At 42.8% G+C, this 288358-nt stretch overlaps 3 protein-coding genes across 4 annotated transcripts; all 3 read right to left on the bottom strand.

Annotated features, from left to right (window-relative positions):
• Positions 1-84759: 84759 nt before the first annotated feature.
• Positions 84760-204718, bottom strand: LOC124002665 (rho guanine nucleotide exchange factor 10-like protein). Of its 2 annotated transcripts, XM_046310276.1 has the most exons (27): positions 204465-204718; positions 192558-192839; positions 191764-191791; positions 188256-188443; positions 181796-181900; positions 181391-181521; positions 180343-180441; positions 179582-179690; positions 178554-178657; positions 178085-178162; positions 176863-177042; positions 174419-174535; positions 171834-171926; positions 170776-170946; positions 168054-168199; positions 165420-165592; positions 162217-162332; positions 160871-160998; positions 156194-156294; positions 137878-137996; positions 126053-126139; positions 105230-105444; positions 104193-104350; positions 101765-101907; positions 98432-98603; positions 87735-87857; positions 84760-87601 (listed from the first exon to the last, which is right to left on the bottom strand). In XM_046310276.1, the coding sequence occupies exons 2-27, from the start codon at positions 192832-192834 to the stop codon at positions 87057-87059; spliced, it is 3906 nt and encodes a 1301-aa protein (XP_046166232.1). In that variant the 5' UTR covers positions 192835-192839; positions 204465-204718; the 3' UTR covers positions 84760-87056. The 2 variants fall into 2 exon arrangements, with proteins under 2 accessions (XP_046166232.1, XP_046166233.1); XM_046310277.1 differs by lacking the exon at positions 180343-180441.
• Positions 204719-208901: 4183 nt separating this feature from the next.
• LOC124003653 (chromodomain-helicase-DNA-binding protein 5-like) lies at positions 208902-257958 on the bottom strand. Its single transcript, XM_046312141.1, is given in 40 exon segments — positions 208902-211482; positions 211769-211895; positions 212092-212255; positions 212410-212605; positions 217288-217420; positions 217570-217678; positions 217922-218083; positions 218228-218317; positions 218461-218680; positions 219863-219942; positions 220423-220588; positions 220820-220964; positions 221099-221232; positions 221318-221406; positions 221552-221638; positions 222230-222404; positions 222639-222811; positions 222996-223263; positions 223448-223572; positions 223685-223934; positions 224128-224269; positions 224387-224560; positions 224812-224933; positions 225172-225309; positions 225428-225595; positions 225597-225629; positions 225961-226152; positions 226247-226361; positions 226654-226785; positions 227013-227224; positions 231496-231702; positions 231937-232161; positions 232289-232455; positions 232601-232727; positions 232907-232998; positions 233105-233352; positions 233783-233901; positions 233996-234268; positions 237348-237499; positions 257499-257958. Coding segments are annotated over 40 exon segments (6057 nt in total). The 5' UTR covers positions 257566-257958; the 3' UTR covers positions 208902-211423.
• Positions 257959-260351: 2393 nt separating this feature from the next.
• Positions 260352-266230, bottom strand: LOC124004314 (60S ribosomal protein L22). The gene is made up of 4 exons (XM_046313131.1): positions 266160-266230; positions 263920-264036; positions 261425-261549; positions 260352-260536 (listed from the first exon to the last, which is right to left on the bottom strand). Exons 1-4 carry the CDS (start codon positions 266169-266171, stop codon positions 260392-260394), a joined length of 399 nt encoding a protein of 132 aa, XP_046169087.1. The 5' UTR covers positions 266172-266230; the 3' UTR covers positions 260352-260391.
• Between the last annotated feature and the right edge of the window lie 22128 nt (positions 266231-288358).

The raw sequence follows: 288358 nt of genomic DNA, 5'->3' as shown, positions 1-288358 counted from the left end.
TTTAGCGGTGCGGAGCGCCTCCGTGATACAGAGAAGAGCAGTCTCAGTTGAATGACTAGTCTTGAAACCTGACTGATTTGGATCAAGAAGGTCATTCTGAGAGAGATAGCGGGAGAGCTGGCCAAGGACGGCACGTTCAAGAGTTTTGGAGATAAAAGAAAGAAGGGATACTGGTCTGTAGTTGTTGACATCGGAGGGATCGAGTGTAGGTTTTTTCAGAAGGGGTGCAACTCTCGCTCTCTTGAAGACGATGAGTTGATATTTTCAAACATGATGGTGGCTGCATCATGTTTTGGGTATGCTTGTCATTGGCAAGGACTTGAGAGGTTTTTGGGGGATGAAAAGAAATGGAATACAGCTAACCACTAGTAAAATATTAGAGGAAAACCTGGTTCAGTCTTTTTTCCAACAGACACTGGGAGATTAATTCACCTTTCAGCAGGAAAATAACCTAAAATACGAAGCCAAATTTACACTAGAATTGCTTACCAAGACGACATTGAATGGCCTAGGTACAGTTTTGACTTAAATCGTCTTGAAAATCTATGGCAAGACTTGAGAATGGCTTTTCAGCAATGATCAACAACCAGCTTGACAGAGCTTGAATGCATTTTTAAAGAATAATGGGCAAATGTTGAACAATCGAGGTGTGCAAAGCTCTTAGAGACATACCCAAAAAGACTCAGCTGTATTCGCTGCCAAAGGTGTTTCTAATGTATTTTCTCAGCGGGGTGAATACTAATCTAATCAAGATATATTGTCTTATTTTTCATAAATTGTTCAAAAAATGTTACAATTGTTTGTCCACTTTGACATTAGAGTATTTTGTGTAAATTATTGACCCAAAATTACAATTAAGTCAATTTTATTTCCACTTTGTAACAACAAAAATAGGGAAATTAATACTTCTGAAGGCACTATATCTACCTCAATTACCTCATACCCCTTCATATTGACTCAGTACGTGTATATAGCAAAGTCATCATTGTCATTATTGATTATGTATTTATTATTACTTTTATTGTTATGTGTTATTATCTTTCTATTATTTGTTTTTCTTTCTCCCTGATTTGTTGGGAAAGGCCCATAAGTAAGCATTTCACTGTTGTTTACAAAGGATGTGACAAATAAATGTATATTTGGTTTGAATAACAACTCGGTATCCTGCCTGCCCTTTCCTAGTTTCCTAGCTGGATATTGGTAAGAAGTAGATGCTTGTTATTTCATGTAGTTGTCAAAATGGACTCCGGAATCATCTCTTTATAAGTTAGCTAAACTAAAAATAACATGACTCTTTGCTTTGACATATTTTTACAAACACACTTATCCTTCTGCTTTGCACACTGCCAGAAAATGTTTAGCAATTCAAGAACATTAATATTCAAGTATCTTAATCTCTGTTTATTCTGTGGATTAGTGCTTAGTGATCAATCAAGGGTGTATGAATTGCATCTGAATATTATCATCCCACTCACACTTGCTGTATATACACAGTATCATACATAGTGGAACAGCGAATACATCTCTGAAAAATACTGTCAGAACTGTATTGAGTTTGTATTGCACATATACATATACAATTGTTTCATTATTTCTGAGGTATAATATTGGTTATTACATGTATAGGCTACTGCTGAAAATAAATTAAACATCATCCTGTCTTTGAAAGCATAAGGTATGCTTGCTGGATTGTTGGGCCTGGAAGGGGTTCATGATTACAGAAAAATAAACCAAAGAGCTGACCAGAGATCTTAACCAGAGAGGTAATTATAAATGAATAATAGATTGATGCCCTCTGTGGTCAAAAATGACCAACTAAGCTTTAATTAAACACCCCCAGATTCGACCCTGGTCCATTCTGAACTTGCTTTTGTGTCTCCGCAGTCTTGTGCTGGAGGCAGAACTGAGCAATTTCCTGTTAGATAGGCCAGCTGCAAAGTAAAAACGGGCTATATTGTAAAAATTCATGAAAACCAAAAGATGCTTTAAGGTTAGGATTAAGCATTAAGGTTAATAGTGTGGTTAAGGTTAGGGTTAAGGTTAGGGTAAGTTTCAAATCAGATTGTATTACTTTCTGGCTTTGCCAGCTAGTGACCACTCTGCTGAGCTCCCTGAAGAACAAGATTCATGACAAAAAATGCTAACCTTCTCCTTTTATCACGTAGTGTAATGTTAAAGAGAAATTTAAAAAAGTAAACTTCATATTCATCATCTCCAGCACTACACCAACATCAACATCATGTGATTTTAATCAATAAGTAGGCAATTAGTAGGCAATGCCTACTCATAATTGATTGAAATCACATGATGCACACCAGATGATGACATTGGAAAAACTTACCTTCCTCTATCTTTCTGACTGCAAAACATAGAAAGTGCATTTTCACATATGTTGATGTTGGGTTCGTGCTGGAGATGATCAATTAAAGAGTTCCATATCTATGTTATAGTGCAGGTTAATAGCATTAAGAATGACAAATTAAACCAATTCATTTCACCTGACTTTTTGCACAAAGTAGCACTCCGTACATCACTTTAACTTTAACCAACTACAATGTGAATGTGACTGTCCTGGCGTTCCAATCACTGTGAACACAGAACTGTAAAGGGCAAAGGCCACTCAATAGGTTCATCCACCATTTGGGAAAACGTATTTAATCAGGAAACATATTTTTCATGAGGAATGACAGTTCCAGGGCACCTTATTTTATCCCCAGTGTCTCACCTGAAGAAACCCACACTAGTAAATAGTTGTGTCCATGGTAGACATTGACCATGCAATCTGAAGTCACAGCAAAGGTGTTAAATTATTAAGGTATTTATGTGATGATGAGCAACGGATGCCTAATTACTGGTGTGACATTTACATTTCAACCTACTCTGTCAGGGCAAAGGTATCTGAAAACGGTCTTATCTGGACAAATGCAGCAGGAGAAATAGCCACACCAGGCCACCAATGTTTGAATGAAGAAGTTTGTTTTTTAGGAGGCGTGTCTAGGCGGTGCATTCTAAAAGCTGTGGGTGCAACCTATCATAACAAAAACTATTTACGTGGTGGTCAGTTATTTTTGAGATTGGAGTTATATCACAACCTATGACCATAAATCATGATCTGATTGTCCATCATTCATGGGAATAATGCATTTTTTTTAAACTTTCATGGAGCATTTATTTACATTTTACCTGAAGTACAATTCACAATTTTGGACACCAACTCATTCAAGGGTTTTTCTTATGTTTTACTATTTTCTACATTGTATAATAATAGTGAAGATATCAAAACTATGAAATAACACATATGGAATCATGTAGTAACCAAAAACGTGTTAAACAAATCAAAATATATTTTAAATTTGAGATTCTTCGAAGTAGCCACCTGTCACGCCCTGATCTTAGAGAGACGTTTCAATTTCTCTATTTGGTTCGGTCAGGGTGTGATGTGGGGTGGGCATTCTATGTTTTGTTTTTCTATGATTTTGTATTTCTATGTTTTGGCCGGGTACTCTGTCTGTTCCTTCCTAACCCTCGTTGCATCTGCTGTTGCTACTTCAACGGCTAAGAGGTATCACTTCTGTAGTGAATAAGTTCAAAGTTCATGCCATTCGCAACCAAAGCTCACGCTGATGTTCGCTTTGTTCTGTAGTTATTAACTGAACCATTCTGACATAGGGCCGTCTTCCTACATCCTCGGAACAGTAGGTTATATTGTCGTCAAGGGCTTATATAGGAAGGGAGAGGAGGGCGTGTTTGAAAAGTTTTATAGCCCTTATCCCTTCACAGGGGTGGGCCACTGATTGAGCAGAGCCCTATCTTATGAAAACCCAAATCTCACATTTTAGAAGCTAAAATCACATTTCATCCCATCACAAATAATTTCATATTCAAACATTTAAATTGAACAACAATTCCATTTGAATCTGATAACTCTGATGTGTAGACTTTCCACTGTGGAGTTTGTCATCTTATCATTGATGACAACCGAACTAACATCATATCCATGAAGTACGACAGCATATGTTCAATTGATCAGATTGCCAGAATATAGTTCATTTCACCACCACCTTCTGATGTTCCCAGAATCTCTATGTCAACCAAGGGTTTTGCAAATGTAACCTCAGTAGGGTAGAGATAGGAAAAGGGGGGGCTAAGAGGTATTTATGACTGTCATAAACCTACCCCCAGGCCAACGTCATGAAAGTGTGTCCAAACTTTTGACTGGGACTGTCCATAGTATTCTGATAGGCCCATTTGCTGTTTAAGATGAGCCTTCATGGTTCATATAGATTACAATGTTATACAAATACAATTGTTAAGGAAGTCAAATTGGGGTCAAATGGGGGTCAAATGGGGGGGGGGGGATTGGTCACAGCGATTACCTACCTAATCAGATTGTGTAAAATGAGTGTTACATGATGTAGTAATAGGGAGTTAGAACAGAAGACCAGTAGGCCTCTGGCAAAGTTGAGTAATATCTTGATATTCTGAAGAAGATCCATGGCCAGAATTGTTTAATTATATTAGTACTCTAAAGGTTATTCTTTAGGGGAGGGTGATGAGGGTAAAAAATGTCATTCAAATTAATAACCAAGCAAGAGCTTGGCTCTAATTTCACCAAGGGGTGCGTGTTCTCGGGCCATTTAAAATGTCATTTCCTGAGGCTTCTCAGGCAATAGGAGCTAATTAGCGTCTTAATTTCTCAAAGAATTAAAAATAGCAAACGCTAAGTAAAATACAACAAACACCACAGGCAAGCATTTCAGATATTAATAGACTTGATACATCCTAAAGCTAATTTATGTTTGTTTTTTTACAGTCTCATTACTGTTGGCTCAGGAAGGAGGTTGATCTGAAATCTGTCATGTGCTGTTTTGTGATTCTCTTCTAGTGAATAGGGATTCAAATCCAACAGATACAGAAAATACCTCATCAACCACTGTCTGCTTTCTATTCACCTTGCATTTCATATTAATGTTGGTGACAGAGTACACCTTTAATGTACCTACAATGTATGACGGGAGGTTTAATGTGCACAGACTAGAAGATGCCCCTTTAGCGCACTAGAGAGCTGAATGGTATTCAGCTGACCAGTAGATGAGCCTGGTGATGAATTGGCATATATGCTATTAGCTGGACAATTACATGATATCTCCACCCAAATGGATCCATATAGATTCTGCTGGACACCCATCTCTTTTCCATTGCTAAAGCACTAAGAGATATTCAAGGCAAGGTAATTATGATAAGACCAGCAATAAATTGTTTAACCAATTAACATTATTTCCAAGGTAAATGGGGAATGGAATGTTTCCCTCTCGGCTTCTCTTTGTTGGCCGAGTCACATGGCACATCAAGCTATATCTGAAATATGTATGCCTGTTATCTTATTATTACAAATGACCTTTTGGGCCTGTTGCCATGGTTAGAAGAGAGGGATAATGATGCCATCTGTGAGGGGAAGTGCAAAAATGACATAGACCATTGGGAAGTTGCTGAATGAATCCAGACTAGGTTAGCAAAATTCTGGAAACTTTCAATTAATTTGCTGGTTTTCCTGAAATCCCGGTTGGAGGTTCTCGGAATCATAAGCAGGAAAACCGTAATCTTTCATGCAGGATTTCTGCAAAACCAGGAAATGTATTGAATGTTCCAGGAATTTTGTAACTGTAATCCAGACATTTAATATAAGGTAAGACACTTGTTTGCCTGATTCTTGTATGCCTATTAGTTTAGGTGTGGAACAGTAATGAGTTGGGTCCAAAAAAGAGATAAAAGCTTTATTCCACTACAGTAATCACATCGGAAAGTTAGCTTGTACGTCTTTGCCCCTAGATATTGAATGTAATTTGAGGAATTCAGCCAAAGTCTCCGTCATTGACGAGTTAAAGATGGCTGAATCCTACCTCGAGATAGGGCCTTCTCACCCATAAGTGTGTGTTTCATGTAAAATGTGTATTAAATGTGATTTGGGATTTGGTCGAAACTGTTCGACAGGCAAACATGAATTCTACATACAGTCGGGAGAACAAGTACTTGATACACTGCCAATTTTTCAGGTTGTCCTACTTACAAAGCATGTAGAGGTCTGTAATTTTTTATCATAGGTACACATCAACTGCGAGAGACGGAATCTAAAACAAAAATCTAGAAAATCACATTGTATGATTTTTAAGTAATTTTTTTGCATTTATTGCACGACATAAGTATTTGATCACCCACAAACCAGTAAGAATTCCGGCTCGCACAGACCTGTTAGTTTTTCTTTAAGAAGCCCTCCTGTTCTCCACTCTTTACCTGTATTAACTGCACCTGTTTGAACTTGTTACCTGTATAAAAGACACCTGTCCACACACTCAATCAAACAGACTCCAACCTCTCCACAATGGTCAAGACCAGAGAGCTGTATAAGGACATCAGGGTTAAATTGTAGACCTGCATAGTGCTGGGATTGGCTACAGGACAATAGGAAAGCAGCTTGGTGAGAAGGCAACAACTGTTGGCGCAATTATTAGAAAATGGAAGAAGTTCTAGATGACGGTCAATCACTCTCGGTCTGGGGCTCCATGCAAGATTTCACCTAGTGGGGCATCAATGATCATGAGGAAGATGAGGGATCAGCCCAGAACTACACGGCAGGACCTGGTCAATGACCTGAAGAGAGCTGGGACCACAGTCTCATAGAAAACCATTAGTAACACACTACGCCATCATGGATTAAAATCCTGCAGCGCACGCAAGGTCCCCCTGCTCCAGCTAGTGCATGTCCAGGCCCGTCTGAAGTTTGCCAATGACCATCTGGATGATCCAGAGGAGGAATGGGATAAGGTCATGTGGTCTGATGACAAAAATAGAGCTTTTTAGGTCTAAACTCCACTCACCGTGTTTGGAGGAAGAAGAAGGTTGAGTACAACCTCAAGAACACTGTCCCAACTGTGAAGCATGGAGGTGGAAACATCATTCCTTGGGGATGCTTTTCTGCAAAGGGGACAGGACGACTGCACCGTATTGAGGGAAGGATGGGTGGGGCCATGTATCGCGAGATCTTGGCCAACAACCTCCTTCCCTCAGTCAGAGCATTGAAGATGGGTCGTGAATGGGTCTTCCAGCATGACAACGACCCGAAACGTACAGCCAGGGCAACTAAGGAGTGTCTCCGTAAGTATGATATGGTACAATATGGTACAATATGATTATCTGGATTTTTGTTTTAGTTTCCGTCTCTCACAGTTGAAGTGTACCTATGATTTAAAAAATGACAGACCTCTAAATGCTTTGTAAGTAGGAAAACCTGCAAAATCGGCAGTGTATCAAATACTTGTTCTCCCCACTGTATTACAAGTGCAGAAAAACTTAACAATAGTCTCAAAAGGGGTGCGACCAATTCACTATTAATGTCTGTAAAAGGCCTCAAAATGCTAATCTATTGCTACTAACAAGGTCTGTAATGTCACAGTCAGGAGGCCAGGAGTACAGATGCAAGAGGGGGTTGGTGATGAGTGTACCTTCCGTGTAAAATATATCGGTGATACAGGATGTGTGATGAGTGCACCTTTTTATGACATCGCCTAACACTAAAGCAGTTTTCTTCAGCCGCCTCTGTAGGAGAAGGTCAAGGAGGGTAAGGGGACCCGGTCGAGCACAAAGACTGAGCTCACACCATTAAATCCTGCTGTGGATCAGACTAATCACCAGCAGAGAAAACCAGTTGTGTCCGGAGAGTGAAGAGTCTCTCTTCTTATAGTCCCCAGACACGCAAACACCCCTCAGATCTGTCAAGCTGGTAATGTGACGGTGAATGGGGGAGCCTTTATCCTGGCTAGGGATTTTAATGAGTTTCTTGATTCCCCCCAGGGATAAATGGACTTATCAAGTAGGTTTAATGAGATCTTTAAGTGAAGAACACTTGTATCACTTGATAATAGAACACGGGAATGGTGTCTTTAAGTGCCCCAATGTCATGAATCCAAGGGCAGGGGAGTAAGAAACATGCTAACAAATTATAAACTTAGCGAGAAAACAACAGGTAGTTATTATACTTGACACACTTTCAATCGAATGTATTAGCATTTTTATCAATCATCAATAAACTGGATTTTATTTGATCAATAACCCTAATCATTAATAGCAGTTTAAATGCTAATTAACACCATCTGTTATTCCTACTTCAAAAGAGAGCTTTGGAAAAGCCTAGTTAAATATCAAAACAATTCTGATCGATACAGAAAAGCATATTTGATGCCATTCCTCCAAATGACTTTTGAAGCATGTCATGCTCTGCCACACAGTATACACAACACAAGGAGGGCATTCTGAAAAAAAGTGGAATATAACAAGGGCCATCTACCACGCAGCATTATTATTAGACAATGCTCTTTATCTTTGATACCCACAAGGATCTGTCAATATGGATGCTAGCACGGCAATCCAATCACACAAGGATGCATGTGTGGATATTCCGTTTTTGACTAATCAGAGCAATAGCAAACTTCTTTAACCTGCCAACTGTAATATCTGCGAAACTCCAGTACGTCAACAGACCTCAATGACAAAAACACTTTAATGGAAATAGGTAGTGTTTGAACTATGAGATTGAATTTCTATGTTTGCCCCAAAATATGTGTTTCTAGAATTAAATACTTCTTAGATAAATATGAGGCCATGAAAGAATGACACCACCTTTTTCCTAATTGTACACATAAAACACAGAACCTGACAGGAAAACCTGACAGCAAAACAGGAACAAAATATACATTTTTCTGTCATCTGTCGCTGGGTTTGTCTGTGATGGTAATATAACCAATCCCTGTCCAAGTTTTTTCTACATTGTTGCCCTTTTGCTCAAAGATTTTCTGGGAAATAAGGTATCAAATACAAGAGCAGTGTTGGAAGGAAAGAAAGAAAGAGGTATAATAGAAATGAGGAGAGTAGCAATAAATAGCAGGGATATCAGGGTTAAAGTCTTAAAGTATATGGGAGGGGGATTTTCTTGTCTACCTATGTATGAGGGGATGTGATTTACAAAGCCATCACCATACAGAGGCTGCTCCGATATGACAGATGCACGCATATGAAACAGAAAGACTGCCTGAGCAAGAAAAACATCAACAAGAGTCATAGTGGAACTGAAATACGAAGACAAACCTCCACTTTTGATGGAGGTATTTTGCAGTTGGCTGCCATCAAAAGCATGCATCAATGAGACTGGCACAGATGTGGACTGTGAAGAAAATATTTCTGACAGGCGGTGGTGAAGAAAATACGGAATTTGACAAAAGACTTGAATGATCGTGACAGTCCAAAGTCAGAAGTAAAATGTTATTGAATTAATGACTGAGTCCTTTGTGTCCTTAAGGCAGAATTCGACTTAAACAAGTTATGCTTGGTAATTGTGCAGTGGAAGTAGTTTTGGGAGTTTTATCAGCACAACTGCAATTATTTTGCCCAATATTTATCAGAATTTCCATAATCACAATTTGAATATAAATAACTTCAAGCATCATAACCCGTTCCAATGACTCTTGTCACTTGGTCATGTAGTCATAATGGCCATCTAACTATGTAATTGAACATTTTAAGCTCTTTAAGAGTTGAGTGAGTCGGTAATGCATACTACGTTGGACTTAGATAACATTTGAATACTGCAAGAATGTGGCAGTCTCCATTCAACTCAGCAATGCATTCAAAATCCTAGAAAAATATCAAATTTCCTTCAACAGTTTGTGAATGTATGAGGACTGTTGCTGACATGAGCTTTAGCTATTTGTCCATAAGATATTGTACACTGACTGTCAAATTACCTAAAACTTGATTCCTCGATTCCTTTTTGTATCTCTGTCCTTTTGGGGTATCTGTTTAGGAGATTAGTTGATGAGAATCTGTTAGAGACAAGCGAATGACAGTTCATTTAGATCGTGAAAATTGCTGGTGGGATATCTGCTGGATTTCCAGAGAGCTCCGTTAATACTGTTTGTGATAGCAGTTGACAGGAAGCCTTTTGGGATATAGAGTTTGGGATTGTGACCTTTCATTTTAGAGGAGGGTTACAGTGTTACTTTATCTTCTATCAATACATGCTACTCAAACTATCCTCGCAGAGCAACATGTTGAAAGTACTTTTATTGATGCTTTGAAACTGGTGAACAGACAGTAAGGAAACATTTTTAGGCTGCTAAAGTGGGCATTGGGCAACATTGTAGAGATATTTAAAAAATAACCGTAACATCTCAAATAATTGGCACAGCAATTAAAGGGCAATTCCGCCACTTTTCAACCTCATATTCATTATCTCCAGCACCGTACCAGTGTCTACATAGGTGAAAATGAGCACTTCTATGATCTGGGGTTAAAAAGACAAGAAGAAAGGTCCTAAAATAATGCTTCTGTGTGTCGGCACAGGGTAGCATTAATCAAAACTTGCAATGAGTTTCTAGCCAGATGGAGGGTATTTTCTTGCTCTCCACATCACCATGAATCTCAATGTTTGAAAATCATTGTTGTCAAAGTTTTAACTTTGATGATGTCATCGGGTAGAAATAAAAACATTTATACAAAGTGTAGAAATGTGCATTTTTTCATATATGTAGATGCTGGTATTGTGCTGGAGATAATAAAAATTATGTTGAAAAGTGGTGGAATTATCTTTTAATTTCAAACTTGTTTGGTATGCTGCAGCTAACGATTGGATCGTGTGCACGACATACAGTTTATATATAGGACACATGTAAAAGTAAGCTTCACAATGTCACCAATGAAACATAATGTCAAATAATCATACAAATGATGGATATTAAACATTTAGGTACATATCGGTTGAAAGATTAAATTCTTGTTAATCTAACTGCACTGTCCGATTTACAGTAGCTATTACAGTGAAAACATGCCATGCAATTGTTTGAGGATGGTACCCCATATCAAAATATTTTTCCACCGGCACAGGTTTCATAAATTCACAAATAGCGATTAAATATTCACTTACTTTTTGAACACCTCCCTCTGATTTGTCATCCAAAGGGTCCCAGCTATAATATGCAGTGGTGTTTTGTTAGATAAAATCCTTCTTTATATCCCAAAAGTATGTTTAGTTGGCACCATCGATTCGAGTAATCCACTCATTCAAAATGCAGAGAAAGGAATCCAAAATCTACCCCTAAACTTTGTTTCAACAAGTCAAAATACGTTTCTATGTACTCCTCAGATACCCTAAAATGTAATCAAACTATCACATTTATTGCAGAAAGAAGTATGTCCAATTGGAAACCGATTTTAACAGGTGCATCCTGTCTTCATGGCGAGCGCAAACACAAATTTCCAAGACTGTGTCCCTGTACTCAAACTGATATTATTTATTTGTTTTTGAAGTTACAAGCCTGAAACCTTGAACATAGACATCTGACACCCTGTGGAAGCCATAGGAATTCCATGCAGGGAGCTAATTTTCAAGAGGATGGTCTCAAAAGAATAATGTCAGGTTTGTTTTTCTTTGGATTTTCTCCTACCGTATCTATTGTGTTATATTCTCCTACATTATTTTAACATTTATACAAACTTCTAAGTGTTTTCTTTCCAATGGTACCAATTATATGCATATCCTGGCTTCAGGGCCTGAGCAACACGCAGAGTACTTTGGGCAGGTCATTCAGTTGGAAATTGAGAAAAATAGGACTAGCCCTAAGTCGGCTCTTAACCAACAAGCAGTTCAAGAATTAGAGTTCAGAAAATATTTACAAAATAAAATAAAAAAATAAAATACAAAGTAACACAATAAAATAACAATAATGAGGCTATATACAGGTCAATGTGCAGTGGTATAGGTTAGTCGAGGTCATTTGTACATGTAGGTAGGGGTAAAGTGACTATGCATAGATTATAAGCGAGTAGCAGCAGTGTAAAAACAAAGGGGGTGTTAATGTAAATAGTCTGGGTGGCCATTTGATTTATTGTTCAGCAGTCTTGTGGCTTGGGATAGAAGCTGTTAAGGAGCCTGTTGGACCCAGATGTTGTGCTCCGGTACCACGTGTCGTACGTTAGCAGAGAGAACAGTCTGGTGACTTGGGTGGCTGGAGTCTTTGAAAATATTGGGAACCGCCTAGTATATACAGTTGAAGTCAGAAGTTTACATACACTTAGGTTGAAGTCATTAAAACTCCTTTTTTAACCACTCCACAAATTTCTTGGTAACAAACTATAGTTTTGGCAAGTCAGTAAGAACATCTACTTTGTGCATGAAAAAAATAATTTTTCCAACAATTGTTTACTGAACGATTATTTCACTTATAATTCACTGTATCACAATTCCAATGGGTCAGAAGTTTACACACACTAAGTTGACTGTGCCTTTAAACAGCTTAGAAAATTCCAGAAAATTATGACATGGCTTTAGGAGCTTCTGATAGGCTAATTGACATCATTTGAGTCAATTGGAGGTGTAGCTGTGGATGTATTTCAAGGCTTACCATCAAACTCAGTGCCTCTTTGCTTGAAATAATGGGAAAATCAAAAGAAATCACCCAAGACCTCAGAAATAAATTGTATACCTCCACAAGTCTGGTTCATTCTTGGGAGCAATTTCCAAATGCCTGAAGGTACCACGTTCCTCTGTACAAACAATAGTACGTAAGTATAAACACCATGGGCCCACGCAGCCGTCATACCGCTCAGGAAGGATACGCGTTCTGTCTCCTAGAGATGAACATACTTTGGTGTGAAAAGTGCAAATCAATCCCAGAACAACAGCAAAGGACCTTGTGGAGAAACAGGTACAAAAGTATCTATATCCACAGTCAAATTAGTCCTATATCGACATAACCTGAATGGCTACTCAGCAAGGAAGAAGCCACTGCTCCAAAACCGCCATAAAAAAGCCAGACTACGGTCTGCAACTGCACATGGGGACAAATAATGTGCTTTTTTGAGAAATGTCCTCTGGTCTGATGAAACAAAAATAGTTTGGCCATAATGACCATCGTTATGTTTGGAGGAAAAAGGGGTATGCTTGCAAGCCGAAGAACACCATCCCAACCATGAAGCACGGGGGTGGCAGCATCATGTTGTTGGGGTGATTTGCTGCAGGAGGGACTGGTGCACTTCACAAAATAGATGACATCATGAGGATGGAAAATGATGTGGATATATTGCAGCAACTTCTCAAGAAATCAGTCAGGAAGGTAAAGCTTGGTCACAAATGGGTCTTCCAAATGAACAATGACCCCAAGCATACTTACAAAGTTGCGGCAAAAGGGCTTTTAAGGAGAACAAAGCCAATGTATTGGAGTGGCCATCACAAAGCCCTGACTTCAACCCCATAGACAATTTGTGGGCAGAACTGAAAAAGTGTGCAAGGAGGCCTAACCACCTGACTCAGTTACAACAGCTCTGTCAGGAGGAATGGGCCAAAATTCACCCAACTTATTATGGGAAGCTTGTGGAAGGCTACCTGAAACGTTTGAACCAAGTAAAAAAAATTTAAAGGCAATGCTACCAAATACTAATTGAGTGAATGTAAACGTATGACTCACTGAGAATGTGATGAAAGAAATAAAATCTGAAAGAAATAATTTCCTCTACTATTATTCTGACATTTCACATTCTTATAATAAAGTGGTGATCCTAACTGACCTAAGACAGGGAATTTTTACTTGTATTAAATGTCGGGAATTGTGAAAACTGAGTTTAACTGTATGTGGCTAAGGTGTATGTAAACGTACGATTTCAACTGTAGGTTGCGAGAAGCTAGGCCCCAGTGATGTAATGTGCCACACGCACTACCCTCTGTTGCGCCTTACTGTCAGATGCCGAGCAGTTGCCATTCAGGCGGTTATGCAACTGGTCAGGGTGCTCTTGATGGTGCAGCTGTAGAACCTTTTGAGGATCTGGGGACCCATGCCAAATCTTTTCAGTCTCCTGAGGGGGAAAAGGTGTTGTCATGCACTCTTCACGACTGTCTTGGGTTGACTGGACCATGTTAGTTTGTTGATGATGTGGACACCAAGGAACGTGAAACTCTCGACCCGCTCCACGACAGCCCCGTCAATTTGAATGGGAGCGTGTGCGGCCTTCCTTTTCCATTAGTCCACGATCATCTCCTTTGTCTTCTTCATGTTCATGGAGAGGTTGTTGTCCTGGCATCACACTGCAGGTCTCTGACCTCCTCCCTATAGGCTGTTTCATCGCTGTCGGTGATCAGGCCTACCATTGTTGTGTTGTCAGCAAACTTAATGATAGTGTTGGAGTCGTGCTTGGCCACGCAGCCATGGGTGAACAGGGAGTACAGGAAGGGACTGAGCTCGCACCCCTAAGCGTACCCCATGTTAAGAATGAGCGTGGCAGATGTGTTGCTGTCTACCCTTACCACCTGGGGACAGCCGGTTAGGAAGTCCAGGATCCAGTTGCAGAGGGAGGTGTTTAGTCCCGGGGTCCTTACCTTAGTGATGACCTTTGAGGGCACTATGGTGTTGAACGCTGAGCTGTAGTCAATGAAAAGCATTCTCATATCGGTGTTCCTTTTGTCCAGGTGTGAAAGGGCAGTGCAGAGTGAAGCCTGTGAATGAGGTGGTAAACTCCTCAATGCCTTTGGATGAATCCCGGAACATATTCCAGTATGTGCAAATGAAACAGTCCTGTACCTTAGCATCCACTTCTGTATTGAGCGTGTCACTCGTACTTCCTCGAAAAAAAGGGCAGTAACTGCAGTCGACTGTGGTATTTTGGACGTAGTAAATGCAGAATAACTAAGTTAAAAAAATGTTTCTTTTGGATGGAGTATTTGCTGCATACTGCAGTTATACTGCAATCTTTTTCATGAAGGTTGCTGTTTCAGTTTTTGCTCATAAGCAGGAATCAGGAGGATAGAGTTATGGTCAAATTTGCCAAATTCATGGGCGAGGGAGAGCTTTGTATGTTTACCTGTTTTTGTGGAGTAAAGCTGATTTAAAGTTTTTTCACCTCTAGTTGCACAGGTGACATGCTGGTAGAAATGGGGTAAATCTGATCTAAGTTTTCCTGCATTAAAGTCACCGGCTTCTAGGAGCTCCTCCTCAAGAGGAGTACTTGTTGAGTATGATCTTAGTACCAGCATCGGTTTGTGGACAGCTACAAAAAATATAGATAAACTCTCACGATAATTAGTATGGTCTAGATTTTTTCAGGAGGTATTCTAACTCGAGCAGAACTTTGAGACTTCCTTAATATTAGAGATCACGTACCAGCTGTTGTTAACAAAGAGATACACCACCTCCCCTGAGCTTCACCGACACCAGCGATCTGGCCTGCCGATGAAAAGAAAAACATCTAGATTTATATTTACCATGTCCTTGTTCAGCCACGACTTAGAGCAACATAGGATGTTACAGTTCATCACGTTGATAGGATTGTCTCAAACGGAGTTCATCCCCTTTATTTTCCAGTGATTGCACGTTCATCAATAGAACGCAAGGGTAGGGGCATTTTAATCTCATCAGGTATCCCGTACGCCGGTCTCTATTGCACCGTCTCCTCCTTCTTCGAGTGTAGATGAATTTGGGCCCGATCAGGGATAGTCAATGTCTTTTGCCTCCGACTCATTGAAGTAGAAGTCCTTGTCCAGAATGAGCTTAGTGATAGCTGTTCTGATGTCCAGAAGCTCTTTTCGGTCATAGGAAACAAAGGGGGGGTTAAGATCAGAGCAAAACAGTACACAAAACAGCACAATTGATCAGGAGCCCGTAAAACAACTGCTATTCCCTCCAGGGCCGTTCTTTATTATTCTCACCATTCTCTCTGATGATTTCGCAAAGATCTTCTGTGAATAAAGTGACACGGAAGAGCAAAAAAAGCCTCTAACGACATTACTAATGAAGACTGGGAAATAATTTGGCTACTTAAGATATATCTTAAGAATGTTCTAATGCCGAAGGCTCTGGGAAACAAGGCCCAGGTAGCTAGACCTAAGACCAGGGTTGGGTAGGTTACTTTCCAAATGTAATCCTTTACAGCTACTAGTTACCTTTCCAAAATGTGTATCAGTAAAGCCATTTTTGAATTAGAAAACTCAGTAACAATCTGATTACTTTCAGTTACTTTTGGATTACTTTCCCCTTAAGAGGCATTAGAGGAAGACATCAAATGCATTTGGTGTGTCATCATAGTGATCTCTGACTTGTGGTCAGACTTTAAATTTAGGCCATTTTCAATGCTGAATTGAATGTCATTGAGAAAGTTGTCCTAATGTTTTGGTTGTTGTTGCAAACATCCTTTATGAATTTAAAAGTCATCCAAGAAATAATCATCTAGTTTTTCAAAAATGTCTGTAATCTGATTACAATGTTTTTGCTGATAAAGTAACTGATTAGTTTTTTTGTAATCCGATTACAGATTATAGTAGATTATCGCCATCAATATGCACTCAAATCGCCTGCACAGTTTATCTCAATTGCAAACATATAGGCCACCGAATTACCTCTCCTTAAAGCGGATGTCCTCTTCCTAAAGTGGATGTCGGGGTTTACTCTTAGTCCTGGTTACTGCCAACCTTGTTCAATAATATTTTGCCCTCTGGTGGGTATTATCATCATAGCAATTTAATTCATCTTTTTTTAGGGCAAGGGCAATTTATCTCTTTTAAAAATCATTCCATACAACTGAAATAAAGCTGTACAATTTATCATTACCCACTGCAAATCTACCATTAGTAGACAAGCCAACCTGGAAAAAGTGCTAGCTTTTTGCTTTTCACAGGCTGTCATCCATGCTAGATGAAACAATGATGGGATGATACACAAAGTTAAGAGGGATAACACGTTACATTTCGATTTGTGAGGCCATTTTCAAGGGGTAGAAGGTCAATGCACATATATGGCAATGTAGCCAGCCTACTCTACACATTTTATGAAGGGAAAATCATGGTGTAAAAAAAAAATATTTTTTATTTGACTTACTTACTAACAGGTGAAATTGACATTTTCCTGAATTGTAGGCTACACATTTGTATTTTTTAAATCAAATTATATTGTATTCTAATATGTATTATATACTGCACAAAATTACATAGATGGAAGTTACAGTTTATGTAAGGAAATCTATCAATTTATATAAATTCATTAGGCCCTAATCTATGGATTTAACATGACTGGGGAGCCAGGCCCAGCCAATAAGAGGGCTTTATAACAAACAGAAATACTCCCCACCATGGTTTCACATTGTCTGTGGTTGTGAGGACGATTAATGTACTGCCAAGATATCTAAAATGACGTTGGAGGCAGCTTAGAGTAGAGAATTAAACATTATATTTTCTGTCAAAAGCTTTGGTGGACATTCCTGCAGTCAATATGCCAATTGCACAATCCCTCAAAACTTGAGACATCTGTGGCATTGTGTTTTATGACAAAACGGCTCCTTTTAAAGTGGCCTTTTATTCTACCCAGCACAAGGTGCACCTGTGTAATGATCATGCTGTTTAATCATCTTCTTGATACGCCCCACCTGTCAGGTGGATAGATTTTCTTGGCAAAGGAGAAATGCTCACTAGCAGGGATGTAAACAAATTTGTGCAACCAATTTTTAGAGAAATAAGTATTTTCTGCTAAATGATATATCACTTTCAAAAACAAAACAACATATTAACAGCATTATTTATCTCTAGAACAACATGATAGCAATTAATGTCGTACCTTTGTTTTCATACAGGGTTACAGTAATGAGTTCAGTAGGCCTACTGTGGCATATTGTACTTTATTGAAGAAACAATGTCTGAATTGTAAAGAAATGTGGTAGAGAGAGGAATGTATCATTATGTTAACCAAAGAAACAGATGCAAAGTGCTTTGTTATAATGATATTCAAATTGTCTATCACATGTTTCTGCAATCCATGTCACTTTCATTTACAATGTGATAATTATTTATTAAAAGGTTGGTCTTCAAGAAGTTAGTTTTCGCAGAAGAGTAGCCTCGATGTAGTAATTGTCTGCAATTAAATGTGTTAACTATGTGTAGCGTGTTAAGAAATCCAGTAGTAACCTGTAGGTGTGTTTTATTGGTTTCATAGCAGTGTGTGTGTGTGTGTGTGTGTGTGTGTGTGTGTGGGGGGAGAGTCGGTCCAAATAGTCTCTAAGGTGCAAGCGGGTAGACAGCTGGGGTCTAGCTGTTCAAAAGTCTAATGGCCTGGTGGTAGAAGCTGTCTTGGAGCCTGTTGGTCCGAGACAGATGCTCCGATACCGTTTGCCAGATGGTAACGGAGTGAACAGTCAGTGACTCCAGTGACAGAGTCCTTGACGATCTTTGGGCCTCCCTCCGCCTGGTGTAAATGTCCTGGATGGCAGGGAGCTCGCCCCCTGTGATTTATTGGACCTTCAGCACCACCTTCTGTAGACCCTTGCTGTTCAGGGCGGTACAGTTGCCATACCAGGTTTTGATGCAACAAGACAAGATGCTCCATAGTGCTACAGAAACACTAATTTGTTAAGGACAAGTTGATTAAGCCTCCTGTTGTGTTAGATTCATGTTAATTAATTATGTTTAAAATTGATAATACATATATTATCACCAAATGTGTTAGATCTTTTTATCAAGTGAACATTACAAGTGTTGAACTTCTATTTGCTATTTATGGCCTGTAGGCCTAATTGACCTGAGCTCATACAACTAATTGAGTTTTTTTTAAAGCATGATGTATGGATTATTTTGACTAACAAATACTCAGATGAAACATATTGTACTCTTCATCAGACTACTTTGTGTCAAAGTTTAACAAGGACTATCTCCTCACCAGTGTCATATGATCAAAGATATGATCAAAAGCCTCACAGTATATTGTTTGGTCATTGTGCTACCACGGAATGAATTGTGAGCAAATGACCCCAGTTGGTAGCTTGAGGGTTATTAATAATTTAATATTTAACCCTGAAAGCACCAACAGGGTTAAAAAAAAAATCTCAATTTTGAAACTCTTTTTTTTATTGTCCTTTTCTTGAATATTGTCAAGCAACTACTTACCAGCGTAAAAGATTAGTTTTCAATGCTTTGTGTTCATTGAAAAATAATCTCTTTTACACACTTGTGGTGCGCGGATAAACTGAAAATGTGGAATCAATAGTAAAACAAAACAAACGTTTGTGATAAAAGCACCAAATTTGGAACAGAGGTAGTTGCTTGTAAATATATAAATATAGAGCCACCCCAGATTTAGCCCATGAGCAATTAACCACAACTTTTTCGAACAACTAATTGACCGAATTTGGTTCCATTGTTTGAGTTCCATTTCGTTCTGTTTTTTTTCTTCTGTGAGCTCAATGCAGTTCCTCTAGAGATGAATCAGATCCAACCTGTAAGGGTTCTGGTGAAAGAGAAGCAGACCAAAAAGCAGCATGGTGGTTATTCATGTTCTTTAATTATTAAAGAAACTAGATAAGAGATAACTAACAAAAAACAACAAACGTGAGAAAACCTAAAACAGTCCTATCTGGTGCAAACACAGAGACAGGAACAATCACCCACAAACACAGTGAAACCCAGGCTACCTAAGTATGATTCTCAATCAGAGACAATTAATGACACCTGCCTCTGATTGAGAACCATACTAGGCCGAAAACATAGAAATACCCAAAACCTAGAAAAAACAAACAAAGACTGCTCACCCAACTCACGCCCTGACCATACTAACTAAATACAAAACACAGGAAATGGGTCAGAACGTGACAGTACCCCCCCCCCCAAAGGTGCGGACTCCGGCCGCAAAACCTTGACCTATAGGGGAGGGTCTGGGTGGGCGTCTGTCCGTGGTGGCGGTTCTGGCGCGGGACGCGGACCCCACTTCACCATTGTCTTAGTCCGCCTTATTGTCCGCCTCCGTGGCTTTCTCACCATGGCAACCCCTCTCAATGACCCCACTGGACAGAGGTGCAGCTCGGGACAGAGGGGCAGGGGCTCCGGCAGCGGCGCCCGGACACTCCGGCGGCCGGACAGGCGGGACACTCCGGCGGCCGGACAGGCGGGACACTCCGGCGGCCGGACAGGCGGGACACTCCGGCGGCCGGACAGGCGGGACACTCCGGCGGCCGGACAGGCGGGACACTCCGGCGGCCGGACAGGCGGGACACTCCGGCGGCCGGACAGGCGGACACTCCGCGGCCGGACAGGCGGGACACTCCGGCGGCGGCGGCCGGACAGGCGGGACACTCCGGCGGCGGCGGCCGGACAGGCGGGACACTCCGGCGGCGGCCGGACAGGCGGCGCTGGGCAGTCTGGCGGCGCTGGGCAGACTGGCGGCGCTGGTGACGCTGGGCAGACTGGCGGCGCTGGCGGCGCTGGGCAGACTGGCGGCGCTGGACAGACTGGCGGCGCTGGAGGCGCTGGGCAGACTGGCGGCGCTGGCCAGACTGGCGGCGCTGGTGACGCTGGACAGACTGGCGGCGCTGGACAGACTGGCGGCGCTGGAGGCGCTGGGCAGACTGGCGGCGCTGGCCAGACTGGCGGCGCTGGCGAGCTCTGGCAGTGCTGGACTGAGAAGCTCTGGCAGTGCTGGACTGAGAAGCTCTGGCAGTGCTGGACTGAGAAGCTCTGGCAGTGCTGGACTGAGAAGCTCTGGCAGTGCTGGACTGAGAAGCTCTGGCGCCTCTGGACTGAGGGGCGGGAGCTCTGGCAGCGCTGGACAGGCGGGAATACCTGTGTTGATGGGACGGAGAGACAGCCTGGTGCGGGGTGCCGGCACTGATGGTACCGGGCTGGGGACACACACCTCAGGGCGAATGACTTGCATACTACGCCAAATCAACTGCTCTCTCTCTTCGCACTCCCCCAATTCTATTAACACCTCGAGTGTTTCCTCATCTCCCATCCGTTCACTCTCCTCCATTCTGTCCAATAACTCCTCGACCCTCTCAGACTCAGCCCTCAGCTTCGCCGACAGCTCGGATAACATCCATGGCTCGTTACGGTAAACAGGGGGAGTTGGCTCAGGTCTGGCTCCTGACTGCCACACTCTCCCTGTGCCTCCCCCCAATAAATTTTGGAGGGTGCCTCCCGGGCTTCCAGCCGCTCTGCCGTGCTAGCTCCTCATAATGCCGCCTCTCTGCCTTCGCTGCCTCCAGCTCTGCTTTGGGCGGGCAATATTCCCCTGGCTCTGCCCAGGGTCCTTTCCCGTCAAGGATCTCCCCCCAAGTCCATCTCTCCAAATAGTGCAGCCTCTCCCACTGCTGCTGCTGCTCCTGCTGCTGCCTTTGCTGCTGCTGCTCCTGCTGCACCTGTCGCTTCTCCTGCTGATGCTGTTGCCTCTGTTTACCACGCCGCTTGGTCCTTGGTTGGTGGGTGATTCTGTAAGGGTTTTCTGGAGAAAGAGAAGCGGACCAAAAAGCAGCATGGTGGTTATTCATGTTCTTTAATTATTAAAGAAACTACACATGAGATAACTAACAAAAGTGAGAAAACCTAAACAGTCCTATCTGGTGCAAACACAGAGACAGGAACAATCACCCACAAACACACAGTGAAACCCAGGCTACCTAAGTATGATTCTCAATCAGAGACAACTAATGACACCTGCCTCTGATTGAGAACCATACTAGGCCGAAAACATAGAAATACCCAAAACCTAGAAAAACAAACATAGACTGCCCACCCAACTCACGCCCCTGACCATACTAACTAAATACAAAACACAGGAAATAGAGGTCAGAACGTGACACAACCTGAACTGTGTGATGTAGTAGGGAGTTGCAATTTCCAACAGGCCAATATTCTACATAGTTTAACATATAACATATGGTAATTAACTACAATGACCATAATCCATTGCGCATCTACTTGTCCTGTGTGTGTTTCTTTTACGCCTGCTACTGAAGAGACAGAAGAATTCAAGATTGTGAAGTGACATACAGTAGAGAGCAGCTGTTGCTTCACAAAGTATCTCTACCTGAAGATACATGATCCAAGTGATTGACAGTTGGTATTCTGCAGTCATAAAAATATGCCTCTGAAAATATGCCTTTGAAAAACGACTAAAATTGTGATTTTTGTCAGACAGCATAGGCAGCAGCTCTATAGAGATGATGACATAGAATTAAATAATAAAGTCATCAAATAAAACAAATTTAATATATACAACAACTTTTATTAAAGTAATGTGAATAAATTACAGTTAATAAGTGATAAGTAGTAATGTGCAGTCACAACCATCATGGGACTTTTATTATTCTGCGTTGTTAAAGCATTCAACCCACATACTGCATAGTGTATTTTATGTTTAAACCAAAATCGAAAACCGTGATCATTTTTTAATAATCGAACCAAAGTCGAACCGACCAAAAGAAAGCCCTAATCGCTCAGCACAAATATTAATACAACAATGACTTTATTAGGGAATATATCAACTCATTCAAACCTAACAACAAAGTGCAAGATACATTGCTATCATAACCATAACATCATACACAATCGCTTGCCCTCACATCCAGGTGCCACACAAGAAAACAAAGTCATATTCTCCTTTTTCCTGTAACAAAGCCAACAATTCTAGACTAGTCCTCAAATACATTGAAGTTTCATTATTTCTGTTCTGACAATCAGCCAAATGTTAGATTGATCTTCAATCTTTTTGTGCTACATGTATGTAGCCAAGAATCATAGTGGGAGTTAGCAAAACAACATAACCAGACCGGGGTTTCATTTGAGAAAACATTCAATATAATTGAATATCTTATAGTCCATGAAATAATATGATCATGCATGCCTGTAAGTAGCATAGTCACAAACCAGCTCGACCAGGATGATTTAGTTACCATTATTACCATAAAGTGTGAGCTTTCATAGTTAGATCATCTATAATCATAAGGGTTAGGAAGTACAAAGGCAAAATACCTTGTTCACCCTCATTCATTCACTTGTACTTGTGGAGGAGAGGCAGGTTCTTTTCATGCTCAAATACAAATAGGTTAGAGTTTTAAAACATTTATTCATTCATCTCCTATAGTTTGTTGACTGTTACAGCTGTACTAAAACACATCAGCTAAAAAAAACAAGCTACAAAATGTTGTCTACTCTGTACTCGACCTGCTTCCAAGCAAAACAAGCTACTGTATGGCAAAGTAGATGCAACAAGATAACATGCAAACAACAGATTGTGTAACGTTAATCCATGCTAGCTAATTTAGTTCAAAGCCAACTTGTTCTCCTGTCTCAACATGTGCTTCGATTAGCAAGCGTTATTTATTTGTAGCAAATATTTTGTAACTTACTTTTTAAAACATTCTGCATTGTTGTTTAAGGGCTTGTATGTAAGAATTTCACCATAATGTCTACACCGGTGTTATTCGGTGCGTGTAAGAAATACAATTGTGATTTGGTTTGATTTGATTTGATCCTGTCACCCATAATAAAGCGTAGTGCATTATAAAATGTGTCGAATGGCTTCAATAGAGTGGCAGCTGCATTCATATAAATGATATCACCATAGTCTATAACCGGTGTGAATGTCGACTGAATGATTGGTTTTCTGCTATTTAATGAAAGGCATGATCTATTCCTATAACGGAAGCCCATTTTAATTCTTAACTTCGTAATAAGTCCATTATCTTATTTTCACAATTTCAGAGTGTTATTTTGACCTCATAGTGTAGAAATATGCACTTCCCATTTAAACATGTCTGCAATTAGACTTTTTTCTTGACCATGGAATTTAGATTAGCTCCAGTATGCTCATTTGATCACAGTAACAGTGAAATGCAGAATTGACCCTCCCTTCCCGTTCCCTGTCCTGGCTGAGTGACTGGCCTGGCAGATATTAGCTCCTTTAGTCCACTGACAGCTTTGCCAAGGCTGATAAACTTAGTCTGAAAATTGGATGTGGTCACTGAGGGACAAGCGGACTGAAAAATCTGAATTATTCCACATTTGTATGTGATTTAAATTCCTTCCAGTGGTCCTTAAAAGGCTAGTGTTGGACACAATAAGAAGATTAAAAGCAAATATAGTTTTGTCAAACTAGGGGCTTGGGTGAGTGCTATTCACTTGCATGTCAGCTTTAAGTCTAGGGCTTGGTGTCGGGCCTGGTTGCTAGCTTAGTGGGGGATTTAAATACTTTTTTGCAACATCTTATACAATGTGAGATGTGGAATGAGGAAAGCCTATGACCGACTGCACAAGCATCTAACCATTTTAGAAAGGCAACATGCATAGAACGGTTCATATTTCTCCCCGACATTGGGTGACAAAGTTATCTGACTTTCACATTGAATGTAGTACTTATATTATGAATAACTTGATAAGATCATTATCAAGGCATAAAATTACACTAATACATGTGAAATGAATGGATATCTTCCTCTTCTGCTCTGTGATGAATCGTATGAATCGTATGGCAAAGGCATGACTGTGTTCCTAAGCTTGCGTGAGAGAAGGAGACCAGGTCAGGGGTTAGAGAGAGAGAGGTAGTGACAGGTGACTACTCTGTACTCGACCTGGATCCAAAGCAGCAGAAATGCAGGGGGTCCACACTGTGTCGTCCCTGGTAGAGGAGTGTGTGATACAATGCCATACAGCCCGGGAAACATTCAGGGTTCATAATTCCCTGTCATTTCGTTCTGCTTTTTGACAACTGACCCACGTCCCTTTAAGTCCCATGCAGTCACTGCAATGACAATTTCACAACATGGGTTTCCTCTCTCCCTACCTGAATTCCAGCATGGCAAAGGGTTGACAAATACCAAGCCTTCTGTCCTCTGGAAAGGTGCCCACCCTTTATTGTAAATGGACACATACAATGCACATATTTTACATATAAAATGCTCAAAATGTGTCAAAATGTTCTCAAATAGACACTACTTGTCATGAGATGCATACTTGATCATGTACCATGTTGCTATATATATATCAGATGTACATTTCTAAAACTCAAGGTGGTTGGAAAACATTTGGTTAGTTAGTGTCTTTCCAACAGCATAACGGTACCTCATCTGTCTAAGTAGGCGTTGCTATAAGATGGTACTATAGACATTGTCGTAGCCAGATACTTTGCTTGTCCCGCTGTGGTTATCGCACTTCAGCACATTATTTACTGTTGGCAAACAGAATAGCAAGAGAATGACAAGTTCCTGTTTTCTTTAAAGTGGGGTGCTGGCGAAGATAACACAGAGGTTGTTTCCATGACAGAAGTGATAAGTACATGGAGTACTAGATGAGACAAAGGACTGCTTCTGCATAGGGTCATTAGAAGGCAAGTGCCAAAGTATCGTAAAATAAGTTTGAAGTAAATCTGACATTTTGGTAGAACTGAATGTATGATTTGAGAGTGGTTTGAGATTTGTCTCTGTTTAGAAGATTTCAACAAGTATATACTATATAGTTCAACTATATATACCCCATCAGAACCCAAAACATAAGCTTGTTTTACTCCAATGTTTGTAAACGAAGTAAATGTAAACAAAAACTTTATAGCCTCAAAACATGGTTCAAACCAAAATGTTGATATTGTGGATGGTCAGTCCTTGCATCCATAACTCTGTTTATGACTTTGAGAGTGGTTACATTTCTCCAGCCCCATCCCTCAGCTTTTTACTGAAACAGTGGCGGTGATAATGTTTTATTGTTTCAACTGCGGATTGCCCTTTTAACTTAAATAACTCTGGATGCAATTTAATCTACTATGGGTTTGTCATCGTCCTCCTCAATATATAGGGGTGGCAGGTAGCCTAGTGGTTAGAGCATTGGGCCAGTAACCAAAAAGCTTGCTAGATTGAATCCCTGAGCTGACAAGGTAAAAATATGTTGTTCTGCCTATGAACAAGGCAGTTAACCCACTGGTGCTAGGCCGTCATTATGAATAAGAATTTGTTCTTAAACTGACTTGCCTAGTTCAATAAAAAATCAAATATAAAGTGGCTCCAGATCTTTGTACCCCCAAGTAGGGACACAACTGGTCTCTATGTGGGGAATTCCGACCTGAGTTCGTAAATGGAACAAAATCATATTTGTATGCACTTTTCTCTCTACACGTATTCTGAGCTTGAATTTAAGCATAACAATAGCATGCTGTTCACCAGCTAGGTAGAGATCAAATAAGTGGAGGTGTATCTACAGATATACCGTATTCTGACCTTGGTTTAATTCCCTAATAACTCCACCACCTTTATTCCACCAGGAATCAGGTTGAGCGTACCTGCCGGTTTCCAGTAGAAAAACCATCTACTTTCGTTTCTCCAACAGAATCTCCATGCACTGTAATTCAAAAATGGATAAGAGCTAGATAAATGAGTAGTTCGTTTGGAGAAGGGGTATGTAAATACACATAGCAATTGCTTTAGATGATTTTTCCTTCTGAACCCTGGAGATGAATGTGAAATCAAACATATGGAAGCAAACTGAAAATCATATCAACATGACATGTATTGCGAACCCTTTTCCACAGTGAAGTAGGCTATAAATAGCTGTGTCGTTATTCAGAATTATTATTGTATGCCTTCCTAATTCGCTTTGATGAAATTTGGAGACCCGGGCTTTTCTCAGTTTTATTTTACAATTTGTATCATGTTAAATATTAGGGCTATCAGGAGCCACTGTCAGGAATACCCACACACATTTATAACGGTCACTTTAGTGTTAGTTTCCTTCAATTTGTAGCCTACATTTTGCATCCTTCCATTCCTGTCTTTCCTGTATCATGTCCATGTAGTTGTTCCTGAGGGTTACTCACAATAGTAGATCATATTAGGTTAACTTTGTGCAATAATTTGGGACATGTATCCTATTTGAATCACTATGGAACTCAGACCACACATAGCAGTTTAAACCTGGAGCCATGTTCATGATGACTTGACCATTGTCATAAAGTCACATGATTAGTGGGGATTAGTGTAGATTTATAGGACTATTGCTCAACTTCTATTTGACCATTTTCTCCACCTTCCAATGTTTCATGCATTCAACTTGAATATGGCAACTTTCAGGACGAAGCAAACCACTGTATTTTTGATTAATCAATATATTTTGTGTGTAAAGGCTCTCCAACCCAGTTTTTTATGATTCATACATTCCCAACCCAACATTTTGCCTAAATAATTTACAAGATCAGAGTTTTTCTTTATCCACCAGTTAGTGCTGAAACAGAGTCGAATATGTATATATTTAGATGGCTTTCTTTCATTGATCCCTATCATCTGAACGCACGCTCTCAATGTATTCTAGTGAGTCTGTTGTCAAAACTCAAATTAATGGTACACTGTACACCGTATTTAAAGGGATGGCTTAAGATACTGAAAAACCTATTGAATGCAAATGCCACAACAAAATCTGTTGGCCAGCAAGTAAAAGGGTTTTCAGTGGTTGAATAACATGCATTCAGCGTGTGCAAGGGAACCACGCCTGCAAATCCTGTTAAGCACCTGCATAAGGTAAGTCTGAATACCAACTACTGAAAAGTGCGTAGGAAATGTGTGAGAAGGAAAGGCATTCATTTGAATTGGACCCTTAGTCTTCACTGTCAGCCTTAACACAGCTTAATTGGCCATACTTCCGAAATACAATGATTTTCAGCCAAAGTTCCCTTTAGAAGATTATAAATTGTGTGCTTTCGATCCAGCAGACGTAATTGGGTGCTTAAAAAGTTAATAACTTTTGAATGAAAGTGCTCGTCAGCTTTTTAGCACTTCACATGTAATCTGTGACCAGGGCTCCGTAAGCTTGCAAGCTAATGACAACTATGGGGATTTAATTAAACGATTTTGCTCTCTTTTGAGTATCTTTGACTTCACGTTTCAAATACATTCCTACATAATTTCCCAGACAAACATGGTCTAATTTGAATAACGGCCTCACATAAACCACTTTCGATTTAATTAAGATGCCTGTTGGTTGTCGTGTCAACAGATGCCCACATCCTACTTTTAGCTGATGTCTGCCCACCACAAGTCAAAACTTTACTCATAATACTTCATATAATGCAGTTTAAATAATATGCTTTTGTATATCAAATTAATTCATGCTATTGAACACTATATCACTTTATACCAGAGGCCACCATTTAGATCCAAAGGTTACATAGAAATAGAAATCAGTAACCTTTCACTTAACACAATAAATAGTGCTGTTTGTTATTGCTCAATATAATTTTGGGAACACCTGTGAGGGTCTGACATAGTGTCAAGTGTAAATAACATTGGCATTTGAGTGAATATTATCCCTACATGCAACAATTTTACTGAGTTACAGTTTGTAGAAGGAAATCAGTCAATTTAACAGATACATTTTTTTAAAGGGTAGGGGTGTGGATCAGAAGACCAGTTAGTGTGACCACCATTTGCCTTATGCAGAACAACACAACTCCTTCACATTGAGTTGACCAGGCTGTTGATTGTGGCCTGTGCAATATTGTCACACTCGTCTTTAATGGCTGTGTGAAGTTGCTGGATATTTGTGGGAACTGGAACATGTTGTTGTAAAGAGATTCCCAAACATGATTAATGGTTGACATGTCTGGTGAGTATGCAGGCCATCGAAGAACTAGGACATTTTCAGCTTCCAGGAATTGTGTGTGGAATGGCACGTCAATGGCCATCAGGATCTCGTCATGGTATTTCTGTGCAGTCAAACTGCCATAGAGATCATTGTCTGTAACTTATGCCTGCCCATACCATAACCCCACACCATAACCCCATCGCCACCATGGGGTACTGTTCACAAAGTTGACATCAGCCATACAAGCTGTCTGTCATTTTCCTGGTACAGTTGAAACTGGGATTAATCCGTGAAGAGCACACTTCTCCAGCATGCCAGTGGCCATCGAAGGGGAGCATTTTCCCAATGAAGTCAGCTACTGCAGTCAGATCAAGACCCTGGTGAGAATGACAAGCACGCAGGTACGCTCCCCTGAGATGTTTTCTGACAGTTTATGCAGACATTTTTTGGTTGTGCAAACCCACAGTTACATCAGTTGTCCTGGTGGCTGACAACAGACGATGGCGCAGGTGAAGAAGCCGGATGTGGAGGTCCTAGGCTAGTGTGGTTACCCGTGGTCTGCAGTTGTGAGGTCGGTTGGACATACTGCCAAATTCTCTAAAACGACATTGGAGGTGGATAATGGTAGAGAAATTAACAATCAATTCTCTGGCAAAAGCTCTGGGGGACATTCATGCAGTCAACATGACAATTGCATGCTCCCCAAAACTTGAGACATATATGGCATTGTGTTGTGTGACAAAACAGCACATTTTAGAATGGCCTTTTATTGTCCCCAGCACAAGGTGCACCTACGCAATGATCATGTTGCATAATCAGCTTATTTATATGCCACACCTGTGAGGTGGATGGATTATCAGATTTGTCCACAAAATCGGAGAGAAATAAGCTTTTTGTGTGTATTGAAAATGTATGGATGTCTTTTATTTCAGCTCATGAAACATGAGACCAGCACTTTACATGATGCATTTGTATTTTTGATTAGTATGTGTCTGATGTCAGATCACTTTAGGAAGAGTGTCACTGTAATTCAGCAAAGCACTGAAAAAACATTGGATTTTCTTGCTCTTGGGGTACTGGGAAACACTGGACCAATCAGATAGTGTTTTCCTAACTGAGAATATGGTAGGGTATCCTCCCCATTGGGCCTGTGTGCACATTTATTACATTTACATTACATTTAAGTCATTTATCCAACACTTCTAATACAGCCATGAACCCACATAGGACCAGAACAAAGCCACTCAAAACAAAAGGGCCATGCTTTGTCCCCCATTCATCAGACTGATAAACAGTAATAATCAGGGTAATGATGTCTGTACAGGGGAACAGGGGAGGTAGGGAGGTGGATAACAGGGGAATTGGGAGAAGGGGTGCTAATCTGAGAGGCATGTATGGAGTTCATAGGGGTAGGTAGGGGAGCCATGGCTGCTCACACTGAGATAAGGTTTCACCTGCCTTTGGTTCTGCAGCTCCAGCCTCCAACCCAATGAGACTGGCCCGCTGTCTCCGATCCACCGACCAGGGTATTTGCCAGCTTGCGATAAGGTGCTCCTGAGCATTGCAAAACAGGCCAGGTATTAACCTGCCTTCTTCTTCACAAAGGAATGCTGTGGAGTCCCAGGAGGGGCCATTGGGATGAGTCAAAACACAAGGCAGACCATTTTTCTGGGGGAGCAGATAAGTGGTGCTCTGAGGGACACAGAGAATGTGGAGGACAGCCCAGCATAACCCCTGCTGAGCCACATGAAGACAGGCTCACCATGTGTCCTTGTTAGCCTGGCGCACCACAGCCCACACAGCCCTACAGTACACTGCATTACCACTGTATGCATTTGTCTGCCTGCTTTATAATGAGCATTTGAGAGTGTCTGCATATTAGCCTACTGCTCATTTCTGTATGCCTTATGTGCATACATAACAGATACAGCACTAGTTGTTTTTTTGTGTAGCACATTAGTACTAGAGATTACTGTGATACATGCTGGCAAAAATTGGAATGTAAAACCACCCGAATAGTATGAAGAAAATAACACATTAATGGATAAAATCATGGAAAAAGAACCACCAGTGAACCTTGGATGGAATACTAATTATTATGCAGTTGAATGTATGCTGATAATGTTATTATCAGCTATATAATTAGGACTATCCATTTGTGTGCGTGTGTGCGTGTGTGCGTGTGTGCGTGTGTGCATGTGTGCGTGTGTGCGTGTGTGCGTGTGTGCGTGTGTGCGTGTGTGCGTGTGTGCGTGTGTGTGTGTGTGTGTGTGTGTGTGTGTGTGTGTGTGTGTGTGTGTGTGTGTGTGTGTGTGTGTGTGTGTGTGTGTGTGTGTGTGTGTGTGTGTGTGTGTGTGTGTGTGTGTGTGTGTGTGTGTGTGTGTGTGTGTGTGTGTGTGTGTGTGTGTGTGTGTGTGTGTGTGTGTGTGTGTGTGTGTGTGTGTGCGCATGTGTAATGTCATGTGTGAATGTGTTCTGCAACTAATAATTTCAGTACCCTGTTATTTCCTTTAGCTGATGCTATCAGTGTCAAGATAAAAGGGTAAAAGATGTGTGAGGAGGAAATAATAGATTCAATTGAAGATAGAATTACAAAGAGATGTGAAAGGAGAGATAATAAGCCAGATAGATTAGAAATAGAGATATGCAGAATGTATGGCAAGATGATTGGCTTCACACCGATCCATGCATATCCAAAGCCATACCTCACCAAGAGAAAAGAGACACCGTACAACAGCTGTCCTTGTGAAATAATGCACAGGAATAATTTACCATGAAAATTAGAAAGATAATTGTGCTTTCTGGTTTTTGCTAAATTACAGTGGCTCAAGGAAAGATTGTTGATTTAAAATCATACATTTGTTCTGAAAATGTCAGTTTTAGGCACCATCTGTCAGATTAGAAGATGTGGCTAAAGATGGGTTTGGACTTGTACACTTGTAACTGTTACATAAACACTATGCACATCAATCAATTAGTTATATACAGTATGGTACCTATAGCTCTGTAGTACTTGGTCACGCATAATGTATTTTTTAATTCTCTGAAAAATATTATGAATGATTATACTAATGGTTCATAATTATATACAGTATGTATAATATGCTAAACATTCTGAATACACTGGTTTAATTTACAATATTAATATTCAATGAATGGAAATCTGTATGTGACAATCCCATATGAAATTTAAGGTTGTTCACCAGTGGTGTGTAGGCACTTAGATTTTTTTATGTCATGATGTCCATTATAATGGTCAAAGAATGCACTGCCCAATAAAATATCTATTACACTTTGTTATATTCACAAGGACAAACAATGTTTTATTTTTAAACCAATCTATCAGGCTTAGTAATCTAATATCACATAGCGAAGCCTACTACTTCTGTCACTACACCATAGCTGTCCATAACAGGCTGACTACACCATTCACGTTGCGTCCACGAGTGTTGCAAAATAAATGTAGAAATCTATTTTATTCAATTATTGTACCAACAGTGCTCGCACGCGTCAATGAGCGTCTGTGTTGCCAAGGGCTAAAAAAAGAAGTCAGTTCTATTTTTGACGCAGATTGCGCTGAAAGTCCTGCCTCTCCCATCTCCTCATTGGTTTATGGAAGCAGGTACCCACGTGCCATTTTCTCATTGGTTATACCCACGTAGGTGACTGAAAGACGAACGAGGTCAGTGGCGGTAATGCACCTAATTTAAAGTATATATAAAGTCCAAAGGAGAAAAAGCCTGGAAGGAGGAGAGATGACTAGAAACAATTCGGTTGACCGTTTTATGTGTGTATTAATTGTCGGAGTAGAGGACCTTGTGCATTTCAGGTAAAATAACAACTCAATGTTTATATCCCAAGACAAATTAGCCAGCTTCTTATGGCTGAGATCCCGCTAACGGGATCGATATGACAACAGCCAGTGAAAGTGCAGGGCGCCAAATTCAAACAACAGAAATCTCATAATTAAAATTCCTCAAACATACAAGAATTTTAAGGATACATTTCTTGTTAATCCCACCAAAGTATCCGATTTCTAATAGGCTTTACAGCGAAAGCACCACAAACGATTATGTTAGGTGAGTGCCTGTTCACAGAAAAACACAGCCATTTTTCCAGCCAAAGAGAGGAGTCACAAAAAGCAGAAATAGAAATAAATGAATCACTAACCTGTGATGATCTTCATCAGATGACACTCACTTCATGTTACACAATACATGTATGTTTTGTTCGGTAAAGTTCATATTTATATCAAAAATATCTCAGTATACATTGGTGTGTTATGTTCAGTAGTTCCAAAAACATCCGGTGATTTTGCAGAGAGCCACATCAATTTACAGAAATGCTCATCATAAATGTTGATGAAAATACAAGTGTTATACATGGAACTTTAGATAAACTTCTCCTTAATGCAACCACTATGTCAGATTTAAAAAAAACTTTACTGAAAAAGCAAACCGTGCAATGATCTGAGTACAGCGCTCAGAGACCAAAACAAGCCAAACAGATATCCGCTGTTATCCATGTTGTGTAGTCAACAGATGTCAGAAATAGCATTATGAATATTCACTTACCTTTGAGAATCTTCATCAGAATGCACTCCCAGGAATCCCAGTTTCACAATAAATGTTTGATTTGTTCGATAAAGTTCATAATTTATGTCCAAATACCTTCTTTTGTTAGCGCATTTGGTAAACAAATCCAAACTCCCGACGGGTGTGCAAGTCCAGCGGAAAGTACGGATGAAAAGTCCAAAAAGTTATATTACAGGTCGTAGAAACATGTCAAACGAAGTATAGAATCAATCTTTAGGTTGTTTTTAACATAAATCTTCAATAATGTTCCAACCGGTGAATTCATTTGTCTGTAGAAATGCAATGGAACAGAGCTCGCTCTCACGTGAGCGTGCGAGACTGAGCTCGTGGCTCTCTGGCAGACCTCTGACTCATTCTCCTCTCATTCACCCCCACTTCACAGTTGAAATATCAAACAAGGGTCTAAAGACTGTTGACATCTAGTGGAAGCCTTAGGAAGTGCAATATGACCAATATCCCACTGTATCTTCGATAGGCAATGAGTTGAAAACCTACAAACCTCAGATTTCCCAATTCCTGGTTGGCTTTTTTCTCAGGTTTTTGCATGCCATATGAGTTATGTTATACTCACATACATCATTCAAACAGTTTTAGAAACTTCAGAGTGTTTGCTATCCAAATATACTAATAATATCTTATCTTCTGGGCCCGAGTTGCAGGCAGTTTACTCTGGGCACCTTATTCATCCAAGCTACTCAATACTGCCCCCAGCCATAAGAAGCTAGCAACAGCAAGCTGTCTTAATTGGACAAATTAGGTAGCAAGTGCAAGCTAGCTAGCTAAATTGCCATACATGTTCAATGCTTTTTGACCTGTCCCCAAATTAAGGTAATTGGTTCAGAGTTTGTTTTGATATTTTAACCTGCGTGTCGTGATTGCGTTTGTTGTGGGGGGACAAAATAAATGTATGCACGATGGCGCACGATGGCGCACAGCCGGTTTGGTTTCCGTGTAAGACAACAGACAGATAAAAGTAACAGCACATAACTCAGGCATGAATGCAATAGGCAATGAGTGCCAAAAAACACCAGATGTTTTGATAGTGTACCTCCAGTCTTGACAGATTTTAATTACACTGTGCGTAACACAAGTCAACTCACCTGATTGAGGCAAACAGTGTGATTGTCAGTACATTTCTTTAATCTCTCCCAGAAGTTACTTTTTATTTAATTAAAGTGTGACACTTGTGTTTGGTACAGTAGCTCCATCTGCTCCAGACAGCCTCTCTGTGTGCCAGGCCAGCCCAGCCCAGCCAATAGCGCGGCTCATGGACAGCCTTCAGACACACACTGTTTCATTTAACGGTGTTGCTTTCAGGGTGACCACACAGAGCAACCCTGTCAACCGCCAACCTGACAGCCAGGAGGAACATCTCATTGAGTGCACAGTGACAGAAGAGAGAAATATCTGCTCCAGAGGGAGCCAACTGATTAACCATTACTGTCAGGTGCCTGTAATTATTCCCCTCCATTTAAAAACTGAAGACAGTTGAATTCAATACCTTGCTGCTCCTACAGTACTCTTACTGCAGAGGCTAAATGTTTTCCCTGGGATATCACCAAGTACCACCTGCCACATAAATGTGCTTTAAGCTTGAGGGTGAAACTGCAGATGCTCTTATGTCAAACTGTAGCAAATGCATACCGTAGTGTTGTATCAAACACATAACCTCTCTGGTCTTTAATACAAAGGGAGAACACTCTTCCTCTGCTTGTCCGCTCACCCCCACCAAGCCACAGGCAGACAGACTCTATTAATCTTGTTGTCCCGATGTTGTATATAATTGCACCATGACTGCATTTTTTAAGAGGATGGAAAATAGAGAGATAGTAGCCTCACCAGATTTCTCCACCTTTCTGTAGGAATGGCTTTGTTGGCTTTGCGGTTCACCACAAATACATTTATTTACAGCCCTCCAGTTGAGCACGTGTAAATATTCTTCATGAGAGAAGAGGCTGTCACCAAAGCACTGCACTTCATCAAAAACAACCCTTTCCTGTCAAGGACTAATATGGAGGTGTATATCACGCCAGGAACTCGCTCTCCAAGCAGCGAGCGGTAAAGATTGTGGGTTTGTTAGGGAGCAGTGGCTGCTCCCAGAGAGACCATCCACCTCCACTGAGTGCAGGTCCCGCTCTACTGGGTGGTAATTAGATTAATTGGTGGGAAGTCTTTAAACCGACGTTTCAGCCAAGGAAACAGTCATTTGGAGTAGGCTACTGTACAACAGGTATACCTGTAGGTGTGATCATGTTGGTGAGGTTAGTTGAGGTGAGTTGATTAATACAGTACATTGCTTGTGATTCATCATGTCAGTGTCCACACAGACAGGTCATGCTGTGTGACAAATAAAGATATGACTTAGTACTGAGAGTGCTGTTCTAAAATGGCACACCCTCCTAGGCATGACCATCATAATTGCACTGGGTGATCATAACCTTACATAATGTCCCTGTAATGCCCTTGTGTTCTGTGAGAGAAGCCTAAGGTTTTCAGCATGACCCTCTTGAAGGAGTCCTTATTGGATTAGCCTGCCATACCACCAGACTGATGTGTGATCAAACACTTTTATTTTCTTCTGCAGTCTTTATTACACACAATCTTCAGGGAAATGAGTCATAAAGAGCTGTTATGAATCACTTGCAGATGGATGGTTAACCTGCAGTTAGTAATGGAGAGTACAATATGAGACGGAAGGATCTAATTTGATTTCATTATGTGACTATTGTGCCATTATCAGGTCGCTTTAGTCAGGTTTAGAACCATTAGTACAGATTCAAAACGTGATTTTATGTGTCTATAGGTTGTAAATGGAGTACTGCATCGGTATCTAGACCAGAGGTCAGGATCCACCTGTATCAGAATACCCCAGACTCAATCCGGGACCAGATCCAGAATTCTAAATAATGTCACGGGTCTGGGTCGGATCTGATATGGGTAGATCTCTCTCAGGTATGTGTAATTTTAACTGACTTTTCCTGAAGAACCCTATAGATCCGAATGTGTCTGCTGCAGTAGAGACAGAGAGAGAAAATTGTACTGTGGAATTTATTCTGCTGCTTTTTCCTTTTCTTTAGAGTGGTGCATGTCGCTTGATATTGCTGTTGTTGTTGTCCAATCATAAGTAATCAAAACGGCAACAGGCTACAGTTCTAGAGCCTCTGGGCAGAAGTTAGGAGATATCTAATCAATGGAAGATGGAATTAAAAGTGAAAGGACAAGGATAGGCTACAACTACCAAGAGCCAACAGGTAGGCTGCTACTTAATCTAGCTAGTTAGCTTAACTAGCTTCTCTCGGTTTAATGCAGTCAAGACAGGTACTACATAATCATATTGGATGATAAATAACCTATAGTTATGGCAGATATTTGTCTACTACAGCGCAAGTCTGTTTGGTTGGTTGCAATCTCTCATCTCCCCCTCCCTCCTCCCATGTCACTCGCTCACACTCACAGTAGCCTACACACACAGCACGGCCCCTGCTAGAGACTCACCTCTTTCTACCTCCGCTCACTTGCACTTTATCAGTTCCGGTGAATAAAGTAGCTTAAAAATGGACTTTTCTGCTGCTTCCCTCACTTGGATCAGAGCAGACCGGGTCTAAACGGAACGGGTCTAGTCTCTATATTTAAACAAATATTTATGCATATCGGGTCTGGATGGGAAACTTTTTGAACCCGTGAAGGCCTCTAATCTAGACCACCTATCCCATGTAGAGACCTCCTGGGGCCTAATGAGCTCAATACTCTAGAATGCATAATTTAACCATATGCCTCATTCTTCCACCTCTCAGTGTGTTAGAATATGTTTAATATGCATAGGTTATTTAATCTGGCACATTTATAGATCAGTTTACAGGTCTGAGAGGGCAAAGGGGTACGAGGGCACAGCGTGGGAGAAAGGAAGTCACTGGCGAGGTCACAGTCCAGATAGTATCAGCAGGACCTTTGACATCAACACTTTTAAACAGCTCAGAGTATATGCAGAGGAATACGCAGTGGTGGTGATGTACAGTTCCGGAGCTTGATTAAACTCCTGACTGGCACAGACTCTGGCATCTGAAAAAATAATGTTATCCACAGTCTGATACATTTCATCTGATCGTTTAAAAAGACCAGAGCAAAGGGAACATCAATCTCTGTTTTACAGAACTGAAAATAATGAGTTTGAATACAGGGTGATAACGTACTGTATATTTACAGTTCATCAACCTCATGTCAAATTTGATAATTAGTCCTGACAACAGCAATAAAGACAACTATATTTATCACAAGACACTTTGTTATTCCCCCTCTCTATATTTATATTTGGGGCCTCGATCTTTTGTGTTCATTAATTAATTCCATTAAGCCTTCTTATGTTTTGCAATTATGTCGAGCATGTATTTGTTGTACTGGTTTAAAAAAAGAAGCACTGTTAAAAGACAGTCCTTGGTAAAGAGGAACAATAGCCTTCCCCAGGACACGATCCCTTTGGTGCATCATCCAGGGGATAAATAGTACCTTTGTCATTGGTGATGAATACATACATTTAGGTCACAACGATAATTGCCCCATGAAATATACAGTGGTATTACAAACATGTTGTCTAATTTGTGTATTCTACAGTTAACCTGACAAGGGGCTCTGACTCAGACGTGTGTTGATGAAAACGGGGTATACAATAAAACATTTGAAACAATTATGTACAATAGAAGGAAAGATATGAACACTTTATCATGTGCCCATAAGTATCCATTGAGTGGAGAACACATGTGTGTAAAGGGGTTGCCCATAGTGACATCTTTAACCTGAATATTATTGCATTCTGTCAGTTGTTTCTGTAATGATGTCCCATAAGACAACCCCCGTACTGTATATGAACAGTGATGATACTGTACATTTCACACCTCTCCTATCTAAAATGGTTTGTTTCGTGGTAATGTAATGAGGGGAATCTAGACTCAGTTGTTGACTTTTTGGGGCAGCTGTTGTATTGAGCTGAATTTCCTTCCAAAACCATTTACATAGTAGTTTCACTGGCTTTTTCAGGGGAATGAGCTTGACTGAAAGGGATTGTCTGCTTCTGTAAGTTGCAAAGCTGTCTCTTCTCAGCCCATAGGATGAATCACAGACTCATTGTAATAGCCTGCCTCTGTCACAGAGTGGATGTACCTGTCAAATCATTTAAATTACTACACATATTTCCATTGGGGTAGAAGTGCTTGGATCAGCGCAGCAACGCTCCGGAATTTTAAAGACCAAGAAAGAACTCAACTGCATTTGTGTGTCCCAAAACCATAGTAATACTGGGTGGCATGCCTCTGTCCTCATCATACACAGTAGACTCAAAACTAACAAACCACAACATCAACACACTGATGACAGTAGTGTTCACGGACGCATGCACGTACGCACACATAGACACTTACACTTGCAGTAAATTGCTTCCTGACACGTCAGCGGTGGGTGAGTGGGGTGGAGTCAGGGGAGTGCAAGTTGTAAAAAATGTTTTTTTTTTACCTCAGTGAAGTCCAAACACAGTTTCATGAAAGAAACCTAACTTGGAGAGAGGGATGAAATCTTGCATTTTCATTGAATTTATACATTTCTCACTCCTCATGTCTCGATAGTTAATGGATTCTTGAATAGGCCCTTGACTGTTCATATATCAGAAGTCCAGCTCTGGCGCTGTTATAAAAGGAGTGATCTACAGTAGCAAGACCAGCTCCACTCATGAATCTCCTGGGCTAGGGGAGGGGGGGGGGGGGACTGAGAAAAAAACACAAGCTACTATGGAGGCCTCACAGATCTCCATTCACTTACCATTGGAACATAATTAAACAGAAATAGGAAATACTGCTGGATCATGATGTGACAAACCGTGGTCTGCCTAGTCAGTCTCCATGCTGAAAAAGTTTAAGTGGCTTAAATTGTACTTTCTCCCAGATCCAATGTTCTTTTTACAAAAGAGGAACTCTATCTGCGGTTTGGATCTCGAGGACGTCTGTTATATCTCTCAGAAAATGCATTGAGTCTGAAGGTGTCAATGCAGGGAAGGAGACAGATGAGACTGGACACTCAATTGATTTTCAGCCAACACATCCTTCACATAGTCTTTATGTGTTGAATTATTCAAAGTCTTATACTGCTTGTGAGGTGGGAGTTAATATCCTCCCAAAGGAGTTGGCAACTCAGATTCATTGCTTATAACACATCAAGCATTTTCATTCATTTTTACCCTACAGTAAGATGTTCAACCCAGACTGACTTAACATTACTGAGGAGAAGAGTTGAAAAATGTAATCAGGTGTTGAAACACTCTCCCTGATGAGAAAATGGGTGGGTTCAGCCTTTGTTATATGGTGGGGATGTGCTCTTATCACAAAGCTGCAGTTGATTCATACTAAGTCAGCTAATGTCAATTCACGTGTGTCTTCCAGTGTAAAGTCATTGGTAGTTTGGCAAACTATGATTTCAAAGTAACTTCCCCAACACTGGTTACACTCTTAGAAAAAGGGTTCCAAGGCTGTCCCTATAGAAGAACTCTTTTTAAATCCAGGTAGAGACCTTTGAGTTCCTTGTGGAACCCTCTGTGGAAATGGTTCTACCTTGAACCAAAAAGGGGTTTTCAAAAGGATCCGCTATGAGGACAACCGAAGAACCCTTTTAGATTCTAGATAAAACCTTTTATCTAAGTGTGTAGATCACTCATTTAAACTCTGTCTTGGGGTGGCAGCGTAGCCTAGTGGTTAGAGCGTTGGACTAGTAACCGGAAGATTGCGAGTTCAAACCCCCGAGCTGACAAGGTACAAATCTGTCATTCTGCCCCTGAACAGGCAGTTAACCCACTGTTCCCAGGCCGTCATTGAAAATAAGAATGTGTTCTTAACTGACTTGCCTGGTTAAATAAAGGTAAAATAAAAAATAAACTCTGTCTTGACAGTTGTATCCTTGACCCTGTTTGTAATGATATTGAGGGATCTCTCACAGCATCATACTTTTGGGAATGGCTCAGTTAAACTCATTCCTACTGGCCAATCTGTCTTTATCATCACACATCAGCCTTCCAACAGCAGTATTCCCCTGCTAAATGACCACATTAATTATTCATCAAGGATTTCTGTCATAATCGATTTCTTTCGAGGCGCCTGCGTCACACACTGTGTTCTTAATCCTTACCCTGAGAGACTCTCAACTTTGTCATATCTAATTAGGCAGCTGGAGTTAGCTGCATTGAGACAGCCTCTGAAACCTACCTATTATATGCATTATATGCATGTTAATCTAGCCTGTCTGTTCTTTTGAATTGCATAACTGCCTCTACATATTTTCAACATGGCCAGTCGGATGATGTTACCTGACAGCGGAGTCATGAAGAGTGTGACGGGAGTTTCTGGGCTCCAGCACTCTGAGATCACTGAGCGGGTATTCCTCCAGTGGATTGTGAGTGTGTTTGAGATGGAGCAGCTTCTCAACCTGAAGGCAGGTTGGTGTTTGTCATTCATGCTGAATTAGACCACAGCATGTGATAATGTTAACTTCTCAAAGCCATCAGAAGCACTTCCAATAATACATTTTTCTCGGGCTACACAGAAACAATCAGTGAGAGCTACAACAAATAATGAAGGGAAAGTATTCTTCCTAAATTCAGAAGATGGTAATTCATTCACTTTGACGCACCCTCCCTGCCCTCCCGTCCCCCTCCTGTGATTCCTTGTGCCTCCTGTAATGTTACGAAGTGAAAGCTGGGCCTGTGCTGCATGTGACATCTGAATCTGCCACTGTCCATGCTGAGCCTGTCATCCCCCCAGCTTCCTGGCTGTCACTCACCAGTGTCCGTGTCTGCGTGCAGCTTGGGACAAGAGGCATTCATGGGTCCAAAAAGTTTGACCCATTCCGAAATGGACCTGGGGCTTTCCCGTCCAGAATCGATATAAAAAAAACATTTTTTAATATAGAGACCCGTTCCTAACGGTCCGTATAGATCTAGTCTAATCCAGACCCGGTCTGGTCCGAAGGAAACAGAAAAGTACATTTTTAATGATGAGAGACTCAGGCAGGAAGGAAGGAGAGACGAGAGACTTGCACTATAGTAGACTACTAGCTGCCATAGCTAGGTTATTTATCATCTAATATGATTAGTAGTATCTGTCTTGACTGCATCAAACCGGGAGAAGATAGCCTAGCTAGCTAGCTTAACTAATTGAGGCTGCATGCGCTTTCTCGTTCTACATTTCTCGTTCTACATAGTTACAAACAACAACTCCATTCAGAAGTTGTTTGTTGTTGTAGCCTATCCTTCTCCTTTAACTTTTAATTCCATCTTCCATTGATTAGATACTGTATCTTCTAACTTTTGCACAGAGGTTCTATGACTGTAGCCTATTGCCGCTTTGATGATTTAGGATGGGCCAACAACAACAAGCTACACGTGGCACTTTCGTGAAAAGCAAAGAGCAGCAGCATAAATTATACAATATACAAATTATACTCTTTCTACTGCAACAGTCATGTTTGGACCTATATGGGTCCTTCAGGACATTTACCTGTGACAATCATATCAGATCCTACCCAGACTAGCAACGTGATTTAGAATAAACAGCTGCCTCTGATTGAGATCCAATCTAGGCAACCATAGACATATAAACACCTAGACTTACAAAAAACTCTAGACATACAAAAACCCTAGACAATACAAAACGGAACAAACCACCGTCGTCACACTCTGACATAACCAAAATAATAAAGAAGACAAAGATAACTAAGGTCAAGGTCAAAGCCTCAAGGAATTGGAAGAGTTTAGCTTCGGGAGAAAGTGAAATCATGAGTTAAAAGAAGAAAAAAATGGTCTGGGAGTAAGGGACTGCCTGAAAAGTGTGAGAAAGAAAAATAAACCGAAAATGTCTGCATTGGTTGGAAATATAGGAACATTTGGTGAATCTGTGGAGTTCTTACACAGAACGTTTTGAGTACTTTGTGTTGGCAAGTGGAATTAAAGCAAAGTCATTGTGCCAACATGTTTGACTGTTATGGGAGGAAAAACATTCAATCTACTGCGCAGCCTAGTAACGCCCTTGAAAAACCTGATGATAAATCATAGGATGAAATTGTGCTTACCTTAAAAGGACATTATTCTCCCAAACCACTGATAATTGCAAAGAGATTCATGTTTCATAAGAGAAATCCAGAGGAGGGGGAATCAATCTCACAGTTTGTGGCTGTATTGAAACAGTTATCTGAACACTGTGAATTTGGGCAATCAATGAGTGACCCAATACGTGACAGGTTAGTGTGTGGCATGCGCAGCAAGGCAATTCAGAAACACCTTTTGACTGAGAGTAACTTAACAATGCAGAGATCAATAGAAGTGAGTACGTCAATGGAAATTGCAAATAAAGACGCACAACAGCTGTGCATAAGGTGTTGTCGTGTCTTTACTATTATTAAACTGAAAACGTATAGTTTCTATCAAAGATACTCTGTAATTAGTATTACGCGATGAAACTGATTAATCATGTAACTGTAATTAACTAGGAAGTCGGGGCACCAAGGAAAATATTCAGATTACAAAGTTATAATTTCCTAATATAACCTTTCAGTTATTTTCATATCAGATCAATAGTCTACTGATTAATGAATTATTTACTTTACCTCACGCTAGTCTCATTTCAAACGTCGTAAATTGTTGGTTATCTGCACAAACCCAGTCTTCACTATGAGTCATCCATACATCAATTGTCTTAAATAATTGATTTATTAACTAACTAAACAGTCACAGAAGTGCACACACAAACAAACAAAGTAAATATGGTTACAAGAAATGATAGGAGAATGTGCCCTAGACTGGCATCGCAGCTTGGTGGACAAAAGGGGGAGTGGGGGTCAGCTGAGAAGTCACTACAGAGTTGGTAATTATAACAATTGAAATGCTAATCCTTTGCACATGAATGCTCACTCATTCGGGAACAATTGCAATCAATATATATATTTACGCTCAGTGTGTCATCTTGATCACTGTTAAAAAGTTAGTTTCTGTTGGAGAGCTCTCTCTCTCTCTCTCTCTCTCTCTCTCTCTCTCTCTCTCTCTCTCTCTCTCTCTCTCTCTCTCTCTCTCTCTGTGTGTGTGTGTCTCTGTGTCGTGGTTAGGATGGATGGTTCAGAGTGACATTCATTAATTTCGTTATAGAATGGATGTTTCAGCGGTTGTCGTTCTTCGCGTTCAATGATACCGAATTCCTAGCTGCAGACTAGTAATTAATATCAAAGACTTGTTCTTATTCTGTCGTATCGATAGTCTAAGAGTTTAACCATGTGGTATGGTTGAGATTCAGCAATGGTCTGCAACCTTTGTCCCTTCGTAATGGAGAAAAACATGGTCTCCTGAGAATTTCTAAAAGTTGGGGTTTTATTCGGAATTTCAGAAAAGGGGCTGTCCCAGGATGCCTGACCCTAACTGGGCCCATGGGCGGTCCTCTGAAAAAGGGAATTGAGTTTAAACAGTCTAAAATCAATTAAACAGTCGAGAATCACATTACACAATTTTACAAACGGTATCATCCTCACTCATTCATCTTATACAACAATTAGATGTAAACCTCATATCTGAGGCTATTATATAAACATCGTTATGGTAATGTGGCCGCACCATCTCCCATGAGCCTCACCAAAATGTAACAAACGGACCAGTTTGTAGCTGGATTCTTCACCGATCTTTTATACCTTCTCCGGAACATAAATGTTGTTCGGACCTCAAGTTCTGTGAAGTGGAAGAAATTCCTTTGTTCTCTATGTGTAACGATCTTCGTCTTCATTGGATGAGGAATAGGAAGGATCGGACCAAAACGCAGAGTGGTAAGTCTCCATGATTATGTATTATAACAGAACACAAAAATACAAAATGAACAAAGTGCATGTAAGAAATTAAAATCTAAACAGTCCTGAAAGGTGAAAACACAAAACAGGAAACAACGATAGACAGCTGCCTCTGATTGGGAACCATACCAGGCCATACCATACCATACCAGTGTTGGTGCAAAGACTTAGACTGCCGAAGTTGTGGGAAAAAGGGTCAAATCAAACGTGCATGTAAAAACAAAAAAAGAGACAAACAAAAGTACTGAACAAAGGAAAAGCGACTTCAGGGAGTACAAAAAGAAAGTGCATAAAATGGAGCACATAGCGGATGAACAAAGTGATACCCTGTCTGAAGGGGAAGAATCTTTGCATGTTTTGTCCATTTCAGACAATGGACACGGATACTGGGTGACCCCGCTACTGGATGGAAATGCAGTACGGATGCAATTGGACACTGGAGCAGCCATATATTTGCTGTCTGAGGCTATATACAAGGAGAAACTACATCACCTCATACTACAGCCCACAAAGATGACACTGAAAACATACACCGGTGAGCTTGTTCCAGTGAGAGGAAGCGTGATTGTTACAGTGGAGCTCAACAAACAGAAGGTAAAGCTACCACTCTACATTGTGAAAGGCAACCATCCAGCATTGCTAGGACGCACATGGCTGGAAAAGATCAAACTAAACTGGCAGGAAATTCACGTTTGTCAAAGAAGACACAAACCTGCAAGGGATGTTGAGGAAACACACGGCTGTGTTCAAAGGAGAACTTGGCAGTATGAAGGACAGAACAGTTAAACTGACAGCAAGCCAAAATGCTTAAAAGTTAGACCTGTCCCACACGCCATAAAACCAAATGTTGAAATTGAGCTAAACAGACTTGTCGAGAGTTGGAGTATTGGATCGAGTGAATGATTAGGGAATGGGCTACATGCATTGTTCCAGTCATGAAAAAAGATGGATCACTAAGACTCTGTTGGGATTTCAAAGTCACCATTAACTTCTTTGGGACTGGAGGGCAGTATTGAGTAGCTTGGATAAAAAGGTGCCCAGAGTAAACTGCCTGCTACTCAGGCCTAAAAGCTAGAATTTGCACATAATTAGTATATTTGGATAGAAAACACTCTGAAGTGTTTGTTATGTGACAAACCAAGATCTGCTACTGGAGACCTTCCATGACTACGAGCCATCACCTGAACATCCACTGCAGCAACCTACAAATGTGGAATGTGCTCCAGACTCACCTGAACCAGCCAGAGTGCCTACCTACTCAGGGTACTGTTGCACCACAGTCTGGGCATACACCATCACGACTCAGACTCAGAGACCATGTGACTGTACAATCACCTGTACGTCGTCATTACCCTGCAAGAGAAAGACAACCCCTTGACAGGTTGACTATTTAGTTCAGACTAACCCACGACATTGGGGCAGAATACACCCCAGGGTTAAGTCTGGGAACTGAGGCAGTCTTCCCTCTTTCCCTATTTTAGAAAAGGTTATTCTAAAAAGTTAATTTATTTACATTAAGAGAACTTATGTTAAAAAGAAAACAATAGGCAAAACATATGAATATTTACTTTTTCCTTATGAGTCATTAAAAGTAAAGGGGGGGGGAATATGTTGTGTATTGATATTCTAGTTTTGTCCCATTAGGCCACCTGTAACCCCCCTTGCTTACCTATGTCGCCTTTCTAATCGACCTGGCCCGGGTATCCATTACATTTACATTACATTCCTGGAAGGAAATTGACCTCATCCCGTCTGTAGAGGATGCCTGGTTATTCTTTAAATCTGCCTTCCTCACCATCTTAAACAGGTATGCCCCATTCAAAAAATGTAGAACCAGGAACAGATATAGCCCTTGAATCTCCCAAGACCTGACTGCCCTTGACGAGGACAAAAACATACTGTGGCGTTCTGTGTTAGCATCGAACAGCCCCCGTGATATGCAACTTTTCAGGGAAGTTAGGAACACAAATACACAGGCAGTTAGGAAAGCTATGGCTAGCTTTTTCAAGCAGAAATGTGCATTCTGTAGTACAAACTGAAAACAGCTCTGGGACACTGTAAAGTCCATGGAGAATAAGAGCACCTCCTCCTAGGCTAGGAAACACTGTTACCACTGATAAATCACAGTGCCATCCGTTTTGTTACTATAGCACCTTATACCACCCACCACTGCGACCTGTATGCTCTAGTCGGCTGGCCCTCGCTACATATTCGTCGCCAGACCCACTGGCTCCAGGTCATCTACAAGTCCATGCTAGGTAAAGCTCTGCCTTATCTCATTTCACTGGTCACGATGGCAACACCCACCCGTAGCACCCGCTCCAGCAGGTGTATCTCACTGATCATCCCTAAAGCCAACACCTCATTTGGCCGCCTTTCCTTCCAGTTCTCTGTTGCCTGTGACTGGAACAAATTACAAGAATCGCTGAAGTTGGAGACTTATATCTCCCTCACCAACTTTAAACATCTGCTATCTGAGCAGCTAACCGATCGCTGCAGCTGTACATAGTCCATCGGTAAATAGCCCACCCAATTTACCTACCTCATCCTCATACTGTTTTTATTTATTTACTTTTCTGCTCCTTTGCACACCAGTATCTCTACCTGCACATGACCATCTGATCATTTATCACTCCAGTGTTAATCTGCTAAATTGTAATTATTCGCCTACCTCCTCATGCCTTTTGCACACAATGTATATTTTGTTTCTACTGTGTTATTGACTTGTTCATTGTTTACTCCATGTGTAACTCTGTGTTGTTGTCTGTTCACACTGCTATGCTTTATCTTGGCCAGGGCGCAGTTGTAAATGAGAACTTGTTCTCAACTAGCCTACCTGGTTAAATAAAGGTGAAATAAAAAATAATGTAAAAAAATCCACAATAATTGAGAATTTCAAAAGCATATTTCTACGGCTGGCCATGCTTTCTACCTGGCTACACCTAACCGGTCAACAGCCGGTTAAAAATGATTTACCGAAACTGTTGCAACCCCTATCACTAGCCTGTTTAAAACCTCTCTTTTGTATTGTCTGAGATTCCCATAGATTGGAAAGAGCCGCGGTCATCCCCCTCTTCAAAGGGGGAGAAACTCTAGACCCAAACTGCTACAGACCTATATCTATTTTACCCTGCCTTTCTAAGGTCTTTGAAAGCCAAGTTAACAAACAGATTACCAACCATTTCGAATCTCACCGTACCTTCTCCGCTATGCAATCTGGTTTCAGAGCTGGTCATGGGTGCACCTCAGCTACCCTCAATGTCCTAAACGATATCATAACCGCCATCAATAAAAGACATTACTGTGCAGCCGTATTCATTGACCTGGCTAAGGCTTTCGACTCTGTCAATCACAACATTCTTATTGGCAGACTCAACATCCTTGGTTTCTCAAATGATTGCCTCGCCTGGTTCACCAACTACTTCTCCGATAGAGTTCAGTATGTCAAATCGGAGGGCCTGTTGTCCGGACCTCTAGCAGTCTCTATGGGGGTGCCACAGGGTTCAATTCTCGGGCCGACTCTCTTCTCTGTATACAACAATGATGTCGCTCTCGCTGCTGGTGATTCTCTGATCTACCTCTACGCAGACGACACCATTCTGTATACATCTGGCCCTTCTTTGGACACTGTGTTAACTAACCTACAGATGAGCTTCAATTCCATGAAACACTCCTTCCGTGGCCTCCTACTGCTCTTAAATGCAAGTAAAACTAAATGCATGCTCTTCAGCCGATCGCCGCCCGCACCTTTCCGCCCATGTTGTATGTAGATTTTTCTACTGTATTATTGATTGTATGTTTGTTTATTCCATGTGTAACTCTGTGTTGTTGTATGTGTCAAACTGCTTTGCTTTATTTTGGCCAGGTCGCACTTGCAAATGAGAACTTCTTCTCAACTGGCCTACCTATCCTAGGATAGGATCAAGTAATCCTTCTCACCCCCCCCCCCTTAAAAGATTTAGATGCACTATTGTAAAGTGGCTGTTCCACTGGATGTCATAAGGTGAATGCACCAATTTGTAAGTCGCTCTGGATAAGAGCGTCTGCTAAATGACTTAAATGTAATGTAATGTAAATGTTAAATAAAGATGAAATAAAAACATAATAAAATAAAAAAACGTTGAAATGCTTGGAATATTCTTCCTGTGAAACGCATTAAACAATGCCCACATTACTTTCTTCTCCTGTCTTATGTCCTGTCCTTATATTAGTTGTATAAGTAATACAGTGTGCTATGCAACAGCTATGTACTAAACAACCAAAGATTTCAAGACTAAAGTCTGGTTTATACTACAGATGTGCTCGTAAATGTAATCTGGAGTGCCAGAGTGTGCTCTGTAACCTCAGAGCGCTGTCAGATTGTCCGTCCGTAGGGTTGATCCGAGTGTTCTGACTTAACAACAGCAGTCAAGCACCCAAGCTAACTGGCTAACGATGGCTAGCTTGCTAGCTACTTCCAGACACATGTAAGAGAACAGCTCACTGACCATTTTACTCGCCCTAGCAGAGCTGGTTAGGCTGTTTTTACGTTATCCAGGGCTTTGGTGACTACAATTGTGCTGCTGGCAACAATTTAATTACGCTTTTTTTCTGACACCGGCCTTATTCAACAGATGTTGAGCGTTCGTAAATGTGTCAGTTATCTTGCACTCTGATACACTCAAACAAGTGTATTCTGAAATCAGAGCAGATAGCCAGAGCAAATTTACCAGCTATGTCTATCAACAGTTTTCACAGTTAGATTATTAACATTCTATTGAACTAATTACTTGCATAGTAGAGTCTTTATTTTAGACATCTAGCTAACTAGATAGCTAGCTAAACAATTAACCATAATCCTAACTCATAACGTTACTAACCTGCATGAATCTGCAGGTAGCTAACCAACCAGGTTCAATGTTAGCTAGCTAAAATTAAGCTATAACTAGCAATGCAAATGGCTCTGAGATACAAATAATATTACAACACAGATCATACATGTAATGTTAGCTAGCTAGCTAACAGTACACTTTAACTTGAAATGTAAACAACTTTCTGAACAAATTATAAAACGTGTAATATCTGAAAACGTAGCTAGCTAGACTATTTTAACCGTATAAATGGATGGACCCTTCTCCCTCTCTGTCACGGATGCCATGGTTGCCCTTAGTTTGAAGATGTAATCCGGAGACAGCTGTTTTATACAACATGATGCTGATGCTACAGGCGAAACCAAGATGAAATTTCAAACAGGAAATGCCCCAGATTTTTAAGGCGCTGTGTTCCAATGTCTCCTTATATGGCTGTGAATGTGCCAGGAATGAGCCTACACTTTCTGTCGTTTCCCCAAGGTGTCTGCAGCATTGTGACGTATGTGTAGGCATATCATTGGATAATTGACCATTTTACACTACATCTACCAGGTGCTCGCTTGGTGTCCTCTGTCGCAATTGTTGCGTAATCTCCAGCTGCGTGTATTTTTCCATTTGCTTCCGAGGAGAAACCCAACTGCCACGAATGATTTATCATCGAATAGATATGTGAAAAACACCTTGAGGATTGATTCTAAACAACGTTTGCCATGTTTCTGTCGATATTATGGAGTTAATTTGGAAAAAAGTTTGCCGTTGTAATGACTGAATTTTCGGGGTTTCTTCTTAGCCAAATGTGATGAACAAAACGGAGCGATTTCTCCTACACAAATAATCTTTTTGGAAAAACTGAACATTTGCTATCTAACTGAGAGTCTCCTCATTGAAAACATCAGAAGTTCCTCAAAGGTAAATTATTTTATTTGAATGCTTTTCTTGTTTTTGCGAAAATGTTGCCTGCTGAATGCTAGGCTTAATGTTATGCTAGCTATCAATACTCTTACACAAATGCTTGTGTAGCTATGGTTGAAAATCATATTTTGAAAATCTGAGATGACAGTGTTGTTAACAAAAGGCTAAGCTTGTGAGTGAATATATTTCTTTCATTTCATTTGCGATTTTCATGAGTAGTTAACGTTGCGTTATGGTAATGAGCTTGAGGCTATGATTACGCTCCCGGATACGGGATTGCTCGACGCAAGAAGTTAACTTCTTCTTTAAGAGGCTCCTCTCTCCTCCACTCGTTGCCTGTATTAATGGCACCTGTTTTAACTTGTTATCCGTATAAAATACACCTGTCCACAACCTCAAACAGTCACACTCCAAACTCCACTATGGCCAAGACCAATGAGCTGTCAAAGGACACCAGAAAAAAATTGTAGACCTGCACCAGGCTGGGAAGACTGAATCTGCAATAGGTAAGCAGCTTGGTTTGAAGAAATCAACTGTGGAAGCAATTACTAGGAAATGGAAGACATACAAGACCACTGATAATCGATCTGGGTGGAGCCCCTCGATCTGGGGCTCCACGCAAGATCTCACCCCGTGGGGTCAAAATGATCACAAGAACGGTGATCAAAAATCCCAGAACCACACGGGGGAACCTAGTGAATGACCGTCATAGAGCTGGGACCAAAGTAACAAAGCCTATCATCAGTAACACACTACGCCGCCAGGGACTCAAATCCTGCAGTGCCAGACGTGTCCCCCTGCTTAAGCTAGTACATGTCCAGGCCCATCTGAAGTTTTCTAGAGAGCATTTGGATGATCTAGAAGAAGATTGGGAGAATGTCATATGGTCAGATGAAATCAAAATATAACTTTTTGGTAAAAACTGAACTTGTCGTGTTTGGAGGACAAAGAATGCTGAGTTGCATCCAAAGATCTGCATGGAGGAATGGGCCAAAATACCAGCAACAGTGTGTGAAAACCTTGTGAAGACTTACAGAAAACGCTTGACCTCTGTCATTGCCAACAAAGGGTATATAACAAAGTATTGAGATAGACTTTTGTTATTAACCAAATACTTATTTTCCACCATAATTTGCCAATAAATTGATTAAAAATCCTACAATGTGATTTTCTGGATTTTGTTTTTTAATTTTGTCTGTCATAGTTGAAGTGTACCTATGATAAAAATTACAGGCCTCTCTCATCTTTTTAAGTGGGAGAACTTGCACAATTGCTGGCTGACTAAAAACTTTTTTGTCCCACTGTAGGTCCTCCAGAAAGTAGAGAAAAACACTTGCAGTTCTACTACGTGATATCTTTAAAAATAAAAGCTGTGTTAGAAAGGATTACCTGCACATACTGACCAGCTCATGTTATAGACAGAAGCGTGCAACATGGCAGACCAATCTGAACTCAATCTCTCAGCATGTCCAGCTCACTCATTGTCTCAGTCAATCATGGCTAGTGGGAAGGTTGCTGGCTTTTTCCATGGCTAAACCAACTAGGGTCCTATTTTAACAATTTTATTTGTATTTACAGATGGTATTCAAGTTTGTTTTAAGGCACATATTCCAGAAGGCATTTCTGCCCAAAAACACATTTTGATCAACTAAATAAAAAAATACTTTCAAATGGCACTCCAGTGAAGTAGTGACGGGCAACATATACCTAGTTTCATGAAATGAGTCACAATTGTGATCCTAGTGCAGCAAGATTGACCCTCACTTTAATCATATGTTCTGCTTGAGCAGGGGTAGCTTTATGCCTGAGATCCCCGCTGTTTGCTTTGTATATGCAGTTACATTCACAAAAAAGGAAAACAATATTTCATCTAACTACATCATCATTTTGTCCTTAGGTTGTCCATTGAACACAAGTAGGTTTGAAAATCTTCTCAGGTGCATTGCAACTATTTGCTAGAGTGTTTTGATAGACCAAGACACACAATGATATCTCAATGCTTCATCACCTCTTGTCTACAACAGTTCTAAGAGGAGTGGCTGTCAGCTATACTGCATGTATCTGTTTAAATTTTGGGCTTTTAACTGATAAGCAATTTTCATTACTGTGAGTACCAAGCATCACTGGTAAAATGAAGAAATTAGTGACTGCTAGTTGTCCAGGAATATGACATCACCTTCCTGAGATCTCAGTCAACTGTTGTTCCCATGACAAGCTGGCTGCTTCTAGACCCTTCTATAATTGCCTGGAATCCTATTAAATCCTACAGTGGGCTGTTACAGTACATAATTCAAACTGCAAATTGAAAATTGAAATACAAAATCAAATCTATGAAGAGCGGTATTCATAACCTCTTTAATTAATAGTGATCCACACTCTTCAGATTCTATAGTTAAGACAATGTACTACAATGCACAAAAGCTCCAACCTTTTAACCCAACCCCTCTGAAATCACACATACAGTGCATTCGGAAAGTACTCAGACCCCTTATTCTAAAATTGATTCAATTGTTTTTTCCCTTCATCAATCTACACACACAAAACCACATAATGACAAAGCAAAAACAGGTTCAGAAATGTTTGCAAATGTATACATAAACTGAAATATCACATTGACATAAGTTTTCAGACCCTTTACTCAGTACTTTGTTGAAGCACCGTTGGCAGCGATTATAGTCTCAAGTCTTCTTGGGTATGACACAACAAACTTTTGGGAAAAGTCAGTGTTCTATTTGGGAAGTTTCTCCAATTCTTCTCTGCAGATCCTCTCAATCTCTGTCCGGTTGGATGGGGAGCGTCGCTGCACAGCTATTTTCAGGTCTCTCCAGATGTGTTCGATCGGGTTCAAGTCCAGTATCTGGCATGGCCACTCAAGGACATTCAGAGACTTGTCCCGAAGCCACTCCTGCATTGTCTTGGCTGTGTGCTTAGGGTCATTGTCATGTTGGAAAGTGAACCTTCGCCCCAGCCTGACGTCTTGAGTGTCTGGAGCAGGTGTTCATCAAGGATCTCTCTGTACTTTGCTCTGTTCCTCTTTCCCTCGATCCTGACTAGTTTCCCAGTCCCTGCCGCTAAAAAACATCAGCAAAGCATGATGCTGCCACCACCATGATTAATCGGAAAGATGTTGCCAGGTTTCCTCCAGACTTGGCATTCAGGTCAAAGAGTTCATTCTTTGTGTTCCATTAGACAAGAGAATGTTTCGCATGGTCTGAAAGTCCTTTAGGTGACTTTTAGCAGACTCCAAGCGGGCTGTCATGTGCCTTTTACTGAGGAGTGGCTTCCGTCTGGCCACTCAACCATAAAGGCCTGATTGGTGGAGTGCTGCAGAGATAGTTGTCCTTCTGGAAGGTTCTCCCATCTCCATCGAGAAACTCTGGAGCTCTGTCAGTGCCACCATCGGGTTCTTGGTCACCTCCCTGGCCAAGGTCATTCTCCCCTAATTGCTCAGTTTGGCCAGGCGGCCAGGTCTAGTAATTATTGCGTGCAGCTTGGAGATTACGCAGCAATTTCGACAAAGGACACCGGGCGGACACCTGGTAAATGTAGTCTCTTATGGCCAATCTTCCAATGATATGCCTACAAATACGCCACAATGCTGCAGACCTCTTGGATGAACGGCAGAGCGCATAAGCTCCTTCACAGCATATTCACAGCCATATAAGGAGACGTTAGTAAACACAGCGTAAAAAAATCCTGTTCATTTCATGTTTGAAGTTTCATCTTGGTTTCGCCTGTAGCATTAGTTCTGGGGCACTCACAGATAATATCTTTGCAGTTTTGGAGACGTCAGAGTTTTGTCTTTCCAAGGCTGTCAATTCCATGCATCGTCGAGCATCTTTTCGTGACAAAATATTGAGCTTAAAACGGGCACGTTTTTTATCCAATAATGAAATAGCGCCCCCCTAGCTTCAACTGGTTAAAGAATGGTGGAGGCCACTGTGTTCTTGGGGACCTTCAATGCTGCATATATTTTTTTGGAACCCTTCCCCAGATCTGTGACTCGACACTCGGAGCTCTACGGACAATTCCTTCGACCTCCTGGCTTGGTTTTGGGACCTTATATAGTCAGGTGTGTGCCTTTCCAAATCATGTCCAATCAATTGAATTTACCACAAGTGGACTCCAATCAAGTTGTAGAAACATGTTAAGGATGATCAATGGAAACAGGATGCACTTGAGCTCAATTTCGAGTCTCATAGCAAAGGGTCTGATAAATAAATAAGGTATTTCTGTATTTCTTTATTTAAAACCTGTTTGGGATTTTTGTCATGTTTTTTAAATCCTTTTTAAAACAAGGCTGTAACAACAAAATGTGGAAAAAGTCAAAGGGTCTTAAAACCTCTCTGGGGTAGGGGGCAGTATTTTGACATCCGGATGAAAGGCGTGCCCAAAGTAAATTGCCTGTTAATCAGGCCCAGAAGCTAGGAAATGCATATAATTGGTATATTTGGATAGTAAACACTCTAAAGTTTCATAAACTGTTCAAATAATTATGTGAGTATAACATAACTGATATGGCAAACCCCGAGGACAAACCATCCCAAAAAAAGAAAATTCAGCTTACCACTATTTTCAATTGCTTGTATTTTAATAATAAGGCGAAGTCCTCCCAGATTGCAGTTCCTAGGGTTTCCACTAGATGTCAACAGTCTTTAGAAAGAGTTACAGGCTGTTTTTTGGAAAAATGAGCCAGAAATTGTAGTTTTTCTAGGTGGCTCCCATTTTGTCTGTAGTGTTTCCAAGCGTGTGGAGGAAGGCACATTCTTTCTTATTTATCTCCGGTAATGAACATAATATTCTCCATCTTAAATTGTATAGTTTATTTGCGTATTAGGATACTTAAGGTTTGATTATAAATGTTGTTTGACTTGTTTGGAAAAGTTTATTAGTAACGTTTGGGATTCATTTTGTATGCATTTTGATGGAGGGAAACTGAGTGCTGACTATTGACTGAAGCGCGCCACCTAAACTGAGTTTTTATGGATATGGACATTATCGAACAAAAGGACCATTTGTGATGTAACTGGAACCTTTTGGAGTGCCAGCAGAAGATGATCATCAAGATAAGGCATTTTTTATATCGCTATATCTCACTTTTGTGTCGCACCTGCCTGGTTGAAATATGATTTTCATGCTTTTGTATGCGGGGCGTTGTCCTCAGGTAATCACATGGTTTGCTTTCGCCGTAAAGCCTTTTTGAAATCTGACAAGGCGGCTGGATTAACCTCTTGAAGCTAGGGGGCAGTATTTTTATTTTTGGAAAAATAACGTTCCCAAAGTAAACTGCCTATTTCTTAGGACCAGATGCTAGAATGTGCATATAATTGACAGCTTAGGATAGAAAACACTCTAAAGTTTCCAAAACTGTAACAATATTGTCTGTGAGTATAACAGAACTGATATTGCAGGCGAAATCCTGAGAAAAATCCAATCAGGAAGTGACTCTTATTTTGAAACCCCTGTCTTTCTATGCATCCCAATTGCCCATTGAAAGTGATATCAACCCTATTCCTTTTTCTGTGGCTTCCCTAAGGTGTCTACAGCCTTTAGACGTAGTTTCAGGCCTTTATTTTGAAGAATGAGCGTAAACGTCCACATTGTGTAAGTGGTAATTGGTCTCAGTGTGATTTTTGCGCAACACGATGAGGTAGCCATTTTTCTTCCCGGTCCTAGTGAAAAGCCAACTGTCCCAGTTGATATATTATCGAATAGATATTTGAAAAACACCTTGAGGCTTGATTACAAAAAATGTTTGCCATGTAGCTGTCGATATTATGGATATAATTTGGAATTTTTATCTGCGTTGTCGTGACCGCTATTTCCGGTGGATTCCTAGGCATAACGCATCAAACTAATGGAGGTATTTGGAACAAAAGGAACATTTATGGAACAAAAGGAACATTTGCTGTCTAACTGTGAGTCTCGTGAGTGAAAACATCCGAAGCTCATCAAAGGTAAACGATTAATTTGATTGCTTTTCTGATTTTCGTGACCAAGCTTCCTGATGCTAAGTGTACATAATGCTATGCTAGGCTATCGATAAACTTACACAAACACTTGTATTGCTTTCGCTGTAAAGCATCATTTCAAAATCTGAGAAGACAGCGTGATTAACAAAAGGCTAAGCTGTGTTTCGCTATATTTCACTTGTGATTTTATGAATATTTTCTAGCAATATTTTTTGACTGTTGTGCTATGCTATTCAGCGTTGCTAATGACAAATATACCGGATCCGGGATGGGTAGTTCTAAGAGGTTTTAACAAGAAGTTAAGCTTTATTTTGATGTATAACACATATATTTTCAAGAATGTTAAATACTTGAATTGAGTATTTTTTAATTTAGCGCTCTGCAATTTCACTGGATGTTGGCCAGGTGGGGGAAGCTACAGTCCCACGTACACTAGAAATGCACTGTATGTATCTGTTTAACTATACCGCAATGGGTCAATAGACTGCAGGGCTAGAGTCCATTGACTTCAGGGCTAGAGTCCACCTACTGTAGGGCTAGAGTCCATGTACAGGGCTAGACCCGCTCTCATAAAAAGAGGATAAAATCAAGCTGCAGGACTCTGTCTTGCTGTTTCTTGATCTTTTGCCATTTGAAGAAGACCATGGAAAGGTTACTACTATGTTAGACATTCTGGGAGGGAGGTTAGAATTGCATTAATCGCTTAGAGGAAAGAGAATGTTTGAATAGTCTCTACCTTCTTCATAAGAATATTATTCTTTAATTCGGCCACTGCATACTGCTAATGGTAAATCGACATATGCATGTTCACAGGATTCAATCAGCCGGGATTACTTAATAAGAAAATTAGTAGGCTACTAAAGAATTCCACCCACAATCTCCTTCCAACAAATGTCACGGTAACACAGGTCTTTTGATGTTTATGTCAAAACACATTTACGTGATCTTTTCCACGCATATCACTAGAAGAAAAGCTCTGAAGTTCCATTCAGGGCAGAACCATGAAGCATCCATTGTTGGTTGCCAAGGATGTGCAGAAGGGAATACTTCAACAGCAAAGAAAGCTACACAACTCTTTATGAAAGTGTTTTTTCCCTTTGAACATTATTATAGTGTACTTTGGTCACAGTAAATTAAAATGTTTTGAGGTGCAATGTTATCTGATGGCTCAAAGAGAAAACCTTAACCATTAATGAGCCGTTAATAGGTTATTTGAAAGAAGTCTTTATGCTTCCACTTTTAAACCGTTAAGTAACCTATGGATGTCATTATATGGTGCCCTGCTGTTGCAGATGTTGCAGTAAATAGAAAATGACATTGACTGTTTGCAATTGACAGTTTAGGCATTCCCCATCCATAATGTTGGACACATGGGGCTGGCCTCTAATGAGGCTGAGTGTGTCTGTATGTGTCTCCCATTACCCACAGCTGAATTCTAACAAGGGCGTTGTAGAGACAATGCTGTCATATCACCCTCTGTGTGAGTACAACGGTGTCTGCATTCAGGGGCTCCATGAATAATGCAGAGATACCTAGTCAGTCAGGTGATACTTTTCAGAATATAAATCTACGAAGCAAATCGGTTAAGTGAATTGTATTTTGACAGCACCTTAGTCAAATGGAGTGAGTTCATATCCATCCTCAACAGAGAGCTTGATCCAATAACTTCAGTTTAAACAGCTTAGCTGAAAAAGTATTCAGTTGTATTAGGTAGGGGGTGATCAGACATCTTTTCTTTGTTAAATCTGTGTGGGCCCTATCAAGTCACCCAATTAAATGACTAATGAAATACGAGTGACTCTGAAATGACAATTATTCTGGAAAATTGCTTTATGACTGTGGTACTTAGATTACCTAATTCAGAGACACCCAGTTATTTAGGATGATGTCCTCACAATAACCACTGACAATCAAACAACTGGAAAACAAGTCTCATGAAACAGGAATGGGCTAAGCTGTGGTGCAATGTGTAGGCCTATGTAAATACAGGCCAATGTGTAGGCCTGTATTTGAAAATATGAACTGTTGATTAAAATGTTATTTTTCATTCATTGAATGATCACTTGATGGATGATTATGAATTACTTAAGCTGTGTTTACACAAGCAGCCCAATTCAGATCTTTTGTCAATTATTTGCATATCATTATCTGATCTTCTCCCTAATGTGTAAACAGCAACAGAAAAAAAACATGTACTTTTATTTAGGATCCCCATAAGCCGATGCCAATGGCGACAGCGAGTCTTACTGGGGTCCGACACATAACGAAAAAGACATTACAGACAAAAATACCTTACAATTACTTGTAGACATTCCAGACTTATACACTTTTTAAAAGACATCTAAAGACCCTCAAAACAGCCTCAATTCATCGGGGCATGGACTCGACAAGGTGTTGAAAGTATTCCACAGGGATGCTGGCCCATGTTGACTCCAATTTTTCACACAGTTGTGTCAAGTTGGCTAGATGTCCTTTGGGTGGTGGACCATTCTTGATACACATGGCAAACTGTTGAGCGTGAAAAACCTGTCAGGGTTGCCGTATTGGACACAAACCGGTGCGCCTGGCACACCTTCAAAGGCACTTACATTTTTTGTCTTTCCCATTCATCGTCTGAATGGCACACATACACAATCCACGTCTCAATTGTTTCAAGGCTTAAAATCCTTTAACCTGTCTCCTCCCCTTCATCTACACTGATAAAAGTAGATTTAACAAGTGTCATCAATAATGGATCATAGCTATGTCATGGAAAGAGCAGGTGTTCTTAATGGTTTGTATACTCAGTGGATACCACCTCCATATGTGGATCTGAATCCAGATACAAACCCGTTCCTCCATATGCGACTTGTGTCTGGATGCTAGGATCCGATTTTTTTGCACATGCCCTGCAGTTACCATGATGACAATTACCCCAAAAGGTAAAGGAACAGTGACAGAAAATGAGCATTGCATCTGTGTGCTACTTCAGAGGCTACATGAATGCACACATTTGATATGTAAAACTGAGTGTTGACAGTCAGAAAAAAATATTGGATATAGAAAGAAAATCAAATTCGGGTTCTTAGGGTGGCTGTGTAAATACAGCAATGGAGACACAGATGCTAATTTCAGATACAGTACTTGACCAAAATGATGTAATACGAAGGAGTTGAGTATTAAGCTGTACTGTAGATGTTTTACTCTTTTCAAAGTGTCGCTTTTCTGTCACACATGATGAATAAGGAACGGACAAAAGATAATTGAAATACTATTCTCCTCTTGATGAACCCCTTGTGTTCATTAAAAACAGCAAACAAATGATCTGCCTACTGCATTAGCATAGTGACTTCGCTACTTTGAATGCAAAGAGATCAATTGCTATTTAATGGTCTTAAAGAGCAATGTGACAGCTGTGTACACATTAAATTCTCAAATTGGAATCAATTAAACAAATCAATGAAAAAAGAAAAGGTGACTCGTTATTAAAATCACCTAAGTCTCTGTTTGTGTTGTGGTGTTGGTGGTTACCCTGCACATCAATATGCTGACATCATTGGTGTTCGTGTTCATCAATTTTCTCTGAAAAGGGTATAAGCTCACTATTTGGACTCTGTAGAACGTGGTCTTTGTGCTTAGCCACAGTTTGACTTCGAAATTTAAGTTGAGACACTGTTACCAAATCGAACACTCAAGTCGGGCTGGGGGTTTCACATCTCGTTAAGGGTTCAAGTTTGGGAAAGGCATCCACCATCCCCGTCCACAACACCCTAGAAAGCCTCCAGGCTACTTGAAGGTAATAGATCTCACTGTTGCCCACTGGTGGCCGGTTTTGAAGGCAATTCTAGATGTTCTTGGGACCTGGATGGACATGGAACTTTGACTTCAAACTAGAGCGATCTCCCTGTTGGACGCCTTTACCACAGCCCAAGTCCCATAATTCCCCTCTCTGACCAGGTATGACACTTTTATACAGACATGAGCAGCACTACGACTAATCGGTGTAATTGTCTCCGTCCGAACTAGTCTGGAACCAACCGATTTTCAATTACTGCCATCTTTCCAAATTGAAAGGTGAGTCAGCTACAGCACACTGGTGGCCATCTCATTAATCCTCAGAGCAATGAGGAAAAACAATGGCCAACTCGCTTAATCAGCAATTAACTGGCACTGCCACCAGAGAGTTCATAATTATCCACCCGTTTATTTAATTAAAATCAGAGGTGATTCACGTCCCTCTAACTCCCTCTAAGTACAAAAACCAATCTCCCCCGATCAAAGTAGTGTTTAGATTTGTAGTTTCCTCTATAATTTGAGAAACAGCATCCATAAAACCTTTGAAGCGCTGGTGTCAAATTGGAGCTCCAGTCTACTCTACGCTATGGTGTCTCCTTGGCTGCTGTAGACTTTGGGTTATTGGTAATATGTTTACTCCAATCATGAAAACTGAGTGCTGTGTCTCATGTTCAAGCTTTAAACCATATTGATTTCTACATTGTAGAGCTGCAAATCAATTATTCATGTATTTTATGTATAGTCAATGGGTGGAAACATGGCGTAGAGTGAACTGTAGAGTGTATCCGTTCTATATTGAAAGGAATCCGTTGGCAAGGGTATTGAGCTGTTTGCAGTCTGGGGGCGAGAAAAGCAGTAAAAATGTCTATAAATTATTCCTGCACGCACATTAAAAAGGAGACAAAAAAGCTACCCTTTGTACCACTTTTTTTTGTATTTGTGAGACAGCATTAATTAAGATATGTTATGGCCATGCACAGTGTCAAATTAATCTATGTTTGACACATATGTCTGTGTGTACATGCCATGTATGCATGTGTGTGTGTGTGAGTATGCTAGTGCTATACTGTATTCTGATCATGCATTCCTATGAAAGCACATAGTTGTTCCTCTTGTAAAGCACATCATTACTTTAATGCATGTCATTTCACCCACCGCATTGCATTCATATTTAATGAAAATACATAATAAAACAATTAATGCCTAAAACTAATGAAACCATGTGCAAATGTATTTACATAGCAGAGGTCCCAGTGTCTGATTTCATGTTGAGAGCAAGTGTCTAGTCTATTGCATTGCCTCAAGCCTTTTAAATGTAAGCTTATGTGATTATCATGCTTATTATCTCTCACTTTTCACAATCTTTGTCCCCCTCAAGGGGAAGTGGGTTTAGCAATTACCTTCAGCCTCCTCACCCCTCACCCTACAGGAATACTTGTGAATAACCCAGCAGACTGAATCTATAGAAGGCACTGTTCTGCTATGGTTCCTAGAAAGATAATAGGTGGAGAGGAAACTAAAGGTATCAACGAGTATGGATAGGCTTTCATGTGACAGCACACATGGTGGTGTGGTGCATTTACGTCCCTGGTTGACCAATTTGATGAGTGGATGGTTGATTCAATTAGCTCTTTCACATGGGCACGTTGAGTGTATTTTGAGCATTTACTATATTTTTTAATAGTTGTTACAGATTTCATTCCTCCCAGGAACCGGCCCTCCAATTCATTTCTGTAACATTCTCAACAATACGTGACTAAACCCTAGATTTGAAGAGCTATCTCATATTCCCTTTATTGTGTCAGAAATGGGACGATTTCCTCATAACAGACATTATTCATTTAACATATTATTGTAAATCAGGTTAGTAGGGTCTTAAAAAATAAATTTTATGTTATGAACAACTATCAAAGTTAAAGGTGATGTGTTACAGAGGGTAGGTGTGTAAGCAAGAGAGGCAGAGATTTTTAGTGGAATAATATGAGGTATAGGTTCAGTTGGAAAAGAGGAACAGTGTAATAACAACATGGAGGGAAGCAAGGCAAAAATAACCTGTGGATACAGAACCCTTTTATGAATCTTCTCAGCGTATACCAACAATAAATTACAGTTCTGTGTCAAATTGTAATTATTTGAGATTAAAATGATCAGATAAACAAATGCAGGGTAAAACAAGGTCAGTGCATAATGTTCCAGCTCTGTTCAGTAGCTGAACCTTAAAAGGAACACAAACTGAGAGAAAAACATCCTCCCCCTCAACTTCACTTCATCAGTTTAAAAGTACATCTACATGTAAATGCACTCATGCAAAGACATAGCTTCCAATTGTGTAAACAATTTTGGGACTGTTATAACACCGGTAATGTTCAATCATGTTATTGTTAATCATACTCTTAAATTCTATTTGAAAAAGGTAGGGGATATAAAACACTTGGTAGGTTAACCGTAAACAAGCTGTGTTTGAGCACAGTGGTTGATGGATGAAACTGAAAGCACCATTCTACAATACATGATAGTCGGGGAGATGTACAGAGCTTACACTCTTCAGGGCTTTGGTCTTGTGCAACAGGTAACTCAACAGACAACCTCGTGCGAGCATGACCTTCCTCAACCTCCAGTCATTCATTGATGCAGTTAGAGAGGTGGTCAAAGAGGGATTGATTGTGTGGGGGATTGCCTTTTGACTTGGTCAATTACCCACCATTGTTATGTTGTTGTTCAAGTTGTGTTTGTCCTCTCGGTCTAGAATTAAACCTATGTGCCCTGAGGGAGCCAGATAAATGGGGTATAGATTTCTCCACCACTGTGTCCAAGTCAAGGGAGTCTCTTGCTGTAAAAAGATGTACACCTAGACTGTGCTATATGGTGTCTCAACCATGTTTAAAGGAACTCTTTAACATTTTGAATCAATATTATCCTATCAGTAAATGAACAGACATGTTAACAGCATGTTCTAGCTGGCATACCATTATGCTTGACAAGGATTCATTCTCTGCCTCAAGAAAGTGGTCAATTGAAAAGTCAAAGCCATGACAGAACACAGTGATTTCATCTGGAATCACAGACAAACATTGTTTTAATGAGTAATGGGTGTCCAAATCGATTTGAGTCACCAATTTTCTAAATAGCAACCAGTGTCTGCACTTTACAGTCATCAAACAGCCTTGGCTGTGATAATTCCATCACCCTTTTGTTCTACCACTGCTGGAAGCAGATAAAGAAATCCTGGCTCCCATTTGCATGGCTTGTACAACATCACAAAGCTGCCTTTTGAAAGGGGAGGTCAAAGCTCCCTACCAAGCAAACATGGTGTGCTGTTGTCTGATGATGGCCCCATACTGTTTAGTAAAAAGGACACTGCTCAACTGATGAAAGTGCACAGCGTGATGCATCACATCCAGGCTTCACCAACGCCAAAAGGGTAATCTTGTTTTGTGATTTAGCTAATCTTGTCCTGTGAACTGAACCAAAACATAGCCTCAGCCATTTGTAATGAGACACAAAACTCATATTAACTATGGTAACCAGGTTGATTTGTCTGCATCTTCTATTTGTAGATGAGTGTGAGTCACAATTACCTCAAGAAGGAAAATGAACCAGCAGTTCATGGATGTTTTGATGCATGTTCTTCATTCTGTCTTGAAATTAAGTCTAATTTCTTCCCTGGCCTATGGACAACGAATCATACATTTAACACCATGAATTGTTTGTGAAACACTGGCTCTGCAAAAGTGTGATGTCAATTGTGTTAGACAGATGTGTAGATACTGTTACAGGCTTTGGTTTTTCCATTTATATTTAGAGGTTGGACGTTAGCATGTGGGGCTCTGATTGTGTTACACCTGTGGTGGCTTCTCCATCTCATTAGTTGGAAGGTGTTTCACCTTCCAGTTGGCATGAGAGATGTGGAGGGTTAACACCTTTAGTTTGCTCTCCCTATTCTAGAAAAACAATCCTTTATCTGATCTTCCCTGTTTTCGTTTTGAGACACTTTTTGGTTCGCTTCCTGTGTCTACATTTATTGTGGATTTTTCTTTTGTTTACCTCTACTTGGGTAAATGTAGTTACCTAGGATAGGATAAGTAATCCCTCTCACCCCCCCCCCCTTTAAGATTTAGATGCACTATTGTAAAGTGACTGTTCCACTGGATGTCATAAGGTGAATGCACCAATTTGTAAGTCGCTCTGGATAAGAGCGTCTGCTAAATGACTTAAATGTAAATGTAAATGTTGGCGCTCATGATGCCTGTTTTAGGTCTCAACTTTCAGTGGACACCCCAATGAGTGTCTTTCAGAACCCCTCCTAAAACCTTACCTGTTTTGTTTTGGTTGTTGTCAGTGACGTTGTTAGTTCTCCTTTCTGTATGCGTGACAATGTTTGGTTTTCTTGCTGGGGAAAGTAACAATACAACCAGAAATGTGCACCATTTCTTACTTTGCTATTTTACCCCTACTGATGTGTTGGAGGTTGCAGTTACTCCATTAGAAGGACCCATTAAAATGACATTATGTGAGATCATGTGATAATCCTGTGAAAGAAATCCAAGGCGTGTAATATGTGATTGTTTTGTTAATATCTTCAGGAGTACTGAAACTAATATTTGTGATCCATTCTGTCATATTTAGTTTAATATTATAAACTGGATGGATCAAGCCCTGAGTGCTGATTGGCTGACAGCTGTGGTATATCAGACCGTATGCCACGGGTATGACAAAACATGTATTTTTACTACTCTAATTACGTTGGTAACCAGTTTATAATAGCAATAAGGCAACTCAGGGGTTTCTGATGTATGACCAATATACCACGGCTAAGGGCTGTTTCCAGGCACTCCGCGTTGCGTCATACAAAAGAACAGCCCTTAGCCGTAGTATATTGGCCATATACCACACCTCCTCTGGCATTATTGATTAATTGTATCACATCTGTTGTGGTGCGTTTGTGGAATAGTATTGCAAAACAAATGACCCGCAGGAAAAAGGAATGGATTGATATTTTTATTTTTGCTGATAGTTCTGCTTCTTCAGCAAGTCATGATTAATTCAAAATCTAAAGGATATTTGCAGTATAATATGGCTATTTATATGACAGTAAAATCATCACAAATGAAAAATCTGACTGCAGTTCTATGAGTTGCCTGCTGCTTTGATAACAATTGGTTATTCGGGTTTTTTCTGCATTCGTTTGTGACAAGAAAACAGGATATGACTATGTGGTATATTGCATAACAGGAGTCATATGGATGAGAGAGGTTTAAAAATAGTCCCTGTCAATTTTGGTTACAATGAATGTCCACCCGCTAAGACCTGACAGCTCTCAGGCTGGTGTGCTTCCTGTGCAGGCTCCAACCTCCTCTCCTCATGATATCAGAAGCAGAATTTGATTTTGGATAAATATAATGTCTGTCACCATTGATATTGATTTTCACTCCATTTGAAAACTATGACTCCATAACCGTGTCATGTACACTGGAAAAATATATAAACGCAACATGTAAAGTGTTGGTCCCAAGTTTCATGAACACAAAAAGCTTATTTTTCTTAAATTGTATGCGCAATTTTGTTTATGTCCCTGTTAGTGAGCATTTCTCCTTTGCCAAGATAATACATCCACCTGACAGGTGTGGCATATCAAGAGGCTGATTAAATAGCATGATCATTACACAGGTTCACTCTAAAATGTGCAGTTTTGTAACACAACACAATGCCACATATGTCTCAAGTTTTGAGGGAGCGTGCAAATGGCATGCTGACTGTAGAAATGTCCATCAGAGCTGTTGCCAGAGAATTGAATGTTCATTTCTCTACCATAAACTGCCTCCAACAATGATTTAGAGAATTTGGCAATACATTCAACCAGCCTCACAACCGCAGACTACGTGTATAGCGTTGTGTGGGCAAGCCGTTTGCTGATTCCAACTTTGTGAACAAAGTGCCCCATGGTGGCTGTGAGGTTCTGGTATTGGCAGGCATAAGCTATGGTCAACGAATACAATTGTATTTTATATACGGCAATTTGAATGCACAGCGATACCGTGACGAGATCCTGAGGCCCATTGTTGTGCCATTCATCCGCACCCCGTCATCTCAGTTTCAGCATGATAATGCACTGCCCCATGTCGCAAGGATCTGTACACAATTGATGAAGATGAAAATGTCCCAATTTTTCCATGGCCTGCATATTCAGCACACATGTCACCCATTCAGCATGTTTGGGACGCTCTGGATCAACATGAACGACAGCATGTTCCTGTTCCTGACGATATCCAGAAACTTCGCACAGCCAATGAGGAGGAGAAGGAAAACATTCCACAGTCAAGAATCAATGGCTTGATCACTCTGTGCGAAGGAGATATGTTGCACTGCATGAGGCAAAAGGTCTGACTGGTTTTCTGATCCACGCCCAAACTTTTTCAAAGGTATCTGTAACCAACAGTTGTACATCTGTATTCCCAGTCATGTGAAATCCATAGATTAGTGCCAAAGGAATGTATCACTCAGTTAAATCTTTGAAATTCTTGCATGTTGCATTTATACTTTTGTTGAGTATATGTGCCAGTCAGTCCAGGGGCCCTGTGGAAAAGTCCATTATCCCACCGTACTTCCTTACTCAGATTAAAGATCAGCCTTGACAGGGATGGTTAGACCCTTTCCAAGTAAACTTTGGAAAGCCTAACAGAAGAAAAATAACCACTGCTTCTACCCTAATCTTACACATCAGAGTGCAGGGAGAATATGGAATACTTTATACACAGAGAGAGAGCGATGATACTCAGTGTCCCTCAGGCTATAGAGAAAGTTTACTACCATCAAACATAATGTTAAACCAGGATAGGTCTCGGGTGGATTCATCATTTGGCAGAAGAAAGAGTTAGCACTGAATTAAATTTGAAAAGATACCACATTTGGCAAAAAATTTACATAGGTGCAATGAATTGTGACAATGATGTATACATACAGTAAGTTTGGACACCTACTCATTCATGGGTTATTCATTATTTTCTACATTATAGAATAACAGTGAAGACATAAAAAATGATTAAATAACACATATGGAATCATGTAGTAACAAAAAAGTGTTAAACGAATCCAAATATATTTTATATTTGAGATTCTTCAAAGTAGCCACCCGTTGCCTTGATGACAACTTTGCACACTCTTGGCATTCTCTCAACCAGCTTCATGAGGTAGTCACCTGAAATGCATTTCAATTAGCAGGTGTGCTTTGTTAAAAGGTCATTTGTGGAATTTCTTTCCTTCTTAATGCGTTTGAACCAATCAGTTGTGTTGTGACAAGGCAGGGGTGGTATACAGAAGATAGCCCTATTTGGCAAAAGATCAAGTCCATATTATGGCAAGAACAGCTCAAATAAGCAAAAGAAACACGCGCAATGGACATTAGATCGGTAGATATCTGCCCTTTTGTCTAATGAGTCCAAATCGAAGATTTTTGGTTCCAACCGCCGTGCCTTTGTGAGATGCAGAATAGGTGAACGGATGATCTCCGCATGTGTGATTCCCACCATGAAGCATGGAGGACGAGGTCTGATGGTGTGGGGGTGCTTTGCTGGTGACACTGTCTGTGATTTATTTAGAATTCAAGGCACACTTAACCAGCATGGCTGCGTCAGCGTCTTCCCATCTGGTTTGCACTTAGTGGGACTATCAGTTGTTTTTCAACAGGACAATGACCCAAAACACATTTCCAGGCTGTGTACGGGTTATTTTACCAAGAAGGTGTGCTGCATGATGGAGTGCTGCATCAGATGACCTGGCCTACACAATCACCCGACCTCAACCCAATTAAAATGGTTTGGGATAAGTTGGTCCGCAGAGTGAAGGGAAAGCAGCCAACAAGTGCTCAGCATATGTGGGAACTCCTTCAAGAATGTTGGAAAATCAGTCTAGGTGAAGCTGATTGAGAGAATGCCAAGAGTGTGCAAAGCTGTCATCAAGGCAACGGGTGGCTACTTTGAAGAATCTCAAATATAAAATATATTTGGATTTGTTTAACACTTTTTGCTTATTTAACACTTTGTGTTATTTCATAGTTTCGATGTCTTCACTATTATTCTACAACATGGAAAATAGTCAAAATAAAGAAAAACCCTTGAATATCCAAACTTTTGACTGGTACTGGATGTGCAGCTTATTCTCTTTCAGGTTCATCATATTATGATCCGTTGTTTTACAATCTCCAAACAGAAATCATTCAATTTTCGGCAGAGGGTAAAGTACTTATTTGTGGAGATTTCAATGTGAGAACAAGTTCTGAGCCTGACTACACTGATGTGGGAGGTGACCACCACATATTTGGACACCTCTCCTTGTACAGTAGTTACGTCTCTGTCGTGCCCTAGGCATGTACATGCTTAATGGTAGAATCAGAGGGGACTCTTTAGGTCAGTTTACTTGCTGGTCAGCCCTTGGTTCAAGTGTAGTCGATTATGTCATCACTGACATGGACCCCTCTTCCATTAGTGCATTCACTTTCAGACCATAGACACCTTTGTCAGATCACATTCTATCGACATGTTTCTGAAGAAATTAACCAGCAATACTTAATCAAAAATAAACTGTACAACCTGAGCCAATCGTACAGATGGGCTCCAAACAGTGCAGAGAAATTATTTGAAACATTGAAATTAAATTAAATGATGAATACCGATACTTGTTCTAGCTCCCAAGAAACAAAGAAATCTTCTGTTGAATCTTTTTCCATCTACGTAACATTGCAAAAATCAGAAACTTTCTGTCCAAAAACGATGCAGAAAAATGATCCATCCTTTTGTTACTTGTAGGTTAGACTACTGCAATGCTCTACATTCCGGCTACCCGGATAAAGCACTAAATAAACTTCAGTTAGTGCTAAATACGGCTGCCAGAATCCTGACTAAAACCAAAACATTTGATCATATTACTCCAGTGCTAGCCTCCCTACACTGGCTTCCTGTCAAGGCAAGGGCTGATTTCAAGGTTTTACTGCTAACCTACAAAGAATTACATGGGCTTGCTCCTACCTATCTCACTGATTTGGTCCTGCCGTCATACCTACACGTACGCTATGGTCACAAGACGCAGGCCTCCTAATTGTCCCTAGAATTTCTAAGCAAACAGCTGGAGGCAGGGCTCCAATAGAGCTCCATTTTTATGGAATGGTCTGCCTACCCATGTGAGAGACGCAAACTCGGTCTCAGCCTTTAAGTCTTTACTGAAGACTCATCTCTTCAGTGAGTCATATGAGTGAGTATAGTATTGGCCCAGGAGTGTGAAGGTGAACAGAAAGGCTCTGGAGCAACGAACCGCCCTTGCTGTCTCTGCCTGGCCGGTTCCCCTCTTTCCACTGGGATTCTCTGCCTCTAACCCTATTACAGTGGCTTATGTAGGTCCTTCTGTAGCTCAGTTGGTAGAGCATGGCGCTTGTAACGCCAGGGTAGTGGGTTCGATCCCCGGGACCACCCATACGTAGAATGTATGCACACATGACTGTAAGTCGCTTTGGATAAAAGCATCTGCTAAATGGCATATATATATATATATGCTTACTGGTGCTCTTTCATGCCGTCCCTAGGAGGGGTGAGTGTGTTGAGTCACTGATGTGATCTTCCTGTCTAGGTTGGCGCCCCCCCTTGGGTTGTGCCGTGGCGGAGATCTTTGTGGGTTATACTCGGCCTTGTCTCAGGATGGTAAGTTGGTGGTTGAAGATATCCCTCTGGTGGTGTGGGGGCTGTGCTTTGGAAAAGTGGGTGGGGTTATATCCTTCCTGTTTGGCCCTGTCCGGGGGTATCATCGGATGGGGCCACAGTGTCTCCTAACCCCTCCTGTCTCAGCCATCAGTACTTATGCTGGGACTAGGGTCAGTTTGTTATATCTGGAATACTTCTACTGATTTATCCAGTGTCCTGTGTGAATTTAACCAGTTGTATTTAGGGGGCGCTATTTTAATTTTTGGATGAAAAACGTTCCCGTTTTAAACAAGATATTTTGTCACGAAAAGATGCTCGACTATGCATATAATTGACAGCTTTGGAAAGAAGACACTCTGATGTTTCCAAAACTGCAAATATAGTGTCTGTGAGTGCCACAGAACTGATGTTACAGGCGAAACCCAGATAAAAATCCAACCAGGAAGTGCCGCATTTTTTTAAACGGCCTCTTGCCAATGACTCCTTATATGGCTGTGAATGAGCTACGAATGAGTTTACGTTTTCCACGTTTTCCCCAAGGTGTCTACAGCATTGTGACGTCTTTTTAGGCATTTGCATTGAAGAATGGTTGTAGCCATTTTTCCAATCGCTTCTTATGAGAAACCAACTGCCTCGACGGATATATTATCAAATATATTTGTTAAAAACACCTTGAGAATGGATCCTAAACAACGTTTGCCATGTTTCTGTCGATATTATTTAGCTAATTTTGAAAACAGTTTGGCGTTATAGTTGTAGCATTTTTCGGTCGATTTCTCAGCCAAGCATGGTGAAGAAACGGGAGCTCGAGGAGGAACCCTGGCGGCAACGGAGGAAATCATCAATCAACGAACGGTCCAGCACGTCCCGAGATGGAACCCAACTCCTCTCCTCAGGACCGTACCCCTCCCAATCCACTAAGTACTGGTGACCACGTCCCCGAGAACGCATGTCCATGATCTTCCGTACCCTGTAAATAGGTGCGCCCTCGACAAGGACGGGGGGGAGGGAAGACGAACGGGGGCGCGAAGAAAAGGCTTGACACAGGAGACATGGAAGACTGGGTGGACGCGATGAAGATGTCGCGGAAGAAGAAGTCGCACTGCGACAGGATTAACGACCTGAGAAATACGGAACGGACCAATGAACCGCGGAGTCAACTTGCGAGAAGCTGTCATAAGGGGAAGGTTACGAGTGGAAAGCCACACTCTCTGACCGTGACAATACCTAGGACTCTTAATCCTACGTTTATTGGCGGCTCTCACAGTCTGCGCCCTATAACGGCAAAGTGCAGACCTGACCCTCCTCCAGGTGCACTCACAACGTTGGACAAAAGCCTGAGCGGAGGGAACGCTGGACTCGGCGAGCTGGGACGAGAACAGAGGAGGCTGGTACCCAAGACTACTCTGAAAAGGAGATAGCCCGGTAGCAGACGAAGGAAGCGAGTTGTGAGCGTATTCTGCCCAGGGGAGCTGTTCTGCCCAAGACGCAGGGTTTCGAAAAGAAAGACTGCGTAATATGCGACCAATCGTCTGATTGGCCCGTTCTGCTTGACCGTTAGACTGGGGATGAAAACCGGAAGAGAGACTGACGGAAGCACCAATCAAACGACAGAACTCCCTCCAAAACTGTGACGTGAATTGCGGACCTCTGTCCGAAACTGCGTCTAACGGGAGGCCATGAATTCTGAACACATTCTCAATGATGATTTGTGCCGTCTCCTTAGCGGAAGGAAGCTTAGCGAGGGGAATGAAATGAGCCGCCTTAGAGAACCTATCGACAACCGTTAGAATCACAGTCTTCCCCGCTGACGAAGGCAGACCGGTAATAAAGTCTAAGGCGATGTGAGACCATGGTCGAGAAGGAATGGGAAGCGGTCTGAGACGACCGGCAGGAGGAGAGTTACCTGACTTAGTCTGCGCGCATTCCGAACAAGCAGCCACGAAACGGCGCGTGTCACGCTCCTGAGTAGGCCACCAAAACCGCTGGCGAATAGAAGCAAGCGTACCCCGAACGCCGGGGTGGCCAGCTAACTTGGCAGAGTGAGCCCACTGAAGAACAGCCAGACGAGTAGAGACAGGAACGAAAAGAAGGTTACTAGGACAAGCGTGCGGCGACGCAGTGTGAGTGAGTGCTTGCTTTACCTGTCTCTCAATTCCCCAGACAGTCAACCCGACAACACGCCCTTCAGGGAGAATCCCCTCGGGGTCGGTAGAAGCTACAGAAGAACTGAAGAGACGGGATAAGGCATCAGGCTTGGTGTTCTTAGTACCCGGGCGATAAGAAATCACGAACTCGAAACGAGCGAAAAACAACGCCCAACGAGCTTGACGCGCATTGAGTCGTTTGGCGGAACGGATGTACTCAAGGTTCTTATGGTCAGTCCAAACAACAAAAGGAACGGTCGCCCCCTCCAACCACTGTCGCCATTCGCCTAGGGCTAAGCGGATGGCGAGCAGTTCGCGGTTACCCACATCATAGTTGCGTTCCGACGGCGACAGGCGATGAGAAAAATACGCGCAAGGATGGACCTTATCGTCAGATTGGGAGCGCTGGGACAGAATGGCTCCCACGCCCACCTCTGAAGCGTCAACCTCGACAATGAATTGTTTAGTGACGTCAGGAGTAACAAGGATAGGAGCGGATGTAAAACGCCTCTTGAGGAGATCAAAAGCTCCCTGGGCGGAACCGGACCACTTAAAGCACGTCTTGACAGAAGTAAGGGCTGTGAGAGGGGCTGCCACTTGACCGAAATTACGAATGAAACGCCGATAGAAATTCGCGAAACCGAGAAAGCGCTGCAACTCGACACGTGACTTAGGGACGGGCCAATCGCTGACAGCATGGACCTTAGCGGGATCCATCTGAATGCCTTCAGCGGAAATAACAGAACCGAGAAATGTGACGGAGGAGACATGAAAGGCGCACTTCTCAGCCTTCACATAGAGACAATTCTCTAAAAGACGCTGGAGGACACGTCGAACGTGCTGAACATGAATCTGGAGTGACGGTGAAAAAATCAGGATATCGTCAAGGTAAACGAAAACAAAGATGTTCAGCATGTCTCTCAGTACATCATTAACTAATGCCTGAATGAAACCACTAGGCTACCCTGCCGCCCCAAATTCTCTCTCTCTCTCTTTCTTTCTCTCTCTCGGAGGACCTGAGCCCTAGGACCATGCCTCAGAACTACCTGGCATGATGACTCCTTGCTGTCCCCAGTCTACCAGGCCGTGCTGCTGCTCCAGTTTCAACTGTTCTGCCTGTGGCTATGGAATCCTGACCTGTTCACAGGACGTGCTACCTGTCCCAGACCTATTATTTGACCATGCTGGTCATTTATGAACATTTGAACATCTTGGCCATGTTCTGTTATAATCTCCACCCCGCACAGCCAGAAGAGGACTGGCCACCCCTCATAGCCTGGTTCCTATCTGCGTTTCTTCCTAGGTTTTGGCCTTTCTAGGGAGTTTTTCCTAGCCAACGTGCTTCAACACCTGCATTGCTTGCTGTTTGGGGTTTTAGGCTGGGTTTCTGTACAGCACTTTGAGATATCAGCTGATGTACGAAGGGCTATATAAATAAATTGTATTTGATACAAAGAAAGAAAGTGTAAATTTGGCTATTCGAAACATGACTTGCATATTCCAAAAATCAGCATCAAAATCAAATCTGTGAAAACCAAAGAAAAGACTTACAACATAACCAATTAGAAATTCAATAAACATGTAACATCCTTCAGTCAATAAAAACAACAAAATCCATTGCATTACCCAATAAGCCTGCAAGATGGCGCTGACAGAGATGGTTGCTTTGCTTTAAGTCCGTAGGGAACCATGCAGTAATTTGTTTTTTATGTATTATTTCTTATTTTGTTAGCCCTGAAAATCTAAAGTGTAATTATATACAGCCGGGAAAAGCTTTTGGATATAAGAGCGACGTCAACTTATCAACATTACGACCAGGAATATACCACTTTCCCGAAGTTGATGACTTGTTTGGACCTCCACCCTGGTCATTGGATCTAATCCCAAAGGCTGACCCAAAACAATGGTGTAGCCGCAGGAGAGGCAGACAGAGCAGCCTCCTGGTCAGACTTAGAAGGCGAGCACACCACCCACCGCTTCCGAGCATATTAGTCGCCAATGTCCAGTCTCTAGACAACAAGGTGGATGAAATTAGGGCACGAGTTGCCTTCCAGAGAGACATCAGAGATTGTAACATTCTCTGTTTCACTGAAACATGGCTCACTTAGAATACGTCGATACAGCCCCCGGGTTTCTTTATGCGTCGCGCCGACAGAAACAAACATCTCTCTGGTAAGAAGAAGGGCGGGGTATATGCCTCATGATTAACGACTCTTGGTGTAACAATAAAAACATACAGGAAAGTCCTTTTGTTCACCTGACCTGACCGATTATAGTCACAGCCCGGCCCTGAAAGAACTTCACTGGACTCTATGTAAACTGGAAACCATATATCCTGAGGCTGCATTTATTGTAGCTGTGGACTTTAACAAAGCTAATTTGAGAGCAAGGCTACCTAAATTATAACAGCACATTGACTATAGTACCTGCTCGAGCAAAACACTGGACCACTGCTACTCTATCGTCCGCGATGCATACAATGCCCACCCCCACCCTCCATTCGGCAAATCCGACCACGAATTCATCTTGCCCATACCGTCCCATAGGCAAAAACTCAAACAGGATGTACCCGTGACTAGTACCGTTCAAAGTTGGTCTGACCAATCAGAATCCACACTTAGAGACGTATGTGGCAGGGTCTGTAGGCAATTACGGACTACAAAAAGAAAACCAGAGAGAGAGAGACATAGACACAGTGAGACAGAAAATCAGACTGAGAGAGACTGAGACAGAGAGAGAGACAGACTGAGCGACTGAGAGTGAGAGATAGACTGACAATGAGAGAGACTGAGACAGCGAGAGAGACTGAGATGCAGAGCGAGAGACTGAGGCACACTGACAGAGAGAGAGAGACACTGACACAGAGACAGAGACACAGAGAGAGAGAGACAGAAACACAGAGAGAGACAGGGACACAGAGAGAGACACAGAGAGAAACTGAGAGAGAGACCGAGACTGAGAGAGAGAGAGAGAGAGAGAGAGAGAGAGAGAGAGAGAGAGAGAGAGAGAGAGAGAGAGAGAGAGAGAGAGAGAGAGAGAGAGAGAGAGAGACATACAGAGAGAGTGATATACTGACACTGAGAGAGAGAGAGAGAGAGAGAGAGAGAGAGAGAGAGAGAGAGAGAGAGAGAGAGAGAGAGAGAGAGAGAGAGAGAGAGAGAGAGAGAGAGAGAGAGAGAGAGAGAGACATACAGGGCAGAGTGATAGACATACATGGACATGGACACAGAGAGAGAGAGAGAGAGAGAGAGAGAGAGAGAGAGAGAGAGAGAGAGAGAGAGAGAGAGAGAGAGAGAGAGAGAGAGAGAGAGAGACATACAGAGGCAGAGTGATATACATGGACACTGAGAGAGAGAGACACACACTGACAGAGAGGAAGAGCGAGACAGAGAGATTGACATAGACAGAGAGAGAGAGAGAGAGAGAGAGAGAGAGAGAGAGAGAGAGAGAGAGAGAGAGAGAGAGACTGACTGAGAGAGAGCGAAACAGAGAGAGAGAGGCAGAGACCAGGAGAGACACAGAGAGAGACACAGACAGACAGACAGACAGACAGACAGACAGACAGACAGACAGACAGACAGACAGACAGACAGACAGACAGACAGACAGACAGACAGACAGACAGACAGACAGACAGACAGACAGACAGACAGACAGACAGACAGACAGACAGACAGACAGACAGACAGACAGACAGACAGACAGACAGACAGACAGACAGACAGACAGACAGACAGACAGACAGTTGAAGACAGACGGAGACAGCGAGAGCAACAGACCGAGAAAGAGAGAAACAGAGACAGATGAAGAGAGACACAGATAGAGAGAGCCAAAGTAAGAGACTGAGTGAGAGACTGACATGGGACCGATATGGTTTATACTGCTCAATGTTCGCCCACCAGGGTCTTGGCTGGTGGTACAGCTGTCATACAAAGGATACCGAAAGGAAATTGTGTGGGATTACTGGGCGTTTGTCAGATGGAGAAGATAGGAGCAGCAAGTGCTGATTCTGGGCACCAAACAGACACACAGTGAAATAATAGCCTCTCAATATGGATACCCAGGGGGAAAAGTATAGATTAGTTGTTGTTCATTTTTATATTGGGGATGCAGCAAGTCATATTTTGCTCACCTTGTAAAACACGACCGGGCTGTTGTCATATTCAATGCATATTATTTACCTCTGAATTGTTCTGGACATCATCCAAATTCAACCGAGATGGGAAGAGGAGAGACCTGAATGCTTATGCTCTCATTTTGTTTGAATAGTGGGAGAAATGTTGACATAAAAGCGATTTGATTCACTGCAAGACATAAAACAAAAATGTATCTCCTTCACGGAGGTCCCAATGAGATAGTAGAAGAGACGTACAGCAATAAATATATGAATTGAAGGTCACCCTTCAAAAATTCTCATGAAATAAATGCTGCAGCTCAGGAAAAAAAGTAGAGTGTGTCAAATGTTTTATACTTCCTAAGGTAAATAAGGAGAAGGGGCTACAATCTTGCACCTGTAGCATGAGAGGTTTGAGGACATTGCCTGTAAAATCCTATGTTGCTTTATACCTATTATGATTTTACAGACTGTTGCACATAAATCGTAACATCAAGGACTGGGACTAGGGAGCAGTGAATGTACTTCACAAGAAAATAAAGCTGTCATTGTTATGATGTGTGAAAAGAAGGCAGAACATCTATTTTTCAATAGCCCTTCTCCCAGTCTCTGGACATGGAGATATATTGTACAATCGCTGAAGATAAGTAGCACCATGGTGTCAAGCCATGGAGCAGACCGTCTCCTAGGAGACAGGCTGAATAATGTACAGCAATCAACATTTCATAAATCCTCTGCATGATTAAAAGGTGATAAATAAAATATATGGTTGAGTCACTCCATGAGCCTTCACAAAGCCTCCACAAAGGTCTTCCTAGAGCAATGAGAGAGTGATGGGCCTGACAATTAGAGCAACATGTTGGGAGTTGGTTACCCCTACTGCATGGCAGATCTGTCTGGGAAACTTAACACAATGGCTTCTGGAAACCTCTCAGAATAGGCCTATGATTATTCATATGAGCTTGAAATGGTCAGTATTACCAACATTTGCCATCACATTAACCTGAGCTGTGCCTATTCCAAATACATCTACCAAGAGCATTGGAGGCCCATAATAACACCCAATTATGACTGTGTACTGTATGTGCTGTATGTGGGCCCTATCCTTGTATTCTCTCAATGCAAAACATCAGCTCCAGCTTCCTTTCTCGAGGACGGTTAGTAAATCAGATCAAATCAAATCAATTTCATTCATATAGCCCTTCTTACATTAGCTGATATCTCAAAATGCTGTACAGAAACCCAGCCTAAAACCCCAAACAGCAAGCAATGCAGGTGTAGAAGCACGGTGGCCAGGAAAAACTCACTAGAAAGGCCAAAACCTAGGAAGAAACCTAGTAAACCTAGTAAAGTGTGCTGTTCTTCCTTTATCATGTGTGCTGCCGAGCAAGCGGAAGTTAAAAGCAATGCAAATAATCTCAGCTTTTAGGAGCCAACAGATAAAGCAAGAAGACCTCCAAACTGCATCGCTTCCTCAGTTCCAGTTTAGCCTTGACCGAGCCATGCAAATTATACCTGAGACACAGGGAGAGTGACGCTGCCAGCTACACAGGCGCAAAGCTGGGGCTCAAGATAGGCAAATCTCCCCTGGGCCAGGGGTTAATTGGCAGAAATATCTTTAGAATGCTTTACAAAGGGGAATGTGAAGTTCCCCTGGAAAATAAGGACACACATAAAGCAGTACTGTTTGAGTTCTATTTGACAGCAAAAAGCTTACACAGCATTTTGGGCTTTTTCTCAATGTGTCATTTTGCTTCCAGGGAAGGATGCGTTCTATTGCTGACCCACGTAAAAGGTGCAATTCAGCAGAGCTTTATCAGATCAGCATTCTGTTCCCAGCATTATGTTCCTATTTTAGGATACATTCTCTTCTGCCTAGGTTTGTGTTTGTAGAATTCTAACTCAATGCATTATGTTGCAGAGGGTAGGCTGCAATGAGGGAAACATTTGATCAGCTGATAGTTGATCAACATCTACTGCAAGATCCCTAGTGCCTTGCCGTAAGGCTGTGGTGTGTATTGCTGTTCTGAATGAGAAGTGTATGTTCCCTTGAAAAGAATAACACTCAAAGGGCAGATGTGGGGATCACTAATTCATTGATTCGTTAGCTGAGATACCTTTTGTGCATCTATCTACTTCGTTGAAACAAGGCCAGTGTACTCTAGTCAGAAAACGTTTTTTTTATGTTGGCAGTTTGGCATAATGGCCCATATCAGTTGAATGTTTCATGATAATCCATTTACCAAAGATGGTGATGCTAAAACTGGTGGCATTCACACAGTGAAAACAAGTGGCACTCATATTAAACACTATTGCATGTATATCAGGAGACTTTAACAGAGCATATATAATTGATGTGTCCTTTCATTACTGTCAGTCACAGTGGCTTGATGGGAGTGTTAAAAACCAGAGAGCGTTCTGGAAGAGAATACATATTAGACAGTAAGTACATTGATGTCTTATGCCAATGTGGATAATAGACACAATAATTAAACCACAAGTGCTTTTGAGTGCAGGACACAAGTATTTGAAAGGATATTCTACCCATGATCCAGTGTAAGTATTTGTAAAAATTCAGGAACACCTGTAGTGATCATATTCCCCCATCCTGGACTGACATGAAAACCATATGAGAGACGACATTGTGAAACATTCCTGGGGCCTCATTAATAAATCATGTGTAGGCACAAATATGTGAGTAAACTAATGCGTGGGTGTTACGTTCCCCAGTGTATGTGTTGTAGTTTGTATGTTTGCATGTGTTTTTTTCAGGAAATGGCTTCCTGAAATCCCTCAAGCAGCTGATTGGTCGACTCCATGGCTAATTGGAGAGCTGACCCCGCCCCCTCGTCAAGACACAGCTGTCTCCAATTACCCATTCATTCAGAAGCTATATAAAAGCCAGTGTTCTGTTCAGGAGGTAGATTTTGCTAGAGAGATTTTGCTAGAGAGATTTTGCTGGGAGGTCATTGCAGGGAGGTCATTGCAGGGAGGTCATTGCAGGGAGGTCATTGCAGGGAGGTCATTGCAGGGAGGTCATTGCAGGGAGGTCATTGCAGGGAGGTCATTGCAGGGAGGTCATTGCAGGGATTTTGCTAGAGAGATTTTGCTAGAGAGATTTTGCTAGAGAGTTCATTGCTAGAGAGTTCATTGCTAGAGAGTTCATTGCTAGAGAGTTCATTGCTAGAGAGTTCATTGCTAGAGAGTTCATTGCTAGAGAGTTCATTGCTAGAGAGTTCATTGCTAGAGAGTTCATTGCTAGAGAGTTCATTGCTAGAGAGTTCATTGCTAGAGAGTTCATTGCTAGAGAGTTCATTGCTAGAGAGTTCATTGCTAGAGAGTTCATTGCTAGAGAGTTGGTATGTTTTGTGAGTTTGTTGCTCAGATAGAGCTTATTTGATGTCCTTAGTTTGTTTGTGAAATTGTTTAATATTCTGTTTCATTTGTTCTCAGGGGAAAGGGGAAGCCACCTAGGGAGTGCTTAGGCAAGAGGCCCGCGGGCATACATATACCCGTAGCATATTCGCTGTCTAGGCACACTAGGTAAGACCTGGGCGGACCACCCCCTGTATTTTGGTTAGGGCACCAGGTGGTGCTAAATTAGGTAAGTAGTGGGTAGGCAGGTAAGATAGGAGATGGAAGGCTTTGAGATTTACTTTCTTTGCTTTGGTTCCGTCCAGCCCCTTTTCCCCATATTACCGTGTAAAGGAATAAAGTCCTTGTAAACGGTACCATATTCTGCCTGTTGTCATTCTTACTTGCACCTACAGTCCATACCTTTTTTCTCTTCACGGAGAGTTTAGTTGTAGCAGGGTGTTACGTTCCCTCTTCATAGAGGCGTGCGTAACAGTGGGATCATATCCACGCAAAGTGTGAGATTTATCAATATGAACGTTTCCTTGAGTGTGTGTACATTTACCCAGAGACATGACCATGCGTACACACAGTGCCAAGTGGTGGAATAAGAACTGCTTGTCAAGCATGAAATTGAGGAAATATATTTGTATAATCGTGAGAGTAATAGTTAATTTTTCCATTGAATTGTATTTCCATTGTGAATTCATGCAACAATTATTGACAGGCTATATACATTAAGTATAAATTCACCACATCAGTGTATTTGTTAGGATAATTATCTATGTAAAGTACAGTAATTTGTTAAATTAGATGCACATGTGAAAGTGAAACCATTGTTGAAATACTGTACTTTATATAGATTATTATTGTAAAAAATTCACTGATATAATGGGAACTGGAATGAGAGATGAATGATCTGTTGGAAGATTTGGAACACGTTATTCACAGAGAGCGCATTTTTAGAGACAGGTGGTAGTTTTGCAGAAAATATAAATTTGCTCATCAGATATCGTTTCCCATAACCAATCGTATAGGATCTTTGCAAAAATTTAAGGCCTGCATTATACAGTGCATTCGGTAAGTATTCAGACCACTTGACTTTTTCCACATTTTGTTAAGTTACAGCCTTATTCTATAAAAGCCCTTATTCACACAATACCCCATAACGACAAAGGGAAATCAGGTTTCTAGAAATGTTTGCACATGTATTAACATTTAACAGAAATACCTTATTTAAAAAAGTACTAAGACCCTTTGCTATGAGACTTGAAATTGAGCTCAGGTGCATCCTGTTTCCATTGATCATCCTTGAGATGTTTCTACAACCTGATTGGAGTCCACCTGTGGTAAATTCAATTGATTGGACATCATTTGGAAATGCACACATCTGAAAAATGAGCGAGAACTATCACATCGTGTCAGTGGATGGCTGGGTGCCAGCAGAGTTCTGCATGAGCAACAGCTTGGAGCAGACATTTCTCTCTCTCTCTCCTATTGAAAAAGCTACGGTCCGGTTGAAATATTATCAATTATTTATTGTAAAAACATCCTGAGGATTGAATATAAAAAAACTTTGACATGTTTCTATGAACTTTACGGATACTATTTGGAATTTCACCGTCGTGACCGCTCAAGCCTGTGGATTTCTGAACAAAACGCGCCAACCAAATGGAGGTATTTTGGATATAAACATAATCTTTATGGAACAAAAGGAACATTTATTGTGTAACTGGGAGTCTTGTGAGTGCAAACATCCAAAGATCATCAAAGGTAAGCTTTTTTGACTTTCGTGACCAATCTACTTTGCTGCTGGCTGTGTGTAATGTTTTGTCTGCTGAAAGAGATGTCCTAACATAAACGCTTGGATAGCTTTTGCTGTAAAGCTTTTTTTTTATCTGACACGCCAGGTGGATTAACAACAAGCTAAGCTGTGTTTTGCTATATTGCACTTGTGATTTCATGAAAATGTAATATTTTTAGTAATTTAATTTGAATTTGGCAATTCAGTGGGTGTTGACGAAAATGATCCCGCTAATGGGATGGGTGTGCCAAGAAGTTAAGAAAGAAAGAAATGACACATATTAACTTTTAAAAAAGCACACCTGTTAATTGAAATGCATTCCAGGTGACTAGCTCATGAAGCGGGTTGAGAGAATGCCAAGAGTGTGTAAAGCTGCCATCAAGGCAAAGGGTGGCTGTTTAAACAAATCAAAATCTATTTTGATATTTTTCAACACTTTTTTTGGTTACTATACGATTCCATATGTGTTATTTCATAGTTTTGATGTCTTCACTATTATTCTACTACGTAGAAAATAGTCAAAATAAAGAAAAACCCATGAATGAGTAGGTGTTCTAAAACTTCGGACCGGTAGTGTATATTCAGCAATTTGTGACGTTTGTTTTACTGCTACTATGATGTCTTGAAATGCATATGAAATTTGAGTCTTGTAAGCCCCACGGATGTGTATGTGTGCATATCAAAACACCTGCCATATGCATGTCTACAAATGTTTCTGTACATTGATGTCTTCAAAATAAGGCTATATGAAATTCAGACTTGTGGAAGCTCCACAGCAATACTCAGGTATATAGGCTATGCATATGGCAGGTTACATGGCTGTTTACTCCGTCTTCTGCACTGCTAAGTTGTGTTTGTCACTCTTTCTCATGCCTTCAGGTACCCCAGAGCCTCCTAGATCACTCTCCGCTCTTGAGCTCACAATTTGTTCCGGGACCTCCCGATTTTTACAAATTAAGCACTGATAGAGTCCACTTTCTACGCTGGTGTCAAATGTCACTATTGCATATTATTTGTATATTAACATATGTTGGAGAATCCTTATGGATATGTTTGACACACAGTACATACTATGTATTTTCTATTTAAATTAATTTGACAACTGATTTCTATTTCTAGGGTGAGGTTGGGCTAACTAAATGACAAATGGCAAGCCAGGAGAAATGGAAATACAGCATACTTTGTGATATCAAATGCCTTCTTACACTTTAAGATGGGGGATGCAACCAAGCTTACATTAAACCATTCATGAACACAAATGTTCGGAAGTACGTAGGCCCCGTTCCTGCTGAGTACAAAAAATACATATGATTATAGATACCTAAAATAGATTGAATGGGCTTGAATGGGCTTGTCATTCAAACAGTACTGATCAGTACTTGATCAAAAATCAAGTCCATTTTATCTACAGTAAATATGGGTATACGAGGATATCTAGTGGTCACTGGGTTTTTCATTCTCGGCCAATTCCATCATAAACGTGTATCCCCCTTCACAAGCTTGAGGTTGGGTGAGTCCCCTTTCCTATAAAACACAACTAGATATTTTATGGACTAGCATGCAATGCAATGAGATATATTTGTTGCAGATATTTACTTTGCAACATGTATTGTCATTGACTTGAACAAAATATAATTGTATGAGCTATGCATCTGTGTACCGGCATTTTTGTACCTCTCTACTAGCTAGCTAGCTAGATGGGGAAGTCCAGAGGCAGTCCGTTCTGCATGACTTCTTGACTTCGATACAATGTGTCATCATGCATTTCTGCATGCCCACTGGTAACTGTCATAGCTGTCTTGCTAGCTAACTTAGCTCATCAACCAATATTTTATCTTGCAATTTCTGCATGATGACACTGATTAAAGCCTTGAGGACCTCACTGTGCTAAATACGGCTGCTAGAATCCTGACTAGAACCCAAAAAATGTATCATATTACTCCAGTGCTAGCCTCCCTACACTGGCTTCCTGTCAAGGCAAGGGCTGATTTTCAAGGTTTTACTGCTAACCTACAAAGCATTACATGGGCTTGCTCCTACCTATCTCTCTGATTTGGTCCTGCCGTCATACCTACACGTACGCTACGGTCACAAGACGCAGGCCTCAATTGTCCCTAGAATTTCTAAGCAAACAGCTGGAGGCAGGGCTTTCTCCTATAGAGCTCCATTTTTATGGAACGGTCTGCCTACCCATGTCAGAGACGCAAACTCGGTCTCAACCTTTATGTATTTACTGAAGACTCATCTCTTCAGAGGGTCATATGATTGAGTGTAGTCTGGCCCAGGAGTGTGAATGTTAATGGAAAGGCTCTGGAGCAACGAACCGCCCTTGCTGTCTCTGCCTGGCCGGTGCCCCTCTTTCCACTGGGATTCTCTGCCTCTAACCCTATTACAGGGGCTGAGTCACTGGCTTACTGGTGCTCTTTCATGCCATCCCTAGGAGGGGTGAGTCACTTGAGTGGGTTGAGTCACTGATGTGATCTTCCTGTCTGGGTTGGCGCCCCCCCTTGGGTTGTGCCGTGGTGGACATCTTTGTGGGCTATACTCGGCCTTGTCTCAGGATGGTAAGTTGGTGGTTGAAGATATCCCTCTAGTGGTGTGGGGGCTGTGCTTTGGCAAAGTGGGTGGGGTTATATCCTTCCTGGTTGGCCTGTCCGGGGGTATCATCGGATGGGGCCACAGTGTCTCCTGACCCCTCCTGTCTCAGCCTCCAGTATTTATGCTGCAGTAGTTTATGTGTCGGGGGGCTAGGGTCAGTTTGTTATATCTGGAGTACTTATCCGGTCTTATCCAGTGTCCTGTGTGAATTTAAGTATGCTCTCTCTAATTCTCTCTCTCTCAGAGGAGGACCTGAGCCCTAGGACAATGCCTCAGGACTACCTGGCATGATGACTCTTTGCTGTCCCCAGTCCACCTGGCCGTGCTGCTGCTCCAGTTTCAACTGTTCTGCCTGCGGCTATGGAATCCTGACCTGTTCACCGGACGTGCTACCTGTCCCAGACCGATTATTTGACCATGCTGGTCATTTATGAACATTTGAACATCTTGGGCATGTTCTGTTATAATCTCCACCCGGCACAGCCAGAAGAGAACTGGCCACCCCTCATAGCCTGGTTCCTCTCTAGGTTCCTTCCTAGGTTTTGGCCTTTCTAGGGAGTTTTTCCTAGCCAACGTGCTTCAACACCTGCATTGCTTGCTGTTTGGGGTTTTAGGCTGTGTTTCTGTACAGCACTTTGAGATATCAGCTGATGTACGAAGGGCTATATAAATACATTTGATTTGATTTGACTGTCACCACTGGTCATCAGGCTAGCCACTTACCCAGCAGGGTTGCATCAATTTCCATTGGGCTAGTGCTAGCTGGGCTGAGCTAGGCAGCTAATGCTAGGTAGTTAATGCGAGCTGATTATCATGAAGCAGACGCTATGCTAACATTAGCTAGCTAGCTAATGTCGCTACACCATAGTCATGACAAAATCATGTTTTGACAGTGTAGTGGCTATTGATGTGTTTTGTTGTTGTGTCTTTTGTTTTGTGATATTGTGAATACCACCTTTTTGTCATTCAACTTGGATTTAACTACCGGTATGTATCTAATCCAGTTTCAGCATGAGAAAATGTCCCAAATTCCTGTGAGATACTGGGAGAATTTGCACACTGGATATGGAGCCTCAGAAATGAAAGATCCTGTCACACATTATGAGCAACTACCCTTTTTTAATGATGATGTAATATATTTTATGTGATAAGAGGGCCAGAGTTCATTACAGATGCCTGTGATTATCTGAAGTACCCAAACGGGCCACTAGATGTCTTGTGATTACATACAATTCTGGTAGTTTACTGGTAAATTTAGAAGGTTTCCAGTAATATACACTCCCTTTGCAACCCTAGGTGTGGAGACATATGGGCAGACTGAGCACATAGGGCCACACCAGGTCCAGTTATCCAACATACTGGGCTGGACCATACTGCTATGGGCTGTACGAACAGAGAAATGTGAAGTCAGGGTCCAGAGAAATGTGAAGTCTGGGGATGAGCCAAAGGATTGGATATAGTGGCCTCTAACAGACAGACTCTTATTAGGCTTCACAAAATGGGTCAAAATGTAGACATCTTTTATGGTTTGTGGGTCATTGAACTGGTTCAGACTTGTAAATCTTCAAATCAGCACAACAACCTTAATTTGAGTCCCACAAAAGATGATTAGAATCATGTTATCACTATGAAGTATTTATTAAACATTGACATATTACACATGAATGATGAAACACTTTTACAGTACAGTATGTAAGCATGTGTTTATTAACGTACCAATAGGACATTGGAATTGACATGTAATGGAGAAAAGCAATGTTTTATATGTGCAATGTAACTTAACATTATTAATCTAATGTTAAAGACTTCTCACTCTATCAACGTACACAACTGAGTCACATAATTATTTCATCATAATCAAAAGTTAAACCAGCCGACTCATCACAAGCCTCTTCGTCTACCACAGGGGTGTTCGAAGTCTTTAGTATTATAAGTGCACATTATTTTCAGTTATGTGAATGAAAGTTGAATTATGGGAAGCTTGGAGAAGCTGCACAAATCGGTTTTATAAGAACAGACAGTATGGTCGGTATGAGTGTGAAGTTATTATGGACAATCTCCATTTAGGAGTTTGAATAGATCAAATAATAATGAGTGTGAATCGATGAGAAAGGATGAGAGAGTGGAAACACACTAAGATAAAGGGTGCAATAACGTCTGAGCAAACACCCCAGCAGTGGGAATGGCAAACCACTGAAACAATTGTTGTACATGCAGGTAGTGTTTGTGGATGAATAATCTATACTACATAAAGGTTACTCAATCATACCCTCATATATCCTCTGGCTACATCCAAATAACCTTGACTTGTTGGGGACCTCCAGAAAAGTGTTATGGAATAGTATTAGCATAGAAACACTAAATAGGTCCTGTGGTTTTTGACAGTATACTTTAAACAGCTTTTCTCATGTGTACGTTTGGATAGAAACACCTCAACGCTCTGTATTGAGTTGTGTTTTCTATTGAAAAGCTGCTGTCTGTCAATGCCGGGGAGATTAAGTAAAATGACAAAGAATGTTTCAAAACCATAGAAAGCATGGCCTTCAACTGGGATGAAATAGAGTACTCATGTGGAGATGTAACTGGAATTATTAACAGATTCTACAGAAGTCGTGACAAAATATGTAATCAACCATCACTTCCATCCAGCAGCACAGGCAATTTAAAAGAACACTTCAATGCCATGCATTCATAGCCAAACATCTCAATTCATTTGTTAATGAACACTTTTCAAAGATGTTGTCAAAGGTCTTTTCCATTGTGGAAGAATAGAAACAGGAACAGGGCAGGATAATACCATGTCTCTGTTAGCACACCAGACCACCGATGGCAATGGCTTCACAAAGGAAGTGAAGGAAAGGAGACAGAAATGCTACTAGGGGATAGATTTATCAAAGGTTTGCGTGTGTTAAATTGCCACAGAACCCCATATGAAGCATTCTCCCCTCCGATTGCCTATACACAGCCACTAATGATGTCTTGGTGGCTGCAGTTGTTGTATTTTGTAGTTAATTCAGTAGGCCTTTTGATGTGTAATAAAGGTTATAATTGTGAGCCTATGTGTTTGCTAAACTAACTTAAAATTAACAATGTACAATGTCTTTGTCATCGACAATAAAGATCTACAGTATGGTATCTGTTTTGCATTTTGCAGTAATTCGAGTAGAAACATTTAAAGTTAAAACCTCTAAACTGCGGTAGACACATCTGCCTTCTATTCCCTCTCAGGAATCCTCCTTGTCAATGATACCTCAGATAACCCGCCTATTTATGCAGTATACTGTAAAACATCAGACGATTAAGGACTCACAGTCAGTGTCTAACACACTTTAATTTCCATGAGGCACAGATTCAATTGTGACACACTATGACAGACATTTCACATATTTCACATTGCCAGGGAGTGAGCACGAGGCTTACTGAACTAACAGAACTGAATAAGTCCTTCGTAAACCAACAGTAGTTTCTCAGCTCTAAACTGATGGGTTCTCTCCCAAAGGATCAGATAAAAGATGTCCATCTCCAGCACTGCAGCATGGTAAATTCAACAAACGGTCGCTCTCAAAGGAATGTGGACCATTGTTACAGAGGAATGCTGTCAACTGTGAGAGATAAATGTGTGTGAGGTGAGCACAGTCAGTCTAATGACGCTTGATTTCGGGATATCCATTTTGGCAAGGTGGGGAGAGGACTAATTTAAGCTGTCACAAGAAATGCCCTGGGCCTGTGGCTGAGGATACACACAGAGCCACCAAAGGGATGTCAGTGCCCCATGCCTCACAGGCCACCAGCAGGTCTCCTTAGATGGAGCATGCAGGAGGTCCTGAACCCACACAAGGAGCCATCTGCCTGGCCTTGTGCTCTGTGCCAGCACTAATACACTTCTCTCACATGGTTCAAGTTCCTGTCATTATTGAATGGAGAGGATTCGGGGCTGGGATAAAGAGCTGTTTCTCCACTCTACACTGCCTGAATGTTGATGTCCAGGTCACACAGTTAGTGGCAGTTGCCATACCATCAGGGTTGTTTCTGAAGTCTCCACACCCGTGCGCTCTGCTGTCCCTTCCCTCAGTCTTTGGAAGCCCCTGCCCCCGGATATGACCGCAGCCGAGGTCACCCTGTCCCTACGCCCCCTATCTCGCTCACAGGGGCGCCCCCGCACCCACATCTCAGGGTCGTCACTGAGCTCATAGATGGAGCCGTCCTCCAGTCTTTGTTCCAGAGATTCCAGAGAGGAGTCAGACGCCTCGTCGCCCCGTGCCGTCAGTGCTCGCCCCGGCAACCCCGACGTGGAGCGTAGCCTGTACTGTAGCAGCACACCCCGCCCCTTGCCCCGGCCCTCCCCCTGGGAGCAGCCTGACTGCTGAAGAGACTCCTGGGAGGAGGAGTCACTGCGGTCCTCCCCTCCGCAGGCAGAGTCGGGTCCATCCCCCACAGAGTCCCTCTTCAGCAGCTCTGCGGACAGGGTGCTGGAGGTGGCCACCAGGAAGTCCACCGGACCACAGTGGGCATTCAGAGAGGTCATCCCCTTTCCTGCAGGACAGAGACACAACCAGAAAAGCACAATGTTGACATACATATCCCCAGAAGCAATTAGTATTCCCATTTTGATAATGGATAATTTGTCATAGTGAAAACCTTAATTTCCTCCTCCCCTCATCTGTACCTGTTATTTTGGGAATGCCCTCCAGTTTTGGCACGGGCAGGGTGATGATGACTCCCTGGGCAGTCCCCACCCACAGAAGCCCCTGGCAGAGGAGTAGGCTGGTGACACGCATGCTCTTCTGGCCTATAACACAGGAATAGGGAAACATGAGAGTTTTGTTAAAACCTCTTGGGGCTAGGGGGCAGAATTTTCACTTTTGGATAAATAGCGTGCCCAATTACAACTTACTGCTACTCACGCTAAGAATATAAGATATGCATATTATTCATAGATTTGGATGGAAAACACTCTGACGTTTCTAAAACAGTTTGAATGATGTCTGTGAGTATAACAGAACTTATGTAGCAGGCAAAACCCAGAGGACTAACCGTTCAGAATTATTCTTTTCTGTTCAGTGAGTTCTCGTTGGAAAAATATATTTCTTAGGAACTGGTTTTGAGTTCCTACCGCTTCCACTGGATGTCACCAGTCTTTGAAATTTGGTTGAGGTTATTCCTTTGTGCAATGAAGAAGTAGGAACTGGGTATACTGTTGAGAGTTGCGCAAGACGTGAAAGGTATCCCTGGTTTGTTTTCATTCCTGTATTGAACACAGAAAGACCCGTCTACAATTTGATCGATTACTAACGTCTAAAAATACCTAAAGTTGTATTACAAAAGTAGTTTGAAATATATTGGCAAAGTTTATAGGCAACTTTTGAAATAATTTGTAGTGACGTTGCGTTTTATGCGTCTTTCTGGATCAAACGCAATTTATAAATTGACATTTAGATATAGATGGACGGAATTAATCTAACAAAAGGACCAATTGTGATGTTTATGGGACATATTGGAGTGCCAACAAAAGAAGCTTGTCAAAGGTAATGCATGTTTTATATTTTATTACTACTTTTTGTGTAGCGCCTGCAGGGTTGAAATATACTATACTCTTTGTTTACTGCTGGTGCTATCAACAGATAATAGCTTCTTATGCTTTTGCCAAAAAGCCTTTTTAAAATCTGATACGTTGGCTGGATTCACAACGAGTGTAGCTTTAACTGAGTATCTTACATGTGTGATTTACTGAAAGTATGATTTTATAGAATTTTTTTAAATTTCCCGCGCTGCATTTTCCCTGTTTTTTGCCCAAGTGAGATGCAACTGTCCCGCCTATCCGTAAAAAGTACTGTATTCATAGCATTATGGAAATGAAACAATAACTCATGTTACGGTTATTGTTGTTAAAACCGCATTATTATTTCTGGCACCACTTACAGTATGTTTACATCACGTCAGTTATTAGTATCATTCAACAGTACACAGTTATGCATGTTGTGTTGTGCTGTTGTGTTTCCATGCACTTTCTTAGTTTCAGTACAATAGGAATTTGTTATCAGTATACATTTGAAGTCGGAAGTTTACATACACTTAGGTCATTACGACTTGTTTTTCAACCACTCCAAAAATGTCTTGTTAACAAACTATAGTTCTGGCAAGTCAGTTAGGACATCTACTTTGTGCATGAAACAAGTCATTTTTCCAACAATTGTTTACAGATTATTACACTTATAATGAACTGTATCACAATTCCAGTGGGTCAGAAGTTTACATATACTAAGTTGACTGTGCCTTTAAACAACTTGGAAAATTCCCGAAAATGATGTCATGGCTTTAGAAGCTTCTGCTAGGCTAATTTACATCATTTGGGTCAATTAGAGGTGTGCCTGTGGATGTATTTCAATGCCTACCTTCAAACTCAGTGCATCTTTGCTTGAGATCATGGGAAAATCAAAAGAAATCAGCCAAGGCCTCAGAAAAATAATTGTAGACCTCCACAAGTCTTGTTCATCCTTGGGAGCAATTTCAAAATGCCTGAAGGTACCACGTTCATCTGTACAAACAATAGTACGCAAGTATAAACACCATGGGACCATGCAGCAGTCATACCACTCAGGAAAGAAACACGTTCTGTCTCCTAGTAATGAACGTACTTTGGTGCGAAAAGTGCAAATCAATCCCAGAACAACAGCAAAGGACTTTGTGAAGATGCTGGAGGAAACAGGTACAAAAGTATCATTATGCACAGTCAAACGAGTCATATATCAACATAACCTGAAAGACCGTTCAGCAAGGAAGAAGCCACTGCTCCAAATCACCATAAAAAAGCCAGACTACGGTTTGCAACTGCACATGGGGACAAAGATCGTACTTTTTGGAGAAATGTCCTCTGGTCTGATGAAACAAAAATAGAACTCTTTGACCATAATGACCATCGTTATGTTTGGAGGAAAAAGGGGAAGGCTTGCAAGCAGAAGAACACCATCCCAAGGGGGTGGCAGCATCATGTTGTGGGGGTGAGTTGCTGCAGGAGGGACTGGTGCACTTCACAAAATAGATGTCAGGAAACTTGTGGATATATTGAAGCAACATCTCAAGACATCAGTCAGGAAGTTAAAGCTTGGTCGCAAATGGGTCTTCCAAATGGACAATGACCCCAAGCATACTTCCAAAGTTGTAGCAAAATGGCTTAAAGACAACAGAGTCAAGATCTTGGAGTGGCCATCACAAAGCCCTGACCTCAACCGTAAAGAAATTTTGTGGGCAGAACTGAAAAAGCATTTGCGAGCAAGGAGGCCTACAAACCTGACTCAGATACACCAGCTCTGTCAGGAGAAATGGGACAAAATTCACCCAACTTATTGTGGGAAGCTTGTGGAAGGCTACCCGAAACGTTTGACACAGGTTAAACCATTTAAAGGCAATGCTACCAAATAGTAACTGAGTATATGTAAACTCCTGACACTGGGAATGTGATGAAAGAAATAAAAGCTGAAATATATAATTCTTTCTACTATTATTCTGACATTTCACATTATAAAAATAAAGTGACGATCCTAACTGACCTAAGACAGGGCATTTTTACTAGGATTAAATGGCAGGAATTGTGAAAAACTGAGTTTAAATGTATTTGGCTAAGGTGTATGTAAACGTCCAACTTCAACTGTACATGCAAACGGTATAATTGTGAAATTACACACAAAATAGGAGCCAATACATGATGTTTATGGTTTTCTGGTCTCTGTCATTGGCTTATTGGCTCTTGTGGTCCTGATATGTAGTTTCACTTAATATCCACGGCAACCACCTAATTGAATTACAACATCAGTCATGTGATCGCTACTGAGAGAATGCTAATTTACATATAGAGCTGCATTTACATGGTTGTTCTGTGTCACGCTCAGATTATGATGTGTGATTCGCATGAGTGCTTAGAGAGCGCCTTAATTGATTCATTTCATCACGCATGAACACAGCCCATGTTTGGAAGCAGCAGCAGTGCTCTGCAAGGAGGGAGTTGAGGCAGCATCGCTGAGGTGCATGTTAAGCTTCTGCAGAGAGCGAGGTATTTAGGAAAAAGATCTCAGAGGATCAGGACAGAGTTAAAGGCACAGTGAAGAATTCAATCTTGTACAAAAATGGACTAAATCTAATAAAAAAATATTTAATCAATCTACACACAATACGCCATAATGACAAAGTGAAAAAAGGTTTTTAGAAATATTTGCACATTTATTACAAATCAAAGAAACAGAAATGCCTTATTTACATAAGTATTCAAACAATTTGCTATGAGACTCAATTGAGCTCAGGTGCATCCTGTTTCCATTGATCATCCTTGAGATGTTTCTACAACTTGATTGGAGTCCACCTTTGGTAAATTCAATTGACTGAACATGATTTGGAAAGGCACACACCGGTCAATGTAAAGTCCCAAAGTTGACAGTGCATGTCAGAGCAAAAACCAAGCCAAGAGGCCGAAGGAATTGGGTACCAAAATGTTTCATTTACATTTGACATTTAAGTCATTTAGCAGACGCTCTTATCCAGAGCGACTTACAAATTGGTGCATTCACCTTATGACATCCAGCGGGACAGTCACTTTACAATAGTGCATCTAAATCTTAAAGGGGGGGGGGTGGGGGTGAGAGGGATTACTTATCCTATCCTGTAGCAAAGAACAGTGGCCGCCATCATTCTTAAATGGAAGAAGTTTGGAACCAACAAGACCCCTCCTAGAGCTGGCCGCCCGGCCAAACAGAGCAATTGGTGGTCACTCTGACAGAGCTCCAAAGTTCATCTGTGGAGATGGGAGAACCTTCCAAAAGGACAACCATCTCTGCAGCAATCCACCAATCAGGCCTTTATGGTAGAGTGGCCAGATGTAAGCAACTCTTCAGTAAAAGGCCCGCTTGGAGTTTGCTAAAAGTCACCTAAAGGACTTTCAAACAATGAGAAACAAGATTCTCTGAAATCAAGATTGTTCTCTTTGGCCTGAATGCCAAGCGTCACGTCTATAGGAAACCTGCACCATCTCTACGGTGAAGCCTGGTGGTGGCAGGATCATGCACTGAGGATGTTTTTCAGCAGCAGGCACTAGGAGAATAGTCAGAATTGAGGGAAAGATGAATGGAGAAAAGTACAGAGATCCTTGATGAAAACCCGCTCCAGAGCGCTCAAGACCTCAGATGGGGGCCAAGGTGCATCTTCCAACAGGACAATGACATTAAGAAAACAGCCAGGACAACACAGGAGTGGCTTTGGGACAAGTCTCTGAATGTTCTTGAGTGGCCCAGCCAGAGCCCGGACTTGAATCTGATCGAACATCTCTGGAGAGACCTGAAAATAGCTGTGCAGCGATGCTCCCCATCCAACCTGACAGAGCTTGAGAGGCTCTGTAGAGAAGAATTGGAGAAACTCCCTAAATACAGGTATGCAAAGCTTGTAACATCATACCCAGAAGACTCTAGGCTGTAATCGCTGCCAAAGGTACTTCAACAAAGTACTGAGTAAAGGGTCTGAGTAGTTATGTAATTGTGATATTTCAGTTTTTAATTTTTTATAAATTAGCCAACATTTCTAAAAACCTATTTTTGTTTTGTCATTATGGAGTATTGTGTGTAGATTGACGAGGGGGGGGAAACATTTGAATCCATTTTATGATAAGGCTGTAACGTAACAATGTGGAAAAAGTCAAAGGGTCTGAATACTTTCCGAATGCACTGTAAATGTCAGTTGACTGCTTAGATAGACTAGAAATAGACACAATCTCTATGTCACAAAGAGCTACATCAGAGGGGCAGCGACCACCCACTCCAGAGTTAAAGGAAAACTCCACCCCAAAACAATCTGTTTTTATTAGTCCATTGTTGATATAGTCTCAAAATGTTTTGCATGTCAGCAATCAAGTCTTCAAAATACAGAAATACAGCCCGGTATGATACATTTTGTATCATATGATGCTACATTTTGCATCATATGCAAAAATATTGTTTTTGGGTGAAATGTTTCTTTAACATGAACTGTTAAGTTAAGAGCATGTAGGCGATAGCCAGGCATCGTCTAGGAACAGCAATGAAAGAGGATAATGACAAAGACAGGAGATTAGGGAGGTATTTAAGCAATCCTCCACCTCCAATTTTTACAGTAATGCAGAGGTCTTCAGTGGGCTGATCTAAGGATCTAAGTCTCTAAAGATAACTATGTCGCTGTAATATTTCAATGAGGACCTTTTGAATTACATGTATTTATTTTTTCATAGAAAATGACTATTAAATCCATTAGAAAAAGACACAGGTTTTTCTTCTCGGCTTTAGAAAATTCCCAGCTGTTTACTACATCAGACAGAACACAACCCCCCACCCCCTCCCCTCCCCGATGAGGAGCAGCACATTAAAGGGTGAGGATTTGGGCAGTAGATCATAAATTCTTGTCCTATCAAAATTAAGGGAGAGACAGATGGGAATGGAAGTGCATTGATCTGTAATAACTGTATCAGTATTCCATGTTTCATGTGTATCCAGAGGAACAGCAGAAGAGAGAGTAAGCAGGAGCCCTCTAACCACCCCTCATCCTAGCCCCCCTAACCCCCTTCGTGCCCTGTCTCCTAACTTCCCCTGAGGCCAACCTGCCTCCCTCTCTCATTCTCAAACATCCTGCATATTTCATCAGGAAGTGTTGGAGTAGGGAGGAAATGACCTAAGGTTCACCAAACTATATAAAGTCTAGACAACTTGACCGATAGGCACTTGACGAAGAAGACATTTCTAACAAAAATACACTTTGACCGGAGAAAGACAAGTTTGGGCTTTCTGAACCATGTCTCTTTTTGTTCTTTCCTTCTCCATCCAACTTCTGAAAGAGGGCAACAACAATGGACCTGTTGACAGTAACTCTGGCCGCCTCTCCTTCCAGTTCTCTGCTGCCAATGAATGGAACGAACGACAAAAATCTCTGAAACACTTATCTCCCTCACTAGCTTGAAGCACCAGCTGTCAGAGCAGCTCATAGATTACTGCACCTGTACAAAGCCCATCTATAATTTAGCCCAAATAACTACCTCTCCCCCAACTGTATTTATTTATTTATAAATTTAGCTCCTTTGCACCCCATTATTTCTATCTCTACCTTGCACATTATTCCACTGCAAATATACCATTCCAGTGTTTTACTTGCTATTGTCACGTTCTGACCTTTATTTCCTTTGTTTTGTAATTATTTAGTATGGTCAGGGCGTGAGTTGGGGTGGGCAGTCTATGTTTGTTTTTCTATGATTTTGGGATTTCTATGTTTTGGCCTAGTATGGTTCTCAATCAGAGACAGGTGTCATTAGTTGTCTCTGACAGAGAATCATACTTAGGTAGCCTGGGTTTCACTGTTTGTTTGTGGGTGTTTGTTTCCATGTCTGTGTTTTTTCACCACACGGTACTGTTTTGGTTTTCGTTCAGTTCACGTTTATTGTTTTTGTATCAGTTGTGTTCATGTTGAGTATTTCTTATTAAAAGAACCATGGACACTTATCACACCGCATATTGGTCCTCCGATCCTTCTCGCCTCTCCTCTTCGGACGAAGAGGAGGAAATCCTTGACGGAAACACCCACCAAAACAGGATCAAGCAGTGTGGTGACAGTCAGCCCCAAAAATGTCTTGGGGGGATGGCACACAGGAAGTGTTGCGAAGCCAAGTAGGAGACCTGCACTAACTTCCTGTGCTTACCGGAGGGCGAGAGAGACCGGGCAGGCACTGTGTTATGCTGTGGTGCGCACGGTTTCCCATATGCGGGTGCATAGTGGGCATCGAGCCAGGTGCCATGACGCCGGCTCTACGCATCTGGTCTCCAGTGCGTATCCTTGGGCCATGGTACATGGCACCAGCCTTACGCATGGTGTCCCCGGTTCGCCTGCACAGCCCAGTGCAGGCTATTCTACCTCGCCGCACTGGCAGGGCGACCGGGAGCATTCAACCAGGTAAGGTTGGGCAGGCTCGGTGCTCAAGAGCTCCAGTGCGCCTGCATGGTCCGGTCTATCCAGTGCCACCTCCACGCACCAGCCCTCCAGTGGCAGCCCCCTGCACCAGGCTGTCTCTCCGTCTCAGCCCTACAGGTGCTCCCGCCTGTCCAGCGCTGCCAGAGCCCTCCTCCTCTCCAGCGCTGCCAGAGTCTCCCATCTGTCCAGAGCTGCCAGTGTCTCCCATCTGTCCAGAGCTGCCAGTGTCTCCCGTCTGTCCAGAGCTGCCAGAGTCTCCCGTCTGTCCAGAGCTGCCAGAGTCTCCCGTCTGTCCAGAGCTGCCAGAGTCTCCCGTCTGTCCAGAGCTGCCAGAGTCTCCCGTCTGTCCAGAGCTGCCAGAGTCTCCAGTCTGTCCAGAACTGCTAGAGTCTCCCGTCTGTCATGATCCGCCAGTCTGCAAGGAGCCGCCAGAGCCGCCAGTCTGCAAGGAGCCGCCGGAGCCGCCAGTCTGCAAGGAGCCGCCGGAGCCGCCAGTCTGCAAGGAGCCGCCGGAGCCGCCAGTCTGCAAGGAGCCGCCGGAGCCGCCAGTCTGCAAGGAGCCGCCGTTCAGCCAGGATCTGCCAGAGCCGCCGTTCAGCCAGGATCTTCCAGAGCCGCCTTTCAGCCAGGATCTGCCATAGCCGCAGTTCAGCCAGGATCTTCCAGAGCCGCCGTTCAGCCAGGATCTTCCAGAGCCGCCGTTCAGCCAGGATCTGCCAGAGCCGCCGTTCAGCCAGGATCTGCCAGAGCCGCCAGTCAGCCAGGATCTGCCAGAGCCGCCAGTCAGCCAGGATCTGCCAGAGCCGCCAGTCAGCCAGGATCTGCCAGAGCCGCCGTTCAGCCAGGATCTTCCAGAGCCGCCGTTCAGCCAGGATCTTCCAGAGCCGCCTTTCAGCCAGGATCTGCCATAGCCGCAGTTCAGCCAGGATCTGCCAGAGCCGCCGTTCAGCCAGGATCTTCCAGAGCCGCCGTTCAGCCAGGATCTGCCAGAGCCGCCGTTCAGCCAGGATCTGCCAGAGCCGCCAGTCAGCCAGGATCTGCCAGAGCCGCCATTCAGCCAGGATCTTCCAGAGCCGCCGTTCAGCCAGGATCTTCCAGAGCCGCCGTTCAGCCAGGATCTGCCAGAGCCGCCGTTCAGCCAGGATCTGCCAGAGCCGCCAGTCAGCCAGGATCTGCCAGAGCCGCCATTCAGCCAGGATCTGCCAGAGCCGCCAGTCAGCCAGGATCTGCCAGAGCCGCCAGTCAGCCAGGATCTGCCAGAGCCGCCAGTCAGCCAGGATCTGCCAGAGCCGCCAGTCAGCCAGGATCTGCCAGAGCCGCCAGTCAGCCAGGATCTGCCAGAGCCGCCAGTCAGCCAGGATCTGCCAGAGCCGCCAGTCAGCCAGGATCTGCCAGAGCCGCCATTCAGCCAGGATCTGCCAGAGTCGTCAGTCAGTCCGGAGCTGCCCTTCAGTCCGGAGCTACCCCTCAGTCCCGAGCTGCCCCTCAGTCCCGAGCTGCCCCTCAGTCCCGAGCTGCCCCTCAGTCCCGAGCTGCCCCTCAGTCCCGAGCTGCCCCTCAGTCCAGTGGGGCCATTTAGAAGGTTCGCCGTGTTTAGGAGGCCACGGAGGCGGACAATGAGGCGTAGAAAGACTGTGGTGAAGTGGGGTCCACGTCCCGCGCCAGAGCCACCACCGCGGACAGACGCCCACTGTCTGCACCTTGGGGGGGGGGGGTACTGTCACGTTCTGACCTTTTATTTCCTTTGTTTTGTCGTTATTTAGTATGGTCAGGGCGTGAGTTGGGGTGGGCAGTCTATGTTTGTTTTTCTATGATTTTGGGGTGGGCAGTCTGTTTGTTTTTCTATGATTTTGGGACTTCTATGTTTCGGCCTAGTATGGTTCTCAATCAGAGGCAGGTGTCATTAGTTTTCTCTGATTGAGAATCATACTTAGATAGCCTGGGTTTCACTGTTTGTTTGTGGGTGTTTGTTTCCGTGTCTGTTTTTTCACCACACGGTACTGTTTTGGTTTTCGTTCAGTTCACGTTTATTGTTTTTGTATCAGTTGTGTTCAGGTTGAGTATTTCTTATTAAAGAACCATGGACACTTATCACGCCGCATATTGGTCCACCGATCCTTCTCTCGCCTCTCCAGACGAAGAGGAGGAAAACCGTTACAGCTATATTGTATTTACTTCACCACCATGGCCTTTTTTTTGCCTTTACCTCCCTTATCTCACTTCATTTCCTCACATTGTATATAGACTTATTTTTCTACTGTATTATTATTGTATCTACTGTATTATTGACTGTATGTTTGTTTTACTCCATGTGTTGTTGTATGTGTCGAACTGCTTTGCTTTATCTTGGCCACGTTGCAATTGTAAATGAGAACTTGTTCTCAACTTGCCTACCTGGTTAAAAAAACTCCCTGTGTCCAGCTGCTGAAACTTGATTTGGTGCACTGCCTTTCTCTCCTTTGAGTTCTGTCTGACTCTGATCCTCAGTCCTTTTTACATGCAGAATATCAAACTGAATAAATCCAGACAGCATTAGGAGGAAGGGAGCAGGATTTTAGGCTGTAATGGCTCCCTAGGCCATGGGTCCCTGGGCTGATATTGAATCAAATTGATAAAATGTGTGGAAGGACCACCCTGAAACAGGCTCATTTCTGTTTCAGCCAGTCCGACGTGTTTACCCTGACTCCCCCATACTAACAATGGAAATACTTGGATTGGTTGATAAATATTTCATTCATCATGAAGGAAGATGGAGAGTGAGGAGAATGTATACAGCATCTTAAAGGGGCTGCAGTGAGAGATAAAATAAAAGAGAGACAGATAAGATGAGAAGAAAGAAAGCGTGAGAGAGAGAAGAAAATAAAATAGAGACGCAGGTAAAAAGAAAACAAACCTGGCACAATACAAGTGTTGCCAAGATATTGAAGGAAAGACGAGTGCTTCCATGGCAACTCGTGCAATGAAAACCTTTGTCTGGCAGCATTGTAAACAGCTTGTCAATGATTGTACTTTTGTGAATTCCTGCCTCTCACCCTATGGCTCCATCGGGACTTCTCAGGGTCTTTAGATGGCTAGTTATTCAGGTCAGTCCCGGAGTGCAGGGCCAAAGGAGCAGCTCCAGCAAGACAAGACCAGAATATCATTCCAGCGAGAAGTGCAGTATCGACGTGGCTTAATTGGTGCCATCTCATTGCTCTTGTACAACGAGGGCCCCCAAAAACGAACTAATGTATGCCATATGTTTTCCTCCTAACCCCACAAATACAGCAGGTCAGGCTCATGACAAAATAGATTTTGTGATAGAACCCTAGCAAAGACTTGTGGAGTTGACCCCCGGAATGAGGAGGTCAAAACGAATCCCTATAGCAACCTGACTGTAGGCGTTTTGAACTGTACCTGGGTTGTGCAAAGATACTCGTGTGGAGATATTGATTTCCTGCAGATGCTCCAGTGTCTCAGTGTGGAACAGGCGAATAGAAGAGCCCTCACTAAAGGCCATCCAGACTCCTCCTCCAGCCCGCACCATATGGGCCACGCTCACCAAGGGTTCTGGGTGCACCTCAAACCTCTGGAAGAGAGAAGGAGAGAAGCAGTGAATAACTATATTGAAACTATAGTAGAGATGGGACTTAGGCATAGAGAATAGGCATAGAGCTGTGCTTACACAGAACATGTAGTTAAAATAAACAGTATAGCCCCATTTAGACCCGGTTGACATTGGTCTTTTAAATGAAATATACTGTAGATCTGAGTTTTTTATGAATCCGATCAATGTTACATGCAGACATCTTGGTCTAAATACAACAAAACAGATGTGATATGCCTTGTCAGGAATTTGATTTGAAAATATTTGAGACAGGATTTTGTCTGGGTTGGCTTTCTCTGCAGTCAGATATGATGATAATGGGAAAAACTACTGAGGTACTTGGGTCCAGTCCGGGGTGGGGGTTGGGGGGTTCTTACAGAAATCTGGAAATCTATAATGTGTTTCTATGAATAACTGATTACCATATAAAGTGTGATGTTACTGTCTGTAATTGCGTCTTTACCATTGCTCTGCACATTGTTAAATGTATGTCTCTGTACGTAGACATCCAATCCATAATGAAGTTATAATATCCTAGATCTACAGTATGACTTCATTAAACAAATGCATAAAGTATTGTGCATCCATGTCATAAGAACTCCTCTCCAGGAGTTCTAGTTCACTGTATCCATGGACAACACTGCTAATGTGCTCAGACATAATCATACAAAGTGAATTACACATGAACACCGTTAACAAATTACATTTGGATATTACTTGTTAACAAAAGACTAATAGAATGCCTGAGCGTAGGTTTGAGTACCCCTCTTTAGAGCTCTTTCACGAAACCCAAGTCGGCCAGATGACTGGAGATTAACAACCCTGCACCAACCCAGAAAAGGCTATAGGTGTGTCTCTCTTGAGATTGTAATGAACTGCACCAACCCAGAAAAGGCTATAGGTGTGTCTCTCTTGAGATTGTAATGAACTGCACCAATGTTTCACAGACAGGGGCATCTTTTCTACTGTGTCAGTATACATCTTCCTCCCACCCTCCAATTTCTCAAGACCACAGCAAAAGAGGAGGCGTTTCAGGCACACATTCTTAATGAGTAGCTGAGGAAGAGCAGTGCGCCTTATCATAGTTAGGCATGCTACCCCCCGAGGTCTGCACCATGACAGGGGCTGGCTCTGGCATCGTCTCCCCGCTCCTATCACTCTCGGTTCATGAGTCCGGGGATGAGAGATTAGTCAGGGAGACGGCTGAGGAGGGGTGCTCCCCCTGTGCACCGGAGGACGGGGATTACCACCTGTTTGTGTGCCCTTGCCAGGGGGACCTCCTTTGTTTGAGAGTGGGGAGAGGAAGAGAACCCTTTGATGTGTTTTCTCTTTTAATTGACTCCGCGGCAGAAGGTGCCTGCTCTGCTCCACCTAGGAAGAGAGGAAATCGCATCCCTTCCATTTTCAAGTGCAACCATTAAATTCTATAAATTATTTAAGTTCAAAGAGCCCTATTTCAAAAAATGGACTAACTAAATACAAATAAAGTTACAAAAATATATATATAATTTAAAGAGCATTGAAAATGTCAGTGAACCATTAGAAAATCATGGGGCGGGCTTAAATCAGTGATTTTGGCATGAACAGACAAATTGTTAATTAACAGGCTAATTATTGGTTGACACCCAGTCATCATGACACCTTGTCAAGCATATGTTTCACTGGATATGTCATTATCTGACTGCTTTCAATTTGATCTGTCCCCTGTATCCCAGTGAGGCCAAATGTAAAACAATGCCATAGCTACTGTAATAATAATGAATTAACTGGTAGGGTAATTGAATAGAAGAGGTTAGTGGAAGTGAGATCTGTCTACAGGGCTGCATGACTGCCAGCCTTAACACAATTGGATACTGCCTGGAGAGCCTATCAGAGCAGATATTTGGTACTAAGGTCTCTTCTAAAAATGGATGGTGTCAAATAACTGATGGCAACAACTGTTCACCCAATTGACACACTGGTATTAGCGAGATGAGTTCTGCATTGCTTACAGCCATGAGAGTGGTAGCAGTACGACAGAGGTAAAAATGCCCCTTCCACCCAGCACTTCTGTCACACAAACAGCAGCACCAAGTCCTTCATCAGCAGAGGGGAGAATCACTGCAGGCTAAAGACCCAGCGCTAAAGCCCCACCGCCTGAACAGCTCATTAGCCCTGCATTACACTGGGTGACAAGGTGTCTGTTCTCAGGAGGAGCAAATACACAGCCACGGAGGTGAAGGAAGGAGGGGAGTGGGCATGGGAAGGACAGGGAGGAGAGGGAGGGGGAGTAAGCATCATCCTCTCTTCTAGAGAGAAGTAGAGGGAGGGAGGGAGGGAGGGAGGGAGGGAGGGAGGGAGGGAGGGAGGGAGGGAGGGAGGGAGGGAGGGAGGGAGGGAGGGAGGGAGGGAGGGAGGGAGGGAGGGATGTCATGCCATGTCCTGCATCCTCACAGTCCTGCCTGGTTAGGCTCTGATGACAGTTCTCTTTATTTTAGGGCACATGGGTCATTCCCGGAGCTCTGTCATAATGCAGAGCACATACAAGGGTCCCTTCAAGCACACACACAGGAGGAGTGGGGGGAGGAGGACAATAAGGCTGATCTGACTTAGGCAAGCGGGCTAGACCGCTAAAGTAGAGGAGGGGTAAGTCTGAGCGATCACGATCCTGACACCCCCCCCCCCCACTAAGAGAGGTGCAACCAGCACCGACGCAAGCACACATGCCTGTTCACCATGCAGAGGGGATACGCTGGCACGAGCCAGACAGAACCTTGTCTCCTTTGCGTGGTCACTCAGCTGGCTAAGCTCTGATCTCCAGAGAATTGAACAGGGAGGAAAGTGTACAAGCATAAAGAGCCACTGCTGCCTGAAAACACATTCTGATGCCAACATCCCCACAAATATTTTAGGTCAAAGTATCAATGTAGAACTCAAGGTGTTTTGAGTTCCAATATAGTTTATGGTTCCAAAATAAAGTGTGTTTAGGTAAAGAAAAGGACAGTGTATTGTCGAGACAATTCTGTGCATGAGCCTCTGCTCTTAAGCAGTTGTGAAAAGGATGCAAGATGGAGGTGAAGATGCTTTCCTGGAGCATTTCGAGAGGCTTGTATTTGTGTGTGGTTGTTCAAACTATAAAGCACCTTGTGCATCTCCTATTGTACCTGAGTGGAAAGGCTGGAGCCCTTGATGACGGTCACAGAGTTGGCACAGCTGGCCCACACAGAGTCCTCCAGTACCAGAAGAGTTCGCACAGGCTCCGGGCCCACACTCACAGTCCTGCAGGTGTCTGGCTCCCAAAGCTCACCTGAGAAGACAACACAACAAATGCTCAGAATCAGAACCCTTTAAATTCTTACTATACTAAGAACAAAACAAAGTTTTGCTCAAACAGCTAACAAAATCATGACTTGTTATCGCCAGTTTATGATTATGTTTTAAATACATGCAAAACTTTCCGTTTGACTGCGTAGTGTGGTGATTCAGCAGCTGTTGCCTTGAGCAAGGCAATTAAACTACATTGCTTCTACTTACACTCAAGCAACTTGCCCTGGTGTTCTCTAGACAAATATTCCAAAGTGAAAACACAAGAAAATACTTACACTTACTGTTTCACACACGTGCATGAGCAACTAAGCATGCACATGCGCAGAGCGCACACACATGCACTCACACACACACAGACATACACGCACACACACAAAAACCAGCGTGAATCACAATTTGATGAAAACAAAGTGTCTATGGACTATACTTTGAGACTAAACAGTAAGGCATCCTTAACATCCAAATGCTAATAACTGCCATACAATTTAATCAGCTTCCTAACCTCCTTATCGCCACTTCATTTTTTCCGCCCGTCGGTGTGAAAATGAAGCAGACATTATTCGTTTGAGTTGTAAACACAGGGCACCCATTGCAGCTACCCTGGAAGTGCATTATGAAGCACCTTACATAAGCTTTTCCTTTGCTGTGCTTTAATGAAGCAAAATTAGAGAAGGAAGTGCACCCAGCCATTTAATTAACATTGTGAGTTGTTTATTTCATGCCTTTCAAATCAGAATAGCTTCACAATGCCTTCTGACTTCCTCAGGTTAATTGCTTGGCGTGTTCTAAATGTCATTCTTCCACATTTTTTAATTCACTTTCCTTTAAGTCCCCCTAGCTCCATGCACAAGCCTTGGCCATGTCACAGCTCTACCACACGCACCACCGCAAAACACTGGAAAATGGTCAAAAATGGGTTCAGACCATCAAAAGATTTTCTAAATAAGTTTCTGAAGCCCAGACCTTCAACTCTATGAACTGTATGAATTATATTTATATGAGAAAAGAAATTGGGATTTTCCGCTAAGCAACAATGTGCTGGGCAGGCTATTCATATGCATTTTGATAGAAATCCCATGTGAAGACTTGATATTTTCCTACTCTTGCAGACAGGGTTTCCAGGCAGCAGTGTGCCATCCAGGGGCATCAATCTTTAACAGCCGTGCAGAATGCACAAACATTGCCTGGCACCATCCACACTCCACTCCAGAGCTTTTTCCCTGTCTTCTACCTCTTTATTATTTATTTATTTTACATAACATGAATAGTAATATTTAATCGGCACGCAGCACACTGGCGTAATTAATCATCCTTTCTGCTTGGCTGGAGGTGAGAGGACAGCAGAGTGCTGGGTGGATGCAGGCAGCCACACTGACACAGCCAGGTAAGACTCACCACACCGCAACCGGGCAGCCATTGTGCTACCGCAGGCTGTGATGACCTACTGGGAGAATGAGTGTTGAGATGGTGCTCCTAGTCCTATGATATGCCTGTCTGACCACAACACGAGCACACCAACCACTGTATGGTGACTTCAGGAGTCATTTCCTTACACTAACTGTCAGCGAAGATCACCAAGAATGGGCATGAAAAGAGGTATTTTAAGTATTTAAAATATTTTCCAAGGTTGCTTGTCTGAAATTAATTGGCCTTTTGCAAACGCATCCACTTGATGGATTCCCTGAAAATCCTATCACTCTTAAGCATGTCTCCTCATGCAGACTGAACGCATGACAGAAATGATATTTCTCACACACTCACGGAGGCATTCACTGCAAAAGAAAGAGACATACATGGGAATTTGAAAGATGTACAAATTGAAACAAGGAAACAATAAGATTAATATTTGCACTACTAACATGATTGATTACTTAATTAAAAGCCATTTTAATAATGTTAATAATGTCTAATATCAAAATAACTATTCCATTTTAATGTCACATTTCATACAATACAATGCTTAAACATTGTTGCTACAGTAAGCTAATGAGTGAATGAAATGATTACCTGAATTAATACAAATGACTAGCTAAGAGCATTAGTGGCGTAACGTAATTATAAAATTATTCCATTCTCCTGCTTGAATTGTGCTGTGATTGCATTCCTTGCTATATTGGTGATGGCTTGAAACATATACTTCTATGTAGCTAACATTAAATAAATTGCTATGTTAGTAATGTGACGATTCAACAATTCTGTCATTTTGGATTGAAATCTGATGACTATCTTCCTGACATACAGAGGGAGACCTTGGAAAGACCTTACCACCATTACTTCGTCCATACACCATCATGGTTCCATCTCTGAGCCCAGCGAACAGGAAGTTGATGGAGTGTTTGAGGCACAGGACAGGACAGCGCTGAGGGTTACACAGGGTCAACAGGCACTGGGCTGCAGTGTCCACGCTGCCATACACCAGGATGCTGGTGGCAAAAGGAGCAGGAACAATGTACACTGTACATGATAAATGAATATAATTTATGAAGACTGAGTACCTTGATGTAACTGGGCACTTTGGACCTGAAAATGTGTGTGTGCAGCCCCTTGCTCTTTCTTGTGTTTAAGATTCCATCTGAACTTCACTGACTGTTCTGCACATTTTTCCGAAATTTACAATGAACAAATGCACACCTTTGGAAAAATATATGTATTTCTCGAAAGAGAATGTTAACTAGTTGACAGTCAATTGTGTTCCACAAAAATAAACGCTGAAATTGTGCTTCTATTACACTTTGTATTTTCCCTCCTCTCAGGACACATATAGTGAATGAGTCAACATAAACAAATAAACTGCACACTTTTCATTTTATTCTGGTGCCCAAATGATTAACAAACAAATTGCAGAGGAAAATAACTACAGTCAACTGGCAATATGAGATGCAGGAGGACTGTTTTCTCTTAGAAAGTAATGTAATCACCAGGACTGTAACCGTCTGAGATTCAACTATTCCTCCATTACATGCAGTAAAATCTGAAAATATAAACAGTAGATGGGAAAATAAGATATGGTTGAGCACCAGGATTTGAGGTGTATGTAATCAACTCTGATTTCTTTGTCCCATCTACTATTGACAGATTTTGTTAGTCTTGAGATTAACCTAACATACTATACTGCATGGTGATACAGAATATGACTCTCTGTCAAAACAAATAGACTTTGTAAGTAGGATAATAGTGGTGACCAACAATAATAAATACAATAATATGTCTGTATCATCATCATCCATCCATGCATCCATCCACATAAATGTAACTTACACCATTGTATTTGACAATTTCTCTAAAAGCTGTGTTGACCTCACCTTCCATCATCCAGTCCCAGACAAATGGTGTTCCCCACCCCAGTAGGGCTCCTGAGGGCCACAGCCTCCATCTCCTCTGGGGTGCTGGGTTCAGGCACATACTCCAGACACCTCACTGGGGCCCCCACCTGGAGGCTCTTCACTGGGCGTGGTGTGGGCCTGTTCAGGGAGAAGATCTCCACCTGCCCCTGGGTAGCATCTCCTCCACTGGCCACCTGCAGTGAGAAGAAGGTAGGTATCCAAGGTCAGTAAGATATTCTCCTCCTCTGGCCACCTCTAGAGAGAAAAGTGGGTATATAAGGTTAGTAAAATACTCCTCCACTAGTCACCTGCAGAGAGAGACATTTAAATACTCCTCCATTGGCCACCTACAGAGAGGGAAATTAGGTATGTAAGGTCAGTAAGATACTCAATTACTAGCCACCTAGAGAGAGAGAGACACGTGGGCATCTATAGTCAATAAGATATATCTGGGTCAAGACATCTTCTCCACTAGCCACCTAGAGAGAAAGAGGTGTCCATTTAAAGGTTAGTAAAGACTGTAGGTCACAGCAATTAACGGCTAACATAGCACAGGTGGAGAGGGTGGATGGTCGTTTAGAAAATGTACTGTAGCGTAGGAGAGTTACTTGCTCATGCTTAAGTCTTTGTAGAATTTCTGAATAATTTTAGAAGACACAGAACACTCTCCTGTAATACGTCTTAGCTCTGATATCCGCACCTGTTAGCAAATCCAGGCAGTTTCAGCAAAGTGTAAAGTTAAAATCAAATATCGTTTAAAAACCTGTCTATATTCCTCCCTCACTTTTAAATATCCCTCAGACTCAGAAACCACAAACCGCAATGGGTTCACAATGTCATCTCTAGAACATCAAACCATTTCTAAAACAGAGATCTTTTCATCAGCAGAGAACAGACAGATGAAAAAAAGACTTTCAAAGACTGTGCATCGCTTGACAATTGAGGGTTTGTATAAGATGATGATTGATCTAATGCTTGAGTCGGGGACTTAGCAATGACACAGTCAATCCCAATGAAGGGATGAAATACAGCAGTTGACTGTTGAATTAGAAGACAAGGTGACCCCATTAAAACTCATCTTCACTGAATGGACAGAATGGTACAAGGTTATTGGTCATTAGGAGGGGGCACATTGAGCAGTTGTTGTATGTTGCTGGTCTTCCTTTACTCACAGTCTATAGTGTCTGCTAGGGCTGAGTTTGACATATCCTATTCACCAACACACTCTGAGTGAGTCATGAATAGCAGTCCAACTTCTAAAAAAGTCCAAAATCCAATAAGAATCCCTGACAAAACAAGAGAGCGGACCTCATATAATCAAAAAAAAAATGCCAGGCAATCATCACCAACTCCCCCTTGGGGTTCCACACTCTCTGCTGTAGGCCTGAGTGGCTGCATGCATGAATAGAGGCTTGATTCTGCAAGTGTCACACTCATATTGGCCTTGTGTCAAGCCTGCCAATGTCAATACAGGGGAAGGGAAGAGAGGCAGGGGGTAAACCTGGATCTGTAGCAATTTCAATTAGGAGACTCCAAATCACTCCAATCATAAGTGAAATCTTCATGGGTTTTCACAGGATTCTTTCACCAAAGTTGTTTTTCTCTAGATATGGGACTGGTGCAACTGTCCAACTGAAGTGTAATGTTCCTAACAAGAACTGACACTGAAGATCAAATAAGGATTTTCCCCGAGTCACATTATGGGAATAAGACTTAGGATAAATATAGTCTTTAGCCTCTTTCACCCCCCCTGCCTGGCCTTTTTTGCATGCAATCATTTGTTAGATTTGTGTCAGCATGCTGGACAGGAGTAGTCCCATGGGCTCTGGAGAGCGAGCCAGAGAAAATAATGGACTGTTGCACAGAGACGAGCTCCCCAAAAACAAAGCTTAAAGGCAAATGGCTCTGTGCAACCACAGCCCTAAGCAACCCCAACTTCAACATTCTCCTACACTTAAGCACTCACTCATCCAATTCCTTAACAGATCCAGTGAAATGACTGTGCCCTGACAAACTCATCACTACTTGTTTGTGGGAATAGATATCTGTTTTGTCAGAGTGCATAAGAAACTTCCTGAAAGTAACTAACTCTACCAGTGTTAATTAATTTAACCTTTATTTAACTAGGCAAGTCAGTTAAGAACAAATTATTATTTACAATGACGGCCTACATAGGCCAATCCCTAACCCGGACGACGCTGGGCCAATTGTGCGCCTCCCTATGGGACTCCCAATCATGGCCGGGTTGTGATACAGCCTGGAATAGAACCAGAGTCTGTAGTGATGCCTCTAGCACTGAAATGCAGTGTGCTGGACCCTTGCGCCACTCGGGAGCCCCGGAAATGAGATTGTTCTGGACCGAGGGAGGCAGTGGGAGAGGATGATCATGGACATGCCATGGTGGGGACGCTGAATGAATGCTCAAGTCCATGTTATTAGTCACAATGTGTTAAAATTAACCTTTGTAAGGTTGATAATGACTCATTCTAAACTTTATCTCATGTTCTGTTTCAAAACTGCTGTTTTTAACACCTTTACACACCATGAGGATTAATCTGAACCTGTCTGAAGTATGGAGTGGGTGAGAGTAAAATTAATTTATGGTATACGTGGGAAAAACACCAGTCAGAAAAGTGGAGTGAACCGGTAATGTAGGCAAACAAGGAAATTCATGTGAATCAGGTTGATTAGAAACAATGTCATTACTCTGATCAAAGTCAGGAGAATCCCACCAGCCCATCTCACTTTAACATGATTAGTGTCATCCCTCATTTGACAAGCCTGCCAGGGAGGTAGATCTGAGACAAGTGGGGGAGTGAGCCGAGCAGAGCAGACCACTTGATCAGTTGTTTATTCATGGTTCCACTGGGTCTTATAATGATATTGTGTATTTTATTAAACCCTTTTCTCCTAACTTTGGGATGTTACGGAATAAAATACAGGCATGTGACATGTCTTCGAAAGAACATTTACTTAGGTGCTTAAAACACTTGATCTTTCAAGTTAGTTATCGTGTCATGTGTTGCAACTTGTCACACATTAGGCCTACATAACTCCAGCACTTGATAATATCAAGCAAATCCTCTAAATGTAATGCTTTATTTATTAAGGTTTAAAGGATATTCTGTTTTGTAGCTAACATAACATAACAAACACCGCATGGGCACGTAAAGGACTGTTTAAAAGGGATACTGAGAGATGTAGGTCATTTCTCTACTTACCCAGAGTCATTTGAATGAAGAAAAATTGTGTTTTTCATGGCCCTTTCCCCCATTTTGACTATCACATGTAAAGTAATAAAGAAGGTGAAATATTTGGTTTCGAGTAATATAATACAAAATCTTATATGCCATTTAGCAGACACTTTTATACAAAGCGACTTACAGTCTCATGTGTGCATACATTTTTAAGTATGGGTGGTCACGGAAGTCGAACCCACTATCCTGGTGTTGCAATGCTATACCAAAAATGCCTGACAAGTTTATAAATACTTCGTGAAGCCTCAATTTAATATGATTTTTAAAGCCTTTATTAAGCAGTGCTTATGCCACCATTTATAAAGCACAGCTTTTTGTCATATTTGACATAGTGGGCTATGAACACTTTATAGAGCATGACATACGGTTATAGATGATTTGTGACACATTTATGTAGTGTTTATGAAGCCTTTATAAGATGCATGGAATTTAAATATTGTTTGAATTATTGCATTTTTTGTCCAACATAAATAAACAATTCCAGGTGAAAGCCAAGGCCATTTCCTTCAGTATTCCGATTAGGAATAAGAAAAAAAATACATTTAAAAAAGTATATGTCCATATTCCCACCAACACGGCAGCTGAACCCGTGTGTCTTGTGCGCTTCTGTTTGTTTGCGTGTGTTTTTTAAAAATAATTCCAAATACTCCAGTAATATTTTGATATAGTCAAGAAATTACTTGCTATATACATTTTCCACTAGAAGGTGCTGCCCTTGCCTGCTGCCCTTACCTGTCTACCTAACCACATTGGGCCACGCACCTGTCTGGTTGAAAGCCTCCTCTTCTACCCAGCCTCCCGACACAAGCCTCTACCAAATGAGTGTGATACCTAGGCTACTCCCATGGTGTGCTGCACTGCTTGGCCCCCACCTTTCAGTCTGCTCCTGATTACCCAGGCCTGCCCCCCCCCCGTCTGGTACAGGTATCCCCAAGCTTCGCTCACTGCTCCAGCACCCATGTACACTTACAAACAGCAGTCTCTGATCTGAATTGTACCTGAAGCCTGTGGACTTCTATGAGCTTTTACTCAGGAACTTGTATGCATTTAAGATTGTATTATTTGGCCTTTATTGTTATTTTATTATAGATGACTTATTGAAGTTTTCCATGGTCATGCCTCTTAGGCGCATGAACCGCTAGCGGGATACCTACGACAACATCCGGTGAAATTGCAGAGCGCGAAATTCAAAATACAAAAATCGTAATATTAAACATTCATGAAAATACAAGTGTCATACATAATTTAAAAGCGTAACTTCGGGGGCCTCCCGGGTGGCGCAGTGGTTGTACTGCAGCGCCAGCTGTGCCATCAGAGTCCCTGGGTTCGCGTCCAGGCTCTGTCGTAACCGGCCGCAACCGGGAGGTCCGTGGGGCCTGGCGTCATCCGGATTAGGGGGGGATTGGTCGGTAGGGATGTCCTTGTCTCATCGCGCACCAGCGACTCCTGAGGCGGGCCGGGCGCAGTGCCCGCTATCCAAGGTTGCAAGGTGCACAGTGTTTCCTCCGACACATTGGTGCGGCTGGCTTCCGGGTTGGATGTGCGCTGTGTTAAGAAGCAGTGCGGCTTGGTTGGGTTGTGTATCGGAGGACGCATGACTTTCAAACTTCGTCTCTCCCGAGCCTGTACTGGAGTTGTAGCGATGAGACAAGATAGTAGCTACTACAACAATTGGATACCACGGAATTGGGGAGAAAAAGGGGTAAAAATTCAACAAAAACAAAAAACAAACAAAAAAAAGCATAACTTCTTATTAATCCAACCGGGTTGTCAGATTTCAAAAATACTTTACGGAGAAAGCATACCATGCGATTATCTGAGGACAGCGTCCCTCACCAAAATACTTTTTCAACCAGCACAGGCATCACAAAATCACAAATAGTGATTAAATAAATCACTTACCTTTGAAGATCTTCCTCTGTTTGCAATCCCAAGGGTCCCAGCTACACAATGAATGGTCGTTTTGTTCGATAAAGTCCTTCTTTATATCCAAAAAAGTCTGTTTAGTTGGCGCCAATTATCTCAGTAATCCACTGTTTCAACATGCATACAAACTAATCCAAAAAGTTACCAGTAAAGTTCGTCCAAACAAGTCAAACAATGTTTCTAATTAATCCTCAGGTACTCTGACATCGAAATAAACCATAATATTTAAGATGGAGAATAGTATGTTGAATAGGGAAGATAAATAACGAAGAGCGCGCACCTCATTCACAAGCCAACAAGACCACTTTTCTAATGAGAGACACCTTGTAGTTCTTCCAACTACTTGTTCATTTTTCAAAAAACAAGCTAATGGGAGCCATAGGAACTGCAATATGGGTCCCATCTATTTGTATTTCCCACAGGCAAGCACTGAAATGGCCTGTGACCTAAAAAAAAAGAGGAATCCAGGTTGGATTTTGCTCAGGTTTTCGTCTGCCATATCAGTTCTGTTATACTCACAAACATTTTTTAACTGTTTTAGAAACTTCAGAGTGCTTTCTATCCAATGCTACCAAGTATATGCATATCATAGCTTCTGGGCCTGAGTAACAGGCAGTTTACTTTGGGCACGTCAGTCATTCGAAATGTAGAAAAAACAAAACAGGTTAAATGCTGAGAAATGTGAGTGTTTTTCCCATGTTGCATCCTGGGAGAAACCATACGCTTGTCAGGTGGAGAACTTTGCCAGTTTTTCCCAATTGACATGGGAGAAACCGCATGCTTGCGTTTACATGTGTGGATTGTTCTTTCGGTACTTAACCATGTCTCTGGACTGTATGCACCTTTTGAAATACCTTGTATTAAAGACTTGTTCCTCTCAACTTTAGTCTCTGAATCCAAAAGTTGTACAATTCTATCTAGACTTGCCATTATTTTACTGCTTTTACTGTCAGGAAATGTGGAATCTAACCTAACCATTTCTACCCCATCTGAATTAAAAAGTAAGAATGGTCTGAAGTTTCTGCACATAAATGTAAGGCTTCTTTCGAAACTTGATTTTGTGAATATTTGGATTAAAACCATAGAGAGCATATATACATCTGGGTCTTTCTGAAACCTGGCAAAAAAAATCTATCATTGACAAGGACATTGGCATTGATGTTTAGAATGCTTTTTTTGGTCAGATCGCAAATCTAAGGGTGGTAGTGTTGCTATATACATAAAAGACACATTTTTGGTAACCATTCTGACCTTTGTTACCAAACCCAAGCAATTTGAATATTTGTCCTTGAATATAAATCTCTGTGCATCCTTGAATCTTGTTGTCTCCTGTTGTTATAGACCCCCGTCTGCGATTTCTGGCTCTCTGGAGTGCATTTTTTAATTATTATCACAAAATGTGAAACCTGAATTTGTGCTTATGGGCGACCTGACCTGAACCTAGACTGGTTGACATCCAACTCTGATCAACTCAAGAATCTTTGTAATACCTATCATTTTAATCAGATTGTTAAAAATTGTTTGCAAGGTGTCCTATAACATCATCTTTGTTTGTTCTTATTTTAACAAACACTCCACATCGTTTTAATGCTTCTGGTGTATTTGCAAATGATAAGTGATCACTGCGCTGTTGCTTGTGTAAGGGATGGTACAATTCCTAAACTACCTTCATGTACAGTATCATGATGAAAAGAAACTGGAAGCAGTTTGATACTCAGGGTTTTTTTCATTATGTTTTTAATAATATAATAATAATAATATATGCCATTTAGCAGACGCTTTTATCCAAAGCGACTTACAGTCATGTGTGCATACATTCTACGTATGGGTGGTCCCGGGGATCGAACCCACTACCCTGGCGTTACAAGCGCCATGCTCTACCAACTGAGCTAACATTGCCAGGAATAGAGTTGAACATCTCTGATGTTAAATTAGCCTTTTCTTACCTACATAAAGCATTCTAGGATGTATGCAACAAGCACGCCTCTTTCAAACAATACAAAATTAAGGGCATAGACAACCCTTGGTTGTCAGATGAACTAGTCTGAATTCATAAGGCTTTGGAATAAGAAAAATCCCATGACCCTGATCATCTAGACCCCCGCCTACTACAATTAGCTGCAGACATCATTGCTCCCCATTTAACATGCATCTTTAACATCACCATATAATGTAATGAAAACCCCAAGATGTAGAAATCAGCATTTGTCCTACCTCTTTTGAAAGTAGGTGATCCCACTCTACCCATGTCAGAGACACAAACTCGGTCTCAACCTTTAAGTCTTTACTGAAGACTCATCTCTTCAGTGGGTCATATGATTGAGTGTAGTCTGGCCCAGGAGTGGGAAGGTGAATGGAAAGGCTCTGGAGCAACGAACCGCCCTTGCTGTCTCTGCCTGGCCGGTTCCCCTCTTTCCACTGGGATTCTCTGCCTCTAACCCTATTACAGGGGCTGAGTCACTGGCTTACTAGGGCTCTCTCATACCGTCCCTGGGAGGGGTGCATCACCTGAGTGGGTTGAGTCACTGATGTGATCTTCCTGTCTGGGTTGGCGCCCCCCCTTGGGTTGTGCCGTGGCGGAGATCTTTGTGGGCTATACTCAGCCTTGTCTCAGGATGGTAAGTTGGTGGTTGAAGATATCCCCATAGTGGTGTGGGGGCTGTGCTTTGACAACGTGGGTGGGGTTATATATTTCCTGTTTGGCCCTGTCCGGGGGTGTCCTCGGATCGGGCCACAGTGTCTCCTGACCCCTCCTGTCTCAGCCTCCAGTATTTATGCTGCAGTAGTTTATGTGTCGTGGGGCTAGGGTCAGTTTTTTAAATATCTGGAGTACTTCTCCTGTCCTATTCGGTGTCCTGTGTGAATTTAAGTGTGCTCTCTCTAATTCTCTCTTTCTCTCTTTCTTTCTCTCTCTAGCAGGACCTGAGCCCTAGGAACATGCCTCAGGACTACCTGACATGATGACTCCTTGCTGTCCCCAGTCCACCTGGCCGTGCTGCTGCTCCAAGTTTCAACTGTCCTGCCTTATTATTATTGGACCATGCTGGTCATTTATGAACATTTGAACATCTTGGCCATGTTCTGTTATAATCTCCACCCGGCACAGCCAGAAGAGGACTGGCCACTCCACATAGCCTGGTTCCTCTCTCGGTTTCTTCCTAGGTTTTGGCCTTTCTAGGGAGTTTTTCCTACCCACCGTGCTTCTACACCTGCATTGCTTGCTGTTTTGGGGTTTTAGGCTGGGTTTCTGTACAGCACTTTGAGATATCAGCTGATGTACGAAGGGCTATATAAATACATTTGATTTGATTTGATACTGAATATCTATCACCCCATATCTAAATTGTCTGTTCTGGTAAAGGTATTGGAGTTCCTAGTCAAAAAGCACGTTTAAAGCCTTCCTCCAGGAAAACAATACCTTGAGTGGTATACAATCAGGTTTCAGTTCTAGCCACAGCACTGTCACAGCAACTTTGAAGATTTTGAATGATATTCATTGTGCCCTAGATAAGAAGCTACATTGTGTATCTGTATTCATAGACTTGTCAAAGGCATTTAACACTGTGGACCATACGGTCTTGGTGCAGAGATTGAAGTGTATTGGGATTACTTGTCATGCTCCGGAGTGGTTTGTGAACTACTTGTCAAATTGAACCAGCAGCATACAACCCTGTATCCCACTGCTAGCTTGCCTCCTAAGTTAAGCAGGGTTTGTCCTGGTGGGAGACCATATGCTGCTGGAAGTGGTATTGGAGGGCCAGTAGGAGGCACTATTTCCTCTGGTCTAAAACAAATATCCCAATGACCTAGGGCTATGATTGGGGACATTTCCCTGTGTAGGGGTGGCGTCTTTTGGATGGGACATTAAACGATTGTCCTGACTCTCTGTGGTAACTAAGAGTAGGGGTGCTATTGTAAGAGTAGGGGTGCTAACCCCAGTGTCCAGGCTAAAATCCCAATCTGGCCCTCATACCATCATGGTCACCTAATCATCCCCATCTTCCAATTGGCTCATTCATCAACCTTTCTCTCACTTGTAACTATTTCCCAGATTGTTGCTGTAAATGAGAATGTATTCCCAGTTAACTTACCTGGTAAAATAAGGGTTAAATAAAATAAATAAAAATAACCCAGTGTGTTAATTAAAGGACAAATCCACCCAAAACCACTCATTCCTATAATTTACAGTGTTAAATAACATGAATACGTGAGAACAATATTTTTTTGTAAACAAATGTTTGATTTTGGTGTTATAATAATGTTGGTAGCAACATGTGAAAATCGTTGTGGAAATCTTTTGCAGCTCAAGTTGACTACAAAATCCACAATGTAATGCTTTCTCTATCGGCTGGCACTATCAACAAACTGCACTATCAATTTAGGAGTCTACAATCTCACCATGTTCAACCTACAGATTGATGTGCCTCACAGAGTGGAGTCTGGAATTCACAACAACAGAGACACTTTTGAGGAGATGGGAAATTCCATAGGAATCGTATTAATGCCCATTGTGCACATTGCCCATGCTACGTCAATGGGCCACGCAGTGCATTCTGGCAATTCTGGAACAAGGAGAGCTCTCCTTCAAGGAAATAATGGGAGTCAATTGGGCGCTAGCTCAAAAACCCAACATAAGCATGAATTTCGTCAACGGGTACACAGTGGTGGAAAAAGTACCCAATTGTCATACTTGAGTAAAATATACATTAATAGAAAATGACACAAGTGAAGTTAAAGCTACCCAGTAAAATACTAATTGAGTAAAAGTCTAAAAGTACTTGGTTTTAAATATACTTAAGTATCAAATTAAATGTTATTGCTAAGATTAACTTTTTTGAACTTTCATGTGCTTAATAACAAACGTGTATGCCATCTGTAAATACAAATAAAATTGTTAAATTTCAAGCCTTGTTGGTTAAGCCACAGAAAAAGGGAGCGAACCTTCCCACTAGCCATGATTGTCTGGGATAATGAGTGGCCTGGACATGCCAAGAGAGGAGTTCAGATTGGTCTGCCACATAGCAGGCTTCTGTCTACTTGAGCTGGTCAGTCTGTGTTGGTAATACTGTCGAACGCTGCTTTAAAAAAATGTATTGTGTGGTGGAGCTGTATAAGTGTTGCTCTCCACTTTCTGGAGGATCGAGTTTCGAAATCAGTGGAATTGGAGTATGATGGCTAAAGAGATGGAGAAAACACCTGTCTCCAGATTACATCTTCAAACTAAGGGCAACTGTGGCATGGCATCCGTGACAGGGAGATGCATCCATCATGCGTTAGCTAGCTACATTTTCAAATATTACACATTTCTCATTTTTACAGAAAGGGGTTTCATTTCAAGCTAAAGTGTACTGTTAGCTAGCTAGCTAACGTTACACGTATAACGTTATTATTCGTATCCCAGAACCGTTTTCTTTTCTACAGTAGCTAGTTAACCAACCAGATTCAATGTTAGCTAGCTAACATTAGGCTCTAAAAAGCAAAGCACACAGCTCTGGGATACGAATAATAATGTCAGCTAGTGAGCCAGCAGCTAACTTTAGCTGGCTAGCTAACAGTACACTTTAGTTTAAGAAATGTAGCTAGCTAGCTAGGTAAACAATGAACCTAGCTAGGTAAACAACGTGTAACATCACACACACACCACACACTATCTGCTGGGAGATAACTAACCAGGTTCAATGTTATCTCCCAGCAGATTCATGCAGGGTATTAACAACATGATTTGGGACTATGTTCATTGTTGTTTGACTAGCTAACGTTAGCTGGCTGGCTCGTTAGCTAACATTACGTGACATGTGTGATCTTACACGTTGTTTACCAAGATTCATTGTTTACCCATCTATAGTAAACTCACGTAAACTTGTGCATTGCCTTGGTCCGTACAATTGCGCCCCAAACATGTAATACTTCCAGATCAACTGTAATGTCAATACCATTGTAAAGCACAATTTCTCCCCTTTCCAACAAAATAAATGACATGACCGAAACTCTGCCCGTTTCTGCATAATTCAAGCAGGCAATGAGCCCCGTCGGGTGTTTTTAAAAATGGCGGGTGGGGAAGTGAAACTAATGCGTGATAATGAGAAGGAAAGATGTCGTGTGGGAAAACTGCTTTATTTCACTCGATCTGTCCAACTTATCACCTTATTGCCTCTAAAATGTAAATAAAACACTATAAATAGTTTATATAATGTGTCATTACAAACCTATTTGAATGTTTGTGTCGAATTTGAATCGGGTTTTTAGGGCGGTGCTAAATTGATCTTAGAAGAATATAGCGGCTTTGAGAATGATGATTGCATGCAATGATGACGCAAAAAATGACTAGGTATCCCCCTTTAATAATAATAATAATAACCCCCGTCACTGTCCATTTCTTGTTTTTAAACGATGAGAGAAGTGCTATACCTGAAATAGTTGCTTTATGCGTGCTGTACTTTACGGCATGACACGTCTAGATGTAACAGAGGGTCTGTTTTTTTCAACTTTTCTCCAATACTATAGAGCCATTACCATGTTGATCAACAGAATGGGGTGAGTTCACGTTAAGCTAAAGTGTACAACATCCGTTGAATATGGCCAGTGTCAGCAAACGTCGGGAAAAAAATCTGAATTAATTTGTTGCCAGCAGAGCCGGTTGGGCTGTTTTCATGTTATCCAGAGGTAAACAAATCATTGGCCAAAGCATCAAATGTGCGCTCTGAATGCTCCGAGATCAAAACGAGGTGGGTGGGGCTAAAGCTTAAGAGGGTGTGAATGATGCTGAATGGGTGTAGACAAAGAAGAGCTCTTCACTAGATACCAAAACATTCAAAGTAGGCCTAAAAGTAATATCTCCATTTTTTCAGAGGTTTGGACGATTCAAAATATATATCTAAATTTCTTGTTTCTCTCTAAACATATTAAAAAAGGCCAAGTCATAATTCTTAACTGAATTTTCTTTATTAAAATAAAAATATATATACAAGGCCTCAAGGCCTATTTGTGCAGAACAAATTAACAACACACACCCACACGTCTATTCTATTGTTTAGAATGTTAGACCACTAGCTGTTAGAATATGTCATTTATATAATGATTTTGATTGAAAATGTATTAATTTAGTTAATGTGTTGTTATAATTAAAACAGCCTGTGGTTATTTGCTATTGGATTGGCAGAATGATAACTACTGATACATTCGCCTACAGAACAGAACTTTTTTGGATGCACTTTAATTATCCAATGTCACACTTACCGATGGCAAGGTGAAGCCTGTGCCCAAAGCACTGCAGGCGGGTCCAGTTGTTCAAGCGCAATGCTTTTATCAGGTTGCTCCTGCTGTCAGTTGTCATGCACACCTTTCAGTCTTCGCTCATATTCCACGATGCCAGAGAGTCTCTGAGACCCTGGGTTATTACTTCACCCGTATGATCATCCGGGAAGTAAGACGTCTGGAGGCAGACATTTTGCAATTTACAGTCTTCATTTATGTAGTGGACTGTCAAACTTAGGTATGGCTCTGTCGTTCTGCTCGACCTATAACAGCTGTGGTGGAAAAATAAGAAACACTAGCCAGCTTCTCTGCGGTTCTTTCGCGGGTAGCAGTGTATAATCACGACAGGGCTTCTTCCGTGAAATACTTGCGGCTTGGCAGCTGATATTTCTGGTCAACTGTACCTAGCATCTTTTGCCATGGTCACTGCATCCGTTATCTCCTTCCACCTCAAACGTTTCTTGTCATAAGGGATTACGTTTGAAAAGGATGCGACTATGGTAGTTTGTCTTTCAGCAGACGTTTTGGGAATCGGGCGAATGGAATCGGCATTCCTCCCATTCCACCGCACGTTTCAGTTGCAGGTGATGGAAGAGGTTAGTTGTACTGCTGCTTTTCTTGGCAATTGTCTTTCGACACATTTTGCACAGGCCATTTGTTTCCTGAACATCAGATCTCTTAAACACAAACCACTTCCATATTACTGAAAAAATATTGCTGCCCTTTTTGGGGCTGATTTCATCCTCAAGAGAGGCTGAGCTGGCTTCCACACTTTCCGTTTTGGTGGAAGTTTTACCGCGGCTACACTTCTCCAGCGTGGTTACAATTTGTGAAAGGCTGTCTAGGGTTGTAATTGGTGGATAACCTCTGTGCACGTGTTGCATACAATTGGGACATGATTCGGCATTGGGCTGGCAGAGAAGAGACAGTGAGATGCTGCATTTGTAAAACATTACATCGTTATGAAAGAACCTCGATTCTTGCGATACAGAGCTAAAACATAAACTTGAATATGTCTTAAAAACTACATTTCTCGCCCAGCCCTAATTCAAAGGCCGTTTTCTCAAAAGTGAGTTTACAAGTTGATCAACTTTTAAAACAGAATTACTTTCCCATTTTGGAGCTCTCTACTTTTTTCCAATGTAAGAAAAACACCATTTCAAATTTTGCTACATAAGACCCAATCCAGGTTGTGAGTCACAAATGACAAAAATTTAAATGTAAATATTGGGTTTTATTACTGTCACAAAGCTTGTTTTTTCCTTTCCCGCCAGAAAATAGTTGTTTCGTTGTACTTTTCTGTCAGTGTTGGACTATGGTGTTACTATTTACTGTATTTGCAAGCTTCAAGCGCTACACTGAAGGCTCATGACTATGTGTGTCATTCAGCCCTTGATTTTGTCACCAATCAGAGACTTCTAACTCACCATTGTGATTTTTACAGTGCTGTCGGGGTGAACATCACTTGCAACACGCAGGCTCAAACACTGGTTCATTGTCATTTTAGGAAAACTGCCATTTTATCTATCCTCTCTTCTCGCTCGAAATTAAAACGAATTTAAGCTCTCAATCTTGTTTTATGCTAACAGTCCTAAAAATGAACCGAGCATGGAAAAAAAGGTCCTTTCAATAATCAGCCTTCTGGTCTTAGAATTCCCTCCAAGCCAACCTTAAATTCCAGGACCTGGTGTCCCTGGAGCAGTTCAAATAGATGAACAGGTTCTTGAGACCCGATGTCACTAGTTTGTGTTGCCTTATGTAAGGAAGCATGTTGTTTTCTTCAAACACACCACACACATACCTGCTCGCACACACACACATCTACTGTTTGTTTTCTGTTGTATTTGTGCTGATGCCCGTGTCTTACATTGTTTTATTTTTAATCCCCCGTCCCCACAGGAGGCCTTTTGCCTCGTGCCAAGCCATCATTGTAAATAAGACTGTTCTTAATTGACTGGCCTGGTTAAATAAATAAAAAAGAATACTGAAGGTCTATTGTTTCAGAGGTACAAATTCAACATATTTTAAACAACCTTTGTCTATGTTGAAAATTGGTTAGATTATGATATGATCCTGTGGTTGAAATTGCAACCTCAAAACAACTGTTTATGTTGATGACTCTTTGTAAATCCAATGTATTTTACACATAGATTCCACGTCACAATACGTTGAAAAATGACTGTATGTTGAAACAACACCTAGTGGGAGGGAGCTGAGTCTGTCTAGATGGGGCCTAGAGGGCCTTATCCAGATGGTTTATCCACGTGCTTTACGGGGATTACCCAACAAAATGCCCACTCTTCCCAGAAAGGAGGGGGCACCAAAACATTTTGCTTTAAGATTAACAGACAATTTATTTTCTGAGGCAAGGTTTTTCACAGAAAGTGTTCCTCTTAAAACCAGCAAAATTCCAACAAGTCCAGGGACTGTGGCACTTTTGTCTGCCAGTGCAATTTGCTCCACTCATAAAAAAACCCATCTGTAGTCTTTTATTTCTCCCACAGTCTGGTATATACCTTTTTAATGGCTTTTGGAGCGGAAGTGAACTCTGGAACCTCAAAGAACTTTGGGTGCATTTGTAAACAACAATTATTCTGTCTCAGCTGTAAACGGCTAGCTAGCTAACTTAGCATAGTTGTTTTCTTAAGTGTATTTTAAGGTGAGATGGTCCTTTACGTCTGGGGACGAATCTATTTTAGAATAGAAAAGTTCATAGATTTCCCAAAGAAGCATCGCAGCGCGCCGTATTGCCTGCATGGACAGTAATGGGTAAGATGTGGCAGCTCAGTTATACTGTCGGTGGCATAGGAGGTGAAAGGGGTGTGACTCTAGCAGAGGTGAGCTGCAAGTGAGTTCTAGTAGCCACTGTGATGTCATCCCCCTGAGACTTCAAGTAGTGTCTCCTCCTGTCTATCATGAATGTATCTATATTTTAATACTTTAAGCATCTCAGCTGCGGGAGGATCTCCCCATGCAATTTTGCCCTGATTTGCATCATTCTGCTACACTCACTATCATCCTTCTCCAGTGGTTGGCATGCTAGGTACAAGTGTCATTTGATTAAGGTTTGCATCCCGGCCCGGTCAGCCATACAGGGATGGAACTCATACATGACATGGCTACTCTGCAGCCCATTTAAAAGTGACCATTTACTGTGGTCAATCTACAGGGTATTTTTTCTCTTGCCTCCACTATCTGTGCTCTACCCTTTTGGTCACAGTAGTGATATTATTTATGGGATGCATGTCCAATGCAGACATATGATGGGATTAGTATTATCCTTGTGGGCATGTCCAATGCACTTGTATATGTGGCTTGTACATTGTTTACATTTTGTTCATTTGTTTCTTTCATTTGAAATGATACTATTAGAAATAGGAAAAGTACTCACACATCTGAGAACTTATGTGTTTGGGAATCATTTGTTAACAACTTGAAAGAAAATAAAAGACTGATACTGGCAAGATCAGTGTGTGTGGGTTTTTATTTTTTATTAGACAATTAATGAGGCTAACCATGTTGAAGGATACCAGGTTTGACTTCTACAGCTACTGTACATGCCCCCATGAATTGGATTAGTGCAAGCCCTATCCTTGAAATGAAGGTAGACCTTAAGGTTGACATGCACAGGAGAGAGACATTATTAGCAGTTATACAACGTGTGTGTCACGCCTTGGTCATTGTATTTTGTGTTATTGGTATATGTTTGGGTAGGCCAGGGTGTGACATGGGTTTATATGTTGTGTTTCGTATTGGGGTTTGTATTAATTGGGATTGTGTATGATTAGGGGTGTGTCTAGTTAGGCTTGGCTGCCTGAGGCGATTCTCAATTGGAGTCAGGTGATTCTAGTTGTCTCGGATTGGGAACCGTATTTAGGTAGCCTGAGTTCGCGTTGTATTTTGTGGGTGTTTGTTCCTGTCTCTGTGTTGTAGTCACCAGATAGGCTGTAATTAGTTTCACGTTTCGTTGTTGTTTTCTTATATCAGTTATTTCATGTACCGCGATACTTTCATTAAAGTCATGAGTAACCTACACCGCTGCATTTCGGTCTGACTCTCTTCTTACAACAGACAAACGTTGTTACAGGGTGGGCCTAATCCTGAATGCTGATTGGTTAAAACCGCATACCAGCCGGTATCTATTCCACAAGTTACCACCAGCTAAATCTATGACGTTAAAATGCCTATTTACTCTGTTCCATCTGACTGCACAATCCACTGTCTCATCAGCCAAGCAATTTAAAAACTTGATCTCCACTATAAAAAGCATGTAGACATTATCTCACTTTTATTTTAGACTAACATTGCCATTTTCAACTGTGGAGATTTGTATAAACCTTGCTGTCTGTCTCTCCGACATTTGCAACATTGTTTCAATATTCAAATTCGATCTCCAGCTGTCCCATCGTATTGAACGTGTTGGGAGTTGGGACGAGACAGACAGACAGGCAGGCAGCGTTTCTCAAACAGCCAAAATCATGAATAAGCTGGCATTATTTTTATGGATATGCAGTTGAAGTCAGTAGTTTACATACACTTAGGTTGGAGTCATTAAAACTCGTTTTTCAACCACTCCACAAATTTCTTTGTGGAGTTTTGGCCAGTCGGTTAGGATATCTATCTTGTGCATGACACAAGTCATTTTTCCATCAATTGTTTACAGACAGTCTTATAATTCACTGTATCACAATTCCAGTGAGTCAGAAGTTTACATACACTAACTTGACAGGGCCTTTAAGGAGCTTGGACAATTCCAGAAAATTATGTAATGGCTTTAGAAGCTTCTGAAAGGCTAATTGACATCATTTGAGTCAATTGGAGGTGTACCTGTGGATGTATTTCAAGGACTACCTTCAAACTCAGTGCCTCTTTGCTTGACATCATGGGAAAATCCTAACAAATCAGCCAAGACCTCAGATAAAAAATTGGAAACGTCCACAAGTCTGGTTCATCCTTGGGAGCAATTTCCAATCTCCTGAAGGTACCACGTTCATCTGTACAAACAATAGTACGCAAGCATAAACACCATGGGACCACACAGCCGTCATACCGCTCAGGAAGGAGACGCGTTCCGTCTCCGAGAGATGAACGTACTTTGATGCGAAAAGTGCAAATCAATCCCAGAACAACAGCAAAGGATCTTGTGAAGATGCTGGAGGAAACAGGTACAAAATTATCTATATCCACAGTAAAACGAGTCCTATATCAACATAACCTGAAAGGCCGCTCAGAAAGGAAGAAGCCACTGCTCCAAAACCGCCATAAAAAAAAGTCAGACTACAGTTTGCAACTGCACATGGGGACAAAGATCATACTTTTTGGGGAAATGTCCCTCTGGTCTGAGGAAACAAAAATAGAACTGTTTGACCATAATGCCCATCGTTATGTTTGGAGGAAAAAATGCATGTGCGAGCAAGGAGGCCTACAAACCTGACTCAGTTACACCAGCTCTGTCAGGAGGAATGGACCAAAATTCACCCAACTTATTGTGGGAAGCTTGTGGAAGGCTATCTGAAACATTTGACCTAAGTTTAAATTGTTTAAGGAAATGCTACCAAATACTAATTGAGTGTATGTAAACTTCTGACTCACTGGGAATGTGATTAAAGAAATAAAAGCTGAAATAAGCCATTTTCACATTCTTAAAATAAAGTGGTGATCCTAACTGACCTAAAACAGGGAAGTTTTACTAGGATTAAATGTCAGGAATTGTGAAAAACTGTGTTTAAATGTATTTGGCTAAGGTGTATATAAACTTCAACTTCAACTTTATACAAAGAAATGTCAATTGAAAAAGGTCAATTCAGCTAGTTTGCAGTCTTTCCAGTTTCAGTTTGAAGTGTTTGTGTTAGTGTTGTTGGCTAGCTCCTTTGAACAACAGTGTCCTGATGAGTGAGCACATTTTCTATGCCAGGCAAAATCGCACCTCATTTGCTCAATGTTATGGATGTATCCAAATAAATGTCTCTAGAAAACAGTTTAAACAAATGCAAATGCATCTACTTTGCTGTTGCTCTGACTGCACTTTTAGATGTGACTTAGTTAGCCATAGTTGGCTAGCTAACAAGCAAGGGTTCAGAATGTTGCCAGCCAGTATGACAGTTGAACATTTAGAACGAACGGCTAGGTCGCTTCCATAGATACAGAACAAAAAGACTGAACAACTGGGTTGCATTCTGTCGGCTTGGGTAGCAACCCTAGATTTGTATCGAGACTATATCTTGTGGAAGGATGAAATAGTATTAAGAAATTCATCAAAATAACATTTTTAATTAAAATATGTCAATCATTATTTTAATATGTTTGTAACCCGTTGTAAAGAAAAATAATTGATAATGCCCTCGAAGCCGGTGTTTGGAGGATATACTGGCACTGTTTGCCGGCCCTCAAGTTCGTCTCAGGCCTAACAACACCCGTGCCAATATATCCTCCAAACACCGGCTTCGAGGGCATTAACAATTAAATATCACGATCATGAGGGTGTGCAGAAAGGAATATTGTATGGTTAATTAGACTTAATTTCAAAATAATAAAGTTGACATAAAGTTGCAATTTGTTTGCTTCATGTTATGTATCATCCTGGTGCAATTATTATGCAGTTTAACATTATCACCACAAGGCGCTAGCATTTGTGTAGTCTAGCTTTACAACATGTAAACAAACCACTAGCTAGGTCACGTAACGTGAGGTCCATAATTCATGCCTAGCACAAGTTAGTGGTTCATATATACCTTGGTAAAACACCTAGGCAATACACCTGGCTAAAATATAGTTGCGTTATGGAGGAAGCAAACAAAGAGCTAGGAGAAACAGATTGGTGAACGGAGAGAGAGTGTGATAGTGGGATAAATACTGCTGCTGGCTAACTTTTGACGGAAACAATGTGGCCCTCAAACATTGTACTCGTATGCAATTAATTTAGTTGTAATGTTGGCTGCCGTGGGAAAAAATGCATCTAACATTAGCTGGCTAACAAGGTACGTTCATCTTTCTCTACCTTCATATCACACTAGCTCTGTGGTTATTTGCTGTGCTAGCCATATGTAACACCACCAGAACAAAGAGATAATTAACGGGAAATAAACATTGTCTGATGATTTTATTTAGTGGATCTGATAGCAACAAGTCAATGTGTGTATATAACTAACGTAAACTCACTCACAAAACTAATGCGTGATAGTGAGAAGGAGAGATGTTGTGTGGGAAAATTGCTTTTATTCACTCAATCTGTCCAACTTATCACCTTATCGCCTCTAAAATGCTATAAAGAGTTTATATAATGTGTCATTATTACACTTATTTGAAGGTTTGTGTCGAATTTGAATTGGGTTTTTAGGGCGGTGCTAAAGTGATCTTAGAAGTAAACAGCGGCTTTGAGAATGAAAGATGCAAAAAATGACTAGGTATTTACTAGGTATTTACCCCGGTCACTGTCCTTTTCTTGTTTTTAAAGGATGAGAGAAGTGCTACACCTGGTGGAGAGAGATTGTAAGACAGAAATAGTTGCTTTATGCGTGCTGTACTTTACGGCATGACACGTCACGATGTAACGGAGGGTCAGTTTTTTCAACTTTTCTCCAATACTCTAGAGCCATTACCATGTCGATCAACGCTTGAATAGAAAGTCGCTTGAACACAGTCGCTACAGTCACATTAGTTTTCTTTGTAGTCTCATTTGAATGTTGGGGATGCGCACATTTGTACGGAATGGGGTGAGTTCACGTTAGTTTGTTCTGTTTTTTGGTTGGATGTGCTAGCTAGCCAACTTTTTATTAAATTTTTTATTTAACCTTTATTTAGCTTGGCAATTCAGTTAAGAACAAATTCTTATTTACAATGACGGCCTAGGAACAGTGGGTTAACTGCCTTGTTCAGCTGCAGAACGACAGATTTTTACCTTGTCAGCTCAGGTATTCAATCTAGCAACCTTTCGGTTACTGGCCCAACGCTCTAACCACTAGGCTACCTGCCACCCCAACTAGCTAGCTAGCAATTATGGGGCTCTTTAGCGCCGGATGTTTACTGGAGAACCTCTAGTGGGTACATATAGAACTTGTTATGTTTTTTACATTTGAAAAGGTCTATACTAAATGAAAGTGAAGGGTCAGTTTGCATGGCAACACTTGTTTTTGTAGAGAAAAACTATTTGTATCCCTTTCATTGCCACATGTTTTGTACTTTTGATAAATAGATGTGATCAACCCTGAGGCCACTACAAATGTAATATTACAGAGGATGTATTTGTATAAAAGGGTGTCATGGTTAATGTTGTTTTAAATACTTCTATGTGCACATGTGTGTTTGTGTGCATGCATACATGTATGTATATGTGTGCCTGTAAACTGTGTATGTGTAAGTCACTCACCCAGAGATAGCCTTGAGGTAGCGAGGTGCTCGCTGCAGAGAAGCCCAGCAAAGCACACTGCACCGGATTGTGAAGGGCAGCTTCAAGCTGTAAGGGATACAAAACAAATATTAAGTAACCATAAATATTACATGTTGTTTTGTTCATTTAGATAATTCAATATGCATCATCCCCATATGGTTGAGCTACTGTTGCTCTTATAGTGGGAGACTGATCTATATCTGTCTCGGCTTATAGAGGTTAGTAGGAGGATTAGACTCATCCATGACATACTGTAGGCCCGTTTCTCAGTGGTGTGGGGTCAGTTCACGTGTTCCATTATCAACAAGTGTTACCATGTCCAGCAGCTCTAAGTTGTCAACCGAGGTGTTTTTAGATTTAAATAACCAGCTGTCTAAAAAAGCCACTCATTTCCTATTGGTAACATCCTTTCAAGCAGTGCTCACAGCACAGTAGTTCTCCTACTGACAAACTGACAGTACCACATTGGGAAATTGCACCAGGCATCGGAAATTGATTGGGACCCACTGTTTCGAAAGTCGAAATAAACAAATACACAGATGTAGGCTTTTCATTTGTCAATCGTAATAGTGACCTCCTGTTATGAAGGCCTTTCATGACTGTCTAATAGTTAGATTGGGCTAAAATAACTGGCCAGAGTTTGAAGAATGGTCTCCACAGCTCTTACGGTTCTAATGGAAACCCTGTGTTTCACTGCTGTCTAGATATATCCTACCAACTGCCCACAGCCCTTTGTAGCTTGTTTCCCAACACCCCATCAAATTGCGCCCTCACAAGTGAAAGACCACAGCTAGTACCTGGGACCAGCAGAGCACTTACAGACAATCTGTTTTCCGCTACTCCCGAGTGAAGCTTTTTTGGGGGGTGTATGAATAGATGTTGAAAGAGACACTTTAGCATGAACACATATTCTATTCCCTAAAAGGTTGTAAAGTTATAGTATACATGGGGAAAAAAGGAGGAGTGTGACATGAAATGGCTCCTACCGGAGATTTCCTGAGGGTCTAGAGTAGACAATAACAGACCGGTCCAGAGTTGGAGCGGTATGAATGGCTGCAATGAAAAGCCAATGACTGGCTTAGAATAGCACAGCTCTCAGATCCATGAGTCAGTTGTAAAAGTATAGAAATAGACATCCAGAGAATAATAGCAACAACAGCTGTCTTCGGCTTGGAGGCTTTCAGTGTTGGCCAATGAATTGCTGCTTCTATCCCTCAGTGTCCCCATGAGACACAGCACTGTGAGCATTTATTTATTTTTAATTTAACCTTTATTTTAACAGGGAAGACATGAGACCTAGGTCTCCTTTGCAAATGACCATCTGTCCAGGCACGCAGCCTCCCTGACCAACACCATGGCCGTGAGGGAATGTTTATTATTATGTATGTGTGTAAGTGGTGATGCTGGGCCATGTGGCAGACGGAACATCTAATTGTGTGGTGCTAGGGTGGGGATAAGGCTCAGCCGGGTCAGCTATGGATGATGCACGCCTTTTACTGTTGTCCCCAAGGCAGCAAACATAAATCATGGATAATTTATAACATTCATTTGCTAAGTCCCTCCCTCTCTCCCTGGCAGGGTCTGTTTGTAAACACAAACACATCCCCAGAAAAATTATGTCGGCCAGATGACTGCTTCTGCCCATCTGTCCTCCACACTCCCTCTGTCTCTCTACATCTATTCACATTTATCATGCAGATGCACTGTCTCTCTCTCTCTCCATCATTTTTTTGCTCTCCCTCACCCTTTGTCTTCTGTCTCTGCTTAAAGAGCCCATGTGAGCTATTTCTCTCTCATTCTGTCTCTCCCTCTCTCTCCCTCTCTGCTAGCCATCCCTTAAGAGGAGTGAGCTGTTTTTTGATTGGTAATTAAACAGCAGTCATAATAGGGCCCCATATGGAAGCCCCGAGGTTAGGAGGAAGAGGCTGGTAGCTGAACCAGAGGGACAGCAGCAGTAGCGATGGGATGCTGGTGGTTTTGTGGGCTGCAGACTGTGGGTTTTATCAGTCACCGGAGACAGCTAGCCTTCGCGGGCAATCTTCACAGACGGCAATTGCTTTGTCTGTTAGCACTCTCTGGAGAAAGTCTGCTAATACTAAAGGGATCCCTACTCTATCAGAACTGTCCCTCTATATATACCCTTCCTGTCCCAGGTATACTGTATATATACACATGTAGCTAGGACCTCGACCGAATGGAATTAAATGCTCCCAGCAAGATAGATTGCCCACCGCTGAAGTGTACACTCAATAATATAAATCACAAATCAAAATACCTTAAAAATAATGCTGGTAGGTGTAAACAAATCAAGCTGTATAAACACCAGTTCAACCTAAAATCACCATTGAAAGGTACAGAGGCCACGTGGGGTTTTGATCGATGCACACGCCATTGAGGTTGCCAATACTGATAAGGTAGCAGTGAGGAACCATTTAAAAATCATTGTGATACAAGATTCCGCTAAGGCAATTGTCAATCAGAAGAGGAGATCCAAGTTGGAGGGAGGCAGGTAAGCCAGATCGAATGGGATATTTTATGGAGGACTTTGGGGAATGCGGGAAAGAGAGGGGGGGGGGTATTTTTTATTTTAAACTTTATTTAACTAGGCAAGTCAGTTAAGAACAAATTCTTATTTACAATGGCGGCCTAGGAACAGTGGGTTAACTGCTTGTTCAGGGGCAGAACGACAAATGTTTACCTTGTCAGCTCTGGGATTCAATCTAGCTCTAACCACTAGGCTACCTAGTGATCAGCAGGTGATCAGCAGGTGAGCTAATTGAGGTTTGTTGATGGAATGAGAGGGCGGTCTCCCAGCTGTAGGTTCCCAATGACCCAACTCCCGACACTGGGTTCGTCCCATCCATTACCCCAAGGGGGCGCCAGCCCATATGCCACCCCTAGGTGGCCACTATGGTTAGTGTAGGCCATAGCCTGCATTGCAGCATGCTGGAAGACAGGGGAAGGAGCTATAGCCGTAGATATTCCTACACACATCATCAGGGACTGGCCTCCCACCTATGATAGTCACCATTCATGTTTTAGCTTGCATCAATGGCAGCCAGAAAGTAACATGCATTAGCACCTGCAGTCAAATCCAAAAATCTGGCCTTTGATTGAAGGTATTGTCACTGGTAACAGTCCACAACAGAACCGTGTTTTATACGATCTATACAGTTGGCAGCATGTGTTGTCAGGCTTTTGTCTCTTACCGAGGGAAACACGGGTGGACGTGTTATGTTCCTGTGCATCTGCTGTGAAATCTATGCTCCACTGTGTCTAAATTGACCAAACATTAGATGTGTGACGATCGCTGTGCGCACTTCTACGAGGCACATGCACCGGAGCCCACTGGAGGTTTGTAACATTATCAATGAGTAGTCACACTGCAGCAAGCAGGCATTGCATTGTCTGGCTCCATTCTTTCTTGTGTAATGGATTCTCTTTATTGGATAGTGTGCTGTATTACCAATTGTGGTATTCATTCTGGAGTGTGGTTCCTGAGCTTACAGTTTGGGCCTGCCCAGCAGAGAATTGTGAGTTTGTTTGCAGATGTATTATATTTTAAGCTCAGTATTACAATAACAAAACCGGCCAAGACAAAGCAACCCAATGGAGTTAGGTATAATACACCCAAGGCAACGCTCCTCCCATCACCTCCCTTCCCCTCTCCTGGTCAAATCCACATAGCAACAATCTATCACACGCACTAACAGGCACTAATAGAAAACATCTGCTGTTTATTAACTGATAATTGACTGGCTCCGGCACTCGTACCCAATTGCATTTAATCAATAGAGTAGCAGTCAGTTAAAGCCCACACACAGTCAGTGTCAGTATGTGCAGAGACACTCTCTTAGACAGCTTCCAGTCTAAGGAGCACGTGGCACTGCCACCAACGGGACAGCCCTTTGTTTGCTTGTTAGTTGTTGTTCAATATCCTCCAGTGAATCTAACCCAGAAGGATGGCTGGATCAAAGTTAAGACACCCTGCTCATGTTATCATTTCAGGATCTGGATGTCATCCAGTGACTTAAATTAAATGAGTGTCAACCACCTTCTGTGCTTGCAGCCCTCTACTACTCAGAATGTTCAAAGTTATTGAAAGACTAAGATTAAACCATCTGCAGCAGTAGGAATGGATTGAATAGGGTGCAGCTGCTTTCTGTTTTGAACTCTTTATTGTCGTGAAGCTGAGCTCACAGTGTGGTTAAAGTTCTGGGATAAACATACGGATATCAGCTTATTATTAAGCCTGGCCAGGGATGTCTCCTTCAATTTAATAAGTATTGTCTGTAAAGTAAAGATTCGGTATCTCCTTTGGCTGTTCCACAGATCAGATCAGGCAATAAGTGGAATGAAGTGGAAGAATAGTTTTGCATACATCTGCTCTGAGCGTGGCCTGACATTGTCAGGAAATCACAAACTGATATTCGTGACTCAACACAGATTTGTCTGTTCCACGTGTCCTTCTCAGCTGCTCGCTGAGCAATAGCAACACGTCTGGCCAATGTGATGCACATTCTGCATGTCGCTCTCTCCGTCCCCGCTGGCTCCAGCGGCAATGGCAGGCGGCTCCAACTTCCCTGGATGAAAGCGATGGACTGTCCGTCAAATAATGGGTTTCAAAAGTGGACCACGGGCCAAGAGTTCTCTGTGGCGTCAATCGCCTCCCTCCATCTATCCCTGCCAGGCACCTATCTGCTCGAGGCCCAGTTGTGCTAGGCTATGGTGATCTGTGCCCAGCTATAAGATTCCACAACCACAACTCTGTCTCGACAGGGGTCCTGGATGGCACCAAACGGGGGGCACAGGGTGTGTGGCAGAGGCTGTTTAATCCTCCTGATCAGATGGCATGGAACTCAGAACAAAGGGTCCTCTGGTACCCACTGAGACAAAAACAGGGGGACGTGGACACAGTTGCCAGGCCGTCTCTACATAGGATCAAGGAGTAATATCTTGGGTTTCAAATTTCCCGTGCCATCCTTGGAACCCATTCTATTGTGGCCAGATTGGCTCAACAATACAGGAATTCAATGCAAAGACTCTCAAAAATATTAATCCGTTTTCTGCTTTTGTAAATTATGACTTGATTCATTTGCTCACCCACTTTTCTGGACAGTAAGAAAATCAAGCCAACTTCTGGCAACAGGGAAGAACTATTACATTATAGAATATGAACACGGTAGTCAATTAGCCACTATGTGCTCAAAAGAGGGTGCCCTCTTGTTTTGTCTTACAGTTTTCTAGATGTAGGTAGCTAGTGTTCTTGTAAGACCTGGCAGTGGGCCATGTATTGTTCAGGTAGAGGAGAGACTGACAGAGTAATTAGTAGAGAAGAACAGAGAGAAGGAGAGAACAAACCGTGAGAAAGACAGAACAAACCAACAGAATAAACACACAGGAACACTGGAACATTCAGAACAGGGTAGAACAGGGTGGGATGCAGAACTTGTTTGCTTTCTCTTCAGTGATGCATGGATTTCATATTCTGACACATTAGAGTATCCTTTTATATCATACAAAAGGAGGAATGTTTACATCAGCGGGCTAATATTTAGCCCATCTACTGTGTTCCCCTCCTGGTTGTACAATTTGTCTGTGCACTATCTTGACAGGAACAGAGTGAAGTAAGACACTGTTGGAGGGGGGTGGAGGACGGGAGCGGCACTCCCCTCTCCAAGGCATTGCTAGAGAACGTATTATTTACAGTAATTAGTATGTTAACTGTCACAACGACGGATCAGCCCCTTTGCAGATGACCTCGCAGTCAAGCAGTGCAATGGCTCAGGCTGCCCCTGCATCTGAAGACTAGCACCACACTGCCCTCTGTTGGTATGGAGAGCCGTAGAAAAGAGAAAAGAAGACATGGATGGAAGCCAGACTGAAAGAGCTTTAAGCAAGGAAAAACAGAGGGTTGTCAAAACCATTTAAATACCATGGTAATCACACAAACAACTCATAATGATGTCGACATAATTCAGAGGCCTGAAAGGATGATAATGTAAAGCACGTGATTAATCCTGTCTTCATACATATTTAATTACCATCATTTTGGTATTTTTCAAATACAACTCATCAGTGCTTTCTGAGTTTACCTCTGAAGTCCCTACAGATCGGCACAGCAGTAACACTACTCACAGGAGAGATAGCCTTCTGCTGTGTAGATTGGTCTGAGGTGGGCTGAGTTTGTGCTGACTATCACCATCAATATAAAACATTATCTTGGCTCAATACGCTTGGCATCTGATAGTCTTTAGTGCTGACATAAAGAGATCCACAAAGATGAGAGCTTGGCCACTGTCTACACTACACCTTGGTGAAGATGTTGGAATAGACAATTCACAGTGAGTTGTTTTCTCTTAATGACAGAAGTTTGCCCTGACCCTGTAGTGAGTGGTTCTTTGATGAGGAGTATTAAGCAGTATGAGATTGTGTGCTGTCACTGTGTCCCTGTGATGGTGACAAGGTGGACTGAAGCAGTTTTTCTTTTGCTGAGCCCAGCAACCCCGCAGCATTGACCAGGAGGCCTGGCCGTATCAGTCCAAGCGACACGTCGGCTGTGATCCAGCTAGCAGAGAGAAATCAGATTGACACTTCCTCCTGCATCCCTATAATCCTCCCTCCGAGGGCCTGTCGCCTTGCCCCGTTTGAACTGTGGGGATGAGCAGCGGCAGTCTGTTTGTGTGGAGAGATCAGTTCTCCTCTGATGCTGGGTGACACGCCAGGAGAGAGGAGAATGAGATGAATAAACAAGCAGCAGATTAGGGCTGTTTGAAATGAACCCTCCTTCACCAAAAATCTATAGCCCTCCTAATGAATCACACCACTCCTGTGAGACAGGGGAGCTGGGGAGGTTACGGCTTTAGCAATTAATAAAGCAAAGCCTTGATGAGAGCTGGGGAACATGGCTGTGGGGACAGTGTGTACTTTCCAAACAGACAGGCTCAGGCACTTTTGCACCCTGCTGTTTGTGTGTTTGTGTTTGCCAGAGGGATAGCGCTGCAGACTAGAAAGGGAGCCTGCTACGCCCCAGCGGATCTGTGTCAAGAAAGAGCTTTTAATCCATGCTGTGGCATCTGTTCCCCACAAATCAGAGAGGAGGATGATATCTGCTGCTCAGAAAAGAAAAGAACGACCTTCATGAAGAAACGAGGAAGAGAGTGATTGCATAAGGTGTCATCTTGATGACTTTACCCAAAACCATGTTGGGGAGAGAGAGAGAAATCAACAGACGGATGTTGCATCATCAGGGAAAAGGCTTTCTCCCTTTCCATTTTTCTCCCTCTTTTTTGATCCATATTTCATGGGCACGTCGTCTACAGTGTGGTTAGCAACACACATACAGCCTTCCAATCGAGCCACCTTTGTCACCAACGCCATAACAGCTTTAAGTCTGTATTGTTGTAAATCAGCAGTTCTTTCAAACCCAACAAAGCTATAAATAGACTCCAACACTTACAGCCTGAGACCAGTGATGATGGCCCCTCTACAAACTCCTCTCCAGCACTGAATCACTCCTTTAGGGCCAGTCGTAGAACACGCCACTGCCTCCTCTCTTATCCCCACCATCAGCAGGAAAGATGGATGAGACGGAGAGCGGGAGGGACATGCACAGCAAGCAGCACAAACATGCACAACAAGTCCAGCGCAGAGACCCCAGTGACCCCAGTGACCATGTTTAATGTTTCTCCACTGCACAGAGATCCCAGTGACCATGTTTAATGTTTCTCCACTGCACAGAGACCCCAGTGACCATGTTGAATGTTTCTCCACTGCACAGAGACCCCAGGGACCATGTTTAATGTTACTCCACTGCACGGAGACCCCAGTCACCATGTTCAATGTTTCTCCACTGCACAGAGACCCCGGTGACCATGTTTAATGTTTCTACACTGCACAGAGACCCCAGTGACCATGTTTAATGTTTCTCCACTGCACAGAGACCCCAGTGACCATGTTCAATGTTTCTCCACTGCACAGAGACCCCAGTGACCATGTTTAATGTTTCTCCACTGCACAGAGACCCCGGTGACCATGTTTAATGTTTCTCCACTGCACATAGACCCCGGTGACCATGTTCAATGTTTCTCCACTGCACAGAGACCCCAGTGACCATGTTTAATGTTTCTCCACTGCACAGAGGCCCCAGTGACCATGTTTAATGTTTCTCCACTGCACAAAGACCCCAGTGACCATGTTCAATGTTTCTCCACTGCACAGAGACCCCAGTGACCATGTTTAATGTTTCTCCACTGCACAGAGACCCCGGTGACCATGTTCAATGTTTCTACACTGCACAGAAACCCCAGTGACCATGTTCAATGTTTCTCCACTGCACAGAGACCCCAGTGACCATGTTTAATGTTTCTCAACTGCACAGAGACCCCAGTGACCATGTTTAATGTACCCCCACTGCACATAGACCCCAGTGACCATGTTCAATGTTTCTCCACTGCACAGAGACCCCAGTGACCATGTTTAATGTTTCTCAACTGCACAGAGACCCCGGTGACCATGTTTAATGTTTCTCCACTGCACAGAGACCCCAGTGACCATGTTTAATGTTTCTCCACTGCACAGAAACCCCAGTGACCATGTTTAATGTACCCCCACTGCACATAGACCCCAGTGACCATGTTTAATGTTTCTCCACTGCACAGAGACCCCAGTGACCATGTTCAATGTTTCTCCACTGCACAGAGACCCCAGTGACCATGTTTAATGTTTCTCCACTGCACAGAAACCCCGGTGACCATGTTTAATGTTTCTCCACTGCACAGAGACCCCAGTGACCATGTTTAATGTTTCTCCACTGCACAGAAACCCCAGTGACCATGTTCAATGTTTCTCCACTGCACTCAATGAAGGGAACAAAGGAGATGGTCTCGCTATGACGTCTGTTTAATGGATTTTAAAACCAAATAACAGTGACCTTGCTTAGCCAGGCTAGTGATCTCTGTGAACTAATTGAGTGTATTAGGCCGAGATGCAAGCCAGCCAGTCTCTGTTCCGAGACACAGGAGATAATCCTCTTTAAAAAAGTGAAATAGGAGGCTAACATGATGCTGCCCAAACCCTTTTTCCAGCTTGTCATTCTCCACTTCAAAGCCTACATGATGAAATCCCCAAAAGTAGTATAAGAGCTCTACTGCTGCATACCGGCCATCACCAGCTTCTTTCCTTCTCCTAATGCCTCATAAACGGAATATGGTAACATTTATTTTCTTTGTGGTCTTGGATCTGTGAGAGCCCTATGAGGGGCTGAGGATGTGGCCTTTTCAGTCTGGAGGATACGTGGAGGGGTTTCTGCTGTGTAAAGACAGGTTCATCACAGACATGCACACACACACACACACACACGCAGGCTCACTTACACACACATACAAAGTTCTCAATGGAGCTGCTATATGATACACTAAACCACTCATCTGCTCTAGGATAGTGGGGATCATCATCATTGCATCCGCTCCATTAGTCCGGCCTTGGAGCGTCTGAGTGTGACATATGCTAGATGGAATGGAAATGGGTGGCCTTGGAAACACAGCAGACCACATCCCTGTGACATTCAGGTGCCTACTCAGAATGGAGATTGGAGGAGAGTGAAGTGGTGGAAGGAGAGCTGGGCCCTGTCTGGGGGATTCAAGCTGAGCACCACAGACTGTAAGCCAACTAAAATTATTTTACCAGCCAGCACTTAGACACAGGCAGCAGCCTACGGCCAGCTCCTTGGGCATTTTGAAACAGCCATCTCTTTCACCCCTCAGTATTAGTTAAATGAACATCAAGTTCACATGAGGTAGAGGTATGGTGTCCTAATAACATAATATATATAATATATTCTACAAAGACCTGATTTCAACATACAGTAGAGTTTAAAGTTTGAGGAATTGCATGGTTGAGAGATTATAATTAATTTCAAGCACAACAAAGGGCTACAGGATGTGCTACATTAGCGATAACAGCTTCTGCTTATGTGCCTCAGAAGTGGGGCAAACCATGCCTGATAGACTGGGTCTCGTAAGTGTGTGAGTGTGTGTCAGTCAATCCCTACTGATCTCACTCAACAGAGACTTGTGATAAGGGTTATCTCCGGTGCCTAACGAATCTGCCCAGCAGCCCGCTCCACCTCCCAGTGAGCAGAGTCCAGAGCGCACAGCAGTGATCAGTTGGCAGAGCTCCCTCAGGTGACCCGCGCTCTGCTCGCATGTTCATGCTACGCTGCTTTAGAACTTTATTTTCTGTTGGAAACAGCTCTGGCTCCTTCAGCCACATCTCTTCTTTTTATTTTCTCGCCCTCACTGTAAGTCAGACTGCCAAGTGAGGCTGCCAACACTGGAGAAAGAGATGTTGGGAGCTTTGGCACGTATAGATGTGTGCTTCCCAGTGGAAGTTCAAAGGCTGAGCTGGAGAGAGAAGAGAGAGAGACAGAAAGGAAGGGACAGAGTGAGAGAAATAGAGGATGATAAAGAGAGGGAGAAAGAATGAGAGAGAGGGAGGGATAGAAAAAGAGAGGGGGGAGGGGTCTGTTGTTGAGTTAAGCCCCTAATCAAAGGCTGTTCTGCATGGAAGACTTAGTCACTCCCTTTAATGCCACCTTCTTCCAGTCCCCTGTTTACACATGCGCTCCAGCAACAGCTAATGTGAACACAGACACACAGTGCAGGCACACACGCATGCATAAACACATACATTTCAGAAACTCACCCGCACATTCATGTAAACACAACAACAACGTCTCTCATCCCAAGAAAATAATTCGCTATCAGGCAATTTTGTGGTCAGCTCATATGACAGACATGGTTTCCATGCCCTTTGGTTGGCATGCTCAGGTGTCTCATTTGTTTGTGTTAGGAAAAGAGAATGTGGGCAAATACTCTGGGGCAGTGTGGTCCTGCTGGCTCCAAATCCATTAATTGCCTTGGCTCACTCTCTCAGCAGGTGTACCAGACATTAGTAGAAGAATCCAGAAGCCCCATGCGATCCTTTGGGAACGTTCTAAAACCCACAATAATACAGAGGGATGTTTGTCTCCTCCAGACTCCACTGTTCCAGCTGCCGAGGACCCCCCTTGCTCCGTTGCCCATATGGCTTCCAGACAGACTATTGGGTTGTGTGGAATCTTAATCTAATGTCAGAACATTGATTTATGCTTAGGTGTCCCATAGCCATTAAGGTAATTGCATGATCACTTTATAACGTCCTCCCCTGGTGGCCATGGTAATTTGGCATCCCCCACCCACCTTGCACTGCAAGCCCTGTAACTACATTATAGCTGAAAATGTAGTCAGAAATATCATCTTCCAGCCACTGCAAATTGATTTGATACCTTTTTGACTGAGTCCTGAAAACCTTTTAGTCCATCTCTTACAGTTTGCCAGTTGATTTATGCGAGTCTCCCAACTCTTAACAGGCTCTATTGATCGCCACTTTCTAGCCAGCGTTGCTGGGGAATGTACTGTTCCAAGACTCTAGGACCATTGGAGCAAGATCCTCCCTGAGATGGTGTACTTTTAGTTCCTGGGGTGCAGCAGCAAGTAGTCTTTGATTACCCGTCAATGGGAAAAGACTGTGTTTAACTGCACTGCAATGTAGCACAGTAGACATGCCCCTCATTCTCTGCTTGTAGATGCTGTGATTATTGATTGAGTGGTGATGTCGATGGGCCGCGGCCATTCTGTTAAGCCATACAGTGTATCTCAGTTCATGTCTGAGAAACAATCCTTAAAACTATTGAAGACCGCACACTAGTCTGTTTAACTAGACAACTTGAGCCTAGCAAAGAGGCTTTTGAAGCTGGAACTCACCTTCCTGTCCGAGGATTTGGTGGCGAAGACAGGCACACGGCAGGTGAGTAAAGGCCAAAACGGTGCCATGGTCTTCCCTTCATCTTCTGCACAGAACCATCCTGGTGTGTTCTCCTCTCCTAGAAGAAAAGGATGACAGGTTTAACTACCGCTCAATTATACGTTGTTAATGGCCTAAATAACTATATATTTCTTTAGGACCCACTCCAAAAAGCTTCCGATGCTTCTTAAAAATATGCAATACCTGGACAAAGTGGGCACAGGTCTATTTTCTTGTTTCAGAAACAAAGTGTAACACAATGAATTGGCTTCAGGTATGAAATATGAGTATGTAGGATAATTAGCATTGTGTGTGTGTGTAATCAGCCAGAGGCAGGGAGAGATGGGGCCAGGTACAGCCCACGCGTAGCAGCCCCACGCTAGGCCTCAACACTGATTAAGGTACTGGTAATGAGCCTTTATGAGATTCAAAACAACAGTAAGATTCCACCACAGCAGGAGAAAGGCATCTGCCGGATTGTAGTTAATAAAGGAGAGAATTTGGCTTGTGCACGCTGTCTGAATACCTTGAAGCCACTATGCACCCCCTCACCAGGCACAACACAGATCTGCCAACATTCCTCCATTAAGTAATTTAGTAACTGTCAATTGCAACTAACTAAAACACAATTTTGTGTGCAATCAAACAGCTTGTTTTAATTTACTCCCTGTGTCTTGTGCATAACTGCATACATCAATATGTAATAAGCCACAGAAATACAGAGTTGCTGTTTCCAAAGCGGTAACATCCCAGTGTAGCCTAAACTCCTCATTTGGTTTGAGATGTGCGACCAGTTCATTTGACAGGCACGGTTGTTTACTTGTTGTTTGGCTGTTGCAGTGCAGGTAGGAATACAGCAGACTTAAGGGCCAATTAGTTGAGTTTGGTCTCCACAAATCATAACATTTCAGATGGTTTCTCTTAACAGGACTGGTACACAAAAAGAGGGAGTCAATTTGCAGGTGATATACTACCGCAGGATGTTGCACTGCTTTTAAACCCTTATTCTGCTTTTCTAAAGATAATTAGATAAACTGGGTTCGAGCCCTGAATGCTGATTGGCTGATAGCCGTGATATATCAGACCGTATACGACAGATATGACAAAAACCTTTTACTGCTCTAATTACGTTGGTAACCAGTTTACAATAGCAATAAGGCACCTCGGGGGTTTGTGGTATATGGCCAGTATACCAAGGCTAAGGCCTGTATCCAGGCATGCCGCATTGCGTCATGCATAAGAACAGCCATTAGCCATGGTATATTGGCCATATACCACACCCCTTTGTGCCTTATTGCCTAAATATACAGTACCAGTCAAAAGTTTAGACGCACCTACTCATTCCAGGGTTTTTCTTTATTTTTACTATTTTCTACATTGTTTAATAATAGTGAAGACATCAAAACTGTGAAATAATACATATGGAATTTTGTAGTTACCAAAAAAGTGTTAAACAAATCAAAATATATTTTATATTTGAGTAGCCACCCGTTGCCTTGAAGACAGCTTTGCACACTCTTGGTATTTTCTCAACCAGCTTCATGAGGTAGTCACCTGGAATGCATTTCAATTAACAGAAGTGCCTTGTTAAAAGTACATTTGTGGAATTTCTTTCCTTCTTAATGCATTTGAGCCCATAAATTGTGTTGTGACAAGGTAGGGGTGGTATACAGAAGATAACCCTATTTGATAAAAGACCAAGTCCATATTATGGAAAGAACAGCTTAAATAAGCAAAGAGAAACGACAGTCCATCATTACTTTAAGACATGAAGGTCTGTCAATCCGCTCTGAAAGTTTCTTCAAGAGCAGTTGCAAACTGGCTCTCATGAAAACTGGCTCTCATGAGGACCCACACAGGAAAGGAAGACCCGGAGTTACCTCTGATGCAGAGGATAAGTTCATTAGAGTTACCAGCCTCAGAAATTGCAGCCCAAATAAATGCTTCACAGAGTTCAAGTTACAAACACTGAGTCAAATAGGCCTTCATGGTTGAATTGTTGCAAAGAAACCACTACTAATCGACACCAATAAGAAGAAGAGACTTGCTTGGGCCAAGAAACACGAGTAATGGACATTAGACCGGTGGAAATATGTCCTTTGGTCTGATGAGTACAAATTTGAGATTTTTGATTCCAACCGCTGTGTCTTTGTGAGACACAGAGTAGGTGAATGGATGATCTGGAGGAGGAGGTGTGAGGGTGCTCTGCTGGTGACGCTGTCACAATTTATTTTGTATTCGTCACACTTAACCAGCATAGTTACCACAGCATTCTGCAGTGATACACCCTCCCATCTGATGTGCGCTGAATGGGACTATCATTTGTTTTTCAACAGGACAATGACCCAACACACCACCAAGCTGTGTAAGGGCTATTTGACCAAGAAGAAGAGTGATGGAGTGCTGCATCAGATGATCTGGCCTCCACATTCACCAACCTCAACCCAATTGAGATAGTTTGGCATGAGTTGGACCGCAGAGTGATGGAAAGGCAGCCAACAAGTGCTCAGCATATGTGGGAAATCCTTCAAGACTGTTGGAAAAGCATTCCAGGTGAAGCTGGTTGAGAGAGTGCCAAGAGTGTGCAAAGCTGTCATCAAGGCAAAGTGTGGCTACTTTGAAGAATATTATATTTTGATTTAACACTTTTTTTGTTTACTACATGATTCCATATGTGTTATTTCATAGTTTTGATGTCTTTTATTATTACAATGTAGAAAATAAAGAAAAATAGAGAAAAACCCTGGAATGAGTAGGTGTCCAAACTTTTGACTGGTACTGTATACTATAGACACATACATTCAACACCTTTGAATTCTGCATAACTTTAACAAGCCACAGTTAAAACATATATTTCCAGTCCAATGACAATAATTGAGATACAGTACAATAACCTCATTGAGATTGATTACCTTCAGAATATTCATCCATGCAGTGATGTTTAGAGAGAGTGAGAGGACAGGGTCGACGTTAACATTGTTAAAAAATAAAAGCCCCTTCTATTGAGATGTTTTCATATTTCATACGATAACTTATTCCATATTTCCCAGAACCACTGTGAATAGGATCGATGGAACCTTGAGTGCGTCTTTTGAATGATAGATTTCAGCGGTATTTTGACAACAATGCTTAGAGATTTTTCAGATTCTCTTATGATACTGCATCGCTATGATGACTGAGGAGCAGTATTTAGGACCATGTTGAAAGGCAGTTTGCAATTTAGGATATATTGTAGCTTTTAAATGTGTTGATAGTTCAAATAGTAGTGCACATGCTCTATGTAAGAACAATAGATAATAGACATGGTATTTGACAGGAGCAACAAGATGAAGTCTCTGCTCCCAGAGAAGACTACCTGAACAATTAGAGGAGCAGGCTCAGCCAGATCATAGATTGAATAATCAATAATGATGAAGTTGGGCTATTTAGTGTTTGGGTTGCACTCATGTATAAAATCTTCATACAGTACCTGCAGAGGATTTCTTAATGATCCCCCTCTGAGATGACCTCTGAGTCTGTCTCAGATATAGCCTTTCCCAGGGATGATCAGGGCTTTGAGGGTCATTCATTAAAAGGCTGTAATTGAAGGCATATTGCCAGGACTGGTTGGTGTGGGTCAGAGGGTCCACTGCTTTCCTTTGCACCTGAATGCTCAGCAACTTTCTTCAGCTAATCATTCAATTAGTATGAATAACACTCCGCTATGTCCGCCGTCCAAGTGATTATTGGGTCAGCAAAGGTATTGGTCCTGCTGTTGTTATTTGTCGTGGAAGGTGTTATTAAATATGATTAAATACCTGACTAAGCCCAAGGCCTTGTTTACCCATTCTGATTTCCATAAGTACTGTATGCATGAAGGACGGGAGAAGTGAAATGCTGCCAGTGTGTGTGAACACACCCTGTCTCTGGCCTTCGGCCTTTACTATGTATTAATGACGACAAATAATGGTGCCTGCCCTTCGGAACAAATGGTAAATACAGAGCCATTCTATCAGAGGCCTTAATGAGGACAGACAGTCACTTCACACACACAGAGGCAAAGTCACTAATGAATCCGAGATAAAGCATTCTATTCACATAAGACCCCCTAAACCTTTCACAGACAGAGCAGAAAGCCAGAGCTCCACAGCCAAATCCCTATCTTTCTGTCTCTATCTCTCTCTCCCCCTCTCTCTGTTTCTCGCTCTCTGCAGCTGCCATTATTCTGTTTGATGAAGGGATGTAAACTGAAGCCTCATGGAGAATGATAAACAACAACAACAATGAGTCTCATCAGGAGGTCTGAATGAAAGAGAGCGGAAAGAGAGAGCATGGGCTAGCCACTTAGTACACCACTGGTCAGTACACCACTGCCAAAGCCTTGAATAGATCAGTTGTGACGGCTTACACTCCATCACAAAAAAATTGCTGGCAGGAGCTGCGTGTGGAAGCTTTCAGATGTCAACCACTCAAAATGAAACCTTAGTACCAATACACTAAGGATGGATACTGAGGTTGGATACTGTGGAGGTTAAACAGTCATCCACTCCAGTCTTGAATGCAGCTATGGGGCCCCTTCACTATTCCACCTGGCTGCCCTGATAATGTTTACTCATCAGAAATATTTCCCACATTTGAGGACAGTGAGATGTTGAGATAATATTTGCAGTCTGACAGATACATTTTGGGGTGTGGAAATTCTCAAGTTTAGCAATGCTGTATAACTACATCAAATAATACACTGCTCAAAAAAATAAAGGGAACACTAAAATAACACATCCTAGATCTGAATGAATGAAATATTCTTATTAAATACTTTTTTTCATTACATAGTTGAATGTGTTGACAACAGAATCACACAAAAATGATTAATGGAAATAAAATTAATCAACCCATGGAGGTTTGGATTTGGAGTCACACTCAAAATTAAAGTGGAAAACCACACTACAGGCTGATCTAACTTTGATGTAATGTCCTTAAAAACAAGTCAAAATGAGGGTCAGTAGTGTGTGTGGCCTCCACGTGCCTGTATGACCTGCCTACAACGTCTGGGCATGCTCCTGATGAGGTGGCGGATGGTCTCCTGAGGGATCTCCTCCCAGACCTGGACTAAAGCATCCGCCAACTCCTGGACAGTCTGTGGTGCAAGGTGGCGTTGGTGGATGTAGCGAGACATGATGTCCCAGATGTGCTCAATTGGATTCAGGTCTGGGGAACGGGCGGGCCAGTCCATAGCATCAATGCCTTCCTCTTGCAGGAACTGCTGACACACTCCAGCCACATGAGGTCTAGCATTGTCTTGCATTAGGAGGAACCCAGGGCCAACCGCACCAGCATATGGTCTCACAAGGGGTCTGAGGATCTCATCTCGGTACCTAATGGAAGTCAGGCTACCTCTGGCGAGCACATGGAGGGCTGTGCGGACCCCCAAAGAAATGCCACCCCACACCATGACTGACCCACCGCCAAACCGGTCATGCTGGAGGATGTTGCAGGCAGCAGAACGTTCTCCATGGCGTCTCCAGACTCTGTCACATGTGCTCAGTGTGAATCTGCTTTCATCTGTGAAGAGCACAGGGCGCCAGTGGCGAATTTGCCAATCTTGGTGTTCTCTGGCAAATGCCAAACATCCTGCACGGTGTTGGGCTGTAAGCACAACCCCCACCTGTGGACGTCGGGCCCTCATACCACCCTCATGGAGTCTGTTTCTGACCATTTGAGCAGACACATGCACATTGTGGCCTGCTGGAGGTCATTTTGCAGGGCTCTGGCAGTGCTCCTCCAGCTCCTTCTTGCACAAAGGCGGAGGTAGCGGTCCTGCTGCTGGGTTGTTGCCCTCCTACGGCCTCCTCCACGTCTCCTGATGTACTGGCCTGTCTCCTGGTAGCGCCTCCATGCTCTGGACACTACGCTGACAGACACAGCAAACTTTCTTGCCACATCTCGCATTGATGTGCCATCCTGGATGAGCTGCACTACCTGAGCCACTTGTGTGGGTTGTAGACTCCATCTCATGCCACCACTAGAGTGAAAGCACCGCCAGCATTCAAAAGTGACCAAAACATCAGCCAGGACTTATAGGAACTGAGAAGTGGTCTGTGGTCACCACCTGCAGAACCACTCCTTTATTGGGGGTGTCTTGCTAAATGCCTATAATTTCCACCTGTTGTCTATTCCATTTGCACAACAGCATGTGAAATGTATTGTCAATCAGTGTTGTTTCCTAAGTGGACAGTTTGATTTCACAGAAGTGTGATTGACTTGGAGTTACATTGTGTTGTTTAAGTGTTCCCTTTATTTTTTTAGCAGTGTATATTGAAATGGATGTTGCTTGAGCAAAGCAAATGAATTGCAGTTGCCATAACAACACTCGCATAACAGTTTCTTTGGACCCCAGCAAGGTTGGAGTTTGCCCCCCAAAAATTGAACGTGTCAAAAAATATTGGAAAATTACATATCAAATAGCCTAGCAATGAGGGAAAATGTAGTTGGCTTGAGGATAAATTCAGCCACTCTGCTATTTATTGTTGAAATAAGCAGGTTTTGTTTGGCTAATAGCTTACACAAATGGGCTGCAATAATCAAAGTAAATTACATTAAATCCAACTTGAGAGTTCCCTGGACTCCTGAAATCCTCCTTTTTTGTGTGCAAATGTTTTCACCACAGCCTGTAGGTTCAGGATGAGGGCCCGACTGTTTTGCCAACCCAGACAGTCATCCAGAGACATTCTGCAGTATATGTCCATTGCGCTATACACAATTTAAACTTAGTCTTGAATGATGCACGCCAAGATATAGAAGAAATACAGGACTGTTGATAATTGCAACCACACAACTCAAACACCAGTTCACTAGTATGAACAAAATCGCAAACCGCTTTTTTTGTTCAAGCCCTCGAGCTGTTGTCCTCTAAATATGATAATCTGTTTGCATCTGCTGTCACAATATTTGTAGGTGGAAGGTGAAGAGGACCAAGGTGCGGCGTGGTAAGTGTTCATGATGTTTAATAAAATAAACAGAACACTACTCCACCATAGTCTTGGCCCACCTAAGTGGCACCCTTGGAGCGGCGACCCTCGCCGCCGACCTCTGACTGGGGACCTTTGCAGCAGGCCCCGAATAGACCGGAGACTCTGGCAGCGCCAGGGTGAAGGGCGGCTCTGGCAGCTCCTGACTGACGGGTGGCTCTGGCAGCTCCTGACTGACGGGCGACTCTGGCAGCTCCTGACTGACGGGCGGCCCTGGCAGCTCTTGACTGACGGGCGGCTCTGGCAGCTCCTGACTGACGGCGGCTCTGACAGCTCCTGACTGACGGGCGGCTTTGGCAACTCCTAACTGACGGGCGGCTCTGGCAGCGCTGGAAAGGAGGGAGACTCTGGAAGCGCTGTACAGGAGGGAGACTCTGGAAGCGCTGGACAGGAGGGAGACTCTGGAAGCGCTGGACAGGAGGGAGACTCTGGAAGCGCTGGACAGGAGGGAGACTCTGGAAGCGCTGGACAGGAGGGAGACTCTGGAAGCGCTGGACAGGAGGGAGACTCTGGAAGCGCTGGACAGGAGGGAGACTCTGGAAGCGCTGGACAGGAGGGAGACTCTGGAAGCGCTGGACAGGAGGGAGACTCTGGAAGCGCTGGACAGGAGGGAGACTCTGGAAGCGCTGGACAGGAGGGAGACTCTGGAAGCGCTGGACAGGAGGGAGACTCTGGAAACGCTGAACAGGAGGGAGAATCTGGAAACGATGAACAGGAGGGAGAATCTGAAAGTGCTAGACAGAAGGGAGAATCTGGAAACGCTGAACAGGAGGGAGAATCTGGAAACGCTGAACAGGAGGGAGAATCTGGAAACGCTGAACAGGAGGGAGAATCTGGAAGTGCTGGACAGGAGGGAGAATCTGGAAGCGCTGGACAGGAGGGAGACTCTGGAAGCGCTGGACAGGAGGGAGCACCTGGAGGGAGGAGACGGACAGACAGCCTGGTGCGTGGGGCTGCCACCGGAGGCCTGATGCGTGGAGGAGGCACCGGATCCACTGCGCCTCACGGCATAGCACGGTGCCTGCCTCTCATCCGTGTTGCGCTGCCGTGCTAACTCCTCATAACGCCGCTCAGCTTTAGCTGCCTCCAGCTCTTCACGGGGATGGCGATATTCCCCAGCCTGTGCCCAGGGTCCCTCACCGTCCAAAATCTCCTCAAATGTCCAGGAGTCCAGAACCCTCTGCTCCTGGTTACCACGCTGCTTGGTCCGGTTGTGGTGGGTGGTTCTGTCACGATATTCGTAGGTGGAAGGTGAAGAGGACCAAGGTGCAGCGTTGTAAGTGTTCATGATGTCTAATAAAATAAACAGAACACTAAATGACCAAAAACAACAAAGAGAGTGAAGGACACTAAACAGTTCTGTATGGTAAACACAGATATAACTAAGGTCAGGACGTGACATCTGCCAATTGATTGGCTGTCCAGTATCCAGACGACCTGTCCCCAGATCTTCCTATACAGTTCATCTCTTTCCGTAACGTGTTGAGGCCGGCAATTAAGAAGAATGAGAGGCTCAATTAAAGATGTTGCAGAACAGCTGTATTTGAAGCACCAATCACTGCAGTATCCCTGAAGTTGCTACAGCAATCAAGCTGTTTTTACCATCCTGTAACTGTCGTTTCTGCAGAGAGATCGTTTGCTAAACTAAAACTCATAAACTAGCTAAGAAGCATTATGCTCCAGGTCTGATATGCGCTTTTGAAAGCCTGAGTAAGCTCCTCTCGTTGAACTGGCACCGTCGTATCCTTGACCACAACATTTGTTCACGGATATCCCCTTATACACTATATATACAAAAGTATGTGGACACCCCTTCAAATTAGTGGATTTGGCTATTTCAGCCACACTCTTGTTGCTGACAGGTGTATAAAATCGAGCACACAGCCATGCAATCTCCATAGACAAACATTTGCCTTACCGAAGAGCTCAGTCACTTTCAACATGGCACCATCATAGGATGCCACCTTTCCAAAAAGTCAGTTCATCAAATTTCTGCCCTGCTAGAGCTCATCTCTAAGTGATGTTATTGTGAAGTGGAAACATCTGGAGCAACAACGGCTCAGCCACAAAGTGGTACAGTAGGCCACACAATCTCACAGAATGGGGACCGCTGAGTGCTGAAGCATGTAGCGCGTAAACATCGTCGGTCCTCGGTTGTAATACTCACTACGAGTTACAAACTGCCTCTGGAAGATACGTCAGCTCAAGAACTGTTTGTCGGGAGCTTCTTGAAATTAATTTCCATGGCGAAGCAGCCTCCCAGAAGCCTAAGATCACCATGTGTAATGCCAAACATCGGCTGGAGTGGTGTAAAGATCGCCGCCATTGGACTCTGGAGCAGTGGAAACTGGAGTGATGAATCATGGATCACCATCTGGCAGTCCGATGGACGAATCTGGGTTTTGCGGATGGCAGGAGAAAGCTGCCTGCCCCAATGCATAGTGCCAACTATAAAGTTTGGAGGAGGAATAATGGTCTGGGACTGTTTTTTATGGTTCGGGCTAGGCCCATTTGTGGCAGCAGTTTGGGGAAGGCCCTTTCCTGTTCCAGCATGACAATGCCCCCATGCACAAAGCAAGGTCCATACAGAAATGGTTTGTTGAGATTGGTGTGGAAGAACTTGACTGGCCTGCACAGAGCCCTGACCTCACCCCCATTGAACAGCTTTGGAATTAATTGGAACGCCGATTGCAAGCCAGGTCTAATCCCCCAACATCAGCACTTTGTGATATCAGTTCCATATAATGTAATATAATATAATGTTCCAAAAGCTAGTGGAAAATGTCCCACTGTGGAGACTGTTATAACTCCATATTAATGCCATTGATTTTTGAATGAGATGTTTGACGAGCAGGTGTCCACATACACTAAAAATATGTTCAATCAGTAAAAACTATATTTTTCAAGGCCTGAGGCACATTTTCAGTCACATTCCTGAAGCCCAAGAAACTGAAGCACTACAGTCGGAAGTTTACATACACTTAGGTTGGAGTCATTGAAACTCGTTTTTCAACCACTCCACAAATTTCTTGTTAACAAACTATAGTTTTGGCAAGTCGTTTAGGACATCTACTTTGTGCATGACACAAGTCATTTTTCCAACAATTGTTTACAGACAGATTATTTCACTTATGATTCACTGTATCACAATTCCAGGGGGGTCAGAAGTTTACATACACTAACTTGACTGTGCCTTTAAACAGCTTGGAAAATTCCAGAAAACGATGTCATGGCTTTAGAAGCTTCTGATTTTTAATTACATTTACATTTACATTTAAGTCATTTAGCACACGCTCTTATCCAGAGCGACTTACAAATTGGTGCATTCACCTTATGACATCCAGTGGAACAGCCACTTTACAATAGTGCATCTAAATATTTTAAGGGGGGGAGGGGGGGTGAGAAGGATTACTTTATCCTATCCTAGGTATTCCTTAAAGAGGTGGGGTTTCAGGTGTCTCCGGAAGGTGGTGATTGACTCCGCTGTCCTGGCGTCGTGAGGGAGTTTGTTCCACCATTGGGGAGCCAGAGCAGCGAACAGTTTTGACTGGGCTGAGCGGGAACTGTACTTCCTCAGTGGTAGGGAGGCGAGCAGGCCAGAGGTGGATGAACGCAGTGCCCTTATTTGGGTGTAGGGCCTGACCAGAGCCTGGAGGTACTGAGGTGCCGTTCCCCTCACAGCTCCGTAGGCAAGCACCAAGCACCATGGTCTTGTAGCGGATGCGAGCTTCAACTGGAAGCCAGTGGAGAGAGCGGAGGAGCGGGGTGACGTGAGAGAACTTGGGAACTTGACACCATTTGAGTCAATTGGAGGTGTACATGTGGATGTATTTCAAGGCCTACCTTCAAACTCAGTGCCTCTTTGCTTGACATCATGGGAAAATCCTAACAAATCAGCCAAGACCTCAGATAAAAAATTGTAGACCTCCACAACTCTGGTTCATCCCTGGGAGCAATTTCCAAATGTCTGAAGGTACCACGTTTATCTGTACAAACAATAGTAAGCAAGTATACACACCATGGGACCACGCAGCCGTCAAACCGCTCAGTAAGGAGACACGTTCCGTCTCCTAGAGATGAACATACTTTGGTGCGAAAAGTGCAAATCAATCCAAGAACAACAGCAAAGGATCTTGTGAAGATGCTGGAGGAAACAGCTACAACAGTATCTATATCCACAGTAAAACGAGTCCTATATCAACATAACCTGAAAGGCCGCTCAGCAAGGAAGAAGCCACTGCTCCAAAACCGCCATAAAAAAGCCAGACTATGGTTTGCAACTGCACATGGGGACAAAGATCGTACTTTTTGGAGAAATGTCCTCTAGTCTGATGAAACAAAAATAGAACTGTTTGGCCATAATGACCATCATTATGTTTGGAGGAAAAAAGGGGAGGCTTGCAAGACAAAGAACACCATCCCAACCGTGAAGCACGTGGGTGGCATGCTTTGCTGCAGGAGGGACTGGTGCACTTCACAAAATAGATGGCTCATGAGGGAGGAAAATTATGTGAATATATTGAAACAACATCTCAAGACATCAGTCAGGAAGTTAAAGCTTGGTCACAAACGGGTCTTCCAAATGGACAATGACCCTAAGCATACTTCCAGAGTTGTGGCAAAATGCCTTAAGGACAAAAAGTGTGTGCGAGCAAGGAGGCCTGCAAACCTGACTCAGTTTTACCAGCTCTGTCAGGAGGAATGGGCCAAAATTCACCCAACATATTGTTGGAAGCGTGTGGAAGGCTACCTGAAACGTTTGACCCAAGTTAAACAATTTAAAGGCAATGCTACCAAATACTAATTGAGTGGATGTAAACTTCTGACCCACTGGAAATGTGACGAACGAAATAAAAGCTGAAATTAATCATTCTCTCTACTTTATTCTGACATTTAACATTCTTCAAATAAAGTGGGGATCCTAACTGACCTAAGACAGGGCATTTTTACTAGGATTAAATGACAGGAATTGTGAAAAAGTTTAAATGTATTGGCTAAGGTGTATGTAAACTTCCGACTTCAACTGTCCATACATATGGAAATTATAAAGGTTAATACGGATGACTTTTTGGATGGTTAATGTCAAAACTATGTATTAAATTCAAGACAATAGACATAGATGACAGGCACATGGGTCCCCAGAGTTCGTGGGCCCCCCTGCCTTGCACTGGCTGCAGGGCTGTTTGGTATGCCAGTGCATAACAACCAGAATACATAACATGAATCATCCTGCTTTGAAATTGAAGGAGATTGACCAATGCCATTGTGGTAATTGCTACAGTACTTGAAACTGCAGCATGTAAGGACAATTATTTGTACTTGAACCGACAGCATCGTACAGAAAGCACATGGCCTGTCTCCTGTATTCTGCTCCCTGGTGCTTCACCATAGTGCTGGCTAGCAGTGGATTAAGAGGGCGTGTCAGAGTGTGTGCCGGGACGGTCAAGCCACACTCCACTTCTCAGGCGTTGTCTATTGATCGGCTGCTGGGGAGGAGAGTCTGACACACTTAGAGATAGCAGGGGAACCGCAGGCAACAGCCCCCTGCCTGCCCTCTGCTCCCTGTGGTGGGACTGATTGCTTGTCTCAATCATCCTTTCCACACTCCCCCCTCCCCCTTCCCTCCTTTCAATATCTCTCTTCATGCCTCCATCCATTCCTCCGTCTCTCTGTCTCAGCGCCTCATCAAATCAGCAGTCCTAACCCTGCCTGGAAAGGCTGGAGGTCCGTACATTGAAATAGCAATTAATTGCTCTACAAAGAATCAACCCATTTTATTAAGCTATGCTCTTGGCTATGTTATTATAGGACCCCCTCAGAAAGAGTAGGCTAACTTGAAGCGGCATGGGAGATGCTGTGGAACACGTTGCTTTCCCCAATTCATATTATTAATGGCGCCCAGAGCTCTGAGTGCGCTGCAGCGCCGATGTGGGGCAATTCTCCCATTCCATTTCCAGGCCTCATAACTGCACCATATGTGGTCTAAAAGTGACAAATGTTGTTTACTGGAGGCATCTGTTCTATATTCTATCTGTGATGTTATGCCTCGGTGCTGGTCCCACCCATCTCTACGTCAGCAAACTTTTCATATCTGACAGATTTTCGTACTGTATATATAATGTCAATGCCCAAGACAAAGAGCTACACTAAAAGACAACTCATGCTATAAATGTGCTTCAAATTGTACCTCAGGCATACAATTATATTCCTGTACTGCAGCTTAAGTGTAAGAACTGAGATGAGATGTGTGTTTTGAAAGTACACTTTGGGGATAGCATTTGGAGCATTTGTATTCTGTGCGGTACAGTAAGGAGTGTACATGAAAACATACCTGAGGGATATAAGTGTGTTAAATAAATGGCGGTAACAGTCATAAACGCTGGTACAGAGTTTGGCTCCAAAATGAGCTTTGTGATGTCTAATCGCTCACTAAATCATGCATAAAAGCGTTTGCTATTTGGGGCATCAGCCATTTGGAGACATTTTAGAGCATGGCACTCCTCTGTCCATACAGGATACAGCTGAGTGGAGTGCAACTGCTGATTGAACTGGAGGACTCCCCAGGGCGTGCATCAGGCCTGCATTACCATGAAATGACAGGAGAGCCTAGTGACTGCAGGTCATGCGTAAAATCGCATCAACAACTCCCTTATTGTAATTACATTTGGTTAAATGGGGAAGGCAAAGTGTGTGTTTAATGCAATTAACATGTAATTTACATTCTGGCCAGGTTGGTGTCGATTCATTCTCTTTCACACCAGAGATTCAACAAACAACGCCTCAATGGATTTTCCCCTAAATATGGAAAAATGGCATGGAAACCTGCATAGACACATTTTCTCGGTGTTGAGAAGTCTCTAAACCTATAGTTCTAATCTATGTAACTACCGCAATAATGCATAGTGAGCATTACCTGTGACATTAGGAAGCCAGAGAAATAAATGGATATGGAGTGCATACAAGCAGGTAAAGTGATGGAGAGAAAGTCTTAGGGCAGGTCGTGATGTTTTGTATTAAAAACATTACAAAGATTGAACTTTAAATAGGCTGTTGAAAATGCATGTCCCTCTCACTGAATAGCTATCTGTGCTTCAGGGATCTTTACACTTAGACCACAACAACCACTTATTAGTGTCAGCCCAGATTGTTATTTGCTCATCACCATAAAAACATTTTGCGAAGCATCGTGAGCTTGGCATTGGGGAGGGTTGCCGTTGTTGTGCAGCCAGTGTATTCGGCAAAAACATTCACTCTCCTAGTAATGGATGACTTTTTGATTTTATTAGGATCCCCATTTGCTGACTCCAATGGTGATAGCAAGTCTTACTGGGGCCAAAAATAAAAAAGACATTACAGATGAAAGGGACATTACAGACAAAAGACTTTACAATTTACGTACATTTAAAAACATGAATATGTAGTGTGCGCGCATCTATCAATTACACATCCATGTCAGTACATACACACAAAAATCAAGTCACATGGGGGAGAGGCGTTGTGCCGTGAGGTGTTGCTTTATTTCGTTTTTGAAACCAGATTTGCTGTTCCCTTGTGCTACATAAGATGGAAGGGAGTCTCATGCAATCATGGCTCTGTATAATACTGTATGTTTCCTTGAATTTGTTCTGGACCTGGGAACTGTGAAAAGACCCCTGTTGGCATGTCTGGTGGGGTAAGTGTGTGTGACGACCATGCAAACAATTTGGAATTTCCAACACATGAATGTTTCTTATAAAAACAAGAAGCGACGCAGTCAGTCTTTCCTCAACTCTTAGCCAATAGAGACTGGCACGCATAGTATTGATATTATCCTTATGATTACAATGAAGAGCAAAATGTGGCACACTGTTCTGGGCCAGTTGCAGCTTAAAACAAATCAGGACTTGCTTTGTGGACTGTGGTGTCAAAAAAGCGTCTCTCTTTATCACAGACAGACTTCTCACCATCTTTACACACAATTAAATAATTGTTTAAGTTTAAGTTTCGACCATGACATTTTACAATCTAGGGTAACACCAAATAATGTAGTCTCTTCAAACTTGCTCAACAGCCACACCATTCATTTCCAGATTACCAAATACAATGCTCTTAGTTTTAGAGATGTTCAAGACCAGTTTATTACTGGCCACCCATTCTAAAACTGACTGCAACTCTTCAAATCAAATCGTATTGGCAGATGTTAATGCAAGTGTAGCAAAATGCTTGTGCTTCTAGTTCCGACCATGCAGTAATATCTAACAAGTAATCTAACAATTTCACAACTACCTTTTACGCACAAGTATAAAGGAATGAATAGAATATGTACATATGAATATATGGATGAGCGATGGCCGAACGGCATAGGCAAGATGTAGTAGATGGTATAGAATACAGTATATACATATGAGATGTAGGGTAACATTATATAAAGTGGCATTGTTTAAAGTAACTAGTGATACATTTATTACATTCCATTTTTTATTATTAAAGTGGCTAGAGATTTGAGTCAGTATGTTGGCAGCAGCCACTCAATGTTAGTGATGGCTGTTTAACAGTCTGATGGCCCAGCTTTGATGCACCTGTACTGACCTCACCTTCTGGATGATAGCGGGGTGAACAGGCCGTGGCTCGGGTGGTTGCTTTCCTTGATGATCTTTTTGGCCTTCCTGTGACATCTGGTGGTGTAGGTGTCCTGGAAGGCAGGATAGTTTGCCCCCGGTGATGCGTTGTGCAGACCTCACTACCCTCTGGAGAGACTTTTACGGTTGTGGGCGGAGCAGTTGCCATACCAGGCGGTGATACAGCCCGACAGGATGCTGTTGATTGTGCATCTGTAAAGGTTTGTGAGTGTTTTTGGTGACAAGCCAAATTTCTTCAGCCTCATGTGGTTAAAGAGGCGCTGTTGCGCCTTCTTCACCACGCTGCCTGCGTGGGTGGACCATTTCAGTTTGTCCGTGATGTGTACACTGAGGAACTTAAAACTTTCCACCTTCTCCACTAGGTTTGTTTAGAGAGCAGTGATTTCAGTGGTTGATGATGCGTATATTGTTGAATCATCAGCATACATGGACACACAGGCTTTGTTTCATGCCAGTGGCAGGTCATTGGTAAAAATAGAAAAGAATAGAGGGCCAAGAGAGCTGCCCTGCAGTACAACACACTTTACATGTTTAACATTAGAGAAACTTCCATTAAAGACAACCCTCTGTTTTCTACAAGATATATAGCTCTGAATCCACAATATGGCAGAGGTTGAAAAGCTCTGCCAAAAGGATGATACAAGCACTTGGCAAAAGCTGGGGAAGCGGAGGGAACAACGCAAACCAAAATACCAAACAAAAAAAAACAAAAAAACACATCTCCACACTGTTGTTGTCCTAGCTCGTCTTAGAAAACCATTTTGTTTCTACGGTAATGGGATTGAGAATATACTACGCAGACTAAAGCTTTCAGAATGGTACTAAAATGTGTTTTGAAAGTAATTTGGCTTTGCATTTCGTCCAATGAGCGGCAGGTAGCCTAGTGGTTAGAGCATTGGGCCAGTAGCAGAAAGGTTGTTAGTTCGAATCGCCGAGCTGACAAAGTGAAAAGATCTGTCAATGTGCCCTTGAGCAAAGCACTTAACCCTAATTGATCCAGGCTCACTGCTGACTATGGCTGACCCTGGCTGTGATCACACTCTCCGAGGGTGTCTCCGAGGGAGTTGGTATATGCAAAAAAAACATATTTCCATTTACCATTTGTATAATACACGCTTGTGTGAAACTGGACAAATATAAGCAACCACTAAACTATTATCATATGGGTAGGGAGGTAGCTATGATTGCTATAAGCTATCTATATGCTACAGTTTCTATAGAACCCATGTCCTAATCAGTACTCCTGTTGTGTTGTTGATGTAAGTGTGGGCAGCGGTGAATGGTGACTTTTTAAAAATTCCTTTCTGACACAGTCAGACAACATCACAGGCTCTGCTGGAGAGCCTACAGATGTACTCCAGCACACAACCTCACACCCTGTGAGAGCTGCAGCACCATGCAGAGATCCACTTTATTGGTCTTTTCACTGGTATTTCTGAGGACAGATAGAGATATTCAGATGTCTGATGGAGAAACGAACACCGGGGATAGCCAAACAGACAGGACTTTAGCCTATAACACATGACAGTACACTTAATCCCGGCCCCATCGGTCACTGTGTGAGTTGTCCCTTGGGGCTGCACAACAGGATGGTGTTCAATTGCATCTCTGGCTGCTCATCTGTAAAATGCATTTCATGTTGTGGTATTTAATCTGGTTCCAGTAACTTCCTTTGAAACCTTTACAGATCTGTGCGGGAGCTTACTGTGTAACCAACGGCCTCTGGGAGTTAAGCAGCCTAACACAGAGCAGTGCCCAAGCAACACAATATCAGAGCGCTTAGAGAGCAACACCATAGACGCAAAACCATGAGTGGGTTATGTGTGTGCGTGTATGTTTGGATGAGGGTATGCGTGTGTCAGGAGGGAGTGCCTGGGGTGATGGGGAAATAGGAATGATCATCACCCCAGGCACTCCCTCCTGACACACGCATACCCTCATCCAAACATACACGCACACACATAACCCACTCATGGTTTTGCGGGGCTGCTAGTGTCACCGTGGCCAAATAATCAGATTAATATCATGTGCAGTAGCCCTGCCTGGCTCTGCACGGGCCAGTTGATCAGAACATGCTTTGATGAACCTCCCAATGGATGGTCTCCAGAATCAATGGGTGGAGCCAGGCCATACAGCCAGGCTTTCGGTAGTGGAGAGGGGGAGACTGGAGGGGGAGGCAGTAGGAAAGCACAGTGCTGCTCCCTGCTGGAAAGGGACCAGTGCTGGTGCAGTCCCCTCAGACTGTGAGTGTGCTTTCATGCTCAGCTCAATATGGCCCAGCCTCTGAGGCCAAGCACACATTATACAGAACACACACATTATCCCCGAGGGAGGTCTTTGGTTAATCTGATTCAATAACACATATCACCAGACTTTCACTGAGCCAATGACCATAAAACAAACCACACAGGGCCTTAGCTGGAGCATGTGCCTTAACCACTGTGTCTGATATATTACTGCTATTTTGCAAGTATTTGTAAATTAAATGTTTTAACCACTACTCTATAAAGCCTAAAACAACACCACAAAAATCAATTCACCATGTGTAATTTGCAGCTGTAAATATGTATTAAGTACGAAACTGGTGTTTTGTATCCACACCCCATTGATTTCAGTAAGGGTAAGGAAGGGTAATGTTATGTAGTACTCACGCTGTGCGACCTTGGCCAGGTGCAGCCGGTTGACCCAGGAGATCTTGCTGAGGGGACTGGGGGTGTTGAAAACCACCATGAAGCTGACGGGACGTCCCGACCTAGAGGGGAATACCCACACACACATAACGTAAAACATCTGACTCATGCTCTGTGGGGACCTCATCAAGATCATTGTTCTACTGGCCACAGCAAAGCAGCAGTTAAAAGCCCATTTGTGTTTTACGGGTCATGCATTGCACTGGAAAATAGCCTAAAGCTGTAGGAATAGTGGCATAGTACTCCATAGAGCCAATCAATGCACAAAGACAAATACCACAGACAAATGTCCTGCAAAGGCCAGTTCTTTTACAATGACAGACCACACAGACTAAAGAACAAGTTCCGGGTGCCATTTTTCCGACTTTCAAACCGAATTCCAATAAAGTCAAGTACTCTTTTGGTCTATGCAGGGTCATATAAGAAATGGCTCTGGGACTGAAGTCATCAGCTTCCAAACCCAGGACAGTGCTGCAGACTGGTCTGTTCTATGGATATATGTTGTGTTTCTTCGGATATCTCATGAGACTGTGATATGGTTGGATTATATGATTCTGGGCTCCTGATTGTGTAAACATATTTTTACGTGATTTCTTGAAGCGGTTTGTGCTGTATTTTACACATGTTGTAAACAAACGCCCCACTGGAAAACTAAAAACATACTGTCGTTTTATTCTAGTGTACTATAAGACTGCCTACTCCTCCCCTTTGGAGGCCCTTCTGGGAGTAGGAGGAGAGAGAGGAGAGGGAAAGGGAGAAGAAAGCGTCGGTCTTATAACCACGGAGCTGTGACAAACAGCACATTTCTCCCCGTTTTAATCAGGATAGTGGAAGTGATGTGAAGGTCAGATGATGCAGCGCTCCGTTTGACCCTGAAGGTTGTCGTGCAGTCACTGCCGCACTGAGATGCCCAGATCAGATAAGAGAGGGGATGAGAGGGGAGCATGAGCTGCTAACACACAAAGAAAGAGACCCTCTGCTCCTTGCCCCTGGACATGCCTTTTACACTCTGTGTAAAAGCCGACCGTTCTGGTCCTGCATGTGGGAATAACGAGATCCTTGAACGGGGGGAGCTCAGTCAAAGGCATCCGGTAGGGGCTCAGTACCCTGAGATCAGCAGCTGTGAACCAGCCACCAGGTTACCTCTCACAATGCCACACACTTTTACATCCACCAAGTCCCCCGGCTCACACTCTCGTCCTTGCAGTCTGTACAGACGTAGGATCTTAATTTGATTACTCTTTTGATGCTGAGAATTTTCCTGCACTGCAGATGAGTTAGGAGTTAGTGATTTACATCAATTCACTGAATATCCACACTAACACAAGGTTATAGTAACAGTACAGCACTTTCAATGTATAGCCTAACCCCAGATCAAGCAACATTATGGACTAAACGTTCAAATCCTGTTGTTGCAGGATTATTTTGCTGTGACAATATAGGTAACCTTAAGATCCTACATCTGTATATGCAAAATACCTGTTTGTTTTTCTTCTGTTCTACATGAATAAACAGGGACACGGATACTACTTGCTTTAGGTTGAGTGCCAGGCTAAAAGATACAACAGCAGTACACATCTCCAGTGACTCGATTCAGCAGCAGGCCTCCAGATAGCTGTTTTCCCTGAAAGTTGGCCCCATCTTAAAGGTGAAGCTCTCATACATTCCTCTCTGTATCTCTCTCCCTCTCTCTTCACTTAGCCAGTGAAGGTGCATTTGTCACTGTACCCAATGCCCTGCTTGTTAAAGAGACATTCCTGACACGCACGCACACACCCCACCCACACACACACACACTCACAAAGGGAAGGCATTTCACATTCAGCCGTTCAGACATCATTAGAGGGTAATTGAGTGGAGAACGGTGTGCAGCCTGAGAATCTGCTTCTGTCATACCTGCCTGCTGCCCGGCCCGCACCCAATTCATTTTCACTCAGACAGAGTGAGAGAGTGAGAGCGAGAGAGTAGACAAGGACAGGAAGATGTAAGTAAGATCTCCAACTTCTTTGACAAAAGTGGAGCTTTCACACCGAGATGTAATTCATACCCTTCACTGCTTAAATACAGCAGAAGCAATTTGTTGAAGAACGAGAGAGACGAGACGAGAGGGGAAAGAGGGAGAACGATGAGAATGAAACTGCTCCCTTCATCGGATTGCCAGGAAGGGTAATACTCTATGCTTTCACAGCTCCAAACACGCTAAACAGAGCGGACTCTGAGTCCTCGGACCGGCTGATTGACAAGTGTGCTGGTGTGCTGGTACATGGGCAGAATGGGGAAGTAGAAATGGGGGAAGTAGGCATGGGCACGCTGGCGGAACAGAGCCGAGCGGTGTGGAGTAAGATCCCAGCCCTGCAGCCTAAACCCGGGCTGATACATGACTGTGGGTCACTGCTGTGGCACACATGGGACACTAACGCACAAGGACGGGACAGATGTTGGAGTGAGTGCTGAGCAAGAGGCGGCACACACCTATTGTCCAGACATTGATAGAGGTCAGTCAGAGGCCCTGGTGGGAGATACAGTGTGCCTAGACCAGGACCTGGCTGGACTGGGAAAGTCACAACTTAGCTGCTCATTGAGAGAGGAGTAAAAGACATGCAGGTGGCATGCAGCAAGTCAAAGAACAGAGAACACTAGAGAAAATAAACCACGAGTCATCTGGCACAGCCTTGGCATTGACCCATGATTGCTGTTCTTTATACATTTGGCCTGTGTATGTGTGTGCCTACAGCAATACTAAAGCAGCCATAGATAAAGCGAGTGCTAACGATGTGCTGACACATACTGCGGTGCCTTTGCGGCAGCAGTAGATTCCCCCCATGTCCTCAGCTCAGCCTGTCCCTGCTGTGAGAAGGGATGGAGGGGAGGCTGTGATGTGCTGCCTTCCTGGCGATGGAAACGCTCCCAGGCTGACAGGAGAGGACTAACTTGGTACAGGACAGCCGTGCGGTGGACCCACTCTAACACCACCACTCTCACAGAGACACAACTAGACTGTGTAGAATATCAACGTGTGTGCATGTGTGCGTGATTGAAAGAGAGAAGGGTAGAGAGAGAGATGTGCCACCTGTCACCCCCCCCCCCCCCACACACACACCACCACCAATCACCACCAACCCCTAGCCCTAAGGCCCTCTGCTGGCCCTGCCACCTCCAACCCACATCCCTGCCTGCCAAGCAACCAGACAGCCACCCGCCACAGAGGCCTGGCCTCAATTAGTCTGCTATCGGAGTCCCTGCCCAGCTCTCTCTCCTAAAGGAGCTCTCTCTCTATCATCCTCGGGTTTTATCTCATGCTTCTCACAATCTACACTCTATACTAGAGTCCAGGTCTCTATAGGACTTCACTTGCTCAAAGCACCCCCCACTCAACGCTGTAGAAACCTGCTTATCTGTGTGGCAGAATGAGGTTCATAGGCTGCTACAAACAAATAGTGTTACACTATGTGATACTGTTCACAGAGATGGGTAGGGGATCTCTCGCCCTGGTCCATGATGCTGCTAATGACATGGGTGGGGTAGTCCTCAAAAGGGAAGCTGGGACCAACCTGCCTGCATGACATCTAGCTACACCAAACATAGAGTAAGCAGCTTGACCGGGCAGACCCATTGTGGCCCCACTGAGAGAGAGGGGGGGGTACCAATCTGCAGTGCTCTGCTGCTCAAGCTGTCACCTTAGGTTTGATAGGGACATTTAGGTCTTTGCTGCTAGGTGTCCCCCTTTGTCACCCTACCTAGCCATGTTCCTGTGGTGGAGGTGGATCAAGGTATCTTTCCCTCCCTGTTCCTGATACTCCCCTCCTCCTCCTCCTCCTCCTCCTCATCCTCCACACACTAGCAGCCACAGCACGACTCCCTCTTTAATCTGTCTTCATTCTCAATCCACCTCCTCTACTCTCAGCTGAGTCCGTAGCCACTTCAGCACAATACGATAAGCACATTCAGACTCACCACAGTGAGACAGAATTATATAAGCTCCCATTAAGACCCTTTAGATTTGGTACATCTAAAAATTACAAAATGAGCTGTCAGTCAAAGACCACTTCCTGTGTGTCCTTGAGGTGAACTACAATAACATCTTTTTTTAAAGGATTCTGAACAAGTGAGAAACACATTTAATCTATGAAAATAACATGGCTAATGCTGTCAATTATTCCATTTGAGTTCTCAAGGAAGAGAATACTGTATGTAACGATCAGTTAATGTCCCATCGTGGTGTGCAGTCCAGACCTCATTTGCCAGCCAGCTGTGGCAGAGGTGGGTGGGGGCAGGCTTTTAACACTGGCTGAGCATAATGCCAGGTAATGTGCTCTTTGAGGGTAAGTGAACGCAGCATCAGGCTCCTTCATCATCATAACGTTAGCGCTCAGGCACATTAAAATACTTGTCACCAGCTATTATCTTTATGTGCTCGTGTGACGGCCTGTTTTCCGAGTTATGGATGAGGCTATTTCTCCAGCAACCTGTTTTCTGGAGTCAAGGCGGCAGTGTAAAACAAGCCCTCGCAGTTCAATTTGGCCCCTTTAAATCATAAAATCACACAAGTGAAGATAGTGGATGAAATCCACACATTGGATGGTACTACAGTATGGCTGACTTTAACACAAGGTCCAGTAATATTGAGGTAATACTCACTTGTCTGGTCTTCCAGGCACCTGCAGGCGTAAGCGGCACTTGTTGGCACTCTGAATTTGATCCTCCTTGATCCGGATGAGTCTCTGGAGAGCTAGACACCAGTCCTGGGCCACGGTCGTGTTCAGGTTCTATGATCCACAAACACATAAGAACATCCAGCTGTGACATGAAAATATAGCAGTACATACTCCCGTGTGCATGCTATGCTGCTTCCATTTACAACCTTCCATTCACAACCATAAGATAAGTATGCCATGCTTATAGTCACACCATCATGCATGGACTATAATGACATACACGCTCTATTAAAAGAACTATTTATACACCCTTTCATCAACCCATGGCCAAAGTACTTTCATACCATCAAATATAACATTTACACATCATTTACACATTCAATATAATCAATGAACCATGCCGAAGTATTTCCTATATTTGTTTGGTGGACATTTATATTATAACTGGGTGGGGTGTGAAAATCAGTGATATGGAGAAAAGCCGATTGTACTCCACCTAAGGACATTGTGGTCATTAAAAACAGAGGCCACCTTTCCACTGAGAGGCTCTTTGGTGATTGCTGGAGTATACTGTGGCTATGTTATGTACAGTGACTTTAAAGTCATGATGGCAGACAGACACACTACTGAGGTGTCCTGATTTGAAGACAGCATAGCTCACTGCAAGAGAGAGGCACTCCGTTCTTCAGGAGATCGGCTCAGAGATGTGACGGATTTGAAGGGTCACATATGATCACTATTGTGGCACTGTTTGCATGGGGATATTGAATGAATTCATGATGGTATCAATTGATGATTCGAGAAAGATTTGTAGCTTTTCTTTGCTCATATTTGAATTGCATTTTGAATCTCATTGTGAAGGTTTCCGGAAAGAGATGACCCCAAATGCCCTTCTTCTCTATCTATGTGTAATTAACATAGTTGTTGTTGTACAGCACTGAGCATTTTACAAGATAACACTTTGTTCATGTTCAAAGCATTATGCGTTCTCAGGGATTTAAACCTGTAGTTAGTTGGGTTGTAGTAGAAACAAATCACCTTTGATCAACCTTACATTTGCAAGCAGTATTTAGAAATATCAGCTTTATTAATAATTTGTCAAGCTGCAAATGAAATATATTTCATGTAAAAAGCAGTGCTTTTGTAGGTCAGATTGCAGTGCATGTTTTTAAAGTGGGTAATTTGGACGTAGACTTTTGTGAGTAACTCTGAGGCAGTCTGGGCTGTGTAGTGATGCGAAACATTACTATAGTAGACCCACAGGTTGGGGTTTGGGCTGTGTTCTAAGTAGTGAAGTGGGGTAGGGTAGTGGGGTGGGGTGGGGTGTACCTGGTATGTCCCCTGTAGCGTTCCCACCAGTAGTGAGATCTCCTCTACCACAGACAGGTCGTGCTGCAGCTCCTGGAGCTCCTGGTAGAGCCGAGGAGGACCCAGGATCACCTTCCCTGTGGACAAAACACAACATGGCCTGTCACACTACAGGACACACATCAACAGGTTACATTATTAACATCAAATCAAATGTTATTTGTCACATGCTTCGTAAACAACAGGTGTAGACTAACAGTGAAATACTTATGGGTCCTTTTCCAACAATGCAGAGTTAAAGATTTAAACCAAAAATGTTTTTGAAATAGTGACACGAGGAATAAATCCACAGTGAATAACAATAACAAGTCAAAATAACATGACTTTATACAGGAAGTGTCAGTACCAAGTCGATGTACAAGGTTATTGAGGTAGCTATGTACATATATCTGGGGGTAAAGTGACTAGGCAACTGGATATATAATAGACAGCTCGGTCTCTCTCTCTCTGTGTGTGTGTGTGTGTGTGTGTGTGTGTGTGTGTGTGTGTGTGTGTGTGTGTGTGTGTGTGTGTGTGTGTGTGTGTGTGTGTGTGTGTGTGTGTGTGTGTGTGTGTGTGTGTGTGTGTGTGTGTGTGTGTGTGTGTGTGTGTGTGTGTGTGTGTGTGTGTGCGCTTTTGGTTCCGGACTTGGTGCACTGGTACAGCTTGCCGTGCGGTAGCAGAGAGAACAGTCTATGGCATGGGTGGCTGGAGTCTTTGACAATTTTTAGGGCCTGTTCCAAACTCCTCAATGTTATTGGATAAATCCATGGAATATATTCCAGTCTATGCTAGGGAAACAATCCTGTAGCTTTGCATCCCATTTCTACTTCATCGGATCACTTCTGTTTTGAGAACATCACTGGTACTTGCTGAAATTTTGCTTGTAAGCAGGAGGATAAAATGATGGTCTGATTTGCCAAAGGGAGGGTGAGGGCCTTGTAAGAGCTCAAGTTCAAACAACTATTGCAATCCCCAATGGAACTGCAATTCTTTACTTTCCTGAACTACAATCACTAGTAGAAGTAACAAAGCAGATTAATATTTGATGGATCGATCACTGCCGTTATTTGTTGAATGATCTGAATGTAGTCTGGATGTATAACTAAAAAGCAGATAGAGAAATGTGGCCATTTGGACGTGAGATTCACCAATCAATTTGGGAGCATACTGTCTTCACATTCTCCGTCTCCAACCTCAGGGGATCAATAGTCCTGCCTCTCACTCCCAATCTCCCTCCTTTTTGCCCTGGCCCACATCTCTACACACCGCTCCAGGAGAGTGACGTTATAACATTTGCAGCAAAATGTAGCTGTGGTGCTGTCCTGTCCTGTGCTGTCACCACAACTACATAATCAAGTAGCTATGCAGCTTCGTCAAAAGGCAGGTTACTGAAGCATGGTCCTTTGTGGGAGTCTCGTGGCTTGTGGAGCTAGGTGTGTGGTTGTATCCACAAATAGACAGAGAGAGAGCCAGCGAGAGTGGAGAGAGGCAAGTATTGTTATCTTAAAGAGAGCCTTTGTAACCTTTGGGGATTTAATGGGATCTCTGACACGGACGGGCACAGACATCTGTCATCTGTGAGACACGATCAATAGCAGACATCTGAATATAAAGAGGTGTGCCTGCCGTGAGCCTCTGTACACAATGGCTTCCCTGAACCTGTGAGGCTTTGGGATTCGCTGGCACACAGGTCCGCTGTGTCCCCGCACGCCCGGAGTTGGGACTCAGCCCCGGAGGTGAATGTGCTGAGTTGTAATCCAGCGTAATCCCGTTGGTGTGGCAGGATTGGTTTTCACACTCAGACAAGGTTATTCACAGTGGCCTCCGGGCACGTAGCAGCAAGGCAGGGCTGAGCCCACAGGGGCCCCTGCCCATCCTTCCAAGAGCAGCCACCTCATGTAACAACAGCCAGCAGGAATATCCATGCAGCTGGTGCTGCATCCAGCTCTGGGAACTAGCCTGAGGGAATTCACAGCAGCCACTGCTTCCAAATCCCAAATATAGAGAGATAGAGACTGGGACACAGAGAGAGACTGGGACACAGAGAGAGAGACTTGCTTTGGCAATGTTAACACATGTTTCCCATGCCAATGAACCCCATTGAATTGAATTGAGAGAGACTGCAACACAGAGAGAGAGAGCGAGAGCGAGAGCGAGAGCGAGAGCGAGAGCGAGAGCGAGAGCGAGAGCGAGAGAGAGAGAGAGAGAGAGAGAGAGAGAGAGAGAGATCCCTTCTCCATCAATAAAGGAGGGGGCTAGGGCCAGAGATGAAAAATGTGTCAATTTCTCACAAAGGCGTGGGAGCGTGGGATTTCGGCAGGACGCCCCGCCGAATTACATCACAGGGGATGGGGAACTATAAATAGAGGGGCCAGCCTGTGTGACTGGCAGGCTGGAAAGTAATTCAACAGATGCACAGAGGAAAATTCCTGGAAAGGCATGATTAAGGGAATGACTTGCATTGGGCCAGTGCAGAGAGAGAGAGAGAGAGCGAGAGAGAGAGAGAGAGATTTAAATTTACCGTTAAATGATCTCACAGTGTTGCAAGGCTTAATCTGCAGAGAATCTAAGCCTAATCTTGGCCTCCTTGTTAAACTGTTTCTCTTCGCTGAGCGTGACACGGTCAGGCGCTACTGTAAAAGTCGCCATTAATATTGAAGTCATGGAGCTCCAACTTCAAAAGGCTGTTCCATTACATCCTGATAAGGCATTGTATCTTCTCCTTTACATTGCACATTTATCAGGGATCTCTCCACCAAGCTGTATGCGGAACAGAGTTCTGTGAGGGAGGGTAAAAGGATTCCATTCGATTCCTATCTAGTGCTGCTGCTTCTCTAATTGGAGCTGGAGAGGAAGGGAATAATCTCTGCAGATTTATGACACCACTCCAGATATGTTTGTGGTCTATCAGAGAGTGAAATGAGACTGTGGAGAGTGCGGCAATGTTTTCCATCATCGCTATTCTTTTCACAAACACATCCTCAATCAGAGTGACAGCCCTGTGTCACCAGAATTCACTTGGACAGTTGACAGTAGGAAACAGATTAGAGGGCTGTGCTGAGTCAGACCATGGGGCTGAGACTAGGAGTCTGGCCAAGTGATGAGATTACCTGGACTACATGTAGGAGATGATGAACAGGGATAGAAAGGCCATGGAAGGATGACTCGTGAGGCTTACCAACCTGGGGGACAGGCACTGCCAGGGTGCTTGGCACCGCCATGCTGGAACAAGGTATCCTTGGCCTGGGAGGCCTCCTGACCCACCTCCACCACCTGGACCTGCAGCAGGGGGGCACTCCACTTCATCGTGTACTTTGGCCCAACAGGGACCAGGCTGCTGATATCAGGGGGCCCCCTGGTGGTGGAAAAAATAATACCAGTTAAATCAAAGCTCTTCCCAGCATTCCTCTCCTCCTAACAGAAGCACTAATCCCAAACCACCAACAGGAGGAGAACCGAGGTGTCACTCTTTGAATTATCACAAAAATAGCTGGAGAGCAGAATTAGAATCTGTCTGATCAGCAGTGTTCACGGCAGAAGCAGGACCCCCGGCTGTGAGCAGGGTTAATTTTATATTCATATATTCCTGTAATCAAGCACACAATCAACATTGTGATCAGTTTGTCAAGATTCTAGAGGGCAGGCAAAGTCAACTTCAGGGGAATCAAGTTGAACAAAACATGGGGTGATAATTACTTTGAAGGCTGAACAAGAGAGCTTTGAGGTATGAACGTCTCAGACAGGAGCTTTGCAAATAGAGGAAAATCTTTCCTGTTTACCTTCAGCTCTGAGAAGATGTGATCAATGGTGCTGTCATAGAGGATAAATTGGAGAGGGACCAAGAAATATGTTATGTCAGTAATCTAAGACTCCTGTTGCTCTAGTTAAACTGCCTGCCATTTGTTAAAAGCTGATAAAACTCTGGTAACTCCAGATAGTCCTAGAGAACGCTATATTACTCTTTGCTATGCAGTTTGCCTAAATATATCCCTGCAAAGCCTTGTAGGCTGAGCCTCGTGGTGCTAATGCTGTGGCGCCGGGAAGGTGTTTGTGTATTTTCACTGAAGAGCTGTTTAGCAGAATTTATTCTACTCTACAGAGACACCAGACTTGTTCTATGTCATTTCAGCAAGCCATGACACCCACTATCTCAGATTGTTCTGAAAATCATTTCTGTAGATAGAAACCAATAATATTAGCAATACTGCAACATTATTTTGTGGAGATATAATTTAATCTCTGAGAAATGTAGCTAATTTGTTGCACTGAAATTGCCTATTTTAAATTATTAGGATAATATAATATTTAATAAATATAGAAACATAACATCCGATTTGGACCACATTTTTTCTAACAATACGTAAGACCTGAAGATTCCAAAGAAATGGCCAGAAGCCACCCAATGACCCCCCCCACGCCAATCCCAACCCAACAACAACTACACAAGCTCAGTTCACTATGTTTGACAAGTATTATGGAGCTACAGCCTGGAGGACTGTTTCTTCATCTTATAGTGCATTCAGAAAGTATCCATTCCCTTTGACTTATTCCACGTTTTGTTGTTTTACAGAGCATGAATTCAAAATGGATTAAATAGATTTTTTTCTCACCCATCTACACACATTACCATATAATGAAATACAGAAATATCTCATTTACAGATCGTAAGTATTCCTGAGTATTCCTATTTCCTCACAACTGAGTCAATACATGTTCGCATCACCTTTGGCAGCGATGACATACTCTGAGTCTTTCTGGGTAAGTCTCTCAGAGTTTTGCACACCTGGATTGTACAATATTTATACGTTATTCTTTTTAAAATGATTCAAGCTCTGTCAAGTTGGTTGTTGATCATTGCTAGACAGACATTTTTAGGTCAAAACTGTAACTAGGCCACTCAGGAACATTCAATGTCGTCTTCATATGCAACTCCAGTGTATATTTGGCCTTGTTGAGGTTATTGTCCCGCTGAAAGGTGAATTTGTCTCACAGTGTCTGTTAGAAAGCAGACTGAACAATGTTTTCCTCTAGGATTTTGCCTGTGCTTAGCTCTATTCCGTTTCTTTTTATCCTAAAAAAACTCCTTAGTCCTTGCCGATGACAAGCATACCCATAACATGATGCTTCCACCACCATGCTTGAAAATGTGAAGCGTGGTACTCATTGATGTGTTGTGGTTGCCACAAACACAACACTTGGTATTCAGGACATGTCTTTGCCACATTTTGTGCAGTTTTACTTTAGTGCAAACAGGATGGATGTTTTGGAATATTTTTTATTCTGTACAGGCTTTCTTCTTTTAACTCTGTCATTTAGGTTAGTATTGTGGTGTAACTACAATGTTGTGGATCCATCCTCAGTTTTCTCCTATCACAGCCATTAATCTCTGTAACTGTTTTTAAGTCACCATTGGCCTCATGGTGAAATCCCTGAGAGGTTTCCTTTCTCTCTGGTGACTTGAGTTAGGAATGACGCCTGTATCTTTGTAGTGACTAGGTGTATTGATACACCACCCAAAGTGTAATTAATAACTTCACCATGCTCAAAGGGATATTCAATGTCTGCTTTTTTTACCCATCTACCAATATTATATTCATTTAATATTATATGAATACTATCATTTAAAAATCGCCAATTTCGGTGCAATCAATTAGCTTAATTATTCAGAGATCAAATTACATTTCAACTAAATAATGTTGAGGGAATGCTTATCTTATCTGTTTCTAACTACAGAAAGGATTTCAGGACAATCTGACATGGTGGGTGTTGAAATCGTCTTTCTTGTTCTTTTTGAGGTGGAACCACCCACCACTTACTTGATGTTGATGTTGGCACAGATGAGTATGTCATTGAAGAGGAAGACTTTGCGCTCCTTAGACTTCAGGACCTGGCCACGCTCCCCATACACCGTCTCAATCAACGTCTCACAAAGCACCAGTGACCCCTGGTCTGAGTTCAGTTGCTAAAGGGACAGAGCAATCAGGACAATGTCTCAAGACACATCACAAAGTGCCAATTCCCCAGGGTTTCAGTTCAATTGCTAAGGAGCACAGCAGGCAGGCTAAAGTCTGGTTAAGTGAGTGTCTCATTGGGAATCAGTAGCAGATCAAGGTAGGGTTGTGCAGTCAGGGCAAACAGAACACATTCACACACACACACACACATTCACACGCTCACACACATTCACACGCTCACACACACACACACACACACACACACACACACACACACACACACACACACACACACACACACACACACACACACACACACACACACACACACACACACACACACACACACACACACACACACACACACACACACGCTCACACGCTCACACGCTCACACACAAACATTCACAGGCTCACACACACACACACATTCACACACACATTCACACGTTCACACACACACACACACATTCACAGAAATGTTGCTGTATACTACAGTATGTGAAAACACACAAGGCATACTTTCCTAAAGTGCATGGCACAGGGTAATAATAATAGGAAGTAGTTGTATTACTTGGTCCAGTAACTTCTTATTTTCAGCTGAATCAATAGTCAGTTTTATGAATTCTAAAACAATCTTCTGAAAAAAATTGTAATTACAACAACAGTAAAGCCGAAAGACTGTACGGACGCTAAAGTACAAATATGCAACTCCAATACAGTGTCCCACTTCAAAAATTTGTTCCATAGAATCACAATTTTATGAATAATGAATTTGTGTTTTGTCCATATTACAATACACAGTGCTCTACATCCAGTCACATCTCACAAAATGGATTGTTATATCTGTGGGGAATCAGTAACAGTGCTTGGCTTTTGTTCAGATGGCTTGGGAAATGAGTCATTAGTCAAACAGTAGCCTGTCTTCTATGATCACAGAACTACAGCGCCCTCAACAGGCAGACAGAGGTAAGTTATGGAAGGGCCCCTCAGAAGTGTCAACCATGTGTATGCATGAGTGACTGTTTTGTGTCAGATATAGAGTCAAATGGAAACCTCAACCTGTTCCCACTCACAGTGTTATCTCCCCTATTCCACTGACTTAGATACTTAGAGACAAATAATTAACATTTCACTGGATGGTTATGGAAGAGAGCTGCTTCCTATTGCAATTCTGCAGTCTCACTGCAATAAATGGAATTATGTGTGGAGCAGACGAGATTGGCCGAATCAGCTCATCTCAGGGCTCTGGAAAATTCACCATCATGGACCAGTAGAAAGAAAGTGAAGGAAGGAAGGACAGAGAGAGAGACAGAGAGACAGACAGAGAGAGAGAGCGAGAGAGCGAGAGAGAGAGAGAGAGAGGAGAAAGAGAAAGGGAGTAAGAGAAAGAGAGAGAGAGAGAGAGAGAGAGAGAGAGAGAGAGAGAGAGAGAGAGAGAGAGAGAGAGAGAGAGAGAGAGAGAGAGAGAGAGAGAGAGAGAGAGAAAGAGCAAGAGAAAGAGAGAGAGAGAGAGAGAGAGAGAGAGAGAGAGAGAGAGAGAGAGAGAGAGAGAGAGAGAGAGAGAGAGAGAGAGAGAGAGAGAGAGAGAGAGAATGAGAATGAGAAAGGAGCAAGAGAAAGAGAGAGAGAATGAGAAATGGAGCAAGAGAAAGAGAGAGAGAGAGAGAGAGAGAGAGAGAGAGAGAGAGAGAGAGAGAGAGAGAGAGAGAGAGAGAGAGAGAGAGAGAGAGAGAGAGAGAGAGAGAGAGAGAGAGAGAGAGAGAGAGAGAAAGGGAGCAAGAGAAAGAGAGAGAGAGAGAGAGAGAGAGAGAGAGAGAGAGAGAGAGAGAGAGAGAGAGAGAGAAGAGAGGAGCAAGAGAGAAGAGAGAGAGATGAGAAAGGGAGCAAGAGAAAGAGAGAGAGAATGAGAAAGGGAGCAAGAGAAAGAGAGAGAGAGAGAGAGAGAGAGAGAGAGAGAGAGAGAGAGAGAGAGAGAGAGAGAGAGAGAGAGAGAGAGAGAGAATGAGAAAGGGAGCAAGAGAAAGAGATGGAGAGGGAAGAAAAGAACAGCAACAGGATAGGAGGGGGAGGTGGAAATGAGAGGGAAAGGAGAAGGCGAGAGACTGGGGAGAGATAACTCTCTCACGGTTTCCAATTAAATGTCTCATTTACCCCCTAATTCCTCTTATTCAGAAATGCATTTGTTCAGATTTGCAGTGTCTAGACTGTAATTCCAGTGTGGTAATGGAGAAGAAACGCCCCTGCCGTGGTGTTTGGATGCTGTTCAGGGGCGATAATGGGCATCATTTCTGGGCAATGATTTTTCTAAATAAAAATGCTTTCCTAGACTGTCTGGGATGGTAATGTAAGTGATGGCTATATAACCTAATGCATAGATGTTTGGCTCATGCTTATACCACAGTGGGGGTAGAGGAAGGGCTCTGGGGTTTAGCCACATAGTGAGCAGGTTGATTACTGTGTGTGTCGTTGTGTGTGTCTGTCTGTCTGTGTGTGCGTGCATGCATGTGCATGCTATGCCCGTGCATGTGCTTTCTGTGTTTGTGCAAGTGTGTGTCCATGTGTATCGCAGTGGTTCGGTCACCTTGCAGAGCAAGCGGTCGCTGACACTGCGTGCTAGCTGCTGAGTCTCAGCTATTTGGTCGGCCACACGTTTCTGTTCATTCAGCTTCTCGGCCAGCATCTCCAGTTCAGTCAGAGCCAGCTGCACAGGCAGGCGGTCTACATGACCCTTAGGTGTGTTCTTCAGCATGTCCTAAGAGACAAACACAGAAACAAACATTAAATAAAGTGAATAGGTGTTGTTTTGTGTGTGTGTGTGTGTGTGTGTGTGTGTGTGTGTGTGTGTGTGTGTGTGTGTGTGTGTGTGTGTGTGTGTGTGTGTGTGTGTGTGTGTGTGTGTGTGTGTGTGTGTGTGTGTGTGTGTGTGTGTGTGCACACGTTTCTGTGTGGCCCAGAGCAATGTAAAAGCCCATCGTTTAAGTTTTCATATTTATGAAGAAAATCAAAGGATTTATTGAGCTTCATCACAGATCTGTGTGTGTGTGTGTGTGTCTGGCTTACCTGAAACTGTGTGTTCTTGTGGACCTGCAGAAATATGTCCTTGTATTCTGTGTGTGAGTCCCAGAAGGGTTTAAGTGCTTTAAATGTAGTTCCCTGTGTAATGTATGATTTAACACAGACACTCCCTCTCCGGATTCTTGAGTTTTAGGCAAGAGGAAAACGCCTAATTCATATTCATAACTTATCTTTGAATTCATGGATAATCGATGCCTACTGAGGGATGAAATGAGGTACTGCTGTTCCAGTACGCAAGTTCAAATCAAAATCTTTGCACACACAATCTTGAGAGAGGATGAGTAAAGGAAGAAAAAGGAGTTGACTGCATGAAAAGCTAATATGGTTATGCACTTGGCAGCCCGAGCTAAGTAGAGCCATGCCTGGTTTTGGATTTAGAAAATGTTGCTATGGTAGATTTCATCTACCCAATGTACAGTATCATGCCATGTGCAGAACTCTTGATTAGGTCAATAAAACATTGTCTGGTGTAAATCTCAGATTGTTTATATTTATGTTTTCTAATATGAGATGATCTAGTCACTGTTAGCAGTGATGAAGATTCTGGTAAAGGCATATATATACCTGCAGTAATAGGATGAACTGGGGAAAGCGTTGGATGGGCTTCACCATGAGGCCATACAGGGTGATCCGATCAATACTGGACGCCTGCTTCTTCTACACAACACAGGACAAGTAGGTTTACATAAACAACATAGCATAGTACAGTCAGAAGATAATCCATACACTAAGAGAAAGACACCTTTAGTGCTTATTCAGAGGAACAAGATATACAGAGTTTAGGAGTGTGGGAGTAGGAGTGGGTTTAGGTTAGTAAGGTGTGGAGAAACAGACTTTGGTGTCTGTGCGGGTCAGTAGAGAATGAGTGGAGGTGGTCAGTGTACAGTATATGGGTGTGGGTCATAACACAGGGAGTGAAGTGCTACGGCTGTGTATGAATAGAAAACTGCTGATAATAACAGCCACAATGTGCTACACTGACATCATCCGAACAGGTTCATCATTTAAATACAATTTAAATACAGTTTACTGTGTGAAACTTCAGGTTTGAGAAGGTGCACTGTACAGTATGTAAGAGTTGCTAATTGGTGCAGTATAAATATTCTCTTTTAGTTCAACATCATGTTGTTTTTATACATACATCGTGTTGTTTATATATATATATATATATATATATATATATATATATATATATATATATATATATATATATACAGTGAGGGAAAAAAGTATTTGATCCCCTGCTGATTTTGTACATTTGCCCACTGACAAAGAAATGATCCGTCTATAATTTTAATGGTAGGTTTATTTGAACAGTGAGAGACAGAATAACAACAACAAAATTCAGAAAAACGCATGTCAAAAATGTTATAAATTGATTTGCATTTTAATGAGGGAAATACATATGCAGTGGGGCAAAAAAGTATTTAGTCAGCCACCAATTGTGCAAGTTCTCCCACTTAAAAAGATGAGAGGCCTGTCATTTTACACTTCAACTATGACAGACAAAATGAGAAGGAAAAAAATCCAGAAAATCACATTGTGGGATTTTTAAATAAATGTATTTGCAAATTATGGTGGAAAATAAGTAATTGGTCAATAACAAAAGTTCATGTCAATACTTTGTTATATACCCTTTGTTGGCAATGACAGAGGTCAAACGTTTTCTGTAAGTCTTCACAAGATTTTCACACACTGTTGCTGGTATTTTGGCCCATTCCTCCATGCAGATCTCCTCTAGAGCAGTGATGTTTTGGGGCTGTTGCTGGGGAACACAGACTTTCAACTCCCTCCAAAGATTTTCTATGGGGTTGAGATCTGGAGACTGGATAGGCCACTCCAGGACCTTGAAATGCTTCTTACGAAGCCACTCCTTTGTTGCCCGGGCGGTGTGTTTGGGATCATCCTGGTCCCTTTGCAGAAAAACAGCCCCAAAGCATGATGTTTCCACCCCCATGCTTCACAGTAGGTATGGTGTTCTTTGGATGCAACTCAGCATTCTTTGTCCTCCAAACACAACGAGTTGAGTTTTTACCAAAAAGTTACATTTTGGTTTCATCTGACCATATGACATTTTCCCAATCTTCTTCTGGATCATCCAAATGCTCTCTAGCAAACTTCAGACGGGCTCGGACATGTACTGGCTTAAGCAGGGGGACACGTCTGGCACGGCAGGATTTGAGTCCCTGGCGGCGTAGTGTGTTACTGATGGTAGGTTTTGTTACTTTGGTCCCAGCTCTCTGCAGGTCATTCACGAGGTCCCCCCCGTGTGGTTCTGGGATTTTTGCTCACCGTTCTTGTGATCATTTTGACCCCACGTGGTAAGATCTTGCGTGGAGCCCCAGATCGAGGGAGATTGTCAGTGGTCGTGTACGTCTTCCATTTCCTAATAATTGCTCCCACAGTTGGTTTCTTCAAACCAAGCTGCTTACCTATTGCAGATTCAGTCTTCCCAGCCTGGTGCAGGTCTACAATTTTGTTTCTGGTGTCCTTTGACAGCTCTTTGGTCTTGGCCATAGTGGAGTTTGGAGTGTGACTGTTTGAGGTTGTGGACAGGTGTCTTTTATACTGCTAACAAGTTCAAACAGGTGTCATTAATACAGGTAACGAGTGGAGGACAGAGGAGCCTCTTAAAGAAGAAGTTACAGGTCTGTGAGAGCCAGAAATCTTGTTTGTTTGTAGGTGACCAAATACTTAGTTTCCACCATAATTTGCAAATTAATTCATAAAAAATCCTACAATGTGATTTTCTGGATTTTTTTCTCATTTTGTCTGTCATAGTTGAAGTGTACCTATGATGAAAATTACAGGCCTCTCTCATCTTTTTAAGTGGGAGAACTTGCACAATTGGTGGCTGACTAAATACTTTTTTGCCCCACTGTATATATATTGTGTTATTTTTTATATATATATATATCGTTTTGTATTTATATTTATATATAAACAAAACAAAAGATTTCGAGTTGTTGAAAGAGAAACAATAAAGCAACTACACTTTTAACCAAGTATCAAGACACAAGTGGAATATAGTACAATATAAGAGCCTAATTAAATAGTAGCTGTGACTGTTGGTTAGAGAGTATTTAAAGAAAAATTAGAGTGAATTATAGAGAAAAAAAGCACATAGACAAGTCTACTTTGTAACTCACCTTTAAGAATTCCAGGAAAGCTGGTTTGGACATGCATGCCTTTTTTATGAGGGCCATGGCATTGGTGAAGTTATTGACATAGTCGCTGTAAACATCTAGCACCATGGACTTGGAAAACTGTGGAAACCCAGAAAGGTGGGATTATGGAAAACACAAAACCTTTGGATATCAGATCAGGAATCTGGTGTCTTTTTCATGAAACAAATTATTTCAGGGACAAGTCATGTTTGGTTATTTGATCTGTGAAAACATCTGACAATATCTTTCTTCTGACAGATCTTCGAAGTTCCTAGAAATTCAACAGCTCATCTAGTAATCCTAATACTGGAAATCCACAGGTCATTTCAATGTTGCGTAGGGTAGAAAATTGCCATTTAAATGTGGTATTTAACACCCCGATCTGTTAACACCCTTCACAATCCTTTAGAGGGGGTGAGGTGGGGATGTTGAGACGCGGCTGTGACAGCACAGTCCATTAGAGGGGGTGAGGTGGGGATGTTGAGACGCGGCTGTGACAGCACAGTCCTTTAGAGGGGGTGAGGTGGGGATGTTGAGACGCGGCTGTGACAGCACAGTCCATTAGAGGGGGTGAGGTGGGGATGTTGAGACGCGGCTGTGACAGCACAGTCCTTTAGAGGGGGTGAGGTGGGGATGTTGAGACGCGGCTGTGACAGCACAGTCCTTTAGAGGGGGTGAGGTGGGGATGTTGAGACGCGGCTGTGACAGCACAGTCCTTTAGAGGGGTGAGGTGGGGATGTTGAGACGCGGCTGTGACAGCACAATCCTTTAGAGGGGGTGAGGTGGGGATGTTGAGACGCGGCTGTGACAGCACAGTCCTTTAGAGGGGGTGAGGTGGGGATGTTGAGACGCGGCTGTGACAGCACAGTCCTTTAGAGGGGGTGAGGTGGGGATGTTGAGACGCGGCTGTGACAGCACAGTCCTTTAGAGGGGGTGAGGTGGGGATGTTGAGACGCGGCTGTGACAGCACAGTCCTTTAGAGGGGGTGAGGTGGGGATGTTGAGACGCGGCTGTGACAGCACAGTCCTTTAGAGGGGGTGAGGTGGGGATGTTGAGACGCGGCTGTGACAGCACAGTCCTTTAGAGGGGTGAGGTGGGGATGTTGAGACGCGGCTGTGACAGCACAGTCCTTTAGAGGGGGTGAGGTGGGGATGTTGAGACGCGGCTGTGACAGCACAGTCCTTTAGAGGGGGTGAGGTGGGGATGTTGAGACGCGGCTGTGACAGCACAGTCCTTTAGAGGGGGTGAGGTGGGGATGTTGAGACGCGGCTGTGACAGCACAGTCCTTTAGAGGGGGTGAGGTGGGGATGTTGAGACGCGGCTGTGACAGCACAGTCCTTTAGAGGGGGTGAGGTGGGGATGTTGAGACGCGGCTGTGACAGCACAGTCCTTTAGAGGGGGTGAGGTGGGGATGTTGAGACGCGGCTGTGACAGCACAGTCCTTTAGAGGGGGTGAGGTGGGGATGTTGAGACGCGGCTGTGACAGCACAGTCCTTCGCTCTCCTTTGATTAAACACTAAGCGGGCTGCTGACAGCAGCAGTAGCTGGAGGAGCAGTAGCTGGAAAATTACCCAGTCTCACATTGAAATTAACCCTTTACTTCACCTGCTCTTCAAGCCAGGCAAAAACAACACACAGATACAAGTGTGAGACCTATAGCATAAATTTACATTTTACATTTAAGTCATTTAGCAGACGCTCTTATCCAGAGCGACTTACAAATTGGTGCATTCACCTTATGACATCGAGTGGAACAGTCACTTTACAATAGTGCATCTAAATCTTAAAGGGGGGGTGAGAGGGATTACTTATCCTATCCTAGGTATTCCTTAAAGAGGTGGGGTTTCAGGTGTCTCCGGAAGGTGGTGATTGACTCTGCTGTCCTGGCATCGTGAGGGAGTTTGTTCCACCATTGGGGGGCCAGAGCAGCGAACAGTTTTGACTGGGCTGAGCGGGAGCTCATTAACATCTGGGTTACAAATCCACACTCAGGTGAAAAAGAGAAATCACCTCTCACTCTCCCACAACAGGCTCATTTGGCTGGTGTCGGGATATTAATGAAACATCACAATAAACAGGGCCAGTAGGAAGGCAGATGGGTCTGAATTACGTCTTTGATAGGTAAATAATGAGCAAGCCTTATGGATGAGCACATTGCAGAGGGTCACAGCAGCACACTCATAGATTAGTCCAATGGACCAGTGCCAATGCAATAAGCACACATATTCTGAGATTATTTGCTGCAAAAGAGATATTCATCTAAAATGTAATTATCTCCATGTTTGAGGTTAGTGTTGTTTTCTCCATTTTAAGTGCAGCACATTATAACTGTGTGTGGAAATTGTCTTCTGATGGGAAAACTGACGACTTTTAGTTGGACAAATAAAATATCTCTCTCACTCTCACACTCTCTCACTCTCACTAACCGAGGCCACAAATAGGTCCCCAATCTTCTCACTGCTGTCCCACTCAGCCACACGTGATGCCAGTGCGATCTGGAACATGGAGTGACACTGAGTGATCTCCCGTAGACGGTGAAATATGGGCCGGATCTTCCGTGGGCTCAGGATGCGTGGGTCCGCCTCTAGCAAGGGCCTCTGGTACTCCTGGGGAAACAATACACCCAAGTTAACTTGGATTAGGTGTGCTTTACGGTAGAGAGCGATATAAAATACACAGGTAGGCCCTGATCATAAAAAAGCCACACATCAATAGCAACATCTGCCAACAGATACAACAGCAGCATCCAACAGGGCTTGGACCCTTACTGGAAGGCACATTGATGCAATTGTCAGTTAGTAACACTCCTATAAGCAACTGCAATTAGTTAAGATGCTGTACAGTATCAAAACTAGTCGACTGTGTAAAACATGTGCACATTACTGCAATGTCTTTTAAAGTGAGTCATTTAAATATGCCAAATGTAATCTGTGAAATCAGAAACTGCCAGATGCAGTAAGCAGAAAATCAGCAATGAAAGTCAATGTTTGGAAACAACAATAGATGATAGACTAGTGCTGCTATTGTTGTTTTACAAGCTTCCCCTGCCCAACCATAAATCCTCCACAGCAAATTCATTATCGACAAGTGGAATATGGACAGGGGGCATAACACAAGCCATTTCTGATTTTATAGGACTGAAGTCGCAGTTCTTCATGTAATGGCTTTTTTCTTTTATGTTTCCTCTAGCAGTGAGCCTTGTTGAATGGAAAGCAAAATCACAAAAAAAGGATTAACATTCGCAATTATCAAACACAATCATCTCATGACAAAACAAAGGTAGTACAGAAAACATAACCCTCCCACTGATCACGCCTGTTTCCATTTCAGCTGGTGTGTCTCTTTCATCTCTGAGGGGAGATAATGAATGCTTCGCTCTCCACCACAGAAAAAGAGAAGAGAGAATCCCATTCTGTCATTCTGTGAAAACCTGACAGAGAGAATCTCTCTCTTAGCATCAGCGGGGCACCAAAGATGTGAGAGGAATCTGTTCTATCACTATTATTTATGCGGAGCAAGCCTGGTAATTTCATACTCATCTCCAGTTTCCTTTTCAGACGCATTCTTAAATGCTGAAAAGATGAAAGTATTACATCTGTCAGAGTAAGCATAGGGCGGAGAAGGGATGGTAGGGAGTAGAGCACTCACCTGAAGGATTCTCCTGAGGGACTCAAGATAACTGCGCTCACTCTGAATGATGGAACCCAGGATGTGGCGTCTGACCACCTGAGAGAGGAGGCCAGGCAGGGAAACATACAGGTGAGAGGTCAACGCACACACAAAGAAAACGGCATGATGGGAGTGTGTGACAGGTTGTTTGATAGTACTAGGCTACTGTAGTCATGCCTGGGCGTGTGATTGTAATCGGGTAAGAGAGTTTGGGTTGGGCAGCCTTCTTTTCATGAGGCCCGGATTTACCCTGAGGTTTCCCTTGAAATGAGTAGCCCTGTACTTAACTGTAGCAGACATATTTCTCCCAATCGTACTACCGAGTCAGTGTTGCCAATCTAAAAAAAATTGTTTGCATCATTGCCTGCATATCACATTAATTTAGATGTTCACAGAATACTCTGACACACACACACAAATGCAAACATCTGTATACACACATACACACCTGCTGGCTGCTCAGCCCCTCAGGCATGGGGCTCAGCTGTGCAGGAGGCTGTTTCCCCTCCGACACAGCCACATCCAGGTACCCTGCATCATCCTCCACATCCTCTGCACAGGGGAACACACACACACACACACACTCAGAGGCACATTTGCAGCTTTCACATCTCAACTGGAGCCCCAATCCCAGATGCACTCCAACTTTATTATCTCTAAAATATAAAGAGATTTGCACTCTGCATGAAAGACTTAGGAGGGAAAGAGATATTGCATGAATACAAAAAGGCGTTCAGAAGGCACTCAACAAAATCCAAACTTCCCTGCAACCATATAGACATAGATACTAAAACTGATTTTCGCCAGCCAACACCACTCCAATGAATGACTTTGGAACGATAATCGAGTGTCAGTATCTGAAATATATAATGCTGCCCAGATTCCCCCTGATCAACAGCTACAAGTAGAACCACTGGCCTCTTTACCTCTTTTTGATTGTTTGAAAAATGATTTGATTTGTGGCTCTGTTATCTGTGGTTTCTGGAGCTGCTCGACACTCCATTAACGGATGGTAATCTGGTTCCATTGTGTACCGAGGCTTCCTGGGGTACAACCTCTGTCATGTGAGATTTTCTGCCCGTTCCTCTCCAACACATCAAACCCTTCCCTTCGCCACAGAGTATGTCTTTAATCGGCGCGAGCCGCTCGACTTATCCCAGCTGTGTCATTTGAAATATCTTACATCGTTTAGATCACTTTCCACGAGTCTTTTCTCTTTTAAAGCTGGGATTGGAAAGGAAATGGGAAGCTTTCTTCTCCATCTGCCACTAACATTACTTTTGGCTCGGCTAGCGTCACCCAAGTTCTCCACAGCAGCTTAATTCAAAGCGGCAGATGAAATGTCTGTGAACTCCTGTCTTCCACAGAAACTCTCATTTCACAACAAATTTACACATATCTTCATGAAAAAGGATACTTTCATCTGAGACAGTCGTTTGGCAAAAAGTCATTTTGAAGAACTTTTTCCCAGATTACCTGAGTGGTCCTTCTTGTGCAGGAAGGAGACTCTCCGCATGAAGGCTATTTTGGTCTTGTCCAATCCATCCTTGGTCCCACTTCTAGCGGCCTTCATTAGCTGATGAACCTGGTTCACAAGGACAAAGAGGCCAAAACAGTTAGTCCACGAGGAGAGAGAGGACAGAGCCAGGGAACACTGCAGAGTAATCCACAAGGAGAGATAGAGAGAGATGGGACACTGGATGCATCAAGGCATGAATACTGCCATATGCGCCTCTCAGTTGGTCTGTCACTGTCTGATCTAGTCACTAATCAGGAAGTCTATGAGGAGATCATAGATTCTGCGAACCACAAACCCCACCCTGAGCATCACGGAGGCCTGGCAGACTCGTGATGCACACAGACCCAGAATATACCCATGGTGGTGGTATTTTTAAATGATGCCACTTCAGGAAACTAGGTTATCAACTTGGAGAAACTGGCAATGTGTTTATGGATCCAAATGTGTTTTACTCATTCATGTATCCCTAAAACTTGTCCTCATACTAAACTAAAAGGAGAGAGACAAATCTCTCATGAGAACGACTGTTTGGAGGGAAGCAGAGAAACATTAGCAAGGACAGGATGGTAAAGAAAGTGAATCATTATAATGCACTTCATACTACAGCAGGCATATTTTGGCTTTGGTAATATTGTAATCATTGCATAGGCTTCTGGGTGCTGTAATTTTGAGTTCTAAATTTATGTCATGTTGTGTTTTCTTACTGCCAGTTATATACCTTGGTGTCATAGTTGTTTTTCCCACCCAGCCTCATGGCTATTTCACGTTTGGTCCTGGCACAACGCTCCCTCAGCCGACGCACGTCAGGGGAGTACTGCTACAGTACGGGAACGCCACAGTTGTTGGGCAGTGTGGTGCGAAGCAGGTCAGGGCAGGTTGTGTTAAACCACACAGCAGGACACAGGGATGAAGGAAGGGAGATGAGACAGCGGAATATTGAGGGAAAAGGGATCAAGACAAAACAAGCAAGGCAACACCTGGATTAATCACAAGGGTGGAGAGCGGAAGCTTAGAGCACTGCGCTGGTCAAAGGGTAATGTCAGCCTGGACTAATAGCAATGATCTTGGTGAAGGAAGTGAGTGCAGGGGGGAGGTTGAGGCAGACATGAAGAGGGAGGAGGGGATGTTCATAGACTACCTCCTGCTGTAATATTCATTTCAGTAAAGCCACCATCGTTTCTGCCCAAACGTAACAAGCAAGTGTTCATAACAAGCAGGTCATCGCTCCCCTCTGTATATGGATATCATTTCATAGAATGTTTTCTCAATCTACGTATCAATAGCACCAGCTCAGTCAAATATGTTTTGTCAAAACTTCTCCATAGTGTAGTCGACATACACGGTATATACACAGGGATGAGACTGGACCAAGTCTGACCCGGAATAGCGCACAACTTCAATGAGTATATACTGCCCCCATGTGGCGGAGAGAGAGCCTACAGTCACCTACAGTATGTTTATAACATACAGTTTCTGGACAGTGTCATGACTTTGATGCCTTTCAAGTGAGGAAGCTTGTTTATTCTCAGGCCACAAAGCGAGAATATTACCCCACCCAGGCAGGGCTGATACATGTTTCATGTTCTTTGTATTTTCCCCAAAGGTTTCTCACATGAATAAAATAAGTGTGGTGGGAGAGCAGTAGCATTGGGTGAAATATTCTCTTTGAGTCATTTCTTATGCATTGAACACAAACACAATAATCCAGACACACAGGCACACAGACAGACAGACATACAGACACAACAGAACGCCATCTCTCCTACCTTGCTGCGGGTTGGTAGCTTGCTCTCGGTATCAGACTGCTCATCGTAACTTTCAAACTCACTGGAGCTCCAACCATTGCCTGCACCCTGGGGCATTTCTTCTCTGTGCACATCCTCGTAGATCATGTCCCCTGACAGACACACACACACATACACACACACACACATAGATATACTGACATCAACAAAGCACAAAGACTGTACAGTGATCCAAGGACTGACAGTGCATTGTCAGACAGCAGATCCTCAAGCTCAATCAAGCACAGCTCAGTATTTAAGAGGAACCAAATGGCATTTGAACCCAGGTCTGATGTGCATTGATCCAAAGACTGATGGTACAGTATCAGACAGGGGAGACATTCAATAAAAGCAGTCAGTGGCCCGAGCCCCTGCCCCAGAACTCACCTTCGTCAGGGGAGAGTGGTCCGTCACAGGGCACGTCATCATAGATCACCTCTGGGCTCCCTGTCTGGAGTGCTGCATCGGCCTCATCATCATCCACCCCCTCACCTATTGGGGAAGACAGTAAGGATCAGTCACAACCCCAAGCCACAGAGCCAGGAGGAGGGTTTTTCAGTGATTCTTTTGCATGGCAACCAAACTTCAAGAGCAAAAATACAAGCATTATACCCCAAGGTTCTGTAACTTCTATGTTGTAATTGTCAGTGCCATTTACATCAGTTAGATGTACAGTGGCAAGAAAAAGTATGTGAAGCCTTTGGAAAAAAAGTTGATCTGATCTTCATCTTCAATAGACAAACAGTCTGCTTAAACTAATAACACACAAACAATATGTTTTCATGTCTTTATTGAACACACTGTGTAAACATTCACAGTGCAGGGTGGGAAAAGTATGTGAACCCTTGGATTTAATAACTGGTTGACTCTCTGGTTGACCCAAATGTTTTCTGTAGTTGCGGATCAGACCAGCACAATGATCCGGAGGAATTTTGGACAATTCCTCTTTACAAAACTGTTTCAGTTCAGCAATATTCTTGGGATGTCTGGTGTGAACTGCTCACTTGAGGTCATGCCACAGCATTTCAATCAGGTTGAGGTCAGGACTCGGACTGGGCCATTCTGTTGTTGATTTACTTCTGTGTTTTGGGTTGTTGTCCTGTTGCATCACCCAACTTCTGTTGAGCTTCAATTGGCGGACAGATTCTCCTGAAAAATGTCTTGATAAACTTGGGAATACGTTTTTCCATCGATAATAGCAAGCTGTCCAGGCCCTGAGGCAGCAAAGCAGCCCAAAACCATGATGCTCCCTCCACCATACTTTACAGTTGGGATGATGCTGGTGTGCTGTGCCTTTTTTCCTCCACACATAGTGTTGTGTTTTCCTTCCAAACAAGGAAAACTGTCTGTCTGTAGTTTCATTTGTCCACAGAATATTTTGCCAGCAGCGCTGTGGAACATCCAGGTGAACTTTTGCAAACGTCAGACGTGCAGCAATGTTTTTTTTGGACAGCAGTGGCGTCTTCTCATGAACACCATCCTTGTTTAGTGTTTTACGTATCGTAGACAGAGATTTCTGTAAGTCTTTAGCTGACACTCTAGGATTCATCTTAACCTCATTGAGCATTATGCACTGTCATCAGAACGGCCACTCCTAAGGAAAGTAGCAACAGTGCTGAACTTTCTCCCTTTATAGACAATTTGGACTGATGAATATCAAGGCTTTTAGAAATAGTTTTGTAACCCTTTCCAGCTTTATGCAAGACAATAATTCTTAATCTTAGATCTTCTAAGATCTCTTTTGTTCAAGGCAAGGTTCACATCAGGCAATGCTTCTTGTGAATAGCAAACTCAAATTTTGCGAGTGTTTTTATAGGGCAGGGCAGCTCTAACAAACATCTCCAATCTCGTCTCATTGTTTGGACTCCAGGTTAGCGGACTCCTGACTCCAATTAGCGTTTGGAGAAGTCATTAACCTTGGGGTTCACAATCTTTTTCCAACCAACACTGTGAATGTTTAAATGAAGTATTCAATATAAGACAAGAAAAATACGATCATCTGTGTGTTATTAGCGTAAGCACACTATGTGTGTCTATTGTTGTGACTTAGATGAAGATAAGATTAAATTTGATGACCAATTTATGCAGAAATCCAGGTAATTCCAAAGGGTTCACATACCTTTTCTTGCCACTGTATATCATAGTCTTGAAAACATCAACAGGTCATTGATTATATTAGCAGGGACTTCGCAGGGAGGCCCTGTGTGTTGTTGTTATTTGTGGTAAGTGTGGGGTTGTGCTATGGAATTGTGGCAACATGATTATATCCACCTTGTTTGTAATGTATCGACCCTATCTATCTCCACGGTCTGCAGGATTTGTAATTAATTGCTTTGGGAGTGTTTCAGCCTAATTTAGCTTAGGGGCTTTATTGATTCGTTTTTAAATTGTGATTTGTCTGGAACGGTTCCTTATAAACCTCAAACATCAACAGTCACTGGATTCAATGAATCTGATGAGAGATGTGTATTCTGACATGGATTAGCCGCCACAGCTCTATATAACATTCTAAATAACCTTGGACACAATCCAAGAGAGAGACAAAACAGACAGTGTTCTTCTACTACAATAGGAATTATATACGCCATCGTGCACACACACACAGACACGCACACATCCTCTCTCTGTGAAGAATGTGTACCGAATGAAAGGGGAATAACTGAATCTTGGCTATCAGCCTGACTATCTGCAGATCTGCTAAGTAACTGACTCAGCCTTCTGAACAGTGCTCATTATTTCAAACAGCCTGAGTGTATTTCTTCAAGCTGAGTTCATTTCCCCCAACAATCCCAGAAGGCAACACAACAGAACTCAGGCAAGTTTCACCTTGGTTTGGTGAAAACCTTTTTAGCACAGTATGGCATTTCTTGACGGTAGTCCTGGGATTAGGACCCAGACTGGTCGTAATGTTAGGACCAGAAGAAAATGTAAAGCTGGTATTGAACTCAATGACAGAGCCCAGGTACCAGAATCTTTGAATCGGTTACAAAGTTACTATTACACTGTAGTAATCCAGTACTGATAGTAACACAGAACATACATAATGTAGTATGACTAAATGGCAACAGTGTTATCAAATGTGTCAAATAGATTTGTATCAATCTACAGGAATGTAAGTCCACACCCATACAGTTATAGAGCGGATACAAAATCATCTTTTCCCCCTCGGGATGCTGAAATTAAGGTTCTACAGCTGCACCATTGAGAGCATCTTTGCTGGCTGCATCATCACTTAGTACGGCAACTGCAAGGCACCCGACAACAAGGTGCTACAGAGGGCAGTGAGTGCAGCCCAGTACATCACTGGGGCCGAGCTCCCTGCCACCCAAGAGAAGGCCCAAAAAATTGTCAAAGACTCCAGCCACCCAAGCCATAGACTGTTCTCTCAGATAACGTATGGCAAGTGGTACCAGTGCACCAAGTCTGAAACCAACAGGAACCTGAACAGCTTCTAACCCCAAACCATAAGACTGTTTAACAAGACTGCTAATTAGTTAATTAAATGACTACCCGGACTATCTCATTGACCCTTTTTTGCAATAACAGTGTAAACACACTGGATGCTTCCCCACACTCACACATACTTACACTGACTGATACCACAACACACACACACATAACACGAGCACACATGCAAACTGCTTGTAAAGTAAGCATTTCACTGTAAGGTCTAAACCTGTTGTATTCTGCAAATGTGACAAATACAATTTGATTTGATTCTGACACCACACATACAGTTGAAGTCGGAAGTTTACATACACTTAGGTTGGTCATTAAACTAGTTGTTCAAACACTCCACAAATTTCTTGTTAACAAACTATAGTTTTGGCAAGTCGGTTAGGACATCTACTTTGTGCATGAGACAAGTCATTTTTCCAACAATTGTTTACAGACAGATTATTTCACTTATAATTCACTGTATCACAATTCCAGTGGGTCAGAAGTTGACTGTGCCTTTACACAGCTTGGAAAATTCCAGAAAATTATGTCATGGCCTTAGAAGCTTCTGATAGACTAATTAACATAATTTCAGTCATTTGGAGGTGTACCTGTGGATGTATTTCAAGGCCTACATTCAAACTCAGTGCCTCTTTGCTTGACATCATGGGAAAATCAAAAGAAATCAGCCAAGACCCCAGAAAAAATAATTGCAGACCTCCACAAGTCTGGTTCATCCTTGGGGGTAATTTCCAAATGCCTGAAGGTACTACGTTCATCTGTATAAACAATAGTATGCAAGTATAAACACCCTGGGACCACGCAACCATCATACCACTCAGGAAAGAGACGCGTTCTGTCTCCTAGTAATGAACGTACTTTGGTGCGAAAAGTGCAAATCAATCCCAGAACAACAGCAAAGGACTTTGTGAAGATGCTGGAGGAAACAGGTACTAAAGTATCATTATGCACAGTCAAACGAGTCATATATCAACATAACCTGAAAGGCCGTTCAGCAAGGAAGAAGCCACTGCTCCAAAACAACCATAAAAAAGCCAGACTATGGTTTGCAACTGCACATGGGGACAAAGATCATACGTTTTGGAGAAATGTCCTCTGGACTGATGAAACAAAAATAGAACTGTTTGGCCAAAATGACCATTGTTATGTTTGGAGGAAAAGGGGGAGGCTTGCATGCCGAAGAACACCATCCCAACCGTGAAGCACGAGGGTGGCAGCATCATGTTGTGGGGGTGCTCTGCTGCAGGAGGGACTGGTGCACTTCACAAAATAGATGGCATCGTGAGGGAGGGAAATTATGTGGATTTATTGAAGCAACATCTCAAGACATCAGACAGAAAGTTAAAGCTTCGTCACAAATGGGTCTTCCAAATGGACAATGACCCCAAGCATACTTCCAAAGTTGAGGCAAAATGTCTTAAGGACAACGAAGTCAAGGTACTGGAGTGGCCATCACAAAGCCCTGATCTCAATCTTATAAAACATTTGTGGGCAGAACTGAAAAAGCGTGTGCGAGCAAGGAGGCCTACAAACCTGACTCAGTTACACCAGCTCTGTCAGGAGGAATGGGCCAAAATTCACCCAACTTATTGTGGGAAGCTTGTGGAAGGCTACCTGAAAGGTTTGACCCAAGTTAAACAATTTAAAGGCAATGCTACCAAATACTAATTGAGTGGATGTAAACTTCTGACCCACTGGGAATGTGATGAAAGAAATAAAAGCTGAAATAAATCATTCTCTCTACTATTATAATAAATAATTCTCTCTACTATTATTCGGACATTTCACATTCTTAAAATAAAGTGGTGATCCTAACAGACCTAAGACGGGGGAATTTTTACAAAATTTTATTAAATGTCAGGAATTGTGAAAAACTGAGTTTAAATGTATTTGGCTAAGGTGTATGTAAACTTCCGACTTCAACTGTACACTCACACACACACTTTCACACTCACCAAATAAGCTGCTGCTACTGTCTATTATCTATCCTGTTGCATAGTTACTTCGACCCTACATATACACTACCGTTCAAAAGTTTGAGGTCACATAGAAATTTCCTTGTTTTTTTTTTAAAGCTAATTTTTTTGTCCATTAAAATAACATCAAATTGATCAGAAATACAGTGTAGACATTGTTACTGTTGTAAATGACTATTGTAGATGGAAACAGCAGATTTTTTATGAAATATCTACATAGGCATACAAAGACGCATTATCAGCAACCATCACTCCTATGTTCCAATGGCACGTTGTGTCAGCTAATCCAAGTTTATCATTTCAAAAAAGACTAATTGATCATTAGAAAACAATTTTGCAATTATGTTAGCTCAGCTGAACACTGTTGTTCTGATTAAAGAAAAAGGCCTTCTTTAGACTAGTTTGAGTATCTGGCTCATCAGCATTTGTGGGTTTGATTACAGGCTCAAAATGGCCAGATCAAAGACCTTTCTTCTGAAATTCGTCGGTCTATCCTTGTTCTGAGAAATTAAGGCTATTCAATGCGAGAAATTGCCAAGAAACTGAAGATCTTAAACATCACTGTGTATTACTCCCTTCACAGAAAAGCGCAAACTGGCCCTAACCAGAATAGGAAAAGGAGTGGGAAGCCCACGTGCACAACTGAGCAAGAGGACAAAGACAGTGTCTAGTTTGAGAAACAGACGCCTCACAAGTCCTCAACTGGCATCTTCATTAAATAGTACGCGCAAAACACCAGTCTCAACGTCAACAGTGAAGAGGCGACTCCAGGATACTGGCCTTCTAGGCAGAGTTGCAAAGAAAAAGCCATATCTCAGACTGTCCAATAAAAATGAAATATTAAGATAGGAAAAAGGACACAGACACTGGACAGAGGAACTGATCACAAAACGGAGGTACAGATTGTTAAATCAGATTTCTACAGTATCCATGCATGATGCTGAAAATGTTTACACCACACTTAAAATAGATTACTATTATAAACTAAGGAATACATTTTTCAATATCACCAAGAACAGGGAGTATGTGAAAGACAACTAAAGAGAAAGGTGAAATAAAGTTGAGCAGAGCCTGGCTTAGTCAGGCTCCTTACAGAGTCCTTAGTGGACCACCTTCAAATAGCCTAATGTCAGCAAGAGCAATTTCCCTTGGTGGAAATAGACCAATAGTCTACCATTGATCCTCATCCTGAATTAATTGAATTCCTGTCATGTCCATGTGGAAATCAAATCATGGGAGTGTGTGCTGGCCGTTACCCTTTGGAAGTTCCACGCAACGATTACAGACCAATACAGTTTCTTTTATTACTGTAAAACAATGGAAGTTATGAAGGCCTATACTGTAATTGGTGTAAGCTTGCTCTCTTCTGTCTATATCATGTTTCATGTATCTATATCTATGTAGTTCTGTACCTTCAGAGTGTTCTCTCAAGCTGGAGCTCTTCTTCTCAGTCTCCACGCTATGGTCCTCCGAGTCGGTCTGGTTCTCCACTGGTAACATGTCTCCAGGACCAGACCTTTCCTGGGACTCCTCCCGGGGCTGCTCTCCCACTGAAGGTGCTGCAGCGATGGGCTCAACCAGCTCGACCGGGCCAGAGACCCTGGAACATACCAGGCAGAGTATTGAAAGCAGTTATGACCACTCTAGGCTGAGTGCTGTGTGGCTCATTACAAGTGAATTGCAGTGTGGAGGAGGAGGAGGTCGAGGAGGAAAGGTGAAGTAGGCGGGGAAAAGAGTCTGAAGCACTGCTGTCCCAGCATGCTAAGGCCTTGATCACACAGACAGTGTCATTGCACAAAATGGTAAGCAGCATAATCTGGAAATGTGTGCAACAAAAGTTACCATTTTTTTCAAGCCGTCTATGTATTTGATGCATATGTTTGATAAATCCAACAGTTGCACCACACAACACACTGCAACTGCTTCTGCAACGCAATGCTGCAAGTTAAATACAGAGTTCCATTGGAAATGAATTAACTTCTGGTGTACCATAACGCAATGACGCTGTTGATGTGAACGAGGTGTAACACTTCCTTAAACCTGCCACAGCTATATGTTCCTAGTGCAGCTCATTTCTGCTAGGTTGGTCAGTCCTATTCACTGTGGTGTGATGATTCTGCTGACTGCTGTTGTGAGAGATGGAGAGAGTCATCTGATCCAGGTAAACTCATGTGAGACCATGAATATGATAATGTGACCTTACCTCCTGCTTGATATATTAACTGTGAGCTATGAAAGATCCCCCTAAACGATAGCCATTGATCACCTGCCATTCCTAAAGCATAACCATAATACTGACTGGCCCTGGAATATTGCCTTTGAGACATCTCCTAATACTGATCTTGTAGGTATTCTGTAAAGAGCTACCACTTTCACTATCACTTTGTGTTTTCAAGCTACCAGTGAGAGTTACAGCAATCCTCCCACATGCTTGATTATACAGCTAGATCTGGGATGGAGGAGAGACCAATCTCATTAAATGCATCCCTCCCACCATCCCTCTCGGCTTTGCCAACAGCCAGTATGTCAATCAGTCAGCAAGATACTGTACCTCTCCCCTGTTCCAGGCATGCCTGACAGTCCTCAATGTTTACAGAATTACACAGTTTACTTGTGTAGGAAATATTTTGAAGCCAAATATAGCTTGCAAGCAACCTGTTGGCCAGACTTTCTGTATATATTATTGCATTACCTTCTTTGGCAAGACAACAAAAAGGCGTTAGCTAAAGCTTGTTTGAGCAATGTTGAAACTTCAAACCCAGTTCCTAGTAATGTCCGCTAATAAACGTTTCAACTGTTCACATTGCACTGCCTCCCCAAAGACACCAGACTCAGTCAGGAAGCAGCTCACGGGGCTGGCAAAGATAACCCAACATATTACAGCTAAGAGTTTTTACAGAGTAATGTCTACTCAAGCAGTTTTCTATAAAATAAATGATAAGAAAAACTATGCTGGGGTAGAATGTGCCTCAGACATATTAATAACACAGCATATGAAATGCCTCATCATGAAACACAAGAAACCTGTTCTGTTCTGTAAAATGCATACAGAACGCATGTCTCATTACTGTGGTTTCAAATGGGTATTTAACCGTTTTTTGAGAAAACAAACTATTTCAATGTTTAAAAGACTGGAAAAGTATATATTGTATGGTACATCTTTGTAGGCCTACGCCCTTCACTTGTCTATACAAGCCCCTGTGAGTCATAGGCCTATAGCAGAAGAAATGGCAAACGTGTTTCAATGCAAATAGAACAGACGGAGGCACAGTGTGAGCAGCCTGAATGCAAGGCCTTAGATGTGTTTCAACGCCCTCTAACTACAGAACACAGTCAACCAGGGAGCCATGTTTACTTGGCTTTCCTCCCGTCTCTATGGAAATAGTGCTGACCATGCTGATGATGGGCTAGCTAGACCTTCATTGTAACTACAGTTACTATAACGAGTCTAATCAAACAACACACCACCTGCTATAGCAACTGCATCTTGCGTCTGCGCCCTGACAGTGTACACAGGTCTGTATACGGTATCTGTGTCCTTTGTAACATTGTTTACTTGAACAGCTTGCAAACCCAGCTTGCAGATCTACCACTAAGCAGAATACTGTGCAGAGCAGACAGCAAGGAAAGGTGGAATGAAGATAAAAGGAAAAGGAGTGTTGTAAAGTGGGGTTGCTTCGGTGGAGTGTTAAATGTGAGCCCCGCTACTCTAAGACTACAGCTCAACTGAACATAAAGCAGAGCCATATAAATGTCAAGTGTCAAGTTGTCATGGTGACCGTTGTCCAGGACTTTTCATCTTAAGGGTCTCACTTAATGAAAGCTATCTGTCAAAGGTCCTAGAATCAACAGATGCACCTAGACACACACACACACACACACACACACACACACACACACACACACACACACACACACACACACACACACACACACACACACACACACACACACACACACACACACACACACACACACACACACACACACACACACACACACACACACACACACACACACACACAGAGAATACCACTGCTTTCCTGACTTGAATAGACCTGTAGACATGTTATGCATGTTCTACAACAATGTTTCTACTACAAAGTATTCTTTGCGATGCAAAAATATCTGAATCTGAAACAGACACACAGAGCAAACGTGCTGACACACACCTTACACCTTGTTGGAGGAAAAAGCTATTGATAGCTCCACTAGGAAAGGGAGAATATTGACCCGCAGTGAAACAGTCTACTCAGCAGAAATCTTCCAGAGGAGAAATCGCAGAAACCACAGTCCCTTCTCTCACAATCCAACCCTGTTCAAACATACACACACACACACAGACACACTGAGAGATACACACTATCACAGTCACTCACATACACCCCGCTTTTCAGCACAGGAAAGCCCACAGGAACGACAGGCCCTGGCTCTCCTATCAGCACGGGTTTCCCAGCACACTTCCTAGCACACCATCATGCTGGGACCTAACCAGGACCAGTGGCCCCCACCAAGACAGGGGACCCCAAATTAAAAGGTTGATAACATGTTTCTAATGTACATTCTAGTGAACCCCCTAACTCAAATACAACTTTTTACACTGCAAACTGCTATAACCTGTAGACTACAGAGTACCTGTTTAGGCTACTGATTCAATATGTTAGAGATGGAAGTTTTTTTTCCAATATAGCTTCTGTCACAGATTTGCCATCTCCTTTGATTTCCTTTTCCAAACATATCAGTCCTATACCTTTCTACTTTGACATGCCCCTTCTCTATGAAAAAAAGAGATGTTTCTGATTTTGGGTCATGCTAATACAGTATATTGATAACTTAATGAAGACAGATGTTTCCTCCTATGAGGCCAAACCACACAACCCCTGAAGATGGAATGCAGATAGAAAGCAGAGAGTCTCTTACCGCCTGGGTGGGTTGCTAACTGGAACACCTGTGGGGAGAAATGAAGCGGGAGACATTAGACATCTTTTTTTTTTATGTAACATCATGCTTTTGTTTGTTACTATAACTTGTACAACGTGTACCATATGGGAAGGACAGCTAAAAAGTTTGGAATACATCCAGATAGGTCTCAATGTGAGGAAAACTATACAAAAGTATATCTTATTTCCTCTTTACTTCATCTTAATTGACCTTGTTTTATGAAGAGCGGTATGTCCTGTGTCTCCAAGAAGACAATCGCTGATGAAAACAGACCACAGGAATTGTATTATTAGCGCTATATAGGTCCTGTGTGCAAATCAGCTTTTATGGAAAATATTCCTATTCAAACCATTATTTAATTTATCCAGAGACAATGTGAGCCCTCTCATCTCACCTGGGAGGGCAAAGTCCCAGCCGGACGCCCGTGTCCTCCACCATCCGCTGGGTAACAGGCTTCCACCGTACAGCATCATCAACCCCAGAATTCCCCAGTGGAGAAATGCACCACAACCCACTTAACGGATTACTACGCGTAGGCTTCGTGAGAAGTATTTTAATTAAGCACTAATCGCTTCCTTTTGTCCGACAGAAGTTCACATAGATTTAAATCTCCTTATTTAGCAAGGAGTGTAATTAATTAACTTCTGTTTGGCAACATGACTCAGGTAGTCAACAGCATACTGATATCAACCAGAGTTTCACTGCTCTTTATTCAATTAGAACCCGGCTCTCTTTATGACTGTCTGTCTGAAGATATTATGAAAACACTTTACCTGAAGAGGTCGTGGAGTCTTGTCCCTGTGAGGGATTGTCCTCCTGACCAGCAGGGGGCATTGCATTGAGGTGCTGTTGTGAATGTGCAAGGGGTGTTGTTACTGCATTGTCCTGTGGTTGGCTTGTGGCCTCCATAGATGACTCGTTTGCCGTTTGCATGGCTTCCACTGGGTCTTTCTCATCAGCACTGTCATCAAACTCAAACTTCTCTCCTTGCTCTTCATCTTCCTCCTCCTCTTCCTCCCTCTGTTGTTGCTGATAATTCACAGTGGACATAAGCTCTGAAACAGAGAACAGAGACAAAGGGATAGTACAAATGTTGAAGAAAAAACTGAAATAATGTTCCTTGTCTGACAGAAACTGACATGCACTTGACTTCCCAAAATTTGCTACAATTTAGAAACTGATTGGAGTTTTTGTTTACAAAGCAAACACATATAAATAGTTAAATGTATAAATACACAAACCACAAAAAGGTATAACAGTTGTAAGTACTAATAAAGTGTACTAAGGTAACCACCATGAACATGCAAAGGTTTTAAGCCACTTCAAGTGGAATGTCCATTTCATATACATGACAAACTATTTTGGTAAAGCTTATTTACTTTGTGCTCTTTTTTCAATGACTAATCGTTGTTTAAACTTTACACAGTACTAAGACTCTAATCTGTAGTTTGTGTATGGGTGCTGGCTGCTGAGAACTCAGGGTGAAAACTTAAAAGGTGGAATTATGTTGGAATGGGCTCCAGTTCCTCCTATCACAAAATGTTTGATTATCTGTACTTATATGTATATTTTTGACAACTTTTACTTCACTACATTCCTAAAGAAAATGTACTTTTTTCATTTCCGCTGACAACCAAAAGTACCCGTTACATTTTGAATGCTTAGCAGGACAGGAAAACGGACTCACTACGCACACATGCTTCATTTGTAAATGATGTCTGAGTGTTGGAGTGTGCCCCTGGCGATCCGTAAAAAGAAGGAAAGAATTGTGCCATTTGGTTTGCTTAATATAAGGAATTTAAAATTATTTATATACTTACTTTTGATATTTAAGTACCGTATATTTAAAACCAAATACTTTTCGTCAAGTAGTATTTTACTGGGTGACTTTCACTTTTACTTAAGTCATTATCTTCAGGTTAAACGTAATTACAGTTGAATGCCTTCAGTTGTACAACTGACTAGGTATCCCCCTTTCCCTTTCCCCTTACTCAAGTATGTCAATTGGGTACTATTTCCACCACTGTTTTAGTTTTAGTTTCATTCCAATCTAAATTCCAGAAAAAACAATGGTGTGAAACATCAGCCTGGTCTCATAGACTAGACGTAACAGCAAACGTTGTCACGCCCTGGTCGTAGTATTTTGTGTTTTTTTCATGTATTTGGTCAGGCCAGGGTGTGACATGGGTTTTTGTATGTGGTGTGTAGATAGTGGGATTGTAGCTTAGTGGGGTGTTCTAGGTTAGTCTATGGCTGTCTGAAGTGGTTCTCAATCAGAGGCAGGTGTTTATCGTTGTCTCTGATTGGGAACCATATTTAGGCAGCCATATTCTTTGGTTGTATTGTGGGTGATTGTCCTGAGTGTCTTGATGTCCTTGTTCGATGTATGTTGACACAAGTATAGGCTGTTTTCGGTTTTGTTTATTGTTTTGTAGTGTTCGTGTTTAGTCGTGTTTACGTTTGTTTAAATAAACATGGATCGCAATCGACACACTGCAGTTTGGTCCGATTCTCCTTCACCATATGAAAACCGTGACAAACGTTAATCTGGGACACTGAAATTAGTATAATATGTTACATTTGGTATGGTTCCATAGGACAGAAGGTAACTTAAGGCAAACATGAAAGTAGGGTGGTTGGGTAGGTGTATAACACAAATGTCTAACAACCCGAAGGTTGTGTGTTCGAATTTCATCACAGACAACTTTAGCATTTGAGCTAATTTGCAACTACTTATTACATTTAGCTACTTTGCAACCACTTAGCATGATAGCTAACCCTTACACTAACCTTAACCCTTTAACCTAACTCCTAACCTTAACACTAACCTTAACCCTAACCCCTAGCCTAGCTAACTTTAGCCACCTAGCTAACATTAGCCACAACAAATTGCAATTTGTAACATATCATAAGAAATGGATGATGGACATCCACAAATGAATACATACCATACCAAACTTAATATATCATACTAATTTGAGTGTCCCAGATGTACATTTACTATGTTACGCCAGTTTGGAAACATTAGCCTCATACTGTTTACATAGACATGTATTGTAATACAAAATAATATTTAGACAACTGCAAGATATTTTGTGAAGAAACAGTCTATTCCTGGATTCACAGGTCACTAAATCCTTTCACTGGATCATCTGATGTAAATTAAAAAAACAATAGTTAAGTCTGGTCAGAGTTGAGTTGTTGTGACCACTACGCTGTATTACCTACATTACTGAATGTGGGTCACTAGCAACAGGTTGTTTTGACTAGTTTGCTTTCTCAGTACTGTGAAAAATTCCAATCCTTTAAGCACGGCAGAATTATGGCTGCCTCCAGAACCACAAAGGAAGAGACATGCAACAGAGAGGGGATTACAGTTCCAGTATAAAAACAAGACAAAATTGCTGAGAAAGGCTGTTAGCATAATTAAACAGTCTGACAGGGCTTACCTGAAGATTAAAGGAGATATCTATACCCTGACGGTGATGAGCCCATACGGGTTGTTTTTGTCATTTTAATAAGGTATTCCTCTCACTACATACAACGTGTCTGGCCTAAATACCTCAACCTCATAGCTGGGGGCGGTTTCCCTACATGTAGAGGGCGGCTCTGTATCCTTAGCAGAGCACCACTCCTGAGTCCTGGAGTTCTAGTGAAGTCTCATAGTGCAGCATCTGCTTTACATTTCGATTAGTGCTGAACTGTTTCCTCTGCAGGAACATTCCTGGCCCTGATTGGCCTGTTTACACGACCCCTTGGGGAATGACAGCATAGGGTAAAGTGGGGTGGACCAGAACATGGGCGGCAAAAGAGTTTGGAGCTGGCCCATTTGGAGATCATTGCACAATTCATTTTCATCCCAAATCCTCCACTGAATACAAAGTCTGACTCAACCCTCTCCTGACAGTTCTATCAGGAAATTAGGTCAGTTATAGGGAGTGGGGTACTGTAATGTTGTTGGCATGGTGATGGCTTGAAACTACTAAACAGGGATACTTTTCTAATCTTAATTTGAGACGTATTAAACATGAGTGGCAAAGTAGGCCAGGTTTGAAAATTGCAGTCACTTTTCTTCAGGGTAATACTAAGACCATATCCTCACTCGGTCGGTGCAATTCTGGTCATGTGTGGACACAGCCCACCACGGCCTCTATCCTCTTCGCTGTACCACCAACCCAGTTTCTCCAGACGGCCCACTTACTGCTCTAATAAACAATGAGCCTTTTGTAGGGGAAAAGCTCTGCTCACTCTCAGAAAGCATTGTTTCTGCATTGGTCACTGAACTGCTGGACTGTCTGAGAGTGAGATCACAGGTCAGAGGGTGATGACCATGCTGTGCAGTATGTGATATGTCAGAGCCATGCTCTGCTCAGTATAATGGAGGATCTGTGGGATAAAATCAATGAGAACTGCTCCTCCCTCCAAGTTAAATACTTTAGTAGTCTACCACCATGTATAATGGAAAAATCACCAGGGTTTTTTCCAGAGAAGGAAAAGCATGATTGGCAAAATAATCTTTCATAATAAGTTCTGTTGGTGTAATTGATATGATCTTTCGAGCAGAGCATCCCCTAAGTTCTTTGACATTGAGCAATATGTATTAAATACTAACACAATACAATTGCAAAATGAAAATGAATGAGATGTCACTTTTTGCATAAAAAATGCACTTGACATTGCCAGCAGAAAATAGTTTGCTGCCTGACAAATCAAATCAAAGTTTATTTGTCATGTGCGCCGAATACAATAGGTGACCTTATAGTGAAATGCTTACTTACAGGCTCTAACCAATAGTGCAAAAAGGTATTAGGTGAACAATAGGTAAGTGAAGAAATAAAAACAACAGTAAAAAGACAGTGAAAAATAACAGTAGTGAGGCTATAAAAGTAGAGAGGCTACATACAGACACCGGTTAGTCAGGCTGATTGAGGTACTATGTACATGTAGATATGGTTAAAGTAACTATACATATCTGGTGAACAGAAAGTAGCAGTAGTGTAAAAGAGGGGTTGGCCGGGGATGGGTGACGGGACACAATGCAGATAGCCCGGTTAGCCAATGTGTGGGAGCACTGGTTGGTCAGGCCAATTGAGGTAGTATGTACATGAATGTATAGCCTCTTCAAACTCAGGAAACCCCCTCCTTTTGTTGAAATACTTTTGTACAACATAAATTTAAAAACCAAACTTGAAGTGAAAAATATTTTAGACTGCCTGTTAAAAGAGACTAGGATAAGAGGAAACGAAGCTTGAACTAGTTCTGTCCTAAAGGCATTCTTGAGGAAATTGGATACAGTACCTTGCAGAATTAAAATGAAACAAACACAACCACACACCCTAACGCAAATAAAGAGTTCAGCCCAGCCATGGTGTGGCAATGTTTGGAGAAGATGCAGAGGCAACAAGGAGGTCTTTGGTTGGACCTTGACTTCCAGAACACTCCCTGTTCACTGTTCACTGCTGGATGCAAAAGCAGATGGTGCAACTACAGACAGGAGGAAGGCACATATTTCCTAATGATTCAATGTTTGGGAGTATAGAATGTGCAACTGCAAGCTGGATTCATAGAGATGTTTGAATTCAAACATGAGATGGGAGAGATCTGCTGAACTGAATGTGCAATATCCCCCACAAAGACTTGAGTCCAGTTCTGGCTGCCCGCATAAGGCCCAGGCTGGGGCAGTCATTGGTTAGGCAAGGAGAGGGAGTCAGGGTGCATCAATGGACAATAGAACAGAGCCGCAGCTGGTGGAGTATAGACTGAATAAACAGCAACGGAATTCTTACAGAAGGCAGCTAAAACAGCCTTCTTTTATCTAGGCTCTTCCTTGGTTTTATGGCGGGTGGTTTGACTGGTTTCCAAACTTCCACTCTCTACTAGACAGGAGATGCAATGGAACATATCAGTCCAAAGAAGTTCTTCCTCCTTTTTCTGAATATCAAGATCCCAAAGGAAATAATCTTGTCGTCAAGAGATAGGGATGTGAGACAACCCATTTAGACGCAGGAAACAGTTAATCTGGTCAGAAGCAGTTGTCTGTCATCCTTTAGCTGTCAAAAACAGAGCTCCGTGAGTGGGAGTGTTTGCAACACATACTAATGGATTGTATGCCTCCTCGATTCCCCAACTAACTCCTGCCAAACATTGAGCATAGGGACCTGTTAGATTATCTGACTGTCAGATTTAAGTAGAATTTATCATAAACCAAAACTCAGTTTGTTTTTCTCCTGATGTAAGCTCCATTGTAAGCTACAGTACAGAAAGCTGTGTTATAGTGTACTGATTACTGAACATTGAGAACAAATATGTGTCAGCATCATAGACTGTATGGACAGCATAGTGAAACATTCATGATGCGCTGCTTTCATACGCACTGCCATGGTCGGCACTGTTCAGACATGCAGGTATACATTATTCATGCAAGAGCCACATTGGCCTTCAGTTGCCCTCCACTACAGAAGCTGTTGCTGTGCCCACTGTGCACGAAGGTAGTCTGTGATGGTAGTCACACTACTCAAGGTCACAGTGAGTGTTACTGTTCTCCACTGTTTTTCTCCATCTGGGCTCTGATCACTGACTGTACTGACTATACAGTGGCAAGAAAAAGTATGTGAACCCTTTGGAAAAATCTGGATTTCTGAATAAATTGGTCATAAAATTTGATCTGATCTTCATCTAGGTCACAACAACTGACAAACACAGTCTGCTTAAACTAATAACACGCAAACAATTATAAGTTTTCATGTCTTTATTGAACACACCGTGTAAACATTCACAGTGCAGGTTGGGAAAAGTATGTGAACCCTTGGATTTAATAACTGGTTGACCCTCTGGCAGCAACAAACAAATGTTTTCTGTAGTTGCAGATCAGACCTGTAACGGTCTGAGTGTAGTGGGTGAGGAGTCAGGCGCAGGAAGCAGAGAGTTCAGGGGAGTGCTAACATAAGCCAACCCTCACGAAAACCCAGGGCGTAATGAACAAACAAATGCCCCAAACAGGGGGACTTAAACTGTCCAGAAAAGGACCGTCTGGTACCCCAACACACACTGAAAGGGGGACACATTAGTAGAGGAGTGGCGTAATGAGTTCTGGGCCATTTCAGCCCAGGGGATGTATCTCGCCCACTCCCCTGGCCGGTCCTGGCAGTACGACCGCAGAAACCTACCCACCTCCTGGTTTACTCTCTCCACCTGCCCATTACTTTCGGGGTGATAACCGGAGGTCAGGCTGACCGAGACCCCCAGACGCTCCATGAACGCCCTCCATACTCGGGACGTGAACTGGGGGCCCCGATCAGAAACGATGTCCTCCGGCACCCCGTAGTGCCGGAAGACGTGGGTGAATAATGCCTCCGCAGTCAGTAGGGCTGTTGGGATACCGTGCAACGGGAGCAGACGGCAGGACTTAGAGAACCGATTCACAATCACCAGAACCGTGGTGTTGCCCTGAGACGGGGGAAGGTCGGTCAGGAAATCTACGGATAGATGTGACCATGGCCGTTGTGGAACGGGGAGGGGTTGTAACTTCCCTCTAGGAAGGTGCCTAGGAGCATTACTCTGGGCGCATACCGAACAGGAGGAGACATAAACCTTAACGTCCCTAGCCAAGGTAGGCCACCAATACCTCCCCCGAAGGCTCCCCACTGTCCCGAGGAGGGTAGGACGTGAGCCCACCGAATCAGTTGGTCCCGAACACCAAGCGGCACGTACCTCAGCCCCGCCGGACACTGAGGAGGCGCGGGTTCAGCCCGTAACGCCCGCTCGATGTCAGAGTCCACCTCCCATACCACCGGTGCCATCAGCTTTGAGGCCGGAAGGATGAGAGTAGGTTCGGTGGACCTATGCTCCGTGTCGTAAAGGCGGGACAGTGCGTCCGCCTTCACGTTCTGGGAGCCCGGTCTATATGATAAAAGGAACCGGAATCGAGTGAAAAACATGGCCCACCTTGCCTGCCGCGGGTTCTGTCTCCTCGCTGCCCGAACATTCTCCAGATTTTGGTGGTCGGTCCAGATGAGAAAGGGGTGCTTAGCCCCCTCAAGCCAGTGTCTCCACACCTTCAGAGCCTCCTCCTCTGGTACCCCTCGGCAAAGCCCCTCCCAACTCCATCGGAACAGGAGTGGAGGTGCTGGGTGGTGGAACACACAGGACCCTCTCCGAACACACGCGGGCAGCCAGCAGATTGTCCAGTCGGATGGACATGTCAATTAGCTCATTCAAGGAAAGAGCGGTGTCCCAACACGCTAGCTCCCTGCGGACGTCCTCCCGGAGACTACACCGGTAGTGGCCGATAAGGGCCCTGTCGTTCCACCCGGATCCTGCTGCCAAGGTACGGAACTCCAACGCGTAATCCTGGGCGCTCCTCTTCTCCTGCCGGAGATGGAATAGTCGTTCTCCCGCCGCTCGGCCATCTGAGGGATGGTCAAACACGGCGCGAAAGCGGAGAGAAAACTCGGGGTAGTGCTCCTTAGCTGAGTCTGGGCCATTCCAAACTGTGTTTGCCCACTCCAGAGCACGACCCGTGAGGCAGGAGATGAGGACATTCACCCTCTCCGCTCCCGAGGGAGTGGGTCTGACGATGGCCAGGTACAGTTCTAGCTGGAGTAAGAACCCCTGGCACCCTGCTGCCGCTCCATCATAGACCCTCGGGAGCGTAAGACGGAGGGTGCTGGAGTCGGGAGATGGGGAGTCCTGAGGAGGGGGCGCCGAAGGTGGAGAGAAGAGACCGCTTCTCTCCCATCGGTCCATTCTCTCCATGACAAGATCCATCGCCGTTCCGATCCGATGGAGAACGGTGGTGTGATGTAGAACCCTCTCTTCCATCGATGGGAGGGGAGTGGCTGTTGCTCCTGCTGACTCCATTCCAGGTGTGCTGGATTCTGTAACGGTCTGAGTGTAGTGGGTGAGGAGTCAGGCGCAGGAAGCAGAGAGTTCAGGGGAGTGCTATTTTAATGCACAGAGAAACGGCAAACATAAGCCAACCCTCACGAAAACAGAGGGCGTAATGAACAAACAAATGCCCCAAACAGGGGGACTTAAACTGTCCAGAAAAAAAACACAAAATGGGAAAACACAAAACCCATAGACGTGCACACAAGTACACCAAACAGACGGTCACAATAATTAATCCCGCACAAGGAACCATGCGGGCCGGCTGACTAATAAAGCCTTACACTAACTACCTAACTCAAAACAGGTGCACTCAATAAACACATAAGGAGGGGGAGGAAATAATCAGTGGCAGCTAGTAGGCCAGCGATGACGACTGCCGAGCGCCACCCAAACGGGAAGGGGAGTGTCCTTCGGTCGGAGTCGTGACAAGACCAGCACAACGGTCAGGAGGAATGTTGGTCCATTCCTCTTTACAAAACTGTTTCAGTTCAGCAATATTCTTGGGATGTCTGGTGTGAACCGCTCACTTGAGGTCATGCCACAGCATTTCAATCAGGTTGAGGTCAGGACTCGGACTGGGCCACTCCAGAAGGCGTATTTTCTTCTGTAGAAGCCATTCTGTTGTTGATTTACTTCTGTGTTTTAGGTCATTGTCCTGTTGCATCACCCAACTTCTGTTGAGCTTCAAATGGTGGACAGATAGCATTACATTCTCCTGAAAAATGTCTTGATAAACTTGGGAATTAATTTTTGGATCGATGATAGCATACCGTCCAGGCCCTGAGGCAGCAAAGCAGCCCAAAACCATGATGCTCCCTCCATCATACTTTACAGTTGGGATGAAGTTTTGATGTTGGTGTGTTGTGCCTTTTTTCCTCCACACATAGTGCTGTGTTCCTTCCAAGCAACTCAACTATCGTTTCATCTGTCCACTGAATATTTTGCCAGTAGTGCTGTGTGTTCCTTCCAAGCAACTCAACTATAGTTTCACCTATCCACAGAATATTTTGCCAGTAGTGCTGTGGAACATCCAGATGTTGTTTTTTTTTGCGAACTTCAGACATGGAAAGTTTTTTTTTGGACAGCAGTGGCTTCTTCCATGGTGTCCTCCCATGCGCACCATTCTTGTTTAGTGTTATACGTATCATAGACTCGTCAACAGAGATGTTAGAATGTTCTTTAGCTTAACCTCATTGAGCATGCTGCGCTCTGCTCACGCAGTCATCTTTACAGGACGGCCACTCCAAAGAAGAGTAGCAACAGTGCTTAACTTTCTCCATTTACAGACAATTTGTCTTACCGTGGACTGATGAACATCAAGGCTTTTTTACATACTTCTGTAACCCTTTCCAGCTTTATGCAAGTCAACAATTCTAAATCTTGGGTCTTCTGAGATCTCTTTTGTTCGAGGCATGGTTCACATCAGGCAATGTGAAAAGCAAACTCCAATTTTGTGAATGTTTTTGTGGTCCTTCTGTAGCTCAGTTGGTAGAGCATGGCGCTTGTAACGCCAGGGTAGTGGGTTCGATCCCCGGGACCACCCATACATAGAATGTATGCACACATGACTGTAAGTCGCTTTGGATAAAAGCGTCTGCTAAATGGCATATATTATTTTTAATACGGCAGGGCAGCTCTAACCAACATCTCCAATCTCGTCTCAATGATTGTACTCCAGGTTAGCGGACTCCTGACTCCAATTAGCGTTTGGAGAAGTCATTAGCCTAGGGGTTCACATAATTTTTCCAACCAACACTGTGAATGTTTAAATTGCGTATTCAATATAAACAAGAAAAAGACAATCATTTGTGTGTTATTAGTTTAAGCAGACTGTGTTTGTCTGTTGTTGTGACTTAGATGAAGATCAGATCTAATTTTATAACCAGTTTATGCAGAAATCCAGATAATTCCAAAGGGTTCACATACTTTTTCTTGTCACAGTGTCACAGTACATACCTTGTCACAGTACATACCTAAGTCCAAACACTGCAGGTAAGTCACTTCCCTAATAGCAATGTAATTATAGTATAAATCCACTTTATATTTGTAACAGTCATAGTCATAGTTGACATTGCACATTCATAAATGTATATTGTACATCCTGCTGTGTACATAGCAGTTTTATTACTATCCATACTACCTTCCTCTATTGACTTATTTTTTATTATTATTTATAACGTACTACAATGTTGAGGGAGCTAGCATGTAAGCATTTCACTGCACCTTTTATACCTGCTGTAAACTGTGTATGTTACAAGTTTAACCAAGATCAAACATTCTAGGTGTATGGTAAGTCCTTAATAATCAAACTTTCCCATCTAGGGTTATGGTTGGGTGTCAGAATGACCAAAACATCACTGTGTGACAGCAGGTTCACTGACCTGGGTGTCCTGTTCCCACACTCTCCATTGTGATCTCTGTCAATGGCGCATCTGAATGATCTTTTCTTGGGCCAATGAAAGCTCGGTTTGAAGCTTTGTGTACATGTTCATTGTTGATACTTCCCTATTGTTCAGTCTTGGCCAGCCAGGGTTGTTGTTCAGTATCATTATACAGAATTGTTAGCTGTTACTATACAGAGGGGGGTTGAGCTGTCCCTTTGATGCAGTCGTAGGAATTTGACTTTGCTATTAATGTATGAATGCAACTTACGGCACAGTTACAGCAAGCATGAAGGATGTGACACAGTACAGAGAGATGGTAGGGCTGTGATGGTCATGGAATTTTGGATGACTTATTGGTCAGCCAAATGACCGCGCTCACTGTTAAAACACACCCCCCCCCCCACCCTTTGCTTGTTTTAGCGAGGAGCAATAAAGTTTCACGTTACAGCGGAAACGGGCACAAATGTCCGACCGTCCCGTCTTCAGTCAGCCATTCTTTACAATTATTTTTTAAAGCGGTTATGACGGTTATTATATTTTCATGCCGGTCTTCATCCATAACTGTCTGTACTAATTCCCCTAGGGCTTCCGGGAGTGGGAAGGCCTCAGCTGTGTATTCACTATGGCATGAGAGGAAAAGGCGAGTGGGGTCCCATTCATAGGAGAATCTTTGTGGTTTAAGCTCCAGGCCAGACATGCATGGACTATTAATTAATGGAACTTGATTGTCGAACAAAAGTTTAACAGTCTGACTCAGGGAATGCTGGGACATCCGACTAAAGCGGGAAACACTACATCTTTCCAAAATGCAGATCAGAGGTCCCCCTCTCCCCATTCCTTTCTCCTCTGTGGGGATGAGGCAGCGTGAAATTCATTCAGGGAGGGGCTATTGTACTCCAGGAAGGAGCCCCAAGACTAGGGCTGGATAGACGACTCCTGTTTCAGCCTGGGGCTATGGAGGGGGTACAGTAATGTATATACTGGAGTGGAGTATCTCTGGCCCAGTTCTGCCTGGAATCAATGTATAGATCCTCCCTATAGATGGTGTATGTCTCTGGACCAGAGTGCCTCATGGTCTTCCCTTGATAATATGGGTAGCCAAGCACCAGACACAGCCCTCTCTGAAGGTTAGTCCTGGTGTAATCGTCTGTGAAAGAGTGTATTCAACAAAGAGGCCACCCGGCTTTGGGTATTGCCTCTGCTCTCCTTTCCTCCTCTGTAACTCCGCTGCCCGAAGCTGCAAGCTATCGGACCCAGGGTCTGAGAGCACAAAACAACACACCCACCCACCCCCACTCCCTCCATGGCCCCTTCCACAAAGCTCTTGTCTTGGTGAACATGCAGAGAAGTGAAACAAAAAAGAGGGAGAGTGTGTATAGTAGAATACAATAAAAATACATCTCTCACCTTCTTGTCCTCGGTAGTATTTCCTCCAACAAGCTTCAGTTACTCCCTGTGAACTCTTTAATCCTGGTTACCTCCCATGAACATTCTGCTTATATACTGGCAGGTTCCTCACTCATTCCCCTGTATGTCTGCTTTAAGAGCTCCTAGGGCTCCGGCAGAATAGACTAGAAATACTGTTTACTTTCCCACATTAGGTCAGCTCCACTCCTCACACTAGCTGCTCTGAATGAGGCTCCCCCTACTCCCTCCTCTCTCGATTCTATGGTTCAGTCCCTCCCTCTCGCTCTCTTTCTCACAATTTCTTGCCCTGTCTTTCTGTCCCTCTTCCCTCTTTTTCTCTCCCCTTATGTTTAGTCCCTCCCTCCCTCCTCCAATCTCCTGCCCCCTGCTGCTTAACAGACACAAAGCAGGCCAAAGGGCTTTCTCAGCATTGATTGGCCAATGGCAGAGCAAAAGTCTTGGCTTCGGCCAATAGAAATGCTAAAGTATGGCACATGGCCAATCAGAGCAGATATGCAGATGTAGAGGGTGGGCCAAGAGGTATTAGGATGGGAAACTTGGGTGAAAGGGGGAATAGTTTGGAACAATGTTAGTGATTACATCACCAAGCCGAGGAATACAAATTTTAAAATGAAAAAATACTCATGTCAACTGAACTAAGATGGACATCAGTAGAAAGGAAAGAGAAGTACCTGAGAATATTAGTGCAATATGTGTAACAATTGTCAGTAAACATCTCCTTTTTAGGTTCAAACATTTTGATCAATATATATATTCAAGGAAAGAGAATAATGTACCGTAAAAGCTGTGATTGGCTGAATGTCTTGAACTCTGACTTAATATGTCAATGGCTCAATTTCTGCTCCTATGTTCATTTACTTTACGGCAAGGCAGTGAGTAGTGACCTGGACCACTGGCAGACATCAGGGGTCAAGCCCCATTAACAAGCCTGCAGTTCTAAAATCAAACTATTTATTAATTCTATTTATTGATGTTTCAAGGCAACTTGACTTACTTGGCTTATTCCTTTCAACTCCTAGTGGAACAAAGGGCCTCAGAGCTGCAACTCCAGAAAACGCTGTTCTGGAACGTTTTCTTGATTTCATTCCAGGTGGTTCCTGCCTTCATCTTCTCCTCATTTGTGCTGTTCCATGTCTTTTTTGGGCAGCCAACCTTCCTTCTGCCCTGTGGGTTTCACTCTCAGCAAAAGAAAGTCACCTTAAAATATAGGACTTTACAGCTCACACATACTCAAACTGAGAATTAGCTTATTTTCTCAGATCTGCATTTAAGCAATGAGGTATGTCTATTGTTGTTGAGGGGATTTATTAAAACACATTGAACAAATACACAGAGTACAAAGTAAAAGATGACAATTCACTTTTTTCATTCATTTGCAATTTAGCACAAACATCTGTACCATTATAACACTGCTTGAATTCAATGTCTCTCTCAAAGCTAGCTACACAGAGCAACCATCTCTGAACTTTAAGAACTCTACCAAAGTGAACCTTCATACAAAACATTTCACATGCTGTACATTCACTGCAACAAAGGTGCCTTTACCAGGGTCATTTGGTAGCTTTTGAAGCCTTGTTTATAAGCATGTACATACACTGTAAATATATTTATAGTATTAGACTGAGGCCTTCTTACAAACACATTACATTCATACTGACTTCAGTTTGATTGCATTTCATAGTCACTTCAGCACTCCCTAAGGAAACAGACATGTGGATTTGATTGAACACATCCTGTGCGCACATTGCAGTTCTATGGCAACTACCCTGCAACATTCAGTTTCTCTCATGCATACTGTGTAGTTAGGTACATGATCGATAAGAGTATGAGAGAGACAAAGCACTGTAAATCTTAGTATTTACATAGCGTTGTTATATGCTGCTATCCAGTAACACTATTTCAATCAATGACAAGGTGTGTGGGTCTTGTCCAAACCTACACGATAGCTAGTCCACACAGTGACCCTCACATGACTTACAAATGGAGTAACAGGCTGAACAGAAACACTGGGACTGTACACTCCATGGACAGAACAGCACTGATAAACACGCACTAAATTGGGGGCAAAATAGTAGCCTAAGAACTGACATGTGCCCTATTTGTTATTCCTATTTCAACTGGCCAATATCTATTGTTGTGTTTGTAATTGAATGAGGTCAGTCAAGGCCGTGTGATACTGCACTCAGTTAAACTTCAGGTAAAGTGCTTTGTCTGAGAAGACAGTCAGACACGGGCAGACAATGTGCAGTAACACTTTTCAGCCAACAGAGCACCTCAGAACATTCATATAAAAAGCCTATAGAGCAGAGCTACAATCACACCCTGTATACAGTAATCTCTTCAGTTCAGGACAGTCCATTTACAATTCCTTTCTCAAGACCTCCACATGAGGGCTATAGCCGTGTCATTAAAAATAATACAAATAGGTACACTACCGTTCAAAAGTTTGGGGTCACTTAGAAATGTCCTTGTTTTTAAAAGAAAAGCTAATTTTGTTGTCCATTAAAATAACATCAAATTGATCAGATATACAGTGTAGACATGGTTAATGTTGTAAATGACTATTGTAGCTGGAAACGGCACATTTTTTATGGAATATCTACATAGGCGTACAGAGACCCATTATCAGCAACCATCACTCCTATGTTCCAATGGCACGTTGTCTTAGCTAATCCAAGTTTATAATTTTAAAAGGCTAATAGACCATTAGAAACCCTTTTTGCAATTATGTTAGCATAGCTGAAAACTGTTGTCCTGAATTACTGAAGCAATAAAACTGGCCTTTAGACTAGTTGAGTATCAGCGTTTGTGGGTTCAATTACATGGCTTGAAACAAAGAACTTTCTTCTGAAACTCGTCAGTCTATTCTTGTTCTGAGAAATTCACTTATTTGGGGTAGGGGGCAGTATTGAGTTGCATGGATGAAAAATGTGCCCAAATTAAGCTGCCTGCTATTCAGCCGTAAAAGCTAGAATATGCATATAATTAATACATTTGGATAGAAAACACTCTGACGTTTCTAAAACTGTTTGAATGATGTCTGTGAGTATAACAGAACTCACATGGCAGGCAAAAACCAGAGAAAAAATCCAACCAGGAAGTGGGAAATCTGAGGTTTGTAGTTTTTCAACTCAGCCCCCATTGAAGATACAGTGGGATATTAGTTATGTTTCACTTCCCACGGCTTCCACTAGATGTCAACAGTATTTAGAACCTGTTTTGAAGATTATACTCTAAAGGAGGGGCTCATAAGAGCTCTTTGAGTGAGTGGTCTGGCAGAGTGCTATAGCCTCGGTCATGCGCGCTCACGTGGAAGGTATGTTCCACTTCATTTTTACAGACAAAGGAATTTTCCGGTTGGAACATTAATGAAGTTTTATGTTAAAAACATCCTAAAGATTAATTCCATACTTAGTTTGGCATGTTTCTATGGGCTGTAACGGAACTTTTTGAACTTTTCGTTCGGCGCGACCTGAACACGCTTTTGGATTTGTTTACCAAACGCCCTAACAAAAGAAGATATTTGGACATAACTGGTGGACATTATCGAACAAATTAAACATTTATGGTGGAACTGGGATTCCTGGGAGTGCATTCTGATGAAGATCATCAAAGGTAAGTGATTAATTTTATCTCTATTTCTGCTTTTTGTGACTCCTCTCTCTGCCTGGAAAAATGGCTGTGTTTTTCTGTGGCTTGGTGGTGACCTAACATAATCGTTTGTGGTACTTTCACTGTAAATCCGTTTGGGAATCAGACACTGTGGCTGGATTAACAAGAATTGTATCTTTAAAATGGTGTAAAATATTTGTAAGCTTGAGGAATTTTAATTCTGAGATGTTTGATGTTTTGAATTTGGCGCCATGCACATTTCTATTGCGGAGGGGTTCCGCTACACTCTAATGTACATCTTGTTCAGTTGTGCACCGGGGCCTCCCACTCCACTTTCTTTTCTGGTTAGGTCCAGTTTGTGCTGTTCTGTGAAGGGAGTAGTACGGCGTTACACGAGATCTTCAGTTTCTTGACAAATTCTTGCATGGAATAGCCTTCATTTCTCAGAACAAGAATAGACTGACGAGTTTCAGAAGAAAGTACTTTGTTTCTAGCCATTTTGAGTCTGTAATCAAACCCACAAATGCTGATGCTCCAGATACTCAACTTGTCTAAAGGCCAGTTTTATTACTTCTTTAAAAAGACTACAGTTTTCAGCTGTGCTAGCATAATTGCAAAAGGGGTTTCTAATGATCTATTAGCCTTTTAAAATGATAAACTTGGATTAGCTAACACAACGTACTATTGCGACACTGGAGTGATGGTTGCTGATAATTGGTCTCTGTACGCTTTTGTAGATATTCCATAAAAAATCTGCCATTTCCAGCTACAATAGTCATTTACAACATTAACAATGTCTACACTGTATTTCTGATCAATTTGATGCTATTTTTTTCTTTCAAAAACAAGGACATTTCTATGTGACCCCAAACTTTTGAACGGTAGTGTAATGCCTCTAGTCTTTGAGAGAAAAATAAGAGCAAACATCGCATTTAAAGGTCCAATGCAGACGTTCTTATCTCAATATAAAATCCTTTCTGGGTAACAATTAAGTGCCGTACTGTGATTGTTTTCGATTAAAATGATAAAAATTAAACAAAAAGCTTATTATTTTTTTTAGCAAAGAGCAATATTTCAAGCAAGAATTTTGCCAGGACTGTCTGGGAGTGATCTTGAGTGGGGAGGGTAAACTGAAAACTAGCTGTTATTGAGAGGTTTGGAGCTCTCTTTCTAATTGGTCTGTTAACTAATTTACCGCCTGGTGATGTCACCAGGCAGGCCAAAACTCCGTCCCATGAAAATAGGTTGAAATTTCAGGCAGTCTTTTCAAAAAGCTCTTACACTAAAAGGACATTATCATAATTTTCACAGTATTATTCCAACCTCATAGTGTGGAAATATATATAAAACACAGGTTATTCACGTTTTTGACTGCACTGGGGCCTTTAAGGTTTTCAATTAGTAAATGTAATACACACATTCATGAAAAATCTCAACAAATTAAGTCTCATTGAACATATAAAAAGGTAGTTTCACTTTGGACAATCACATTAGCAGACAGATGGAATTAAAAGTATTGTCAAGTGAATCCATGCTGTCGCTCAGATACGGTTTAGTCCTCACAACATGTAATGCAATAAACAGTTCCCTTCCAAGGAACCCATATAAAACAAAACATCAAAAAACAAGAAAACAAAAACAGCTTTTGATACTTTTACTGTATGGCTATCCAACCTTGGCTATCAAAAACTCTATGAAGATTATAATCTATTGATGATTGAATTAGCTATCTTATTCAACCACTGCCCTCAGTTCTCAATGGAAATAATTCCACCCATTTATAAGATTATCAAGCATACAATCTGGGACATTAGCCATCAGGGCCATGGAGTGAGCAGACCTCTTTAAGTGGCACTAACGCAGTACATTCTGAAATAACACTTTACCTTAAAAAGAAGCACACACAATAATGCACATTTCATGGAAAACATGAAACCTAGGCCAAAAGGTGACGTAGTGTCATAAGCACTTTTTAGTTTTTAATTTCTCACAATGGAAGAGGGAGGGAAGGAGGCGCTTTGGGGAACAACAACACAATAACTTGTATGTGTTAAAGGCAACAGAATTACTCCCATCCAGCACCATGTCCAGTACAGTTAGCTTGACATCCCAACCATATGACAGACAGGAGAAAATTCTGTTTATAACACACACTAGTCATGGCCCCGGAGGTTGGCCAATAATCACATTCAAATATTAAAGAAATACATGTACATTTGCAGAAATAGGCTAGTAACTTCTATGTGATCTTCACTTTTTGCACTAATCCAGCCTGTTACAGTTTTATGCATGTATGCGTCAAATTCACAATGACAATGCAAGGCAAGATAAACAGCAGTCTCTTGAACTATGTACATTACATGGGAGAACCCCTTAGTATATTAATAGCTAATGCAGCTCTGTAACTAGGATCCCTTTCTCCAGAGGCGGGAGATGGCAGTCTTTAGGGGTTGAGGCATAGTGTAGCTGTACTTCCTTAAAGTCACGCTTATTCTTACAAGTTCCAACTCAAGGCTCTGCCATAAAACTATAAAAACTAACACGAAGTAAACATAATGAGAGAATTGGCTGCAGTATCAGAACCCACTTATGATCTCTATAGTTCTAGGATGGGAGCTTTATGCCTTCATAGTTCTATTTTCCTTCTATGTGTACGTAGCTAAAGCACACTGCTCCAGCAGAGGTCGGTCCCGATGCACAAAGAATAGGCAAAAGATGAACGCAGAAGGAAAAGACCCAGAATGAAGGAGCAGAGCCAGGCCTAAAGTCAATGAATAGACACAGATGATTCTCATTACAGCAGCTCCGGAGCATTGGCACCTCCACCGGCTCATCGACCATGTGTACTTTCACTTTTTGCAGCTCTTCCTGTAGCCAATACTTTCCCCTTCAGACAGGGCGGTTCCAGTCATTCTATAAGATCACTTCCCTTCCACGTGTCAGTTAGCAGAAGCTGGGCGTCTGAGGTCGTTTGACTCTCACATCCTAATAGACAGTTCCTCTGCTTGACTCACCAACCTAAGTCATAAAAGCAAATAGCTACTGCATGAAGTATGTTGAAGAATCCTCGAAAGATAGAAGTGCAATTCATACGATAGATAAATACATCTGTGTATTATTCTCTGATCCATAGACAGAGAGCTTCTTACAGGAGAGGGGAGGATGAGGAAGGGGGGGGGGTGCGAAGATTCTGTAATCATTTATATAATAGTTGACATCCCTGGGCTTGGCTGACTCCAGATCAATTTTGGGATAGCTGATCTAATCTTCAATACAGATGACATCACTGGGCTTGCCTGACTTGAGGTCAGGGGTGGTGACGTCCCTCAGCGGGTCGCAGGACTTCTTGTCCAGGTGGCTGGACGGGGGTGGGGGCCGTTGGACACTAGAAGAGGGGGCCCCGGGGGGGAATAATTTGGGGGGAGGGGGGGTGAAGGGATATCAAACAGGGATACCAAAGAAAGGGTGCTCAGAAAAATAAATGACCCACATAAAACATTTTAAGCTTTTCATTCCCTAACATATTATTAGAAAGGGACACAGAGCAGCATTTCATCTTACAGTGCTCCATCTTTTTCAGTTATCTTGCAGTTTCTGTCCTCGGCCTTTTCAGATAAGGAACATCTCATCTTACAGTTAGACCTACAGTCGTGCAGAGACAGGCCTCTTACCACTGACGTAGGGTCCCAGGGGCATCTGGCTGTAGTTGACCATGGCTCCTCCCACAGGCCCCCGGAAGCTGCCCCCAAAACCAGTACTGTACATCTGGGAACAGGCAAATGAGCTCTGGCCGAACGGCTGGAGGTAGAGTACAGAACACAATTTACACATCTTGTCAATGACGACCAAAATGACTTACCAAACCAAAGCACCCCATCTAAACCAAGCCAAACCTACAGTACCCTGAGCCTAACCTTGCTCCAACCAAACTAAACCTAATTGTACCAATCCTAACCCACCTATCGCCATAACCGAGCCCATGCCCGTACAGTACCTGTTGGGGCGGAGGTTCATTGCCGCGGCTGGTGAGGCGGCTGAGGATGCTCCTCTCAGACATCTGCAGACGGGCAGACACCGGGGGAATCCGGGACAACATGTTGGGAAGCCGCGTCACATCTGCCTTCATATCACTCAGCAGCTCCTCCAGCTGGTTCAGTACTGGAACACACAGACACCGTCAATGACAAGAATGCACTAATGTATCCAATCTTATCTACAGTTGATGCAATACTTAATTTTTATTCACCCAGATCTTGAGTTTGTAGACAGTGTTTTAGTCCTGCTGCTGTGTACACACTGGGAGATGACAGACCTTTGTGCAGCACAGCGTTGGCTGGCTTGTTCCCGGCCAGAGACTCCTTGGACAGGTGCTGGTGGGACTCAGCCAGACACTCCACCTCAGCAAAGCGGGTATTCAGGGCCATAGCCGGGTGGTTGGGATCCTGGGTCATATTCAGGTACGCTGCCCTTCTTAACTGCTCCTCTATCACCAGAGCCTGCTCCAACAGCTAAAAGAGAGAGAGACTTTTGACATTGTCATTCTTTAATAATACATCCTCATTTCATTTTATTAAAATCTCACCACCCCCCCCCCCTTTAAAAATGAATATCCCCTGTACTGCCCTCTACCCCACGATACAAAACAACACATTAGACTAACCAAATCTCACTGCTTCTACAACCATATACCAAACCCATCTTCTCCAGCTGTACAGATAACCCCCCCACAACATACAGTGGGGCAAAAAAGTATTTAGTCAGTCATCTTGGGGGAGAACATCACTGCTCTAGAGGAGATCTGCATGGAGGAATGGGCCAAAAAAACAGCAACAGTGTGTGAAAACCTTGTGAAGACTTACAGAAAACGTTTGACCTCTGTCATTGCCAACAAAGGGTATATAAAAAAGTATTAAGATAAACTGTTATTGACCAAATACTTGTTTTCCACCATAATTTGCAAATAAATTCATTAAAAATCCTACAATGTGATTTTCTTTTCTCATTTTGTCTGTCATAGTTGAAATGTACCTATAATGAAAATTACAGGCCTCTCGCATCTTTTTAATTGGGGGAACTTGCACAATTGGTGGCTGACTAAATACTTTTTTGCCCCACTGTGTCTCCTGAAACATCTACACACTTTTTATAATTGTAATAGAACTCACATTCCACCCTAAGACACACAGAGACCATCCCATTAAATAATAGTAAAGGGTCTGTTATCCCCCCACCTTTGACCCTGTTCCTCCTTGTAAGCTAAATAGCCAACTTTGCCTGAGCAAACAGAAACACAAATCTGGCCTTTTCCTTTTTTGAATACCTGTACCCCATTATAAACATCCCGACAGTAAACTCCACTCCCAACCTCTCACAAAGACATTCCAACAGAGACATTAAAGGCATTAACCTGGTGCACACAGAAAACACATGAATCACAGTTTCACTCATGACACAGAAAGGACACACCCCTGTCTGACTCCCAGGTCGACCCGTGCCAACCAGCTGTTAGTGGCCAGGCTCAGAGTGTTAAAATCTAACAAGGCCTACAGTTCTTTAAAAAAAAATGTTTGCAAATTTCATTTAACTAGGCAAGTCAGTTAAGAACAAATTCTTATTTACAATGACGGCCTAGGAACAGTGGGTTAACTGCCTTGTCCAGGGGCAGAACAACAGATTTTTACCTTGTCAGCTCTGGGATACGATTTAGCAACCCTTCGGTTACTGGCCCAACGCTCTAACCACTAGACTGCCGCCCAAGTTCACACAAGTCCCCTTTTTTGGGATAGAAAGTCAGAACAGCCCGACGGCAGCTCATTGGCAACTCTCCTACTTTGTTGCACTCATGCAACACGCAAAAGAAGTCCAGTCCAATTATTCCACAGAATTTTTCATAAAACTGTACTGGAAGTCCATTGACCCCCAGTGCACGGCCGGGTGCCATTTGGGTTATGGCCTCTGCCAGTTCATGGGAATGTCCATTTCATACCTATGTGCCAGAGAGCGCTTAGGGATTTCTGCAAACAAAACCTCAGCACACATAGGATCACACAGTTCTGCCATAAACAACTCCACGGTTTTATACTAAGGTCCCTATGTAAACTGCCCAAGTCCTTACGTAATTCAGCTAAATTAGCCTGAAGGCCTACATTGCCTTGCCCCGCCAGCTCTACCTCCACTTCACTGATACTATGCTCAAGTTCACCCTAGCCTCTGAGGATGAGAGAGCTGTATACTGTTGACAGAAAAGCCGAATTGGAACTTTTCCAATATCCCACCATTGACTCGATGCCCCCATCTTTCCCAAAAAGTCTGGAAGCTTGAGCAAAATGTGTAAGAACTTTACATTAAACTTCTAATAGGATCCCTGCCGATGCCCTGGTGAAACAGACAGCCGAGCCATGGTTATGTGGTGATCTGAAAAACCTACTGGGAGAATGGTAGCGCCCAGCAGCCTATTACTCTGATTCCTGGACATATAAAACCAATCGAGTCGGGCTGCACTCACCCTAGCCCCAAAGACCTTCCCCCATGTATACTATCTTGTGTTGGGATATCTAGTTCTCCAAACATCCACTATGTCAAACTGCTTAATGATGTCATTTAACACCCCCACTGAGCCTGAATGAGGCTCCTCCCCATTTCAGTATTTTGTATAATCCATAGTACAGTTCCAGTCCCCGCCAACCACCATCGTCTCCTCAGGCACTACCTGTGAGAGTTCCTGTCTAACACACTCAAACAGACGCCCCCTCTCTCTCTCCCTGTGTTAGGCGCATACACATTTATAAGGACAATATTATTTTTATTTTACTACAAGCAGTCTACTCCTACACACCTCCTTTGAGGAGCACATTTTTACGGCCAGGCACGGTGCAACGATTGCCACCCCTGCACTAACATTTGTTCCATGGCGCAACACACTTGCCCCTTTCCACCAGAGCCCCCAATCGACTTCATTCACCACATCACTATGCGTCTCCTGCAGAAACAACACCTGTACTTTTTTTTGTATTTACACCCCAACAGACTCCTCTTTACTGCATCTCTGGCACCATTTATATTGAGCGAGCCTACCCGAAGTGTCTCCATAAGTAGTGGGAGAAGAACCAGCAAAGAATAAGACCAATAGCAAAGCTCAAATAGCTCCAGTGGCAGAAAAAAAATATGAATCTAAACAGTGTCTGAAGGTAGACCCTTCCGCACGGTTGTGACCTACTTCCTCAACCTAAACGTTTCCGGGTGAGAGGACACCATGCCCCTCATTTTTCATAGCGTGTTGTACTGATCTTACAAACCTTCCCAGAAAAAAAAGCATCCTCATCGTCCTCCTCCTCAGACCCCCCCCCCAGCACCAGGCAAAGATTACTTTGCGCCTCTGACCACACCAGCCTCCCCTCCCACCTCCTGTCTTCTCCCCCCTTTTTCCTGTTCCGCTTGACACCGTCCTCCACACACCCCTCCAGTCGCTTCCCCTTCCCCACTATACTCTCCTCATCCACTAGCATAACCTGACTAGACCCAGCATCATCTACACCACCATCCATGTCATGACTAGACCCAGTCTCATCTACACCAACATCTATAGCATGACTAGATCCAGCCTCATCTACACCACCATCCATGTCATGACTAGACCCAGCCTCATCTACACCACCATCCATGTCATGACTAGACCCAGTCTCATCTACACCACCATCCATGTCATGACTAGACCCAGTCTCATCTACACCACCATCCATGTCATGACTAGACCCAGCCTCATCTACACCACCATCTATAGCAAGACTAGGCCCAGCCTCATCTACACCACCATCCATGTCATGACTAGACCCAGTCTCATCTACACCACCATCCATGTCATGGCTAGACCCAGTCTCATCTACACCACCATCCATGTCATGACTAGACCCAGCCTCATCTACACCACCATCTATAGCTAGACTAGGCCCAGCCTCATCTACACCACCATCCATGTCATGACTAGACCCAGTCTCATCTACACCACCATCTATAGCATGACTAGGCCCAGCCTCATCTACACCACCATCTATAGCATGACTAGGCCCAGCCTCATCTACACCACCATCCATGTCATGACTAGACCCAGTCTCATCTACACCACCATCTATAGCATGACTAGGCCCAGCCTCATCTACACCACCATCTATAGCATGACTAGGCCCAGCCTCATCTACACCACCATCTATAGCATGACTAGGCCCAGCCTCATCTACACCACCATCTATAGCATGACTAGGCCCAGCCTCATCTACACCACCATCTATAGCATGACTAGGCCCAGCCTCATCTACACCACCATCTATAGCATGACTAGGCCCAGCCTCATCTACACCACCATCTATAGCATGACTAGGCCCAGCCTCATCTACACCACCATCTATAGCATGACTAGGCCCAGCCTCATCTACACCACCATCTATAGCATGACTAGGCCCAGCCTCATCTACACCACCATCTATAGCATGACTAGACCCAGTCTCATCTACACCACCATCTATAGCATGACTAGGCCCAGCCTCATCTACACCACCATCTATAGCATGACTAGGCCCAGCCTCATCTACACCACCATCTATAGCAAGACTAGGCCCAGCCTCATCTACACCATCCATCTATAGCATGACTAGGCCCAGCCTCATCTACACCACCATCTATAGCATGACTAGGCCCAGCCTCATCTACACCACCATCTATAGCATAACTAGACCCCAGCAGCCTCATCTACACCACCATCTATAGCATGACTAGGCCCAGCCTCATCTACACCACCATCTATAGCATGACTAGGCCCAGCCTCATCTACACCACCATCTATAGCATGACTAGGCCCAGCCTCATCTACACCACCATCTATAGCATGACTAGGCCCAGCCTCATCTACACCACCATCTATAGCATGACTAGGCCCAGCCTCATCTACACCACCATCTATAGCATGACTAGGCCCAGCCTCATCTACACCACCATCTATAGCATGACTAGGCCCAGCCACTGTGGCCTGCGATTCCATGGCCCACTAAAACGCTGTCCTCTTCCTCCCTAACTAAAAAAAAAAACAGTGGATACCACTAAACTAATAGTGCTTTAGAGATATTGAATGTTGTTTTGCCCACTATTCAGATTCAGGATGTCCACAAATGTGTTTTTATGACAGCAAGAAGCATCTCACCTTAAAGCGGCGAGCCAGGAACTTGTTCTTCATCTCCAGGTAGTTCCCCTTGTGCATCTCAGTCTTGAAGGGCTCATTGAGGATGGCATAACGTGGGTCGTTCTGAATGTCCTGCCAGCGGGCATAGCCATGTCTGAGGTTCCCCCGTCAGTGAAAACAAACATTATAAAAGAACTTCACATCACAAATAGCTTTAAGACTTCAGCTCCTCTGAGACCAGACAAGTGAATTACTGTGCACTGTGAATTCTGACCAGATCTGTAAGATGCAGAGGAAGGATACGTTACGATGCCAGCCAGCAACCAGTAGTCGTGGCGACGGTGCCAGATGTCATACATCTTCCCAGATGACACAGCGGCCCGCTCCTCGTTCTGCCACAGGGTGTGTAGCTCTGACAGAGATTAACAAACATTAGACCTGACCAAACATGTAGTGTTCCTTCCTATACCTTAGCTGTCCTGTACGGCTCAATTGGTAGAGCATGGCGCTTGTAACACCAGGATTGTAGGTTTGATTCATGCTGGGGCCACCCATACAAAAAATACATGCACAAATAAGTGCTTTGGATACAAGTGTCTGCTAAATGGCATATATTAACTTATTATACTACCTGTATCTCCTGCTCATCCCTCACCTGTGAAGCCTCCGTCGGCGATGTTGAACATGAACCTCATTTTGAAGCCGTTCCTCTCCACCTCCCTCCTGATGTCCTCAGTCTCCTCCTGTGCTTCTTTCTCACCATTAAGCCTGCCCTCGGGCACTGGCATGTCCTCACTCTTGGGCTCGTCTGAAAAAACTAAGTAAATGGATTGACAAGATTCAATTTTTGAGTTCCACCCTCAGGAAAAAGTGTTACCTCACTAATATACAGTAATGTGTCTTTCACTCTTGCCACTCAAAGAGTGAGAAGGCTTTCAGGTTTTTCTTGTTCTGCATTTACCTGGCTTCAGTTCCTTTTCCTCAGGTTTGGCTGGGGCAGGATCACTTTCTCCTTTATCTAAAGACTTCTCTGTCTCTCTACAAGGATCCACTAGGGGGTCATAGACAGACACATGGCCAAATCAAAACAGAGAAATGTCACAACTGACTTTTATGAGGTGGGACAAACCAAAGCCAATACATTAACCATTTACATCTCATTGGATCATAATAACCATGAAATGCACCACTCACCTTTTGGTGAGCTTTGATTGGACGACAGCTCTGTCTGTTTGGATGGAGGCTCTTTAGGATTGGTGAATGGCTCTGGAAGTGTGGAGGGTGTGTCTGTCCTTTCACTACTCTCCTCTGAGGAGACTGGCTTGTCCTCTGTGCTGCACTTCACTGTCTCATCCCTGTCAGCAGCCTTGTCTGTCTTCCCTACCTGGGAAGATGACTCTGTACTTAGATTAGTCTGGAGAGACAACCATCACAGATGGAGAGGGAGAGACAGATGGGGGAGAAAGAGAGAGAGAGAGAGAGAGAGAGAGAGAGAGAGAGAGAGAGAGAGAGAGAGAGAGAGAGAGAGAGACAGATGGGGGAGAAAGAGAGAGAGAGAGAGACAGATGGGGGCATATATTAACTTAGTCGTATACTACCTGTGATCCCCTGCTCATGTGTAGCCTCACCATTAGACCTGAAAACATGCCTTCCTATACCTTAGCTGTCCCACGGCGAGCATGGCGCTTGTAACATTGTAGGTTTGACATGCTCATTTTAAGTGCTTTGGATACAAGTGTCTGCTAAATGGCATATATTAACTTATTATAGTTACAAATGTCCCTCAGTCTCCTCCACCTGTGTCCCTACCATTAAGCACTAATATAAAAAACAAGGAGAAAGAGAGAGAGAGAGAGTGAGACAGATGGGGAGAAAGAGAGAGAGAGAGAGAGACAGATGGGGGAGAAAGAGAGAGGGAGAGAGACAGATGGGGGAGAAAGAGAGAGAGAGAGGGAGAGAGACAGATGGGGGAGAAAGAGAGAGAAAGAGAGAGAGAGAGATGGGGGAGAAAGAGAGAGAAAGAGAGAGAGAGAGATGGGGGAGAAAGAGAGAGAGAGAGAGATTGGGGAGAAAGAGAGAGCGAGAGGTAGAGACAGATGGGGGAGAAAGAGAGAGCGAGAGGGACAGACAGATGGGGGAGAAAGAGAGAGCGAGAGGTAGAGACAGATGGGGGAGAAAGAGAGAGAGACAGATGTGGGAGAAAGAGAGAGCGAGAGAGAGAGACAGATGGGGAGAAAGAGAGAGCGAGAGAGAGATGGGGAGAAAGAGAGAGCGAGAGAGAGAGACAGATGGGGGAGAAAGAGAGAGCGAGAGAGAGATGGGGGAGAAAGAGAGAGCGAGAGAGAGATGGGGGAGAAAGAGAGAGCGAGAGAGAGAGACAGATGGGGGAGAAAGAGAGAGCGAGAGAGAGAGACAGAGAGTCAGTTTACATTAAAAGGTGATAGTTAGAAGGTGGCATATGTTTTGAATTATAAGAACGATTCAATTCGATGTAGGGGAAAAGAACAGTATGAAGACAGTAAAAGATCGAGGGATATGGAGGATAAGAGACAAGACAATTAAGGAACATTTCAGAAGAAGAGGAGTGAACTCTGACCTCCAGTTCTTGTAGTTTCTTGTACTCTAATTCTGTGGGCTCCTTGTCTTCAGTAGGCCCTGAGGTTGAGTCCATCTTCTCTGTAAAAACAGCAAATCAATCACCAACATTGTCTCTCATTTCCTGTTTAATAAATCTAATGAACTAACATATGTGAAACAGACACACACACAAACAAACACACACACTAGACACTGGACAAGGTAAGGATGTGTAGCTCGTGCCACCACTTGGAAGAAGCTACAAATGGACATGAAACTGCAGGAGCTGGTCTTCTTGAATGACTTCAAAGTTAGGCTCAAATCGCTGGTGGACAATAACGTGAGGGGCTGAATGTTTTGACCCTTAGATGCACCACACCTTCCCAAATATTTCTTGCCTGCTCAATGTGTAAATGTATGTTTTTAAACTGTGGTGCTTTGTGTTTTATGTTGGAATTATGTCTGAAACTGTGTGCTGCTATTTTGGCCAGGTCTCTCTTGGAAAATAGTTTTTTAAATTTTTATCTCAATGAGACTAACCTGGCAAAAAACAAACAAAAAAACAAATGTGACTCTGACCTGGTGGGACAGGAGTACCAGGAGGCTGGGGTGTGGCTGCAGGGCTGGCAGGGACAGGGGTGTTGGGGTCAGACGACAGACTCTCAGTCAGTTTCTTCAACTCTAGTCCAAGTGGGATCAGGTCTGGAGTGCTGTACTTTCCATTGACATGCTCAAACTCCTGGACCTGGATACAGACACAACAGTGAGAAAACAATCTATGAGAGGACACTGGGTTTCTCCACCATTCTAGACATTGTATTGAAGGCATGCTATCTAAAACCAGATACTAAAGCAGGGAACCAGCCTTACTTAATCTAAACATTGCTCATCCTAGTTAGGAGGGGAACTAGTTGTTTTCTGCTGGGTTTAATTTATGTGATTGGTTGGTTAATTTTAATGATTGGTTGATGTGTACCTTTTTCCTGACCAGAGACATAACTCCGATCCTGGTGAGGACATGTTGGCGGGACAGCCCCTCTCGTGGGACACCATCTGCAAAGGTCTCCGCTCCGTCTGCCCCCGGCTCACAAAGATGTCTCATGAACAGGGACACATAGGCCCTAGAGAGACAGGGAGACACCATACACAGACGGGTGTGCATTTGAATGGGACGTAATGGTGAACAGTAGAGACTGTTGAGATGCCGTTGAATCCCAGTTCAAATACTCCTGAATACAAGATGAGCTTTAAATACCTGAACTCTTTCTCACTCTTCCCTCTCAGGTCTCTGACCAGCCAGTGAGAGTTGAAGGCGTCCTGAGGAGGCATGCCCCAGCGCATGATAGCATTGAGGAAGGCCTTCCGCTGACGGGTGTTGAACCCCAGCACCTGGCACAGGGCATTATACCCACTAGTCAAATCAACACGCACACATGTTGTCTACTAAAATAAACCAGAGTGCTTCCTTCCTTACCTCGATGTTGCCCCCTACACGTGCCAGCAGGGGTGGCAGAGGTTTGTCCCTGTCACTCTTCAGCTGTCTGCGAGAGTGCCTGCGCCCACCTACAGAGAAATACCCCCACCATCAGACAGGTGCCTCAGTAACATCTTACCAATGATAGGTTCCAGGCCCATCTACACAGAGCAGAGCTGGCACTGAGCGAGTTATCTATAACGTAGTGATTACGCAGGTCTCATTGACACCCACCTTCCGGCCTCTCCTCGAAATCTTCGTCCTCGTCCTCGGACCCCACGGAGTACTCGGAATGATTGTCTGAAAGATCATCCTGCCACTCTGAGCCACAGATCAGATCAGAGAGAAACAGCACAGTGCATTCACTTCTGCAGGGGCCCACTAGGGAGGGGGTGGGGGGCTGGCACTGCAGACCACTACAGTGGGCATGCACACTACTCCACTAGGGGGCAGGCATCCTCTACTGACTACTACTGACTAGCAGCAGAGCCTCTGTCTGCTCGGTCCTCCCAGCCACTATACTGGTGGACTGTGCTCTTCATCAACACTTCGTCTCTGAGTGTGCTTTTGCTTTAGATGGGTTTTAAAACAGTTCCCCTTCAGTCTCAAATACCTATTGTTGAACTATGGGGGATCATGTTAAAGAGCACCTCCACACAACTTACATGCTGTAAAGGTAAAGCAATATAAAGCAATACAGCTTCTAAATGTGTCACTATTTTCAAGCAAGCTGCTATAGTTATACACACATAACCAAAAAGAGGTATAGTGTGCCACTCGTGTTACCAGAGGTATATCTAGAGGGATGCTTAGGTCACTAAACCTTTCCCTAGGAGGGGTAATAATCATATAGTTCCTGTTAAAGCAGAAGAGAAATGCAGGCCAGAGTGTACAGTACAGTATGGGGCAAACCTTGGTCCTCCTGAGACGTGTCGTTGTAGTTGACCTGCTTGCGGATGCGTTTGCCTTTGCCCAGGTTACGGGCCAGGTCCTCCTGCTGCTGCTCATAGTGGTGCCTCAGCAGCTTCTCCCAGTAGTCTGGATCCACATTCTCCTCCTGCTTAATGATCTCCCGCTGGGGCTCCTCCTGAACACACGCACACCCAGACACACACAGGAACACACACACAGTGAGAATACTGAACAAGGAAACAAAGATACTACTGGGTAAACAAAGTGGTTACCATAGCTACTACTGATTAAAGTGAGAATACAATGAAGAGAGACGACTGAATACACATACACACACTGTGAGAATACATAACAGAGCCACTCCTAGACATAGACACCTCCAATGCTGACTGAGTGTGGCTGTCCTTACCTCCGCGTCCTCGTCTTTGACCACATACTGGGCCACCTTGAAGGAGCTGAGGTATTCGTTCATGTTCTGGATCTCAGTGTCCTCCGTGGCATTCTGGCTACGGTCCAGCAGCTTGGAGATGGCATTGTCATCATAGTGAATGACACTGCCCTCATCTCCATCCTTTATGTCCCCTGGAGTAAGCACACGATTCACAATATACTGTGTCAGAGGAACACAGACTTACATCTTGTTCAAATCAAGTTAAAAACTACAATATGTTCCTGGTAAAACAGGTTTGACTTTTTCATACAGAAATGAATTATAATTGTGACACATTGTAGTCAGTGTAGTCAGTACGCGCATCATTAGTCTTACACAGTTTCTGGTGGGAACCCATGGCCCGAGCGGCCGCCTCCATCTCATCCTTGAAGAGCTCCTCAGTGCCAAACTTGAGGATGTCGTCCAGCTCCTGTTTGGACATGGAGCCGGTTTTGGAGCCCAGGCCGGGCCTCACCACAAGGTGGGTCAACATCATCTTCCTCTTGGCCACCTGGGTGATACGCTCCTCCACGCTGGCCCGTGTCACAAAGCGATAGATCATCACCTTCTTGTTCTGACCTATACGGTGGGCCCTGCTGAATGCCTGCAGCAGAGAGATGGAGGGAGTGAGAGAGGAGCAGAGACAGAGACAGATACAGAAACAGAACAGGGAGTCAATGAGGAAGAGAAATGGAAAGAGACTATTCACAATTCTGTGAGGGTTCTAATGCATGCAGACAACAGTTTATTATGTAGCCTGTCTTAGTGTGTACCATATCCCACAGTACCTGGATATCGTTGTGAGGGTTCCAGTCTGAGTCGTAGATGATGACGGTGTCTGCCGTGGCTAGGTTGATGCCCAGGCCTCCAGCTCGGGTGGAGAGCAGGAAGCAGAACTGCTGTGCGCCCGGTGCTGCAGTAGAAATTAAGTCACACAGTCATGGAGTGTGTACTCAAGTGTGTGAGTATAAGTGCTGTCTGTGCTGCTCCCTGCTGGACAAAGACAGAACAGCAGCGTAACTCACCATTGAAGCGGTCGATAGCCTCCTGCCGTAGCCCCCCTGTGATGCCTCCATCGATGCGTTCATATTTGTAGCCCTCATATTCCAGAAAGTCCTCCAGCAGATCCAGCATCTTAGTCATCTGCGAGAAGATGAGAACTCTGTGTCCTTCATCTTTGAGTTTCTTCAGCATCTTCTGGAGCAGGGTGAGTTTGCCTGAGGACTTGACCAGCTGGTTCCCATCATAAGAGCCATTGGGTAACACTGGCGCCTCCTGCATTTACACAAAGAGCAAATAACCCAATGAGAAAGCACAGCACCTCACACACAGACAGTCAACTCTCACTGATAAACACAAATACCTGCATGTTGGCAACCTATAAACTTCTACAATACATAACTTCCCTTTGCCCTCTCTCCTCCTCATCACTCCCTCTCCCCTCCCTTATCTCTCCACCCTCCCTCACCATGGCTGCCACTGGGAACAGGTAGGGGTGGTTGCAACACTTCTTCAGGTCCATCATGATGTTGAGAAGGGACACCTGGTTGCCCCCGCTCTTGGAGTTGAGCGCCTCAAAGTTACGCGTCAGGATGAACTTGTAGTACTTCCTGTTAGTCAGAGGTCAAAGGTGAGAGGCGGGATTAAGCCTGGAGGTACAACTCAGAAGAGGTTTTATACAACAATGTGAGGTGCAATAGAAAAGTACTAGAAGAGGACTAACTAACTTCTGCATGGGGCTGAGCTCCACTCGTACAATGAGCTCTGTCTTGGAAGGCATGTTCTTGAAGACATCAGCCTTCAGTCTCCTGAGCATGTGTGGGCCCAGCAGGTCATGCAGCTTCTTGATCTGGTCCTCCTTGGAGATGTCTGCAAACTCTTCCAGAAAGCCCTCCAGGTTACTGCAGAAAGAGAGAGCACAGACACAGCAAAACAGTTTATAGATACCTTTTAAAGACGGTACAGTCGATGGTAAAATGAGCAATGGAAGCCTTGGCTTCAGGCAGTACTGTAAGGAGGACCCTGTGGTCACCATTGCATCTCCCTAAGCAGTAGCTCTTTACGCTCTGCTACAGCAGCAGATAGCAGGCCCCATAGGCAGACTGCCAGGCTAATGGAGGGGCCCCAGTGGGGGGTACAGTACAGCTCTTACTTAAATCTCTCTGGGGTGAGGAAGTTGAGCAGGTGAAACAGCTCCTCCAGGTTGTTCTGCAGAGGAGTGCCAGTCAGTAGCAGCTTATAGTAGATCTTATAACCGTTGAGGATTCTGAAAAACTAAGGTACAATGACAGAGACATTAGAGGCTCAACCAAGCCACAAATAGAGTTGAGTAATAATTATATATGAGGTTGATGAAGTTGAAAGGGAGGAGATGGATAATATATTGATAATAGATTGTAAAGAAATCAGATTTTAGATCTTAAGAAATGGACTATTAGACAATTTACCAGTGACAAATACAATAATGACCAATTATATCATTTTGTTGATTTAATTTGAGGTGTCGGGTTACCTTTGACTGGTTGTTCTTCAGTCTGTGGGCCTCGTCCACCACTAGACAGGCCCAGTTAATGGAGCCCAGAATGGTCTGATCAATGGTAATCAGCTCATATGATGTCAACAACACATGGAACTTGATGGCACTGTCTTTCTGTCAAGACCAAAACAGAGATTCTAGATATGACAACCACTCTGCTTTCAATGTAAATTACACGATTGTCGATGTTCACTGAGATTCAATACATTGTAACTGTACTTCATGGGGATACCTTCATACGGAAGACCTTGCGACCTGTCTTGACTGTACTGTCCTCAAAAGTGAACTCGTTCTCCCTGATGACCGCTCGGCTATCTTTGTCCCCAGTGTAAGTGACCACGTAGAAGTCTGGGGCCCACATCTCAAACTCCCTCTCCCAGTTGATGATGGTGGACAGGGGGGGCACTGACCAGGTATGGCCCTTTGGAGTGACCCTGAAGGGGGGGGGGGGGCATGTTTCAGTCATGACTTAAGATACTATTTGACAATATATGCAACATAAATTGTATTACTTTAATCAGTACTGATTCTATTGTGTTGTATTTACCCAAAGGAGAAGTTTTCCTTTATACAACCAAATGTCTATTTTTGATGTAAATGGTATGTTATAGAAAAAGGTGTCTGGACCTTTCTATAAAATGATATTTACATCAAAAATAGACATTTGGTTGTAAAAAAATAAAACTTGTCCTTTAATAACGTCATAGAACATTAATACCAAACAAATAGACCCCTGTTCTGAATGAGCCTGTCCTCTTCACCCACCTCCTTGTAAAGCGAGTAGAGGAAGACGATGGTCTGGACAGTCTTGCCCAGGCCCATCTCGTCTGCCAGGATAGTGTCTGTGCCCTGTGCCCAGGAGAACCGTAACCAGTTCAGACCCTCCAGCTGGTACGGATGCAGGGTGCCACCAGTGGCATTGATGTACCAGGGTTGATGTTCAAACTTGATGGTAGGCTAGAGACAGAGAGAGAATAACCAGAGGTATATCAGTTGATTGTTAAGCTAATAGGACTGTATGTTTTAGTCCCTAGTAATGATGGCCACTCACATCTATAATTGGGGCATTGGGGGGGATTTCTCTCTCCCTCCTCTTCTCCTCCTCTTTACCCTTCTTTCCCTTTCTCACCACTAAGGGGCGCTGGTCATCACCAATCATCTGCTCCCTGTCAAATCACAGTAGATATTAACAAATAGTCAACTCAGGATGTGAAATCATGTGAAACAAATATGCTTGTATGCTTGTGTGTGTACTAGAGAGAGCGAGAGAAATACAGAGAGGGAGAGCGAGACAGAGACACAGAGAGGGATAGAGAGACAGAGGGAAAAAGAGAGAGCGAGACAGACACAGAGGGAAAGAGAGAGACAGAGAGAGGGAGAGCGAGACACAGAGGGAAAGAAAGAGAGAGACAGAGAGAGAGACAGAGAGATAAAACAAAGTGTGAGATCTGAGCTGACCTGTGGTCCCAGTAGGAGTGTTTGCTGTGGTGATACTCAGGGACATCAAAGTCATCCACCTCCCAGGTGCACTGGTCATAGGGCAGGTCTCTCCACTTGATCATGTAGTGCACATCTCCATCCTTATCATAACTGCAGGGACCGCAAGGATCAATGACAGTCAAAACTCTGTGAGCTTTTGGATTGAACCTCAGAATACAAAGACAATTACTTGTACACATTTCAAACCTGGGACAACAATGTTTTATGATGCTGTAGATATGACTGTCTTTACTCCATTGTATATAAAGTGGTGAGTGTGAGTCTAGGTGAGAGAAAGTCTTTATAGGGAGAGGACAGTGTGTGTATGAAGTGAGCACCTGTGGTTGATGATCCTGTGGATGACCATCCACTCTGGCTTGATGCCGTAGCGGTAGAATCTCTCCTCCATGGCAGCATACTGCAGGTCTTTACTCTTCCTCTTCTCGTTGTTCAGCTCCTCCTCCCCAGAACCGTAGTCGTACGGAGGGGGCTCGTCCATGTCGTTCTTCCGCTGGTAGTTACGGTACATCACCGCATGGTACAGCTCTAACTGCACACACCAGAGACAAGGGCATGGCTTAACCAACAATGCTGCGGAAAAAATGTATGACATGAAGTTGCCTTACATATTCTTGTCATATTTGTGACAATGTGCTGTGACGTGTTGTGTTGTAAGCAGGCAAGTCCACAAACAGAGGTGTACCTTCCCCTTTGACCTCTCACTGGCCAAGTGCCCTTTTGAGTGGTGGTGTAATTATAAAAACATTTGTATACCGTTTTTGTTGCTGTTGTTCTGAACCCCCTGCCCAGAAGTTGTGACAGAACCCCCCCCCCCCTAAGGTGCGGACTCCCGGACGCACCTCAAAACCATAGGGAGGGTCCGGGTGGGCGTCTGTCCGTGGTGGCGTTTCCGGCTCGGGACGTGGACCCCACTTCATTAAAGTCATAGTTCCTCCCCTTCGCGTCTCGGGATAATCCACCCTCGCCACCGACCATGGCCTAATAGTCCTCACCCAGAACCCCACTGAACTGAGGGGCAGCTCGGGACTGAGAGAAAGCCCAGTACTGAGAGGAAGCCCAGTACTGAGATGAAGCTCAGGCAGGTAGTAGACTCCGGTAGATCCTGGCTGGCTGGCGGATCTGGAAGATTCTGGTTGATTAGCAGATCTGGAAGATTCTGATTGACTAGCAGATCTGGAAGAATCTGGTTGACTGGCAGATCTAGAAGATCATGGCTGACTGGCGGATCTAGCTGCTCTATGCAGACTGGCAGATCTGGAAGAGACTGGTTGACTGGCAGATCTGGAAGAATCTGGTTGACTGGCAGATCTAGAAGATCATGGCTGACTGGCAGATCTAGCTGCTCTATGCAGACTGGCAGCTCTTTGCAGACTGACAGCTCTGGCTGCTTCATACAGACTGACAGCTCTGGCTGCTTCATACAGACTGACAGCTCTGGCTGCTTCATACAGACTGACAGCTCTGACTGCTTTATGCAGACTGACAGCTCTGGCTGCCTCATACAGACTGACAGCTCTGACTGCTCCATGCAGGCTGACAGCACCCTGCAGACTGACAGCTACTTGCAGACTGACAGCTACTTGCAGACTGGCAGCACTTTGCAGACTGACACTCTTTGGAGACTGACAGCTCTGGCTGCTTCATGCAGACTGACAGCTCTGGCTGATTCATGCAGACTGACAGCTCAGGCTGCTCCAAACAGGCAGGAGGCTGCGGCAGCGCTGTAGAGGAGGAAGGCTCTGATAGCGCTGAACAGGCAGGAGACTCCAGCAGCGTTGTAGAGGAGGAAGGCTCTGATAGTCTCCTGTCTGTTCAGCGCTCCGACAGCACAGGAGAGGCGAGGCGCACTGTAGGCCTGATGCGTGGTGCTGGCACTGGTGATACTGGAGCGAGGACACGCACAGGAAGCCTGGTGCGGGGAGCTGCTACCGGAGGACAGGTGTGTGGAGGTGGCTCTGGATAGACCGGACCGTGCAGGCGCACTGGAGCTCTTGAGCACCGAGCCTGCCCAACCGTACCTGGCTCGATGCCCACTCTAGCCCGGCCAATACGAAGGGCTGGTATGAACCGCATCGGGCTATGCACACGCACTGGAAACACCGTGCGCTCCATAGCATAACACGGTGCCTGCCCGGTCTCTCTAGCCCCCCGGTAAGCACAGGGAGTTTGCGCAGGTCTCCTACCTGGCGTAGCCATACTCCCTGTAAGCCCCCCCCCCAATAATTTTTTTGGGCTGCTTTTCGGGCTTCCATCCGCGTCGCCGTGCTGCCTCCTCATACCAGCGCCTCTCTGTCTTTCCGCCGCCAGTTCTTCCTTGGGACGGTGATATTCACCAGGCTGAGCCCAGGGTCCTTTTGCGTCTAATATCTCCTCCCAAGTCCAGAAGTCCTTTGATCGCTGCTCCTCACGTTTAACAGGGAGAGTTGGCTCAGGTCTGACTCCTGACTCTGCCACTCTCTCCCTGAGCCCTCGCCCAATACATTTTTGGGGGTGACTTTCGGGTTTCTTTCTGCGCCGCCGTGTCTTTCTCTTCGACTCCATTCTCCTATAGCCCTCTTCGCACTGCTCTAGCGAATCCCAGGCGGGCTCCGGCACTCTCTGGGTCGACCGCCCACCTGTCTATTTCTTCCCACGTCGTATACTCCAAGCTTCTGCTGTCCATAACGTCCTCCCTTGTCCATTCTCCAAATAATTCATCCTCCTTTCGCTGCTCATGCTGTCGCTGCCTGTTACCACGCCACTCGGTCCGTGTGTGGTGGGTGATTCTGTAACGGCGTTCTTCGTTTGTTGAAAGAGAATCGGACCGAAATGCAGCGTGGTGGTTACTCATGACTTTAATGAAAAAAGCGATACATGAAATAACTATACAAATACAAAAACAACAAATGGAACGTGAAATCTAATTACAGCCTATCTGGTGAAACTACACAGAGACAGGAACAATCACCCACGAAATACACAGTGAAACCCAGGCTACCTAAATACGGTTCCCAATCAGAGACAACGAGAATCACCTGACTCTGATTGAGAACCGCCTCAGGCAGCCAAGCCCATACAACACCCCTACTCAGCCGCAATCCCAATAACCACAAATCCCCAATACGAAATACAACAAAACAAACCCATGTCACACCCTGGCCTGACCAAACAATCAACGAAAACACAAAACACTAAGACCAAGGCGTGACAGAATACAGGGAGCAGACAATAACATGGCTGTAGAGAATACAGGGAGTAGACAATAACATGGCTATAGAGAATACAGGGAGCAGACAATAACATGGCTATAGAGAATACAGGGAGCAGACAATAACCTTTCTATACAGTATACAGGGAGCAGACAATAACATGGCTATAGAGAATACAGGGAGCAGACAATAACATGGCTATAAAGAATACAGGGAGCAGACAATAACATGGCTATAGAGAATACAGGGAGCAGACAATAACATGGCTATAGAGAATACAGGGAGTAGACAATAACATGGCTATAGAGAATACAGGGAGCAGACAATAACATGGCTATAGAGAATACAGGGAGCAGACAATAACATGGCTATAGAGAATACAGGGAGCAGACAATAACATGGCTATCTAGAATACAGGGAGCAGACAATAACATGGCTATAGAGAATACAGGGAGCAGACAATAACATGGCTATAGAGTACAGGGAGTAGACAATAACATGGCTATAGAGAATACAGGGAGCAGACAATAACATGGCTATAGAGAATACAGGGAGCAGACAATAACATGGCTATAGAGAATACAGGGAGCAGACAATAACATGGCTATAGAGAATACAGGGAGCAGACAATAACATGGCTATAGAGAATACAGGGAGCAGACAATAACATGGCTATAGAGAATACAGGGAGCAGACAATAACATGGCTATAGAGAATACAGGGAGCAGACAATAACATGGCTATAGAGAATACAGGGAGCAGACAATAACATGGCTATAGAGAATACAGGGAGCAGACAATAACATGGCTATAGAGAATACAGGGAGCAGACAATAACATGGCTAGCCATTTGATTAGCTATTTAGCAGTCTTGTTTAGAAGTCATATGGCTTGGGGGTAGAAGCTGTTCAGGCTTTGGTTCCAGACTTGGTGCATTAGTACTGCTTGCAGTGAGGTAGCAGAGGGAACAATAGCTTAGTTTTTTTAAAGCAGTGGGGAACACGCGGCACATCTGTCAGTTAACAGCATGCAGACAAAACAGTCCTTTTGCAATATTTCAAATAAAATAGCAGAATAACAGGTTGGAAAACAAATGGCTCCTGCTGAAAAGACTCTAATCTTTCTGCTGTAGGCTACGAACATATTTGATCAACTTCCAAATAGGTCTTTTGAGCGAACATTGTTTTGGCACGAGCGCGTCGGCCATCGCCAGTGAGTGAGCTGTACATCATTGGGTAGGTCAGTGAAACTGGAAAGCTTTTTCAGGACTATAATTTCCTCTTCACTTGCTTAAAAAGCTTGCCTAAAAATTGTGATGAGTGAGTGTGTTGTTTGAGAAATAAATAACCATACGATAAAAAAATGAAAACATTCGTTACAGAGGCAGTTAGTAGGCCTGTTATCAATTTCTAGATATGAATTATGAAAGTTGATTATTTATTTTTCAAGGGGGGTGTCCTTTAAAAAAAAAATTGTAGCACCTGCCCCCTGTGCACGGCCCTGCTTGTAAGCCACTATATTTGAACATGGCTGACTTTCAAACACTGTGATAACTCTGATAAACCCCCAGCAGTCAGCAGCAGTCAGACAAACAGACAGATTATTGTCTCACCTGTAGTTCGCTGACCCAGGAGCAGTGCCAGTAGGAGAGACCAGCCCACTTGACAAACAGTTCCCTCTCCGGGTGGCCCTTCAGGGGGGGCTTGACCAGCAGGTCCACCATCTCTCCATCAGGGCCAGGGGGCACCTCAGTAGGTAAAGGGGGATCCCCCCAAGTCCAGTGTAGAATCCTCTGTACCTTCCCCTTCAGAGGTGGGCACTAGAGGGGGAAAGAGAGTTATGTGAGACAGAATGGTATTATCCTCATTAGTCTATCTCTGTTCTCTCTTGGGAGCCTGCACAGAGAGTGACACTTTCCATTTTGTTTCCAGCAGTCTATTTTATTAATGGAGAACAAAGTGCATTCTCACAAATAACATGATTCATTAACTGGACCATTGTGGAGCATGTGACACTGACTGAACACTGATTCGTGGGAGAACTTGTCATTCACCATGCAGCGTGGGCACAGCCACTCCCCATTGGGTATCTCAGGCAGGGGAGGGTTGAGGCAGTGGATATGATAGGAGGAGGGGCAGGTGTCACAGCACAGCAACTCCCCTCCATCTTTACACACTCTGCAGAACTCCAGGTGGTCATCCTCTTCCTCAACCGCAACCTCCTCCTCCTCATCCTCATCATCATCATCTTTGGCCTCCCACTGGATGCCCTCCTTCTCCTGAATGCACAGATGAGGGATAGTGATAATGTACTTTGTTGTAACAATGCACTTCTGTCATAATGTGATAGGTATGATGTACTTCTGTTGTGTTTAGTGACAGTCAAGGTTAAGGTGTACTACTCACACAGTGGGGGCAGCTCCACTTGCCCTCGGGGGCCTTCTCCAGCTCGGGGTCCAGACACACCAGGTGGTAAGCTTTGGGACAGGTGTCACACAGGATGATCTCCCCTCCCTGCTGGCACACCTCACAGTAGTCCTGGTGGTCTGTCTCATAGCCGTCCCCATCCTCTCCTGCACACAAGACAGGAAACTCAGAAAGTCAATGTAGTCTGTGTCTACACACACAGCAGTAACAGTCATTGGGTTATGAGGGTTATGGAAAGAAGGGAGGATATAAGCTAGTAGAACTGGTTAGTGTAGATAAGACATAGCATACGTTTCCTTTTTTTCCGACCCTTCCGGGCTTTCTTCTTGGCATTCCCCGAGGTATCAGAGCGCACTGAGGCACTGTGGATGCTGACATCATCAAAGTCCGACTCCTCCAGCCCAAAGTCCTCTTCACTCTGTCAACAGACACGGAGTCATTCACAACCTCACAGTCAATCAGCAACTACATAACTAACACAATAAGCACATACCTCATCCATACTAGAGTTTGGGAACAACAACCCACTGTATCTATTCTAAGTCATAGTAATGTGACTGAAGGTAAGAAAGGAGACGTGTGCTGCTCCAAACCTACTGAGGAGGCTTTCTTCTTGGATTTGGTCTTCTTCCCTTTACTTTTCTTCTTCACCTCCTTTACAGTCTTTGTCTTCCGTCTTACCCCAGGCCCTACAGGACAACAAGATCAGGCACAGACCAGAGAGGTATGGAGGGTACTTTATTACTATAGCTCTATACATTCTGATATACCGCATGCTTGACTGGCAGCCCTTACCCTTTCCATCTTTGGTTTTGGCTTTTCTGATTGGCCCAAGCTGAGAGCTTGGTAGGGTGGTCACCTCTTTGACAGAGATGGGCGAGGCCACAGTGACCATTTCCACAGCAGCAGCCACCGCGGCAGCCACAGCAGTTGCGGAGGTGCCTTTGAAGGGGTTGTTGGCGCTGAACTCACGCCACTTGGACCCTAACACTGTCATCATCTTTGACATGGGGATCTTAGGGTTCTTCTTGGCAATAAGTGGCCTGAGAATAGTCAGGGAAAGAACACTGTTGTCTTACCTTGTTATTTTCTCAGTTAATTATATAACAACCTGCACTAGAGTGACCTGTATCTTTACTCCCCAGTACTAGTGGTGACCCATCTGTGTGACGTCCTCTCTGTGTAACGTCGCCTCTGTGTTGCGTGCACGGCATGCTTGTGATTTGTCAGCCAATGTCTTGTGGTTTGGCACAGTGGCCTCTCTAAGATATCGGGTCAATACATTCAGTCTCTGAACCTCCAGGCTGTCATACAACACCCCCCCCCCCCCCCGCCCAAAAAAGGTCCACACACTGCTCCAGTTTCTCTGTGCAGTTTTAATTAGGATAGCTTCAAGCAACAACTAACAACACAGACATGACAGCCATTCATAGACAAGACAAGCAATAAATGATGACCCTACATGTTGAGTACCTGAGGAACTGGCTGAAAGCCTTGTAGTTGGTGAGGGTTGTATAGTCCTCCTCTGTGAAACCATACTGCACATCTTCCAGACCCCACTCCTGCATCAGCTGGCTGGATGACTTGGGCTCCTGGGGCAGAACAACACAAGTGCGAGTCCAGTCTATGACAACAACAAATACAGGTCAAACTAGACAGATGGTTTAACAGACACGCTTAATGTACCTTATTATTTTCATCATCATCATCGTTGTCGTCGTCGTCGTCATCATCGTCATCATCCTCCTCCTCCTCTTCTCTCTTCTTCCGTTTGGGTTTCTTCTCTTTCTTCTCCTTTGGTTTCTTCTTTTTCTTCTTTGTGGTGGGGGCGGGGGCGTAGGTGCTGCTCTCGCTCTCTGAGCCAATCTCTGGACGTTGCAGTGGATGGTCATCCTCCCGCTCTGAGGCCTGCTCCTCCGGGTCATTGCCACCAACTCCTATTCCGCCACCTCCTCCTCCCTGACACACACACACACATACACACACTGTTTACAGTATATACAATCCCACCCCCTCTGTCTGTCAATCAATCAGGAGACATTTTATACACAGACAATGAGTCAGCAAATATCACTAACACAGTCTTCATATTTGAAGAGGAAAGAGGGAGAAAGAGCATACATCCAAAAAACATGAATAATTTCTTGACTTGACCTCCTACTCCTCCACCCCCATACCATCTGGATAACGATTAACATTTAATCAACTGAGTTAATATCTAGCTCCCAGCTTGTTGAGAGCTCCATAGATGGCATGATCAGAGGCACATTCACCTCTAAACCTTCTGCTTACATAGAGAACAGCAACAACAAAGCAACATACACCTTCAGAAGCCCAGCCAATCACATCTCCCCCTCCTAGCCAGTCAATAAGTCTAAGGCATATATTGTCTCTATGTATTGTCTCCATGGCCTTGCTATGGCAACATCTGTAAGGCTACGCAGTTGAACGTTTATAGATGGAGTGTATGAGTGAGCACTGGCATTGGGTTGTATGCGTGGGTGCATGCACCCTCGTGCGTGTGTTTGTGTGTGCGTGCATGAACGTTGCACAGTAGGCCTGTGTGGATCCATGGAGAGACTCGCAGGAGTCTTGCTCTGCGGCGCAGAGGAAAGGATCATGTTGCCGCAGCGCCTGCCAACCCCACCGCCAGTCCGTCTGTGTTGCTATGGTGACCAAACTGTGCAGTCTGGAGCTCTCTCTCGCTCTCTCTCCCCCTTCCCCCTCACTCTATAGCAGCAGCAGCCAATGGAACAGCGCCATCCAATCAGACACGTTTGCATAACGAGCTTGTTATGCAGAGGCCTGTGGTTGCAGAGCCTGTGTTCCAGCGCCCGTCTAGACAAATCTCATTTATGCATACGGAGAGGGGGAGAGAATGAGTGTGGAGGGGGGGTCCAAATGAAAACGGAGTGGAGGGTGATGGAGGCAGGGAAGCAGAACCACTATTAATCCAGAGAGAGTAACTACAGAGAAGTCTTAACCCAACCCCTGACCGCACAATGCAGAGGGTTCAATGTTACACAAACGCATCACAGGGCACAAGATCAGGGTGGAAACAAAGAGGAGGTCTCTGCTGGGAGATCAGGAAAAATAAAGAAAGTCCTTTGTATCAACTTCATTTCAGATTAATTAAGGACTTTCAGAACTAAATTAAATTAATACATACTGTCCAGCCATTATGTCAGAAATAAATGTTTGGTTGAATATGCAAACGTTATATCCTCGCGATACCTCAAACACCCCAAGCCTTACAATTGTATAGTGTGAAAATAAACACTGCTTACTATCAACATGCACAGTCCCCTAAAGGGATTTTTCTCCTTAAAACAGATCTAGCCAGTCATCAGTACTAACAGCTCTCCTGTGGCGTGCTTGGGCCCTGCTGGAGGGAGTCTGAGCACAGCTGGTTCCTTCCTTCAGCTCTGAGACAACCTGGGGGGAGAGACGCACTGGTGGGGCTGTAACCTCCATTGATCCGTGGCCCATTACTGACACTAGACTTCGGGGAGAGATTGTAAGTGAATAACAGCTTGATGTGGTTTCCCTTAGCAGTCAGTGCTGCCCGATGAACACGTACCGAGTACTGTCGAGCAGAGCTTGTGAACTGAGCATGGTAAGAGAGAGGGATGGAAAGAAAGAGAGTGTGACAGAGGGGAAAGAGATGGGGCGACCCCTCATTAGCATGACAGGGTCCAGTGCTCTGTGTTTTTCGCAGCCAGCCAAAGGGCCACCAAAGCTCCTTCTAGTACCGCTGGCAGCCGTTGACAGGGACCTCCCCGTTCTGTCAACACCACTATTCAAAACACTGGTCAATCCCAAACCCAGGCAGAGGACACACAGATGATAAACAGGCACCACAAAGCCAACACAAACTGTATAACGGGCAAGGCCCTCAAATGGCATACAGATAACCACATGAAAAAATATCATAGTATACTATGGTATAAATACTATAGTAGTCACTGGAGTGTTTTTGCTGACTTTACTGCAGTATTCACTGTGGAGTTTTTGCGGATTTAAGTCACAGAGTGAACACTGTAGTATTTACTGTCGTATATACTGTAGGATTTACTGTAGTGTTTTTGTGGACTGTTGTATTGTTTTATTTGTTTTAACCTTTATTTAACTAGGCAAGTCAGTTAAGAACAAATTCTTATTTACAATGACGGCCTCGGAACAGTGGGTTAACTGCCTTGTCCAGGGGCAGAACAACAGATTTGTACCTTGTTAGCTCGGGGATTCGATCTAGCAACCTTTCGGTTAGAGGCCCAACGTACTAACCAATAGGCGTACACCTGCCGTGTTTTTGCAGACATTACTGTAGTATTTACTGCAGTGTTTTGGGGGATAATACTATAGTGTTTACTATAGTATTCTACAGTATACTACAAAACTACATGCTTGAGGGATAGTAAGTGTGCAGTATAGTACTCTATAGTATACTCCATATTTCTATAGTAAGTACTGTAGTATTCTATAGTAAACTGTAGTATTTTTTCATGTGGGTGTGTTACCCCAAACACTTTCTCCTGGCTCACTGTCACTGTGTTTTTCCAAACACTTTCTCCTGGATCAGTGTTACACCGAACACTTTCCCCTGACTCCTCTATGATCTCTTTCAAGGCACACAGTGGTTAACCTCAATTAGCCAATAATCTAAAGAGCAGCCATGAAACTAATAAAAGTTCAGGAGTTGTTTGATGTCTGTTTTGATATAATGGTTGTGGTGTGGTCTATGGAGAGTCCCCACTCAGTGCTGCTGTTTTAAAGCCTGTTGCCTGAATGTCAGGAACTAATGCCTGGGAGAGTTCAGCTGTCAGAACAGCTCTGTTACAACGCTGTTACTGGCACCCACTGGTACACGCTCTAGCACTCCTAACCTACCGTCCATGGTGACTACCACAGGAACTCCTCCTGATCCACAGTCTAAATGGCACAAAGAGACTACTACAGTTTATTGCACAACATCTACTGTAGCTTCTTACAGGTTGTGTGTTATTGTGCACAAAAATGTTTGCAGTCTGATAGAGCTCACCTCCTTTTTCCTCTTCTTGACTTTGGGCATCTTGCCCTCCTTCATCTTTTTAGGTTTCTTCTTCTTCTGTTGTTTGAGGGAGTCGTCGTCAGAGAAGAAGCTGTCCAGAGATGTGAGCGGGACAGTGTTGTGTTCACCCTCCTCATCCTCATCTTGACACACAAACACAAACATGGCATTCAGAAACACATGATATAGGTACAGTACCAGTCAAAAGTGTTGACACATCTACTCATTCAAGGGTTTCTCTTTATTTTTACTATTTTCTACATTGTAGAATGATAGTGAAGACATCGAAACTATGAAATAACAATCATGCAGTAACCAAAAAAAAGTGTTAAACAAATCAAAATATATTTTCTATTTTAGATTCTTCTAAGTAGCTACCCTTCGCCTTGACAGCTTTGCACACTCTTGGCATTCTCTCAACCAGCTTCACCTGGAATGATTTTTCCAATAGTCTTGAAGGAGTTCCTACATATGCTGAGCACTTGTAGGCTACTTTTCCTTCACTCTGTGGTCCAACTCATCCCAAACCATCTCAATTGGGTGGAGGTTGGGTGATTGTGGAGGTCAGGTCGTCTGATGCAGCACTCTTTCACTCTCCTTCTTGGTCAAATAGCCCGTACAAATCCTGGAGGTGTGTTGGGTCATTGTCCTGTTGAAAAACAAATTATAGTCCAACTAATCGCAAACCAGATGGGATAGCGTAGCGCTGCAGAATGCTGTGGTAACAATGCTGGTTAAGTGTGCCTTGAATTCAAAATAAATCAGACAGTGTCACCGGCAAAGCACCCCCACACCTCCTCCTCCATGCTTCACGGTGGGAACCACACATGCAGAGATCATCCGTTCACCTACACTGCGTCTCACAAAGACAAGGCGGTTTAAACCAAAAATCTCAAATTTGGACTCATCAGACCACAGGACAGATTTCCACCGGCCTAATGTCCATTGCTCATGTTTCGTGGCCCAAGCAAGTCTCTTCTTCTTATTGGTGTCCTCTAGTAGTAGTTTCTTTGCAACAATTCGACCATGAAGGCCTGATTCATGCAGTCTCCTCTGAACAGATGATGTTGAGATGTGTATGTTACTTGATTTATTTGGGATGCAATTTCTGGAGGCTGGTAACTTCTGTATATCACCCATACCTTGTCACAACTCAACAGATTGGCTCAACGTATTAAGAAGGAAAGAGATTCCACAAATGAACTTCTTATGGCTGCAGGGGCAGTATTGAGTAGCCTGGATGAAAAGTGCCCAGAGGTGCCCAGAGTAAACGGCCTGCTCCTCAGTCCCAGTTGCTAATATATGCATATTATTATTAGTATTGGATACAAAACACTCTGAAGTTTCTAAAACTGTTTGAAATATGTCTGTGAGTAGAACAGAACTCATATGGCAGGCAAAAACCTGAAAAGAAATCCAAACAGGAAGTGGGAAATCTGAGGTTGGTCAATTTTCCACCCAGCCCCTATTGAATACACAGTGGGATATTGGTTATGTCCACTAGATGTCAACAGTCTTTAGAAACTTGTTTGAGGATTCTACTGTGAAGTGGGACCGAATGAGAAGGGAATGAGTAAGGTCTGCCATGAGCTGACCATGCTCTGACCATGCGCGTTCACATGAGAGGGAGCTCTGTTCCATCGCACTTCTGAAGACAATGGAATTCTCCGGTTGGAACATTATTGACGTTTTATGTTAAAAACATCCTAAAGATTGATTCCATACATCGTTTGACATGTTTCTACGGACAGGAACGGAACCTTTTGATATTTTGTCTGCTTTTAGGGAACGCACTTCATGACTTGGATTTGTTGGAGCTAACAAAAGTAGCTCTTTGGACATAAATGATGGACATTATCGAACTAAATCAAACATTTCATGTGGAACTGGGATTCCTGGAAGTGCATTCTGATGAAGATCATCAAAGGTAAGGGAATATTTATAATGCTATTTATGAATAATGTTGATTACCCAATATGGCAGATATATTTTTGGCTGCTTTGTTGTCTGAAAGTTGTACTCAGATTATTGCATGGTTTGCTTTTTCCGTAAAGTTTGTTTGAAATCTGACACAGTGGTTGCATTAACCTCTTAGGTCGACCCGACACGCAGGCGTCCCATCTAGACATCTGGAAATGCAAATGCGCTACGCTAAATGCTAATAGCACTCTTGAAAACTCAAACGTTCATTAAAATACACATGCAGGGTACTGAATTAAAGCTACACTCGTTGTGAATCCAGCCAACAAGTCAGATTTTTTAAATGCTTTTCGGCGAAAGCATGAGAAGCTATTATCTGGTAGCATGTAACACCCCAAAAGACCCGCAGGGGACGTAAACAAAATAATTAGCATAGTCGGCGCTACACAAAACGCACAAATAAAATATAAAACATTCATTACCTTTGACAATCTTCTTTGTTGGCACTCCTAGATGTCCCATAAACATCACTATTGGGTCTTTTTTTCGTTTAAATCGGTACATATATAGCCTAGATATCGATCTATGAAGACTGTGTGATCAAGGAAAAAAACATTGTTTTTTAACACAACGTCATTTTTTAAAATTAAAAAACTTTCACAAAACACTTCGAAATACTTTTGTAATGCAACTTTAGGTATTAGTAAACGTTAATAATCGATTAAATTGATCACGAGGCGATGTATATTCTATAGCTGTACGTCTGGAAATAATGTCCGGGTAAATCTCAACCAAAATATCCGGTCGGAGACCGGAAGAAATGCGCTGCCTCGTGTCCATTTAACCAAGAAACAAATCGTAGGCAAATGACAAGACTGTTGACATCGTGTGGAAGCTGTAGGTATTGCAACCTCGGCCCCATTTAATGTGGTTCCCATTCAACAACACGTTCAAGTGGCGCATGGATATATTTTCCCATTTTCAGTGATCAGATTTTCCTGCGCTTTTCGATGAAACGCACGTTCTGTTATAGTCACAGCCGTGATTTAACCAGTTTTATAAACATCTGAGTGTTTTCTATCTACACATACTAATCATATGCATATACTATATTCCTGGCATGAGTAGCAGGGCGCTGAAATGTTGCGCGATTTTTAACAGAATGTTCGAAAAAGTAGGGGGCCGACTTAAGAGGTTAAGGAGAAGTGTATCTATATTTCCATGTCTAACAATTGTATTTTCATCGACATTTATAATGAGTATTTCTGTAAAATGATGTGGCTCTCTGCAATATCACCGGATGTTTTTGGAACTAGTGAACGTAACGCGCCAATGTATACTGAGATTTTTTTATATAAATATGCACTTCATCGAACAAAACATATATATTGTGTAACATGAAGTCCTATGAGTGTCATCTGATGAAGATCATCAAAGGTTATTGTTTAATTAGTGATTAATTTTATCTCTATTTTTGCTTTTTGTGACTCCTCTCTGTGTTTTTCTGTGAGTTGGTGGTGACCTAACATAATCGTTTGTGGTGCTAATCGCTGTAAAGCCTATTTGATCGCTGTAATCGCTGTAAAACCTATTTGAAATAGGACACGTTGGTGGGATTAACAACAAGATGACCTTTAAAATGGTATAAGATACATGTATGTAGGCAAAGGGTGGCTACTTTAAAGAATCTCAAATATAAAATAGATTTTGATTTTTTTAACACTTTTTTGGTTACTACATGATTCCATTCGTGTTATTTCATAGTTTTGATGTCTTCACTATTATTCTACAATGTAGAAAATAGTAAAAAATAAAGAGAAACCATGGAATGAGAAGCTGTGTCCAAACGTTTGACTGGTACTCTATACAACCTTTACTCTTACCGTAATACTCATACAAATTTCATAGGTGTTCTGGTAGTCATCATCACCTATCCATCCTCCCCTTTTACCTTATATCCTATCAGCCAGGTAAAACTCCTAGTGAGGTGCTAGTCATCCATCAACTGTATTGCCTCAATGTTGTTGTATACATAGAAGTATGCTGAATAGGGTGTACTACGGCGCTCCAGACTTCAGCGTGGCCATAGTGGGTCACAGAGGAATAAGAGACAGTAGACAGTACATCATTATAAAGAGACACACTCCTCATTCACAAACACAGACTGGAGGGCATGAAATATGCAGCACGTGCATCAGAGTCATTCAGCCAGTCAACACTAGGCTAGCCTTGCATCCTACCACTCCCAGAGGAACACTGAGTAGGGGTTTCCTGTCTCCTAAGCACAAACCTTGACTTGCAATGTACTTATACTCCATTTAGCCAGGCTAGTCAGGAGGGGCTACACAGACACTAGGGGCTTCCAAGGTTCATTATCAATGAGAGACTCATAGAATTGTCCATTTATACATTCCCATTCACCACTGGCTAAACTGGATGCATCATCCCACTTGTGTAGATTGAGGCTCTCTCATAAACATGTATAATGGCAGCTAGTGCCTCAAGCTCTATAGTTAATAAGCCAACATGTCTGCAGTATCTCATAGGAGCTCTTTCATGTCTGAGCTACTGTCCATGTTTGCTACCTGCCAGGCATGACATCATCACAACAACACAGCTAATGTTGTAGTTCATTCAAAGGCACTGATGATGCAATTGACTGAGATGAGGAGAAATGCAGTTGAAATACAGGCAGGTTGAGAAAGAAAATAATTGTCTGTTTCCAGTTCAAGAACAGTCCTCCTTGCTGATATGTGACACCCCCCATTATCTACCACCAAGTTGACCACAAATGGCCAATTTAATAAATGTAATTGAGATAAACACATGATGTCCGCACATGTAGAAATGTATGTAAGGCACTACATCTAAATGTACTCACCATGGACTGGCAGAATCCTTTTTTCCTTTAACGAGTCTGACAAGCCCGACGCGAATGATATACTGTTGTCTCAGGAACAGTGTCAGATCCCCGTGATTTACGTGAAGAGGAGGCGGAGAAAAAGGGGCCAGAGGGCGGGATGCTTTCTGAAAATTCGTAGGTGATCGAATAAACCCTCACTTCCTTCCATTCTGCAAGCAAACGTGCAATCTTTGGAGAATAAAATCGATGACCTACGCGGAAGATTACAATTAAACTACCAACGGGACATCCAAACTGTAATATTTTATGCTTAACGGAGTTGTGGCTGAACGACGACACTATCAACATACAGCTGGCTGGTTATACGCTGTACCGGCAGGATAGAACAGCTGCGTCTGGTAAGACAAGGGGCGGAGGACTATGTAATTTTGTAAATAACAGCTGGTGCGCAATATCTAAGGAACCCTTGAGCTATTGCTCGCCTGAGGTAGAGTATCTTATGATAAGCTGTAGATCACACTATCTATCTAGAGTTTTCATCTGTATTTTTTCATAGCTGTTTACATACCACCACAGACTGAGGCTGGCACAAAGACAGCATTGAATGAATTCTGTTCCGCCATAAGCAAACAAGAAAATGGTCACCCAGATGCGGCGCTCCCAGTAGCCAGGGACTTTAATGCCAGAAAACTTAAATCCGTTTTTACCAAATTTCTATCACCATGTTAAATGTGCAACTAGAGTGACCAGCTTTACTCCACACACAGAGTTGCATACAAAGCTCTCCCTCGCCCTCCATTCGGAAAATCTGACCATAATTCTATCCTCCTGATTCCGGCTTACATGCAAAAATTAAAGCAGGAAGCACCGGTGACTAGATCAATAAAAAAAGTGATCAAATGAAGCAGATGCTAAACTACAGGAATGTCGACCGATTAATTGGGTCCGATTTCAAGTTTTCATAACAATCGGTAATCTGCATTTTTGGACGACCTTTGTGGCCGATTGCATTGTAATCCACGAGGAAACGGCGTGGCAGGCTGACCACCTGTTAAGCGAAGCGCAGCAAGGAGCCAAGGTAGGTAGCTAGCTAGCATTAAACTTATCTTATTAAAAAAATCAATCTTCACATAATCACTAGTTAACTACACATGGTTGATGATATTACTAGGTTAACCTGCTTGTCCTGCGTTGCATATAATCAATGCGGTTAATTTATCATCGAATCACAGCCGACTTCAACTTCACCAAACGGGTGATGATTTAACAAAAACACAATCGTTGCACGAATGTACCTAACCATAAACATCAATGCCTTTCTTAAAATCAATACACAAGTATATTTTTTTTAAACTGCATATTTAGTTTTTAAAATTTATGCTAGCAGGCAATATTAACTAGGGAAAATGTGTCACTTCTCTTGCGTTCAGTGCAAGCAGAGTCGGGTATATGCAGCAGTTTGGGCCGTCTGGCTCGTTGCGAACTGTGTGAAGACCATTTCTTCCTAACAAAGACCGTAATTAAATTTGCCAGAATTTTACATAATTATGACATAACATTGAAGGTTGTGCAATGTAACAGCAATATTTAAACTTAGGGTTGCCACCCGTTCGATAAAATACGGAACAGTTCCATATTTCACTGAAATAATAAACGTTTTGTTTTTGAAATTATAGTTTCCAGATTTTACCATATTAATGACCTAAGGCTCGTATTTCTGTGTGTTTATTATATTATAATTAAGTCTATGATTTAATACTTGATAGAGCAGTCTGACTGAGCGGTGATAGGCAGCAGCAGGCTCATAAGCATTCATTAAAACAGCAATTTCCTGCATTTGCAGCAGCTCTTCGCAATGCTTGAAGCACAGCGCTGTTTATGACTTCAAGCCTATCAACTCCCGAGATTAGGCTGGCAATACTATAGTGCCTATAAGAACATCCAATAGTCAAAGGTATATGAAATACAAATGATATAGAGAAATAGTCCTATAATAACTACAACCTAAAACTTCTTAACTGGGAATATTGAAGACTAGTGTTAAAAGGAACCGCCAGCTTTCATATGTTCTCATGTTCTGAGCATGAAACATAAACATTAGCTTTTTACATGGCACATATAGCCCTTTTACATTCATCTCCAACACTGTGTTTTTTGCATTATTTAAACCAAATTGAACATGTTTCATTATTTATTTGAAACTAAATTGATTTTATTTATGTATTATATTAAGAAAAGTGTTCATTCAGTATTGTTGTAAATGTCATTGTTAGAAATATATATAAAAATCGTCCGATTAATCGGTATCGGCGTTAAATCATAATCGGTCGACCTCTAGTACATACCCCAACCAGAAGCAATGGACTACAGGCAACATCTGCACTGAGCTAAAGGCTAGAGCTGCCGCTTTCAAGGAGCGGGACTCTAACCTGGACCCTTATAAGAAATCCTGCTATGCCCTCCGACGAACCATCAAACAGGAAAAGCATCAATACAGGACTAAGATCGAATCGTACTACACCGGCTCTGATGCTTGTCGGATGTGGCAGGGCTTGCAAACCACTACAGACTACAAAGGGAAGCACAGCCGAGAGCTGCCCAGTGACACGAGCCTACCAGATGAGCTAAACTACTTCTATGCTCGCTTCGAGGCAAAAAACACTGAAACATGCGTGAGAGCACCAGCTGTTCCGGAAGACTGTGTGATCATGCTCTCCGCAGCCGATGTAAGTTTGACCTTTAAACAAGTCAACATTCTGTCACATCAGCTCCTGCAACGCCCTCTACTGCTCATCCTGTGTCTCCTTGACCTGCCGCCACTCCCCCAGTACTCGCTCCCTCTCCCTCTCTATGTGTGTGATTGTGTGGGCAGAGACAGGTGTGTTGGATTCAGAGCAGATCCCCACCAGCAGCAACCTGTTCCATAACAAAGACCTCTACAAATACTCTGCCCTGCCAGATCGTAATCTCTGCTCAGTCAGTCTACGTTTCTAGCCATTTGTTACTATTCCTGTTACGCCTGTTTTCCTTGGCTGACGCTGTTTTCCTCTCTGCTACAGTTCTTCCTGCTCTGACTCTGGTCCCCGTCTCCAGTCCCACGTCTCGTCAACCTGCTACTCTGACCTTGATTCCCCACTCTACTACTCCCTTGGATTTCCCTCCCGACCTGTTTACCCTGTTTCAAGCCCTCTCGATCCAGCCTCAGCCTCCGCACCTGGTTTCCAGCAACCCCCCCGAGCATCCCCTGACCTGCATTCCATCTCCCCCTTGTGTTTCAATAAATACCTTGGTTACTTCATCCCAGTCTCCTTATCCTAGTCTGCTCTTGGGTTCCCCTGTTCCACTCCACGTAACAGATGGATTACCAGGATGTGTACTGCGAGCATGTGCTGACCAACAAGTGTCTTCACTGACATTTTTCAACCTCTCCCTGTCCGAGTCTGTAATACCAACATGTTTAAAGCAGACCACCATAGTACCTTTGCCCAAGAACACGAAGGTAACCTGCCCAAATGACTACCGACCCGTAGCACTCAAGTCTGTAGCCATTAAGTGCTTTGAAAGGCTGGTCATGGCTCACATCAACACCATTATCCCAGAAACACTAGACCCACTCCAATTTGCATACCGCTCCAACAGATCCACAGATGATCCAATCTCTATTGCACTCCACACTGCCCTTTCCCATCTGGACAAAAGGAACACCTATGTGAGAACGCTATTAAGTTTGCCGATGACACAACAGTGGTAGGCCTGATCACCGACAACGACGAGACAACCTATAGGGAAGAGGTCAGAGACCTGGCCGTGTGGTACCAGGACAACAACCTCTCTGTAATGGTCTGGGTGTAGCTGGTTCAGAGGAGTCAGGCGCAGGACAGCAGAGATGAGTAACACAAGTAACTTTACTCAAATATTCCAATAACATGTCATAATACCGTGGCCACAATAACGGACCGAACATACATAAAACAATCACGCACAAAAACCATGGGGAAAATAGATGATAATGAACATGTAATTGGGGATTGAAACCAGGTGTGTAAAACAAAAAAAACAAATGGAAAATGAAAAGTGGATCGGCGATGGCTAGAAGGCCGGTGATGTCGACCGCCGAACGCAATCCTGAACAAGTAGAGGGACCGACTTTGGCGAAAGTCGTGACACTCTCCCTCAATGTGGTCAAGATAAAAGAGATGATTGTGGACTACAGGAAAAAGAGGACCGAGCACACCCCCATTCACATCGACAGGGCTGTAGTGGAGAAGATTGAGAGCTTCAAGTTCCTTGGTGTCCACATCACCAACAAATTAACAAACTATTCCCCCTCAGGAGACTGAAAAGATTTGGCATGGAACCTCAGATCCTCAAAAGGTTCTACAGCTGTACCATCGAGAGCATGGTTGCATCACTGCCTGGTATGGCAACTGCTCGGCCTCCGACTGCAAGGCACTACAGTGCGAACGGCCCAATACATCACTGGGGCCAAGCTTCCTGCCATCCAGGACCTCTATACCAGGCGGTGTCAGAGGAAGGCCCTAAAAATTGTCAAAGACTCCAGCCACCCTAGTCATAGACTGTTCTCTCTGCAACCACACAGCAAGCAGTACCGGAGCACCAAGTCTAGGTCCAATAGGCACATATATGTATATGTATGTATACCCCCAAGCCATAAGACTCATGAACATCTAATCACAGGCTACCCAAACTACTTGCATTGCACCCCCCACTTTTACACCACTGCTAATCTCTGTTGTTATCATCTATGCATAGTCACGATAATAACTCTACCTACGAGTACATATTATCACAACTAACCGGTGCCCCCGCACATTGACTCTGTTACGGTACCCCCCTGTATATAGTCTTGCTATTGTTATTTTACTGCTGCTCTTGAATTAGTTGTTACTTTATTTCTTATCCAGATTTTTTAACTCCATTGTTAGTTTGTGGCTTGTAAGTAAGCATTTCACTGTAAGGTCTACACCTGTTGTATTCGGCGCATGTGACTAATACAATTTGATTTGGCGCATATTGACTAATAAAATAGCTCACAGCTATTACTCAAAATGCTCTGTGATGTCTTCCAGAGGTGGCAGCCTAGTAACCAGCCTGGTGGCTGGCTGTGCATATCTGACTGTGCCAGGTGTTGAGGGGGGATCACTGTGGCACATGTCACAGGGCAGTTTGAACCACAAACTTCCTGTTTGATCCAGGCTGCAGCCCTACTTCGCACACTGTGTCCACTTTAAAGCGTGGACGGTGGGCAGGCAGCACCGCTCTGAACTTCCTGCAAGGGCTTGGCCACTGGACCGCTCCATTAGAGGGGAGATTCATGACCTTCTCCCTTGTTGAAAGTTCAGCATTTACAGAAAACGCATTGGGCCTCTCTCTTTGACAGGCTCCTTATAGAAATACCCAGTTAATGGTGCCCTGTGGAGAATGACTTCAGGGTTCTCCCCTCATTGAGGTGTTTCTAGCCCACTCTAGTCATGTCTTGGGAAACACAAAAGTGAACTCACACACATTTACTCCAAAGTTTGGTCAATCTAGCAGCGGATATGCAGTCATAGCGTAGCATTCTGAATTGCAGACTGTATGACTTCATGATACTCTGTAAGCCATCTTCTTACAAATCTGTGCAAGAAAATCTGTTTTGAGCAGTAGTCATTGACTGTGAGCTAACTTTCCTGCTCATGGGTCTTGGAAGTTAGTGATAATAAATGGTGGCAGGGCAGTGTATATCTAAGGGTACAGAGTGATGGTGTGTGAGTGAGCTAGTTGTGTACTGTGGGTCAATTCAGGGCAGCAGGAGCCTGGTCAGCAGGAACCTGGTGGTGGCAGATGTAACAGAGCATTACAGCTCCTTATATATTTTGCTATCCTTGCTCACCAATTCATGAATATTATATGGTAGTAGTATATTATGACAGTGTAATTAGAACATATATGTGCAGTTGAACACAAATGTAGTGGCAACTAGTGTAAAAGGTGATGCTTGCCCAAGTATAATATACATTTACTCGGGCAAGCATCACACACACGCACACACAGTTGGACAAAAAAAGGTGTCAGCTTTCACAGTGGAGCCTCCAAAAATAGCCCCACCAATCAGGGATGACTTTAGTAGGCACACAAAAGCCCATGATAATCTTTACATTTCAGAGAAGGATGAAACCATGAAAAAAAGAGATGCAGGAGCAACATGTAAAACTGAGACACAGGGGCAGTGCTAGTGACATGACAAATAAAATGTGACAATGGGAAGGACAACTGAATGATTTGACAGTGAGTGGTGATTGTATGGCTGTGACAGCTAACAGTGGAAGCTACTGTACTGTGAGTCCTCGGTTCTCCCTCCATGGCTTGTGGAGGGCCCCTGCCAATCCTGAAATTCCTTAAGACTGCTGTCAAGCCTGGCTGGGTCTATATGAAAAACACTCACATCAAAGCATCATGCACGGTTAACATGCTGCATGCACAATTATACACCTGCTTATTCCATGACAGACTGACCAGGTGAAATCTATGATCCCTTATTGATGTCACTTATTGATCCACATCAATCAGTGTCGATGTAGGGGAGGAGACAGGTTAAATAAGGATTTTCAATCCTTGAGACATGGATTGTGTGTGTGCATCCAGAGGGTGAATGGGCAAGACAAAAGCTTTAAGTGCCTTTGAACATGGTATGGTAGTTTCAGAGTGTCAATAACTGGAACGCTGCTGGGTTTTTCACACTCAACAGTTTCTTATGTATATCAAGAATGGTCCAACAGCCAAAGGACATCCAGGCAACTTGAAACAACTGTGAAAAGCATTGGATTCAAGATGGGCCAGTATCCCTGTGAAACGCTTTCGACACCTTGTAGAGTCCATGCCAGATGAATTGAGGCTGTTCTGATGGCAAAAGGGGGTGCAAGTCAATATTAGAACGGTGTTCCTAATGTTTTTTTCACTCAGTGTAGAACACACTGGGAGAAAATATATAAAACATATAAAGAATCAACTTAAACATAACAAGAAGGATTCATTTAAAATCACACATTTTCATAGCTATTTGCATGCATTTACACTTCGTTTTTAACCACAAGTCTTTGGTTATTGGGGTCGTGCATCAGTGATTGCGTTATCCCTCAGGATGTGGCTGGCAGACTATGTGCTAAAATTGCAAAGAACTCCTCTTTCTGAAGCTAAGCTGGTCTTAATTAAATTGTACCAATATAAATCATTTTAAGGTACAGTATTTTCTGAGTCGGTTTGCTCCATAACACCCATGACTACAGTGCATTCGGAAAGTATTCAGCCCCCTTGACTTTTTCCACATTTTGTTACGTTACAGCCTTATTCTAAAATGTAATACATTTTTGTTTTTTTGTGATGCGTTAGAATGATGGAGGTCACTGGAGGCCACTGTGTTCTTGGGGACCTTCAATGCTGCAGAAATGTTTTAGTACCCTTCCCCAGATCTGTGCCTTCCTTTGACCTCATGCCTTGGTGTTTGCACAGACCTGCACTGACAACTGTGGGACAGGTGTTATGTAGACAAGTGTATGTCTAATGAATTGAATTTACCACAGGTGGACCTCAATCAAGTTGTAGAAACATCTCAAGGATGATCAATGGAAACAGGATGTACCTGAGCTCAATTTCGAGTCTCATAGCAGAGGGTCTGAATACTTATGTAAATAAAGTATTTGTATTTATTTTTTTATAATTTACCACAAATTTCTAAAAACCTGTTTTCGCTTTGTCATTATAGGGTATTGTGTGTAGAATGATGAAGATTTATTTTTATTTCAGTAATTTTAAAATAAGTAAAGTACAAAATATGGAAAAAGTCAAAGGGTCTGAATACTTTCCGAATGCACTACACATAAAATAACATTTTATGTATGCTCCAATGTCAAATGTTGTTGTAAATTATAATAATGTACATGTTTTTATGTAACAGGCTAAGGCTAATATCAGACAGGAGCTCAGACATAGACATTCTGTTATTTACGCTAATAAGCTGACCACACCGCTCTTAATGCGTGTGCGAGCGTTGCAAAATACATTTAGAAATCTATATTATTTAATTATTGCACCAACACTGCTCGCGAGCATCTGCATTGCCAAGGGCTAAAATAGAGCTCCTTTCTATTTCTGACGTAGATCGCGCAGCAAGTCCTGCCTCTCCCATCTTCTCACTGGATTATAGAAGCAGGTACCCACGTGTCATCTCCTCATTGGTTATACCCACATGGGTGATTGAAAGACGAACTGCATTGCCGGTCGGTGTAGTAATACTATGAAAGTTTGGCATCTAATCACCATATAAATTCAAAGATGAAAAAGCCTGGAAGGAGGAGAGATGACTAGAAATGATTCGGTTGACCGTTTTATGTGTGGATTAATTGTCGGAGTACAGGACCTTGTGCATTTCAGGTAAAATAACAACCTAATGTTTATATCCCAGGACAAATTAACTAGCAACAGCAAGCTAGCTAAATAGGACAAATTAGCTAGCAAGTGCAAGCTAACTAGCTAAAGCCTCCAACACTCTACTCAACAAACTGGATGCAGTCTATCACAGTGCCATCCGTTTTGTCACCAAAGCCCCATACACTACCCACCATTGCAACCTGTACGCTCTCGTTGGTTGGCCCTCGCTTCATACTCGTCGCCAAACCCGCTGGCTACAGGTTATCTACAAGTCTCTGCTAGGTAAAGCCCCACCTTATCTCATCTCACTGGTCACCATAGCAGCACCCACTCGTAGCACGAGCTCCAGCAGATATATCTCACTGTTCACCCCCAAAGCCAATTCCTCCTTTGGTCATCTTTCCTTCCAGTTCTCTGCTGCCCATGACTGGAACGAATTGCAAAAATCTCTGAAGCTGGAGACTCACATCTCCCTCACTAGCTTTAAGCACCAGCTGTCAGAGCATTTTACAGATCACTGCACCTGTACTTAGCCTATCTATAAACAGCCCATCTATCTACCTACCTCATCCCCATACTGGTATTTATGTATTCATTTAGCTCCTTTGCACCCCAGTATCTCTACCTGCACATTCATCTTCTGCATCTTCTGCATCTCACTGTATGTAGACTTTTTGTTTTCTTTTGTTCTACTGTATTATTGACTGTATGTTTTGTTTATTCCATGTGTAACTCTGTGTTGTTGTATGTGTCGAAATGCTATGCTTTATCTTGGCCAGGTCGCAGTTGCAAATGATAACTTGTTCTTAACTAGCCTACCTGGTTAAATAAAGGTGAAATTAAAATTAAAATAAATCAATATTGAGCCGACACTACTACACTGTCTGAGCCAAGGACTACATGCTTTTTGGTAAGGTTTGATTACAATACTTGGTGGGGTGAATATATTTTATATGACATACATGATTTTTTGTTAACTAGTAAATAGTAGACTACAGCAAAGTGTGTTTAAATAATTTCTAACTTAACAATTTCTGCTAGTTAGTTTTTGCTACCATGTTGGTTTTAGCTTGCTTGAGCCTGCTAACTGTGGAGTGTTAATTCACCTGTTTCCATGCATGTTTCATTTTAAAACATGTATCTTACAAAGGAGTTGTTTAATCTAACTGCTTAACTATTTAAATTGTATAATTGGGTTATTTTACTCATTTTTTTCTCATCTTTAAAGGAAAATGCCACGGGCAATATCTGATGTGTGGAGACATTTCACTGCAGCTAATGTAGAAGGAAAAGCTGTGTACATTTGCAAATACTGTGCCAAATCATATGTGAAGAATGCAACAAAGATGCAGAATCATCTGGCCAAGTGCATAAAGTTCCCTCAGCGCTCACAACAAGCAACCTCTGACAAAAGTCCCTAACCTTCTATTTGAGTTGAAAATGATGAATCAGACACCGTATTAATAGCAACAGCTCATGGTCCTCCTGGAATCAGAGGTTTTGTTGACTCAATGGAGGAACATAGTCAGAGAAATGCTGATGAATGTTTTGCTCGAGCTGTGTATACAACTGGTTCAACTCTGATGCTCACAGGCAATGTGTATTGGAAGAGATTTCTGAATGTTCTTCGCCCAGCATACACGCCTCCAACCAGACATGACATGCTTTTTCTACTCATTAGCTGGATGCAGAGTTCAACAGAGTTCAAGTGAAGGTCAAGCAAATCAGAGAAAGCAGACTGTATTGCAATCATCTCTGATGGGTGGTCGAATGTTCGTGGGCAAGGAATAATTAACTACATCATCTCCAACCCTCAACCAGTTTTCTATAAGAGCACAGACACAGGGGACAACAGACACACTGGTCTCTACATTGCAGATGAGCTGAAGGTAGCCATCAATGACCTTGGACCACAGAAGGTATTTGCACTGGTGACAGACAATGCTGCGAACATGAAGGCTGCTTGGTCTAAAGTAGGAGTCCTACCCTCACATCACACCCATTGGCTGTGCTGCTCATGCATTGAATCTGCTCCTCAAGGACATCATGGCACTGAAAACAATGGATACACTCTATAAGAGAGCCAAGGATATTGTTAGGTATGTGAAGGGTCATCAAGTAGTAGCAGCAATCTACCTCACCAAGCAAAGTGAGAAGAATAAGAGCACCACATTGAAGCTGCCCAGCAACATCCGTTGGGGTGGTGTTATCATCATGTTTGACAGTCTCCTGGAGGGGAAGGAGTCTCTCCAATAAATGGCCATATCACAGTCTGCCAATATGGACAGCACCATCAAGAGGATTCTCCTGGATGATGTATTTTGGGAGAGAGTGGTAAGCAGCCTGAAACCTATAGCAGTAGCCATTGCACATATTGAGGGAAAGAATGCCATCCTGTCTGATGTTCAGACTCCGCTTGCTGATGTAAGAGAAATAATCCGTACTGCCCTGCCCACTTCACTGTTGCTCCAAGCAATGTTGGACCCCAAGTATGCTGGCAAGAGCATCCTGTTTGATGCAGAGATCAACAAGGCCTATGGTGTCATCACTACCGTGTCTCGCCACTTTGGCCTGGATGAGGGCAAGGTTCTTGGCAGTCGGGCAAAGTACACTTCCAAGCAAGGGCTTTCGATGGAGATGCAATATGGCAGTCATGCCAACATATCTCATCAGCCACCTGGTGGAAGGGACTTTGTGCATCTGAGGCTCTTTCCCCTGTTGCCTCCATCATCCTCCAAATCCCACCAACATCAGCCACCTCAGAGCGCAACTGGTCCTTGTTTGAGAACACACACACCAAAGCACGCAACAGGCTGACCAATACAAGGGTTGAAAAATTGGTGGCCATCCGGACAAATTTGAGGGTTTTTGAGCCTGACAAAGAGCCATCCTCAACTAGGTTGGAAAGTGACAGTGAAGTTGAGGCCTCAGAGTCTGATGTTCAAGGGGTGGACATTGAGGAGGTTCAGGGAGAAGACATGGAAGCCTGAGAGGAAGAAAACCAAAGCTTTAGTTTCTAGACTATCATTTTACAGATGTATGTTGAAAAGATACGATGGATCATTGGGGATCATTCCCTTTCTTCTGTTGTTCAGTGAAGTCATCCCATGTGAAGAGTCAACTCATTTAATTAAAGTTCAATTCATAACTAAAATAGTTTTTTTTTATTTCTATTGGAAGGATTTCATAGTTTTCAATTATATCTACTTATGATAAGGTAAAAGGATTATGTTTCTGTGTGATCTCCATATGATATGGTAAATATATCCAATGTAAAAAAACATCTACATTTAAATGGTATTAATATTAATTTGCATATATTTCCGTTAATTCCAATATATTCCCGTTAATTCCCACAGAGAGTTTCCACCTCTGAATATTCCCCAAAATGTACAACCCTAGCCCTGGCTGCTAATCCAGTAGTAAATCATCTGGGGCCTGGAGCAAGCTGGAGGAGAAAAACTATGAATGCAATGATTGTATTGAGTGAACTGACATGGTGGAATAAAAAGGCAGGCTCCTGGCCTGGACCATTCCTGTAAGGTACTTCATCACATCACCCCTGGCCTGACACTGGCTCAGCCACTGGCTCCCCAGATATTTAGGACCTGGTTGGCTGCCATGGATGGAGAGATTGATAAACCAGGCTCAGGGGGCACCCTATTTAACTAGCAGTGTAAATAAGAGATGAGTTGATGGGTTTAAAGATGTCATCTACCATGCTCTCATCATTTTAAGGTTTGGAGGGTTCACATAGTAGGACGCAACGTTTTTGAACGTTCAAATAGAAATTGGCTATGTAGAACAAGCATGCCTCTCTTACATGAAGAATAAGGAATCACATTGGCTTTATTCATGGTATTTCTATCTCCATCATTCTAAAACATTTGGCAACTGAACATGGCCATGGTCTTGAGTACATTCAAAAGTGTAGTTTTACAGACCATCCAACCTGACAGAGCTTGAGAGGATCTGCAGAGAAGAATGGGAGAAACTACCCAAATACAGGTGTGCCAAGCTTGTAGCGTCATACCTAAGAGGACTCGAAGCTGTAATCATTGCCAAAGGTGCTTCAACAATGTTCTGTGTAAATGGTCTGAATGCTTATTAAGTAAATGTGATATTTCAGCTTTTTATTTTGAATATCTTTGCAAAATTGTCATTATGGGGTATTGTGTGAAGATATATTTTTTTAATCCATTTTAGAATAAGGCTGTAACATAACAAAATGTGGAAAATGTCAAGGAGTTTGATTTTAATTTAGGAAATATGTTCAAGTATTCCTACACATTAATAGAGAAGCATCCTAATCTAATCAAGGTTTGAAGTTAGTTTTTTTCAAATACTACAGTGCCTTCAAAAACTATTCCCACCCCTTTACTTTTTCCCACATTTTTGTTGTATTACAGCTGATTTTAAAATGGATTAAATTGAGTTTTGTCACTGGCCTCCACACAATACCCCATCATGCCAAAGTGGAATTATGTTGTTTTTTTATGTTTACAAATTAATTAAAAATATATAAACTGAATTGTCTTGAGTCAATACGTATTCAACCCCGTTATGGCAAGCCTAAATAAGTTCTCAAGTAAACATTTGCTTAACAAGTCAAATAATAAGTTGCATTAACTATTTTTTAAATGCCTACCTAATTTCTGTAGCCCACACATACAATTATCTGTGAGGTCCCTCAGCAGTGAATTTCAAAGACAGACTCAACCACAAAGACCAAAGAGGTTTTCCTAAGAAGGGCACCTATTGGTATATGGGTAAAAATAAAAAAGCAGACATTGAAAATCCATTTGAGCATGGTGAAGTTATTAATTACACTTTGGATGGTGTACTGGGCTCCCGAGTTGCTCAGCGGCTATAAGGCACTGTATCTCAGTGCTTGAGGTGTCACTACAGACACCCTGGTTCGATTCCAGGCTGTATCACAACCGGCCATGATTGGGAGTCCCATTAGGGCGGTGCACAATTGGCTAAGCGTCATCCGGCTTTGGCGGGTATAGGCCGTCATTGTAAATAAGAATTTGTTCTTAACTGACTTGCCTAGTTAAATAAAGGTTACACATCAAAGACATTAGAAAGATACAGGCTCCCTTAACTCAGTTGCTGGAGAGGAAGGAAACCGCTCAGGGATTTCACCATGAGGCCAATGGTGAAGTTAAAACAGTTAGAATATAATGGCTGTGATAGGAGAAAACTGAGGATGGATCAACGACATTATAGTTACTCTACAATACTAACCTATTTGACAAGAGTGAAAAGAAGCAAGCCTGTACAGAATAAAAAATATTCCAAAACAATGTGGCAAAGCATTTAACTTTTTGTCCTGAATACAAACTGTTAAGTTTGGGGCAAATCCAATATAACACATTCCCGAGTAACACTCTCCATATGTACAAGCATAGTGGTGGCTGCATCATGTTATGGGTATGCTTGTAATCGTTAAGGTCTGTGATTTTTCAGAATTGAAAAAAACGTACTGAATTAAGCTAAGCACAGGCAAAATTCTAGAGGAAAACCTGGTTCAGTCTGCTTTCCACCGGACACTGGAAGATGATTTCACCTTTCAGCAGGACAATAACCTAAAACAGAAGGCCAAATCTACACTGGAGTTGCACACCAAGAAGACATGAATAATCTTGAGTGGCCGAGTTCCAGTTTTGACATAAATCTACTTGAAAATCTATGGCAAGACCTGAAAATCGTTGTCTAGCAATGATCAACAACCAATTTGACAGAGGTTGAACAATTTTGAAAAGAATAATGGGCAAACAATCCAGGTATGGAAAGCTCAGAGACTTACCCAGAAAGACTCACAACTGTAATCGCTGCAAAAGGAGCTTCTACAAAGTGTTAACTCAGTGGTGTGAATACTTATGTAAATTAGATATTTCTATATTTAATTTTCAATAAATTAGCAAGCATTTATAAAAACATGTTTTCACTTTGTCATTGTGTGGGGGTATTGTGTGTAGATGGATTAGAAAAAAATATATATATTTAATCCACATTTGAATTCAGGCCTTAAAAACCAAATGTGGAATAAATCATGGGGTATAAATACTTTATTTCGGCACTGTTTGGGATTATTGCGGTCAATTAGCAGTGTACAAATGATTTACAACTATATTCTGGTCCCCTGACCATCCACTCAAGGAAAAATCTGCCCATGGCTGAATGTAATTGGGGACCCCTTGCTCTAAAACTATTGTTTTCCTGTTACACGTGTTTTCATAGTCACAGCCCAGCACCTCTGCGGCCACTGCTGACTTTGGACAAGAGACTCAAAACAATTGGGACACAGCTGCACAATTTGTGATAACGGGGCAGTAGCACCTGGGTGAGATGGGACGTTTATTGACATTAATTTATAGACAACGAATACCTTTTATTCAGCTGTCACAGCATGTGATCGATCGGTGCAACTTCTGACCTCATAAAGAAACAATCAAAAACAGTATATGGTAAGAGCATAAAACGGTGCACCAACCAAATTGTGCATGTGCCTAAATCTAATAACAAAAATTAAGTAGGCTATCTATGCTGATCGCAGTCAAAGTAAAATGGAGTTCGGTGGCCTAACATCGGAGGTTTTCATATATTTTTTCACACGAACGCACTGATGCCTGCGGCTGTTCTTTTCTCCGACCGGGTCATTTCAGTAGGCTACCACAGATGGCGGCTTTTCATTCGGCCATATCATATCATCATTTGAAGATGACACATTGGCGACCCCTGCAAACCTGTGCCCGAGGAAAACGGGTAGTACTAAAATAATAAATAGGAATGCTTACTGCACCCCACCCCTCCTCTTCTCTCCTAGAACGTGGGGCAAGCCCTTTCCCCCACATTCAACTAGACGTATAGCAGCTCAAAATATATTCAGGGCAGAAACTCCCCCTCCCCTTACTTCATTCCCTCACCTGGTATCTCGTCTTCAAAATCCATGTCGTCTTGTCCCTCGTCTTCATTGCTTAACGACCCAGGCATCTTTATCGCATACAAAAAAAAACCTCTCTGAAAGTTAACCCTGAAAATGCCACTGTTCACCTCTTCGTGCCTCCCGGAAAATAATTGTATGATACTTGTGTAAATACCATTTATTTTCAAGAAAGATGGCTTCCTTCTTTTTGTTGGGAAAAAAATCTGTTTCCTTTTCTACTCTTCACTATCTAAGTCCTCCAGTCTGAAAATAAGAAAGACAAAAATGGAACACATGCCCAAATTGTGACGTCTGGTCTGTTGCCATGACAATCCATCCCATAATTTTCACCACAACTAGTTAGGCATGCTCCCCTAGTTACTACTTTTACTAGTCGTGAGCAATGCTGCAAGTAGCAATGCCACTGTGTGCACCACCAGCCTGTCGCTTTGCCCATTTTCCCAAGCAAGTCCAAAGAAATTGGGGTTACACCAAGGTATGGGGAGTGGGGGGATTCAATCCCCTCGCGAGTCCCCGCTTTGCATGTCGTTTCAAATGGATTCAATGCAACGTAATCATGTATCCAGTAAGACAATCGATCTAAGTCAAACTGGGTTTGAATAACCGCCAAAATTACTTCGTTTAACGATAATTATATCGATTGTAAGGTAGCGGTAATTTTGGCTATATTGTATCTTGATTGATGTAGGCTACGCGTGCCTAAATGCGAATATTACAAAGTAAATAATCAACTAGCCTACATTAGAGAGAGGACATTCGTTCGTGACATTGTAGCCTACAGTAGATTTGGTTGAATTGTAATTTCAAGTATAGTAGTCCATTCCCTTTAGGTTTTAGAAAGTATTTAGCAAAGGAATGCATTCAACAAACTTCCTTTCACTGACAAGAAATCCAGTTTATTGGCAAGTGTGCAGCCTGTGCAGTGGCTTGCCTGAATAGTTGTCAAGGTTACCACCGCGGGAACAAGACGCTCGTGTGATCAGACCAGAGTTTCTAAACCCATAGGTCCAACATCGCGATACTTCCGGGAAAGCTTGTGAAGCAGTCGGCAGAACAGACCGGGGTTTGAGAAGTCAATGAGAGAAGCGACACATTCTTCCTAAGTTCATTTTCTTGAAATCTAAAAGTCACATTGATTCAAGACAATGTTTTAAGTGCCTGAACATGACCTCGTGAAAGTAGGACGCGCTCTCATCCATTTATATGCAGATAGTATTATACTCAGCCCTCCCAGGATTTTGTGTTAAACTCTCTACAACAAAGCTTTCTTAGTCTAACAAACTTTCTATGCCCTTAACCTTGTTCTGAACACCTCCAAAACAAAGGCCATGCGGTTTGGTGAGAAGAATGTCCCTCTTTTCCGGTGTGATTACCACCTCTGAGAGCTTGAGGTAGTCACTTCATACACGTACTTGGGATTATGGCTAGACGGTACACTGTCCTTCTCTCAGCACATATCAAAGCTGCAGGCTATGGTTACATCTAGACTTGGTTTCCTCTATCGTAATCGCTCCTCTTTCACCCCAGCTGCCAAACTAAACCTGAGTCAGATGACCATCCTACCCTTAATAGATTATGGATACGTCATTTATAGACAGGCAGGTAAGGGTGCAGCTAGATGTTCTTTGCCATTCGCCCATCAGATTTGCCACCAATGCTCCTTATAGGACACATCACTGCACTCTTATACTCCTCTGTAAAGTGGTCTTCTCTGTATACACGTCACAAGACCCACTGGTTGATGCTTATTTATAAAACCCTCTTAGGCCTCTCTCCCCTTCCTGATACCTACTGCAGCCCTCATCCTCCACCCTTTCTGCCACACATACCTGGGTCGCTCCTCTTTCCAGTTCGCTGCAGCTAGTGACTGGAACGAGCTGCAAAAAAAAAACCAATCTAACTGGAGTTTTATCTCCATCTCTTCATTCAAAGACTTAATCATGGACACTCTTACTGAAAATTGTGGTTGATGTATTGTCTCTACCTTCTTGCCCTTTGTGCTGTGGTCTTTGCCCAATGTTTATACCATCTTTTGTGCTGCCACGCTGTTGTCTTACACGTCTCTTTTTTTATGTAGTGTTTTGGTGTCTCTCGCCGTGATGGGTTTTGTCCTATATTTTTTATTTAATCCCCCTTCCCCACATGAAACCTTTTGCTTAGGCCGTCATTGTAAATAAGAATTGATTCTTAACATACTTGCCAGGTTAAATAAAATAGACTGATACGTTTTCATTTTCTTCGGAGTGACTGACCGGATGCACATGCGCAATTCGTTGCGAAACGACCATTAGACCAAATGACGTGTATCTGCGCATGTGCCTAGCCAGCCAACGTCATCATGACATCGTCTGCATGCATGATCAGCGATTTCTTTTGAAGAAAGAAACCGAGTTTTTGGAGTTTCTAGATAACGGAATTTAAACCATCTTTGCCCATACACTATGGTTGGACCACATAAAATGAAGGAAGCGTCATTTTTAGAGCCCACCATTTATCTAAAAGCAGATTCAAGAAGTAATTTCAGCCAACACACTACTATTTGAAGCATTAATTGATAAATGGAATCATTATTTTTATGTACAAACACACAACTAAAACTGTCAGTTTCAAGTTTGAGTGTTGTCAAAGTAGAAAGCTGTTGGTATAACAAATACATTTATTGCTTGCAATATTTCCCCAGACAACTCCATGTAAACACAGAGCACAAACATTTTTGCATGCTAAAGAATATGGGTGTTCAAGTCTAACCAGCGCACTGCAAGAGTAGGTACACCTTTTCAAACGTGCAGGTTTAGTCTCAAATCAGCAAATAAAACCATGTGAGAAGCTTTCGTTCCTTTGAAATTTTATTGACAAAAGACAGTGGCATGGATTTAATCTTCGTCCTCCTCCTCCTCCTCATCCTGGTTGATCTGGAAGTAGCGCAGTTCGTAACTCTCCTTGGTGTTGGCCACCACACGCAGCCAGTCCCTCAGGTTGTTCTTCTTCAGATACTTCTTGGTCAGATATTTCAAATACCTGTCAGAAAGGAGAGGAAAGACCAGCAGTGTCAGAAATGTAAAACACATTGAAAATTACATTGTGACAAAGGTGTACTGTACATTTGTTAGATTTATATTTTGAGAACTTATCAGAAAGTGCAATTAGGACAAAATGACATGCAGAACATTGAATCAACTCCATGTTTAACTTTTCTATCTGCAATTTTCTAAACAATTTGCACCCCCATAACAAATCAGGACTCCCTCGTCACAATTGAAACATCAATGTGAGACCCCCATGCCATATAGGGTTAAATATAGCTTCAGACGGTGCTTAAGAGTCAATGAATGTCTGAGGATACATGGTGACATGGAAGAATTTTTTTTTATAGAACTGACAAAAATCATGTTCACAGCTGGATACATTGATCAGATCACAGCATCTCCACTTGTGGAAATAAAACTGACTGAAGTCCAAAAATAACATGCGTTCTATCCATGTCTCTTAACTTTTTCTATTCATGTACATCTCAATCCGCCTAATGTTAGTATTTTATGAGCCTCAGACCTTATTTCAAAGGCTAATCACTTTAAAAGCACTTCAAATAATGAATTATACATGGATTTGCTCCAGACTGTCCATCAGGCAAAACAAAAAAAAACAATAAAGGCCTAACATCGATTACAAAACAGTGCCATGACCCCATAACAGGAAGCAACATGGAAAACATCACATAAAGAAAAAGACAACTCCAACTTCCTAATTGAACAGGTGAAAATGCAATAACCCTTACATGCATAACTGTGGAGACAAACCAAGTCCATCCATCAGACAACAACATAAAATGGCAAGTGATGTTGCTCGGCACATCACATTGCAAGCAGGGCATTTCAAAAGATGAATCCAATCTAGATTTAAACATACCTTTTGGAGAAGGGCACTTCAGAATTCACAGCGATTTTGCTCTTGCTCCTCTCAATGGACACCACACCACCACCCAGGTTCCCAGCTTTACCGTTGACCTTGATGCGCTCCTGCAGGAATTGCTCCTAACCAACAAGACCAAAGGTGTATTTTAGGACAGTCTTTCTCCCAAATATGGATACTAGCTGTAATGACTGCTACATACAGCTGCAAATATTCCGTCAATATAATGTACATGTTAAACATTTAGTAGACGCTCTAATTCAGAGGAATTTAGTTAACGCATTTAACTTTAGTTAGTAGGACTATATGTGGTTGTCGTACCTAACTAAAAGTTCCCCAAAGCAGCTAACAGCAAAATCAGTGCAAGTAAGAGAAGACAAGTACAAGTGTCATTGCAACTATCAGGATACGTCGGGCACCCCCAGAACACTTCGGGGCTAGCCAAGAGTCAATGTATAATTTGAACCCTGACCCCCATTAAATAAGGCCCAGATGTAGAGTCACCTTGCATTAATGCTAGCCACAAATGGCATTCACGTTTCACAACTGTAATAACCTGGGCCCGAGCTGACCAACAAACAATCTGTTAGTCCAAATTACCGATACGTCACAACATAAAGCAAATATTTTATTAAAGTAAATTAGTAAGTGAACCAGTAATGGGCAGTCACCACCATCAGATATGGTGTTATTACAGCAGTCAACCCACAAAAATAATTGAAACCAAAAACGTGATTATTTGTTTGTAATCCAACCGAAACCAACCTCAAAAACCCCTAATCGCTCAGCACTAATCTGAATCCTAATTGTCTGCGGTGTAACACACCAACTGTAAAATATCATACCCCACTACCCATTACAATTGTAGTATTACTACATTGAAGACAGGCCAGTATCAGCATAACGTGCATAAACTAGGAGTATCTGGATTATGAATCATTTGTGCCATGCAATGTTTACATCAAAAGAATAGGGCCCTTCTCTAGTAATAGACATTTAATAGGATATTGTAGTGAAAAAATAAATAATACAATCAATAGTTACATTTCGGCAATATTATTATGGCGTTAGGTTGACGCAACAATGGATTCTACCCCAAAATATATTTTTCTACCCACAAAATGTTAATAATATGCTTCTCAAAATAGATAACTAATTTGAAAACATCATTGTGGCAGTTGTTACCCATGTCTAACAATCCCAATACTGTGCTTTATGATATTGACACGATATGAGCCCAAATGTAAAGCAGGTGCCGTGCTAAGAACATTCAGATCTGTGGGACTGCCCAATTTGTGAAACTTGCCAAATCTGTTTTCATATTTGCGATGAGTATTCCCAAACATACCACAGTAAGACCGATGCAACATTGTATTTCCAAGAAGTGTGGGAAAGTCCTGAGGGTGTTTCAAGTCATCGGACATATTTTGACAGAAATATAAAGTAAAGCTTTTCATCACTACTGTCATTCAAATGTTATCAGAGACAAAACAAACAGAAAGTTACAAAGTAGAGCTTAGTAGCTAAAGTTTGATATATGAGTTGTCGGGGATTGGTCCAAATCCATGTTTTACAACCCCCACATCCATGACGAATGCTAGTGCCCCACACCGTTCGCTGAGAGTACAACCCAGGCGAGATGCAGTGCGGTGCGGAATTAGCTGTATTGTGCAAGTGGCACATTTTGTGATGGACGTTTTATTCTTTCAAGTAAAAACTACTAGAATTCAGTGGCTAAAGCACTACAAATAGATAAAAACATAGCTACAAACAAGTGAATTGTGTCCCATAGATAAATACCACATTGCAAATGTGTCCCATCTGTGCAGCTGGCTAGCAGGCCTCTGTGCCTAGGCTAATTACTTAATGCAGTTTAACCTCCCATCACCGGAGTAACTCATCAACACCAAAAATAACATTACAATTAGGGCTGTGCCAGTCTTGGAATTTGATTCATATTAAAGAGATAGGCTACTTTAGGAAACTTTCTGAATGGACATATAGGCCAATAGAGCATCAGCGAACTCACACCCCTGTAAAATAAGTGTTGATTAGTCTTTAAATTAAAAAACATTCCGTATTGTCCACTTAATACATTAGCACATTATAGGCCTCAGAGCCAGAACAACCTTGACTGCTGTTGAATAATGCTCATGAAACATGGGACCAACACATGGGTAGGTAGCATTAGCTAGTGCTAGTCGGCTGTGCCTGTGACAAAACACTGGTATTTTTCATCTCAAGGCTTGTTCTTCATCTTTTTAAAATGGGGAGCCAACGTGTTTACAGAACTTATTTCCATGACTGATCAAAAATCATTTTCATCTCTTTGCAACAGTGAGCAATATGTTTGGAACGTCACTTGCAATAATAGTATCGAATCGCAAGACATATAGAATAGTGAGAAACGCAATAATATCATATTGTGAACATCGTGGCAATTCCCAGCCCTAGGATATTGCATGTTATTTTCTCTAACTTTGGCCACTTACAAAGTTGGCAGCATCCATGATGCCATCCTCCACTGGGTGAGTGCAGTCCAATGTGAACTTCAGGACCTGCTTCTTCTTCTTGCCACCTGTTTTGGTCTTTTTGATGACCTGCTTCTTCTGTCAAGACATTGCAGAGGGGCTAACATTATTCCAAATGACTTGATAAATACATTTCGTCATGCAAAGGAAATCGATTACCATTTAAGAACCAAACGGAACAGGGAGGGACCTACACAAATTTGTCCAATAGAAACTTGTTTTTGTTGCAAAACGATTTCTGTTTGGAGTAAATATTTTTATTCCAAACAGTTGGAATGATGAATACACCACTGGCGGTTTAATTTAAGTATCTAACGTGCTAGCAGTGTTTTTTTAAACATTTATTTTATCTTTATTTAACTAGGCAAGTCAGTTAAGAACAAATGTTTATTTACAGAAGCAATTTCTGCCAATCTGCATATTGTACTGTCTTTGGTGCTTGGTTGTTAAAAACATGAAGAGGCAAAGCGAGAGGGATAACTGGGCTCAAAATCATTCTCCAGCAGGTGTCGGTTTTTCCCGCTCACCAAGCTAGGAGTTTTTGTATGGAAGTCAATGAGACAGTGTTGAATTTGGTCAACTATAAAAAATAAATCTTACAATTTATAATTTAGCAGACTTACTTAACAGTATTGAGTGGATCATTTTTGTTGTGCTGGTGCCCTGTGGAAATCGAAACCACCCCCTGGTGTTGCAAGCGCCATGTTCGCCAAACTGAGCCACGTGGGTCTTATTTGATCAAATAGAAGTTTTGTGATGCATAGGTTTCTATGAATGTACTGATATAAATTAGGCCAGGTGACATTCTGGAAACTTTTAGGTAAAAAAAAAAAAAAACACTTTACATGCCTGTTGTACACATCTACCTGCACTCTCATGGGCTAGAATTGTCCCTCTTAATCTTGCCTCCTTACTGCTTTCTATTTTTGAAAACATTTATTTCCATTGTTATCAGCCATTTGACAATAATATAATGGATAATCTGTTTTTAAAACTCGCTAACTTGGTGTGTGTTATCAAACTGGCCAGGGCCCGGTTTCCCAAATGCTTAAGTATATCGTTAGAACCGTTGAGCTCCACGCATTATTCCCATCAGTTTGTGCATATATTATGATATTTTGTAACGTTTCTGTTCATTTTGGTGTTCCCGCAAGTTCTACTCCCAAGTGGCGCAGCAGTAGCACTCTAGCACTGCATCTCAGTGCTAGAGGTGTCATTACAGAACCTGGTTCGATCCCGGGCTGTATCACAAAAGGACAATCTGGAGACCCATAGAGCAGCGCACAATTGGCTCAGCTTCGTCCACCATTGTAAATAAGAACTCGTTCTTAACTGACTTGCCTAATTAAATAAAACGTCTTTCATGTGGTCGTGCACAGCCAAAATTTGGCCAGTCAAGTATAAAGTTGGCTAGTTACTTCCAGTCACAAATGAGAGAACACCTCACTGACCATTTTACCAGCCCTAGCAGAGCTGGTTTGGCTGTTTACGTTATCTACAGCTTTGGTGACCAGTTGTACTGCTGGCAACAATTTAATCACGTTTTAATTCTACATTTACTGACACCGGTCATATTCAACGGGTGTTGCACGTTCGTAAATTATTCAGTTATTTTGCGCTCTGGCACTCAGACGAGTGCGCTCTGAAATCGGAGTAGATCGCCAGAGTGACTATACGAACGCACCCTTAGATTAATTCAGACTATTTTGAGGACGTGTATTACGGACTACCGTGTCCAATATGGACATGGTACTATTGCCGGTTCTTTCTCGTTTTTCAAGCGAAATGCGAGCACACTCGTCTGGTTCGCCTAACCAAATTCGAACCGACACATGCTGACTGACGCTTTTGGGAAACAGGGCCCAACGTTATTTGTATTCATTTTAAAAGTGACATTAATCGGATTGTATTTAGCACGACAACTTCTATCTAGTGCATTGCCAGCTGGTGTGCCGATGATTCACGTTTAAAATACAGTTGCCGAATAGCTAGGTAACGCAAACTAAATTGCTACAACGTGGTTCATTGGGTGCAGGCCCAACTGGTAAACAAAGCCATTTATTGGTACTCCTTTACTTATTTGGCCTCACGGAAACACAGTCCAATATGGATTTATTACGTGCACATCAAGTACAATAAACGACAGACAATAAAAACATATTATAGTTAGCTATACAACATATTTCACCGTGAGTACTCACAATCGGAGCCATGTTGGCCAACGATTCTTGTCCAGAAAGGAAGAGGCGGGGCTTATTAAAACCCTATATCCGGTCTAGATAAATAGATTAAATCCATGAATCGGGGATAGATTCGGCCAGGAGATATTCTTTGCCCCAGTTTGAGTGAGATGTTTCTGACTTAGTTTTCTTATTTTATTTATTTTTCTGCTGAAAGTATTATTTTGGCAAAGCAGTTGTATCGTCTTTCTACACTTCAACTATGGATCAACTGAAATCATCTTGGAACCCAATTTTGAGAGTAGGACTACTCCACAATTATTATAGAGTCAACGGGCATATGTGGGCTACAGCAGAGCCATATGCTTATAGAGTTCTAAATACATTGCTCCGGGCTACAGGTATTCACTAAATTGTTTTGATTTAGGGTCCTCAAAAGGTTCTACAGCTGCACCATCAAGAGCATCCTGATTGGTTGCATCACTGCCTGGTATGGGAACTGCTCTGACTCTGGCCGCAAGCCACTACAGAGGGTAGTGCGTACAGCCCATTATATCACTGGTGCCAAGCGTCCTGCCAACCAGGACCTTTATACCAGATGTTGTCTCAAAGGAAGGCCCCAAAAAATGTCAAAGAAAGAAAATTGCTCTCAAATGGTGCAACTAGAATATTGAGGATCTGAGGACCCATGCCAAAGCTTTTCAGCCTCCTGTAGGGGAAAATGTGTTGTTGTGCCTTCTTCACAACAGTGTTGGTGTGTTTCGACAATGATAGATCCTTAGTGATGTGGACACCAAGGAACTTGAAGCTCACTACTCTCCGCCACAGCCCTGTCGAAGTTGAAGCAGCCCTGTGCTCAGCCCTCCATTTCCTCCATTGAGGGAGAGGTTGATGTCCTGGCACCACACTGCCAGGTCTCTGACCACCTCCCTATTGGTTCTCTCATCATAGTCAGTAGTCATCGTAGTCATCGTAGTTTCGCTACACCTGCAATAACATCTGCTAAACGCTTGGATTGCGTCCTACCTGACAGGTCGCTCCTACCAGGTGGCGTGGCGAGAATCTGTCTCCTCACCACGCGCTCTCACCACTGGTGTCCCCCAGGGCTCTGTTCTTGGCCCTCTCCTATTCTCGCTATACACCAAGTCACTTGGCTCTGTCATAACCTCACATGGTCTCTCTTATCATTGCTATGCAGACAACACACAATTAATCTTCTCCTTTCCCCCTTCTGATGACCAGGTGGCGAATCGCATCTCTGCATGTCTGGCAGACATATCAGTGTGGATGACGGATCACCACCTCAAGCTGAACCTCGGCAAGACGGAGCTGCTCTTCCTCCCGGGGAAGGACTGCCCGTTCCATGATCTCGCCATCACGGTTGACAACTCCATTGTGTCCTCCTCCCAGAGCGCCAAGAACCTTGGCGTGATCCTGGACAACACCCTGTCGTTCTCAACCAACATCAAGGCGGTGGCCCGTTCCTGTAGGTTCATGCTCTACAACATCCGCAGAGTACGACCCTGCCTCACACAGGAAGCGGCGCAGGTCCTAATCCAGGCACTTGTCATCTCCCGTCTGGATTACTGCAACTCGCTGTTGGCTGGGCTCCCTGCCTGTGCCATTAAACCCCTTCAACTCATCCAGAACGCCGCAGCCCGTCTGGTGTTCAACCTTCCCAAGTTCTCTCACGTCACCCCGCTCCTCCGTTCTCTCCACTGGCTTCCAGTTGAAGCTCGCATCCGCTACAAGACCATGGTGCTTGCCTACGGAGCTGTGAGGGGAACGGCACCTCAGTACCTCCAGGCTCTGATCAGGCCCTACACCCAAACAAGGGCACTGCGTTCATCCACCTCTGGCCTGCTCGCCTCCCTACCACTGAGGAAGTACAGCTCCCGCTCAGCCCAGTCAAAACTGTTCGCTGCCCTGGCCCCCCCAATGGTGGAACAAACTCCCTCACGACGCCAGGACAGCGGAGTCAATCACCACCTTCCGGAGACACCTGAAACCCCACCTCTTTAAGGAATACCTAGGATAGGATAAGTAATCCCTCTCACCCCCCCCCCCCCTAAGTTTTAGATGCACTATTGTTAAGTGACTGTCCCACTGGATGTCATAAGGTGAATGCACCAATTTGTAAGTCGCTCTGGATAAGAGCGTCTGCTAAATGACTTAAATGTAATGTAAATGTAATGTGTATGTGAACAATACATTTAGATTTGATTGTATCAGGCCCATCACTGTTGTGTCATCTGAAAACTTAATGGATGGTGTTGGAGTTGTGCGCGGCCATGCAGTCGTGAGGTGAACAGGGAGTACAGGAGGGGACTAAGCATGCACACCTGAATGGCCCCCGTGTTGAGGGTCAGCATTGCGGATTTGTCGTTGTCTATCCTCACCACCAGTGTGCGGCCCGTCAGGAAGTCCAGGGTCCAGTTTCAGGGGGAGGTGTTCAGTCCCAGGGACCTTCGCTTAGTGATGAGCTTCAAGGGCACTATGCTGTTGAACGCTGAGCTGTAGTCAATGAACAGCATTCTCACATAGGTGTTCCTTTTGTCCAGGTGGGAAAGGGCAGTGTGGAGTGCAATAGAGATTGCATCTGTGCATCTGTTGGGGCTGTAAACAAATTGGAGTGGCTCCAAGGTGTCTGAGATTATGTTGTGAGCCATGAACAGCCTTTCAAAGCATTTCATGGCTCCAGATGTGAGTGCTATGGGGCGATAGTCATTTAGACAGGTTACCTTGGCGTTCTTGGGCATAGGGACTATGGTGGTCTCCTTGAAACAGGTAGGTATTACAGACTGGGTCAGGCAGAGGTTGAAAATCAATGAATACACTTGTCAGCTGGCCAGCGCATGCGTCCTGATAATCTGTCTGTAAATGATAACCTGTTTAAAGGTCTTACATTGGCTACGGAGAGTGATCACACAGTCGTCTGGAAAAGCTGGTGCTCTCACGCATGGTTCAGCGTTGCTTGCCTCAAAGCGAGCATAGAATGCATTTAGCTTGTGTGGTAGGCTTACGTCACTGGGCGGCTAGTGGCTGGGTTTCCCATTGTAATCCGTGATAGTTTGCAAGCCCTGCCACATCTGACGTGCATCAGAGCCGGTGTAGTAGGATTTGATCTTAGTCCTGTATTGACACTTTGCCTGTTTGATGGTTCGTTGGAGGGCGTAGCGGGATTTCTTATAAGCGTTAGTGTACTTGAAAGCACAGAATATTCTAGAATGTCATCATATGCCGTAGCGTTAAGATTTCCCATCACTGGAACTAAGGGGCTTAGTCCAAACCATGAAAACAGCCCCAGACCATTATTCCTCCACCAAACTTTACAGTTGGCACTACGCATTTGGGCAGGTAGCATTCTCCTGGCAGAAGTTTACTTACAGTCAAACGTTTCAAGTAGCCTTCCACAAGCTTCCCACAATAATTTGGGTGAATTTTCACCCATTCCTCATGACAGAGCTGGTGTAACTGAGTCAGGTTTGTAGGGGTTACTTTGCTGTGAAAATAATTGAGAACAAAAATGACCCTAAAAACCTTTGGAAATCATTTAAGGAACTAGGCTGTAGTACTACTACCAAAAACAAACAGTATTGGACTGAACATCAAGGGGGAGATGGTATATGAAAAAGCAGAGGTTGCCAATGAATTCAACTCTTTGTTTACTTCTGTTGCCAGCAAGCTGGTTAGCAAGCTGCCCACCAGTTCTGGTTTGTATGGAAGCAACCAAGTCAATAACTATTATGTAGAGTTAGGGGTTCAGCCAAACTCTTTCTTTTGCAAAGGTAGCAACAGCCAAAATAGTCAGTATGCTGGCAGAGCTTAAATGCCACAGGCCTGGATAATATTCCTGCAAGGTTTCTTATAGATTCTGCTTAGCAAATTGGCCCTTGGTTTACGCATATCGTTAATCTCTCTTGAACAAGGCACCTTATACCCCTGTATAAGAAGGGGATAAAGTCTGACCCTGGTAATTATAGGCCTGTATCTATCCCCGGTGTAACATCAAAGATCCTGGAGAGAATTGTACATGTGCAAATGTATGAATATGTTATCAAACAGGGTCTAATGTATGATTTTTAGTTGGGTTTTGGAAAAACACTCCATTGATTCATGTCTGCTTTACTTGACTGACTTCATCAGGAAAGAGATTGACGAGGGAAATCTGTGTGGAATGGTCCTGCTTGACCTACAGAAGGCTTTTGATACAGTTAACCACTGTCTCCTAATCTCCAAACTAGCACTGGGGGTTAAGCAGTATCCCTCTAGGCTGGGTAAAGTCCTATTATCAGGAAGGGAGCAAGTAGTAGAGATTAATGGTTCACTGTCTCAGGCAAAACCAGTGAGTTGTGGCGTTCCGCAGGGGAGCGTGCTTGGGCTGTTTTTATAGTATATTAATGATATGAAAGATGCTTGTTCTTGCTGTCTTTTTCTTTATGCGGATGACTCTACACTTCTGGTGTCTCACAAAAGTAAAACTATGTTGGAGAGCATACTTAGCACAGAGCTTACTAACATTAGCAAATGGCTTAGAGATAACTCTGCACTTAGGGAGAACTGAAGCAATTATTTTTGGACCCAGACCTAAATTGTGTAGGTCATCTGAAATCAGAGGAGTTAGGGGGTGAGGTGCTGACTATTAAAACCTCTGTTCGCTACTTGGGATGTATCCTTGATGGAAGCATGGGAGGTGTGAGCATGGCCAATAAGGTGCTAGGGAAGGTTAATGCCAGGACTAAATCTTTGGCTAGAAAGTCCAAGCTGCTTGATAAGGACTCCATGAAAGTGCTAGCTACAGCCCTCATTCAATGCCATTTTGATTATGCTGGTACTTTCTGGTTTGGGGGATTATCTAAACATGAAGGGGAAGCTCCAGATACCCTGATCAGCTTATTCTAGGCTAGTATTGATGGGGAGTCCACATAGTCACATAGGCAGGAGCTGCTTTCAGGAACTAAACTGGCTGCCTGTTTGAGGCTAGGATGTCCCAGATTAGACTAGGTTTGGATTACAGGAGTATTTATGGACCTGTGCCCAGATATCTAAGTGATTACTTTCTGATGTTGCTGATGTGTGCTTATACAGGTTTAGGAGTAACGCTGGGAAAGGTACTTTCTTGTATACTGGAGCCTCAGAATGGAATGAGTTGCCTCTGCCCATAAAAACAACATCCTCTCTGGGCAGCTTTAAAAAATAAAGTAAAAATGTTTGATGTCTTCTGTGCCCATATGAAGAACCCCTATAATGTAACTGGAATGACGATCGATGTTCTTCTGTTTTTGTTTTATTATTTCACTGCCATACTGTGTTCAATCTTGTCTAGCCATCTTGTCTCAAGAGGACCACAATGGAAATAAGTCTCAGACTTTGTGTGTTATCCTCAATGATTTTATTCATGTGCATATATGGCTTTTTCAAGTTTTATGTGGGCTTTTTTTTTGTAATGGTCGAATTAATAAACTAAACTACCCCAAGAGACTTGCAGCTGTAATTACTGTAAAAGGTGGCTCTACAAAGTATTCAATTAGTGAATAGTTATGCACACTCAAGTTCTGTTTTTTTGTCTTGTTTCTTGTTTGTTTCCCAATAAAACATTTTGTATCTTCAAAATGGTAGGCATGTTGTGTAAATCAAATTATATAAAATGTTTGTTTTTTCAAATCAACTTTAATTCCAGGTTGTAAGGCAACAAAATAGAAAAAATGCCAAGGGGGTGAATACTTTCGCAAGCCACTGTACTACAATGGCCTTGGGCCCAATTTTTTCTGAGCTAATAGTCAGTCAGCCAGAACATAATTAGCACAATTAATTGGCCTACACTAGAAAATGACCAAAATGTTGAATATCTGATTACACTCAAAAAAAATCACCATGTATCAATTCAATTATTATTTATGTATATTTCTCTGTGCATTGATTGGTGGGGGAAAACAGGTCTACTGTAGCCTACAATAGTGGCGATTTTAGCCTGTAAATATTGATGGGGCCAAAAAATATATATACAAAAATGTGGGATGCATGCCAGCAAAGTCACAACACTAAACAATACATTAATTGCACTTTACCACTGCTACACCTGGCTATCAACTGAGCCTTGTCTGGCATCAAAACAGTTCATTCAGCCTCATTTACTGACTTTAAAAAAAATGCTGATATGGTCGACTTGTTTAATTAAACAAATGTGATTTCCACTGACAATTGAGATGTACAAACTATGGCATAAGGGGGCGACAATTGGATAAAAGGCCATCCGTAATTTCGATTAAGACATTAATGAGTGAGCTAGGAAGGACGTAGTCAATATAACTTTGTTCAGCAATTCTGAAATGTACCGCGACAGATTTCAGAACATGGGCCGTTCTTACAGTGTTCTCCCTGTACACCAAGTCAGAACTGCAGGATAAATGAAGGGGGAATATAAGCACACAATGAAAACCCTTACAATATTCGATGACTACATTTTTCAAAAACAGGTTATAGGCTACATGTGCACCACCAAGTCAGAACAGTAGGCTAAATTAAGAGGTGAAATAGACCAAATTATTAGGGTGGGGCAGGTACATGGGCTACTAAGAGCATACAACACAACATACTTAGTATTATTTTCTTAGTATTATTTTCTTAGCTACATTATACATATCTCCCTGGCATATTACATCACTTATGTAGCAGCATACAAGACATATTTGGACTCACCTTGTTGTGCTGTGCTCACTCTGTGCTCAAAGTCTTGATTTATGGTGCTTTCAAGACAACTGGGAACTCGGGGGAGGGGTGAATCATGATGACATAAGTGATTTCAGGTCGTAGCACTAGAAAGAGGCCCAAGTTCCCAATTCCAAGTTGGATGAAAGTTAAACCTATTTTCCCCAGTTGTAGCTCATTTTCCCCAAATTCCCAATTGTCTTGAACTCACCAAAGTCCAATTTTGCAGTTCTGAGTTGTTTTGAGCACAGCACAAATCATGCTTCATTGACAGCATGGCCAATGTTTAATGTTTATAACTTTAAAAACTAGGAAAATAGACCCTTAATCTTAGATTTGGGACCACACAGCCACGCCACTGAATAGCAGGCTAATGATTGCTTTGCAATGCTTGCAGTTAGCCATCGCTTCCTTCCAAACCACTCATTGTTGAATATTCGATCTCCAATGGCCGACGAGCACTAATACGATTTATCTATATTTTCTCTTCATATAAGGATTAAAAAGGATTTGGCATTGTCGACTTGATTCATGATGACTACTAGTTAAGACTTTCAATGGCCAATCAAAGCTACTGTAGACATAACTTGATTTGACATTTGTGGCCATTGACCTTGATTCTTCTTGATGGGAACTTCTAATGCAACTCTATGGAAGTACAAGGGACTATAGTTTTAGAGCTCTATCCTTATTATTATTATTATTATTATATTACTTGGTGGTGACGTAGTGTCTCCATGAGTGGCAGAACACTGAGCCAATCATGGCGCAATGTCCTGTATTTTCTGCTGGCTTGCCCCACCACAGAAAACACTGAGCTAGGCTGAAACACCTGCATTTTGAAGCTGCCTTAAGAAATCAAAGGAGACCACGTTTGTACGCAGCTTTATTAACTTAATATATATTTGTTACATTGTTTGAAAACTTTTGTGACATTAATGCCCCACCTGCCCTGAACGACACTGGGCTACACTACCTTTTTTTAAAGTCAACATTCGTTCAGAACAATAGGCTTGATAGCCAGAGAAAATGTTACTCAAACGTATCAAAAAGAAAGGTGGATAATGAAAGTCATAGTTTCAAGGAAGAATGTACAGAGACATGTGTTCACCTTACCATTTCTTACCCATGCCAAGCCAGTGCATCTTATTTGCAATGAAAATGTTGCAGTTTTTTTTTACTGACATTGCCACTTAAACGCGTTAAATCTCCAGTTACAAGAAAAATCTTAAACAGTCGTGGACATGGTGAAACAACTTAAGGCCATTCTTAGGAAACTTGAGTTGTTCGATTTGTACTTGTCATCTGGAAGGCTACTACACTTCAGCACACTGAAGAAACGAGGGACCAGGTCGCAGCATGGAGGGATTCATCAAGCAGTTGAGGAACAACTTCACCAGATTTGAAGACTACAGCATGCCTAAGGATATCATTGCGTGTGTACATGCTTCTCTTAGTCCGCCCAGATGGAGAATTCTCATCCCTTGTTAAGAAAACGATACCCTTGCTGGATGCGGCCGTAATTCAAACTGAGCCGATTGAATTCCAGACATCGAGCTAAAATCAGGGATGTGTTTTGCGTGGCATGCTCAGAGGAATACAGCCAATTAAGACACTTGCATTTCACGTGCTAACAATGTTCGTAAAGACTTACACTTGCGAGTCCTCATTTTCCTTTATGAACGCAATATAGACTCAGGACAGGACCGGCTTTCACATAAGTCAATCGGAGGACTGCCTGCGCATCAAAATCACATCCATCTCACGAGACAGCCACAAGATCGTGTCCGAGGGGAAATGCAATCCATTGAGTGAGTAGTTTAGGGGCCTATACGACGGTATTTAATAAATCCGTGAAAAGGAGAGCCTCACACTAGGCGCTCAGAAGCAATAATTGAATAACCAACGTTTCAACAGACAAGCTGTCTTCATCAAGGTATAATGACTAACACTGCGGGTCACTAGTTTATATAGTGTCAAAGGACACACACAGGTGTCTGTAATCATGTATGTGTGTGGCTTGAAATCATTTGTTAATTTACAGATGTAAATAGAACATATAAGAAACATAAATGGATAGCACAGGATCATAGATATAATGTGGCTACATAGTCCTACAAACATTTTCAATGAATAGCAAAATCACAAAAATGACTTCAGACCAAGGTCTACGTTGAGACCGAAGGCAGAAAGGGTGTTTAAATGAAAGATCCAGACAGCCTCTCATTTTAACCATAAATTGTGAAGTGTTCGATGCCAATATTTACAGTTACATTTAAGTCATTTAGCAGACGCTCTTATCCAGAGCGACTTACATATAACGTAGGGACGAAATCGAGTGGTTCGCTCCAAAAAGTGGGCCGCATCTGGGTACGTCAAGTTTTTGCACATAATGCTACGATACTCTGAGATTCGTACTTTTAATTCGTGCTTCGTTTTACCCACGTAATTTTTACCACAAGGACAAGTTATAAGATAAATAACTGCCTTAGTGGAGCACGTGATAACACCTTTAATTGGGATTTGTTTCTCTGTTTGGGGGTGTTTTGAAGGATCCACATGTGTAAGTGCCATTGCATTAAGCGCAGCCATTACACTTGCAGTTTCCATCCGTGTTACGTTCCCCAGTTTATGTGTTGTAGTTTGTGTATTTGCATGTGTTTATTTCAGGAAATGGCTTCCTGAAATCCCTCAAGCAGCTGATTGGTCGACTCCATGGCTAAGTGGAGAGCTGACCCCGCCCCCTCGTCAAGACGCAGCTGTCTCCAATTACCCATTCATCTGAAGCTATATAAATGCCAGTGTTCTGTTCAGGAGGGAGAGATTTGCTGGGAGGTCATTGCAGAGATTTTGCTAGGGAGATTTTGCTAGGGAGATTTTGCTAGGGAGATTTTGCTAGGGAGATTTTGCTAGGGAGATTTTGCTAGGAGTTCATTGCTGAGAGTTTGTATGTTTTGTGCGTTGTTGCTCAGATAGAGCTTATTTGATGTCCTTAGTTTGTTTGTGAAATTGTTTAATATTTTGTTTCATTTGTTCCCAGGGGGGAAGGGGATGGCACCTAGGGAGAGGTGCGCGGGCATACGTATACCCGTAGCATATTCGCTGTCTAGGCACACTAGGTAAGACCTGGGCGGACCACCCCCTGTATTTTGGTTAGGGCACCAGGTGGTGCTAAATTAGGTAAGTAGTGGGTAGGCAGGTAAGATAGGAGAGGGGGGGCTTTGAGATTTACTTTCTTTGCTTTGGTTCCGTCCAGCCCCTTTTCCCCATATTACTGTGTAAATGAATTAAGTCCTTGTAAACGGTACCACATTCTGCCTGTTGTCATTTTTACTTGCACCTACAGTCCATACCTTTTTTCTCTTCACGGAGAGTTTAGTTGTAGCAGGGTGTTACGTTCCCTCTTCATAGAGGCGTGCGTAACAATCAGGTAGAGGAGCAAATAGACGTTGTGCAGGGTATTTTGGAGTGGGAAATCAGATTTTACCAATTGATCTCTGAGACGTCTGCCCCGCGAGAATACGACCAAGGTAGTGCCCGAAAATACATTACCGATACTGTCATCGGATTTTAGAATGTGCCAATGTTTGTGAACGATTCCCACAACTTGTTCAGAGCACTTTGAATAGCGGGCAGTAAGAATGCAAGAATGCTTATTTTTGCGAGACTGTCCTTGAAAGAGATCATGTGTCGCTTTATTTGGGATTTTCTTAATGGCAGTATTAATCTGACCATTTTTGTGCCCCCCCCCCCCCCCTGAGTGTTCTTTGCTTCTCAGCCATATTTCTGTTGACATCTGATTTTTTTTTGCAAATTGTTTTGATTCGACAGAATTGGCTGTAGGGCAAACGTTTTCATTGGAGAGCGGGTGACAGCTCCCAGCACTCAACAAACTGTTACGATCAGTGGGTTTCGTGTAAAGATCAGTGTATAGAACATTATCCTCACACAAAATCAGAAGATCAAGGAAACTGATGTGTCAGATTGCATAGTAAATCTCAGGTGCTCAGAACAAGAGTTAAGAAAAGCATGGAATGCCTTGAGCTGTTTTGCATCACCCCTCCATAGAAAATAAATATCAATGTAACGTTTCCAAATAATAATGGTAGGCAAGAAACCTTCTCGAAGATTGAGAATGGACTGTTTCTCCATGTAACCCACATACACATTAGCATAGTTATGAGCCATAGGGGATCCCATGGCAGTACCCTTCGCCTGAATAATCAACTAATTTAGAACTTTTTCAGCCGAGGGCGCGGAAAAGATGGCGGTCAGTGTAGATCATTTGTTTTGGTAGCTGGAGGAATTATTGGATTTCCATACCCAATTATGACAATTGGATTCATTCTACGGTCATTAAACCTCATGAATATGGTTTAGTTTATTTAGCAAAGTAATTGATTACTTTCTGCAAGTTATTCACCTTTAAAACTAAGTTTGCGACGATACTAGATAGCCTGATAAGTTTAGCTAGCTCAAAAACTAGCTTGTCGAACGTCCATGGAAACTGCCACGACCAGAACCAAAAGGGAATAAATGGAGAGATCGTCAGATGGACAACTAACCACAAAAGATAGTATGATTTTGGGTACTCCTCTTCAGAATGTAACTGGGGGGAAATACTGCAATGGGTGATGAAAATGTGGTGAGCAAGGACAACAATGCTCACAACTTGCGCCCCTTCAGTCCCCAGCTCAGGCCTTTACCTTACAACACCCCCGGCACTCCAGTCAAGCCCCAAGGGGAAAACATGAGAGGCCAAGAGGGTCTGTCACTTCTTGACATGCAAAACAATATTGTAATGCTTTTGACAGCAAACATGGATGAAAGGGCAAATGGTTTGGAGGTCATGTTTAGGGAGATAACGATTAAAATTGAGGCCATTTGTTGACTTTATCTTTGGAGAAGTGAAAACCCTCAAAAGTGACATGAAGAAAGTGGAAGTTATCTGACAGGAAAATGAAAAGAAGGTGGCTGAACTCGAGCAGAAGGTGAATGAGGCGGAGACATACCAGCGCAGGTGGAACCTGAGGCTCCATGGAATTCCAGAGCAGGCGGGTGAGGACATCAAATGCAGAGTTGTTGACATCTGTGGAGCTGTCATTTCCGAATCAAAAGCCAAACTTCAGGAGCATGTAGACATCGTCCATCATTTGGGAAGACTTAAGGATCAAGACAAGAGACCGAGGACAACCATCATCCGGTTCACCAACAGATCTACACGGGATCTTCTTTGGAGGCGAGCGAAGAATTGTGAATTCCTCATCAAGCAAAAATTGAGGTTCACGGAGGATCTGACCTCAGCAGACAAAGTGACAAGAGAGAAACTGAAGAAATTCGGCCAAATCAGAACATTTGAGTGAAAGCCAGAGTCTAACTCGGACAGAACTGTCAGGCCAAAAAACTGATTACCAGATGAAAAGCAGTCTTTTATTATAAAAATGTACACAAACACTTGAATGAGAAAAGGCTGACCTGAGAACTGGGAAACTAAACACTAACTATAGGTGAATAACTGCTTATTGTAAAGTCTACACAATGTCTCCCCCTTGTGGGAGTAAGAATACTTTGGTTACTTTATGACCAATATTTTGGGGGATTTTTTTTTGCGGAGAGGTTAGTAAATGGGATGGAAATCCTTTTGAGTTACATATCCCTAGGAAAAGCTTATATTAGCATAACAAGGTTGTTGTTTGAAGTTTGTCTTTATCTCTTTGTTCAATTAATGTCAGGGCTATTCGTAATTTACTCAAGCGTAAGGCTATTTTCCTGTATTGCAAACGGTTTAATGCAGACTTTTACTTTTTACAAGAGTCTCATGCTTGTTCTTCCGATCTATCTTTTTTATCATATGGCAACAACCACCCTGCAGGTGTAGCAGTTTTAAGAGGTGCATTTAAAGGGAAGGTCATCAGTAGTAAGACTCACCACTCTGGACATTGGTTCATTTCAACAGTAAATTTCAACAGTGAAATGTTTTTATTAGGGAATATTTATGCATCCAACAACAATCAAAACAACAGGATATTATTTCAACAATTTGAAGAAGAAATTCATAGAGTTATAGGTGTATTTCAGGATATCAAAATTACCTTAGGTGGAGATTTTAATTCTGTATCTAATGGGATGATTGGCAGATATCCCCCTCCTTACAGATCCAGCATAGTTAATTCTGAGTTTAATAATCTATATCTTGGATTAGTCGATCTTTGGAGATCTAAATATCCTGATAAAAATGAATTCACTTGGAGTAACAAGGACATGTCCAGACAGTCAAGAATTGACTTCTGGTTAATTTCTAATTCATTAGATAATTCTGTAGTCAAGGTATCAATTGAACCATCAATTCTTACTGATCATATGATCATAAATCATTATATTCTTACCTTTAAATATTATTGGATCTGATGTTATACCGAATTGGAGTTATTGTAAACTCAATAGTAGACTGTTGGAAGATGATAATTTCAAGATGGATGCCAAAGATATTATACAAGACAATTGGAGGAAAGCCCAACTATTTAAGTCTTATTGGAAATATTGGGAATGAATGAAGTATGAAATAAGACAAACAGCCACGAATAGAGGTAAAGAAATGGCTGAACTTAAAAGATTGAGGGAAGATAAACTTGATAAGGAAATACTTTCTCTAATCTCTATGGAGGACATTGATGGAGAAGGAAAGGGTCAGTTTTTCTCTTTACAACTAGAAATGGACCGGATGTATGAAGAGAGAGCAAAAGGGGAATTTGTAAGATCAAGAAGGAGATGGTTGGAGGAAGGTGAAAATACAAAATACTTTTACAATTTAGAAAGAAGAAAATTCTGAATTTACATCTATTCATAAGCTCAATATAGATGGCAAAGAAAATGAAAACTCCAAAGATATTTCCAAATATGTTTCAGAATTCAATGGTAACCAGTAATGCCTGTCCTACTTGTGACATATCTGCCTTTCTAGACTCTGTCAAAGACTGTGCAAAATTCATAGATGAAGACTTCCAAAAGTCTTGTGATACATTTTTTTATTTCATTAATATAAATAATTTTATCAGCAAGTTAAAAGAGAGAAATCTCTAGGGAATGATGGCATTATCAGTGAATTCTACAAATATTTTCAGGAGGATATTATTGAATTTATATTTAATGTTTTTAAGGAGGCAATTGATTTAGGGGTCCTGCCTGTTTCTATGACACTGGGCCTAATTTCTGTAATACCCAACCAAACAAAGAGTCTCTGATTTTAGAAAAATGGAGACCAATCACATTAATGTGAGACCAATCACATTAATGAACAATGATGGAAAGCTACTTGCATCCATCTTTGCAGAAAGACTTAAAAAAGGTCTTGACCAAATCATTGATGAAACCCAGTCTGGTTTTATGAAGAGCAGACATATATGTAATAATATTTGACTAGTATTGGACTTGATAGACTACAATGAGCACATCATGGAAGATGGCTTTATTTTATTTGTAGACTTTTACAAGGCATTTGATATAGTTGAACATTATTTTCTTTATGAGACTCTTTGATTTTGGGGTTTTGTTCAATATTTTCAAAGTGTAATTAAGACACTTTACAATAATAGTAACAGCTCTGTTAAATTATCCCATGGAACTTCGCAAAGATTCAACATTAGACGTGGAATTAAACAAGGATGCCCAATTTCTCCTTTCTTATTTTTAATGGTCACACAAATTATGGCACTTCATATAAATAAGGATAGTTTCAGGGGTATTCAGATACAAGACAAAGAGATCAAATGTTCACAATTGGCTGACGACACCACCATTTTTTTGAAAGATCATAATGAAGTCAGGAAAACTATTGAGTGTATTAATGCCTTCACACATGTATCAGGTTTATCTCTGAGTATTAGGAAATGTGAATTATTTGCATTGAAAAGATGTGACTTAAACTCAGTATGTAATATCCCTGTAAAAGATGTGGTCACATATCTTGGTATTACAGTTAGCAAAGATCAGAGAGAAAGGGCCAATTTAAATTTCTCTCTTATTGTAGAGAAAATTGGAAAGAGATTTAACTCCTGGTTATTAAGAGATCTTTCTTTATCTGGATGTGTACTTTTATCACAATCTGAAGGTCCAGATGAGTTTATACCTCCCTTGACTTGGATGTTCCTCTGTCAGTAACTAAAATGGTTGATACTAAATTATTTAACTTCATATGGAGGAATAAACCTCATTATTTAAGACAAGCGGTAATATGTAGCACCCAAGGTGAGGGAGGGTTGAATACTCTGGATTTTAAAACCTCTAATATAATATGTAAGATTAAATGGATACAAAACTATTTAAGATATAAGGATTGCATCTGGAATATCATCCCTAATTTAATATTCCAACAAATTGGTGGTCTAGAATTCTTACTCAAATGCAACGTTGATGTGGGTAAAATACCTATTAAGCTTGCAAACTTTCATAAACAAGTACTTCTAACTTGGAACCTCATGTACAAACACAATTTTCCCCCTCATAGGTATACAATCTGGAATAATAAACACATAAAATACAAAAACAAGTCTTTGTTTTTCCAGAACTGGTTTGACAACAACATTATTTGGGTTAAACAATTATTGAATAATGATGGACAACTATATGATTATCCAGAATTTATCAGAACACAATGTTACATTCACTCCCGAGGAGTATCAAATTGTTGTTAGCCATCTTTAAAGGTGCTATTCTTCTTTTAGAAGAATATAACAATACTCCAAGTGCAACTGTTGAGGATTTTGTAGCCTCAATATTATTAGAAGGAATATAAGGAAACTATGTCAATATGTTACTATTCCCTCTGCTAAAATGTCCTAGTAAATATCTGGTAAATATTGTATATCAAATAAGGTGAAATAATTATCATACAAACTCATTCATAGCATCTACCCTGTAAAGACCTTATTATACACAGATTTAAAATAGCTATTGATAACAAATGTGTATTTTGTGATTGTGACCCAGAGACTCTTGACCATTTATTTTGGGACTGCTCTTATGGCAGAAGATTTTGGTGTGAGTTAGAATATTTTATTTTGAAAGAAACAACTATCAATGTTAATTTGAAAGACTCTGATATTATGTTTTATTTTGAACCAAATGATATGGACCCTGATTTAACTTTCATTGTTAATTTGTTTATCTTTCATGGAAGATTCTTTGTCCATAAAATGAAGTGGGCAAAGAACAAACCCCTCTTCACATTATTTAAGATAGAATTGAAATATTATTTTGAAATGATCAGTGAATGTAAAAACAAAAAATCAATACAGACCATGAAAGTATTGAACAAATTGAAAATTAATCCTGATATATATTTTCAACATGTCCCTGATTGAGTCTGTAATACCAACATGTTTCAAGCAGACCACCATAGTACCTGTGCCCAAGAACACAAAAGGCAACTTGCCTAAATGACTACAGACCCGTAGCACTCACGCCCGTAGCCATGAAGTGCTTTGAAAGGTTGGTAATGGCTCACATCAACACCATTATCCCAGAAATTCTAGACCCACTCTAATATGCATACCAACGAAACAGATCCACAGATGAAGCAATCTCTATTGCGCTCCACACTGCCCTTTCCCACCTGGACAAAAGGAACACTTATGTGAGAATGCTATTCATTGACTACAGCTCAGTGTTAAACACCATAGTACCCTCAAAGCTCATCAATAAGCTAAGGATCCTGGGACTAAACACCTCCCTCTGCAACTGGATCATAGCCTTCCTGACGGGCCGCCCCCAGGTGGTGAGGGTAGGTAGCAACACATCTGCCTTGCTGATCCTCAACACTGGAGCTCCCCAGGGGTGTGTGCTCAGCCCCCTCCTCCTGTACTCCCATTTCACCCACGACTGCATGGCCAGGCACGACTCCAACACCATCATTAAGTTTGCAGACGACACAACAGTGGTAGGCCTGATCACCGTCAACGACAAGACCTGCCTATAGGGAGGATGTCAGCGATCTGGCTGGGTGGTGCCAGAATAACAACCTATCCCTCCACGTAACCAAGACAAAGGAGATGATTGTGGACTACAGGAAAAGGAGGACCGAGCACTCCCCCATTCTCATTGACGGGGCTGTAGTGGAGCAGGTTGAGAGCTTCAAGTTCCTTGGTGTCCACATCAACAACAAACTCGAATGGTCCAAACACACCAAGACAGTCGTAAAGAGGGCACGACAAAGCCTATTCCTCCTCAGGAAACTAAAAAGATTTGGCATGAGTCCTGAGATCCTCAAAAAATTATACAGCTGCAACATCGAGAGCATCCTGGTTGCATCACTGCCTGGTACGGCAATTGCTCGGCCTCTGACCGCAAAGCACTAGTGCGTAAGGCCCAGTACATCACTGGGGCTAAGCTGCCTACCATCCAGGACCTCTACACCAGGCGGTGTCAGAGAAAGGACCTGATAATTGTCAAAGACCCCAGCCACCCCAGTCATGGACTGTTCTCTCTACTACCACATGGCAAGCGGTACCGGAGTGCCAAGTCTAGGACAAAAAGGCTTCTCAACAGTTTTTACCCCCAATACATAATACTCCTGAACATGTAATCAAATGGCTACCCGGACTATTTGCATTGTGTGCCTCCCCCAACCCCCTCTTTTTACACTGCTGCTACTCTCTGTTTATCATATATGCATAGTCACTTTAACTATACATTCATGTACATACTACCTCAATTGGGCTGACCAACCAGTGCTCCCGCACATTGGCTAACCGGGCTATCTGCATTGTGTCCCACCCACCACCCGCCAACCCCTCTTTTATGCTACTGCTACTCTCTGTTCATCATATATTCATACTACCTCAATCAGCCTGACGAACCGGTGTCTGTATGTAGCCTCTCTACTTTTATAGCCTCGCTACTGTTATTTTTCACTGTCTTTTTATTGTTGTTTTATTTTTTTACTTACCTATTGTTCACCTAATACCTTTTTTTGCACTATTGGTTAGAGCCTGTAAGTAAGCATTTCACTGTAAGGTCTACACCTGTTGTATTCGGTGCACGTGACAAATAAACTTTGATTTGATTTGAATAATAGGATGTCTTGGAGGTTTTGTAACATTCTTGTGTAATTTTGGCAAAGTATAGAAAGTGGCAATTTTAGGGTGTTTGTCACGAGAATTTTCAATCCCAATGATAATAACTGACAATCAATAGCTCTGACCAATCCCCGAGATCTGTAAGACCATGGGTTTAATAATAATTAGTCAAAGACTCAGCTTATGCAAAAAGATGGTAAAGTTTATTCAGAGAACGTTCTAAAGTCCATTATACAATGACATCCATTTCATAGTTGCGCATATACTTCCACACAAACAGTAGGTATCCTACGCACATACTTCCACACAAACAGTAGGTATCCTACGCACATACTTCCACACAAACAGTAGGTGAGTTTTATCCTTCTCCATAGTTCTCACTACTGTGTATCACTGCCCAGCCGACAGTTCCATTCCCCCGAGATTAGGGAAACCTTGAGAAGCACTACCTATGCTATCATAGGTTCCTCAGAGGCCTAGCCAGGTCGGTCCAAACACAGTTTAACTGTTCTCGTTTTTTTTCTTCAGCACACACATACAAGTTCAAATCTTAAGCTACGCCTTCCTCAGACAGTCTGTGGTTTTCCACTATACAGTGGAAATATATTTAAAACCAAATACTTTTAGACTTTTACTCAAGTAGTATTTTACTGGGTGACTTTCACTTTTACTTGAGTCATTTTCTATTAAGGTGTCTTAACTTTTACTCAAGTATGACAATTGAGTACCTTTTCCTCAACTGTAATAGAGTGATTGTGATTGGCTGGAGGTACAAAATAACTCTTACTTCTAAAAGGAGTCGGGGGTATGTGCAGTAGAGCAGCCTACATGTTAAGTTGAAATATCACGATTTGGGAGCTAAAGTATTCCCTCATTTAGTAAATAAATACATTATTGTGAGTGCTAATTCCAGGAATATTTAGGTCTCAGGCTGACATTGTTTGTTCTGTCGTTACAGGAGCAGGCTGTCCTGATAGACATTCAGACACAGACATCGCCTTTTTTTCTTTAGTTATTGTTTTATGCAGGATGCTACATTTTTGGCCAGTTGCAATTGTTAATTGGCCTAATAAAAAAAAATCCCACTTCTATTAGGCCATGTATTTTTTTTATTGTGAAAGATGCTGTTATGTTTTATAGCCTACCTCAGCCAGTTGTTAATTAATATAGGCCTAGGCTCGGAATAAATAAGACTCCAATTAAGCCCTCTTGTGGTTCATAAAAACAAATTCAAATGAAGATTATTGTTAAAATTAATTTCTCGACTGGTGTAGGTTTTCTCCATCTGTCACTGTGCAACACTTGTGTAACAAGTTAGCTATATTTTCAGCACCAGGCGCTGTTCACCTCCTGTTGATTGCGCGGTGGTTGCAGCTTTACGCTTCAGCACCAAAAAATGGTCCGCTGCCTGCTTTATTAGTCGACTGTCTCCTGCATTCTCTCTCATTAATGAAGTTAAATTGTAACTTTTAATTATTTAGGTAGGGTAACTTCCTTCTTGGGACACTGCATTTGGGAGTTTCTGCATCTCAGGTCTGAGATTTTTCTTATTTTTCTTTGATTTTTTCTGAAAAAAATATTTATAATTAATTTGGCAGTCTTTTGGGGGCCAAATAATATTGTTGGCGGGCCAGATTTGTCCGCGCCCACTAATTGACCACACCTGATCTTAATGAGTTTTTGTTTCCTTGAAATTGGGTCTGTTTGAATAGACAAACATTTGAATGAGTGAAAAAAGCATGGCATCCGTCCTGGTGGTGCAGTGGACTAATTCCATGGCGCAAGATCATGGCTTTGAATCTGACTGATGCCATGCCATAATAAAAATGGAATGTGTTTGTATGATTTAATACCTAAGCAAATTCATTTCCATGTGTCCTATATGTGTTTGAAACAAAACAAACCAATACTGTTAAAAGTCTTATTAAAACATTCAGTGAAAAAATGAATTATCCAAAAAATGACAATTTACGTTCTCTATTCACCATGTACTGTATTCAGCACAACAAGTGTGCCCAACATATAGCTGTCATAAAGCATTTGGGTGCTTGTCAATTTTGTCATGTCATGACACTTACAGTTGAAGTCGGAAGTTTACATACACCATACTCTTTAAGGAATACCTAGGATAGGATAAAGTAATCCTTTTCACCCCCCCCTTAAAAGATTTAGATGCACTATTGTAAAGTGGCTGTTCCACTGGATGTCATAAGGTGAATGCACCAATTTGTAAGTCACTCTGGATAAGAGCGTCTGCTAAACGACTTAAATGTAATGTAAATGTAAATGTAAATGTAATAGCCAAATGCACCCAGTTTTTCACAATTTCTGACATTTAATCCTAGTAAAAATTCCCTGTCTTAGGTCAGTTAGGATCACCACTTTATTTAAAAAATGTGAAATGTTAGGACAATAATAGTAGAGACAATGATTTATTTCAGCTTTTATTTCTTTCATCACATTCCCAGTGGGTCAGAAGTTTACATACACTCAGTTAGAATTTGGTAGCATTGCCTTTAAATTGTTTAACTTGGGTAAAATGTTTCGGGTAGCCTTCCACAAGCTTCCCGCAATAAGTTGGATGAATTTTGGCCCATTCCTCTTGACAAAGGTGATGTAACTGAGTCAGGTTTGTAGTCCTCCTTGTTCGCAAATGCTTTTTCAGTTCTTCCCACAAATCTTCTATAGGGTTGAGGTCAGGGCTTTGTGACGGCCACTCCAATACCTTGACTTTGTTGTCCTTAAGCCATTTTGCCACAACTTTGGAAGTATTCTTGGGGTCATTGTCCATTTGGAAGACCCATTTGCCACCAAGCTTTAACTTCCTGACTGATGTCTTGAGATGTTGCTTCAATATATCAACATCATTTTCCTACCTATTGATGCCATCTATTTTGTGAAGTGTACCAGTCCCTCCTGCAGCAAAGCACCCCCACAACATGCTGCTGCCACCCCCGTGCTTCACGGTTGGGATGGTGTTCTTCTGCTTGCAAGCCTCCCCCTTTTTCCTCCAAACATAACGATGGTCATTATGGCCAAACAGTTTCATCAGTCCAGAGGACATTTCTCCAAAAAGTATGATCATTGTCTCCATGTGCAGTTGCAAACCGTATTCTATCTTTTGTATGGAGCAGTGGCTTCTTCCTTGCTGAGCGGTCTTTCAGGTTATGTCTGTATAGGACTCGTTTTACTGTGGATATAAATATTTTTGTACCTGCTTCCTCCAGCATCTTCACAAGGTCTTTTGCTGTTGTTTTGGGATTGATTTGCACTTTTCACACCAAAGTACGTTCATCTCTAGGAGACAGAATGCGTCTCCTTCCTGAGCGGTATGACGGCTGCGTGGTCCCATGGTGTATATACTTGCGTACTATTGTTTGTACAGATGAACATGGTACCTTCAGGCGTTTGGAAGTTGCTCCCAAGGATGAACCAGACTTGTGTAGGTGTAAAAAATATCCTGAGGTCTTGACTGATTTCTTTTGATTTCCCCATGATGTCAAGGAAAGAGGCACTGAGTTTGAATGTACGCCTTAAAATACATCCACAGGTACACTTTCAATTGACGTCAAATAGCCTATCAGAAGCTTCTAAAGCCATGACACCATTTTCTGGAATTTTCCAAGATGTTTGATGGCACAGTCAACTTAGTGTTTGTAAACTTCTGACCCACTGGAATTGTGATACAGTGAATTATAAGTGAAATTATCTTTCTGTAAACAATTGTTACTTGTGTCATGCACAAAGTAAATGCCCTAACCGACTTGCCAAAACTATAGTTTGTTAACAAGAAATTTGCGGAGTGGTTGAGAAATGAGTTTTAATGACTCCAACCTAAGTGAATTTAAACTTGGGACTCCAACTGTACCTTCCATTAACACTGTTGACTCGTCAGTAGGAAAGATTTGTTTCTCTTTGGTCCATTCAACAACAGAGCGATACGATCCTTGTTTCAGCAGGATGTTGTATCTATACCTTATGTCATGCCTTATTGGAATGGTTTTATTGATATATGTTGGAAAAATGTTTGGATGTTGCCACACACATACCTACTTGTTAACAACAATAAGGAAGTTTCCTTTAAAATTATTTATATTATCCTGCCAACCACTATATGAAGTTTTTTTTTAAACTCCCTGACCTTAGTGTCACGCCCTGACCTTAGTTATCTCTGTTTTCTTTATTATTTTGGTTAGGTCAGGGTGTGACGAGGGTGGGTATGCTTGTTTTGTATTGTCTAGGGTTTTTGTAAGTCTAGGGGTTTAGTAAGTCTAGGTATATGTATGTCTGTGTTGGCCTGAATTGGTTCCCAATCAGAGGCAGTTGTTTATCGTTGTCTCTGATTGGGGACCATATTTAGGTAGACATTTTCCCTTGGGTATTTGTGGGTTCTTGTCTATGTGTAGTTGCCTGTTAGCATTCATATGTATAGCGCCACGG

This window comes from Oncorhynchus gorbuscha, linkage group LG18 (genome assembly GCF_021184085.1).
Source record: "Oncorhynchus gorbuscha isolate QuinsamMale2020 ecotype Even-year linkage group LG18, OgorEven_v1.0, whole genome shotgun sequence".
In the NCBI taxonomy this organism is placed as follows: Eukaryota; Metazoa; Chordata; class Actinopteri; order Salmoniformes; family Salmonidae; genus Oncorhynchus; species Oncorhynchus gorbuscha.
The sequence above is the reverse complement of the archived record's forward strand: the minus strand, read 5'-3'. Positions and strand labels throughout refer to the sequence as shown.

Coding starts and splice junctions, on each gene's coding strand:
- LOC124004314 (XM_046313131.1), bottom strand. Junction 261,550..263,919: donor TCATGGATGCTGCCAACTTT/GTAAGTGGCCAA, acceptor CTTGTTGGTTAG/GAGCAATTCCTGCAGGAGCG. Junction 260,537..261,424: donor GAAGTGCCCTTCTCCAAAAG/GTATGTTTAAAT, acceptor CCTTTCTGACAG/GTATTTGAAATATCTGACCA.
- LOC124002665 (XM_046310276.1), bottom strand. CDS start 192,834: ATGTCCACTGTGAATTATCAGCAACAACAGAGGGAGGAAGAGGAGGAG. Junction 177,043..178,084: donor CCCTCAGGAGAATCCTTCAG/GTGAGTGCTCTA, acceptor TTGTTTCCCCAG/GAGTACCAGAGGCCCTTGCT. Junction 168,200..170,775: donor GCGACCGCTTGCTCTGCAAG/GTGACCGAACCA, acceptor CTGTCCCTTTAG/CAACTGAACTCAGACCAGGG.